This window comes from Cnephaeus nilssonii (genome assembly GCF_951640355.1).
Source record: "Cnephaeus nilssonii genome assembly, chromosome: 5".
Classification (NCBI taxonomy): domain Eukaryota; kingdom Metazoa; phylum Chordata; class Mammalia; order Chiroptera; family Vespertilionidae; genus Cnephaeus; species Cnephaeus nilssonii.
In genome coordinates, this window is record NC_137076.1 from 107,959,769 (window position 1) to 108,217,268 (window position 257,500).

At 64.8% G+C, this 257,500-nt stretch overlaps 6 protein-coding genes across 13 annotated transcripts; 4 read left to right on the forward strand and 2 right to left on the reverse strand.

Annotated features, from left to right (window-relative positions):
* The first annotated feature begins 6,666 nt into the window (after window positions 1–6,666).
* Window positions 6,667–81,656, forward strand: CARD11 (caspase recruitment domain family member 11). 3 transcript variants are annotated; one of them, XM_079770808.1, is made up of 25 exons: window positions 6,667–6,889; window positions 45,756–45,885; window positions 49,702–49,914; window positions 52,257–52,394; window positions 53,277–53,602; window positions 56,702–56,881; window positions 59,109–59,261; window positions 59,550–59,675; window positions 60,475–60,672; window positions 62,556–62,732; window positions 63,849–63,900; window positions 64,445–64,527; window positions 65,518–65,618; window positions 66,383–66,435; window positions 68,264–68,396; window positions 68,685–68,886; window positions 69,255–69,381; window positions 71,323–71,563; window positions 72,099–72,195; window positions 72,534–72,629; window positions 74,892–75,027; window positions 76,001–76,180; window positions 77,962–78,086; window positions 79,497–79,612; window positions 81,079–81,656. In XM_079770808.1, exons 2-25 carry the CDS (start codon window positions 45,879–45,881, stop codon window positions 81,281–81,283), a joined length of 3,465 nt encoding a protein of 1,154 aa, XP_079626934.1. In that variant the 5' UTR covers window positions 6,667–6,889; window positions 45,756–45,878; the 3' UTR covers window positions 81,284–81,656. The 3 variants fall into 3 exon arrangements, with proteins under 3 accessions (XP_079626934.1, XP_079626936.1, XP_079626935.1); XM_079770810.1 differs by having other exon boundaries at window positions 65,521–65,618; XM_079770809.1 differs by lacking the exon at window positions 6,667–6,889 and adding an exon at window positions 27,007–27,589.
* Window positions 81,657–103,157: 21,501 nt separating this feature from the next.
* Window positions 103,158–144,918, forward strand: GNA12 (G protein subunit alpha 12). The gene is made up of 4 exons (XM_079771201.1): window positions 103,158–103,590; window positions 128,156–128,371; window positions 140,308–140,358; window positions 142,318–144,918. The coding sequence occupies exons 1-4, from the start codon at window positions 103,279–103,281 to the stop codon at window positions 142,885–142,887; spliced, it is 1,149 nt and encodes a 382-aa protein (XP_079627327.1). The 5' UTR covers window positions 103,158–103,278; the 3' UTR covers window positions 142,888–144,918.
* A 5,498-nt stretch (window positions 144,919–150,416) lies between these two features.
* On the reverse strand, window positions 150,417–157,262 carry BRAT1 (BRCA1 associated ATM activator 1). Of its 2 annotated transcripts, none has more exons than XM_079771199.1 (14): window positions 156,663–157,262; window positions 156,213–156,355; window positions 155,916–156,070; window positions 155,465–155,609; window positions 154,777–155,149; window positions 154,435–154,551; window positions 154,073–154,164; window positions 153,468–153,586; window positions 153,200–153,392; window positions 152,948–153,021; window positions 152,119–152,221; window positions 151,906–152,004; window positions 151,576–151,751; window positions 150,417–151,345 (listed from the first exon to the last, which is right to left on the reverse strand). In XM_079771199.1, the coding sequence occupies exons 2-14, from the start codon at window positions 156,337–156,339 to the stop codon at window positions 150,647–150,649; spliced, it is 2,472 nt and encodes an 823-aa protein (XP_079627325.1). In that variant the 5' UTR covers window positions 156,340–156,355; window positions 156,663–157,262; the 3' UTR covers window positions 150,417–150,646. The 2 variants fall into 2 exon arrangements, with proteins under 2 accessions (XP_079627325.1, XP_079627324.1); XM_079771198.1 differs by having other exon boundaries at window positions 155,465–155,612.
* Window positions 157,263–158,305: 1,043 nt separating this feature from the next.
* IQCE (IQ motif containing E) lies at window positions 158,306–181,338 on the forward strand (the record flags this gene model as incomplete). Of its 4 annotated transcripts, none has more annotated exons than XM_079771395.1 (22): window positions 158,421–158,471; window positions 160,858–160,905; window positions 163,748–163,793; window positions 164,051–164,176; window positions 165,270–165,340; window positions 168,395–168,508; window positions 168,603–168,653; window positions 169,160–169,230; window positions 170,431–170,503; window positions 170,726–170,775; window positions 171,645–171,808; window positions 172,495–172,550; window positions 173,160–173,395; window positions 174,584–174,688; window positions 175,955–176,045; window positions 176,510–176,668; window positions 176,971–176,994; window positions 177,416–177,526; window positions 177,844–177,965; window positions 178,791–178,882; window positions 179,791–179,856; window positions 181,172–181,338. In XM_079771395.1, exons 1-22 carry the CDS (start codon window positions 158,436–158,438, stop codon window positions 181,336–181,338), a joined length of 2,079 nt encoding a protein of 692 aa, XP_079627521.1. In that variant the 5' UTR covers window positions 158,421–158,435. The 4 variants fall into 4 exon arrangements, with proteins under 4 accessions (XP_079627520.1, XP_079627521.1, XP_079627519.1 ...); XM_079771393.1 differs by lacking the exon at window positions 181,172–181,338 and adding an exon at window positions 180,039–181,155; XM_079771394.1 differs by lacking the exons at window positions 179,791–179,856; window positions 181,172–181,338 and having other exon boundaries at window positions 158,306–158,471; window positions 178,791–179,536.
* Window positions 181,339–191,270: 9,932 nt separating this feature from the next.
* On the forward strand, window positions 191,271–219,745 carry TTYH3 (tweety family member 3). 2 transcript variants are annotated; one of them, XM_079772899.1, is made up of 14 exons: window positions 191,271–191,616; window positions 203,352–203,518; window positions 203,645–203,756; window positions 203,878–204,098; window positions 204,574–204,669; window positions 204,911–204,983; window positions 205,233–205,308; window positions 207,083–207,138; window positions 207,750–207,842; window positions 208,811–208,903; window positions 209,042–209,178; window positions 214,722–214,895; window positions 215,342–215,417; window positions 217,449–219,745. In XM_079772899.1, the coding sequence occupies exons 1-14, from the start codon at window positions 191,494–191,496 to the stop codon at window positions 217,521–217,523; spliced, it is 1,572 nt and encodes a 523-aa protein (XP_079629025.1). In that variant the 5' UTR covers window positions 191,271–191,493; the 3' UTR covers window positions 217,524–219,745. The 2 variants fall into 2 exon arrangements, with proteins under 2 accessions (XP_079629025.1, XP_079629026.1); XM_079772900.1 differs by lacking the exon at window positions 217,449–219,745 and adding an exon at window positions 215,969–217,440.
* A 6,179-nt stretch (window positions 219,746–225,924) lies between these two features.
* Window positions 225,925–233,585, reverse strand: LFNG (LFNG O-fucosylpeptide 3-beta-N-acetylglucosaminyltransferase). Its single transcript, XM_079770196.1, has 8 exons — window positions 233,084–233,585; window positions 229,160–229,208; window positions 228,593–228,692; window positions 228,333–228,486; window positions 228,134–228,219; window positions 227,608–227,773; window positions 227,144–227,229; window positions 225,925–226,976 (listed from the first exon to the last, which is right to left on the reverse strand). Exons 1-8 carry the CDS (start codon window positions 233,510–233,512, stop codon window positions 226,910–226,912), a joined length of 1,137 nt encoding a protein of 378 aa, XP_079626322.1. The 5' UTR covers window positions 233,513–233,585; the 3' UTR covers window positions 225,925–226,909.
* Between the last annotated feature and the right edge of the window lie 23,915 nt (window positions 233,586–257,500).

Genomic DNA, 257,500 nt, shown 5'->3' on the forward strand with positions numbered 1-257,500 from the left:
GTCCCGGTCCGGTGCCTGTCAGCTCGGGGGGAGGTGGGGGGCCGCCACCTGCAGGCCGAGCGAGTCCCGGGTCCGGTGCCTGTCAGCTCGGGGGGAGGTGGGAGGCCGCCGCCTGCAGGCCGAGCGAGTCCCAGGTCCGGTGCCTGTCAGCTCGGGGGGAGGTGGGAGGCCGCCGCCTGCAGGCCGAGCGAGTCCCAGGTCCGGTGCCTGTCAGCTCGGGGGGGGGGGGGGGGGGGGGCGGGGGCCGCCGCCTGCAGGCTGAGCGAGACCCGGGTCCGGTGCCTGTCAGCTCGGGGGGGAGGGGGGGGGGGGCGGGGGCCGCCGCCTGCAGGCTGAGTGAGACCCGGGTCCGGTGCCTGTCAGCTCGGGGGCTGCCGACCGGGCGCTCGGAGCAGGCGCTGGTTTCTCCCGGGCCTGGGGCTCAAGGCCAGGTCCAGGTGCTCCGGGCAGCTTCCTGCCATGGCCTCTCCTCGTGCAGACGGCCGTCTCCTCCCGGGGCCCCCAGGTCACCCTCCTGCTCAGTCCTCGGCCCCTCCCCCTGTGAAAACGCCACAGGCCCTCGGTGAACCTTCCTTCCCTCTAAGGCCCCACCTCCAAACAGCCACCTGCTGAGGGCCTGGGGCCGGGCCCCAGCCTGTGAACGTGGGGACAGGGTTCCGCGTTACTGCGCCAACGGGCGATGGCACCTCAGTGGGTGCCCGCAGGTGCTGGCACGAGAGAGGACTGGTGCCCGCCCAGGGCTGAGGCCTGAGGGCCTTTCTTCATACCAACCCCGCACCAGGGCCAGGCCACACGCGTGTGCACGCACGTCCCCGCCTGGAACCGTCGTCCCCGCTGCGGGCTCAGCTCTGACTACACGGACTCCAGGACACGGGGCGGGAGAGCAGCGTACCCCCTGGCGTTCCCGCTCACATCATTGCGGTGGCACTGGCTGCCCGGGCACGCGCTGTTCTGTGCTATTTAACTCGCCTGTTATTGCATTTCCACGTCCGTCAGCAACTCCCGGCGCACCTGCCCGCGGCCGTGAAGTCGGGGACTGCACCGCACGGCCCGGGGGCCTGGGACGGGGGAGGAGCCCGCGCTCAGCCAGGAGTTTCTTTGCTGTTTGACCCGATGGCGGTGCAGGCACCCAGGCACCGCTGGGGTGGGCGAGGGGAGAAGGGGTGCAGGGGAGTGGGGTGGCAGGAGGAGCCGGGCCATGGGCTGGGTGAGGTCGGAGGGACAGACCCGCGTCACCCTGGCGGCTGCGTGTCATGCTCTTTACCGGGGAGACGCCGTGCACACGTCATTGGTGTCAGAAAAGCCTGCGGCCACGATCACTTCCAGGTATCGTCCCCTTTCACCGGGTCCGCGCCATCTTTAAGTAACACCGGGCCTCTTGTACCCTTCACGGTCTGTGCTGCCCGTGGCAGACCCCCGTGTCCTCAGACCCCCACGCTGCCCGCACGGCCATGTCGGATCGCCCGCCAAGCCGCTCCGTGTCCAGGCCTTTTCTCGTGTTTGCGGATCCTGGGCGTGCTGGCGCGGTCACGTGACGGAGCTCGGACTCGGGAAAGAGCTGGCGCGGGGAGCGCGGTGCCTGGGCCGGAGCGGCGGCACTGGGGACGGCGGCGGGCGCGGAGCTGGACGCCCGGGAGAGGCGGCGGCGCGGGCTGAGGAATGAAATCGCCTGCGTCCCTTTCGGCCCGGGCCTGTGCTCTTCCATCTCCTCCCTGCAGACTGCGCCGCGCGGCTCCGGCACGCTGCACCCGGGACCGAGCCGGGGACGTGGCCGCTGCCCACGACACGGCTCCTCTGCGGAGAAACCCGGGGGGCGGTGGCGTGGCTCCGTGGCTGAGCGTCGGCCTAGGAACCAGGAGGTCACGGTTCGATTCCGGTCAGGGCACAGGCCCGGGTTTCGGGGTCCCCAGTGTGGAGCGTGCAGGAGGCAGCCGATCCATGGTTCTCTCTCATCACTGATGTTTCTCTCTCTCTCTCTCTCTCCCTTCCTCTCTGAAGTCGATAAAATATATTTAAAGAAAGAACGAAGCCCCGAGGTCAGAAGCACACACCTGCCCACTCTGCGCCGTCCGGGTCCGCGCGGTGACAGCGCGCTTCGTGCCAGAGGATGTGAGGGTGCGAGGGCGCCGCCCGAAGGTTGAGTGCGTTCTCAGAAACATAGTGTCCCACATTGGTGTCCACGACAGTGACGGATGGGAGCTCCCCTCTCGCGCTGGAGCGGCCTGGCGGGCGGGCGGGCCCTCGGAAGCAGACGGAGCGCCAGGCACACCCGCGAGAGACGCCTCCTAGCCCAGCCCCTGGACAGCCTTGGGAGGCGCGGGCGCGGGCGCGGGCGTCTGAGGGGCGAGTTGTACGGCCGTGCGGGTGTTCTAAGGAGCCTGACTCCCGCTCAGACGCTGCACACAGGCCTCCCCGGCCTTCCTTCCGCGGCCGGTGGCTCCGGCTGCCCTCTCCGCAGCGGGAGGGGAGCCCTGGGCGGCCTGGGGAGGGATGAGCAGGGCCGGCCGGTTTGGCGCCCGTCTTCACACAGGGACCACGCGCACAGGGCGCCCTGGAGCCTGCGGAGGGAGGACTCCGAGGAGATGTCCCAGCGACTCAGGGCCTCCTCGGTCCCAGCTGCTCACTCCGCTCCCCAGACAGACGGAGCGTCCGGGACCGCTTTCCGCCGGCTGGCAGGCCCGTGCTGACCGCAATCCCTCATTGCTTAGGGGGCGCCCCGCCCCCCACAGGCCCCGCACCGCCACCGGCTGTGAGGTGCCAGCTGCCCTCATGCTGATGAACAGAGTCGGCGGCTCTCCTCAGTCCCCTCGGGAAGGAAACATGGACCGAGCGCAGCTGCTGCGAATGGCTGAGCCCACCTTTCCTCGCATCCGCCTGCCTCATGCGGTGGCACCCAGAGGGCCCCCCACAAGCCACTTGCCTCTCCACCCGCAGCCCTCGGTTCCCACAGCAGCACCGGCAGCCCACCGTGTTCTGCACGTTTTTTGCAAGACGCGCCCCCATCAGCCCCGCGTGGAGGGGATGTCGAGGTGCCCCCACCCAGACACACAAACGGCCCTCCTCGTGTTGACAGCGAGAGCCGCTGGGAGCCTGTGAGCGTCGTTGACCAGCCGCAGGGGGAGCGTGCCCTCTGGGATCGGAGCCGAGCTTTCCGCAAGAATTTAAAAAGGAGTCGGGGCATTGACGGGCGGCACAAGGAGGAACGGGCCTTTCCCGGGCGCGGGAACCGAAGGGGCACTGGGCCGCTGGGTCACCTCTCGCAGGGGCAGCGGCAGCGGCAGGGACGCGGCTGGGAAACAACCCGGAATCGGGAGGAATGAGCTCGAAGGGCCAAGACAGAGACAGCGGTCACGGCATCCAAGTAGAAAGCGCGGAGAACAGAACGGAGGCCCGGAGGTCCCGCGTTGCTCCCGACACGATGGGGGGCGAATCCACACGGCGGCACGAGGCGCGGCACCGGGAAAGAGCGGCAGATTAAGTCTCAGATCAGGAGTCCGGAAACGCCTCGCTGCGGCCCTGGGCTCCCGCCCTCATCCCATGTCGCTCTCGGTGCCGCACAGAAATCCGCACACTCAGCGTCGCGACGGGGTCTGGGTAAAAGCAGCGCTCGTTTGTCCCGTCCTGGTCCTCGGCCAGGGCCCGGGCGCCTCTCGGGGCTGCGGTTTCTCAGGGGGGGGAACACTCAGTCGGGGAGCGTGGGTAGACACATGGGGCCTGTTGGGGAGCAACCGTGAGAAGGGGGCGTAGCGACGGCTGACAGTTTCGGGGGCGGAACTGACGTCCTGAGCTCCATCCAGTCGGGCAGCTCGGACGAGGATCCTGCTGTCACGTCCTCCTCGGTCCTGAGATGCCAGTTCGGGGTGAAGGGTCCTGGGAGAAGCCTCTGCACGCCTCCCCCAGGCAGCCCTCCGTGGTTTCCAGCGCAGAGCCGTGGCTCAGGGCCGCTCCCTCTGTGGGGCAATTGTGGCTCCAGACTCCAGCTGGGTCCCCGCCCGCCCTGCTCCTCCGCTGGCCTCAGTTTCCCTGCACAGGAGTCCCCTGGTCTGTGCTCAGACGGGAAGAAAGCACGCAGACATGTGTGTGCATGGTTGTGCATGGTGTGTGCGTGGATGTGTGCATGGATGTGTGTATGGTGTGTGCATGGATGTGTGTGCATGGTGTGTGCATGGATTGTGTGTATGGTGTGTGCATGATGTGTGCATGGTGTGTGTGTATGGTGTGTGCATGGTGTGTGCATGATGTGTGCATGGATTGTGTGTATGGTGTGTGTATGGTGTGTGCATGGTGTGTGCATGGTGTGTGCATGGATTGTGTGCATGGTGTGTGCATGGTGTGTGCATGGTGTGTGCATGGTGTGTGCATGATGTGTGTATGGTGTGTGCATGGTGTGTGCATGGTGTGTGCATGGTATGTGCATGCTGTGTGCATGGATTGTGTGCATGGTGTGTGCATGGTATGTGCATGGTGTGTGCATGGATTGTGTGCATGATGTGTGTATGGTGTGTGTATGGTGTGTGCATGGTGTGTGCATGGTGTGTGCATGGATTGTGTGCATGGTGTGTGCATGATGTGTGCATGGTGTGTGTGTATGGTGTGTGTATGGTGTGTGCATGGATTGTGTGCATGGTGTGTGCATGATGTGTGCATGATGTGTGTATGGTGTGTGCATGGTATGTGCATGGTGTGTGCATGGATTGTGTGCATGGTGTGTGCATGGATTGTGTGCATGGTGTGTGCATGGATTGTGTGCATGGTGTGTGTGTATGGTGTGTGTATGGTGTGTGCATGGTGTGTGCATGGATTGTGTGCATGGATTGTGTGCATGGTGTGTGCATGATGTGTGCATGATGTGTGTATGGTGTGTGCATGGTGTGTGCATGGTGTGTGCATGGATTGTGTGCATGGTGTGTGCATGGATGTGTGTATGATGTGTTCATGGTGTGTGCATGGATGTGTGTGTAGCAGGAAGACTCGCCTTTCCTTCTCAGCGCCCACACGGGGGCAGCGGGCACCCGGAGCCTCCCAGTAGCTGGGCCCAGGGGACAGGGACGGAGCGAGGATGCCAAGTGTGCCAGGGTGAGTCGGGCTGCCCCACACGGCCTGCCCCGCCGCATGCCCGCAGAGACAGGCTGGGGCGAGTGCCGCGGCGACGTGGACGGCGAGTGAGCCAAGGTGACCCATAGCCAGCACAGGTGCCCTCCGCTGGCGAGACCATGGCGGACACACACACACAGGAGAGGGGTGTCACCCGGGAAGGCGGGGTGGTGGCAGCCCGGCCTGCAGGGCGTTGTCCAGACCCCGAAGAGCCAGAGGTCAGAGCCTCCCCGGGGCCCCAGGCCCAGCTCTCCTCTCACAGGCGGGGTGGAGGGAGGTGGGGAGGTAGGGGGGGCACACGGTGCACGGAGGTCAGAGCTCACTTCATGGCCCAGTGTAAGTCTGACCGTCACTCCCACCAGCAAAGCCTCTAGCGAATGACGCGCGGGCGGGAGGACTGGCAGGTGAGGTGGAGCCGGCCGGTGTGGCTCAGAGGCCGACAACCAACCACTGAGCCACGAGGTCACGGTGCGATTCCCGCTCAGGGCACATGCCCGGTTGGGGGCTCGATCCCCAGTGGGGGGCGTGCAGGAGGCGGCCGATCCATGATTCTCTCTCCTCACTGATGTGTCTCTCTCTCCCCCTCTCCCTTCCTCTCTGAGATCAACAAAAAAATCAAAGGGAAGGTGCCGTGGCCTGACGTCTCCAACTTGGTTTGAAACGTGTTCCGAAAAGCAAGGCCCGATGCCAGAGGGACAGAGGACACACGCGTGTTCAAGCCAGCAGAGCGCATGCTCAGCGCCGCTCGCGGGGAGTTCACGGTGCTCGCCCCGCGCCCCTCCAGCTGCGTGTGCTCAGGTGCCGGGGGGACGGCTCCGTGGCCACACCTGCGCGCCATCCCGCCGCCATCCCAGCGGAGGAGCGCGGCAGCGGGAGGAGGCCCGCACCGCTCCGGTTCCTCGCGGCTTTGAACGCGATGGCGATGGCGATGGCGGCTGACCACTCTGCGCTGTGCGAGGTCAGACCCTGTGACCCCGCGGGTGACGACAGGGGCCGGCGAGGGAGCCCGGGGGCGACGCTCTGGTTTGGGCCCGTGAGGCTGGGCCCGGAGGGGGAGCCTGTGAAGTCGGCAGCTGAGCAAGGAGGTGCGGACCCGTGTGCGTGCGGGCCTCGCGGGAGCGGGAACCCGGCTCTTCGGACCCGCTGGGCTGGGGCCCACGGCCGGCGAGCGGGGCAGACACGGTGTGCTTCCTGCAGAGCGGGTTCCGGAATGAACCAGAACCCCACCGGGAAAGGGCCTCCGGGCCCCGCAGGGTGGTGGGGGGGGGGGGAGGCCAGGAGTGTCCGGCGGCCCGACTCGGTGCTCCCCTCCATTCTGGGGGCCCCTCCCAAGGCCACACCCGCCTGGCAGGTTTCAGGCTGGGAGGGGGCTGACGGGGTCCATCTCCCCCACTGGGCAGTGGCCTGGCCGCAGGGCCCTGCCCCCGCCCCACCCAGGGCCCACCCACCGCACCCACCACCTGGCCTGCTCCCGGCCTGGGACCCAGCCCGCCCCTCCCCCGCTTCCTTATCGCCTTCTCTAACTTTTTGCATTTTCAGCCTCATTTCCTGTCGGGTTTGCATTTCCCTCCCCCGCCCGCCCGGCGGTGACACACTTTCTCTTCTTTCTTCTCTTCTGCCTCCTCTGGTGTCCGACTCCTGCCTCCCGGCGTGCTGCCCCCCACCCCCCACCCCCGGCCCCGCAGCCCCGAGCGGGCGCTGGACGGTGCGGCCGGGCCAGGGCCGGGCCTCCAGGAGGAAGCCCGCCGCCTGCATGGAGGAGGCGCCCGCAGCTGGCAGAGCATGAGCGCCCCAGGTAGGCTCAGGGGACGTGCGGGGGTGGGGGACCGAGGGGGGAGTCGGTGGCGGGGCGGCGCACTGGGGGAAAGAGCCTGTTCGTGGTGGGGGGAGTGACGGGGGGGAAGGTATTCAAGGGCACAGGGTCCCCTGCCGGGATGCCTGGGCATCGGGGGCTGTGGGCTGTGAGTGGCGGTGGGGGGTGGGGAGTGGCTGGCTCTGCTGGCCCAGTGCTGGGCCCCTCGGCCTCTCTCTCTCTCTCTCTCTCCCCCCCCCCCCCCCCCTCTCTCTCTCTCTCTCTCTCCCCCCCCCCCCTTCTCTCTCTCTCTCTCTCTCTCTCTCTCCCCCCCCCCTCTCTCTCTCTCTCTCCCTCTCTCTCTCTCTCTCTCCCTCTCTCCCCATCTCTCCATCTCTCCCCCCCGCTTCTCTGTCCCCCCTTCCAAGCCTTTCTCTTTCTTCCACTTTGCACCTCCCTGAGACTCCGCGGTTCTCTGACCGTCCAAGTGTCCACCGGGCAGAGCGCCAGCCCCTCGGGGGGGGGGGGTGACCCCCAGAGCGTCCCCACACCTGCCCCGAGGGAGGGAGGGAGGAGGAGAGCCTCTTCCACCACCTGAGGGGACAGGAAGTCTCCAGACCTCAGCCAGGCCTGACTCAGAGGCTCCTGAGAGCTGGGGCCTGGGGGGGTGGGGGGGGCCCTCCCACAGGGACTGCATGGGAGGCTGTGGCCGGGCCAGGTCCCCAACAAACCGGAGGATGAGGTCCTCGCGGCCTTGGGCCTGGTCACCTCCCTGGGTCAGGCCGAGGCTGGAGGGCCCAGAGGAGAGGGGCCAGCCCCCAGGGCTCAGCGCCCAGGGCCGCCGGAGGGGTGCCCCAGGGAGCCGCCTGCCTTCTCTCCAGGCCTCTGACTTGTAGGTGAAAATTTCCCCTGACATTCATGACCCTGAGGGGTAAGGTCGCCCCACAGGAAGCAGGAAGGTGCTGGTGGGTCCTGGCCCTCAGGAGCGCCTGCTCCGCGCACAGCCGGCCGGGCCGGGCCGGGCGAGCGCCTCCGCCCGCACGCTCCTCCGCCTGCGTCCCCCCCCACACGCTGTGGGTGGCCGTGGCCGTGGCCGGGTGGTCTAGGGCAGGGGACCTGCCCAGCCTCCTTCCCAGCTCGGCGTGGACTTATCAGCGCCGGCAGCGACCCCGCAGGCTGGGCCCACAGTCCTGCCTGCCAGGAAGATGCTCCGTGTGCGGTTTCAATGGCGGCGAATGCACATGCACAGACGCTACCATCTGAGCCCTACACGGTGCAGGGGTGCCAGGGGCTCATTCCCAGGTGCCGCCATCCCCCCCTGGACCTCCCACAGGAGGCCGTGCCCGCCCGCCCCGGCCCAGCGCCCTCCCTCCACCTCTGCCTCTGAGCCTGGTGCCCCCAGGGGCCCACCGGGCGGGGCGGGGGGGGGGCAGACAGGGTCTCTCCTGTGGCGGCTGGCTTCCTGCCCAGTCACTTCAAGGCCATCCCCGTGGGAGCAGGTGTCCGCCTCCTTCCTTTTCGGGGCTGCATACTATTCCGTGTCGGAGGCCGCCTGTGTGTGCATTCCTCCTCACCGATCCTTTAAAACGGGCCGTAACCCTCGCTCTCCTGGAGATGCTGCCCGGTTGGAACGCCCCGGGGGCTGCTCGGTGACACTGTGGGGCGCTGTGGGGCGCTGTGGGGCGCTGTGGGGAGCTGTGGGTGCTGTGGGGTGCTGTGGGGCGCTGTGGGGCGCTGTGGGGAGCTGTGGGGAGCTGTGGGGCGCTGTGGGGCGCTGTGGGGAGCTGTGGGGCGCTGTGGGGTGCTGTGGGGCGCTGTGGGGAGCTGTGGGGAGCTGTGGGGTGCTGTGGGGCGCTGTGGGGCGCTGTGGGTGCTGTGGGGTGCTGTGGGGCGCTGTGGGGCGCTGTGGGGAGCTGTGGGTGCTGTGGGGTGCTGTGGGGCGCTGTGGGGAGCTGTGGGGAGCTGTGGGGCGCTGTGGGGCGCTGTGGGTGCTGTGGGGCTCTGTGGGGCGCTGTGGGGCGCTGTGGGGCGCTGTGGGGCGCTGTGGGGACGCAGGGGGAGTGCGAGGCCTGATGTCCTGAAGCGGTCGTGCCGTGTGGACTGTGAGCCGCAGCCGGCGTGTGGCTCAGACTCACGGGAGGAAAGGAATCCCGGCGGAGGGGCCGGTGGAGGAGCCGGCGGGAGGCCCGGTGAGAGAGGGTGGGGCTCGGGGCCCAGAGGTGGAGGGACGATTCCCGGCGGAGACGGTGCTGCGCGGGCGACCTCCGACCTCCTCCTCCGCTTTCCCACGCGGGCGGGCGGGCGGTGCGTGTCCTCCCGCAGCGAGACGAGCTGCCGGACGGAAGGGCCGCGTCGGGCTGGGGGGGAGGCGGTGGAGGAGGCACCACCTCAGGGTGAAAGGCCGGGTTGGGTCCCGGGTTCAGGTGATGGGGATGAGGCGGAGGGTGGGCCACGGAGCACGGAGCCTCCTCAAGTCGGTTCAACACCGGCCATTCTGCCCTGGCCGGTGTGGCTCCCTGGATAGAGCAACGACCTGCAGCCTGAAGGGTCCCGGGTTCGATTCCGGCCGAGGGCACGCACCTTGGTGTCAGGTTCCCCGACCCTGTGGGGGTGCGTGCAGGAGGCACCCGTCGATGTCTCTCACATCGATGCTTCTGTCTGTCTCTCCCACTCTCCCTGAAAATCAATGGGAAAACACCCTCCGGTGAGGATTCAAAAACCCGAACAGCCTCTGTTCTGCTCGGCCTTGACCCCAGGGCCCCTGGGAGTGGGACGGGGTGAAGCCCCATGTGGCCAGCGGCCCCCAATGGCCCCCCGACATTGCTGCCTGCTGAGTTTGCACGACCAGGTCGTGTTTTACAAACAGTCAGACTGAGGGAGGCCGCGATGGGAGGTCCGAGCTCCGCCTCGGGTCTGAGGCCGAGGGGGAGGAGACGGCGCTCACGCTGTGGCCGCAGACGCGGGTTCGAGGCGCCCCTGCTCCTTGGTGCTCATCCTTGACCTCGGACAGGCTGTGCCCACCCGGCTCTCCGGGAGCCCTTCTCCCACGGCGGTCGGGACGCAGACAAACAGCGGGGGCGGGCGGGGGGGGGCGGATTGGCCAGAGCCGAAAACACAGGCCGGGCCGCTGACCTCGAGAGCCGCCTGCAGCGTCGGGGCGTCCTACCCAGAGACCCCGCTGCCAGGAGGCGCGTGCACAGAGAGCGTGGCCTCCTCCCCCCACTCAGCGCCTCACTGGGCGTGAGCAGGGACCTGCCGTTCCCACCCGTCAGCCTGGCGGCATCCAGAGGTGTGACGGACCGGTGTTGGCAGGGGGGGGCCAGGGCGCCCCACGCCTCGCTTTGGCGACGTGCACTGACCCCACGATGGCGAGGACCCGGGCTGGGAGCTCCGCGGGCAGAAGCGACGGCGCCAGCCTGCTCGGCCCGCCTGCACGCGGTGTCCGTCCCACACGCCCTGTCCATCCCGCACGCCGTGCCCGTCCCTCACGCTGTGTCCGTTCCCGCACACCCTGTCCGTCCCGCACACCCTGTCCGTCCTGCACGCGGTGTTCACCGTCCTGTGTCCGGGCGCTGGGAGCCACACCCACGCTCCTGAGGGCAGGCGGCCCCGTGCAGGACTCTGAGCCCCGGCGGCGGAGGGGGGCTGCCCGGGGCGCGCACAGGCGTGTCTGGAAGGAACTGCTCCGTCCGGACGTCCGGGGCCCGGGGCCGGTGGTTGGGCGGAAGGGGGAGAGTTGGGGTGTCTGACGGCTTGTGCCATGAGCCCCCTTTTATGAGTGAGAAACAAGCAGGAACAGGAGGCTGAGGAGAGCGTGGCCGGCCGCGCGGCTCAGGGCTGAGCGCCCACGAGGAGCAGGAGGTCAGGGTCAGATCCCGTCGGGGCGTCGGGAGGCAGCCGGTCAGTGATCCTCTCATCACTGTTGTCTCCCCCCTTCCTCTCTGAGACCAATAAAAACGCTTTCCTTAAAAAGGAGGAGAGGGACAGCGTGGCGGGCGGGTGCTCCCGTCTCCACTGCCCCCAGGTCTGCTGGGCGGCCCCGCCTGAAGGACACGTTCACTGGCGGTGACTTCCGAGGCCAGCGTCCCCGTCGGGGCAATCGGGGCGCTCCGCTGCGGGGGTGGGGGTGGGGAGCCCCCGGTCGGTGGAGGAGAGGACTGTGTACCCTGAGCCGGTGCACAGCACACGCCCCTCCCGTGCGTCTGGGGGGGGGGGGCCTCACGCCCCGTCCCGGCTCCTCCCCCACCTGCCCTTGAACCTCACATACACGGAACCACACGCGTGTTCTCTCGTCTCCAGCCCGAGTTCCCTGCGTGTTGTGTGTAGCAGTCAGTCACTCGGGTCCTTGCTGCACAGGATTGCGCGGCACGAACCCACCACAGTCGCTCACCCGCCGCCCCGACAAGCGCCCGGGTGGGTCCCCGTGTGCGGTTGTCGGGGACGCTGCTGACACTCGCCACGACCCGAGTCCCGGTGCCACGACCCGAGTCCCGGTGCCCCCGACCCGAGTCCCGGTGCCACGACCCCCTGTAACCCGATGGGCACAGCCCGCGCCGGCGCGCCCGGGTTCGGTGAACGGTTATTTCAGGGGATGGACGTCGGTGTGAAGTGAAACCGCCTTTTACCAACACCGTGCCCGTCGGGCGTCTGCGTAGCGTTGTGTGACTCATGAAGTTCGCTACAAAGAAACGGCCCAGGTCGCTTTTAAACGGGTCCCAGTCCGGGTGGTCCCGGTCCAGGTGGTTCAGGTCCGGGTGGTTCAGGTCCGGGTGGTCCCGGTCTGGTTTGTTCAGGTCTGGTTGGTCCCGGTCCGGTTGGTTCAGGGTTACGTTCCGCTGAGTAATGCCGCCTCGCCCTCTCTCCAGCTCCGTCTTCAGTTCTCAGAAGCTGTTGCGAAGCCAGCCCGCTCACCTCCACTGGGCGGGGGGCTGGGCCCCAGGCCGCCCCTGCTGGGGGGGGGGCGAGAGGGAGGCGCGTGGAGACCCCTTCTGGTGGGTTCTCTGACTCAGAAGCACGTGTTCCCCACTCTTAGGGCGGTCCTTCCACGGCCCCGGAGACCCCTGGTCCTGTGTTTGGGAGGTGTGAGGTGGCCTGGGCGGGGGGCGGGGGGGTGTCTCTAACTTCTCCAGGCGGGAGAGACCACCTGCCGATGGCAGAACAGAGGGCTGTGCCCGGGCCGTGGCGTGGCCTCCATTGGCCACGTCCAGTGTCCACCCCTCGCCTGTGCAGGCCCGACCTCGGGACCGCCCTCTCCCTCGGAGCACAGTGTCCGTGTGGCCTGTGGGGCCCCCTCCCCTCCTTTTCCCCCCTCTCCCCCCCCCCTCTCCCTCTCCCCTCCCTCTCCCTCTCCCCCCCCCTCTCCCTCTCCCTCCCTCTCCCTCTCCCTCCCTCCCTCTCTCGTTGTCTCTCATGTCATGCCCACCCTTCCTGGTCCCTCTTTTCTGATTCCCACGTGTCCGCGACCTCCGAGGCCACGGTGCCTTGGCCCTCTCCTCCCTCCGCTCTCCTCCGGTGACGTCACCCGGCTCGCTGCTTCAAAGGCCACCTGTGCTCACGACCCGCGTCCCTGTCCCGTCCGGACGCCCCTCCTGAGCGCCAGGCATTACCCGCCGGCCGCCTCGCATGTCCGCCTGCTGAGCAGGAGACCCGCGGTCAGACTGCGATGTCCGCCACCCCCCCCCCCCCCGCCCCATCCGCGCTGCACGTCCCGCCCGCGCTCAGGCTTCGGACCTCGCCCATCCGTTCCCCGCTCCGACTCGGAGACACGGCCATGCCCCGCGCTCCGCAGTGTGCCCCGTGTGCGCCCGGTGAGCAGGCGTGGCCCGCAGGCCGTGGGTGCTCCCGCGATGTCTCACCTGCAGGAGGCACGTGGCGGCGCGGGCAGCCCGCGCTGAGTCCCTTCTCCCGGATCTCGGCCTGCCCGCGTGAGGGGTTGCGAGGAGCCAGGGCAAGTGGCAGATGCCAAGCGGGCTTCCTCTTGGGGGCCGGGCCGGGCGAGCAGGGCGGCGGTGGGTGTGCGACTGAAAACTGAAGCCGAGCCCGGTTAGTCACCTCCGCCTCGCGCGTCGGGACCCGGAACCTTCCCGTGTGGCTGTCCGTGGCTGCGCGTGACCGTGAGCACATCTGCCCCCGAGGTTTGTCTCTCCAGGGGCAGATGGAGAGGAGGGCTCCCCCCCCCCCAGCCCGGGGCTGCTCGGAGGGGCGGTGGGGGGTGGAGAGCGGCGGGGACAGCAGGCTGTGAGGGGGCGAGGCTCGCCGTTGTGAACTGAGCTCCCGCGTCGGGACTTCTGTGGGCCACGCCTTCCTCCTCGGCGGGAGCGGGGCCTTCCCTCTGCCCGCCCCCCGGGACGCTGGCGTCCATCTCCCTGGTGACGACGAGGAAGGGGTCGCCGCGGCGCTGGGTGGGTGCGCTTCCTAACAGCCCCGCAGACACAGGGAGCCCCCAGCCGGCGGCACCGGGCACCTCGCAGCTCGGCCGTGTCCACACCCCATGGTGACGCTTCTGCACGGAGCGGGGGCTTCCCAGTCAGTTTCCGTCTCCCCTTTGGGTCGCCCCTCGCCCAGATCGCGGGGTTCAGCGGACACTCGGGTGGGCAGGGGAGCAGCAGGCCCCCAGCCTTGCCCCGTGCGCTCCTGGTTAGTTTCTGGAGCAGGTGCCCTGGGGGTCGGGGAGCATTCCAGACACCCACGTTTCTACCTGGGGACCCGCCCGGGCATACGGGCCGCCCCTGCTCCCGCCCGAATGTGGTCCCGCCTGTGTCTTCGCCGAAATCCGGGCTCCGCCTGCAGCCTCTGGCCTGAGCTCCCGCGCCCCGGGGGCCGCGCCCTCGCGTTATGGGGGTGCCCCCGGAGCTGCGGCCTTGCTCCCTGCGATGCTGCTCCAGTGGGTGGGGGTGGGGCCCTCACTGGCTGGGAGCGTGCGTGTGGCCACGGGCTCCCTCTCCCCCTCCCCCCTGGGCTGCGCCCGCCTCCGTCATGAGCCCCGTGAAACGACACGCACGCGAGCTCCCCTGAGACACCGGGCTTGTTTCCGGGGAGACGTGTGTTATGACGGAGCATGCAGGCCGTGCGCCTCCCGCAGCCCGGACACCGGCACCCGGTTTCTGTTTCACTTCAAACCCGGAGGTCCGGGCGGCACCAAGAGGCTCTGGACAGAGCGGGTCGCCGCGCGGCGGGGCGTGGGCCGTTCCCCGGGAGAGGGGGGCCCCTGAGACTGGCCAGAGGCCCGAAAGGCTGCCTGAGTCAGACTGCGCCCGGCACGCCCCCTCCCTTCCTGTTCCGCGGGCGCCAGTGACTCACCTGGCACGTCCCTCACCGGGCAGCGCGTGAGCGTGGGCCCCGCCGCCCACCGGCCCGGCGGCCTCGGACCCGGAGCTCTGCCCTCTCCTGCCTGCGGGGCGGGGACACCGCCCTCCTCCCCAGACTGAGCCAGCTCCCACCGGCCCAGGGCCCGGCACGTGCGGGGCGCACCCCGCTCAGAGGGACACACGTGACCCAGGCTGGGCTGCTCATTTGCGGGGTGACCCAGGGGGGTTCTGAAGGGTCCCTCCAAACCTAAAATCCGGCCGGAGCCGTCTGCCACGCGCATGCCTGCCCCCCGGACACTAACGTCCATTACTTCCTTTAGCCTCTGCTTCAAACAGACGTTTTATTGGTTTCAGAGAGGAAGGGAGAGGGAGAGGGAGATAGAAACATCAGTGATCAGCTGCCTCCTGCACGCCCCTCGCTGGGGATGGAGCCTGTAACCCGGGCCTGTGCCCTGACTGGGAATCAAAACTTTGACCTCCTGGTTCGTAGGTCAACGCTCACGCCCCGAGCCAGGCCGGCCGGGCTGGCCCTTCTTAGCACCTCCGAGGCCTCCCGAGAAGCACCGTTCGTGGGCCAGCCCCTTTGTGGCATTTAGGGTCTGCCCTTTCTGCTCTTGCTGGTCTCTCCGCCGTCTGTCAGAGGCGCTGTTTCTGCAGGTTCGGTGCCAACGGGACTTGCCAGGCGTGGGGACACGCATGGTGACTTCACGGGTGTGGTCAGGGTGCCCGCCGGAATTGGCTGGACCGGTGATGTTCTCACCTAGACAGCCTGAGGGTGTTTCTCCCCCTGCACCCTCGCCAGAACTTGACCACGACCGAGAACATGCCGCCACTGGAGCGCAGGCCACGCTGCGGGGAGAGCAGCAGCCAGGCGGGCGCGCCGTGGGCCCTTCCAGGCGTCTGCTGACTCATCCAACCCCCGCGACCCTGGGAGGTGGGAGGTGACCCTGGGAGGAGGGTGACCCTGGGAGGGGAGGTGACCCTGGGAGGGGAGGTGACCCTGGGAGGAGGGTGACCCTGGGAGGGGAGGTGACCCTGGGAGGGGAGGTGACCCTGGGAGGGGGGTGACCCTGGGAGGAGGGTGACCCTGGGAGGGGAGGTGACCCTGGGAGGGGGGTGACCCTGGGAGGAGGGTGACCCTGGGGGGGGGAGGTGACCCTGGGAGGTGAGGGTGACCCTGGGAGGGGGGTGACCCTGGGAGGGGAGGTGACCCTGGGAGGTGGGTGACCCTGGGAGGAGGTGACCCTGGGAGGGGGAGGTGACCCTGGGAGGGGGGTGACCCTGGGAGGTGGGTGACCCTGGGAGGGGGGTGACCCTGGGAGGGGGGTGACCCTGGGAGGGGGGTGACCCTGGGAGGTGAGGGTGACCCTGGGAGGGGGGTGACCCTGGGAGGGGAGGTGACCCTGGGAGGTGGGTGACCCTGGGAGGAGGTGACCCTGGGAGGGGGAGGTGACCCTGGGAGGTGGGTGACCCTGGGAGGGGGGTGACCCTGGGAGGGGAGGTGACCCTGGGAGGGGGGTGACCCTGGGAGGAGGTGACCCTGGGAGGAGGTGACCCTGGGAGGAGGTGACCCTGGGAGGGGTCCCTCCTGGGTCCCGTGGGGCAGCTGGGCAGCTCCGGGCGGCAGGGCGCCTCTGTTGGAGCTGTGGCTCCCTGCGCGGATCCCGCGGCCCTGGGTGCCCCTTCTTCCCTCTCTGCCTCGTCCCCCGTCTTTTCCTGGACGCGCGGCCGCTCCCCGGCATCGCGGGCTGTCCTGGCCTCGCCCGCACGTCAGCTTGGCTGCGCCCGGACCGCTTCATCCCGCTCTGCTCAGCGCCTCGGCAGCTCCCCCCGCCCTGCCCCCCCGACGCCCTCGCTGCGCCTGGTCCAGGAGCCTTCCCGGCTCAGGGTCAGACGCGCGTTTTCCACGGCTGGCGCGTTATCCCCACGGTCACCGAGAACTTCTCCCCGACACTGACCTGAAATGGCACCTCATGGCGCACTCACGTGGACGGGCGTTCGGAGACCTTGTGGTCTGCGGCCCCGCAGCGGCCTGTGCCCTCGCCACGTGGGAGCACGTGCAGAGGGAGAAGCCGGTCTCGGACGCAGCCCCTGCTGGCCTCGGCGTCCCGCAGTCCGCGGTCTCGGGCTGTTCCTTTGAACAAGCGTCTGTTTCCCTTTGCACGTGGCGTGGGCGTGGAGGTTGGCGGCGGCGCCCTTTAGCAGTTGTCATTTTTGCGTCTTCTATCGGCAGTCCTACCCCGTGCCGCTTCCGCTCTTCCCTGTCGCTCGGCGTTTCCCTGGAGGCTCAGAAACACGTGGTGAATGTCTGTAAACTTGCGTGTGCGTCGGGGAGCCGTGTGCCTCCCGGTGGCCGATGGCTGGGGACAGAGCCTCAGCCGGTCCGTTAGAGCACACGTGTTACGTATGTTCCGTCCTCTGGCCGTTCTGACGTGTCCGTCCTCGGGGCCGCGGGGCGTCTCGCACTGTGACACCGACAGCGACTCGGCCGTTTCTGCCCGGCTGCCTCGCGGCTCTGCTTTCCGGGTTCCAAGGCCGTGCAGGGGGCACGTGACCCTGAGGGGGCGCTGGCTCCTCGCAGCCTGCAAGCCGCCTTGTCCCTTTTTTTAAATATAATTTTATTGATTCAGAGAGGAAAGAGGGAGAGGGAGAGAAACATCAGTGATGAGAGAATCATCGATCGCTGCCTCCTGCACGCCCCACACTGGCGATCAAGCCCGCAACCCGGGCGTGTGCCCTGACCGGGAATTGAACCCTGACCTCCTGGGTCATAGGTCAATGCTCAACCACTGAGCCACGCTGGCCGGGCGCATTTGGCCCCTTTATTTTTTTTTTAAATATATTCCATTGATTTTTTACAGAGAGGGAGGGAGAGGGAGAGGGATGGAGAGTCAGAAACATCGATGAGAGAGAAACATCGATCAGCTGCCTCCTGCACACCCCCTCTGGGGATGTGCCTGCAACCAAAGTACATGCCCCTGACCGGAATCGAACCCGGGACCCTTCAGTCCGCAGGCTGATGCTCTATCCACTGGGCCAAACCTGTTAGGGCGCATTTGGCCCCTTGAATGTGTGTCCCCTTGAAACCCCATTCTCCTGTGACCCTGTGCGCTCGTCGTATGTGACGTGTGACGCCGTGAGCGTGTTCTCCGGATTCACCTGCGATGGTCTCTCTCACCATTTCTTGGCCTCCTGCCTCCCGTGGGGCCGTCAGGCCGTCTCTGCCCCGTCTCGTCCTGTGATGGCGTGCACCGCCGCTCCCTATCGATCCGCCGCTGTTCGTCGTGTTGGAAGAGGCTGTTGGAGGGGCGGCCCTCGCTGCGAGAGGTCCCTCCCTTTAACTCTGCCGGTTTCTGCCCCTGCGTCCCGGGGACTCCGTCGTCAGCTGTGTCTGTAACTTCCATTCCATCGATCGACCGACCCTTTTATCGATAATAACGTCCTTCTTTGCGTCTGACAACAGTTTTACTCGCAGTCTCCTTGGTCTGGTGTCCGCATGGCCCGGTTCCCTTTCGTGACTCTCCCACGACTCTCTCTCCCCGCTCCCCACGAAGACCCGTTCCGATGGCCTCCCTCGTCCCAGCGCAGCCCCCTCTTCGAGGCTTGTCTGTGAAGGCACTTGGCTCTGGGGCGCGGGGGCTGGGCGTCGGCATGAACTTGGGGACCTTGCTGGGCGTTTGTTATTCGCGAGCACCCGTCGGACCCGGCTCCCCACCTGTGGGCCCCGCCGGGAAAGGCAGCCCCCCTCCCGGGCAGGGGCCTCTGGGCCATGGAAACGCCTGGATGAGGCAGGCGAGGGCACACCTGGTGAGCACCGAACACGTGGACTTTGCATGTGAAGTGGCGGTTCTGTGCTGTGGGCGTCACATCTCGGCTGAGATAGGGAAACACGTGAACACGGTGCCGAGGGGACGAGTCCGCATGGGGCGGGGGGGGGGGGGGAAGGCCCCGGCTCTCAGCCTTCGCAGGAGCCGCCGGAAACGCCGCCCGCGCCCAGGACGCCGCATACCCTCCGCATCTGCGAACGCGGCGGGCAGGGTACAGGCGCCCCGTGACCGCCGTAGGGCGACAAGCGGGTCCCTGGCCTCCGGGTCCCGCAGGGAAGACACGCGGTGGTGCGAGGGGATGGCGGGTGTGCCCGGGCGCGTTTCCTCCCGTGGGCTGGCACGGAAGCCATTGCGCCTTTATTGTCTCGGGCCCCGTGAAGGCCGGCGTCTCCTCCCAGTGTGGCCAGGCGGCCGGCACCGGGCACCCGCACTGTGAACTCCCCCACAGAAATCCCAGACGTTGTCTCAACACGCGTGTGCCCGGCCCGTGTCCGACCTGGGGGGGGCTGTGGGGCCCGTGCTACCAGGTCGTCCCGGATGCGTTAGTGCGCAAGCGCACACGTGGTCAGTGCTTGGACACGGCAGCGCCACTCCAGGCTCACGGCTCCTTTGTAACCCGTGTGCCACTTCACGTGTTTACAAACATGAGTCTCGCCCGCCGGCGTGGCTCAGGGGCTGAGCATCGACCCAGGAACCAGGAGGTCACGGTTCGATTCCCGGTCAGGGCACAGGCCCAGGTTGTGGGCTCGATCCCCTGGAGGGGGTGTGCAGGAGGCAGCCGATCCCGATTCTCTCTCATCACGGATGTTTCCCGCTCCCTCTCCCTCTCTCTGGAGCCCATAAACAGAGTTTAGAAGAAGAAGGAAGCTAAGAAGCCCTGTCCTACAGGAAAATCCCAGGCGGGCTGGCAGGCGGAGGCCAGGGGACCACGAAGGCGGCCACTGGGCAGGACGGACGTGCCGTGTCCGCCCTCAGCCCGTGTCAGGTGGAGGGGGGGGCAGAGCTGGGGGTCCTGGGAGCAAGGACAACTCCTTCCGAAGGAAAAGGTCCCTCCACCCGCTCTGGGGGGCTGGGGGCTGGCCTTTGCAGAGGTTCCAGTGGAGAAAGTTCGGGGGGCGCCAGGTGTCGGGGAGCACTGGGTGTTGGGGAGCGCCTGGTGTCGGGGGGGCGCCTGGTGTCGGGGGGCACTGGGTGTCGGGGAGCGCCCAGTGTCGGGGAGCACCAGGTGTCGGGGAGCGCTCAGTGTCAGGGAGGTGACAAGTGGCCCCACGTTCCTGTCGAGGAGACGGGCAGGGAGGGCGCCTTGCGGATGGCGTCGGCCGTGCCTGTGGCTGCTCGGGTGTGTTGCTCCGGGCCCAGCCTCAGGTTACTCAGATGCAGTTGGCGGTGTTTTTCACTGGACACCCCCCTTTTCCTCGTGGCGGCTAATACCTCCTATCTCGGCCCCCTCTGTGGTCACCCCCTGCCATCCCTGTCGCCACCCCGCCAGGGGGTCCTGGAAGGGTTAAAGAAATCCAACGTGATAGGAGGCAGCGAGGAAGCAGACCGGTACCTGGCACCTGGCGGATGAGTGATAAGCAGGCATCCAGCACGCAGTTATTTATTGCCGCAGGAGGAGGGAGACATTTGCATGTAAAAAGCGGGGATTCATCACGCGGGGGAGGGGGAGCCGGAAAGTCACCTCCCTCCCTGCTCACTCCTAGTTATTCCTGACGTGCCCCCAGGCTCGGTGCTTCCCTGAGGGGTTTGCATCCCAGGGGCCAGGCTCGCTGGCAGGGGAGGGACGGAGCACGCTCGGCTGCCTGGTGCTGGGAAGGTGGGGGGGGGGGGGGTGAGCGAGGGTGAACTGACCTGGATCCGATCCCGGCCACACGGCTCAGGAGCCGCGGCCTCCCACCGCTCACCTGGGGCCTCGGCACTGGGTCTCCTGCGGGTCCGTGCGCTGATTGTAAACCCTTCCGCTCAGCCCTGGCTGGTGTGGCTCAGTGGATAGAGCATCCGCCTGTGGACTGAAGGGTCCCGGGTTTGACTCCCAGTCAGGGCACAGGCCTGGATTGCGGCCCGATCCCCAGTGTGGGGCATGCAGGGGGCAGCCAATCCATGATTCTCTCTCCTTATTGATGTTTCTCTCTCCCTCTCCCTTCTTCCCTGAAATCAGTAAAATGTATTTAAAATGAATAAATCAATGATGCTGCCACTGCACAGGAGGAATGAATCCTCACCCTTTGCAGTTGTCCTCTGGCTTGGGCCTGGCGCGTGTATGCTGTCACGAAGAGCGGTTCCGGGACGCTCCGTGAGCGAGCGCTGGGCAGCGTGGCCTGCGGGCCGACCCTCCCAGGGCTTAGGCATCAGCGCAGCGCTGGCCACGTGAAAGGAGGTGACAGGGTTCTCCGTGAGTTTATGACAGAGTTGGTGTAAGATGTGCCATTTCTGCCTTAAATGTTCGACCAAATCCGCCGGTGAAGCCATGTGAGTCGAGAGCTTTCTCTGTGGGAGGGTTTCTGATAACGACTTCAAAACGTGCTGCGTGCACGAGCCAGGCCCACTCAGATTGTCTGTTTCTCCTGAGGTCAATTTTGGGAATGTGTGTCTTTCAAATCATTTGTGTCCTTACCACCTATGTTGTAGAATCTGTGGGCATAAAGTTTTCTACGATCCTATATAATAAAAGCCTAATATGCTAAGTGTCCGGTTGTTCGGTCGTCTGTTCAACCAATCAAAGCGTAATATGCTAATGATATGCTAAGGCCACTCAACCGCTCACTATGACATGCACTGACCACCAGGGGGCAGACGCTCTGACTGGTAGGTTAGCTTGCTGCTGGGGTCCAGCCTATCAGGACTGAGCAAGATGGGCTGGACATTCGCTGGAGCTTTCCCACGGTCCCTCCCCAGCTGGCCAACCTCCTGCGTCCCTCCCTAGGCCAAATTGTGTACAGGTGGGGTCCCTCGGCCTGGCCTGTGCCCTCTCGCCATCCGGGCTGAGGGACCACCCCTCCCCCATTCACCAGTGCACAAATTTCATGCACCAGGCCTCTAGTATTTCCATAATATTGTCCCAATGCCCAGAGGGTCTGTAGTTATATCTCATTCCTCATTCCTGATATTGGTAATTTCATTTCGTCCCTTTTTTTCTTACTCACTCTAGCTAGAGGTGTATCAATCTTGTTGATATTTTCAAAGAACCAGCTTTTAATTTCATTGATTTTTCCACATTGCTCTGAATTTTCTTTTTTTCTTGCTTTCCCACTCTTTATTGTCCTTCCCCTACTTTGGCTTTTCTGCGTCTTCATGTAGAAATTCAGAACCCTCATTTTAAATCATCCTTGTTTTCTAACATAAGCATTTAGACGTATACCTTTCCCTCAAAGCATTGGTTTAGCTGCATGCCACACATTTTGGTGTTTTGTTTTCATTTCTATTCAAGTCAAAATATTTTCAGTTTTTCCTTTCTGTGTCTTCTTTGATCGATGGGTTATTTAGGACTGCCACTTAGCTTCCCAGTATCTGGGGGTTTTCCAGGTGCCTTTAAATTATCGTCTCTCATTTAATTCCCTTGTGTCAGAGGACATATTTTTTATAATTTTAATCTTTATAAAGCTGTGGAGACTTGTTTTATGGCCCAGCAGAAGGTGCTGGTGAACGTTGGATGGACATTCGAAATGCCTCTGTATTCTGCAGGGTCTGCAGGTGTTGGCTGGAGTGTTTTGTAAATAGATGCCCACCAGGTAAAGTGGTGATCGTGTTGTCCAAATCTTCCATCTCCTTGATTTTTATTTATTTGTTCTAACAATTACTGAGAGAGGAGTGTTGAAATCTACAACTAGAGTCCTGGCCGATGGGTTCCATTGGTTGGGCATCGTCCGTGGTCAGGGCACATGTCCAGGTTGCAGGCTCGATCCCTAGTGGGTGGGAGGGGTGTGTGGGAGGCAGCCGATGGATGTTATGATGTTTCTCTCTGCTCCCTTCCTCTCTCTCTGAAAATCAATAAACTATGCTTTTTAAAAAATAATAAATAATTACAATGAAAAAGAAATCTATAACTATTAATTGTGGGCTTGGCTAATCCCTTCAGTTCTATCCACTTGTTTGGTTTTTTTGCCCATTACTCTATAATTAAGTTCATACACATTCAGATTGTTGTATCTTGTTGTTGAACTGACTCCATTATTATAATAAAACTAGAGGTCCGGTGCATGAAATTCATGCACAGGCGGGGGGGGGGGGGGCTGTCCCTCAGCCCAGCCTGCACCCTCTCCAATCTGGGACCCCTCGAGGGATGTCCCACTGCCCTCTCACAATCCAGGACTGCTGGCTCCCAACTGCTCGCCTGCCTGCCTTCCTGATTGCCCCTAACCACTTCTGTCTGCCAGCCTGATCACCCCCTAACTGCCCTCCCCTGCAGGCCTGGTCACCCCTAACTGCTCTCCCCTGCAGGCCTGGTTCCCCCCACAACTGCCCTTTCCTGCAGGCCTGGTCACCCCTAACTGCCCTCTCCTGCAGGCCTGGCCCCCCCTAACTGCCCTCTCTTGCAGGCTTGGTCCCTCCCAACTGCCCTCCCCTGCTGGCCATCTTGTGGCCGCCATCTTGTGTCCACATGGGGGCAGGATCTTTGACCACATGGTGGCAGCCATCTTGTGTGTTGGAGTGATGGTCAATTTGCATATTACTCTTTTATTAGATAGGACTAGAGGCCCAGTGCACAGATTCGTGCACCAGTGGGGTCCCTCGGCCTGCCCTCTCACAATCCGGGACCCCTCGGGGGATGTCAGAGAGCCAGTTTCAGCCCAATCAGACAGGAGGGAGCTCGACCCTGTGCATTGAACATCTGTCCCCTGGTGGTCAGTGTGCGTCATAGCGACCGGTCGACCGGTCGTTCGGTCGCTTAGGCTTTTATATATATAGATGTCCCTTTTGGCCTCTGCCTACACTCCTTTTCCCCAAGTCTGCGTTTCTAATGTCAATGGCTCCAGTTTTGATGGACATGTTGCCACAGTTTTACTTTCGCCCTGCCCATGTCTTTATATTTGAAGTGTCTCTTATTAGCAGCATATTGTATAAGCACTTTGGGCCCACTCTGACCATTTCTGGCTTTTCGTGGCAGAGTGTAGCCCATTGGCATGTGCCATCTAAGTCTCTGTTTCCTTTCTGACGGGCCTGCTCTCTGTCCCAGTTCCCCTCCTCGCCGGCCGGCCTGCCTGTGGGTTGATCAAGGTCTTTGGGTTCCCACTTCCTCTCTGCTGGCTGGTCAGCCTCCTGCCTGTTCTCTCCGTGCACGTGCGCAGTTGCTCTGTGGCTTCCGAAACGCATCTTTACCTTGATCACAGCCTACCTTGTGTTTAATTGTATCTACTCTGCCATTATATCACGTCCGCCTTGTTTTTATTTTGTTTTGTTTTTTAATCCCCACCCGAGGATATTTTTCCCATTGATTTTTAGAGAGGGTAGAAGGGAGGGGGAGAGACAGAGAGAAGCATCGATGTGAGAGAGACACATGGATTGGTTGCCTCCTGCATGCCCCCAACCAGGGCCGGGAACTGCAACCGAGGTACGTGCCCTTGACTGGAATCGAACCCGGGACCCTTTGGTCCGCAGGCCGACACCCCAACCACTGAGCCACATCGGCCAGGGCCGCCTGGTCTTTACCTGTCACTTCACATACCGCGTAAAGACTTGCAGTGTGCTCTCCCTGAGCCCCTCTGATGCTTTGGGTTACTGGGATCTATGTTTTACTTCTGAGCATTTTCCTAACTGCACAATAGACTGCCGTTATTTTTGCCCTCCGCTATCAATTATCTTTTAAAGAAACTACAAATAAAAATAGGTTCTATTTGCTCACCCAGCTACCATGCTGGGCTCTCTCCAGTTCATGCAGATCTGAGTCTCCAGGCTGAAGAATATTCTTTCATATTCTTCACACTGCAGGTGTGCTGGGGGTGAATTTTTTCAGCTTTGGGTTTGTCGAAGAAAGAGCCTTTATTTCATCTTATTTTTGAAAGAGATTTCGCTGGATAAAGAATTCCATGTTCGATGCTTTATTCCAGCACTTTAAACATATAGTTCCATTGTCTTCTTCCTCGCATTGCTTTTCGGGAGGAATAAGCAGTGTTTCTTATCACTAGTCCATTGCATTGAATGTGTCTTTTTTTTTTTTCCCTCTGTCTACTTTTAAGATCGCTCTTTATACGTAATTTTCAGCAATTTGGTTACGATATGCCTTATGTGTGTGTGTGGGGGGGGTTGTTTGTTTGTTTACTTTGCTTATAATCGATTGAAATTCTTGGACCTCTGGGTTGATATATTTCATCAAATCTGGAAAAAATTTTAAAGCATTCTCTTCCACAATTTTGCTTTTCTCCTCTCCTTCTGGGCCTCCAGGTCTACCCCACAGTTTACTGGTTCTTTGATTCGTTCTTTTCCATCCTTTCGTTCCCCTCTGTGTCTCAGTTGTATCGTTCCTTTTGTCCTGTTTTTAAATTCACTGTGGTTTGTCTGTGTTTCCTTCTGCAAGGTCCAAGGGATGGTTAAGCCCGTCTATTGAATTTCTAGTTCATGTGTTCTCATTTTTAGGTCTAGAATTTCCATTTGCTTCTTTCTTGTTTCCTCTCTTTTGCTCTGTTGTGTTCGTGTTTTCTTTAAATCTTTGGCATATTTATAACAGCTGTTTTTAAAGTCTTCGTGTGCAGATTCCAACATTTCTGTAACTCGTGGGTCTGTTTCTATGGACTGGGTTTGCTCCTGATTATGAGCCACATGTGCTGGTTCATATGCATCTAGTGAAATGCTGCTGAATTCTGGTTGTTATGGATGCCAAGGGTCTGGATTGTGTTCCCCGTACGCTGGGATAACTTTTGATCTGGCAAACAGTTCATTTACGTGTCGATAGGTGCGATTCTTTTCCCACTTGTGTTTAGGTGTGGTTGGGTGCCTCTAGAGTGGTCCTTCTTCTGGAGTTAGAGTCGCCTGCCCTGTGGGTGGGCTTTCCAGACCGCTGAGGGGAGCTCAGTGCTGAGTGCCGACCTAGGACCCAGGAGGCCACGGTTGGATTCCCGGTCAGGGCACAGGCCCGGGTTGCGGGCTCCATCCCCTGTGTGGGGCGTGCAGGAGGCAGCAGATGAATGATTTCTCTCAGCAGTGGTGTTTCTCTCTCTCTCCCTCTCCCTTCCTCTCTGAAATCAATAAAAATATCTTAAAAAAAGAAAAGAAAGAAAACACAGCAAGGAGGTGAGCGACCCTCAGAAGCTGTACCTCCCGCCGTGAGCCTCTTCCCAGGACGCAGGCCCGTGCGCTGGACAGCAGAGGAGTCGCGTTCGGAGATGCGGCTCCGGGAGGAGGGGGCGGCTCACGCTGGCGTCAGCAGGTGCTCGCGTGGGGACATGCAGGGTGTGTGCAGAGCCGTGACCTTTGCACGTGTAAGGGACACACCCTCGCACCCTCCGCACACGCCTGGACTTGGGCGCTGTGTCGTGGAGCCACTGGGCGGTGAGGGCGCCGCCTCGCCCGGCCCGCGCCCGGTCGGTCCCGTCGTGGGTAGGAAATGACCATCAGGCTTTAGCTTCAGCCTCTTGGGCGATGCCGGGAGAGCCCTTTCCTCCCGAGAGGCGCCAGGCCTGGGCGCGGGGCTCGGCTGGGGAGCTGAGTTCAGGGCGACGATGAAAGCTCCCGAGTTAAGCACCTGCTGTACACCGGGCGCCGGCATTACGGAGGCTTTTACTCACCACGGAAACTCCACCCGCCTGGGTGCCTGGTCCTATTAGGCAGGTGACCGTTTACACATTATTTTGGGGGAAACCGAGGCCGGGGGCGTTGAAGGGGCAGTGTGGGTGCTGGGTGCCCGGGTCTCCTGAAGCCTTGCTCACCTACGATCGCCGGCCTCAGGCAGGGTAACCGGCTCCTTCTGGCTTCCTCGTGGCCTTTTCTTCGCCTTCTCGGCGAAGACTCGGGGTTCTTCCGGCCCCTCCCTCTCGTGGAGCGTGGCAGCTGCGAGAGAAGACAGCCGGCATCTGACGGCCGGGGTCACAGACCCAGGGAGGGGACGTCCGACCCCTCCGTCCCGCCCCGCCCCTCGTGATTCTCCGCCCGAGGGCAGGGTCCTGCGTGTCCACCCAGGCCAGCGGCTGCCTCCCAGCTGCTGGGCTCTGCAGGGCCGCGGAGGGTGGGGGAGAGCGAGCAGGGCAGCGGGCCCTGTTCCCAGGCAGGCCTCCCCTGCCACCCTCACCCCCCGCATCTCCAGGCCGCCGTCCACGGCGACTTCATTAGCAGCAAGCTGCTAATTAAATCTCATATTTATGATCAGAAAATAAAATCACTGGGCCTATTTGAAAAGGGATTTGATGAGTTCTGGCTGCAGCAGCTGAGTCAGCAGGCGAGGCCCACGCCGTGCAGAACCGGGTTTCAGGGCGAAGCTAAATAAAGCAGCGCCGGAGGAGGCTGGCTCCTGAGTTCTGGGTGGGCCTGGCCCGAGCCGGTGTCGCCCGGCAGGACAGACCTGGTCCCTCTGGGCGGAGTCCTCCCGCCTCCCCAGGCTTGGAGGGGCTGGGGTTTGGGGCTCGCACACCAAAGCCCCGTGGCCCAGGCAGGAATGTTTCATCTCCAGGGTCCCAGGCCGGGCCGGAGGGGGCTGAGCAGGGCCAAGGGGGCTGAGCAGGGATGGAGGGGGCTGAGCAGGGTCGGAGGGAAGAGCAGGCGGCTAGGAAGGGGCGGGGCTGACCTCTGACACCCGGGGGTGCGGGCTGCTCCATCCACCACAGCCGCCCTCCCTCTCGCTGAGGCTGTGTGGCCCGTCCACTCGGAGCGCCGCCCTGCAGGCCGCCAGGGCACAGGTGCCCGCTCCCTGCCGCAGACCGGGGCCGGGGCCGGAGGAGAAGCTCGTGGCGGTGTGTTTGGCTCTGAGCACCTCCGCGTGAGGCTTTCAAAAGTTTCTTCAGGGCCCTGGCCAGTGTGGCTCAGTGGGTAGGGCGTAGGCCTGAGAACAGCAGGGCCGGGTTCGACCCCGGTCCAGGGCACGGACCTCAGTTGCAGGCTGGATCCCGCCCGGTCAGGTGTGTGCGGGAGGCAACCCATCTGTGTCTCCCAGCGATGTTTCTCTCGGTCGCTCCCACTCGCTCTAAAAACAAGGTTAATGGAGACGCACCCTCTGGGGAGGGTTAACAGCAGCAAAAGGAAGTCCCTTCAGGGGCGCTGGGTCCCGCACTCCCGCCCCGGCCGCCTCCCGGGTCCAGCGTCCGGCGGGCAGACCTGGGTGATGCCGCTGCTGCCCGGACCCCCTCCCTCCCCGCTGCCCCCGTGACAGACGGCCGGGTTCTCTGCCGCGCCCCGGGGTCCCCTTCTCTCCTCCCAGCCTCCCCCCTTCCTGGAAAGTCACCCGCAGACTCTGCTGAGAGAGAAGTAAAAAGGGAAGTGCGGCCGCCCACCGCTGCCCCAGCTAAGAATAGAGGCGCCCTGCGTGGGGTGCGGGCTCCGCTCCTGCAGCATCAGCGTTTGGGGGGCCTGGCAGGCGACAGGCGGGGAGCGGGGATCCGAGGAGCCGGAGGGACCGGCCGGGCCGGGCAGAGCCTGTGTGTGAGCCCGTGAGTATATCCCCCGCGGCCCGCCGCCCCTCCCGCCCCCAGGCCTGCGCACCCCGCCAGGGAGCCGCGGCTGTTCGGAGGGAATGGCCTGCAGGTCGGGGGGCGTGCACCCCGCTCTGCGATTTCTCTGGCGCCGCCCACGCCGCGTGCTGATGGCCGTGCGTGTTCCTTTCCCGTCTTCACCTCCCAGCCACGCGGGCCCTCACACGCCCGGCAGCCGTGGGACCTGCTTCGGTGCACGGGGCGCGGAACTGCGCGGAGACCCCCATCCTGATCTCCGTGCGGACAGAGCCTCCTGTCCCCGGTGCGGGCCTTCCTGCCTTTTCCCGGATGTTTCCATGGATTTCAGAGCGGAAGGGAGAGGGAGAAACATCCAAGATGAGAGAATCATGGATCGGCTGCCTCCTGCGCGCCCCACGCTGGGGATGGAGCCCGCAACCCGGGCCTGTGCCCTGACCGGGAATCCAACCGTGAGCCCCTGGTTCATAGGTCGATGCTCAGCCACTGAGCCCCGCCGGCCGGGGGTTTTCCTAACTTTCTTCTGATGAGGACGGTGCCCAGGCTGAGGGCCCGCGGTGTTCCTGGGGAAGGAGTGGGGTGCCGAGCCCCGCTGGGCGGAGAGGACGTGGGCACAGCGTCTGTGTCTAGAAGCCGGGCCCCGCCCCGTGCGAACCTCACGCCTCGTAGCCTCGCCCCTGGCACCCGCCCTCCCGGGGCGCCTTTCCGTCAGCTTCAGGAGGTTGGGTAGATCCGGATACAAAGGAGTCAGCTGTGGAGTCCGACACGCAGCGAGGCCAGTCCTGCCCACCAGCAACGTGGGATGAGAAGGCGGTGCTGGGAGCCACGCCGCGGGGTGACCCAGGCCCACGATTCCGGGGAAACGGCCCCTCGCGGGGGCAGGGCTCACCCCAGGGCAGCGGGGCCAGACCCCCCCACCCCGCCGGCCAGCTCTGCGGGAGGCGCTGAGCCGGGCCTGGTCTCCTCGTGAGACACCGGCAGGTCCCGTGGGCGGCACACACTCCTGCGCCGGGGCAGGGCGGGGTGGGGGGGGGGGGCGGCCGCCTCGCTCATTAGGGACCGAGTCTTCGTCTCGGGGTCAAACCGAGGTCACGGTGTGAGGAGGTGACTCAGGTGCAGAGCTGTCCGTTAAGAGGAGAAGCAAGTGCTGCATTCTGGGCATCTCGGAGTCGCCGGAGGGTAACAGCCCTCGGGTCAGAAATGTCACCGTGTGGTCGGACGCTGCCCCCGCCTGGCCTGCAACACGTGTGTGCGACGCGGGGCGGCGGCCCTGGAGCCTGGCTTCCCACACGGCCCTCGCATGGGAGGGGGGCGGAGAGAGAGAGAGAGAGAGAGAGAGGAGGTCCACGGAGGCAGCCGTGGCTCCCAACAGCCCCAGCCCCCTGCCCTCGAGGAATCACAGGCATTGTCTCACTTGGCATCCACCGCGCTCCCACGGCTTCGGGCGGGCGTGGTTTACCGCCCTCACTGGGCAGGGGAGCTGGGGTGACCTCTGAGCCTGGAGGTGCCTGAGTGCCTCTCCCAGTGACCGTCGGACTCGGTGAGGTGTCCGGCAGACCGTGTAGGACACGAGGAAATAGCAGGACAGCCGGCGCCAGGTGGCGGGCGGGTCAGGGATGAAGCGAGGAGGACGCCCCAGCCCTCTGGCGCCTCCAGCCGCCCTTTCGCACTGACTGACGCCCAGTCTGCGGGAGAGCGAGCTCCCACTCCCCTTGGGGAACGGTGTGTTCTGGGGTGTCTGGTGACTCCGCGGGGCGTGGGAATGTGAGTCCCCGTGTTGTTACGCCCTCGGAGCCGGCCTTCGGGGAAAGTGCCTGCTAGTTCCTGGGCGGGTGGCGGGGCGGGGGGGGGGGGGGGGGTGCTCGGAGCGGCCAGGAGGCGGAGCGGATGGAGGACAGGGATGCCCAATGGCGCAGCCCCCTGATGGCTGCCCTCTCCCTCCGGCCCTCACCGGCGCCCGCCCGCCCGCCCCTCCTTCGCTGTGACTCGCCTCGCTGCGCTTCCCTTTTCGGCCGTGCAGCTGTGGGCGCTAAATAAAACCCGTCCCTGTTCCCTTTTCCCGTCTCTCCCCGCCCTCCCCACCTGCCTCTGCGGCCGCCCCTGCACAGCCGCTCTCCCGAGTCCCACGGCCCCTGGTGCCACCGTCCGCCCGGGCTGGATTGTCTCTGAGTGTGAAGATTCCCGATTCCTCTCACCGGGAACTCTCAGGGACTTGGTAAAGTTTCCATCACGGCTGTGCAGGAAGCGGGACGACATCGGGAAACCACGGCGTCGGGTAAAACGGCTGATGACTGCGCCACGGGCTGCGTGGTGGGGGCTGGTGCTGGCTGGGGACCCGACGCGTGTGCTGAGAACTTGTAGCTGCTTCCGCCTACTTCACTTATTGATCGAGGTGACAATCCCAGGACATAAAATGCACCATTTTAGAGTGAACAATTGGTGCTTTTTTAATATGTTTTTATTGATTTCAGAGAAGAAGGGAGAGGGAGAGGGAGATAGAAACATCAATGATGAGAGAGAATCATGGATCAGCTGCCCCCTGCTCGCCCCCCACTGGGGAATGAGCCTGCAACCTGGGCATGTGCCCTGACGGAATCGAACCCTGACCTCATGGTTCATAGGTCACGCTCAATCACTGAGCCATGCCGGCCGGGCCAATGGTTTTTAGTACATTCATAGTGCTGTGCAAGCACCCCTCTGTCCAGTGCCGAAGCGTTTCCGTCCCCCCGAACACAGGAGCGTCACCCCCGCCCCGTCCCTCTCCCCGGGCCCCGGGCCTGTGGGTTTGCCTGTCCCGCGTTTCCCGGACGGAAGCCCTCGCTGTGCGGCCGTGGCGTCTGCTTCCCGCTCAGCAGATGTTTTCCCGGCTCCGCTCCGTGGACGTAGCGTGTCAGTGCTCATTCCTTTCACGGGTGCATAGTGCTCCTCCGCGTGGGTAAGGTGTCTGTTTAGGGTCACTGCTGTGTGGGCTCGGGGTGCCGGGCCTGGGCGGCAGCTGGCAGAGAGGGTGGGGAGCGCGAAGCTTGGTCGGCGCCAGGGTGCGGCAGAGACGCCAGAAGCTGCCTACGAGGGTCCTGCCCATCGCCTCGCCCACCCTCTGTCCCCGCTGATGAGTGCGCCCTGCCCCTCAGACACCCTGCCCCTCAGACACCCCGCCCCTCAGACACCCCAGCACAAAGGTGTCCTCTGAGGGGGAGCTGGCGGCAAGGCTCCGTCCCCTTCCTGTGACCTCACACAAGACAGCGGCGCACAAGGCTCGCTCTAGGGGCCACTGGCTGGTTCTGGGTGGTCGGTTCTCAGAGCATCGGGGTTCCACGGAGCGACTGGGACCGTGGTGTCTGGACGGGCTGTCCTCATCAACGCCAAGGCCCCCGGAAAAGCCCAGCTCGGACGCGGCGTCTGGGGCGCAGCCCTCGGAGAGTCCTCGCGACAGAGCGGGGAGGCAGCCTTCCCGCCCCGCCCAGCGGCCAGGCTGTCCCCACGGGTCGGGTCGGGAACCACAGGGACGTGCGGTCCAGCCTCTGATCGCGGCTGGTCGGGGGAGCGCCATGGATGGGCGCTCAGATCCGAAATGCCGAGCAGCAAACAAGCCCGGTGCATGAGGGGCACGCGGTCCGCCCGCAGGCTGTCGGGGGACCTCACCGTTCACCGAGCGGAGATGAGATGACGGAGATGACAGGGCGCACCCTCCGAGGGGAGGGAAGCGCGCACAGAGGGAGCCGGCGCGCATCCATCGGAAAGCAATCCCTTTACACACACGCAGCGCCCGTTTGTCCAGGAGTCTTGCCGGCCACAGGGCTTCCCCGCCCCGAGGATCTAAGCAACAGGACGGACAGACAGAGACGCCGCCCCCGGGTGGGGGAGTTTCTCACCGGCAGCCCAGACAGCAGGGTGGAGGCCAGGCGTTGACATTCTCCTGTAAATCGCGTTTGGTGTGGAGGTAATTATCGGGACGCCGAGGCAGAGACCTCCATCGAGTTTGCCGTTGGCTGTGGCCGGCTGGACCGGGTGACATTGACTGAGTGCCTGCCGTGGGTGCGGCAACAACCCCGGGAGGTAGGTCTGCCCGTCCAGTTGCACAGACAGCAGGTGGGCTCGGGAGGCTCGGCAGCGCCGAGGCCACAGCAGCTGCGGCTCCCACCAGGGCTCTCTCCTTCAGGGCACGTTCTTCCCACGGGCCAGAGAGAAGCCTACCCTTGGTGCCTTTACGCAAAGGTTTTTGGGGTTCGCTCTTTCTGATTTGAGTACAGCTCCGGGGATGCTTCTGCTACAGCCCCCTCTTTTAGGGGGACGATGTCACTTCACACCAACAAGCATAACACATTTAACCCCTTGAGGGCAGGTGCTCCATGTTCCTCGTGTGGGGGTGCCCTGCACACGGGACCCCAGCCCCCCGACTCTCCACACGGACAGCGGAAGGGCTCTTCAGAGACGGCCCACCTTAACGAGGTCGTGGTCACCCGGCCCTCAGAGCGCCTCCTCCCGCCCTCTGCTGCCTGGGGACCTGCCCAGTGACCGAGGCCCGAGAGTCCAGCTCTCACCTGAGTCCTCGGAGGAAGAGGAGGGGCCTGGGACCTGTAAGACCCGGCCTGCGCTTCCTGCTCCGGCGCTTCCCCTGACCTGAGCGGCCTGTGCAGTGGACCGCCGAGCCTCCTGCCTCCTCCGGCTCCTGCTGCTGCTCCACGGCCTCCCGCGGCACCTGTTACCTTGGACCATCACCTGTTACCCTTCAGTTTGATTGAAATAACAGCAGAGCTGTTTTCAGACACATGGATGGATGATGGATGGATGGGTGGATGGATGGATGGATAATGGATGATGGATGGGTAATGGATGATGGATGGATGGATGGATGATGGATGGATGAATGGTTAAATGGGATGATGATGGATGGATAGATGATAGATGGATGGATGAATGATTAAATGGGATGGATGATGGATGGATGGATGGATGGATGGATGGATGAATGGTTAAATGGGATGGATGATGGATGGATGGATGGATGGATGGATGGTTAAATGGGATGATGATGTATGGATAGATGATAGATGGATAGATGAATGGTTAAATGGGATGGATGATGGATGGATGGATGGATGGATGGATGGATGGATGGATGGATGAATGGTTAAATGGGATGGATGATGTATGTATGGATGGATGGATGGATGGATGGATGAATGGTTAAATGGGATGGATGATGGATGGATGGATGGATGAATGGTTAAATGGGATGATGATGTATGGATAGATGATAGATGGATGGATGAATGGTTAAATGGGATGGATGATGGATGGATGGATGGATGGATGGATGGATAATGGATGATGGATGGGTAATGGATGATGGATGGATAATGGATGTTGGATGGATGGATGGATGATGGATGGATGAATGGTTAAATGGGATGATGATGGATGGATAGATGATAGATGGATGGATGAATGGTTAAATGGGATGATGATGGATGGATAGATGATAGATGGATGGATGAATGGTTAAATGGGATGGATGATGATGGATGGATGGATGGATGGATGGATGGATAATGGATGATGGATGGGTAATGGATGATGGATGGATAATGGATGTTGGATGGATGGATGGATGATGGATGGATGAATGGTTAAATGGGATGATGATGGATGGATAGATGATAGATGGATGGATGAATGGTTAAATGGGATGATGATGGATGGATAGATGATAGATGGATGGATGAATGGTTAAATGGGATGGATGATGATGGATGGATGGATGGATGGATGGATAATGGATGATGGATGGGTAATGGATGATGGATGGATAATGGATGTTGGATGGATGGATGGATGAATGGTTAAATGGGATGATGATGGATGGATAGATGATAGATGGATGGATGAATGATTAAATGGGATGGATGATGGATGGATAGATGGATGGATGGATGGATGGATGGTTAAATGGGATGGATGATGGATGGATGGATGGATGGATGGATGGATGGATGAATGGTTAAATGGGATGATGATGTATGGATAGATGATAGATGGATAGATGAATGGTTAAATGGGATGGATGATGGATGGATGGATGGATGGATGGATGGATGGATGGATGGATGAATGGTTAAATGGGATGGATGATGGATGGATGGATGGATGGATGGATGGATGGATGGATGGATGGATGAATGGTTAAATGGGATGGATGATGGATGGATGGATGGATGGATGGATGAATGGTTAAATGGGATGATGATGTATGGATAGATGATAGATGGATGGATGAATGGTTAAATGGGATGGATGATGATGGATGGATGGATGGATGGATAATGGATGATGGATGGATAATGGATGATGGATGGATGGATAATGGATGGATGGAAGGATGGATAATGGATGATGGATAGATGGATGGATGGATGGATGATGGATGGATGAATGGTTAAATGGGATGGATGATGGATGGATGGATGATGGATGGATGGATGGATGGATGGATGGATGGATGGATGGATGAATGATTAAATGGGATGGATGATGGATGGGTGGATGGATGGTTAAATGGGATGATGATGGATAGATAGATGATAGATGGATGAATGCATGATTAAATGGGATGGATGATGGATGGATGGATGGATGGATGATTAAATGGGATGGATGATGGATGGATGGATGGATGGATGGATGGTTAAATGGGATGATGATGGATGGATAGATGATAGATGGATGGATGCATGATTAAATGGGATGGATGATGGATGGATGGATGGATGGATGGATGGATGGATGGATGGTTAAATGGAATGGATGATGGATGGATGGATGGATGGATGGATGGATGGATGGATGGATGGTTAAATGGGATGATGATGGATGGATGGATGGATGGATGGATGGATGGATGGATGAATGGTTAAATGGGATGGATGATGGATGATGAATGATGGATGGATGGATAATGGATGGATGGATGGATGGATGGATGGATGGATGGATGGATGAATGGTTAAATGTGATGGATGATGGATGGATGGATGGATGGATGGATGGATGGATGGATGAATGGTTAAATGGGATGATGATGTATGGATAGATGATAGATGGATGGATGAATGGTTAAATGGGATGGATGATGATGGATGGATGGATGGATAATGGATGATGGATGGATAATGGATGATGGATGGATGGATAATGGATGGATGGAAGGATGGATAATGGATGATGGATGGATGGATGGATGATGGATGGATGAATGGTTAAATGGGATGGATGATGGATGGATGGATGATGGATGGATGGATGGATGGATGGATGGATGAATGATTAAATGGGATGGATGATGGATGGGTGGATGGATGGTTAAATGGGATGATGATGGATAGATAGATGATAGATGGATGAATGCATGATTAAATGGGATGGATGATGGATGGATGGATGGATGGATGATTAAATGGGATGGATGATGGATGGATGGATGGATGGATGGATGGTTAAATGGGATGATGATGGATGGATAGATGATAGATGGATGGATGCATGATTAAATGGGATGGATGATGGATGGATGGATGGATGAATGGTTAAATGGGATGGATGATGAATAGATGGATGGATGAATTGTTAAATGGGATGGATGATGGATGATGAATGATGGATGGATAATGGATGGATGGATGGATGGATGGATGGATGGATGGTTAAATGGAATGGATGCTGGCTGGATGGATGGATGGATGGATGAATGGTTAAATGGGATGGATGATGGATGATGAATGATGGATGGATGGATAATGGATGGATGGATGGATGGATGGATGGTTAAATGGGATAGATGATGGATGATGGATGGATGGATAGATGAATGGTTAAATGGGATGGATGATGAATAGATGGATGGATGAATTGTTAAATGGATGGATGATGGATGGATGGTTGAATGAATGATGGATGGATAGTTAAATGGGATAGATGATGGATGATGGATGGATGGACGGATGATGGATGGATGGATGGATGAATGAATGGATGAATGATTAAATGGGATGGATGGATGAATGATTAAATGGGATGGATGGATGGATGGTTAAATGGAATGGATGCTGGCTGGCTGGCTGGATGAATGTTTAAATGGGATGGATAGATGGATGGATGATGGATGGATGGATGGATTGATGATGGATGGATGAATGGATGGATGGATGGATGGATGAGTAGTGTTCCCAGTCTCCCAGCTTTACGTCGTCCCTGAAATATCCTCACCACCAGACTTTCAAATGTTGCCCCGCGAAACGTCCAGAGGCCTTGGGCCCGCCTCGTCTGCCATTTGACTTGATCTGTCTCCTGCCCCGTGGGACCAGTGCCAGTCCAGTGAGAAGAAGATCAAGGGAAGGTTTAGTGGGAGTGCGGCTCCCACAGAACCTTCCAGTTCTCATCCTTGGCTGCCCTCTGGGTGGGGCTCCAGTTTGAGGACACTGGTGACCTTTCCTGAGAAATGCGAGGGCCGACCTTTTCACTTCACAGGTTCTCGGGGCTGCGGGCTCCCCAGGAGCAGGTTCCGCCTGTCGCTGCTCCAGGTCAGGCACAGCTGCCCACGTCGTTTCCAAACAGGCTCCCCTCGTCCCAGCGCCACTCTCCTGGGCTGGAACTGAGTTACCTGCGATGCAGGCTCCGATGGATGCTCTGCGCCCTCTGTGGGGTCACCTCTGCGTAGTAGAGACCCCAGGTCTCCGGCCCAGATCCGGGGGAGACGGGGTGGAGGTGGGGAGAGGTCACCGAGGGCCTGGCCGTGCAAGTCCCAGGTGAGTGGGACACAGTCCCCCTCCCGAGGAACCCACAGCGGCGTGGAAACACGGAACGGCCAAGGATGGAGGCGGGACGAGGCATCGCAGAGCACCAGCGGGCGCCGGCGTATTTCCCGCTAACTCTGCATCCTTCCTGGTGGGCTGATGACCGAGGACAGTGAGGTGGCCATGGGATGCTTTTATGATGAAACCGGTGGTCATCAGAGCATCCCATTCAGCAAACATTTTTACTGAATCCCCCCACCAGCTGCGTAGCGTGACTGCACCCCGTCTGGAGACTGGCGTGACGAAGGCACAGGGGGACCGTGGGCTCTCAGAGTTTCTCCCAACCCAAATGGTGAACCAACCCGTGGCCAGGACGAGGAAGAGGTGCTGAGGGGTGTTCCACGGGCCACGGACGGAGCAGGGGCTCTTCGAAAGCACAGAGGCTCCTGATTGGAGCGAGCGGGTGCTCTCGGGGACTTCACAGTTCCCCGTGGCGAACGGGCATTTGTGGGCCAGGCTGCCGAGGTGACCGCAGGAGAGAACGCATTTCCTTGTGGTCGAGGCCAGAGGGCTTCTGTGGCCGCCCGCAGCGGGCGCTTCCCAAGAGGGAGAGGGGTGGCCTCCCGCTGGGGCGGGGGTGGGGGGGAGGGTTGGCCGAGCCGCGCAGCCATGCCCCCCGGAGACCTTGGGGGCCGTCCTGTCCATCCCTGTGTGTGCGGTTCTGGAATCGAGACGCAGCCAACGCTCACAGAGCAACCGTGATGGAGGGATGCGCCTTCCGGGACAGTGTGAGCCTGGCTCGCGGATGTGCTTCTCAGAAGCTTCCCTGTGGCAGGAAGTGAGAGCCGCGGGAGGAGCGGGGGGCGTCCTTCAGGAGGGCTTGGCCTTGGCGCAGGGCGAGGCCACTGGGAAGGAGCGTGGGTGCAGGGCCTGGGGCAGGGAGTGGTGAGGAGGCCGTGTATGTGGGCCTCCCCCCCCCGCCCCCCGAGTCCTGGCTCCTCCGGGGGCCTCCTCTCCCCTGGCACCAGCATTCCACAGCGACTGTGGCCCTGGCCGGGCACGGAGAGCAGTGGCTGGAGCACCTGAGGCGCTCGCCTGGTGCCCAGGGGGATGGCGGGTGGTGGGCAGTGCCCGGCTGATGAGCGGGCATGCCCAGATGTTGGCACGAAGCATGGCCGTAACCGGGCGTTTGGGAGCGTCGGGAAGACCGAGGGCTGAGGGAGAAGAGGCGAGGCCGGCGCGTGGGGGGAGGCTGGGCCTGGGAATCGAGGTCGGCTCAGGACTGGAGGCCGCACCGAGGCAGCAGGCGAGATGAACGGTCCGCCAGGCACCGCCATCCGGGAACGGCCGGGCAGACAGACAAGGTGGTGTCGTCTCGTTACCGTGTCCTGGCTGTGCCTACCGCCTCGCGGCACGGCCACCCCTTGGAGCCACACCATTCGTTGCTGTCACCCGCGGCGCCCCATCCACGGCGGTGCTTCGTCTTTATTGATCGCCTGCTCGCTCGGTGTTGTATCTGGAAAAAGGAACACGAGCGATGGACCGCCAGCGCTCAGGCGTCTGTCGCTGCGACCACGATGGCGCTCTCAGATGTCGTAGATCTTACTTGTCACACGGGTCTGTGAGGGTGGTTTTCCTAACCACGAATCATAGAAACAAAATCAGAGCTTCATACACACGAGGGATTTTATTCTTCTGTGGGCCAAGGGCTCAAAGCTTAGCTTGGACCCAGCGTCCCGGTAGCACCCAGGCAGCCGCACTTCGAGGGCAGCCTCTGTCTTCGTGCTCACAGGGCAGCTGCTGTGCTTCAGGGCATTGCGTCCGCATCCAGGGAGGGAGACGGGGACAAAGAAGAGGCTCTTCTCACCAGATTCTGCCCCCAGCCCAAGGAGCCCTCCCCGATGTCTCACCTGAAACTTCCACTTACCTCGCAGAGGCCAGGGATTGTATCGCACGGCCACCCCTAGCTGCAAGGGAGGCGAGAAACGCCATTTTTCAGGTGGGCCCAGCGACACTCCACAAAACTGGGCCCCTCCACAGAGTAAGAGAGCAGCTGGCAGGGCCTGCCACTCCGCTGTGAATTTAAAATGATAATTGCTGCTTTCAAAACATGTACGGGCAAAGCACCACTGATGGCTTCACATGGTAACTGTGGGAAATGTTATCATCTTCATGTTTCGGTTGAATGAGCCGAGATAGACAGAGGTGAGGACGTTCTCGGGGATGCCCGGAGGAAGCCTGCAGGGGGTTTCTAGCTGCTTCTCTGAGTGTCCTGTTTGTAGCCACGAGGGGCGGGGGGAGGGCACACGAGGAGGAAGGTGTGAGCGGGGTCTTTTCCACAAGCTTCCTTCCTGGGCTGTGAACACCGCCGGCCGACCGGCCGGAGTGCTGGTGTGTCCCCGTGTGTCCTCCGTCCTCACAGGCACTAGATCATTCTTTTAAATAATACCCCCCCCCTTTTTTTTTTTTTTTTTGCCAGAACTCCTTCCAATTAAGTGGAGGTTTCGTTGGGATAATTAAACCCTCCATCTCAAGCCGCCCACTCCAATCACCCAGGCAAATCAATTAACCAGAGATGCGTGCATCTCCCTGCCTGCCGGGCCGTCTGGCCCCTGAGCGTTCGCCCGAGGGACAAGGGCAGAGAGCAGAGGCGTGTCCCGCAGGCGGCTCCTTCCCAAGGGCCTGGCTCTCTGTGGCTGCCAAGTCAGAGCAGCCTCGTGGTCGGTTGCATCCGGATTTGACTTTTATTTATCCGCCCGACAAACAGATGTGGGATACCTGCTGCGACCAAGGCCCCGTGCCGAGTTCTGGTGGGGGTGGGGGGGCCGAGCAGGGAATGACATGGGCGGGTGGCCGAGCCCCTCTGAGCCTGTCTCCTCTCTGTAAAGGGGGAAGTAGTGGCCGCCTCGTAGGTGGTTGTGTCAAAGGAGATGACCCACAGGGTGTCTGCCTACAGCCACCCCGCACCTCGTCCTGGGCAGCTGCTGGAGGGTGCGCTCCCGCAAAACAGGGGAGAGGACAGGAAGGAGGAAGCCACGGAGCCCAGGAAGCAAGGGCTCTGTCGGGGGCCGAGCTGCCCTGCCTCCTACACGCTACCTGTGACGGCGGCCGGCTCCCTCCGGACGGTGACGGGGAGCCGGGAGGGCGGGGCTGCGGTCTCTGCCCCTAGCGGCTGTGGGGTCTCACCCAGGCTTACTCCCTGACCCTCCCTCCTCATCGTAACGTGGGAGCCTTAACCCTGCCCCACCACGCCCCTGCGAAGGGGACGGGGGGGGGGGGCGTCCGTGAAGTGCCCTGCACACACTCTGGCTCCTGGAGGGGTGAGCTGTGCGACGGGCATTGCAAAGGGCGGGGCGTGGTGAGTGTGCAGAGAGGGGAGGTGGCTGGCTGACCCTCCAGCCCGTCATGCAGGGTCCGTATTTCCAACGATTGCTGTATGTCGTGTTTTATTAGTATTTGTGCCAAGATTATGCATCCATGCAGAGTTAACAAGTTCCGGCTGCTCGGTGGTTAGAGCGTCGGCCTGCACACTGAAGGGTCACCGGTTCGATTCCCGGTCAAAGGCATGTACTTGGGTTGTAGGTTCCATCCCCAGCCCTGGTCCCGGTGGGTGTGGGAGGCGACCAATCGATGTGTCTCTCTCACATCAATGTTTCTCTCTCTCTCTCTCTTCCTCCCTCCCTTCCACTCTCTCCAAAAATCAATGTGGGGGGGGGGGATAAAAGGTTAAGTAGGCTTGTCGTGAAAACCATCAGTGTCCAGCCTGGCCAGCAGCAGCCCCAGTCCTGACCCCCAAAGGCAACCACTTCTAACTCTCCCTCATCATCATCTTCCTCCGCATCCACCTCCGTGTTTCTGGGCAACATGTGTGCCTTCCACGTGTCGCCGTGTCTGCTCTGTCATTTCTGTTGGCGTACCCCGCGGTAGATGCGGACTCGGCTGTCCTCGGGAACCCCGCTGCGTGCCCCCCTCCTCCCTTCTCCCCGTGCGTGTGGGCCACGGTGCTGTGTGCTACATTTCGTGACGAGGTAAATACTGTTTACGTTGAGGCCGGTTGAGGCCTGTAATTATGTTTCCTTTCTTATCTTTTTATTTTTTCCTGGAGTTACTATTGCCTCTCTTTTTCTTTTCAGTTGCTGAGGTTTGGGGTTTTAATGTACCTGTCCTTAATTTTTCCCATCTGACTCTCAGACCGGTCCTTTGCTTCACAATATTACGTCCTACATTATCAAATACTACAGGCCTGGAGCACGAAATTCATGCACTCGGGGGAGGGGGGGTGTCCCTCAGCCCAGCCTGCACCCTCTTGCAGTCAGGCAGGGAGCCCTCAGGGGATGTCCGACTGATGACCTAGGCCCACTCCCCATGGGGACCAGGCCTAAGCCGGCAGTCGGACATCCTTAGTGCTGCCACGGAGGCGGGAGAGGCTCCCGCCATGGCCGCTGCGCTCGCCAGCCATGAGCCTGGCTTCTGGCTGAATGGTGCTCCCCCTGTGGGAGTGCACTGACCACCAGGGGGCAGCTCCTGCATTGAGCGTCTGCCCTCTGGTGGACAGTACACATCATAGCAACCAGTCGGTCCACCGTTAGGTCGATTTGCACATTAGCCTTTTCTTATATAGGCTATGAGATGACCATTCAGTACGTTCGCCCTGGCAGCGTCTCTCGTGGGCCCTCGATGGCCCTGCCCCAATCCTGGTCACCGCTTTTTGTGGCATCCCTCTCCTCCCGGAACTTTCCTCGATGCTCCAGCCCATCACATTCTGTTTCCTGGGCTCCATACCTTCCTCTGTATTGTTCGAGCCCCTCGTTCTGCCGGAGCAAATCCTCAAGTAGCTTCCCAAGAAAGGGGACTAGGAAATAAATGTCTAGAGTCATTGCCTTTCTGAAGTACTCTTCTGTTTTTATTCATCCCAGTTTGGGTGGGTTTACAATTCTAGATTTAACGTATTTTCCATCAAGAATGTGAAGGTGTTGCCTTGCTGTCTCCCAGCTTCCTTCCGGAGTTGCTATTGGAAGCCCGAGGCCTAACTCACTTCCAGACCTTCCCGGGCGCCCTGCTTTTCTTCTCCGGACGCCTTCGGGGTCTCTAGCTCGCTGGTGGCCTGGCCTCTCAGCGAGCTTCTGAGAAGGCTCTTCCCTGGCTGGACTGCGTGCTCACAATCTCTTCCCATCGGAAGACTCGGGGTCATGCATGTGGAGGGTCCTCGAATATTCTTTGATCGTTTCATCCCTTCATTTATAGGATATCTTCCAAAGATGCACAAGGAAGGAAATATAACCTCTGTCGTCTCTTCCTAGGATTTCTGCTTATTGGGTATTAGACCTTCTAAGTGGGCCTCAGCCCTCCTTCTCGTCTTCCTTCTCTTAACTTTTTATTAACATTTTGGGGAGATTTCTTCAACTTTATCTTCCAAATCTCCTATTAATTACAAATGTCTGCTACCTGATTTTAATCGCCAAGAACCCGTTCTTTGTTCCTTTCCATAGCGTTGTTTTATGGCCGCAATATCTTCTCTAATCTCTCATGGATTCTCACGATCAGATCGTGTTTTCTGAAGCCTTGCCTTGTTCCGCGCACTCTGCTCCCCGCTCCCTCCTCCTGGAGCCTCCTCGCCCTCCCCGGGGGGGGGGGGGGGGGGCGCGTCCTTCAGGGGCGGCCAGGCCGCGTGGACAGCGCTGCTTGTCGGCTAACGGGCGCCGTGCGGGATGGATGGGCTCCCCGGCAGGCCTGACTCCCACACCAGTAACTCCCGAGCCATCGATTCCTTTGCGAGAAGCAATAGCTCTTTTTCACCCCGAGCCAGTATCCGCCGACCTCGAACGTGGTTTTACTTCTGCTTTAGGCTCATGTGCTGAAGCCATAGCTCAGGGCGCGGTTGGACAGACACTTTCTGGTTAGAGACGTTTCAAAGGCGGACTTTAAAGAAAGGCAGTCCGGGGCTCTGGGGAGTGGTGAGGAAGAGGAGGCCAGAGAGCGCGGATCAGACACCTGGGCTCCTTCACACCGGCCTCCTTGGCGGGGTGGCCCTCGCTGTCCCGAGGGCGCCCCCGCTCAGGGAGCCCGTGCGCTGACCAGCTCGCTCCGCCGAGGGCCTGGGGCGCGGTCCGTGGCCTGTCAGCATCGGGGTGACGTTCAGGCGGCCGACTGTTAAATACCTGCAGGTCCGCCTCTCGGGAGACGCAGCCTGTTCGTCTCTCCGACCTCGGTTCCTCGGGGTGTGGGCCACTCTAAGGGCAGAGGTCGGAGGGCAGCCTCCCTCCTGCTGCCCTGCGCCCGGTTCCCCAGCCTGTGCTGACACGCCCGGTGGTGGTACCAGCCCGGCCGACCTGCAAAGGAGCCTCTGCCACAGCCAGTGTCCAGAGCCTTTTCTTCTGGCAGAAGAGCCACGTCCCTCCTGCTTTCAGAGGAAGAAACTGCTTCCCTTTGCCTGTGGACGGCCTGCTCCCCTTGGCTGGGCACTCGGCCCGGAGCCCGGCCCGCGGCCCTCCCCGGTGCCCACGGCCCTCCCCGCGGTGCCCACGGCCCTCCCCGGTGCCCACGGCCCTCCCCGCGGTGCCCACGGCCCTCCCCAGTGCCCACGGCCCTCCCCGGTGCCCACGGCCCTCCCCGCGGTGCCCACGGCCCTCCCCGGTGCCCACGGCCCTCCCCAGTGCCCACGGCCCTCCCCGGTGCCCACGGCCCTCCCCGCGGTGCCCACGGCCCTCCCCAGTGCCCACGGCCCTACCCGGTGCCCACGGCCCTCCCCGCGGTGCCCACGGCCCTCCCCGGTGCCCACGGCCCTCCCCGGTGCCCACGGCCCTCCCCCCGGTGCCCGCGGCCCTCCCCGGTGCCCGCGGCCCTCCCCGGTGCCCACGGCCCTCCCCGCAGTGCCCACGGCCCTCCCCGCGGTGCCCACGGCCCTCCCCGGTGCCCACGGCCCTCCCCGCGGTGCCCACGGCCCTCCCCGGTGCCCACGGCCCTCCCCGGTGCCCACGGCCCTCCCCGCGGTGCCCACGGCCCTCCCCGGTGCCCACGGCCCTCCCCGGTGCCCACGGCCCTCCCCGCGGTGCCCACGGCCCTCCCCGGTGCCCACGGCCCTCCCCACGGTGCCCACGGCCCTCCCCGGTGCCCACGGCCCTCCCCGGTACCCACGGCCCTCCCCGGTGCCCACAGCCCTCCCCGGTGCCCACGGCCCTCCCCGGTGCCCACGGCCCTCCCCGGTGCCAACGGCCCTCCCCAGTGCCCACGGCCCTCCCCCCGGTGCCCACGGCCCTCCCCGGTGCCCACGGCCCTCCCCGGTGCCCACGGCCCTCCCCCCGGTGCCCGCGGCCCTCCCCGCGGTGCCCACGGCCCTCCCCGGTGCCCACGGCCCTCCCCGCGGTGCCCACGGCCCTCCCCGGTGCCCACGGCCCTCCCCCCCGTGCCCACGGCCCTCCCCGGTGCCCACGGCCCTCCCCGGTGCCCACGGCCCTCCCCCCGGTGCCCACGGCCCTCCCCGGTGCCCACGGCCCTGCCCCGGTGCCCGCGGCCCTCCCCCGTGCCCACGGCCCTCCCCCCGGTGCCCGCGGCCCTCCCCGGTGCCCACGGCCCTCCCCCCGGTGCCCGCGGCCCTCCCCGGTGCCCACAGCCCTCCCCGGTGCCCACGGCCCTCCCCGGTGCCCACGGCCCTCCCCGCGGTGCCCACAGCCCTCCCCCCCGGTGCCCGCGGCCCTCCCCGGTGCCCACGGCCCTTCCCGGTGCCCGCGGCCCTCCCCCCGGTGCCCGCGGCCCTCCCCGGTGCCCACGGCCCTCCCCCCGGTGCCCACGGCCCTCCCCGGTGCCCACGGCCCTCCCCGCGGTGCCCACGGCCCTCCCCCCGGTGCCCGCGGCCCTCCCCGGTGCCCACGGCCCTCCCCGGTGCCCACGGCCCTCCCCCCGGTGCCCACGGCCCTCCCCGGTGCCCGCGGCCCTCCCCGCGGTGCCCACGGCCCTCCCCGGTGCCCACGGCCCTGCCCCCGGTGCCCGCGGCCCTCCCCAGTGCCCACGGCCCTCCCCCCGGTGCCCGCGGCCCTCCCCGGTGCCCACGGCCCTCCCCCCGGTGCCCGCGGCCCTCCCCGGTGCCCACGGCCCTCCCCGGTGCCCACAGCCCTCCCCGGTGCCCACGGCCCTCCCCGGTGCCCACGACCCTCCCCGGTGCCCACGGCCCTCCCCGGTGCCCACGGCCCTCCCCGGTGACCACGGCCCTCCCCCCGGTGCCCACGGCCCTCCCCGGTGCCCACGGCCCTCCCCGCGGTGCCCACGGCCCTCCCCGCGGTGCCCACGGCCCTCCCCGGTGCCCACGGCCCTCCCCCCGGTGCCCACGGCCCTCCCCGCGGTGCCCACGGCCCTCCCTGCGGTGCCCACGGCCCTCCCCGGTGCCCACGGCCCTCCCCGGTGCCCACGGCCCTCCCCGGTGCCCACGGCCCTCCCCGGTGCCCGCGGCCCTCCCCGCGGTGCCCACGGCCCTCCCCGGTGCCCACGGCCCTCCCCGGTGCCCACGGCCCTCCCCGCGGTGCCCACGGCCCTCCCTGCGGTGCCCACGGCCCTCCCCGGTGCCCACGGCCCTCCCCGGTGCCCACGGCCCTCCCCGGTGCCCATGGCCCTCCCCACAGTGCCCGCAGCGGGCGGCTGCTCCTGTCCCGGCCGCCGAACAGGGAGGCCTTGGGGACGCCAAGGAGACGCATCCTCCAGAGAAGCGTGTCCCGCGCTCCCTGGGGTGAGGCCGGTGACGGCTCCTGCGATCGAGCTGACACCCGGCGAGAACAGCTCTGTCAGCTCCGGGAGGGCCGGCGTCACCTGCGATTAGTCCTTCGGCCCAAATCAGCGGTTCCCGATGAAACGGCCCCCAGGCCCTTCACTCCCAGCGAGCACCGCCTGAGCCAGCACAGGGCTGAGCCCCCCTCCCCTCCCGCCTCCCTTCTCCAGGAGACTGGTCCTTCCCTGTCGGCCGCTCTGGTCCCCGGGAGCAGCAGCCTGTCCCGCCGGCCCACGGCGCCGCGGGCTGCAGACGCAGCTCAGAGGAAGGCAGCTCCCCTGGGCTCGGGGGCGTGCGCTGCCCTGGACCCCTGAGCGCGGGCCGATGGAGTGTCCACTCAGCACGCTCCTCTCACGCCGCGGGAGCCCTCCCCGCCAGGGCAACCCCGGGGACCTCTGTCCATCGCTGTCCCGGGGCCCAGAACCGGGGGCAGTGGCTCCCAGGCTGCCCCGGGCTGGACCCACGGCTCTTCCTCCGGCGGCTCCGGGCGCGGTCACCCCACGGCCCCGTCCCGGGAGAGATGCGCTGTGGCACCCCTGTGGTCCCCGCATGGCCCCTGGCTCTCGACCTCAGCTCCGCCCCAGTCCCTTCTCCCCTTTTCCAGAGCCCGGCCGCCGCAGCCCCCGGCCCCGGAGGAGCCTGGCTCGGGGAGGGACCAGCCCGGGCCGCGAGGAGTGACGCTCAGGCCTCGGTCACGGGAGGGAGCGGCCGTCCGAGCACCTGCCACATGCCAGGTACGTCACACCTGCCTCTCCTCACTGAGCACGAACAGAGCGAGGTGACCCGAGAGTGAGGGGCGGCGAGGGGAGGTCCCCACAGAGGGTGCGGGGCGCCGGCTCTGAAGCCAGCAGCTCCCACGGACACAGCCAGGCGGAGGCAGGGCGAGCAGGCCACACAGGGCCTCGGGGTCAAGGCGAAGACTTGAACTTCACGGTGACAGCAGCAGGGAGCCCCGTGGTCGGTGTTTCAGTGAGTGAGGGGCGGAGGTGGGACCGTAAAGCGGTGAGCACCGTGGCCCTTCCCGTGGGGCCTGCCCGGGGGCCTGGAACTAGCTCTTCCCGCTATTGATACACAGACCAGTGTGGCCGGGCGGGGTTTGACTCACGACCACGCCAGGCCCTGGTCAGACCTGCCGGCGTTGGGTTGGAGTTGCCACCAGCTCTGGATAAGATTCAGGGGAGGGCCTGGCCGGCGTGGCTCGGTGGCTGAGCGTTGACCTGTGAACCAGGAGGTCACGGTTCCATTCCCGGTCAGGGCACAGGCCCAGGTTGCAGGCTCGATCCCCAGGAGGGGGTGTGCAGGAGGCAGCCGATCCATGATTCTCTCTCGTCACTGATGTTTCTCTCCCTCTCCCTTCCTCTCTGAAATCAAAAATATATTTTAAAAATATATATCCAGGGGAGGGAGGAGCGTCCAACATGGATGTTGACGCCTTGGAAAGAGCAAAGGCAGGTTCATCTGGAGTGAGCGACGGAGGCGGCATGTTTATGCAGCGGGAGCCACCCCGCCCCCACCAGCAGCCCCGGTGGCCCGCGCCGAGTTCGCAAATGGGCGGGAGGCCAGGGCGCCCATTGGTGAGGGCAGCCTGCCGTCTGTGCAGACGCTGCGGGCCTGAACGGACTGGTCCTCACCTTTAATCACTCAGTCCATTGCTGCTCAAAACAGCAAACAGCCAAGGCCCAGGCCCACAGCTCCGTTAACGGGGAGCTCACGGACGTCGACAGCAGGGACCCGACACCACGTGGGAGGCACAGAGCCACGCCTGCGGGGCCGGGAACTGGAGTCAGAGACCCAGAGAGACCGCCCTGCCACGTCTCACAGACGCTCGGGTCGGTCACGGCCGTGTCACAGCATCGCCGCCGGCCTCCCTCCCCGCTCCGCCCGCTGTGGGTGGCCCGCTCTGACCTCCACGGCGTCCAGGTGCCGGCCTCCGGCTCAGCCCCCCCGCCGGCTCCCCGACTGCTGTCTCTGGCCCGGGTGGAAGCCCAGGTGGAGGTGCAGCCAGCCCGTGGGGGGGTCCTCCTCGGGCAGCTCAGTGGGCCGGGGCCAGGGTCTATTTGACACAGACGAGACCGCAGGGTGGTGGCCGCTGAGAGGGTGTGAGGAGGAGGCAGCACTGGGTATCGGGGTGCCCACCGCCCTAGACTTGGCTTCACCTTCAGCTTCACCACCTGCCCCCCTTCAGATGCCCAGGCCCAGGGCCCTGGAGCTGAGGTGCCCCTCCCAGCATGGCACGTGGTCACAAGTCGGAAGCTCTGGGAACCCCAGTGTTGAGGGGATTTTATGGGGGTGTCATTACACGGGCATGGCTGATTAACTCATTCTCCGTGGAGGACTTTTTTTCCTCTTTTAAATATATGTTTATTTATTTTAGAGAGGAAGGGAGAGGGAGAGAGAGAAACATCCATGATGAGAGAGAATCACTGATCGGCTGCCTCCTGCACGGCCCCTACTGGGGTTCAAGCCCCCAACCCAGGCACGTGCCCTGACCGGGAATCGAACCCTGACCTCCTGGTTCACAGGTCGACGCTCAGCCACGGAGCCACGCCGGCCGGGCGCCATGGAGGATTGAGCTCACTCTCTGGCTTCTCCCTGCCCCAGAGGTCAGGCGTGGGGCTGAGTCGCTTCCAGTCACTGGCTTGTCTTTGGGCCACCAGCCCCCCGCCCCGAGCTCTCCAGGCCCCGAGCGAGGAGGCATTGCATTGCCACACAAAGGACTCTGACCCCTCAGATCCCCAGCGTGGTAGGGGACAGGGCCAGAGACCAAAACGCTTCTTATTCAACGACACGTGTACGTTCTGAAATCTCTTTTAACACCAACGGCCCCGGTGCCGCCACGTCCATCCCGCTGAGGCGTGGCTCCGTGGCGCAGGGCCGTGGCCTCGCTCCTGGGCAGGCTGCTTCCATGCCCTCCCGCCAGAATCAGCGCTGAATGTTCAAGTCGGAAATCGGGGGAGGGGATGAGTAATGCTGCTATGGTCTTACAACGGAGCCGTGCCGCCGTTAAACGTGAATGAGCACGTGAAATGCAGGGCTGTCACGCTGACAATGGAGCGGAAGGATGCTCCTCAGGGCAGCTGGGTGCCTGCTGTGCGTGACGGCCCAGGGACGGCCGATGTCCCGAAGTACGTTAGTGGCTGCCGAGGGCCGGCGGGGTGCGCATGGAGCTTCGTGTGGGGGCAATGAAACTGTCCTAAAATGAATTGGGGTGATCGTTGGGCGACTCTGTGAATGCCCTTTGAATTGCACACTTTCGAAAGGTGAATTGTATGCTACATAAATGATATTTCATTAAAGCTGTTTAAAAACGAACAGATCAGACGTATACATCAACCTAAATCAGTCTCAGGAAACATAGAGAAGAGAAAGCAAGTTGAAAAAGGAAATGAGGAACCCTAACCGGTGTGGCTCAGTGGATAGAGCGTCGGCCTGCGGACTGAGGGGTCCCAGGTTCGATTCCGGTCAAGGGCATGTACCTTGATTGTGGGCACATCCCCAGTAGGGGGTGTGCAGGAGGCAGCTGATCGATGTTTCTCGATGTTTTTAACTCTCTATCCCTCTCCCTTCCTCTCTGTGAAAAATCTATAAATATTTTTTTAAAAAAAAAAAAAGAAAGAAAAGAAAAAGGAAACGAGGAAGCACACAGCATGACACCATCGGCGGGAAACTGCAAAACAAAAAATAACAGCGCAGTCGTCCTGGGGAAGGACAGAGCCCCGTGAGGCACGAACACGTGGACTGGAGGGCTGTACACCAGCTGCACCGTGTCCCTCTCCCAGTAATTGTTTCTTTAACATTGTGGCTTGTCCGCCCATTGCTCACGGTGTGTGTAGACGGGAATACACACAGGGTGGGCGAAGGCAGCGCTACGGTGCGAGTACGTACGTGAAACACAGAGTTCGTAAAGCTACTGTCAGCACCAGAACCTGCGTCTTTTTCCACACAAACAACTGTACACCTGCTCTCGCTCACCCTGTGTGTCTGTATCCGTGTCCCTCCTTTCTTTTCATCTACTTATTATTTTAGAGAGAGAGGAGGAGGAGGGGGAGAGAAACACCCGTTCCACTTACGTATGCATTCATTGCTTGATTCTCATATGTGCCCTGACCAGGGATCGAAGCCGAATTGGCGAACCGGGACGACACTCTAACCAACTGAGCTACCTGGCCAGGCCTCTCCCTTCCTTCCTGAAATGGTTAAAATGCCATAATGGTTTCTCTGCCTGACTCTTTCATTCATTCATTCATTCATTCATTCATTTTTTAAAATCGCTTATTGATTTGAGAGAGAGAGGAAGGGAAAAGAGAGAAACATCAACGTGAGAGTGTAACATCCATCGGCGGCCTCCCACGCGCCCGCCCTGGGGATGGAGCCCGAAACCCAGGCACGTGCCCTGACCGGGAATCGAACCAGCAACCTTTCGGTGCCGGGATGACGCCCACCCGGCCCTGCTTGACCTTTATTAGCCCAGCATCGTCCAGAGGTCACCATGGAGGACTGCGCGCCGCGGTCCGTGAGCTCTGGGGTGACCCGTTGCCTGTGTGTGCCAGGGGGCGGCGCCGAGATGGACGACTACATGGAGACGCTGAAGGACGAGGAGGACGCGCTGTGGGAGAACGTGGAGTGCAACCGGCACATGCTGAGCCGCTACATCAACCCGGCCAAGCTCACGCCCTACCTGCGCCAGTGCAAGGTCATCGACGAGCAGGACGAGGACGAGGTGCTCAACGCGCCCATGCTGCCCTCCAAGATCAACCGCGCCGGTAAGCCCGGCCGCTCCCGGGGCGCGATGGGGCGGGCGGGCGGGCGGGCTGCCCCTGGCGGCAGCCCCAGGAAACCCCTCCAGTTAGTGTGCCAGCGTGAGTTTCTCTGGGTCTGGAATTATTCAGCTGGGCCCGCGGCCCTCTGCCCAGCCCGCACACCTCCCCCCCCCACCCCCAGCGGTAGAACTCAGAGGGTCCCGGACTCGGAGAGCGGGAAATATTTTCCTACCCGGCCTGAGGGGAGCACCCCTCCGATGACGGATGCAGGCAGGTGACACATCAAGTGATTACCAACACCTGTGGCTGGGTCACCCCTCACCGTTACGACGTCTCCATACCGCATTGCCGCGGTTACAGGTCTGTCCACACACCGCTTACACTCATTGTCCCTCGAAATTAGAGGAGCTGTTAGGTCTGCCGAGAGGTTGTGTTATTTCACGCCGAGAGAAGCACATTCCTTACTGAATCGTAACTTGACGACTCGAGGACTGTGTTCCATTATAACTGATATGCATTGGAACCCAGTGCATTTTATCTGTTTAAAAATACAGGGTGGCCCCAAAACTGTGTGCACACTTTGACAGCGGACAGCTCAGTTTTGAAAAGGAGATGTACTTCAGTAAACACTGCCTGTACAGGTGTTCAAAGGGTGTGCGTACGTTTTGGGGGACACCCCAGGTTCTTCTGAGAAGGGGTCTGTCGGACTGCCTTAGGGTGCCCGGCACTTTATTACCTTCATGCAAGGTGGTAAGTACGGTTGGTGAAACTAGTTTTGGTTGTACATACATGCCTGTGTGTGTACACACGTGTGTATCTGTCTCTTTGCGGGCACACGGGGTCCCAGGATAACTGTCTCTCTCTGTGGCTCACACGTTAAAAGGGTTGGAAGCCACGTTCCCACACGTGATGGGTGCTGAGTGGCTCGTGCATGTGACTGTCCTTTGTGCACACGACACTCACCACCCATCACGGCGCTCTCCTGACGGACATCCCCCATCACGGCGCTCTCCTACCCAGCACGGCTGTCACTTCAGCCCTGCCCCGCACTGCTCTGGCAGCCCCCACGCCGGCAGCCCACACGCCGGCAGCCCACACGCCCGCAGCCCACACGCCGGCAGCCCACACGCCGGCAGCCCACACGCCCGCAGCCCACACACCAGCAGCCCGGCCACGCCAGCAGCCCACACGCCGGCAGCCCACACGCCGGCAGCCCACACGCCGGCAGCCCACACACCAGCAGCCCGGCCACGCCAGCAGCCCACACGCCCGCAGCCCACACGCCGGCAGCCCACACGCCGGCAGCCCACACACCAGCAGCCCGGCCACGCCAGCAGCCCACACGCCCGCAGCCCACACGCCGGCAGCCCACACACCAGCAGCCCGGCCACGCCAGCAGCCCACACGCCCGCAGCCCACACGCCGGCAGCCCACACGCCGGCAGCCCGGCCACGCCAGCAGTCCACACGCCCGCAGCCCACACGCCGGCAGCCCGGCCACGCCAGCAGCCCACACACCAGCAGCCCACACGCCGGCAGCCCACACACCAGCAGTCCACACGCCGGCAGCCCACACACCAGCAGTCCACACGCCGGCAGTCCGGCCACGCCAGCAACCCCCACGCCGGCAGCCCCCACGCCGGCAGCCCCCACGCCCGCAGCCCCCACGCCCGCAGCCCCCACGCCGGCAGTCCACACGCCGGCAGCCCCCACGCTGGCAGCCCCCACACCGGCAGCCCACACAAGATGAAACACGTGTCCTGCCTGTCCTGGGGACACGGTCAGCTCGAGGGCCTCCAGGGAAGAAGCGTCTGGAAGTGAAGTGTTTAAGGGAGGGCACGGCATGTAAACATTCAGGGAACCAGTGGGCAGAGAGCCGCTGGCACGTCCCACTTGGCTTAGAGATGCTTCCAGCGCCGTGGCCACCCCAGGGAGCCGGCCCGCTTCCGGGGACGCCTAGCTCCCGCACAGATTGTCTTTCTGCTCCGAAGCCGAGAACACATCCGCTCTGTGGCGGCCCCTGCACTTCACCTCCTCCGATCAGGAGCCGAGGCCAGCGTGGCTCATCGGAACCGGTCTCCGGGGAGCTCTGTGACGCCGTGGGCTTCCTGAGCCGTGGTGTGCCCAGGTCCCCCGGGTCCCCGAGGAAGGAGCTGACAGCCCCCGCCTCCCCGCTGAGGGCCTGGCGTGGTCCCAGCCCCGGGGTCCGGGCGGCACTCGGAGTGACAGCTGCGGCCACGCTGTTGTCTCCGGGTTCACGGAGGGACAGGAGTCCGGGAGGGGACGAGACCTGGGGACGTGGGTCCGGCCACCGGTGCCTCACGCCGTGCCGTGGCTGTGTCCCAGGCCGGCTGCTGGACATCCTGCACACCAAGGGCCAGCGGGGCTACGTGGTGTTCCTGGAGAGCCTGGAGTTCTACTACCCGGAGCTGTACAAGCTGGTGACCGGCAAGGAGCCCACGCGCCGGTTCTCCACCATCGTGGGTGAGCGCTCCGCCGGAGAGCCGGGGCTGCGGTGGGAGGGGTGTGTCCACGGTGGGACGGCCCAGAGCGGTGCCCGGTGACCCTAGGACCGCACATGCGGGCTGGCGGCCACTGACTTCTGCCCGATGGTGAAAGCGGAAAGGGGAGCTTGAGCCGAGAGAGGGGTGTTCCTGGCACATCCCCCTGATGGCGGCAGCGGGACAGATGCCCACCCCCTCTGGGTCCGGTTCTCGCCTACTCTCTTCCAGCATCCCTGAGCCAGAGCCCCTGGCGTCTTGTCCTACGTCCCTTCCCACACATCCCGGCGCCGGCCTCCTCCCCGGCCCTGCATCCCATCAGCTCTCACATCCACCCCTGCCTGCACCCACCCCTGCCTGCACCCACCCCTGCCTGCCTCGCGCCTTCCCCACCTCGTCACAGACCTCCCTGCGTAAAACCTCCCGCTGCTCCCTCTGAAGACCTGTCCTTCCTGCGGCCCCAGGGCGCCGTGGCCCAGCCCCTGCTGACACCCCAGCCTCCCCCCACCTCTGCCTCTCCCTGGGCTCCAGGCACTCCGTCTTCCTCTGCCATGTCCCACCTTCCTGGAGGTTTTCCTTCCACACTCAATCTTCAGCTCCGCCTCAGGAGCCCGGGAGCCCTGCCCCCAGGCTGGGCCGGCCCCTCTCTCAGCCTGGGCCTTCTCTCCCTGACATCTCCGACTGCAGTTACATTTCTGTGTCTCTCGCTTTCCTGATGTCTGTCTCCCTGCCAGACCCGAGCTCAGCCAGGATGAGCTGCTTAGCTCCCCTTGAGTCTGGGGCCCTTGGGGGTGAGAGCTCGGGAGGGCGGGTGGGTGATGGGGAGCAGGTCACCCTGACTTCCCCCCCCCCACCCCACCCCCAGTGGAGGAGGGCCACGAGGGCCTCACGCACTTCCTCATGAACGAGGTCATCAAGCTGCAGCAGCAGATGAAGGCCAAGGACCTGCAGCGCTGCGAGCTGCTGGCCAAGGCGCGGCAGCTGGAGGACGAGAAGAAGCAGCTGACGCTGACGCGCGTGGAGCTGCTCACGTTCCAGGAGCGCTACTACAAGATGAAGGAGGAGCGCGACGGCTACAACGACGAGCTGGTCAAGGTCAAGGACGACAACTACAACCTGGCCATGCGCTACGCGCAGCTCAGCGAGGAGAAGAACATGGCGGTGATGCGCAGCCGGGACCTGCAGCTCGAGGTGAGGCTGCTGCGGGCGGGTGCGCGGGCGCCGGAGCCTCGCCCTGCTGCCTCCCTGCGCATGCGCGCCGCCCTCGCAGCCTAGCGCCCGCTCCCCACCGTGCGCATGCGCACGCCGAACCAGGGAGCTTCCCCCACGTGCGCATGTGCAGACGGGCGCAGACCAGCCCAGCGCAGCTCAGGTCCCTGGGAGCGCAGGTCCGTCGCGGCAAGTGCAGTCACGTGCACACGGACCTCGTGGGGCTTCCCTCCTGCTCAGGGCACATGTGCAGACGGCGCCCACAGACCGTGCACCCGGCCAGGGGGTGGGGAGATAGAAGGGGCCACCCAGACGATGGCCCCGGGAGTCAGCGAGGGGAGGGCAGCGCCTGCTGCGGGAGGCACCAGGGCCTGGGCGCAGGCCTCCGCCCGTCCCGGCAGAAAGGGCAGCGGCAGGCCCAGAGCCAGGACACCTCTCGGGACCGAGCCGCCAGCACGTAATTGAGGTCATCAAAGACCTGAGCGCCGAAGTGGAGGCAGGGAAGGCACCTGCTTAACTCATTCATTCCTTTCAAGTACTGAGCGCCGCCCCGCGCCAGGCTCTGTCCCCGGGATGCGTAAGGCAAGCCCCGGCCCGCTGACCCGGCACCACCTTCTCACCAGAGAGCAAACAGATGAACACCAGGGAGTGCCGAGCGCGGTTTAGAAGAGGAACGCAGAGAGCACAAGGCGGGCGGGTGGGGTGCTGTTTTGTGTAGGACTAGAGGCCCGGTGCACGAAAATTCATGCACTGGGGCGGGGGTCCCTCAGCCCGGCCTGCCCCCTCTCACAGTCCGGGAACCCTCAGGGGATGTCCTACTGACGGTTAGCTCCCTGCAGGGGGCGGGCCTAAGCCATAGTCCGGCCTCCCTCTGCGGGAGGCACCGGGCGATCAGGGGCCGGCGCTGCCCCCATCACCCCGCTGCTGCTGTCACTGCAGGCTGCCACGGCTGCCAGCCCTCCTCGGCCCTCGCAGCCGCTGCAGCTTTGTCTGGAAGACGTCCGGTCTATCCGGTCTGATTAGCATATTACCCTCACTGGTGCAGATGGTCGGGAAGGCCCGTGAGAAGGGGACGGGGGCAGAGCCCCGGGGACAGGGAGGGCCAGGCATGCAGGTCTCGGGGTGGAGCTCAGAGCCATCAAGGCCCCAGGCAGGGGGATGCTTGCTGTTGTTCCTGGAGCCAAAGGAGCAAGTGGCAGGAAAGGAGGGGGGCGGGGGCCAGCGTCCCGATCAAGGGGACGCGGCGAGACCTTGGCCGTCGTTCCAGTTGTGATGGGACGCGCTGAAGGATTGAGAGCTGGGGAGTGACAGCTGATTTATTTCTAGATGGATCACTCTGGCTACGGGGTGGAAATAGACTCTCGGAATATTTATTAGGCACCTGCCATGTGTAAGGCGGTGTGCTGAGCACTGTGGGGACGCGGGGATAAATAACCTGATTTCTGGTCAGGTCACATACAATTTAGCTGAAGCGGACAGATCAGTAAACAACCCACTAGAATCCGGGCGGCTGGAATCGGAGGCGTCACGGGCAGTGGGGGGGGGTGTGTTAAGAGCAGGAGCCTTTAAATATTACAGATGGGAATTCAAACCCGGCTATTGCTTTCCCAGTGACTTGACCCTCGGTCTCAGTTTCCTCATTTGTCGGTGGCAGTCACGGCAATCATGCCCACGCCCTCAGAGGTGAGGCGCTGCGCCGTGAGCCCCCCGGGAAGTGGCCGGCCCAGGTGCGGCCCCCCCAACCCCCCGTGCGGGCACGCCAGGCCCTCTCAGGTGCGACTGGGGATCGGCCCGGCACAGGGCACTCGGGTTGACCTCCCAGGATGCTGACGAGGACTCTGCCCACGGTCTCTAAGGAGGGGTGACTCCTGAGCCGCGTTGCCCAGCACGCGGGGCCGTGAACCTCGGGTGGGGCTCCCACGGCTCTGTCCCGGAACTTTCCCTCGCGGTGTCCCTCCCCGAAGATGTAGTCCTAGTGAGGCAGCGTGTCTAGAACTGAAAGGCCCTCTGGCCTGCGGAGCCCCTCGCACGTCTCAGCCCCAGGCTGCTCCCCTGCGGCCTCTCTCCTGCCCCCCCGGGCGGGGGCGGGGTGCAGGGCTGGCCTGTCCTCGCTAAAGCCACAGCCTCCACCTGACAGACATCACGCCCGCCTCTCCGTGACCTGAACAGACGAAGGACACCCACCCCTGGGCCTCCCTCCCTGCAGCCTTGAGCACAAGCCCCTGCGTTGGGTGTTCTGCCGAGGCCAGGTCCGGGGCAGCAGACTCGCTTAGGCACCAGGTGTGAGCGTCTTCTGGCCCCCGATCCTGACGCGTCTCCAGCTGCCCCGGTTCCAGATGTTGGCACTGCCTCCGGCAGGCCCGGTAGACCCGTGAGCCTGGGGCCTTTCCGCAGGAACGCTGTCTTTTCAAACGAAGCCTGCTGTGAGCTCATGAGGACAGAGCCTCGGGGAGCAGGGCCGCTATGGGGTGGAGTCAGGGTGGGCCCAGAGCCCCGAGTCACCGGCCGTGTCGTCCCTCCCGTCCAGAGCACTGGGCTCCCGGGGAGCTCTGAGGACCGTTGTGAAAGGGCATCGACACGGCTCACGCCTCGGGGACACCGGATGGGTATCTTTTATCCCAGCGGTCGGCAAACTCATTAGTCCACAGAGCCAAATATCAACAGGACAACGATTGAAATTTCTTTTGAGAGCCAAATTTTTTAAACTTAAACTTCTTCTAACGCCACTTCTTCAAAACAGACTCGCCCAGGCCGTGGTATTTTGTGGAAGAGCCACACTCAAGGGGCCAATGAGCCGCAGTTTGCTGACCACGGTTTTATCCTCATCTGTCACCCGTGTCACCCCACGGTTCCCCTGGAAAAATCTAAGGGACATAGAGAGCCTTTGAATTGTTCTAAACGACGAATCGGGAGCTCCCTCAGCCGGAGGGTGGCTGGTTTTACTGGAAAAGGCTCTGTGGGCCCTTCGCCACCGGAAGGAGGGAGGGGCGCGGCCCAGGTGGGGCCGCATTCAGGGGGCCTGGGGAGCGATGCCTCCTCGGGGCCCCTGCCAACCCCGCCCCTTGGCGCCCGGCTGCGCAGATCGACCAGCTGAAGCACCGGCTGAACAAGATGGAGGAGGAGTGCAAGCTGGAGCGGAACCAGTCCCTGAAGCTGAAGAACGACATCGAGAGCCGGCCCAAGAGGGAGCAGGTGCTGGAGCTGGAGCGCGAGAACGAGATGCTGAAGACCAAGATCCAGGAGCTGCAGTCCATCATCCAGGTGTGTGTGTGTGGGGGGGGGGGGGGGCAGGTAAGGGGGTGAGGGCAGGAGGGGCAGGAAGGGGGCAGCTGGTGAGGGCAGGGCAGGGCAGTACGCCGCGCCAGCACGGCCAAGGGTGAGCCTGAGGAGGGGCGGTGAAGGATTGAAGAAAAGGCAGACAAGAGAATACAGCTGGGGCCCGGTGGATCTCCAGTGCCTGGATGAGGACACAAAAGACCCAGCCTGCAAGCTGATGCTCTATTTTATAGTCTGACTAGAGGCCCGGTGCACGAAATTTGTGCATGGGGGCGGGGGGAGGATGTCCCTCAGCCCAGCCTGCACCCTCTCCAATCTGGGACCCCTCGAGGGATGTCCTACTGCCCGTTTAGACCCGATCCCGGTGGGATCGGGCCTAAATGGGCAGTCGGACATCCCTCTCACAATCCAGGACTACTGGCTCCCAACTGCTCGCCTGCCTGCCTTCCTGATTGCCCCTAACCACTTCTGCCTGTCAGCCTGATCACCCCCTAACCACTCCACTGCCAGCCTGATTGATGCCTAACTGCTCCCCTGCCAGCCTGTTTGCCCCCAACTTCCCTCCTCTGCCGGCCTGGTCACCCCTAACTGCCCTCCCTTGCAGGCCTGGTCCCTCCCAACTGCCCTCCCCTGCTGGCCATCTTGTGGTGGCCATCTTGTGTCCACATAGGGGCAGGATCTTTGACCACATGGGGGCAGCCATATTGTGTGTTGGAGTGATGGTCAATCTGCATATCACTCTTTTATTAGATAGGATAGAGGCCTGGTGCACGGGTGGGGGCCAGCTGGTTTGCCCTGAAGGGTGTCCTGGATCAGGGTGGGGGTTCCCTTGGGGCGTAGGGCTGCCTGAGCGAGGGGCATGTGGTGGTTTGCAGGCCAGCCACGCCCCCTGGCGACCCAAGAGGAGGCCCTGGTATCTAAAATTTATTTACCTTCTACAATTGAAACTTTGTAGCCTGGAGCGGACCCAAGCCTCCCACTCACTCCATGGCCGGCAGCCATTTCTGTTTGGATTTGTTTACCTTCTATAATTGAAACTTTGTAGCCTTAAGTGGAGGCCTAGGCCAGCAAGGGCAGGCAGAAAGCTTGGCTTCTTCCATTGCCTGGGAAACCCAAGCCTCCCTCCTGCTCTCTGTGACTGTAGCCATCTTGGTTGGGTTTATTTGCATACTTGCTCTGATTGGCTGGTGGGCATGGCTGGTGGGTGTAGTGGAGTGATGGTTAATTTGCATATTACTCTTTTATTAGGTAGGATAACAACAAGGGCGGACTAACATGTATATAAATGTTCTTGTTTTGGCAGCACTTGCTGCACTCCCACAGCCCATTAGCTGCTTAGGGAGGAATGAGGGAGGGCTACCAGGTCAGGCTTAACTATGCTCTGCCCTCCAGGCTGGGACTTGTGTGTGGCCCTGCCACAGGTCAGCCCGAGGCTTGACCCTAGAGCCGCGCCCTACAGGGCAGGTGACTGCAGGACCACCGGCAACCCACATCACCAGGGGCGCCTCAGTTTCCTCCTCGGAAGACTGGGGGTGACCACACCACCCCTTCTCAGACACGTGACAGTCCGTGACCTGATACTTGTGAGAAGCTTCTTTAGCTGACCCGCTCCACAATCAGTGCCCTGAGCGCAGGGAGGCGAGTGTGACAGGGAGGCCTGCTTGTCCTGAAAGACGGAGAAACGCACCGTGGCTGGTTGCTCAGTGGTTAGAGCGCCGGCCCGGTACCAAAGGGTCATGGGTTCGATCCCCAGCCCCTATCAGGGTATGTGAGGGAGGCAACCAATCGATGTTTCTCTCCCCCTACCCTTCCACTCTCTACAAAACATCAATGGGAAAAATATCCTCAGGTGAGGATGAACCAAAAAAATCCCAAGATCCTCCACGGTCAGCCCGTGCGTTTATTAACGCTCCGAGTGCCTCCTGTCTCTGTCAGCACGGAGCGTGTTGTCACCTGTGAAGTGTTCGGGAGCAGCTTCGGGGCTCCGATAAGAGCTGGGCCCAACAGCAGGCCTCGGGGTGTTGGCGGCAGCAGGGGCTCATGCTTCCTGCCCGGTGGTAACATTCTCACCTACCGGCCGCTCGGACCCCCAGAGGCAGTGGTGCACGTCTCTGCTCCGGCTCTGCCCCACGGCTCTGCCCCACGGCTCAGCGTGGCCTGCGGGTGTCTGCCCCGCTCTGTGGCCCTGCACCCACCCTCTCTCCCGCCCCAGGCCGGGCAGCGCAGCCTGCCCGACTCGGACAAGGCCATCCTGGACATCCTGGAGCACGACCGCAAGGAGGCGCTGGAGGACCGGCAGGAGCTGGTCAACAAGATCTACAACCTGCAGGAGGAGACCCGCCAGGCCGAGGGGCTGCGGGACAAGGTGGGCAGGGCGGCCGCAGCACCCTGACCCGGGGGTACACGCCCCACGTCCAGCGCCGGCACCCCTGCAGCTGTTCGTCACTGCCCGTGGGGTCCCATCTCCCTTCCCGACGGCAGGCCTCGGGGGGCACGCACGGGGTCTGCACATCCCCCACTCCATCCCCTGGCACATAGTAGGTCTGAGCCAATCCCAGCTCATTGACTGGCCCACTGCCGCAGCCCCTGCGGGTCAGATGGCTGCCTCAGGGGCGGCGGCCTGGCCTGACCACCCACCTGCCTGTCCCCGCAGTACCTGGAGGAGAAGGAGGACCTGGAGCTGAAGTGCTCGACGCTGGGCAAGGACTGCGAGATGTACAAGCACCGCATGAGCACGGTGATGCTGCAGCTGGAGGAGGTGGAGCGCGAGCGGGACCAGGTGCGCCACGCCGCCCGGGGGGACAGGGCTGGGGGACAGAGGGCGGAGGGGGGGAACCGAGGGTCAGGGGAGCACCGAGGGCCAGGGCACCCCGGGGGCGGCCGAGAAGGGCCCACTGAGCCTTTTTCAGTAAAACAGCCGCCCCTCCGGCTGAGGGATTCCCGATTCGCCGTTAGAACAATTCAAAGGCTCTCTATGTCCCTTAGAAAATTCCGGGGAACCGTGGGGTGACACGGGTGACAGAGGAGGATAAAGGGTACCCTGCCGGTGTCCCCGAGGCGTGAGCCGTGTCGATGCCCTTTCACCGCGGTCCTCAGAGCTCCCGGGAGCCCAGTGCTCTGGACGGGAGGGGAGACTCGGCCGGGGACTCGGGGCTCTGGGCCCAGGCCCCGCCCCAACCCCCCGCCAGGCGCACAGCCGGCCGGGCTCTCCCACCTCCGTTTCAAAGGTGAATTCCAACCGGAGCTTTCAGAACGCACAGGCCGTTGACCATGTGGGCCCGGCTGGACTCGCGTGGCCCTTCAGTGCTGGGCTCCGGAGGAGGCGGGTCGGGCCCGTCACTCAGGCGTGTGACGGCAGCACGCGGGCACCCTGGCAGGCTCGGTGCCCTCTCTGTAAAGTGGGAATAACGAGGCGCCCTGAGCCCAGAGGAGCCCAGCGGGATGGGTGCTGCTGGGAAAGACAGCGAGTGACGGGCCGGGAGCTGGGGCCGCGGAGAGAGCGGGGGCGCCGGGCTGCCGGGGGGCTGGGAGGCGTGTCGGGGGAGACGGGTGGAACCAGGGGCCTGTGCCTCCCGCAGGCCTTCCACTCGCGGGACGAGGCGCAGACGCAGTACTCGCAGTGCCTGATCGAGAAGGACAAGTACCGGAAGCAGATCCGCGAGCTGGAGGAGAAGAATGACGAGATGCGCATCGAGATGGTGCGGCGGGAGGCGTGCATCGTCAACCTGGAGAGCAAGCTGCGGCGCCTGTCCCGGGACAGCGGCAGCCTGGACCAGGTGGGCCTGCTGGGCGTGGCCCGCCCCTGCCCGCCTGCACCCGGCGGGGGGTGCACCCGCCCTGCCGCCCGGAGCAGCCACGCCCTCGAACCTCCCGTGTGCTGTGCGGTGAGGAGCGGACACTGTTGGTACTGAAGGCAGACAGGGCGGTGGAACCCCGGCTTGGCGCTTGCCGGCTGGGCACCTCAGACGAGCCCCTCGCCAGGTGGCTGCAGCAGCTCCCTCTCGGTGCCGCCCTGGAATTCCCGCCGCCATCGGGATGGTCACCGGGTTAAGCTCCCTGCTCCCCTTAAAGCCCCAGAGGGCAGGGCCAGATGGGGAGGGAGGGCTGCCGCCGAGTGGGTGATGTTATTAAAGCAGCCGGGGTCCCGGGCCTGTGGGTGGGTCTCGGGCCTGTGGGCGGGTCTCGGGCCTGTGGGTGGGTCTCGGGCCTGTAGGTGGGTCTCAGGCCTGTGGGTGGGTCTTGGGCCTGTGGGCGGGTCTCAGGGCCTGTGGGTGGGTCTCAGGGCCTGTGGGTGGGTCTCGGGCCTGTGGGCGGGTCTCGGGGCCTGTGGGTGGGTCTCGGGGCCTGTGGGTGGGTCTCGGAGCCTGTGGGTGGGTCTCGGGCCTGTGGGTGGGTCTCGGGCCTGTGGGTGGGTCTCGGGGCCTGTGGGTGGGTGCAGGTGTGTGGGTGCAGGTGTGTGGGTGCAGGTACGGTGCAGAGCGCCTTCTGTGCGTGATCTCGCTGAACGAGCAGGACTGCCCACCAGGAAGGCCCCACCACTCCCCTCCTGTACCGAGAAGGGACCCACACACGCCCCGAGTAGCTTGCCTGAGGCCCCACTGTCAGGGCCTGGGAGAGCAGGACGCCCACCACTGTCAGGGCCTGGGAGAGCGGGACGCCCACCCCCTCAGAGGATGCCCCAGCTGGGGCAGACCGGAGCCTGGCGTTTCCGCAGGTTGTCAGTCACACAGCGAAGGGCGCGTGGAGCGGGGAGCAGGCTGTGGCGCCTCCAGCCGGGCCTCGGTGTGGCCACCGGGCGCCTGTGTGCGGTGCCCTCAGCTCTCGAGCCTCTCGGGCTCACGCAGACACTCAGGAAGGGCCTCTGTCTGTCCGACACCTGGCGCCGGGCACGGGGGCTCAGGGACCGCTGCCCACTGTACGGACGAGACGGGGCCACGGGACAGACGGGCCAGGCTGGGGGCGGGGTGGCACGATGGCCGACTGGGAGGTGGGGACAGGCAGGGGCCACAGTGGTGGAAGGACGGCGTTGTCCGCTACGGAGGGGCCCTGAGGGGCACTGTTTCTGTCCTTAATCCGTCATTCGACAATGGTTTTTGTTCTGTTTCTGTGTTGTTTTTTTCCCCCCAAATATATTCATAGATTTCATGGAGGAAGGGGGAGAGAGAGAGAGAGAAGAAACATCAATGATGAGAGAGAATTATTGATCGGCTGCCTCCTGCACGCCTCACATGGGGATCCAGCCCGCAACCCGGGCATGTGCCCTGAGCAGGAATCGAACCGTGACCTCCTGGCTCATGGGTCAGCGCTTACCAAGGAGCTTCCTGGCCGCGCCTGGCAATGTTTCCTGTATTCGTAGCTCAGGCCGGGGCTGGAAATTGGGGAGGGGATGGTGCACCTCGGATCAAAGGGGCCAGGACCAGCTTGGGGGGTCCCGTCACTGCTCCAGGCCCCGGCTGGCGGGAGGCGGGATGGAGCCTGGTGAGGAGAGAGGGCGCGGGGCTGGAGGATGGCCTGGCCTCCAGGTAGACGGGGTCGGGGGCAGGAGAGAAGCGCAGGCTTCCTGAGCTCGGCCCCGGGGCGTGGCGGCGCCGTCGGCAGAGCGGCTTTGTGGCCGGGCAGCTGCCGCTCACGCCCCGCCCGCCCGCTCCTCTGTCTGCAGAGTCTGCCCCGGAACCTGCCCGTGACCATCATCTCCCAGAGCTTCGGGGACGCCGGCCCCAGGACCAACGGCCAGGAAGCCGACGACTCCTCCACCTCCGAGGAGTCGCCCGAGGACAGCAGATACTTCCTGCCCTGCCACCCGCCCAAGCGCAGGATGAACCTGAAGGGCATCCAGGTGCTCGCACGCGGGCGGCGGGCGGCGGGCGGCGGGCGGCGGGTGGTGGGCGGCGGGCGGCGGGCAGCGGGCGATGGGCGGCGGGCGGTGGGCGGCAGGCGGTGGGCGGCGGGCGGCGGGCAGTGCGGTGGGGCCGGCTGGAGCTCTGAGGGCCGGCGAGGACGCGGCTGCGCTTCTGCTGCGGGTCTCAGGCCGCAGAGGGCCGACCCGTCACAGCCCTACGGACAGGCACTGGGCACTGTGCGTGTTGACCAGTCCCCTCGTTTCTTCTAAACGTAGTCGGAGGGGCCCGGCCAGCGCGTCTCAGGGGGTGAGCGTCGACCTATGAACCAGGAGGTCACAGTTCAATTCCTGGTCAGGGCACATGCCCAGTGGGGGGCGTGCAGGAGGCAACCCATCCATGATTCTCTCTCATCCTTGATGTTCCTCTCTCCCTCTCCCTTCCTCTTTCTGAAATCAATAAAGACATATTAAATAAATAAATGTGGTAGGAGGGAGGGAAACAGAGAGGGGGGAGCATTATTTCCAGATTCAGCAGGCAGGTGGGGGTGCAGCCGCGCCCCCCTGAGTGGGGTGTGATGGGCACACCCGGGGCGGGGCTCCCATCCTCCATCTGCTTGCTCCGTGTCTAGTCTAGCGTGTCCATGGCGCACGCTGGCTCCGATGAGGAAGGAGCGCGGGAGGGAGGGAGGGAGGGAGGGAGGGAGGGAGGGAGGGAGGGAGGGAGGGAGACGAAGTCTGTGAGGGCCTGACAATGCCCACGCTGTCCCCACCGTCCCCTGCACCACGGAACGAGGGCAGCGGGGGACCCCCTGGTGCTGAGTGGCCGGGCAGCGGCCGGAGCCCGCCCTCCCCCCGCAGAGCCCCTGGGCGTGGGTTCTGCACAGCCCGGCGCACCCGCTCCTCGCTCTGCCCCTCTGAGCCCCGTCCTCCCAGCCCGGCCCGGCCTCCCTGGGGGAGCTTGTCCCCAGCACCTGTGGCCGCCGAGAGGGGAGAGGGGCGTCGTGCGCTGCTGTGGTCGCAGCCGCGTGGCAGGGGCCGCTGGGCTGCCCAGTGCTCGCCTCCGTCACAGCGACGGGTCTGGGCCCGTGTGATCCGTGTCCTCTGCCCCCTCAGCTGCCCAGAGCCAAGTCCCCCATCAGCCTGAAGCGCGCGTCCGACTTTCAAGGTTAGTGCGGCTCGGCCTCCGGTCCGTCCCCCGCTGCTCCCGTCCCTGCCGCCCCCTGTGCGCTCACTCCTGCGGGGACACCTGGGGCCGGCAGCGGGGGCGGGGTGTCCGCGTGGTCACTAATGGTCACTGTCCCGTCGCGTCCACCACCCCTCCCCGTGGGTCCTCGGAGCCCAGAGCATCCATCTCCCTCCCCGCGGGTCAGGGCTCCAGCCCCTGAGGGAGCAGGCGGCGCCCAAGGCGGGAGGGGAGGGACTTCCTGGAAGGAGACAGTACCCTACCTGGAGGTCGGGGACCCTACCTGGGGGCCTGGGACCCTGGCGGGGACCCTGACTGAGCCGCCGGGCCTGGCCAGGGCGGGGCTGCTGGTGAATGAGCCCAGCCTCCCCCCAGCAGCCTGCAGTGGGACGGGGTCAGGAGAGGAGAGAGCAAGCCCCGGAGAGAGGAGCCGAGCCCCGAGACAGGACGCCCCCTCCCCCCCCCACCCCGCCCCGCTGAAGGGGCCCTCAACTCCCTGTCCCTCCTCTCCCCTCGGCGAGGACAGGGAGGGGACAGGAAGAAGAAGGCATGGACGTCAGCCCCAGCTCCTCCCGGTCCCTGCCCATCACCAGCTCCTTCCCCAAGATGGTGAGCGTGGCCCCCTCCGGCCCACCCCCACGGCCCCTGCTCCCCTCCAGGCTGCACCCCAGGCCTGTTCTGTGTACAGATGTTCTAGGCCTCGTGATGTGTCCGCCTTCCGGCCTCTCCTCCTCCCCCAATTCACCTCTCGGAGGGAGGAGCCCACCCCGCTCTGGGGCTCTAGGAATCTCACAGGCTGCAGGGGGGGGGGGGGCGGGGGGTAAAGGGGGGGGGACTCTGCCGCAACCTCTCAGCCCTAAAACCCCGGCAGTGGGGGGGGGGCGGGTGCTAGGGGCCCAGACGCCCCTTCCCCAGCCCAGAGGCCCCACTCCTCGGCTCCAGCCCACCTGGGCAGGGCAGCCTGGGTCTCAGCCGCCAACCAGTGCCTCTCCCCGCCTCCCCCACCCGCCAGGCAGCAGAAGCCTGGGGATTAGCGATTCTAACCCCAGGGGACGCCCGAGAAGCTTGTCAGCTCTGCTTCCAAATCCAGGCCCTGGGGAGGGGAGGGGAGGGCAGGGGAGGGGAGGGGAGGGGAGGGGAGGGGAGGGGAGGGGTAGGAAGGGGAGGATCGCTAACAGATGCCTCCTGTCTGAGCGCGGCTCTGAGGGTGGAATCCGGCTCTTGCTGAGGGCAGCCCTTGCCAGGAGCCAGCAGGCCTGGTTTCGAAAGGTCGCCCCACTGCCCCCCACACACCGGCCGCAGGTCTTCATCTGGCCCAGGGCAGGCGCCACACCTCGCAGCCTGGGGCCCGGCGCTCAGCCTGTGCAAGGCCACTCCCCGCTGCGTCCCCCACGCCCCCCCCACCCCTCCGGAGACAGACGAGCAGGTGTGCTGGTTCTCGCCCGAGGTCCCCCCTGAGACCAGCTGGCCGGCCCCCACACCCCCGTCGGAGGCGGGGCCGCGTCCCAGTGAACGTGGTCCCGGTGTATATGATACCGGTGCCCGCGGGCACGGGCGGTGGCTACCCGGCCCCGTAACCTGCTCCCTGCGCGTCTGAAGCAGCCCCACCGGAGCCGGTCCAGCATCATGTCCATCACCGCCGAGCCCCCGGGGAACGACTCCATCGTCAGGCGCTACAAGGAAGACGCGCCCCACCGGAGGTGGGTGACGGCCCGGTGCCCGCCGTGCCCTCTGCGCTGACCACCTTCCCACCCTCCGGCCCCTGGGAAGGGCAGCAGCGTGGGACCCATTTTGCAGATGGGGAGGCCGAGGCTCAGTGAAGGGGCGTGGCTTTCCCAGGCCGCCCGCCAGCGAGCAAATGGCCAAACCTGTGCCATGTCGCCCCACCGCACCCGAAGTCAGGGTCCTCTGCCCCGTGGCTCCAGGGTGTGGTCCCGTGCCAAAGAGCCAGAGACCCGTGCATGCCCCCGACTCCTCCCTCTCCCCCTTCCTCGCCTCGTGGAAGCCACAGGGTCCAGGAAGGACAATCCCTCAGAGACACAGCTGGGCGCACACGTCTCCAGCCAGCGGCAGGCCGGCGTGGCACGCTCCAGGCTGAGATTGTCGGGGCCGAGAGCACAGGTCGCGGGTGGGGCTGGACCCGTGGCTCCGGTCGTGCCCGGGGCCTGGCTTTGGGCCTCGATACTCCGTGGCAAGAAGCGCACGTGAACTTGGCTCCTAGGAGAAGGCTGACACCTTGATCCCTCCCCAGCGGAGCGCCTGCCTCATCCACCCCCTCAGCCCGCAGCCCTCCCTCCCGCTGACCCTCCTCTCTCATCCTCTCTCCATCCGTCCGGCCCTCTCAGAACCACGGTCTCAGGAAGCCAGGCCGCCCGTGAGGCTTCCCCCCCTCCCGCCCCGAGCTCCCGCACACCCAGCCCGGCGCCCACGCCCACCTGCCCTCCGCCCTCCTTGTGTCTTGCAGCGCCGTGGACGAGGACAACGACAGCGGCGGCTTCGACGCCTTAGACCTTGACGGTGGGTACCCGGCAGCTCTGAGCCTTTGCGGCGCCGCGCTGCCTGACACTGAGCGGGAGCAGGGCCCGCTGGGACGGAGCCCTGCACACAGTAGGTCCTCAGGAGCGAGGGGCTGGGGTGCTGCCCGCGCACAGATAGGCCTCTGCCCCGGTGGGCTGCTGGGCTGGAGGCGCCGGAGAGCCTGTCCTTTGGGGTTTTGTTTTGGGGTTGTTGTTTTTTTCTTTTAAATATATGTTTATTGATGTCAGAGAGGAAGAGAGAGGGGGAGAGAGAGAGAAACATCCATGATGAGAGAGAATCATTGCTCGGCTGCCTCCTGCACGCCCCCTACTGGGGATGGAGCCTGCAACCCGGGCCTGTGCCCTTGACCCCCTGGTCCATAGGTCGAAGCTCAACCACTGAGCACGCTGGCCGGGCCTGTCCTCTGTTCCGTGGGCAGTGGGGACACGGCTGCTGCATGCGGGCCGGAGCTCGGCCTGGGTCTTGAAGAGGGAACAGCTCTCGGGCTGTGGACGCCTGCCTCGCGTACCTGGTCCCGTCTGATGGATACCCGGCGGCTGGGCGGAAGCGCCTCTGTTCTCATTTTGCAGAATCAGATGCGGGCGCGGCGAGTGGACGGTGGCCGGCGGCAGGGCGACCGCCTAAGCGTCCATTTATTAAGCTGTTAACCAACCTGAACAAGACGAGGAGGAGTGGGGAGGGGGGCTGAGGCGGGGCGGCAATTACGGAGGCGTGGGGCCGGGAGCGTGGGGCGGCGAGGGCGCGTGGCATCCTAGACCCGCACCCTGGCCAGCTGTGCCGTGCGGGGCCCGGGAAGGGGCTCCGTCTCTGGGGGGAGAGCGTGTGCGGCCCCAGCCCCCACCCCCACCCCCACCCCCGACAGCTGGCGGCCTGCCTCCGCCCGCACCTGCTGAGCCCCGTGCCTCGCGGGCCTGGGCCATGTGCACGGGACTCGCACGCGTGTCCCTGAGTCCTTGCCGAGGCAGAGGTTGTGGTGGAGGGGACGGTGCAGAGTTCCACACCGGGAGCACCGGGCGGGCGGGCGGGAGCGGGCAGGAGGGTTTGGCCCCTGGAGATGGCTCTCTGGGCCGGCTCGAGCCCGCCCGCCCGCCCGCAGATAAAATGAAAGATTAGTGGCTCCGTAATTGGGAGCCATCAAGTGTTAAGAGAGGTTAGCCCCTAATGGAGGCTGGGAGCCAGGAGAGTCGGAGGAGTTTGGAGGGGACGCGGGAGAGCTCTGGGCAGCGGGCCAGGCGAGGCTGCAGCGTCGGGACAAATTCCCCTGCAGACCAGCCCGTGATCAGCCGAGCAGGGTCCGAGCAGGGTCCAGGAGCCTCTGCCGAGCCCTGCGGGCGGCCCCCCACCCCCGCCCCCGCCTGGCGCTCTGTCCTGCCGAGTGGGGGAGGGGGACAGCTTTGCAAGGTCTAGGCTTTGCCCTCCTGCCCCGCCCAGCCCCCCCCCCCCCCAGCCTCCTCGGCCCAGAGCTGGTCCAGGGTAGTGAGACCTCAGGTTGTCCCCAAACGAGCCCAATTCAGAACCAGAACCAGCAGCTGCGGCGGCGGCCGCCTTTTCCAGACACAGAATCGGGTCCTTAGGAACCAGCCGGCTGTGGGCTTCCTGCAAAGAGGGGCTCCTGGGTGGGGGGCCAGGCCGTCAGCATCGGGGTGCAGGGGCCTGGCTGAGGCTGCCCTTCTCACAGCTCCCTCACTCGGGCGGGGCGGGGGGGAGAAGGTCTCCCAGGAGCGGCCCAGAGCACCCCAACAGGTCCGGGGCCACCCTCTCTGCTCCGCCCCTGCTCCTGGGTCCTGAGGGCCCCGTCCCTTTGCAGACGACAGCCACGAGCGGTGCTCCTTCGGCCCCCCCTCCATCCACTCCTCCTCCTCCTCCCACCAGTCCGAGGGCGTGGACGCCTTCGACCTGGAGCAGGTCAACCTCATGTTCAGGAAGTTCTCGCTGGAAAGGTACTGTGGCCGCGGGAAGGGGCGCCGGGGCGGAGGCCACTCACCAGCTGGGACCCCCAGGAAGGGGACCGCCCGTGTCCCCCTGAACGCTGGAACCCGAGTCCCCCAATCAGGACCACTTCCCCGGACCCCATCAGGCCCAGGGGGCGGGCTTCCCGGGCCACGCAGCTGGGGGCGCCAGGAAGCAGGGCCGCTGTCTGCCCGGCACAGGAGGCGGGCGGAGCCTGGGTCTCAGGGCAGCAGTGTCCCCGCTGGTCACCGCGACCCCCTGTTCCGTTCCCTGCCCAGACCCTTCCGGCCGTCAGTCACGTCGGTGGGGCAGGTGCGGGGCCCCGGGCCCTCGGTGCAGCACGCCACGCTGAGCGGCGACAGCCTCACCTCCCAGCTCACCCTGCTCGGCGGCAACGCGCGCGGCAGCTTCGTGCACTCGGTCAAGCCGGGCTCGCAGGCCGAGAAGGCCGGGCTGCACGAGGGCCTGCAGCTGCTGCTGGTGAGCGCTGGGCCCGGGGCGGGGGCGGGGGGCGGGTTCTAGGGGGGCTGTCCCCGTGTCCCCATGTCCCCACCCCCACGCCTTGCATTCAGCTGGGCCCCCAGGCCAGGAGGGGCGGGAAGGTGGAGGGGTCCCCTCCTCGCTAGGAGCCCCGCTCCAGGCCCTTCCCCCGCCCCTCCTCACGGTGTTTCTGGAGCCTGTGCCGTGCGGGTGCACACCGGCCAGCACGTGTGGGGGAGGGGTAGACAGGAGGCGATGAGGCCATGGGGCGGGGTGCAGTGTGGGGGGACGCTCCCATTTCCTGGGAGCAGCCAGCCCTGGGCTCCGCCCGCGGCCCCGGCCCCGGAGGAACAGGGTCTGGTCTCCAGCTAGAAGGCTGCATCAAGGGCGAGCGGCAGAGCGTGCCCCTGGACGCCTGCACGAAGGAGGAGGCGCACTGGACCATCCAGCGGTGCAGCGGGCCCGTCACCCTGCACTACAAGGCCAACCAGGAAGGTGAGGCCCCGCCGGGTCTGGAAGAGGGAACGGGGAGGGGCACTGAGGTGGGTCACTCTCCTCGGCCACAGGACACCAGGCGGGCAGGGCCAGGGCGGCGTCCTCTCCTCGCTCGCGGTGTGGGGAGGAGGATCTGACGGGCGGGTGTGAGTGGCAGCAGGAGGGCGACGAAGGTGAGCACCACACACCTGCCTGGCGCACCTCGGGCGCCCACCCGGCTCCGGGCGCTGCAGGTCCAGCCACGAGCAGGGGCCGGAGGCCGCCGGGGCTCCCAGCGACGGAACTGGCCCTGCCCGGCCCGGCTCACCTTCCGGCCGGGCTGAAGCTGCTCCCTCTGCCGGGCTCCCAGCCCGGGGTTGGCGTGGGCGCTGCGGCGGCCACTCGGCGCGAGCAGGGCCGTGCCGCCACGTGGAGGGCCAGGCCTTTGCGCTGTGGCCGGGCCCAGGACAGCCAGGCCTCCCCCCTTCTGGTCCGGCCTCACTGGCCCCTCCTGGGCCAGGCCCCGGTGGGAGCGCCGAGCTCTGCCTTCCCGAGTCGCGCCCTCACCTCCGCGTTTCCCGCGTGATCATCTCTGCAGCTGGAGCTTATTTTTAACCACAGGCTCATGAATGTTTCAACAGCGCAGAAATAGCCGCTCTCCTCGCCGCCCTGCCGCCTCCCGCAGGCTTCCCGGCAGGGCCTGGCGGGGCCCCCCAGAGGTGGGCAGCGGGATAGCGCGGGCCTGGAACTCAGGGGAGGAAATCTTTCTCCGGGGGGGGGGCCGCTTATAGGGTCCCCTCCGGGCGGGGAGCTCAGAGAGCGACTGGCATCGACACGACCCGGCGGGTGGGGGGCCTGACCGGCGGCCCCCCACTTCCCCGTGAACACGTGCACACGCCTGCTGGCTCAGACGTCCCCGTGGGCCGTGTGGCCGTCTGACGAGCGATCTCTGGGCCTGGCTGTTAGGGGCGTGTGCGCGTCCGTGTTCCCGCGGCTCACTGCGCATGGGGCTGATTTGGGGCTGAAAGGACGGGCTTATGTCACAGGCACCCCCTGTGCGGCGTTGGCTGCATTTGTGCTTCACGCCCTGCCTCCTCCAAAGGGGTCTGAAGGACTCACACTGACCAGCAACGGTGTCGGAGGGGTGTAACCAGCGGGCGCCGTGGTCCCGCCCCTTCAGAAACCCACTCGGCAGCGTGTGCTCAGCAGATGCATAACCGGGGCCTGAGAACCCCACTTCTGTGACCGTGTCCAAGAGACACGAGCCCACGCGTCCACCAAAGAGACACACGAGGGTGCTCGTCACAGAGCTGCTCATAGCAGCCACGCACGGGGCAGCACCCATGTGCACGCAGGAGAAAGCCACGCCACGTGGAATAGTACACAGCGAGGGCACGGGTGCTACACGCAGCATCGATGGAGCTCACAGGCATAGCGTTGAGCAATAGAAGCAGACGGGGGGGGGGCCTGCTGTTGGCTGCACGCGTGTGCGGCGGGCACGCTGGCCTGTGGAGGTGGCAGTGGGGGGGGGGGGCTGGTCCCAGGAGGGGCATGGGCGGGAGGGCGGGGCGAGCGCTCTGAGTGGGGCTTGCCGCCGGGGTGTCCATCTGGGGAACCGTCAGGCTGAGTCCCGCGAAGCCGCTTTCGCTCGCTGTGTGCGAGTTGTGCGCTGACTAGAGGGCGGGTGGGGGTGATGAGACACGAGCACGTGAAGGGCGGGGAGGCGTGGAGGGCAGAGATCCCAGATGTGTTACATCTCGGCCCAAAACGTAGCTCTGAGCTTCTGGAAGCCACAACGAGGAGGGCACCCCGTGAATGACCCAGCCGCGTGCCCCGGGAGGACAGCGTTTCCGGGGCCAGTGCTCCGAGAGGAGTGCGGGCAGGTGGATGTGCCCCGGGGGGCGGCGGCGGCGGGAGGCCCGGCACCGCCTCAGCCGGCCGCGTCCCCTGCCCCCTGCCCAGGGTACCGGAAGCTGCTGAAGGACATGGAGGAGGGCCTGGTCACCTCGGGGGACTCCTTCTACGTCCGGCTGAACCTGAACATCTCCAGCCAGCTGGACGCCTGCTCCCTGTCCCTCAAGTGCGACGACGTGGTGCACGTGCGGGACACCATGTACCAGGACCGGCACGAGTGGCTGTGCGCGCGGGTAGACCCGTTCACGGACCACGACCTGGACCTGGGCACCATCCCCAGCTACAGCCGGTGAGGCGGGGCCTGGGGCGGGCGGCTCAGCCGAGGGGACACGCGGGCGCCTCTGCCGTGGAGCCGCGAGGCCCGTTCCGCCTCCCGGGCGCCTTCCTGCCTCGGCGGGTGCTGCTCTCTCCCCAGTCCCCGAGCGCCCGCTCTCGGTCCTCCTCCCACAGCTTCCCGCTCGGGCCGCGAGCCCTCGGTCCGTAATTACACAGCAGTAGCCAGTGGCCGCCAGGGGCTGAGCACCGGCCTCCCCCGGGCTGGGCGCACAGGCGTCCGTGAAGCGTCTGTGAACGCCAGCACCGCGGCCCAGGCATCCGGTGGGGCGGCCGCTGTAGACCTCGTTCACAGACGGGGACCCAAGGCTCCCAGCCGGGCGTGGCTGTGCCTCGGCGCCACTGGGAAGGCCTGGAGGCAGGATTCAGGCCACGGGCGAGCGCCCTGTCTCCCCCGGGTGCCCAGGCCTCAGAGCTCACAGCGCACGGCCCCCGCCCAGGGCTGGCCCTGCCTCGGCTCCGGCCCTGAGGCTCCCACCCCCCCTCCCCAGAGCCCAGCAGCTGCTCCTGGTCAAGCTGCAGCGGCTGATGCACCGGGGCAGCCGGGAGGAGGCCGACACCGCCCACCACACCCTCAGGGCCTTCCGGGTAGGTCCCCAGCACCTGCCGCTCCGGGCTCCTCCCCATCTGGAGGGATCGCAGCCGGGAGCGGAGAAGTCCACGGGGTGAAGGGTCCCGGGGGGACTTGGTTCTCGGGACAGCCCGCCCTGTGACCCAAGGCCTCTGAGCCAGGGCTCTCGTCACCATGGGAACGGGCCTCGGGCTTCTCTTGCCGTCTGAGCTGCCCCTGCCAGGACGCGGGTCCCTGGCTGGCACTTGCCCGTCCGCTCGGAGGGGGCTGGCGACACGCCTGTGTCTCGGTGGCGGTGGCGCTCGCGTGTCCTGCAGGGCACCGCGGGGCTGACGGGCGGGTAAACTGGTTCCAGAACACCCTGCAGCCCGAAGAGCCACTCCCCACCAGCGACCCCCGGGTCAGCCCCCGCCTCTCGAGAGCCAGTTTCCTGTTCGGCCAGCTCCTCCAGGTAAGGCCCCCAGGGCGCCCGCTGCTCTCCCATCCCCTCCCCGCCCTCTCCCGTCCCAGGGTCCCAGGGGCCTCACAGCGGCCGGTCGTAGGGGGCTCTGCACCGGCTGAAAGCAAACCGCTTTCATCAGAGGTTTGAGGAAGCTCGTGGCTAGAAGCTCACCTCCTGTTCAGCAGAAACAGACACCCCGAAGCCGCGTCAGGAAGGGGGTCCAACATCTGATCCCGAGGGCGGTGTGGTCCCTCGGCTGAGCGTCCTTCTCTGGGCATCCCGGCGGCCGGGGAGAGGGAAACCAGCAGGTTCTTCACCTCCCACCCAGCCGCTGAGACATTCCAGCTCTTTGGGCCCAAAACAACGTCCCCTCACACTTACTCCTCAAAGGACGTCCTTCCCACAGACCGTTGTCCAGGGAGCAGAGAGTAGGTAGTGGGGGATCACGTGAAATCAGAAGTGGTGTCACACGCAGACTGAGCAGGCCCATGTGGCCGTCGCCGCGGTCACGGGTGACAGAAGCTGAGGGAGCGCTGAGCTGGCCCTGCGGGGAGGGCGTGTGCAGGGGCTGCGCTGACGTGTCCCTCCGCCACTCTGTCCTGCTGTTGGGACACGGGAGACCCAGAGCCACGGGGAGCGGTGTGACCCCAAACCCAGGAGGATGCGGACGGGCAGCAGGGAGTGCCTGGCAGAGGGAGCAGGGACCCTGCTGGGCCTGAGGCATCCTGAGCGCAGGACCACGGCGCACACGTTACCGCCCACGTGTCAGCAAGCTGACTCCCGGGGCCACTTTACAGCAGAGCAGACAGGGATCCCAGCCGCCGACTTCCCTCCCGGCTCCCCGACTTCCCTCCCAGCCCCCCGACTTCCCTCCCGGCTCCCCCACTACCCTCCCGGCCCCCCAACTTCCCTCCCGGCTCCCCCACTTCCCTCCCGGCCCCCCAACTTCCCTCCCGGCCCCCCAACTTCACTCTCGGCTCCCCCACTTCCCTCCCGGCTCCCCCACTTCCCTCCCGGCTCCCCGACTTCCCTCCCGGCTCCCCCACTTCCCTCCCGGCCCCCCCACTTCCCTCCCGGCTCCCCCACTTCCCTCCCGGCCCCCCGACTTCCCTCCCGGCCCCCCCCACTTCCCTCCCGGCTCCCCCACTTCCCTCCCGGCTCCCCCACTTCCCTCCCGGCCCCCCGACTTCCCTCCCGGCTCCCCCACTTCCCTCCCGGCTCCCCCACTTCCCTCCCGGCCCCCCCACTTCCCTCCCGGCTCCCCCGACTTCCCTCCCGGCTCCCCCACTTCCCTCCCGGCCCCCCCACTTCCCTCCCGCCCCCCCGACTTCCCTCCCGGCTCCCCCACTTCCCTCCCGCCCCCCCGACTTCCCTCCCGGCTCCCCCACTTCCCTCCCGGCCCCCCGACTTCCCTCCCGGCTCCCCGATTTCCCTCCCGGCCCCCCCACTTCCCTCCCGCCCCCCCGACTTCCCTCCCGGCTCCCCCACTTCCCTCCCGGCTCCCCCACTTCCCTCCCGGCCCCCCCACTTCCCTCCCGGCTCCCCGATTTCCCTCCCAGCCCCCCGACTTCCCTCCCAGCCCCCCGACTTCCCTCCCGGCTCCTCCCAGCTCCCTGACTTCCCTCCCAGCCCCCCCACTTCCCTCCCAGCTCCCCAACTTCCCTCCCGGCTCCCCGACTTCCCTCCCGGCTCCCCCACTTCCCTCCCAACCCCCCGACTTCCCTCCCAACCCCCCCGACTTCCCTCCCGGCTCCCCCACTTCCCTCCCGGCAGAGGAGGGTGTGGAGAGACGCAGTGTCCAGGGGACATGGTAGGAGCCTGGGATCTGTGCCCGCCATGGGGCAGCCCTCTCCACCCCCCACACCTCACCCCTGAACTTGGGAGGGAGCAGGTCCTCCCGGGAGAGCCGAGGACAGCGAGGCAGGGGTGCGGAGAGCGGTGTCCCGGGAGGGGGGGCGGGGCTGTCCACAGCGGAGCTCCCAGCCAGGTCCTTCAGCGCTGCACCCCTGGCCCCACCGCCTGCCCTGCGGAGGCCACACATGGTCCCCGGGACTGCGGCCGGGGCCAGGAGAGAGAGGGCGCCTGTCCACTTTGTTACCTAACGACATCCACGCACGAGGGCCCCGGGCCCGCGGGGACCTCCTGTGCCCAGGGGAGGGGCAGCCCGGGCCAGCAGGCGGGGGCCTGGACACAGGTCTGCTGGGGCCGGGCTGAGAGCCCCGGGGCGGGCGGACGGAAAGCGGGTCAACATCGTGCGCCCCCTGCCCCCAGTTCGTCAGCCGGTCGGAGAACAAGTACAAGCGGATGAACAGCAACGAGCGCGTGCGCATCGTGCCCGGGAGCCCGCACGGGGGCCTGGCCCGGCCCTCCATGGACGCCACCAAGCTCTTGGCCGACAGGCAGGAAGGTACCGGCTGGCCCCCTTCCCCCAGGCCCGGCGGCTCAGGGTCTCCCTCCAATCGGGGTGCCTCCCCCGGAGGATCTGCCTGGAGGGGACACAGCCCCCAGGTGCATCCCGCCAAGCCCATCCCAGCGAGCCCGCTCCAGGGGGCTGGCGCCCGGACGCCGTGCTGGAGGAGCTGTTTGCTGGGAGCGGTCGCTGGCTGGCTCCAGGCCCCCATGCCGGCTCCTGCCGTGCATCAAGCCGGGGAAGGGCGCAGGCCCGGCCCCGGTGCAGGGCCTGCTGGTGGCAGAACAGGGCCTGGGGCTGGGGCTGCCGGGTCACACAGAGCACACGACCAGCCCTGGTTTCCGGAAGGCGGCTCCTCCACGCCCGCACGGGGTGGGAAGGCGGGCACGGGGCCGTGGCTCCTGCCTCTGTCCCTGCAGCCTCCAGGGCTCCTGCAGTGCGCCGAGCCCCTCCTGGCACCGGTCAGCCCTGCCCCTCGCGGGCTCCCGCCGTCCCCTGGCTCCCTGGCGTCCACCTTCTCTGCCCACGTGGGTCTGACTCCAGCCCCTCGCTGTCCAGCCCCTCGTCGGAGCAGCATCCCTGCCATTCACTCCAGGCCCCTCCTCAGCGCTCGGTGCTCGGTGCCGTCCGGAGGGAGAGTGTTTGTGTCGGCTCCTTGTGCCTTGTCTGCCTTCTGCCACCACAGCCCCCCTGGCATGGAGCGCCCAGAGGCAGGGCCGCGTGCCCGCTCACTGTCCTTGCCCAGCTCCAGCACAGGGCCTGGCCCACGGGTCACTTCGTAAGCTTTGCTGGTGGCCAGGGGCATCCTGGAGCCTGTGGGCTTGCCGTCGGCATTGTCTTCCAGACCCGGGCCCCGGGTCCATTCGCCCCTGAAAGGATCCGTGAGGCCAGAAGGCACCCAGGGCCTCGGTGCCCCCACCCGGGCCAGGGCGGCAGGAGTCCACAGCCAGCCCCTCTCTGTCCCTCCCAGAGCTGGACCCCGAGAGCGAGCTCAGCAAGAACTTCAGCCTGATCCCCTACAGCCTGGTGCGCGCCGTGCACTGCGAGCGCCGCCGGCCCGTGCTCTTCACGCCCACCATGCTGGCCAAGGCGCTGGTCCAGAAGCTGCTCAACTCGGGGGGCGCCATGGAGTTCACCATGTGCAAGCCAGGTGAGCCCCCACGGCCAGAGCCCCCTCACCTCTGCCCGGTCACGTCACCACAGCGGCTGAAGAAGCAGGAGGAGCCACGGAGTGGCCGGGTGTGGCTGGGAGGTCTGTGTGCCCACCAAGGTCTCACTTGGGGGCCCAGAGCCAGGGAGCAGGTCTTCCCTTCCCCACTTTACACTGAAGGTGGCAGGTGAATACGGGTTTCAGGGTCACCCAGGGGTCCCCACTGTGGGCCCTTATGTGGGAGACAAGCCACCCCATCACTGGGGACTTCTGCATCCTCGTGTGCCAGGGAGACAGTGATGGTGAGTGGGTGGACGGATGGACGGATGGATGGTAAATGGATGGGTGGGTGGGTGGATGGATGGATGAATGGATGGGTGGATGGATGGGTTGGTAAATGGATTGATAGGTGGATGGGTGGGTGGGTGGATGGGTTGGTAAGCGGATTGATAGGTGGATGGATAGATGGATAACGGATGGATGGGTGGTGGATGGATGGATGGGTTGGTAAGTGGATGGATGGGTTGGTAAGTGGATTGATAGGTGGATGGGTGGGTTGGTAAGCGGATTGATAGGTGGATAGATGGATAATGGATGGATGGGTGGTGGATGGATGATGGATGGGTTGGTAAGCGGATTGATAGGTGGATGGATAGATGGATAATGGATGGATGGGTGGTAGATGGATGGATGGGTTGGTAAGTTGATGGATGGGTTGGTAAGTGGATTGATAGGTGGATGGGTGGGTGGATGAATGGATGGATGGGTGGTGGATGGATGGGTTGGTAAGCGGATGGATGGATGGATGGATGGGTGATGGATGGATGGATGGATGGTGGATAGATGGATGGATGGATGGATGGATGGATGGATGGATGGGTTGGTAAGCGGATTGATAGGTGGATGGATAGATGAATAATGGATGGATGGGTGGTGGATGGGTGGATGGGTTGGTAAGCGGATGGATGGATGGATGGATGGGTGATGGATGGATGGATGGTGGATAGATGGATGGATGGATGGATGGATGGATGGATGGATGGGTTGGTAAGCGGATTGATAGGTGGATGGATAGATGAATAATGGATGGATGGGTGGTGGATGGGTTGGTAAGCGGATGGATGGGTTGGTAAGCGGATTGATAGGTGGATGGATAGATGAATAATGGATGGATGGGTGGTGGATGGGTGGATGGATTGGTAAGCAGATGGATGGGTTGGTAAGCGGATTGATAGGTGGATGGATAGATGAATAATGGATGGATGGGTGGTGGATGGGTTGGTAAGCGGATGGATGGGTTGGTAAGCGGATTGATAGGTGGATGGATAGATGAATAATGGATGGATGGGTGGTGGATGGGTGGATGGATTGGTAAGCGGATGGATGGGTTGGTAAGCGGATTGATAGGTGGATGGATAGATGAATAATGGATGGATGGGTAGTGGATGGATGGATGGTGGATAGATGGATGGATGGATGGATAGGTTGGTAAGTGGATTGATAGGTGGATGGGTGGGTGGATGGTGAGTAGAGCAGGAAACCCTTCATGATGATCAGCACTACAGCCGGTGCCTGAGCCGCGTTGTCCAGGGAAATTACTGCTGAGGAGCAGAACGCGTGTTTGCTCGCAGCTGTGCTGTGCGCTGGGGGAGGAGTTGCAGCCGTGCCCTCCGGAAGCCTCCGGTGGTGGGAGGCGGGTCATGTGCACGCGGCCAGGAGGGGGCCAGGACATGGGCCCACGCCGCCTCGCGCCGCCCTCAGGACTGGGCCTGTCTCCGCAGACGTCGTCACGAGAGACGAGTTCCTCAGAAAGCAGCGGTCGGAGACCATCATCTACTCCCGAGAGAAGAACCCCAACACCTTTGAGTGCATCGTCCCCGCCAACATCGAGGCTGTGGCGGCCAAGGTGAGGGGGGACGCGGGGGGCGTGGCCTGCCCGCTGACCACTGAGGCCACCTCGGCCGTGGCTGAGCACCGTGGGGCTGTGACAGGCTCCTCCCTCTCCCTTCCTCCCTCCACGCCTTGTCCCGGCTCTGATGTGCCCTCGTGTTTCGAAACTGCCTTCGGTTTCTGCTGCTTCCTGGGGTTCCGGTTCCCGCTGTTTTGGGGGGCGGGGGGGTGCTTGGCCGTGATAACAAGGGCCAGAGATAGAGAGTGTGTCGGGGTGGGGCCGGGGCCAGGAAGGGAAGCCATGGTGACAGGTGTGGTGCTGGCCGAACGAGGGCAAACGGAGCGCCAGGGGTCGTGGCAGCGGCGGGAACGGGTGTCGGCGCGCCCGGCAGCGTCCTCTGGAGCCGGCGCTGACCCTCACCGCCCTCGGCACCGAGCTCTCTCCCGGCCCAGGGCTTTGTGAAAGCGCAGCTCCCGACCTTGGGCATGACCTTGGGGGCGGCCAGGAGCTCGCATGTGCCGTCCAGCTGACGGTCACGCCCTACCCTCCCGGCCTAGGGCTCTGTGGCCCGAGTCTGGTCCGTGGCGGGTTCGGGATCCGCACAGTGGCGATGGGGGCGGGTGGGTCTGCAGGTTGGAGCGAGGCCGTGTGAGCTGAGGCAGCGAAGCCGTCAGGTCTGTGAGGCCGGCAGCAGCTGGGCGGGTGGGCGGGGAGCAGTGGGGAACCTGGGGGCGCCGGGCGTCATTTCTCCACCCCACGTGCGCGCTCCAGGGCGGTTCCGAGGGTGCAGTCCGCGCCGCCCGCCTGGGAGCACATGCGGTTTCCCACATTCACGTCCGCCTGGTGCAGGGTGGTTTGTTCTGGAAGCGACACCGCAGCCACGGGCTTGTCCCTTCAGAAAGGAGCTGGCGGCGCCGGGAGCCTGGTGGACACACCCCCCCACCCCCCGCTGCGGCGCTCCCCCAGCCTAGGACCAGGGACGCCTTTCAGGGTGCCCCTTGGACTTGGATTAAGACTCCCTCAGGCCGCCAGGGTCGCCTGGGCCCGGTGCCTTCTCCATGCACGGCCCCGAGGAGGTTGGGTTTCGCTGTTGATCATTCCCTGGTTCCGCCTTGGTTCCTCCCGTGGCACTCAGGGCTCTCAGCCTGGACTGCATCCCAGGCCCCGCCCCTCATCCCAGGCCCCGCCCCTCATCCCAGGCCCCGCCCCTGTGTCTCAGGCCACGCCTGCTCCAAGGCCACACCTCCACATCTCAGGCCACGCCCCTGTGTCTCAGGCCACGCCCCTGTGTCTCAGGCCACGCCTGCATCCCAGGCCCCGCCCCACATCCAAGGCCACGCCCATGTGTCTCAGGCCCCGCCCCAGGCCCCTCCCTGGCCGGGGGAGCAGGGTGGGCCGCTGATGCTGGCGGGGGCTGTGCTGCAGAACAAGCATTGCCTGCTGGAGGCGGGGATCGGCTGCACGCGAGACCTGATCAAGTCCAGGATCTACCCCATCGTGCTCTTCATCCGGGTGTCGGAGAAGAACATCAAGAGGTTCAGGTAGGGCTCCGAGACCCCCGGGCGCCCTAAAGCACCCCTCTCCGCCCGCCCCACCGCCAGGCCTCTGGGGCTCCCACCAAGAGCAGCCGGGGGCGGTCTGGCGGGAGGTGAGGCCAGGTCGGGGTGCAGTTTGTAAAAGGCTCGGCAGCAGGGTCTGAGGGGAGAGGAACCGGGATGACGCTGAGGTTTGGGCCCGGCGGGGACACGGCATCACCTCCAACCCCACCTCTCCTCGCACATGACCAAGACCGAGGCGAAGAGCTGAGGCCACTGCGCTCTGTCACCGGATGTTTGCGGGGTGCCTGTTGAGTGCCCGGACCTAGGGGGCCCCCGAGAGAGCAGATGAGACCAGTCCCCACCTGACCACTTCACACACACCAGGTGGCCCTCATCCAAAAGCAGACACCACAGCTCGCTGCGGGAAACGGGATGGAGGGCCCCCAAAATTAACATCCCCACCAGGGACCCCGCAGCCCCACTCCCGGTCACAGCAGGGCCGAGCAGGTGCTCACCCACCCACGTTCACGCGGCCAACCAAGTGCCCACGGATGGGCAGGGCCAGCGAGGCGGGGCCCATCATGCAGCGGGGTAGTCGTCAGCCTCTGGGGGGGGGGGCAGGGGGGGAGGAACCCTGTTTCTGTAAGGGCCGTGGGGTGTGTATCCCATCATTCCGGCCACACAGTCACCAGCTGACACAGGAGCCTGCTCCGTCTGGTTTAATCCCTCGCCCCTCACGCCTCGCAGGGCAGGGCCGAATGATCTCAGGGGCCTGTCCGTCCGGGGCCGATGGCCCCCTCCCCCCCCCCCCCGGCTTTCAGGGGCAGGGGACTCGGACACGTGAACCCTGGGTGGCCCTGAGGACACTGCTCGGAGGACGCACACTGTGTGACCTCAGCTACAGGGCCCTGGAGGAGGCACGTTCAGAGAGACAGCGAGTGGAGGGGCAGGGGCCGGGCGGGGCAGTGGGTGTCCAATGGGGCCAGACGCTCAGTTTGGGGAGATGGAAAGGTCTGGAGCTGGAGGTGGTGACGGTTGCACAGCCGTGTGAATAAACTTACCGCCGAGCTGTGCGCTGAAGTGACGATGGGAGGGTTATTTACGTGCACCTGGCCACCGTGGAGAAGTACAAAGAAAGGGTTTTTTAAGTCCCCACCTCCTGGGATTTCCTTACGAACAGAGTGAAAGGGCTCAGCACAGGGCGGGCGAGAGGCAGCAGCCGCTGGAGAAGCAGCGCAGGGAAGGGGCCGTCAGCGGGGTGGGGAGGGGTGGGGAGGGGTGGGGAGGGGCCGTCAGCAGGGTGGCGAAGGGTGGGAAGGCGTGGTCGGCGGGGTGGGGAGGGGTGGTCATCGGGGGGTGGGGGTAGGGTGGGGAGGGGTGGGGAGGGTGGGGAGGGGTGGGGGTGCCCCGAGGAGGGGTGGCCCCAGCGGGGCGGCTGGGCTGGACAGGGGTCGCACTGTCGTGCGCAGGAAGATGCTGCCGCGGCCGGACACGGAGGAGGAGTTCCTGCGCCTGTGCCGGCTGAAGGAGCGGGAGCTGGAGGCGCTGCCCTGCCTGTACGCCACGGTGGAGCCCGACACGTGGGGCAGCGTGGAGGAGCTGCTGCGCGTGGTCAAGGACAGGATCGGCGAGGAACAGCGCAGGACCGTGTGGGTGGACGAGGACCAGCTGTGAGCGCGCGGCCTCGGCGGGGTGTCGGCCCGCCCGGCAGGGCTCCGGGCGAGGGCAGAGGGCGTCGTGCGCCCAGAGCGCCCAGCCCGGGGCTTCTCCCGCCCGCCAGAGCCCTGGCCCCGAGCCCTTGGAGGGAGCAGAGCAGCTTGTCCCACAGGCTGTGCAGCCGAGGGGTTGGCCTGGCTGCCCAGAGGGGGGCAGAGCCCCAGGGGCACCGCCGGGAGGAGCCGCCGCAGCAGCAGGGGGCGTAACGGAGCAGGCGTGCGGCCTGGATGCGGGCGCGGCCCGGGCACCGCTGCGCGGCCGGGCACTCGGACGCGTTCCCAGCAGGACCCCGGCGGGCGGAGCCGTGTGGCTCTTGTTTTTCTTGCATTAAAATGTCTCCATTTCCTTGGTTTCCGGCATCCTTTCCTCACGGTCTGCAGGGCTCTCAGCTCCTGCCACCTTCCCGACGGCAGCCTCGGCCGCGAGGGTCAGGCTCACGTCGTGGCGGGTTTGCCCAGGATGATCGTGGGGGCGGGGGCGCGGGTCTCCTCTCCCGGACCACGGCAGCCGCTCACGCCCAGGTGCCCCCTGAGCAGGCCCTGGGCTCCGCCTCACCAGCTACGGTGGGGGTGGGGGTGGGGGTGAGGGTGGGGGTGGGGGTGGGGGTGGGGGTGGGGGTGGGGTGGGGGTGGGGGTGGGGGTGGGGTGGGGAGGAGAGCAGGAGGGGCCTCCAGCCCTGGCACCGTGCCCGCATGCTGCCCCAGAGCCGCCGCCCTGCTGGCCTTCCTGCCGGGTCTGTCTGGTCGGCGTCCCTCTCCCACCCGGCTTCCCAGATGTGACCTTGGCAGCGCGGCCCAGGTCGGCCAGGATGCTAGGGCTGCTCGCTGGGGAGACGGGCCCAGCACCTGCCCGGCCCCTCTTACCACCCAGGACGTTCTGCGGGGCCCCAGGAACTTCCCAAAGCCTCGCCCTGAGCTCCGAGGGCCCGCGGAGGCGAGGGCTCCGCGCCCGCTGGGGCCGACCCTGGCTTCACCCTGGCTTCGTCCTTCCCATTTCAAACCCCAAGAGCCCAAGCTGACAGCAGGGAGTGCCCCCAGCGGCCTCCCTCTCGCCCCCGCCCCCAGGCCAGCGGGCCAGTCCCGGCCGGCACCTCCCGGACCAGCTGCAGGGACGGGCCTCAGAGAGCGAGGCTTCGTGGAAGGCGGGGGGTTCACCTTCGGTTTTAACTGGAATTGTGTGTCCATTTGTAATAGGTAAGACCCGCCCAGAGTTGAAAAGCCACACGTTGTAAAAGACCACCACCTCTGCCACCTCCCCGTCCCCGTCCCCGTCCCCATCCCCCGGACACAGGAAGCCGGCTTGTGATGTCACCACGCTCTTCCGTGCCTCGCTTCTCTTTTCTTTTTATTGATGTCAGAGGGAGAGGGAGAGGGAGAGAGAGACATCAGTGATGAGAGAGAATCATCGATCGGCTGCCTCCTGCACGCCCCCACGGGGGGTCGGGCCTGTGACCCGGGCATGTGCCCCGACCGGAATGGAACCGCGACCTCCTGGTTCATAGGTCGACGCTCAACCCCGGAGCCGCGCCGGCCGGGCTGCACTTTGCTGCTGCTTCGCCTGAAGCGTGTACCCTGGGCCTCTCCATGTCCCCGCAGGCTGTCCCGCTGAGGGAAGTGCTGGATTCCTCTCCGGCCTGGGGAACCAGCACCTCCCACAGCCCAGCCGCCGAAGGGTTAATGCTCTGCAGACCTTCCTCCATGTCATCCCAGACCAGCCTGCCCGCGGCCGGAGCCTCAGGGGGACCTGACTTGGGCGGCAACTGTGTCTGGCGGCTGGAGCAGGGGAGTGGCCGGTTGGGGGCCCCGTGTCCCCTGTCCTGGTTCTCTGTTGTTGCATAACCAGTGCTTGGTGGCTTCAGACAGCTGGTGCTCAGGAGGGCAGGCAGAGCTCAGCGGGCAACCCCAGCCACCTGGGTCCTCAGCCGGCTCGGTGACGGTCAGCTGCTGGTAGGCCTCAGTCACACCTGTGCTCAGGCCTAGTCACCTGTGTGCTCTGGGCTAGTCCTACCTGTGCTCGGGCCTAGTCACACCTGTGCTCTGGGCTAGTCACACCTGTGCTCGGGCCTCAGTCACACCTGTGCTCTGGCCTAGTCACACCTGTGCTCGGGCCACAATCACACCTGTGCTCGGGCCACAATCACACCTGTGCTTGGGCCTCCGTTAACTAGGCCGCGGGCCGAGCCTGGCACGTGGCCTCCAGCACAGTGGCCACAGGGGGGAATGCTCACAGGTGGCTCGGGGATCCCAGAGACCATGTCCCCAGGAGGTTCTGTGGCCCGGACAGACGACACTGAGTCTCGGAGGCAGCCTGTCCGGGGGTCACTCACCCTGCCCTGGCCGGTGGGTCAGGAGGAATCCGCAGCCTCGGTGGGTCTCGCGGGCCCACAGCCCCCGGGACCTCCTGGGAAGAGCAGCAGACCCCGCGGCAGGGACAGAGCCGGCCTGTGTTCTCAGCAGCTCCGCCTGGCCCGTGACTGAGGCCTGGCACCAGGGGCAGGCGACCGCAGGGACGCTGGCCACCTGCAGCCGCTGCTCGGCGGCCTGGACCCCGGCCTCCCTGGGGGGCAGGAGGGGGCTCAGCCGTGTGTCTGCTGCTCTAACCGTGTGGGGCGGGGGCAGTGGGGGCGGGGCGGCCGGGGGCGGGGGCAGCTCCCTCCATCACCTCGCCAACCAAGCAGCTCAGAACAGAAGCGCCGGCCCCGGAGCGGCCTGCCAGCCTTGGTCCCCTCGCAGCACACACCCCGAGATGCGTATTTCCTGCCGATCCGGCGAGAAAGTCGGAGTCACTTGGACTCACACCGGGGGCTGCTGTGGGAGGCTGCGGCATTTCCTCTTGGCGATGGGAGCGGAGGGAGGCCAGTGCCCTGAGGTGATGGGGGCGCGTGTTTCAGACATTCCGCGGCCCCCGAAATCGCTGCTATGAGCCACGGACCGAGTCTCCGCGCTGGGCCAGGGGGTGCCGCTGGCCTCAGTGAGTTCAACTTAACCCGTGGGAACTAGCGAACGGTTCCTCGGCCGCGCTCCATTTCTCCCAAATGTCCAACAGCCTCCCGGAGCTGGTGGCTGCCGCCTTGGGCGTGTTACAGAATTTACCGGGCGACCGGAAAATACGCAGGAGCACCGGAGGCGCAGGAGAAACCCATTCATTCCCAGGCGTTTCACCTGGACCGGCACAGGACTCAGCGGAGGCCGTTTCTCTCCCAATCCTGAGCCCCCCAACACGGAGGAAGCTTTCCCTTTATCCCTTCAGTTTCCTTGTCCCCCAAATATGGATCAGACTTCCGGACCTTTCGCGGGCTTTGCAAAAAGCCCTGTGTGCTGGGATGGGGCCATGGGGCCACCTCTCACGGCCTGACCTGGCGCCAGCGCTGATAACCCCTCTCGGGTTGTGTATTGTTCATGGTTTACTGTGGCCTCTCTAAAATGGGGGTAGTACTTAGGTAAACAGGTCTTGCAGGACCCGATAATTAAAGCGGCAGTGACCATACTATAGGCTAACAAGAATGTGCATTAGGTACTGGCACAGACTCAGATGGCTAGCCCCCCAAGAATGTCTCATTCCCCATCAGACAGAACAGGTTAGAGTGCTGGTGGGCACTGCGCTGTGGTCCCTGTCCTGTTCCAGCTCAGGGTGGGCCCTAGAGCCAGGCGTGTATCAGCCCCCGCCCTTCCTCGGGACGCTGGCAGGTGGAGAGGGGGCAGGGGAGAGGAGGGTAGGGGAGAGGGAGGACAGCGCTCACCACCCCCGCCCTGTGACCCTCCCTCCTCACACCTGTTCCCCTGATCCAATTGTTTCTTTGAATTTTTATGCATTTTTTGAAAACCATGAACGGAAGGTGGACGTCACGTGTACTCATGGCTGGCGTGTGGGGCCTCCCTCCTGGCGGGTCGGGGTCAAGGGCACCGTTGGCCACCCAGCGGCCCCGTCCCCTCCCCGGCGCCGGCCTCTCGGTATCGGACCCGGGCCCTGTGCTGGGCGGGCGCCTCCATCTCCATCCCGGCCCCGGAACGGGCTCAGGTGGGCTCTGAGCGCAGGGAGTGGACAGGGGTGGCCCCTTTCTTTGTTTTGGGCCCTAGACCTCAGACCTCGAAACACACCCCACAACCCGGCACCAATCTGCGACACTGGCCAGTACGCCCCCATTTAAGAGATCGCTGGGAGGGGGCGGAGCTGAGAATTGAAAGGGGAACCTCAGGCGCTTCTCAGAGCTGCCTGGGGCTTCTCCGCGCAGGTCACCTGGGGGTCACACCAGGCCCCTTCTAGGGGAGGAGTCACCTGGGGGTCACACCAGGCCGTCCTAGAGGAGGGGTCACCTGGGGGTCACACCAGGCCCCTTCTAGGGGAGGAGTCACCTGGGGGTCACACCAGGCCCCTTCTAGGGGAGGGGTCACCTGGGGGTCACGTCAGGCCCCTTCTAGGGGAGGGGTCACCTGGGGGTCACGTCAGGCCTGTCCTAGGGGAGGGGTCACCTGGGGGTCACACCAAACTGTCCTAGAGGAGGGGTCACCCAGGGGTCACACCAGGTCGTCCTAGAGAAAGGGTTACCTGGGGGTCACACCAGGCCATCCTAGAGGAGGGGTCACCTGGGGGTCACACCAGGCCGTCCTAGGGGAGGGGTCAAGGTCAGACCAATGCAGGAAGCCTGGGTGCCCAGGTCTGGGGGAGGCTGGCGGCGAGGAGGCCGTGCTGCGGGCTGTGGGAGAGGCCCAGGCACTCGCTCTCCACAGCCTCCCGGTCCCTCCACCCACCACCCAACCTCCCTCCAGGGCCCTGGTGCAGCAAAGCCCTCTGCCCCCAGCAGCGTCCGGGCTGGGTCCCCGGGCCCCTGGGCCCCCAGGCCGGGCCCTCCCCTGGCAGAGCGTCCAGAGGGCCCGCGACCAGCGGCAGGAAGTGAGGCTCACGGGCCGTGAAAGGGGGCGTCGGGGAGAGAGGAGATTTGGGGCTTCCTGGTTCGTTTGGACACTGAAGTCAGTTTGTGGGCGAGGGGCCGAGCTGCCGACCCCCGTGCTTGTCTGAAACGGCGCGGCCGCCGGGACCACTCCCAGCACCGAGGGTCTTCCTCTCCGTCCCGGGTCACCTGGCTCTGAGGCTCCCACCGCGCTGTCTCCAGCACGTCTCCCAGCCGCCGGGACAGGAGGGTGCGTGTGTGAGTGTGTGTGTGTGTGTGTGTGTGTGAGTGTGTGTGTGTGTGTGAGTGTGAGTGTGTGTGTGTGAGTGTGTGTGTGTGTGTGGTATGTGTGTGTGTGGTTGTGTGTGTGTGTGTGGTGTGTGTGTGTGTGAGTGTGTGAGTGTGTGTGTGTGTGTGTGAGTGTGTGTGTGAGTGTGTGTGTGAGTGTGTGTGTGTGAGTGTGTGAGTGTGTGTGTGTGTGTGAGTGTGTGTGTGTGGTGTGTGTGTGAATATGTGTGTGAGTGTGTGTGTGTGTACACACAAGCGCACACACATGCATCTGTTTCAGCAAATGAGTCGGAGGCCTGGGAGGCGTCTAGTGCCCTCTAATGGCGAGAGGGGCCCACTACTTGGTGCGTGGGTATGAGTGTGTGTGTTTGTGTGTGTGTGTGTGTGTGCCACATGTTTGGGTGTGTGTATGCACATGCATGTGTTTGGATGGAGGGCACATGCATGTGTTTGGGTGTGTGTATTTGCATATACACCCATGTACTTGTGTATACACTGAGTTTTGTATGTTCATGTGCGCACGTATGTTTGGGTGGGTGTGCACACATGGGTCTGGATGTGTGCATGCACATTTCTGCTCACGCTGGAGTGTGGGGTGTCAGGTCCAAGGTGGGCACAGGTGGGCATGGCTGCTGGGCTCTCAGTCACACGTCACACACATGCACACGGAGACCCACTCCTGGCGTTTCTCCATCACCCCTGGCCCAGCTGATGCCCCTGTCCCTTCCCGGCTGTGACTGCCATCTGCCCCCCAGTGCACCCCACTCAGTTCAAATTCCCCCAAATAGCTTGGCAAACCCAGCCCCCCAGACCCTGTCCCTCAGGCCGGCTGACCTGGCTTTCGGTCAGAGTCCCAGGGCGGTGACTGGGCCCATGCCCCTGGCCTGGGTCTGCAGTCCTTGGGGACATAAATCTCCCAGGATGAAGCTGTCCCTGGCTGCGGAGACGCGCCTGGCCTGTCACCTCCAGGGCACGGAGTCCTGCTCAGCTTGCTGGACCGGGACCCATCGATTCCCTTCTGCCAAATGCCACGGCCAAAGGGCAGGCTCTTCCTGGCGTCTTCTGTCCCCGAGTGACCGGGCCCTCCAAGGCCTGGCACACCTTCAACGTCACGTGGATAAATCCTGCGTCCCTCGCGCGGGCCGGGCGGGCTGTGGGGAGGAGAAACCCCGTGATGACCCAGCCCCACCAACAGGGCTGGGGCCTGGCTGCACCACGCACGACTCTGTGAACCTGAACAGGGGCCTCAGTGTTTCCACCTGTGAAATGGGCGTGGCTCTAAGACGCGCTGGTGAGGTCTGAGCGCTGGTGGGAAGCTCCGCTGAGAACCTCGCCTCCGTGGCGGGCCGGACGCTCAGAACCCGACTGGAACCCTCCACCCCAGGTGACGGCGCCCTCGTCACCTCCCTCGCAGGACGAGGAAACTGAGGCTCAGCGAGGCAGGGCCTCTCCGAGGGCAGGAGCTGTGCAGCTGGGACGTGCAGCCAGGCCCGGCTCACCCGGAAGTGCGGGCTCTGCAGCGCCCCCCAGAGCACGTGTGTGACCGTGCACCCCGCGGGGAGGGGACGCTGAGCAGGCTGCCGAGCGGTGTGTGACGTGGCCACAAGCAGCACAGGTGGTGGTGATGCCTCGTTCGTGGACACCTGGGAGAGGGCTGGGGGGCTCCCCCAGAGCCCCAGGTTCATTACCCGTCCCTCCCCCATGTCTCCACACCAGGTCCAGCGCCAGGTGATCCTCCGGCTCCCACGAGGTGGCAGCATCGGACCCTCCACTCCCTGAGCCGCGAGGGGCTTACACCGGGGCCGCAGTGTGACCAGGTGAGCGGGCAGGCGCACAGGGGTAACGTGTCTTCCCCGAAATGCCCCCAGGCTGGCAGCACCTCGAAAGTTTGGGAGGCAGAGGCCACCCAGGGGTGCCCCTCATCCTGTCCTGCGAGATGTGGCTGTGACCCCCACCCCGCAGCGGGGACCCCGTCTTGGGGCTCAGCCCACCTCTGCCCGGGCACCCCCACGCACCGCGGCTCGGACATAAATTAAAATTCAATTTCATTAAGGCAGCGGCGATCAATCCCGGCCGGGCTAACAATGCCGGCGGCCTCCTCCGCGGCGGTAACTCACGCGCCTCCCCCGCTCCTGCTCGCAAACTGCTGGAGCTGCACTTTCCGCCCAAATTTATGGCGCTGGCAGCGTCTGGGCCTGAGTTACAGCCGCGGGTGTGATGGGCCACATTCTTCTGCCTCCAGTCCTCCCGCCCTGGCAGCCGGGGGGGGGGGGGGCGGGGGGGGGAGCTGTTGTTCTCCGGGCACCGGCTTTGTTCTCTGGCCACCAGGCCCTGGCCACCCACCCCAGGCAGACACCCCACAATCCAGGCCCCGGCCACCCACCCCAGGCAGACACCCCACAATCCAGGCCCCGGCCACCCACCCCAGGCAGACACCCCACAATCCAGGCCCCGGCCCCCCACCCCAGGCAGACACCCCACAATCCAGGCCCCGGCCACCCACCCCAGGCAGACACCCCACAATCCAGGCCCCGGCCACCCACCCCAGGCAGACACCCCACAATCCAGGCCCCGGCCACCCACCCCAGGCAGACACCCCACAATCCAGGCCCTGGCCACCCACCCCAGGCAGACACCCCACAATCCAGGCCCTGGCCACCCACCCCAGGCAGACACCCCACAATCCAGGCCCTGGCCACCCACCCCCGGCATACACCCCACAATCCAGGCCCTGGCCACCCACCCCAGGCAGACACCCCACAATCCAGGCCCCGGCCACCCACCCCAGGCAGACACCCCACAATCCAGGCCCCGGCCCCCCACCCCAGGCAGAGGCCCGAAGCGGTGCCAGCACCCAGCTGAATGCACTCCTGTGTGACCCCGTAAAGGAGGGAGTGCTGGAGCCCATTTCACAGATGGGCTCACTGAGCCCAGGCCTGCGGACAGCAGAGCTCACCGTTTAGCCTCTGCACCAGCGGAACACTCGCCCAGGTGCGGCCGACTGCGGCCGGCCGGGCGCCCGGCAGCATTGCCTGCGCGGCCCCCGCGGATCAGAACAAAAGAGCCAACGCAACAGCCCGCTGCGCGGAGCCGTGGTGGGGCCTGGGCGCCGGGCTCGTGAGCAAGAGCCGGGCCACGCCAGGTCCCGCCTGCCGAGGCGGCCGAGGTGTGCTGGGCGTGGCCGCCACCAACAGGAGCAGGTGTGCACAGAAGCTGGGGGGAGGGGAGGGGGAGGGGAGGGGAGGGGAGGGGGAGGGGAGGGGAGGGGAGGGAGGGGGGAGGGGAGGAGAGGGGAGGGGAGGGGGCGGCGCGATGGACAGGGCCCGGCAGGGACTGGCGCCAAGCGCAGGCCTGGGCAGCCTGTCCCCACCTCCCTGCGAAAGGCGGGCCGGCCTCCCCCTGCCCACAGCCTCCCCCTGCCCACAGCCTCCCCCGGCCCACAGCCTCCCCCGGCCCACAGCCTCCCCCGGCCCACAGCCTCCCCCTGCCCACAGCCTCCCCCTGCCCACAGCCTCCCCCTGCCCACAGCCTCCCCCTGCCCACAGCCTCCGGGAAATGGGCTGGCGGCTCCTCCCTGGGAGGGAGTTCCCAGAATCCAGAGCAAAGTATGTGCCCTGGCCCTGGGGTCGCCACAAGGTGACTCCCTCCCAGCTCACATTCCTCGGTCCCAGGCCCGTGTTTATCAGCAGTTTCGCCCCTGAGGGCTGCGGTGTCCAGACAGGAGTCCTGCCCTCCGGGGACTCGGGCTCAGGGGCCACAGCCAAGTGCTTGGGGGGGAGACAGAGACCCGGGGCGACCGGCCAGTGGGCGGGTCCAGCCCAGGGAGCCTGCGGAGCAGGGCCTGGGGGAGCCCCGGAGGCCGGGGTGGCCTGGGAGGGGGCGGCATGCTCGGGCCTCCCGCCCCATCACTGGACACAGCTGGGGTCTCTGAGAAGGTCCACTCCGCTCCCTCGCCGTCCTCTCCTCTCTGCCGCCCGACGGAACTTTCTAGTATGTGCCGATGTGGCCGGTCCCTGCCCAGGGCAGACGCCTCCGGGCACCCAGAGTCCTCGGGGCAGAATCTGCCCTGCAGGCTGGTCTCCACTTCCTGTGCCAACTCACACACACACACACACACACACACACACACACACACGCAGTCCCACGTGCACACACATGTGCACACACTCCAGCCGCGCGAGCCTTGGCCGGCCCCTCCCTCCACTGCCCTCCCTGTCCGGCTGGTTCCACGCCCTTAAAACTCAGGGGGCAGAGGCTGACCGCCCCCCCCTCCGCCTCCACAGCTGCTTACACCCCCTGAGGTCGGGCTGCGCGTGACCCGCGGGCTGTGCCCCTGGGAACAGACGGAGGGAGACCAGCACATGGGGGCGGGGGTGGACAAGGGGCCGTCCCGTCAGTACCCCAGGACAGCCGCCTGAGACACACGCACCCCAGCACCAGGCCTGGAATGAAGCCTCTTCTCCCCGGGACGAGGTTGGAGGGTGGTGACTGGCACAGATCCCCCCAGACGTCCCGGCACGTCCCTCCTCCACAGCCCTGACCTCCAGGCCACCCTCAGCAGCAATACAGCCCCACCACGTGGCTCCCAGCCGTAGCTCATGGCGGGGGCGGGGGGCGGGGGGCTGATGGAGTCTAGACCCCACCGCAGGGCCCAGCACCGAGTGGAAGTGAGGGAAGTGATGGAGGGAAGTGAGGAGGGCTTTGGGGGAGGGGACACTGCCACGCGAGGGCACAGAGGACCCGGGACCCGGGACCCGAGGGGCTGGCTGGCTGGTGGGGAAGCAGGGGACGGCTGAGAGGTCCGGCCGTGTGGCCGCAGCGCCACCCTGTCCCGGCGAGAATCCCGAGACCTGGTCCCAGCCTGGAAGACCAGGGCTCAGCCCTCCCACCCGGCGCCTGCCCTTCCGGGGTGGACCCCCAGCCTCCCCCCTCCCCCCGCTGCCACCCCCACTCCGTCAGTGGAGGGTGGACAACCCGCTGGGCCCGAAGGTCTTTGCTGGCGCACTCGGCCTCTGTGGGCACTGGAACGTGCTCCTCCTCCTCCGGATTAGCTCCCGCGTCTGCTCGCCCCGAAGGCCGATTTCCCCGCCTTCCCGCAGCGGCCGGCCCTTCTCCCCGTGGACCCGGCACAGCGACTCCGGGACACGTGGGTCCTGTCCGCGCCTGCGCACTCCCCGCCTCCCGCCCGGCCCCGCGGTGGTCACTGCTGTCCCTTTACTGACACCGTCCGCCCTTCGGCACCCGTCAGCCTGGCGTGGACTCTGCCCAGCTCACTCATGGACAAACCAGGCCCGGGACGGCTGCAGGGGGTCAGGGGGTCAGCCAGGACAGGTCCCTTCACGGGGGCGCCAGCTTCGGGGCAGCCCGCGTCCGGGTGCCCCCGTGCCCTGTGTCTGTCGTCCTCCAGGACGTGACGGCCTCTCAGGCCAAGAGAAGGGCAAAGCGGGCTCCATGCGGGGCCCAGTGACCAGCTTACCGGGATCGGCCCGGACGGCCTTCAGGCTCTGGGCGGACTTACGGAAAACAGCCGTCGTGGCGTGAGGGGCACCCCGGCCCGATCGTGGGCCACCTCCTTCCCACGGAGCCAGCAGCTGCCAGACTCAGCCCGGAGGCCGAGGGCAGACCCCTGGGCTGGAAGCTGAGACCCTGGCAAGGGGAGGGCCGCGCCTGGAGCCGGCGGGCGGCTGACGCTGCTCCCTTGGCCTGCAGCGTCCGGGGGCGGGCTGCCTGGAGGCGCGGAGGCAAGGCCTGGCAGACCCAGCTTTCCCGACGGCCAAGGCCAAGGCCGGTGGGCAGGGCTGCTGGCTGGCTGGGTGGCACCATGGCCACAGGCCTCCCGGGCCTGGGCCCCGGCCTGCCGCCACCTTCCCAGGCTGCCCGGGGCTGGGGCTGGGGAGCCCATGAGGTGGTCACACCCGCCTGGTGCCGGAGGAGGACGCCAGGCGCTGATGAGGACAAACGGCAGCCTGGAAACGCATTTGTGGCTCCCAGAGGAGATTTGCCAACGCTCCCCTCCTCACCCCAACGGGCCCTCAATGGGTTTTCTTGTGTGGCGTGAGCGACACCTGGTGGTTGCAGGATGGAATTTCAAGTCATGTTCAGGATGCTGGGGACACCCCCAGCCGGACCCGCCCTTCTCCGGGCAAAGGCGAGACCACCCCCTGAGCTTAGCGGTGGCCCAGCAGGTGCGGGAAGACTCGGGACAGCGGCAGTGAGGGCAGCTGTTGGGCCACACCTCCCAGCCAGGTGCCCATCATTCATTCATTCATTCGTTCGTTCGTTCATCCCCCAAACAGGTATTAAGCGCCCACTGCACGCCGAGCATTCGGGACAGAGGGATGAACCCAAGGGTCACGCGCGGGTTTCCGAGCTTACGCCACAGTAGGGCGGCGCTAGCAGGCGTGTGAGGAATGGGATACTTTCAGTGTCGGCGCCCCGAGGGTTCAGGGGTGGAGCCCAAATCCTCCTTCTCAGGCCTTCCGTGAACCTCACGTCAGCCTCACCTCCCAACGCTCACCTCGACACGGGCCCTGAACCCCAACCTCACGGGGCACCTGCAGGCCCTGGTGAGCAGGTGCGGGCCAGGCCTCAGGGCTTTGCACATGCCGTTCCCTCTGGCTGCAGTGCCCTTCCCACCTCATCCCCGTGACAAACCCCGCTTGCCCTTTTATAACAAAATCAAGGGCCACCTCTTCCATGAAGCCTCCCCTGATACTCCACAGGCAGAATCAGCCCCCGCCCCGTGGTTTGTGCACCGTGTATGAGCCCTGACAGAAGGCCGGAAAGTCGAGTGATTGTCAACACGGGACTTGGAGCCGGGGGACCCAGACTCTGCTGCTGCCTACCTGCGTGACCTCGGGCAGGTGTTTAACCTTCCGCAGCCTCCCACTCCTCGCCGGTGAAAAGCAGGACGTGTAATAACCCGCTCCTCCTCGTTGCAAGACTTCAAAGCGTGGCGGTCAGGAAAGGGCTCGCACGGAGAACACGGGGAAGGTAGCCCGCCGGCTGCTGTCACCGTGCCCAGAGGCCCCGAGCGCTGTGTGCCCTCGGCCTCCCCACGAGACTCGGGGTGTCTTGCTGTGTCTTGCAGGGAGCGGGCCTTTTCCTGGGGCCCCGAATTGTGGTCTGGACCCCCAGCTGGAGGCAGAGGGGGTTGGGGTCCCGCCAGCAGCCAAAGGGGTGCCTTCTCAGAGCTGAAGAGGGGGCCAAAGGCTCCCGCCACCTCCCACCCCCACCCCCAGCCGCGCAACAGGAGCCACCCAGGAGGCAGAGGGGGCAGGGAGCGGGTGGGGGTGGGCGGTGAAGAATGAAGAGACACTCGGTTTGGGGGTTCCCTGCCCTGCCCCCCGCCCCCCAGACCCAGCAGAGAGGGAAGAAGGGGAGGAGGCACTGGTCCCCTGTCCCTGCCTCTTGCAAGGCTGGGCTGCTCTGCGGGAGGGGACAAGGCGAACGTGAAATTGGATTTGAGAGGGAAGTTTTAGATTCAGCCAGACCAGGCTTTTTATGGCCCCAAAGTGCCCGGGAAATGACAGAGTCGGCCTGCGCCCGGGGAAGGGACCGGAAGCGAGACTGGAAGGAGCAAGGCCTAAGGCCGTGAATCGCCAGGGAAAACTGACCCATTTCCTGTGCATCCGGAGAGGCCAGGGGTTCGCCAACAGCCGCTGCTCCCGGGGCCTGGGGCGAGCGGGGCCCAGCCCAGGCCTGAGCCTGGTCCCTCCCTCCGTCCCTCCTCCGGCAGGAGTTCCCTGCCCCACACACGCTCCCCTGAGGGTCTGGGCCCCCGGCTGCCCCAGCGCCAGGCTCTCGGCAGACTCTGCGTGCTCAGGAGCGCCCTGGCCTGGCTGCAGGCTCTGAGCTGCCATCTGAGGTTCCCAGCGCCGCTCGAACAAGGGGCCGTTTTGCACGGGGCCCCCCAAATCATGTAGCTGGTCCTGGGATGGCTCCTTGCTTCCCACGGGCACCGTCTGGGGTCTCTGACGTGGGGCAGGCTCCCCACTCTTGTCCTTCCCCAGGAGGCTCTGAGCCCACCCCAGGAGGCTGTGTGCCCGTGAGCTCTGAGGGCCTCGGCCTGCACGGGCCACGGGGACAGGGGCCCAGAGAGCAGGGGGGGGGGGGGGCGCCGTCAGCGCAGGTCTGCACACTCCAGGGGGGGGGACGAGGAGGGCGGGGCTCCGGCTGAGAAAGATGAGGAAGGCAGGCAGGACTTGCAGGCGGCTGGGGGGGGCTGGGGGGGGGGGGAGGTGGGGGGCGGCGGGACAGACCACACCAGGAATAAAGTCAGCAAAGCACTGAGCACCTCCCAGGTCCCAGACACGCGCTAAGTTCCAAGCTCGGTGATTTCATCTGCATTTTACAGAACAGGAAACTGAGGCACGGAGGGGTACGCACCTTGTCTGAGAGCCAGCCGGCCGGGAGTGGCAGAGCCCGGGCGAGGCCAGGCCCCACGTTGTTGCCTGGGTGTCTTCCCGACGTTGTCGCTAACCTTTGCAATGACTCCACGGGACTCAGTAACACTGACCCGACGCCAGGGTGACGCCACCGTGTGGTGGTACCTCCGGCCCCTTTGTCGGAGGGGCAACGTGGTCTCTCTCAGTTTGGGGGTCGCCAGAGAAGCAGAAACAACACAAGAGTGTGTGTCTATAATGTTATGTAATACACTAGAGGCCCGGCGCACGAAATTGGTGCGTGGGTGCGGTCCCTAGGCCTGGCCTGTGATCAGGACCATCTTCCCCAGCTGCCAGCAGCCAGCCCCGCCCCCTGCCACCACCCACCCCCGGTTCCCCATTTGCCATCGGGTGATCAGTGCCTGACAACCGGGGGAAGGGACCAAGAGGTCGGCTGTTCCCGCCCGCTCGATGGCCCCACCCCCGCAGCAGGTGGCCAGCAGGCGATCGGGGCCTGCCGGCCGGGGAAAGGGACCAACAGGTGGTCAGTGCGCCTCATAGTGACGTCCAGCGGTCGTCCTGCCGTTGGGGTCAATTTGCATATCACCCTTTTGTTAGATAGGATAGCATACATAGGCTGTGGTATAGCAGTGATATATATCCAGAAACTCAGGCCACGTTTCCGTATGTCAAGAGATTTTTTTAAGACATTGGCTCCTGGGACTGTGGGGCTGGCCAGTCAGGAACCTGGGGCCTCCGGCAGCCGGAGACTCGGGCGGGACCTGCAGTCTTGAGGCGGAATGTTTTCTTCTCTGGGAAACTTCAGTTTTTGCTCGTAAGGCCCTTCAACTGTTGGACGAGGCCCACCCACACCACTGAGGGTCATGTCCTTAAAGTCAGCTGATCGCAAGTGTTAACCGCATCTACGGGACACCCAGCGCCACAGCGACTGCTGGTTGATGTTTGATTCAGTCGCTGGGGACCTGAGCCCAGCCAACCCCACACGAAACTGACCAACCCGGGGCGTGACCCCTGGGCTGCGCTGGGCTGCAAGTCCCTGCCAGGCTGTCCTGTGGTCGCCAGTGCCAACCCTCAGCCTCCTTCCCTTCCCTCTGCTCCGTGGCCGCCGTGTTCGAGGCGGGGGCTGCGGGAAGCGGGGTCCTGGGTCCTGGAGTGAGGTCACATGGAAGGGACCTGCCAAACAGTCGTGACGGACTTGGGAGCCAGACGTCCATTGTGGGTTCAGGAGCCTTTTGTGAAGCTAAGCTACAGCGAAAGAAACGGGGTCCCTCTGCGTCACATGCATTTGCGTATCCCTGACGGACTGGCTGCTGCCGCCTGAGCGTCCCCAAGGCAGCCCGGCCCTCGCCTGAGCCGCACGGACCAGGTAGGAAAGGCCCCAGGCGTTGCTGCCAAGGATGGACCGATAACACCCCCTGCGGTGTTTGAGCCCTGATCCATCGGAGCCTGAGCGAGAGGCCAGCCCGTTGCCGGCCTGCTGACTTCTTCTCAGAACTGCTGACTGCTCGTCCCTATGCATGTTCTCCTCAGGGGCTTGGGGGACAGAGAAGTAGAACCCAGGTCCAAACAGGGAAGTGCCTCAGCCCGTGATCCTGGTCCCACGACCTCACTTCCTTAAAAACATGCTGACTCCGGGTGAGTAGTTAGCCAGCCCCGGCAGCACCCTGGAGAGTCCCCTTGTCCACTCTCCAGAGAAGTGACAAAGCTCATGTTAAAGAGAGGGCCCTCTGCACCCTGGGGACTGTGCCTGCCACCCACCCACCCATCGACTCATTTTTCTAATCACCCACCCATCCACTCACCCACCCACTCATCCATTCATCCATCCATCCATCCATCTATTCACTCACCACCCATCCATCCATCCATCCACTCATCCATCCACCAATACATCCATCCATCCACCCATCCCCCATCCATCCACTCTTCCACCCATCCACCCACTCATCCACCCATCCATTCATCCACCCATCCATTCATCCATCCACCCATCTACTCATCCACCCACCCATCCACCCATCCACTCATCACCCATCCATCCACCCATCCATCCACCATCCACCCATCCATCCACTCATTCACCCATCCATCTACCCATCCACTCATCCATCCACCCATCCATCTACCCATCCACTCATCCACCTACTCATCCATCCATCCATCCACCAACCCATCCATTCATTCATCCACCCATCCATCACCCATCCAGTCATCTACCCATCAACCCATCCATCCATCATCCACCCACCCACCCACCCATCTATCCACCCAACTATCTATCCATCTATCCATCCATCCATCTACCTAACCACCCATCCATCCATTCATCCATCCATTCATCCATCATTCTTTCATCTTTCCTCACTCCCTTCTTCCCTTCCTTCCTTCCCCCCATCTACCCAGCAAACAATGATTGAGTGCCTACTGTGTACAGGTACAGGGGCTCCAGCCCTCCCTAAAGAGACCCACACCCTACCTCATGGATTCCGCATATAATCACACAAATGGTTTCGAATGTGACCCACGCTGGGTAAGGAAAGGATGGGCCTGGGAGAGAAGATCGTGGGGGCGGGGCCTGGTTTGGTGGGGTGAGGTTGGGAAGTTTGGGGTGAGCAAAGCCTTTCCTGAGGAAGTACCATGTGAGCTTAGCGCTAAGGTGAGAGCCTGGGAGAGAATTGAGGGCAGTTTCCCGGGCTGCGGGGACACCTGGGGCCAGGCCCTGAGGCAACAGCAATCTCTCCCTGCTTGTGGGGACGCAGGAAGGACGGGATGGTGACCTTATTCTTAGTCACCACTCAGGGGGGCTGCGTGGGGAGCACGGGCGCCCGGTGAGGACGGAAGACCGGACTCAGATTCTGGTGTCGCCACTTGTTCAGTATGCTTTCGGGCAAAGACTCGACATTTCGGTCCGCTTGACTTCTGTAACATGAAGATAATAAAAGTGACAATAATAGTGATAATTAATATGTATTGTTCTCTTACTGTGTGTCGTTCTCCTTAGGACTGTACGTGCTACCTCATTTCGTTTTTACTGATTTCAACCTTGTGCTATCATAGTGCCATTGTGACACCCACTTTACAGATGAGGGAAAGTGAGGCACCGTGAGTGAAGCAATTCGCTCAAGGTCATCCACCCTGCAGAGGACAGGCCAGGGCTCCGAGCAGGCCGCCGGGCCCCAGAGCCCTGCTCGCGACAGTCCGACCGCGTTGCCGGAGGGAGGCTGTATGCGGAGGGTAAATCAGATTACGGGGCAGTGACACACACCACCAGGATCTTTTCACCGCGGTGCAGTAACACGCCATCTAACAAGCTGGCTGTTTACTTAGAAGGTGTATTCTTAATTTCTGTAACTTTGGGCTTTGCAGAAGAAGTATTTATGTTCATGATATCAAAGGTAATTGCAACACGGTCAGAGAATGTGGTTGGTATGATATTAATTCTTTAAAATGCAGCGACGCTTGCTTTGTGGCCTATTCTGTGGTCATTGGTGGTTGTTGTTTGGTGTTAATCCTCACCTGAGGTTATTTTTTCCGTTGCTTTTCAGAGAGAGAGAGTGGACAGGAGGGTGAGAGGAGGGGAGAGAGGGGAATAAAAACATCGATGTGAGAGAGACACATCCATCAGTTGCCTCCCACACCTGGGGAGCGAACCTGAAACCCAGGTACGTGCCCTTGACCAGGAATCGAACCCGTGGCCCTTCAGTGTGCAGGCCGGTGCCCTAACCATTGAGCAACACCGGCCAGGGCTCTTGTGGTCGATTTTCTTAAAATGTCCCTTGGATTTCAGCAGAACGTGTACCCTCTCATTATTGGGCTCGCTGCTCAATGTATGTTCCGTAGGCCACGCGTGTTCACTGTTGCGGGAGAAGTGTGTGCCACCCGCACCCTCACCCCGCCCTCCGTGACGGCTGATTCTTCGGTGTCTCCTCGAGGTTCGCCCACTTCCTCGCCGTCAGCATGGGAGGCTGTGCAATTAGCTGCGTGAGCGCTTAGACGCGTTGCATCTTACCAGCGGATGAACCTTTCACCGCACGAAAGGGCGCGTTGTCACCCGTCTTGCTTTGGACTTCACCTCTGTTTCGTCTCCTGTTCACGTCGTGTGCCTGGTAGATCTCTCCCCACTCTTCCTTTTTCTTTGATCTTTTCTGGGTCGGTAGGTACGTTCTTTCTAAGCAAGTAGCTGAGCCCTGCTTTCGTTGTCTCTAGTCTGACAGTCTTCATCTGTCACCATTGCGACCCGTTTACATTTACCTTGGTGAGTCATAGCCTGGGGTTCGTTTCCATCTTCTCGTTTTGCCCAGGTTCTCCCGTTTTCTTTATTTTTTTGCATTCTGCGCATTGACTGATTTTTTTAATATATTTTATTGATTTTTTACAGAGAGGAAGGGAGAGGGAAAGAGAGTTAGAAACATTGATGGGAGAGAAACATCGATCAGCTGCCTCCTGCACACCCCCTACTGGGGATGTGCCCACCACCAAGGTACATGCCCTTGACCGGAATCGAACCCGGGACCCTTTAGTCTGCAGGCAGACGCTCTATCCACTGAGCCAAACTGGTTAGGGCGCGTTGATTGATTTTTGTTCCCTCATTCCTCTTGCCCCCTCTGCTCACGTGGAATTCATTCACTCTATTTCTCTTCTTTTCATGTTCACCCTAAAAATTTTAACATGACTATGTAACTCAACAAAGTTGAACATTAATCAAAAATATTTATTCTCCTCGTAAATAATTCAAAGATCTAATTATGGTTGCCCCTCCTGACATGTATATGCCTTTTGCGTCCTATTATTGTAACTCTATTTTTTCTTAACTCCGCACATTAAAGCTATCGGTGTTGGGTGCGGTCAGTAAGCGTTACCTATCTGTCCACGAAGTAGCCCTGTCCCCTTTGGTAGGGCAGACCTTCCTTGTGAGATGACTTTCCCGCGGCACGCCGTGTCAGGTCGCCAGGGCTGGCGTAACAAAGCACCCAGGCTGGGTGATGCAGCGACAGAACTTCACTTTCTAACCAAGCTGGAGGCTAGAAGCCAGGACCCAGGCGTCGGCAGGGTCAGTTTCTCCTGCAGCCGAGCCCGCTCCTACGCTCATAGAGGGCCGTCCTCCCCACGTCCTCACATGGTCTACCTTCTGCCGTGTCTGTGTTCAAATCCCCTTTTCTTACGAGGACACCAATCATATAGGATCGAAGCCCACCCTAGAGACCTCATCACTTCTTTAAAGTCCTGTCTCCAAATACAGTGACATTGTGAGGTGCTGGGGGCTAGGGCTTCCACCTATGAATTTGGGAAAGGAGGCGCAATTCAGCCCTTTATACACAATATACACTGAGTGGCCAGATTATGATGATCTCTGAACGCATAATAATCTGGCCACTCAGTGTATATCCTATATAATAATCCTATATAATAAAAGGCTAATATGCAAATTGTCCCCTCGACCAGGAGCTCAACCAGCAGGCAGGCCAGCCAACCGCCCATGTTCTCTCCCCCTGGCCAGGCTGGCCGGACACCACACATGCACGAATTCATGCACCGGGCCCCTAATATATACACACACACACACACACACACACACACACACACACACACACACACTGAGTGGCCAGATTATTATGCGTTCAGAGATCATCATCATCTGGCCACTCGGTGTATATGTTAGAGATTCCTCCTCTAGCGTTCCTGCCTCTTAGCCTATCTTTGTATTGGATTCCGGGTAATTTTTTTCAGATCTGTATTTCAGTGTATTCTCTTCATCTGTGTCTGAGTCTGCACCGTAACGTATCTATTACGTTTCTACTTCGATCATCACAGCTTTCATTTTCAGATGTGGTGTTTGGTCCTTTCTCACCTCCCCGCTCAAGTGTTTTCTGAACCACCTTCACTTCTTTCAGCTGCGTGGGGGCTAACGCTGGTCCACGGCTGAATCCCACAGGCCCCTCCTCGGTGGCCTTCGAGGCCTCTGCACGCTCTCTCTTGTTCTCCCAGACAACCAGCGTTTAACTTTCCTGTGGAAGACCATTTTCACAAAGAAACCAAACTTTTTCCATCGCTTTGAAGGATGACAAAGGACTGCATAAAGCCTTGACACTAATTCTCGATTCTCGGGCAGGAACTAGGGACTCACTCACCTGCACGCGCCGGTGACTTGTGCGGTCTGGTGCCCGAACTGAAGTGTACGTGTCTTCCTTTCTGTCTGTTTTTGTTTTTTAATCGTCCCCCGAGGACACTTTTCCATTGATTTTTCAAGAGAGTGGACGAGAGAGGGAAAGACAGAGAGAAATATCAATGTGAGGAAGACATATTGACTGGTTGCCTCCTGCACGAGCCCTGACCAAGGCCCGGGCCCGGGGAGAAGCCCACAACTGAGGTACATGCCCTTGACCAGAATCGACCCCAGGACCCTTCAGTCCGCAGGCCGATGCTCTCTCCACTGAGCCAAACTGGCTAGGGCTGAAATGTACGTTCCTTGATTCAAAGGTTGCATTTTATCGGTCTTCAGATTCCTCTCCCGCAGCCCTCAGCGCCTGGCATTTTCATAGCTATGCAAAAAACATCTGTAGAACTGAGTGAGGTCACACCCGCTCATGGTTTCTGGTGCTCCCACCCCACCCATCCAGTGCACGCAGGGTGGAGAGGGCAGGGTCCGAACCGGCCCTTGATGGCACCTCGGCTAAGTCCTCTGTGGCTGGCCTTTATCTCACACCTGTTCACGGCGAGGGGGGTGGACAGGACGATCTTTCAGGCCCGTTCCGTTAATCCAACAAGGTGGCCCCGAGGCTGAGGCGGCCTTGGTAAGAACACCCGACTCTCAACCTGCAAATGCCGCCCGCTTACAAGATCACAACGCGAAGGACAGCCAGTCACCAACAATCCACTCGTTTCCAAGCTGTCGCCAATCAAACGACCCCCTTTCTCTGCCCCGAGCTCCCTCTAGGAAGTCTTTGTCCTGCGCCCGTCCTGGGGCAGAGCCCCTATTCCGTTTGGCACTGCCGGACGGGAATCGATTTGTGCTCAAACTCTTAAAATTCTCAATATGCCACAGTTTACCTTTCAACAGACCGAGGCTCCCCAGTCTGGCCAGTCACCTGGAGGTGAAGAGAGACTGGGATTCTCAGGAGCTTGACTCACACTAAGACTCAGTCATAAGATGAGCCAACGCTTAGCAGGAACGAACTTGGACCCGGGCACTGTGCTACGGGTTGTACAAGTTCATGCTCTCGGTTCATAGCTTCAAGCCATGTGAGGTAGTTGCTATCATTCCGGCGTAGCTCGGTTGCTTGAGTGTTGAGCCATGAACCAAGAGGGGTCATGGTTCAATTCCCCGTCAGGGCACATGACCGGGTTGCAGGCCTGGTCTCAGGTAGGGGGTGTGCAGGAGGCCGCCCATCAATGATGTTTCTCCCATCATTGATGTTTCTATCGCTCCCTCTCCCTTCCTCTCTCTCTAAAAAATCAATAAAAACATTAACTTAAACACACACACACACACACACACACACACACATATGGGGGAGAAGGAGGTTATTCGACTAGTCAACGAGCACGGGGTCCAGTGCAGGTTCCGGTTCTGACCCAGCAGCGCCGGGCCCCGCTCCCCGTCACTGCGCTGCAGAGGGCTGGGAGGCTCTGGGGGCTGATGGTTGGCAGCTCTGAGGAAAGCCGCCGGAGCCAGGCCGCTCTCAAAGGGTGCATTTGTCTGAAATGTACGGCCCATCCCCCTCCGCCGTTCCTGGAGGAAAATGGTTTAGGAACAGCTGTCTCTCCAAACACAGGTCCGGCAGCAGGTGACCCTCTCATCGGCATTCCCCAGCTTTCGGGCAGCACGGAGCGAAAAACTGCAAAGCTCCGGGTCTCCCAGGTTGGTCCCATCTGGGAATCCAGGGCGACTTTCTGTACACCTGGCACTTCTGGTCCCGCCCCATTTCGCAAAACCCCCAATCCCAGACACTTTCGCCGTGATTGACGTGATCCCGGAGCAATTACCATTGGTCATGGCGGACGGCCACTCCGCCTCCCCGATGACCCCGCCTCCCTTTCATTCTGAAAGAAAGAACCTCAGCCCGGACGTCCAATGAGAAGCGCCTCCACCCCAAAGATCCCGCCTCTTTCGGCTCCGACCACGCCCCAAAAGCCGGAGGGATGCCCGCCTTTCGGCGTGGCACGGGCCAATCGGAGGGCGCGTTCGTCCGTATGGGAGGCAGCCGGCCCAATCCCCGGGCCCCGGGCCGCGTCGCCCCGCCCCTCCGCCGGGGCCAAGCGGCGGGCGAGAGCGGGCCTCCGGGCGGCGACGGCGGCGGACGCGGCCTGAGGGAGCGGCCGGCTGCCGCGCGGGGCTCGCCTCGCCCGCAGCGGGGTCCATGGCCTGAGCGGCCATGTCCGGCGTGGTGCGGACCCTCAGCCGCTGCCTGCTGCCGGCCGAGGCCGGCGGGGGCCGCGAGCGCAGGGCGGGCGGCAGCGGGGCCCGCGACGCGGAGCGCGAGGCGCGGCGGCGCAGCCGGGACATCGACGCGGGGCTGGCCCGCGAGCGGCGCGCCGTGCGGCGCCTCGTCAAGATCCTGCTGCTGGGCGCGGGCGAGAGCGGCAAGTCCACCTTCCTCAAGCAGATGCGCATCATCCACGGCCGCGAGTTCGACCAGAAGGCGCTGCTCGAGTTCCGCGACACCATCTTCGACAACATCCTCAAGGTGCGTGCGTGCCCGCGCCCGCCCGCCCGCACCCCTGCGCCCAGGTGCGCCCAGGTGCGCGCAGGTGCGGCCCCGCGGACCGCGGCGCCCGCCCGGGACCACCGCCCGGCCCTGGGCTGCCCCCTGGCGTGGCACAGCCCCCTCCCTGCGGCCACGTGCCCCCGTGTTGGGGAGCCGGCCGGGGATGCGCGCCCCGTCTGCCCGGCGGCGTGGGGGCTCCCGTAGGGGCCTGGGGACGGTGGGAGCGGGAAAGCTGGCCAGCTTCTGGGGGCCGGAGGGGCGGGGTCTCGGCGGTGGGGAGGCCCCTGGACCGGGCCGAGGGCGCGCCCCTCCGCGGTGGCAGCGGCGCGGTGCCCGGTCCAGCCGGGGAGCCAGCCCTGCCCTCCCCTCCCGGTGAGTGTAGACGAGCGCCGGGAACACAGAGGCGTCGGGGCCGCAGCCTCAGTTCTGAGCTGTTGATCAGGAAAGTGCCAACCGTGTCCCGAGTGGAGGACAGTAGGGCGCCTGGACGCCCCCACTTCACCAGCGACCGAACGCCGGGCCGCCCGTCTCACCGGGGCCCCTGCCGCCCAGACGAGGTGTCACTAGGTTAGAACTGGAGCGCGGGTCTTCCCAAAGCAGCCACGGCCGCGTCCGGCTGAGGATGCGCCCCCTCGCCTCCCTCTGCTGCGCTAATTGCTTTGTTTGTTTGCGTGGGATACAGTTGCATCCCTGCGTTGCCATTTTTAATGCACGTCTCAGGTGCTGTGGAATCTCCAGGTCCTTCCGTCTCTTGCCCGATTTTATTCCTTACAATTTATCTGAGGGGAAAACACACACACACACACAAACCTATGGAGTCCACAGAGTCTGGGTTCTGGTGTCACCCTGAGCCTGTGGCTAAAGGGCCCTGAAGCCCCCGGACCTGGAGGAACCCGCTCCGGACCGCCCCGGGGTACGGGCATTTCCCTTTATTCAGTTTCTCATCTTCACCACCCTGCCCCGGCCTGGTGTGTGGGAACCAAATTACAGGTTGAGGAACAGCTGTCTGGAAGCGGAGGTAGAGGGCTGCCTGGGGGCTGGGTTTTGAGGTGCCCGGGGGACGTTAAAGTGAGCAAAGCGGGGAGCTCCCTCCCGGCACATTTCCCCTTCTGCACCCCCAGGAAGCTTCTGGTCTGGTGCCTCCTGGCCGGGCCTGGGTGCTGGGATCCTGGGACCCTAGGCTGCACACGCCCAGGCCCGCATCCGGAGTCTCGCACCCGCATCCCCACGGTGGGTGCCTGTGACTGAACTGTTTCACTGTCGCAGAAACAGCCCTTTTAGGATCGGGCGGGAAGGGGATGACCTGAGGGCTAAAACCTCCCCTTCCCTCTTCACCTCCTTCCAAAGCCTGTGAGTCAGCGCTGGCCGCGGCTCCCCAGGCTCCGAAGGCCGGGTGCCCGGGGCGATTCCGGGACCCGTGTGTTTGAAATTCCCCTCATCCTCCCTCCGGGGTGCAGTGCACTTGACTGCCTTGCTGAGCCCCGGCCAGGCTTCCTTTCGCTGCTCTCTGGCCTCCAAACCAGGCACAGAGGTTCGGCCACTGTCTCCTCGTTTCTTTAAACTCAGAGGCAGAGAAGATATTTTGAAAAACATAGACTCTCCCGTCTGGATCGGTGTTGAAATGTGTTTAGAAAACTCGGTCGAAGCTTTTCCCGATGCACAGAAACATTAGCTTGACTGACTTAGCAACAGAAACGGGACTGGTGAACCAACACCCTTTCTCCTTCCCACGTTTTTCACTGATTGTATGAAGCTCACTCTGCTTCTTGTGACTATTTCAGTAACTCGTTAGAAAGTCGGCTCCCGTCCTAAAACCAAAAATGGCCCTCCCCCACCCCTGCTGGGACAGATCCCTTTGGGAAGAGACGTGGGGTGGCTTCACGGTGGACAGTTGAATGACGCCGTTCAGAAGCGTATCTGTGCCTCAGGAAGGTCTCGTGGCCACAGGCTGTTTGTTTTTAAAGCACTAGCTGTGCGCCATGCTCACTGCCAGGCATCTGCCGCCCATAGCCCTTCGGATGGCTTTGTCCCATCTGGTCAGGAGGATTTGGAGATGCGGGTTAAAATTCAAGGTCAGTTTCCTAATTAGTAGGTGGCAGAGCTGGGAACCTGGTCTTATTTTTTTTTTTAACTTTGAATTTTGAGATAATCACAGTGTCCTATGCAGTTGGGAGAAATAACACAGAGACCCCGTGTCCCCTCCGCCTAGTCCGCCTCCATGGAAGCGTCTTGCGAAACTGCAGTGCAGTGTTGCAGCGGGATAGTGACGTGGGGAAAGGTACAGAACATTCCCTCACCTAAAGGACGCCTCATGTTGCCTTTTATAGCCACTCCCTGCCCTGGCACTGACCTGCCTGCTCTCCGATTGCTTCTGTCACTTGAAGAATACTGTACACGTGAAATCATGCAAAATGTGATCTTTTAGAATTGGCTTTTATCACTCAGCTTAACTCCCTGGGGCAGTGGTCGACAAACTGCGGCTCGTGAGCCGCATGCGGCTCTTTGGCCCCTTGAGTGTGGCTCTTCCACAAAATACCACGTGCGGGCGCACACGTACAGTGCGATTGAAACTTCGTGGCCCATGCGCAGAAGTTGGTTTTCGGCTCTCAAAAGAAATTTCAATCGTTGTACTGTTGATATTTGGCTCTGTTGACTAATGAGTTTGCCAACCACTGCCCTGGGGATTCACGCAAGTTGTCTCATGTATCAGTAATCATTCGTTCTGCTTTTTGATTGCTGAGCAGCATCCATGGTCTGGATTTAGCACGGTGCACCATTTACCTGTTGGGGAACATCTGGGTCACTTCCCACTTCTGTACCTGTTTCAGTGTGTACATCAATTTTCGTGTATCTGGGATAAAATCGGTCAGTTGTATGGTAGCTGCATGTTAGTGTTGTTTTTTAGTTTTCAGTGATTTTCTTTTTATTTATTTATGTTTTTTGTTAGTCCTCACCTGAGGATATTTTTCCATTGATTTTTTTTAAAATATTTTTTTATTGATTTTAAAGAGGAAGGGAGAGGGAGAGAGAGAGAAACATCAATGATGAGAGAGTCATGGATGGGCTGCCTCCTGCATACCCCCCACTCGAGATCAAGCCCACAACCTGGGCGTGTGCCCTGACTGGGAACCTAACTGTGACCTCCTGGTTCATAGGTCAGCGCTCAACCGCTGAGCCACGCCGGCCGGGCTGCCTGTTCAGTTTTGTAAGGACACTGTTTGCAAAGCGGCCGCACCATTGTACTCTCACCAGCCCCGCGGGAGCGAGCCGGCTGCTCCGCACTCGCGCCGGCTTCTTTAGTCCAGCGTGTGCAGGTGTGTGCGTGCTGCCGCGCTGCTGTCTGATCGCATGTCCCTCTTGGGTAGCGGTGTTGAACCCCTTTCCGTGAGCTCGGTGCCACCCGGCACCGATACCGTCTGTGGTTTGCATGTATTTTCTCCCAGTCTGTATAGGGTTACTTTTCATCCACTCGACTTTCCGGGAGCCAAGTTTTCACTTTTAATGAGGTTCGTTTCACCAGTTTTTCCCTTTATGGCTCATGCTTTTGATGTCAAGTCTCAAAACACTTCGTCTAGCCACAGATCCCAAAGATTTCCTATTTTTTTCTAAAGGTTTTGTAGTTTTACATATTGCATTTAAGTCCCTGGTCCATTTTGAATTAATATTTGCATAAGGTGAAGGTTTTTTGTGTGTCTTTTTTGGCCTATGTATATTAAGTTGTTCCAGCAACATCTGTTGAAAAGACTGTCTTTCTTCCATCGACTTGCGTTTGCACCTTAGTCAAAAGTCAGTGGGGTCGGCCCTGGCCCGGCAGCCCAGTTGATTGGAGCATTGTCCCGATAGGTCATGGTTGCTGGTTCAGTCCCCAGTCAGGGCACATATAAGAATCAGCCAATGAAGGAATAAATGAATGGAACAAAAAAATCAATGTTTCTTCATCCATCCCCCCCCCCTTCCTCCCTCCCTCTCTCTCTCTCTCAAAAATCAATAACTTAAAATTTTTTAAAAAATCAGTATGGGGCCCTGATCGGTTTGGCTCAGTGGATAGAGCGTCGGCCTGCGGACTGAAGGGTCACAGGTTTGATTCCAGTCAAGGGCACGTACCTTGGTTGTGGTCATATCCCTGGTAGGAGGTGTGCAGGAGGCAGCTGGTCGATGTTTCTCTCTCATCGATGTTTCCAACTCTCTATCCCTCTTCCTTCCTCTCTGTAAAAAACCAATAAAATAAAATATTTTTAAAAATCAGTATGGGTCTATTTCTGGGTTCTCTGTTCCACCCACTGATCTGTCTGTCTCTCATCTGCCAACATCACACTGTGTTGATCGCTGTAGCCATATAGTAGGCCTTAATATAGATAAAAACAATTCAAGATTTCTTAGTTATTCCCGGGACTCTGCCTTTCCTTATAAATTCTAGAATAAGTTTGTCTATGTCTATATTTTAAAAAAAAAACTTTGCTTGGATTTTTATAGCAATTGCATTAAAACTACAGGTCAGTTTGGAGAGAATAGACATCTCTGTTGTGGTGAGTCTCACCGTCCATGAACATGGTATGTCTTCATTGAGAAGGTCATCTCTGATCAGCATTTTGTGATCGTCAGCCTATGGATCCTGCATGGGTTTTGTTACATTTGTACTAAAGTATTTCGTCTCCTTTGGAGCCGTTTTAAAGGATACTCTGTGCTTTTCTTTTCCATTTCCAAATGCTCGTCGTTAGTACCGCAATGGGACTGATGTTTGTGTCTCAGTCTTGTGTCCTGTGACTTGGGGAATATACTTATTGGTTCCAAGGCTTTTTATTTCATAGGTTCTTCTTTATGTTTTTTTCTATCTTCAATTGCATTTATTCCTACTCTTTATCATTTCCTTCCTTCTACTTCCTTTGGGTTTATTTCGCTCTTTTTTTCCTAGTTTCCTGAGGTAGAGACTTGGTTTGCTTATTTGAGACATTTCCTCTCTTCTGCTGTAAGCATCCTAAGTGCTGTAACTTCCCTCCTCAGCACCGCTTTCGCCACGCCCACGTGTTTTTATATGCGGTGTTTTCATTTTTAGTTGGATTCATGTGCGTGTTGATTGCTTTTGCGATGTCTTCTTTGACCCTCAGGTAACTTAGAGGCGTCGTTGCTTCTGAGAGTTGATGGGGTTTCCTGCCGCCTTTGTTACCGAGTTCTCTGACTCCGTCGTGGTCCGAGAACTCTGTGTGGTTTCGTTTCTTTTAAGTTGGTCTGTATTCTGTGCGCCTGTGTCTGGGAATGGTCCATGGGAACGGGAAAAAGGTTGTTACCTGGGGAAGCGCTCTCTGTCAGTGAGATCCTGTTGGTGGGCGGTGGTGTTTTCCTGTGTCCTCGCCGATTGAGGGGTGGCAGCTGCTGAGCGTGCCGTGTCCAAGTCTCCGACTTTAACCCGGGAATAACGCGGGGGTTAGGGGTGCTGAGCCTCCACGCAGTCACTGCTGACCGAAAGCCTTACTGCTGACATGAACAGTCGATTCACACGTATTTTGTATGTTATATGCATGGTCTCCTGTATGCTAACAATAAAGTGAGCTAGAGGAAAGCACATGTGAAGAAAGCCCTAAGGAAGAGAAGGCACATTGCAGTACCTATTGGAAAAAATCCGTATGCGCGTGGATCCGCGGAGTTCAAGGCCGTGTTGTCCAAGGGTCACCTGTGTGGTGGTGGATTTGCCGACCTCTCCCCTGTAGCTCAGTCAGTGTTTGCTTTGAGCAGTTTGAGCCTCTGTCGTGTGGTGTGTAAATGTTAGGAGGATGTCTTCGGGGGGGATTGATCCTTATGTCAATACGTGACGTCCCTCTGTCTCTGGTGGTTTTCTTTGCTCTGACATCCGTCTGTCTGAACACAGCCACTGCTGTCCTGAATGCTGTGGGGGCATATGTTTTCCTCCCGTGTGCTGGTAACTGACCCACTGAGTCGTGTGAATTGAGTTTTATCGTCAGCGTGTTGTTACATCATACCATCTTTATCTGCTCTGTTCATATCCGTCCATTAGTTTGTCTATTTAGACCAGGGGTCCTCAAACTACGGCCCGCGGGCCACATGCGGCCCGCCGAGGACATTTATCCGGCCCGCCGGGTGTTTTTGCCGCCGCTGCCTGACCTGCTTAGCAGCCGACTTAGCAGTGTGCATAGGAATTTGTTCATAGTTTGTTTGTTTTTTAACTATAGTCCGGCCCTCCAACGGTCTGAGGGACAGTGAACTGGCCCCCTGTTTAAAAAGTTTGAGGACCCCTGATTTAGACCATTTACACTTGCGGTAACGTAATTATTAATACGTTGGGGCATAAGTCTCATTTTATTGTTATTATTTTTTTTATCCTCACCTGAGGATATTTTTCCCATTGATTTTTAGAGAGAATGGAAGGGAGGGGGGGGAGTCAGAGAAACATCGATGTAAGAGAGACACATCCACTGGGTGACTCCCGCACGTGTCCCGACCGGGGCTAGGGATGGATGGAGCCTGCAACCGAGGTATGTGCCCTTGACAGGAATCGAACCCTTTATCCTTCAATCGGCAGGCTGATGCCCTAACCACTGAACAAACCTGGCAAGGGCTCATTTTATTATTTTTTTATTTCTTACCTTCCTGTGGGTTATTTTTAATCCTCACCCAAGGATATTTTTCCCATTGATTTTTAGAGAGAGTGGAAGGGAGAGAAGGGGGAAAGAGAGAGAGACACATTGACCAACCGCCCCGGCTGGGAATCGAACCCGAGACCCTTCGGTCTGAGGGCTGACACGCCCACCACGGAGCACGGCCAGGGCCTCCCTGTGGGTTGTGTAAAGGTGTTTCTGTCTTTGACGATTGACTGTCGAGTGTATCAGGCCAAGCTCTGCATCGTTGTGTGGCGGTGGCTCTAGGTGTACTGGACACACATCTAGCTGGTCCCCGGGCTGGAAGCTGTGTTACGGCTTTAAGGGAAGTGTGGAAACTTCACGCCCACTCAGCTCCCTCTGCCCTCCACACATCTCAAACGTAAGTGTCCGACGTGTTTTTATTGTCCTTGGAACATTGCCTCCTGGCTTTACTGAGTCCTCAGATGGGATCAACACCCCCGAGAGCAGGCTCAGCCGCGGCCTGCCCGCCGGCCTGCTCCGAGTATCCCTTCCTGACGCTCCCGCCTCTGTCACTCTCCCCGTGGAGAACTTCCTCTCTGCGTGTGGGCTTGCCGCCAGTCCTCTCGCTCTCCTTCGCCCCGACATCTGTACCCCCGCCCTTGAAGGGCATCCTCGCCCACGGTGGAGCCCATTGCTGACACCTCTCCTGCCCACCGTGTCCTCTTGCTCAGTGGCTGGCATTTCAGCGGGGGAGGGGGCAGGGAGCGTCTGGGAGGGACCGGAAGTCTCCCTCCCGGTCCAGGACCAGGCCCTGCCTTCAGGCCGGCAGCGGGGCCTGAGTGGGAGCGGGTCGGCCCAGCGTCATCTCCTCCGGGCCCTGCCGCGGGTTATTGGAGTCTGCGAGTTGCTTTGACTTCCTGTAAATACTCCCTGTCCCTCTTCTTGTTTTTATAACCTTAGAGGTGACAGTCTCTCCCTGGTGGACGTGGCGGCCCAGGGATGGGCCGGCGGGCGCTGTGTGCCGAGGCCTCCGCAGCCAGGCTCCATCTCCGGCCCCGCCCTCACCGCGCTCGGGACGGAGCCTCTGGAACACTGAGTGTCACAGCCACTGGGAGTGAATGAACCGTCAGCTGTGTGAGCTGTTTCGGGGTCTCTGTTCCAGCCTGGGAGCCAGTGTCATGCATGTGGTTGCCTGGGTGTCCCTTTCCCCATCCGTGTGCCCCCCCCCCCGCTCCCCCCGCCCCCAGGACCTGAGTATCCACGGTTTAGGAACCTGGTGAAGGACTAGAGCATTAAAATGAGTGGCCTCCTGTTGACGCTGGAACGAGGAATCAATTTGACAGACTTTTCTGGCCTGTACCCAAGACCCTCTGCCAGGTGCTGGGGGCTCCACGGTGGGCACTGCCAGGCTCTGCCCCCGGGCACGCTGACAGCTGAGGAGACAGGCGCCCAGTGACCGGTGCCCAGTCGGATGTGTGCCAGGCTCAGTGCGCCGCAGTGGCGCACGGGGAGCAGGAGGGAGCCTGGCCGGGCATCTGGAAGAGCCTGCCGGGGGAGTGTGCCCACGCTGGCCTTTGAAGTCCGTGGGGCTCGGCAGGTGGAGGAGACACAGGGCCCGGATCGGCCCGTCTCTGCCCAGCGTCCGTGTGGTCAGGCAGGGAATTCTGATCGGAGGAGGTTCTAGACGAGACCGAGTAAAGGAGCTGGATGGAACTTTCTAGTACGCGGGGTCACGATGCATGCTAGCTGCAGACCCGTGGTCTCAGTACTCGCGCTGAGGGACGCAGTTCAGCAGCTTCTGCGTGGACCAGCCGAGGCGGTGCTGGGCTGGTGAGCTGAGGGCGTCTCCCTTCCCAGGACGGTGCTGGCCGGGTTTTCTTTGGCTGCGGCGATGGGGCTGCGGGGAAGCTCCGTGACCCGCCCGCAGCCCCTGCCCGGTTCCGGAGCACCCCGTCTCCAGGCCGCAGTGGGTTTGTGGGACGGGAGCGTCCGTGCGCCCTGGGGTCTGGGAGAGCACCCGGGGTGGGTTGCCTGTTGGCAAATCTCATTTCAGCGGGCAGGTCCACTGTTACCGGTGGGCACACGGCTGGTCTCTCAGTCATGCAAACCCCACCCTTGCCATCGGTTAAAAACCCAGAGAGACCCGCTGGCTGTTTGGGGGTTCAGAGCACATGACGTTTGGTCTCCAGCTTTCGGGGTGACATGTTGATTGTTTCACCAAATCTGTCTTGGGGGGCAGGTTGCCCTCCCGCCGTCTGTCTGCTGAGGTTGGAACCCGCTGGCTTGACGCTGGCTAGTGCTGTGTGGAGGCTGGGAGCCCGTTCCTGCAGTGACACAGCTGAGTGTCGACATGGCTCTTACCGGTTTGGGTGGGACGAGGACGTACACAGGGTTATCGGGAGAGATAATTACAGGGCGGCCTCCAACCCGGGAGGCCGCGTTGTGCAACGACCTGCGCTTGGCCTGCACCACCTGGAGGCAGAGCGGCCCGGGACAGGCCGCGTCAGGCGGTGAGTCGTGTTCTCTGCAGGTAAACAAAGCGCCGGAGGCTTCTGCGTCCCTGCCGGTGGGCTGCGGAGGGGGGGGGGGGGGGGGGCGCGGCACCTGCTTCCCGCCACTGCCTGCCCTGGAGCGGGAGCAGAGCGCACGGGGTCCTGGCTGTGGCTGCTCCGCGCCTGGGGTTGTGGGCAGGGAGACGCTTGGGTCTCACACGGGGCTTGGGGCTCGGGGCTCGATGCTCACGCCGGCCCAGGCGCTCGGTCCCGGGCAGGGGTGGGAACCTTTGTTCTGCCCAGGGCCGTTGGGTATTTGTAATGTCAAGGGCCATACAAAACTGTCAGCTTGAAAATGAGCCGGCTGTCTTTGGTCAAACGTTTAGTTACCTCACCCCTGATGCCTTAGCGGGGCCAGGCCAATGACGTTGAGGCCTTAGATGGCCCGCGGGCCGCACGTCCCCCACCCTGGACTTGGGAATGGAAAGCTTCGTCAGAGAGGCCACGCCCAGCGCCCGGCGGACTGAGTCGGAACTTGTGCTGTGAGTGCAGCGCACCGGACAGGACGGGGACAGTGTGGCTGTGCGAGTACTCGCAGGTGGACAGAGGGCAGCGGATGCCCCAGGCGGAGAACGTTCCGGGCCCGGGGACAGCCCTCCCTCTGAGCTGGGCATCTGTGTCACTGTGTAGCCTGAACCTGGGCACCAGCCTGCTCAGCCGCCCTGTGCCATCAACTGGGCAGCCAGACTGACCTCCCTGGTGTGGGCCAGGTCTCAGGTCACCTGTCCACTAGACAGCTGAGCGGACACTAAGCCAGGGGACACGGAGACTCGGAGAGCCTGTGTCCTCAGTGCTAGCGCTGTGGGGCCTCGGAGGGCTGTCCGGTGGCTGGCACGGTGGCTTCCCACGAGCCCGAGTGCCTGTGCGGGACCGGCCAGCAGAGGCTCCAGCGGGTGAGGGCCGGGCCTCTGCGCTGTGCTGTGCGTGAGCTGAGTGGAGGGTGCGTGGCACTGGGCCCTCCTGTCCTGCCCATCTCCATTGGCTTCTGTGGGGATGGGAGACACGGGGGGACAGGAGCCCAGCGAAGGAGGCCACGGAGCCCGTGCACAGGGTGTGTGACCAGAGTCACTGGGGCTGGAGCTGCAGGACACGTCCTGGGGCCGCCGGTGACTCAGGCTGCTGGGAACCCATGATGAGCAGTCGTGCTCAGTGCTGGTCAGCGTGAGGGGCAGGCGTGGGCCGAGCACTTTGGGGTGCAGACTGAATTCATTTTCAAGGTTATTGTGTTCGTCTATGCGGTGTTCCACGCAAGAGACCTGACATTTACCGACGGGAAAGGGAGGAAGTACCTCAAGTCCTCTCCCTGCTGGTTTCCTGTGGCTGAAGGAGAGGCGTGGCCGTGCAGGTTTACAGCACTGTGCGCGGGGCTCTTAGTGTATTTTATTTCAGAGAGAGAGGGAGGGGGAGGGAGAGAGAAGCATTGGTGTGCGAGCGGAGCACGGCCAGCGGCCTCCTGCACCCCAACACCGGGGATCGAACCTGCAGCCCCGCATGCGCCCTGACCGGGGATCGAACCAGCACCTGTGAGTGCTCGGGACGGAGCCCCCGGGCAGGCTGAGGAGGGCCACCCCCGGCACTCAGTGTCGTACCAGGCATGTGGCACACCTGAGGTGACCAGACTGTTCTGTTGTGTGGGCATCAGGTGGTCTCGTGTGCTGCTGCCCTCGCCCAGGGGAAGGGCGTGTCTTCCTGGTGGCGATGGCAGGTCAGGCCGGGCAGGCTGTAACTGTGCAAGTGGAGGGGGTGGGGGGAGCTCCCCGAGAGGCCAGTGGAACTGAGAGACAGCGGACGCCGTTTACCTCTTAACGGCGCTTACCTGACCGACTGCAGCGTGAGGAGGCTGTGTGAGCCCATTCCAGCGCCTCCGCCCCGGACATGCCGGTCCAAGCAGGCGTCTCAGCACAAGTCAGCATCTCAGGAAGCCCGGTCAGCAAGCACCGTGTGGGCACATGTGCTGTGTGTGCGCGTGTGTGAGAGCGCGGTGTGCGTGCTGTGACTGTGTGTGCTGTGTGTGCATGCTGTGTGCGCGCTTGCATGTACGTGCATGTGTGTGCTGTGTGTGTGAGTGTGGTGTGTGTGCTGTGACTGTGTGTGCATGTGTGTGTGCTGTGTGTGTGAGAGCGTGGTGTCCGTGCTATGTGTGTGCGTGTGTGCATGTGTGTGCATGTGCGTGCTGTGAGTGTGTGTGTGTGAGAGAGCGCGGGGTGTGTGCTGTGAGTGTGTGTGCATGTGTGCTGTGTGTGTGTGAGAGCGCGGTGTCCGTGCTGTGTGTGCATGTGTGATGTTTGTGCGTGTGCGTGCTGTGAGTGTGTGCAGCATGCGTGCTGTGAGTGTGTGTGTGTGTGCGTGTGCATGTGTGCTGTGTGTGCACGTTATTGTGCGGTATTGCGTGCTGTGAGTGTGTGCAGCATGCTTGCTGTGAGTGAGTGTGTGTGTGTGTGTGTGTGTGTGCGTGCACACGCTCCCGAGCCGCCTGCTGGAAGGAGCAGCACCTGCCCTCCGCAGGCGGCTCTGCGTGTAGGCAGCACCTTGTCTGCTGTCTCACTGGTCCTCTGGGAACCCCTGGGGGCAGGTTGGGCAGGTGGGGGCAGGGTTCTCGTGCTTCCGGCCTCATGTGTCCACGGGAGGCGTTCCAGCCACCACCGTTTCCTCACCTTCCCTCGCCCTTGGCTCCCAGGGGGAGCGGCTGGGCCACGGGGTTTGGGAGGAGGAGTGAGCACGAGGGACTCAGCCCCTCGGTCTGTCCCCCGAGCCGCCTGCCCCAGGAGCGTGCCTGCCTGTGTCCAGGTGCCCTGAGCCGGGGTGCCCGCCGGTGTCTGCCCAGCCGGGCCAGCGAGCCTCCAACACCCAGCTCTCCCCTCTGCAGCCAGTGTTAAAGCTCAGTCGAGGGATGGATGCACACGTGTGTGTGTTCTAAATGCTCTCACATGTGAATAGAAAACCTCCCAGGAGCAGTCGGGGGAGGAGCACCAGTGCCCAGAGGTTGAACCGTGTGAAATTCTCATATGTGACCCTCTTCGCCCGAAAAACGGCCGTTTCGTATGGTCCAGCCTCGTCTTTCAAAGACATGTCACTCGGGGCGAAACAAGAGGATCCAGCTGCTGCGGCCCACGGCGCATAGCGGGCTTCGCCGTGCGGTTACAGCTTAGAGCCCCTGCGCAGAATGCTCTCGTGCGACTTCGTCTGGCGGGAGCTGGTGACACGGGCGTGGGTCATCTCCTCAGGCTCGTCTCTTGAAGAAATGGGAGTCTGGTCCTAGCTGGTTTGGCTCAGTGGTTAGAGCATCGGCCCTCGGACTGAAGGGTGTCGGGTTCAATTCCAGGCAAAGGCGTGTACCTCGGCTGCAGACTCGATCCCCACCCTCGTCAGGGTGTGTGTGGGAGGCAGCCCATCGATGTGTCTCTCTCACATCGATGTTTCTCTCTCTCTCTCTCTCTCTCTCTCTCTCCCTCCCTCTCTCTCTCTCTCCCTCCCCCTCCCTTCCATTCTCTAAAAATCCATGGGGAAAAATATCCTTGAGTGAGGAATAACAAAATTAAAAAATAAGAATAACGAATGGGAGTCTTGCTTAGGTGGGCACAGGCTCCCGGGCGGCTCTAGTTTCTCCTGAGCGGGGACATCAGAAGGACTTGGGAACTGAACTCGGTGTGGCATGCTTACACGTGAGCAGAACCACACGGAAACCCCCGTGGGACACGGTGCCACGCTCGGGGAGAAGCACACATGCTCTCGCGGTGCGGGACAGCCGGGGCCCGGGCCTGTGTAACCACCTGGAGGAGAGCCGGAGAGCAGGACGCCGCGTGCCCGCTTCTGAGGAACAGGGTGGGGGTGTCCCGTTTTAAATGCGATTTCCGCCGTGGGCGTTCTGTAGCGGCTGCGTGGCGATCTGGCGTTACAGTGTGAGTCCCTGGGAGTGGATTTCGTGATCAGCAGCGATCACTTAAGACCCCTCTCCTGTGTGCACTCCTCTGACGTCACCGGGTGTTTTCACTGGAAATTGTAGGCGTTGTGACTTAATTTGTGGTTTGAGGCTTGCTCAGGGTTTTTGTGATCCTGAGTATTTTTAGGGTGTGTAAATATTTGCTGAGGAGGCCACAGCATCTTCAGCGTATTTTTTAATTGGAAATGTGTCTTGTTTCTTAATTCTTGGTAACTTCAAGGAAAGCCCAAGTGCCCAGCTCCCTCTCCCGTGCCCGCTGCAGCAGCCCGCTTCCCGTGGGGGGCGCCCTTTCTCGCCTCACTCGTGTTTTTATTGTTATTTATATTTTTAAAACATATTTTTATTGATTTCAGAGAGGAAGGGAGAGGGAGAGAGAGAGAGGAACATCAATGATGAGAGAGAATCATTGATCCGCTGCTTCCTGCACGCCCCCCACTGGGGATCGAGCCCGCAACCCAGGCCTGTGCCCTTGACCATGACCTTCTAGTTCTTAGATCTACACTCAACCACTGAGCCACGCCGGCTGGGCTCTCACTCGTGTTTTTATTTTTTTTAAGGATCTTTTTTTTAGATAGTGCTTTATTTGGGAATGGCTGCAACATTCTGTTACTTTCTCTTTTTTTCTTTATTGATTAAGGTATTACATATGTCTTTATCCTCTCATTGCCCCCCCACCCCCTCACTCATGTTTTTAAATGGCATTCTTAAATTATTGGGGAAAAGGAAAATGTTTTAAGTGTGTTTTTGAAGTAGATGAAAAGACTTAAATCTTTAATTAAGTCTTCTAAAAAAGAACTTTGCCCCGTGTTTTTATAGTTAATTAGCAATATATTATAATAAATATACATGGTTAGTCATTTTTCTTGTATATTGCTTTTGTAAATTTATACTCAGGTGATTGTTTCTTCAATTATGGCTTTTATTCCCAAATTGTTTTGATATTGATCCTGCCCTCTAACGAATCCTCCTAAATAATAAGAGAGGAATATGCTAATTATCTGTTACACCCTGAGGCATAACGACCAGACTATAAGCGGGCAGCAGAGAGCTACAGGACGGGGCAGGGCAGCAAGCAAGCGGGAGGCGGAGAGCTACAGGACGGAGCAGGGCAGCAAGCTATTGGGGGGGGGGGGGGCTACAGGAGGGCAGGGCAGCGGGCAGAGAGCTACAGGAGGGCAGCAGTGACTACTGGCGCACAGTTTCGTGCACAGGGCTACTAGGGTTTTTTTGTTGTTGTTTTTTTTAATATGTTTTTTATTGATTTCAAAGAGGAAGGAAGAGGAAGAGGGAGATAGAAACATCAATGATGAGAGAGAATCATTGATCGGCTGCCTCCTGCACGCCCCCCACTGGGGATTAGCCTGCAATCCGGGCATGTGCCCTTGACCGCTATCGAACCTGGGACCCTTCAGTCCGTAACTGACATTCTATCCACCAAGCCAAACCGGCCAGGGCAGGGCTACTGGTTTTATATAAATGACGTGATCCAAGAGGAAGTCACTTACACTCAGCCACAGACACCCGCGAGTGAGAGCCTGCGTGGTGCTGGCGTGAGCTGGCAGTTCCTGGCACAGACATTCCCACTTCTGACTGCAGCCCAGGACGCCAGTGCCGATCGGTGATTTCAAGGTGTACTGGGCACTCCAGCCAGTCAAATACAAGAGAAAAGACGTTAGGTGTACCCCCCCACCGCTAACTTAGGAGAATCCAACATGTCACCCAAGAGGTGATGGGAATGAGAGGCGGTTTTGGGAGCGGCTGTATGCAGTGTGAGTGGGTGTGAACGCCTTTCCCATGGCAGGGCAGTGCCCCTCACACGGTTGGCACCGAGGAGAGAACGCCAGGAACAGGCGCGAATTGAGTATAAAACATACATCAGTGGTAGCCGGCTGGTGTGGCTCAGTGGTTGTCAACCCATGATCCCCGGTCAGGGCACTTGCCCAGCTCCATCCCCAGGAGGGGTGTGCTGATGGCAGCTAACCGATGATGTTCCTCTCTCATTGATATTTCTCTCTCTTCCTCTCCCCTCCTCTAAAAACTCAATAAAAACATATTTTTAAAAAAACGTAAGTAAATGTTGGGGCACGACAGTGACCTTCAGCAAGCGGAGTGAGGAGTGAGGCCACGGCTCCGTTTCTGAGCGCGGGGTTTACCGGGAGGAGACCTGCAGGCGCCTCTCTCGGCGGCTCCCTGCGTGTCCTCCGTCGGCACCGCGGCCTGCACGTCAGAGCTGTGGGTCAGCTCCTGCTCTGTGCTCACAGATGCTTTCGAAAGCTCTATCTCCTCGGTAATTGCGCGTCCAGCCGACCGGAACGCAGGCCGCTTTGAGGTCCGGGACCGCCGCGATGCCGCTCCGGGCGCTGGTGGACGGGTGGTGGAGCGCGGGGCCCCTCCCAGAACAGCTGTGTGCCTCTCAGCGGCAGAGTTTCTGTGAGCTGACCCAGACCAAAGCATCAGCGCCACCTCCCTAGTTCTCGTTTCTTCTCTGTCGTGCCCCCCCAACCCCCGTCCTGCTCCCTCCCAGCACTACCCCCCAGCCCCCCCAAACCGGGCCGAGTTCTCGACCTCAGCTGGGAGACCTCGGCTCCGAGGCACTGTCCTCAGCCCACACTTGTCCTCAGCCCAGACTTCCTGAGATAAGCAGCCTTTTTATAGCAGCAGCTCCCTCGCGCCTCTGCCTCCCGTCCCGGGGGTAACTGCGTTGTACATGGAGGGAGGAGGCCGCCGGGGGCCGGGCGCTGGCCCCTCCAGCTCCAGCAAAGCTGCTGTGATGCGTCGGGCGGCGTGGTGGTTGCGATGCTGGAGGAACAGCCACAGGAGTGCTGGTGACTTCAGGGCGCAGTAGAGGTGCTGTGCTCCTGAAAGATGGCTGCTTCTAATCTCTGACCCACCAGGGGTCCAGGGAGTGTGAGGTTGGGGCGCACGGTGGGGCCCTCGAGGGGCGTCTTTGTAGGCAGGGCCTTCGGTAGAGGCACAGACCCTGCGCAGGGGGAGGGGCTTGTTTGCCGCCTTTGCAGGTCCCTGTCTTCCATCTCCCTGGGCCTGGAGAAGGGCCGCCTGAACTGAGATTGGCGGTGAGGCTGTGCCGGCCGTTGCTGGCCAAGCGACAGGGCACCGCGGTGCTGCACAGACGGGGGAGCGGCGTTGTCACCTGGCTGGTGAGGCCCAAACACCGCCAAAGGAGAGCATCCCAGAGTCGCGCCAGGAGCAGGTTTAAGTGAGACGCATGCCCACAGGCTGCGAGCGGAGGGAGTGCGGCTGACCTTGTGAGCTGGTGTGGGCAGGGCTTGGTGTTGATCTTGGTCCCAGCACCACATTTGACTCAGTCCCGGCCCTGGTCTCGTGCCCCTGAGCCTCAGGCCCGGCCTGGTACCGGCACGTGGTGGGCATCAAGCATTGGTTGGATGTACGAATAAATACTTTCAGAGGAAAAATGTCTGGAAGAACAAATCATAATTTTAGTGATCTCCTAAACCGAGTATTTTCATGGTTTAAGAACACGCAGGGCAGGGTTCTCCGCAGGAAGGTGGTCTAACCTGGTGTTTCCGGCTGGCGCTTGGCAGGGGAAGAGACCGCTCACCGGGCGTGGTGTCCAGCCTCGCTGAGGGAGGCTCGGGAACTCAGGTGACTGGAGGGTGGCCGGGCCGCCGCGGCAGGAGGAGCTACAGGCCCGGCTTCCTGGCGCAGTCACTGGCTCGCTTGCCGGGAAAGCAGTTCTCTCTGCGCGTCGTCCCCGTCACAGCGCGGCCTGATCCTGCACCGTCCATCCCCCCGCCCCCCCCCCCCCCCCACGCTGGCGCAGACACCCGAAGGCGCTGGCGCGGCTCGTTCATGTGGCCTTGCTCTGGGCAGCACCGAGCCTGCTCTGCGGGTGGCGGGCTCGCTCGATTCCCAGCCCGTCTTGTGGAACACCTGGGACCTGGGGATCTTCTCAAAGCGCCGTGAGCCTGCAGCAGGCCGCATCCGTCAGGAGAGCGCTGACAGCGTCTCTCACTTCGAGAACGTTTTAATCCTCGCCTGAGGATACTTTTTTCATTGATTTTTAGGGAGAGTGGAAGGGAGAGGGAGAGACAGAGAGAAACATCGACGTGAGAGAGACACATCGATTGGTTGCCTCCTGCATGCTCCTGACCAGGGTCGGAGCCTGCAACCAAGGTACGTGCCCTTGACCGGAATCGAACCCGGGACCCTTCATTCCAAAGGCCGATGCTCTATCCATTGAGCCACACTGGCCAGGGCTAAAGAAGGTTTCTGTAGAACAGTGATGGGCAACCTTTTGAGCTTGGTGTGTCAAACTTCGCCAAAAAACTGAGCATAACTCGGGTCGTGTGTCACTTTGAGGAAAAAACTAACTCCAAGACTCTAGTCGCAAATCTTTCATCCTCAGGAGCAGCAAATGTTTCATCCTCGGCATGCGGCCGCGTGTCATCAGAAATGGCTACGCGTGTCAGTGCTGACACGCGTGTCATAGGTTCGCCATCACTGCTGTAGAAGGTGGTTCCCGGGGAGCTTTGCGTTAGGATGGGGCGGCGCAGTCAGCAGACATTTGGCGGAAGTTACCGCAGTGCTCATGCCGTAGCCCGCATCTAGCAATAAAGCCAGTGTGTCCCCCATCGGAGCCTGGGAACTCCCCTCCGCCCTGGGGGCCTCTGTGCCCTGCACACGGCGTGACCCCGGAGCTGCGGGTGAGCCAGGTCGCCCTGCCGGGGGAACCGAGCCCGCCAGTCTGGGGTGCAGCTGCCGCCTGGCCCCTGGGAGCAGTCCCCAGGCCCAGCCCAGGAGCGTGGGCGTGGCGCCTTGGTCTGCTCCTCCGAGTCTCACCTGCTGTCGGAGCTGCGGTCCCCTCACGCGGCTGTGCCGGACGCTGTCCCTCCTGGGTCTTCACCTGCACGCCGCCCGCCCCCTGCCAGGGACCCGGGCCCTGCTTCCCGGGGGCTCTTGTTACCTGGCCGCCACCTGCTGGCCCTGCCGTGTGGGACCTGCACTTCAGTGTGATCACCGTTCCATCAGGACTAGGAGGACCCTGAGCTACGGAAACGCGTGCCCTGTGCTCCCCACGTCCCTGAGCGGGCGGCAGCTGGTTCGGGGAGCTCTCCTCCGCTGGGCGGCCCTTTGTCAGCGCTTCTCCCCACCAGGGGTGAGCTGGGCTGCTGGGCGCAGTGCGCTTGCGTCACACGGGCTGCCCGCGGGGGCCGGCGCTTCTACGTGAACTTGGCCCGTCGCTCCGCCGCTTTAATTTACTTGCCACAGGGAGTCGCGCTGTTTCTGTGGCTGAGCTTTTCCTGCAAACAGGCTGTTCTCTTCGCTTTGGTCCGTGAACAGGAGAGAGTCCTTGTGTGTTTAATGTGGAAAGCTTCACGAATTTGCGTGTCATCCCTGCGCAGGGCCATGCTCATCTTCTCTTACCGTTCCAGTTCCGGTAGATGTGCTGCCGAAGCGAGCACAGAGGAGTTCTAAAAGGGATTTCCAGACGCATTGCCACTCACCTGCTTTCACATAAAGCACAGACCATGTTAACTCCCCGCTTCACAGACGATGCGCGCGCGTGTGGCCAGGGTTCCGGTGGGAAGCCGTGGTTTCCGGTGGGAAGCCGTGGTTTCCGGTGGGAAGCCGTGGTTTCCGGTGGGAAGCCGTGGTTTCCGGTGGGAAGCCGTGGTTTCCGGTGGCTCCGCCTTGGCACCAGGCAGATCTGACGGTCGCGGCCCCCCCTCTGCCGTCAGGAATCCTGGCCGCAGCCTGAGAGGCAGAAAGAAAGGCTGGTCCCTGGGCCGCCCCCGAGGGACCCGAGACCCAGGCCCCCTCGTCACCAAGTAGGTCACGTACCGGGCGGGCCTGGGGCTGCGGAGAGAACAAGCCAGACCCGGAGCCGCCCTCACGGGCCTCCCATTCCCGGGGATAGAAGCAGAGGACGAGTCAGGCCCGCGCGGAGCGAGGGGGAGGCCGGAGCCTGCAGCGGGGGCTGCGATGTGGGATCTGACAGCCACGCAGGCCCTCGCTGAGGCTGACCTTCGCGTAGCGGCTGTGGACTGAGGGACGGGGTCATGGGGATCCTGGGCAGCCGGTTTCAGGCACCAGGAGCCAGCAGGGCAGGCCCGGGCAGACGCAGGGAGGCCCTGGCCCAGGGCAGGCAGGAGATGAGGAGGGCGCGGGGTCAGGGGCAGCGGGCCGGGCGCGGGGTCAGGGGCAGTGGGCCGGGCGCGGGGTCGGGGGCAGCGGGCCGGGCGCGGGGTCGGGGGCAGCGGGCCGGGCGCGGGGTCGGGGGCAGCGGGCCGGGCGCGGGGTCGGGGGCAGCGGGCCGGGCGCGGGGTCGGGGGCAGCGGGCCGGGCGCGGGGTCGGGGGTAGCGGGCCGGGCGCGGGGTCGGGGGCAGCGGACTGGGTGCAGCCGGCCTCTGTGGGGACCGGAGCGCCTACCCTCATGAGAGGGAGTCGGGTGGGGTTTGCGGAGGAATGCGATGGTGGCTGGTTTGAGAATGACCGAAGGGGACAAGAGCTGACGTGAGGAGAGCAGCGAGAAGCTTTGCAGGAATCCAGGTGGGACGTGATGGTGGCCAACCAGAGCCTGAGCCACAACCAGGTTAATGTCACAGAGAGATTCCATCGGGGGCGAGACCCAGCACGTTCTCAGATCTCAGACGTTCTCTCGAGATAGCGATGTTTTTGAGAACAGAGAACAGGCTGGCGTGTCGGGCGGGGTGGGCCAGGTGAGGAGGTGAAGGGATTGAGCCGTGCAGATCGGTAGGTACGGAGCAGGAGCAGGCACGGCGACGTGTGCGGCACGGCCATCGTCGGGGGCATCGTGCTGGCTGTGCGGGAATGTTCGTCTCATTCCCTCTGTGCCGCCACCTGAACCTAACACGGAGGAACATGAGTGTGAACTGTCATCAACAGGGAATGAGACGAACATTCTCAGATGTTAACAGAAGTTCTCTCCAGCAGTGATGTTTGTGAGGCTTAATTCACTTCTCTATGTAATTGTTTCTTCTACTTCCTACAGTAAAAAAAATAGTATTTTTGTAATCGGAAAGAAACGAGCTTCATTCTAAATTATTTAAGTTGTGCTGCGGATCTGGGTACACGCATGCTTTTCGTGTACATGCAGGGAAAAGTTTAGAAAAAGAAAATACGACACCAACTAATGCTGTCATGTCTCTTTGTAGAGATGTATTCAGTAAGGGACACACTTTGTACACAGACAACTGGTACACGAGTTTAGCTTTAGCATATAAATTACTTGATAATAATACTCATTTAGTAGGAACATTACATTCAGATTGACGGGGAAATCCTCATGAAGTCACGTCAAAAAAATTAAAACGGGGAGAAATTATAGCAAAAGAGAACAAAAAAGGAATAACTATTTTAAAATGGAAAGATAAGCGGGACATCTTACTTCTTCCAACAAAACATACGTCAGAGATGGTGAATGCTGGAAATAGATCAGGTCACTACTTGAAACCAAAAATCGTAGTGGATTATAATGCAGGAAAAGCAGCAGTTGATATATCTGATCAAGTGAGTGCCTATAATAATCTGTTACGAAAACCCATGAAATGGTATAAAAAGCTAGCCTTTGAGCTCCTACTAAATACTGTTCTCAATGCTCATATTTCATTTTAAAATATTAGCAAGAAGAATGTGAGTATCACAGAATTTCGGGAGCAGTTAGCTGTCCATCTCACTAATTGTCGGGATGGAGAAATCCCAAGTAGCAGTGCGGTAAATACACCTCACACGTCTCGTCACAAACTGCAACAGAAACGGGAAGAGCGTCTAAAGTCCGAAGACATTGTAAAAATGCTACGAAGAGAATGCAGCACCATTTGGGCGAGATATTGCCAGAAGTTGACAAAACAAGTTACAAGATTCTGTGAAACCTGCCCAGGGCAGCCATTTTTGATTCATTAAACATTTTGTTTGTAACAAGTAATATTTAGGTCCATTCTTTTATGATCTCCAAATTATTTAAAATTTATTACTAGAAGAATATAATTTTTTAAATTGTATATCGTCAGTCAACAGTGACTGACGCGGTCCGGACGGAAAGTATAGTGTCAGTCACCGGTGACTGACATGGCGCTTAACGCTCCCGTACAGCAGTGCGGTCCAACAGAAATGTAAAGTGAACCTCATACATACTTTACCCACAATAAGCCCGGCTGGTGTGGCTCAGTGGTTGAGCGTTGACCCATGAACCAAGAGGTTATGGATTCGATTCCCAGTCAGGGCACATGCCCAGGTTGCAGGCTTGATCCCCAGTAGGGGGTGTGCAGGAGGCAGCCGATGGATGTTTGTGTGTCATTGATGTTCCTTTCTATCTCTCTATCCCTCTCCCTTCTTCTCTCTCAAATCAATTAAAAAAACACATATTTTAAATTACCCACATTGAGAAAGGTAAATGAAATAAGTAAAATGATGTATTTTAATAATGCAAAATATCCACAATGTTATCATTTCAACACATAATCATATTTAAAATTTAAAAATATTTCCATTTATTTTTCATGCGAAGTCTTTGAAATGCACTGTGTGTTTCTAACACATCTCAGTTGGGACTGGCCACGTCCCGCTGCCCACAGCCCCGGTCGGGGGGTCTCGGCCACGCTGCTCTGACGGTGTGTGAGGGAAGGCGTTCGCTGTTTGTAAAGCAGGGTCTGAACTCATCTATGAGTTCGCCAGGCATTCAGCATATCCCTACTTCTAGATCTAATTATTTTAAAAAGCATTCTAGAGAGAACCGGAAATGTTGGGTCCTCCCAGCTCAGTTCAGATCTGCTTCTAAAGTCTGTGCCTGCTCTTAGCCAGCCCTCCTACCCCTGCTCCTGTCTCCCCGACGTTCCCAGCGAGGTGCAGGAAGAATATGGGTTAAAGCAAGCACTCGCTTTGAGTCCCTGAGCCTGAGCTGTGTCGTCTCCTCTGTGACATGGGCACGGTACTGCGCCCGCCCGGTCCGAGGTGGAGCCAGCCAGTGGCGGTTGGCACTGAGCAGTCTGTTCCGGGGCGGGCAGTGTGACGGCGGTGACGTGTGGCTGGAGCGTCTCAAACCGCCTTTGGGGTCCCTGCCTCTGCCCGTTCGACGCCTTGGTCAGAAGCGCAAGGCCTGGAAAGATGGCGTGTTCGTGACCTCCGAGCCTTTGGTTCCCATGACGTGCCCAGGCCCACGCCTGGGGGTGAAGCGGCCGTTTTCAGGAAGGGGGCTCCGCTCTGCTGCTGGGGCGCGTGGGGAGCAGAGCGGGACCCGCCCCCCCCCCCCTCCCCAGGCTGCAGGTGGGCGGCTCCCAGAGGAGGGACTGGTGAGGAGCAGCCGGTCCATGGGAACGAGGCGTTGTTCCCGAAGGAATGGGGGGGGGGGCAGGGGACTGGACCAGGAGGCCAGCAGTCCTGCCATCGAGCTCTGGGGACCCTTTGTCCGCGGGCCGCTCTCCTTTATCGCGTTGCCTGCGACCCCTGCATTAGAAGGTGCCTCCGCAGGGTCAGCTCTGAGCAGCGGCGCCCAGGACCCAGCACCGTCCTGTGTGCGTTTCTGGCGCAGGTCTCCATCTGGGCGGGGCCCGCGGCCAGCCACCGCCTCGGGTCTCAGCGAAACGCGCTTCCGGAGCGCAGGCGCCGCTGTCCGCTGTCCGAGGGGGCACACCCGGCCGCTTCCTCGGTGTCCCTTCAGGCGCCCGCACCCCACCTGTCGGCCGCGGCGCTTTCCGAGGGCAGCTCCTCCGAGAAGGCTGGCTTGACTCGGACTTAAATTAACAAAACGTATTGGGGAATGAGATCACAGCGTTTGCTATTTTTGGTGTCCGTCCAGTAAAACCAGAAACCCCCCCCCCCCCCAAAATCTACATCCCCAGCAGACAGGGAATCCGTTCTTTGACTGGAAGTTTAAGTCCTGGATTTACACATTGTCTTTAAAATGTGTGCTTGAACAGTTCCGAGTGTTACATAGTCGTGAGATGGAGTCATCCCGCGCTTAGGCCTCAGCTGTGTTTGGGCGACTGGGTGACGCGTGTCGCTGTGGGACAGCACTTCCTGCTGAACTTGCCTCGGGGTTCGCAGGGCTCAGCCCGCTGTCTTCTGCCCGCACCCCTCCCTGTGCGTGTGGACGGAGACCCCAGCTTTCGTGGGTGAGGAAGGGGTCTCTGTTGGCAAGTGACCGGGAAGGGGCCTTTTCCTGCCGTGCCCGCTGTGCGGTGGCACTCGCAGACGGTGGCGGCTCTATGCAGTGATGGCGACGGTACGACTGTCCGCTCCGCACCGGGACAGGGCGTGTGACACCCCGGAGCCAGGCTCTCGCCGACAAGGAAGCGGGGCGCAGAGTGTGAGCAGACGCCCCCCAGCAGGAACCACCTGGGACGGTGTGGATACTCAGGTTTCCCCGCGGGGAATTTAAAAGGACAAAAGAGCGACATCTTTTCCTTGATGCCTCTGTCCTCCAAACGAGGAGACTAAATAGAAGGTGAGCGATGGTCTGGCATTCAGGGTGGGGCCCCGCCTTCCGCATCGGTGTGGCTCCCGCCTTCATCCCCGGCATAGGAACCGAGCGGCCCCTGGGCTGTGCGCCTGGGAGGCTAACCCTTTGCGTGTGAAGACGGCTGGTGGTCTGACTGTGCGCTGTGAGCCGTGGGGGCCGGGCGTCGCGTGCGGGGCAGGGCAGGACGCGGAGCCCTCTCTGAGGGCCCACAGGGGGCCTCTTTCTCGGGTTCTGGGCGGGGGGGGGGGGTCTGTTGAGATGTCCTCAGAGAAAGCGGGGAGATGGGAGGCCCCAGGGGCGTGGGTCGAGGCAGGAGCGCTGAGCGCCTCTCTGCCTGTTTCCTCGCGACGGGCCTGACGCGCTGATGCCACTGGGGCGTCGCCGCTCGGGCGCCTTTAGAGCCGCTTCCGTGAGGGTCCCAGCCCGCCCTCCTGCTGGTGCGTGGGGCGGGCAGGCGCCTGGTAGAGGAGTGGCCTCGGGGAGTGCCTCCCCCCCCCCCCCCCCCCCCGCCCCGCACTGAGCCGCGGGCAGGTCCGCAGCCTGAGAGAGGCTCGGGTCACCGCTCCCATCCACTGCCCCTCCTGCCCGTGGAGGAGGGGAGCTTTGTCGGGAAACCGGGAGCTGGACAGCGGGAACGGGGTGTGGTGCGGCGTCTAGTCCGGTGAAGCGGGTTCGGCGGGGTCTGGTGTGGTGGTGCTGGGAGGGGTTCCGGTCACTGTCGCCTCCTGCCGTGGCCCGTTCAGTGCTGGCTCTGCTCGGGGTGGCCACGTCTTCCCCCAGGCGTGTCCTCCCAGGGCCTCCCGGTGAGGGGCAGCAAAGGGCACACGGCCACCGGGTGTGTAACTGCGGGGCACAGTCGTGTTCCCAGGGGTACGGCATCCGCGCCCTGACCAGACAGCCCAAGGGCCGTGTGGGTGGCATGGCGGACAGCGGGGGTCCTGCTGTGGGCAGTCGCCGGCGGCGGCTCTGCGTGGTCTGGCCTCTGCAGCTCACTCATCCTTTCCTCTGTCCCCCCAGGGCTCCAAGGTCCTCGTGGACGCGCGGGACAAGCTGGGCATCCCGTGGCAGCACTCGGAGAACGAGAAGCACGGCATGTTCCTCATGGCCTTCGAGAACAAGGCCGGGCTGCCCGTGGAGCCCGCCACCTTCCAGCTGTACGTGCCCGCCCTGAGCGCCCTCTGGGGGGACTCGGGCATCCGGGAGGCCTTCAGCCGCAGGAGCGAGTTCCAGCTGGTGAGTGAGTGGGCGGCGGGGGCGGGGGGTCCCCGGGGGTTCCCCACGGATGGTGACCTCGGGCGATGTCCTTGGGCTCTGCACAAGCACAGGCAGGCCGAGGCCGCCTTCCCCCTACAGCTCACCCAGCACCCAGCAGGCGCCGCGCAGCCCCGGTGTCCGGGGGAGCGGATGACTTGGGCTCAGCCGGGTCTGTAGGCTGGGAGGGCTCCGAAGGGTGAGAGAGGTCACTCGGAGGTCAGGGTTTAGGTCTGTCTGTGGTGGGGTGATGCCCCTGGGACAGCACCCACGGGCAGGGTGGGGCCTGGGACTCCTGGGACACGCTGCTCACCTGCTCCTGCAGCGGCTTCTTCCCCTTCGCTTTAAGCCTGAACCTTTCAAGACGCGTGTCCTCGCCACTTGGAGTCATGGAGGTATGAACCTTAGCAGGAAATGTGGGTGCCGCCCTGGAGAGGCGGGCAGGCCGCACAGAGGCCACGCACCCCGTGGCACGCTCACACGCAGCGCCCTCCCCTCAGACCAGCTTAGCTCCCGAGGGACCTGGGCGCGGCACTGGCCAGGCCGGGTGGAGGCGGGTGGGAGCGTTCTGCGCTGTGAACTGTGTGTCCGGCTCCTCGGGCTCCGCTGGGCTCGTCACCTGGGGTCTGGCTTCCCCTGTGGTTGCCGGCGGTGGCAGCACAAGGCCGCACAGGGCACGGCAGCGGGAGCAGGAGGGCACCGCAGCGCGGCCACGGAGCCCGTGCCGGGGGCAGGGGGGGGGCCTGCGAACCCTCCATCCCTGTGCCTCCCGGAGCGGGTGTGCAGCGGGGGGGGGGGGGAGGGGGGGTGGCGTGGCCGGGCGCACTGTGGCCGCGCGCCGTGCCGGGCAATTGGAGTGAAGAGCAGAGAGCCACGGAGGGGCCCGCAGCACCAGGTGACAGATCCGATCGGCAGCGTTCCCAGGAATTGCTGCCGGTGTGCAGGGCGCACTGAGGGAGGCGCGGGCCGGACGCTGAGAGCTTGGACGCAGGCGGAAGTGGTTTTGAGACTGGGCCTCGTGTGTCACTGCTCCTGGGCTTTGCACGGCTCTTGCTTCTTGTCTCGGGCAGCGGTCGCCGACGTTTAGGACCTCGCGGGCCACCAGTTGGTGACCGCTGGTTTGGGCCTCGTCATCTTCATTATTGGACCGCGAGCAGCTGGGGAGGCACCAGGTGCCGGACTGCCTGCGTGGTGGAGCGGTGCCTGCTCTCCGTCTGGCTCTGCAGCCCATCGCTCCAGGACAGCACCGTTCCTGTGGGTGGGGCAGTGACCCTGGAGCTCGCCTGGTAGCCCCTCACCTGCCCTCCGTTGCCGGGTGGCGCCAGTGCCGCTTGCTCAGGCGTGGGGAGACATGGCCCAGGTGCGCCTCCGCCGCTGGCTTCCCGCTGCTCGGTGTTCGCGAGCCCCTTTTCCATCCTCCGGCTTATGTCCAGGTGGCAGCCTGTGCTTTCTTTTCTTTCTTTTTTTCAATATATTTTTGTATTGATTTTTTCCACAGAGAGGAAGGGAGAGGGATAGAGAGTTAGAAACATTGATGAGAGAGAAACATCGATCTGCTGCCTCCTGCACACCCCCTACTGGGGATGTGCCCGCAACCAAGGTACGTGCCCTTGACTGGAATCGAACCTGGGACCTTTCAGTCCGCAGGCCTACGCTCTATCCACTGAGCCAAACCGGCCAGGGTGGCCTGTGCTTTCTTGAGGCTTCATCCTGGGGCTCTGGAGCTGGAGCCGGAGCTGCCACGGAGAGGACGTTTCTGTTCAGAGCAGTGTGTCTTCATTTCTGGAAGTCCAGCGATGCTGCTGTTAGTGACGTTTCCCTGCCGTGTTCACAGGAATCGAGGCTGTGGCGTTCCCCGAGTGTAGGGAAGGCCGCCGTGCGGAGAGGTGCCCATCCCGGGCGGCGGCGGCTGCTGCTGCCTCCGTAGGACCCGAGGAGTGAGCAGCCCCGGGAGTTGGCCTGTGGCTGGCTGGGCGGGGTCCTAACTCGGAGGGGCCCTGGGGTTGGTGGCCTCGCTCCTAACACGCGCTGCCATCCCTGTGCCGTCGGGCGTCGGAGCCCTCGGTCACTGCATGCGTCTCCCAGGCCTGACCCTCCTCCCACCCTCGCCCGGTGCACGTGGGCTTTGTCGGGGCTGCACACCGCATGCACTCGGCGTGGCGGGCCTGCTCGGGGCGGCTCCGGCGGGGGTTGGGGGGGTGCCACGTGCCCCTTTGCACTCCTGAGGCTCCTGCCGCGTGCTGCGTGCAGCTCCAGCTCCTCGGGACACCGCACCCGGCCCTCCCAGCAGGCCGGGGCCCTCCCAGCAGGCCGGCGCACGTTAGCCTCGCTGCCTTTGAAACGCGTCTGTGCTTTTGCTGCTGTTGTTTTCATCAGTTTCTGAAAACTCTCCCCAAACCTTCGAGACACTAGGGGCTGGGCTAGATCGGGGGGGGCGGGGGGGGGGTTGTAGCAGCGACAGCAACTTTGTGTAACTCCCTGGAGGCCACGTGAAACAAAGGAGCGTGGTGCCCTCCCTCCTGGGCCCAGTGCTAGGATGGAGGCGCTCTGCTGGCTGTCTCCTCCAGCTGCTGGAAGTGTGGGGGTAGCTGGTGATTGGGGGTGAGACCGGAAGTAGCAGCCTGCCTGGCAAAGGACAGCTCATGTCCTGAGGGCTGTTACTAGTCCAGCTGCCTCCTTGCCCCTGAGTCTCACCCAGGCCGCCTGGCTTTAGCCGGAATCTTCCTGTCTTCTCCATAAAGACGACTTCTTAAAACACTGCAATCTGCGGGTTTAGACTAGAGAAGACAAGCAGACCCCCGGGTAGGGCGATGGGGGCAATGCCTTCATCGATGCTTCGTGGGGTGCAGTCCGGAACATTCCAGAGCTCCTACTTGGAAAGAGCGGTGGCTGCTGCTGGCGGCAGGTGGAGCGTGTGCCCGGGGGAGGGTGTGCCGTGAGGCGGTCACAGAGGGTTGCATGTGACGCAAAGCCCGGGACTGTTTCCCGCGTGAGAAGCTCAGAGCCCACAGCCCAGGCGACAGGGTGGGTGACCTCCCAGGGCCCAGGCCTGGCTCCGGCCGCAGGCGGCGCTCGGAGTACGTCCCAGACAGGAGGTGCGGGAGAGAGTCACCCCTTCCTTCTAGGGCGACGGCCGGGTGGCCTGGAGCACCCGCTGGCAGGCCACGAAGCTCATCGCGGCGTGGCCCCTCCCGGAGGTGGCTGCACGTGCTGCAGCGCTGCCTGGGGTGATGGGGTCTTTGGGGCGCCCTGGGAGCACACGGGGGGTTTGTGAGTCTCGCTCTCCGCTGAGTAAGGAGATACTTACAGACGCTCAGTGAAGTGTCACGTATGCTCATGGCGACACCTCGCAGCTGTGCTCCGCGTGTCTTTAATTTTATGGAATTCCTTCATTCAGCACATACTTGTGGAGCAGACACCATGTGCCCGGCGCTCTCACACATCCTGGGAAAGAGCGGCGAACGAACACAAACAAGTCTGCACCGGCGGAGCTGACGGTCTGCCGGGGAGACAGCACATACGTGAACGGGAGGGGTGTGGTATGCGTGTGCGCGTGCACATCCGTGATGTGTGTATTCTGTGCTGAGAGGAGAGGAGAGGCGAGCAGGGCTGGTGGGGGGGGGGGGGGCTGTGGGCAGGGCAGCCTGGCCGGGCCGGTGAGTGGCCGAGAGGGTCGTAGCAGACGCTTGGTGCTCCCACGTCGGCTCCCCTTCGCGCATGGTCGTGGGGCTGAGAGTGCGCCCCGAGCCGGCCACGCCTTCTGCTCTCGTGTGGGTGCAGCATGGACTGCGCTCTGCGCCTCACTCTTGTGGTGACTGGACGCGTTGCCAGCCTCCCTCCTGTCCACAGGCTGACAGTGTTGAGAGCCGGGCGGTCAGCACAAACCCACGGTGGGTGGAAGCCACGTACAGCTGTGGCCGAGGCGTGGCTTGAGCCCTGAGGTGGCTTCCGAGTGGCCTCTGAGGAAGCCCTGGAGGAGCGGGGAGCAGGCTGTTTGGGTGTCTGGGGAAGAGGGAGGGAGTGTTCTTGCCTGGAGAGGAGCAAGTGCAAAGGGCCTGTGGCAGAGCCAGCCTTGTGTTCCGAGTGCAGCACGGGCGGGAGGCTGGGCCGAGGGAGCAGGTCGGGCGTGTGGAGGGCCTGGTGAGGGCCCGGGAAGGCCGTGGGCTCTGGGGAGAGGAGCGGCGTGGTTTGGTTTTATTTAATAAGGTCGCTTTGGCAGTGCATCAGTAACAGAAACGGAGGCCTGGGGTCGGCTTTTGCAGTAAGCAAGGTGACAGGTGATGGTGGCTCATCAGCGAGGCGGTGGGCAGCGAGAAAGGGTCAGGTCTGTGTCCTTCGAACCAGAGAGGAGCTCCCCGAGTCTCGCTGCCTCCCCTTCCTCTCCCCCCTTCGCCCCCCCCCCCATTGTTGCTCATGTCCGCCTCAGCTGAGGCCCATCACCAGGATGCTGTTTGGGTTTGGGGGAATTTTAAAAAATAAATCTATGCTTCTCAGTGAATGTTCCCTTTTTTAAAAATATATTTTTATTGATTTCAGAGAGGAAGGGAGAGGGAGAGAGAGATAGGAATGTCAATGGTAAGAGAGAATCATCAGTTGGCCGCCTCTTGCACGCCCCCTGTTGGGGATCGAGCCCACAACCCTGACCGGGAACTGAACCAGCGAGCTCTTGGTTCGTGGGTCAGCGCTCAGCCACTGAGCCACGCCAGTTGGCGTGAATGTTCCCCTTTGAAGAGGAGCGTCATCTACCAGCTGTAGTACAGCGTGTGGTCAGACAGTTCAGGTTTTGTGACATAACCCCACAGCTTACTCTTTTGTCTTCAAGGCTTAAAACACACTGGGAAACATCCAGCAGAAGTCGCCGCTTGAGACGGCGGAGAACATGTTGCTCTGAGAGGCAGTTTATTGACACCTTTCAAATGTCCTCTTTGTCCCGGCACCGGCTGTGGGTGGCTCAGTTTCCGAGGCTCCGCTCCGGGACACACCCCTGGGGCGGCCGGGCTGGGTTCCGAGCCCTCGCGGGCGCTCCACCAGCAGCGTCTCGGGGACCCTGTGCCCACAGGGCCCCGGCTCCGCGTCCCCTCTGCCAGCTCCACTCATGAGGGGAGAAAGCTGACGGGGAATGCTTCCTGCCCGTTCCCGCTACAGAGAAGAGAACGGGGCGGCGTCCATTAGTGACGGAGGCTTGATCGCCCAGGGCTTGGCCAGTCGGTCAGTTTCACAGACGTCACCTCTCAGCCTCGGCCCCCCCTGGAACTGCGTCCCACACAGTCTGGGCGCGGGTGGCCGCTCGGCCTGCGTGGCTCTGGGGGGGTGGAGGCAGGTTGACTCACGTGGCCTCTCAGGTGAGCGAGAGCAGTGAGTGAAGGCCCCCCTGAAGCCCTGGCGCCCAGGAGTGACTGCAGCGCAGGCGGCCCACGCCCCTCCCGCCCTCCGTGCTGCGTGTCCTGGGAACGCGTGTCCCACGGAGCAGCATTTAGACCGGAGGCGCTCTGTGTGAGCTCGCTGTTTAGAGCTGAGATGCGCGTGAGTGCGGGCTCCTCCCACCCAAGGGCTGCACAGTGGCCGCGGGGCCGCGGGGAGTGCCGGACGCGGCATTGACTCAGACGCTGGCAAGGCCAGAGGAAGGCATCCCTGTGGGCGGCCCGCTCCTCCGCCAGAGACGCAAACAAACCGCCCCGGGCGGCGGGCAGCAGCTCGGAGTTCCTTCCCGCTCCTCCTGGGCGTGGGATGCGAGCTTCTCTGGGGCCTCGCCTGGCACGGCTGCCCCCCCCCCCCCCGGAGCAGGTGTCTGCTCTGAGCCCCTCACTCCGACAGCAGAGCCTTTGGTGATGTGGAGGGGGGGAGCCTCCGGGCCGCCTGCGTCCCTCCCTCCACGGAGGTCGGGTCGGTGTCTGTGGAGGCCAGCAGCCGGCGGCGGAGCCCTGAGCACAAGCGCCCTTTATGCGCAGCGTCTGCGCCCCCCCCCCCCCCCCCCCCCGCCGTGACCTGTCTCCCTCTGCGCCCGCCGCAGCGCTGCCGTGACTCAGGCCCTGGCACAGGGAAGAGCTCAGAGCCCTCCTGCCCCTTAGTGCCTTGAGGAGGGGGAGGAGGGGGTGACGGGGAGCGGCCAGCGAGGGGCACCCTGTCCTCGGCCTGGTTCTCCCGGCGAGGGGGCGGGTTAGCTCCCCTGGCAGCCAGGCCACCTCGGGATGGTTTGCCGTCCTGGTGCCGACGCCTGGCGTGTGGCCTTTCTGGTCCGTCCACGGGTAGCCGCCGCCCTGCACGTGGGCGTGAGAGCGGCCTTCGGGGTGGCACGGCCCTCTTGGCCTCAGGCAGGGCGACTCCCAGGCCGTGGCTTCTTCCCTGGGAGGCGGGATGGCGCACGAGGTTGGGCAGATGTGATGATGCGTGGCACAACCTTGCGGGACCTCCATGGAGAGGCTGCTACTGGCGCGTGGTCTCTGCTGACGGCCCCACGATCTTTCAGGAACCTGGCGGGGGGCATGTCCCAGCTGGCACTGCGGGCCCGGTCATGCCTCCTGCACTGACCGTGTCCAGCCGGCTCCCCAGCCTCTGCCCGAGCGCGCTGGCTTCGCACGGCTCCGCGCGGCTCGGCTGGCACTGGGCGGGGGCCACCGTGGGGAGGAGGGGAGAGCATGGGCGGGTGGTGTTGGTGGGTGGCTGGGCAGCTGGGCAGCTGGACGTGCCCCCTATCTCCACCGTCCTGCCCTCGTGGGCATGACAGATGGGACGGCGCGCGGGGCTGGGAATTTAAGTGTGGTCTGCAGAGCGAGGGCCCGACCCGTCTACCCAGCGGGAGGCGTGTTCTAGTTGCTGTCGCTCACGTGCACGCAGTGCTGACACCTCATTCCGCAGCCTGTGGGCAGCTGTGCACGGAGCGGTGGTCAGCAGACCCAGGCCTGCGGAGGGGGACCCAGGTGTGCGTGAGCGGACACCTGCACGTGGGGCTGGGAGCGTAGAGAAGTGATGATCGGGGGACAGGCCCGGTGGCCGCAGGGTGCTCTGTCACCCCTTCCTTCCTGTCACCGGACACTCAGTGAAAAGCACCCTGCCCTGTGTGGGCCTCAGGCGCTGCCCCCGCGGCAGCTTCCTTAGGACCCTCACCCACCCCAGCCCTCACCGTCACCTTCGGGCCTGTGGGCGGGGGGTGGGGGAGGGGGCTTAGACAGCTCCTCTGTCCCGTGTCCCAGCCTGGGGGCAGCTCTGAGCCGGGCCACCTCCCAGGCTTCTGGGCGGGAGACGGTGGAGCGGCCTGCGCGCAGGGAGCCCGCGGTCTGGGCTGGGACTGCGTGACCGTCTGCGCAGACGCCCTTCCCTCGACGGTGCAGCTGGAAAGGGCGCCCACGGGTGAGTCCAGGTGCCAGCAAAGGGGCGGCTTGGTGAGGCCTGTGCTTTTGTGACTTGGTTTCGATTGTGTGGTTCTGGACCCAGAACAACCAGCTGTCCCAGCATGCGTCATGGCTGTGCCGGGACCAGGCCGCCCTGTCGGAGCGAGGAAGCTCCCATCTGCAGGCCCCCCAACAACTGTTGTGGGGAGGGGCCCTGTGCCCCGGGGGCTGACAGCCCTTCGTCATCCGGGCCCTGCAAGCGAGCTGGGCGGGCGCCCGACAGAGGCCTGGGCGGTCCTGGGGGGGTGGGGTGGCGGCAGCTAAACTTACTCCCCGAGATGCTGCTGGGGAAGGAAGTGAGCCGGGTTGGAGGGAGGCGTGGGAAAGACTTAAAGGGACAGTGTCCTGCTGGTGCGTGCGGGGTGCTTGATGGACCTGCCAGGCTGTGGCGTGGCGTCCTCGGCCTTGCCGTGGCCACAGGTGGGCGTCCTGCTGTGTCTGGGGAAGGCGTGGGGCTGACGCGGCGCGTCCTGTGGCAGGTCATCGTTCGGGCGGAGGAGGGGACGTGTACAAACAGGGTAAGTCGGGGCCCACACGGGCAGCACTACTAAGCGTCGGCCCGAGTGGCGGTAACGTGAGCTCGCGCCCTCAGGTCCCGCGTGTTCTCAGGCACCCCACACCTCCTCGTTCCCCGTTCCCCGAGGAAGAGCGGGACGGCGGGAGAGAACAGCCAAGGGCCAGCGCCCGCACCCCACAGGGTCCGCGGCCACACGCTCACGGCACCTGGCTCGCGGGCTTCCCTCTGGACAGCGGCCGCCAACCTCTGGGACCTCACGGACGCCAGCGGCCCGCGGCTCACCGGTTGGCGACCGCTGCTCTGGACTCAGCGCCCCCCCGAAGCACAGGGCTCTCTGTGTGGCTCGTGCCTCTTTAGGATTGCGTGCTGATGTCACTGCTGTGCATCCGGGGTCTAAGATGAAGCCTCTGCTGCTTCCTGGTGGCAGGAGGGTGGAGGGGCAGGGGCGCCCTGTCACGGGCTTTGAGAAGCGTGGCTGAAACCGTCAGCGGTTTAAAAGCCCCGAGCCCATCACGCTGCCCGCACTCGCCGCAGCCCCCCCCCCCCCCCATCCCCGGGGCCTCTCGCTGCCGCCACCTGCACAGCCACCCGCTGGCCTGGGCTCGCTGCTCGGTTCCCTTCCTGGGTGTCCCCGCCTGTGAGCCCTAAACCGTGCTGAGGAGCCATACAGCGTGCCACGTGGGCAAGTAACTTGCCCACGGCGCCTGTCCTGTCGTCGGAAGCGGGTGCCAGGGCCCTGCCTCGGGTTCCGTTGAGGTTAACGAGTGGGTGTGCGAGCGGCACCGGGAGCCGGAGTCACTGCGCGCTAAGAGGCTGCAGATCGCCTCGGACGCGTCTCGAGGTCACCGCTGCGTTTGGAGGGTCTCAGGGTGCTGGTTCCTTGGCACACCCCACCCCACGTCTCACGGCGCCACCGTGTGTCCGTGCCCTGCGCCAGTGCAGCGGCGGTCTCCCGGGTGGTCTCCGTGCCATGGCTGGAGGCCTTGGGGCGGGTCTCCTCCCCTCCTTCCCTCGAGGGTGCGTGCGCGTCGCTGCTGTCATCCCGCAGTGGCTGGCTGCAGACCTGCTCGCGTACCCGTGTTTTCTGATTCTCTCAGCTTTAACCTCTGATCGGTGACTCGGGCGTGGGGTGCTGCGTGCGTGGAGGGGCTGCTCTGTGGAATGAGTGAGCCACACGCAGGGGCTGCCCCCGCGGAGCCTTCCAGCCAGCTTCCGACCCACCACCGATGGAGTCGGCCGTGCCGCGCCCAGGCGGGAGGCCCTGAGGTCTGCCAGGGCCTCAGGCTCTGCCTGCGCGGCAGGCGGCGCATCCTGAGTGCTGGTGAAGTGAGCGCCTTTCTCCGGCTCATCTGCCGTCCGTCCTCCGGGTGAAGTCTGCAGCTTTGTGCCATTCCCTCTTTGGAGAGGTTTATTACGGTTGCGTTTCCGATTCTTTACCTGTTCCAGACAGCCTCCGTCAGACGTGGGCCCCATACGCCCTGTAGCTTGTCTTCCCTCCCCCTGCAGAGCGTCTCTGGCGGAACAGAGGCTCTGAACTTCAATGGTACCAACATGGGCTTCTTCAGAAGTGACTTTGGGTGGCCTGTGCTTTTGGTGTCACGTCCAAGAACTCTTCACCCAGCTCAGCGTCCAGAGGGCGATGCAGAGCTGTCTTCTCCATTGCGAGGGGGGAACACACACCTACAGACGCGATAGAGCGCAGGGCGCTGACGCACGCGCTGCGCCCACGTCAGTCCCGGTGCTGACCCCGCACTGTCGCTGTGTAAGGCGGGCCATCAAGGGAAATGGGGGACAGGCACACGGGGCCTCTCTGTACTGTCCCTGTAGCTTCCTGTGCATCTAGAATTATTGCAGAATACAAAATGGATAGCAAAAGGAAAACATCGTAAGAGTGTGTCTTTTCACGCTGATTCCTGCCTTTTAGCGTGTCTTGTGATTTTCTGCTGAAAGCTGGACATAATGTGTCAGTTGCTGCAGCCACATCTCTGGCCCCGGTAGGCTGTGATTCTGTGTGTTCGCCTGTCTCTGTGGGCGGGGCCCCAGTGAGCCGCGAGGCCAGTTCTCAGAGGGATCTCAGGAGAGGGGCTGACGTTCAGTTTGCTCAGCTCTTTCCTCGTGAGGACAAGACCTCTCCACGGCAGACCGGGACAGTGAGGTGTCTACGCCGAGTGCGCGAGCGTCCTGAGCACGACTTTCTCCACGTTTGCTGTGTTTGGAGTTTGTGAGCTTCTTGAAATCTGTAAATTTATCTCTTTCACCAAATTAGGAAAATGTTGTTTTTATACAAAAAGCATTCTCTCTGCCTGGCTCTCCGATCCTGTTCGATTCCAGTTACGGTGTAAGGCCTGCTGCGGTCCCACGGGGGCCAGGGCTGCTGTCCTCTGTGGTGAATCTTTGTTTATTATTCTTGTGTCAAAGCTCACGAATTCCTTCTGGCTCATGTCCAGTCTGTTAAGTCCGTCCACTAATTTTTCTCTTTTAGATACTGTACATTTAACGTCTACAGCTTCTACGCGGCGCTCTTTATATTCCCTGTGTACCTGCGAAGGTTTTTTATGTCTTTATCCATGGTAAGCATGTTGTTGCCTCGTTGAACCTAACTGTAACAGCTGCTTTAGAGCCTTTGTCTAGTAATCCCAATACCCGGGTTATTTGAGTTGGTGTCTGTTGACTTTTCTCCCTGAGGACAGTGCCGTTTTCCTGGCTCTCGGCACAGTGAGGGATTGTGGGTGGCATCCTGGACATTGCGAATGTTGTCGCAGGGCCTCCAGGTGCTGTTCTGTCCGCCAGCGAACGCTGGTTTTGCTCTAGCGGACAGTCACCGAGGTGAGACCAGTGCCAGTTCTGTCCTCTGGCGTGGGTGGGGGCTAAGCGCGCACGCTTCCCGGGGGAGGGCCGCAGTCTCCATCGTGAGCTCCGAAGGCCTGAGCGGCAGGCGGGCGGTGAGGGGGAGGATTTCAGGGAGGAGGGCCACGGGCAGGTTTGCCGGGGGCGCCACAGCTCTTACCTCGCAGCTGTTTCCTGTCCGCGTGGGAGAGGCAGGGGCTGCAGACAAAGCAAGAGCACGGACAGCAGCCAGCGGACGCGGCGGGACGCACTGCCTCCCGTCCCAGATCCTGGCTTTCCCGCTTCACGGGCTGCGAGTAGGAGGGGAGGGGCCGGCAGTCACGTGGCAGAGGCAGGCTGCGGGAGGGGAGGGGAGGTGTCTTTCTCCCTGGAGCTGTGGGTGCCTTCCGCGCAGAGCAGACGGTCCCAGTCAACGCCCACGGCCTCCTGTTGTGGGGCGGGGGGCTGCGTTCGCTCAGCGTGCTCTGTGTGCCGCAGGAAGACTGTCCCACCCGCAACAAGGCAGCCAGAGGCCTTCGTTGTAGAATGGGAGCTGGTCCTTCCCGAAGGAAGTGGACTCGGCGCCTCCTCCGGGCGGCCCGCTGGACAAGTGGGGAAGACCCCTCAGAGCTGGTGTGCTGTCCTCCAGCTCCTTTCCTCGCTCCTCCCTCTCGTTCCCCTCCAGAGGTCCAGATGGCGCTGCCGCGGGTGTGGGTTGTGCCGCCTTGCTTTTCCCAAGATGCAGCCCGCCTCCCGCAGAGCCTCAGTGAAGGAGCAGAGGCCTAGACCCGCGAGAGCCCTGGGCCGCGAGACACACCTGGGCCATGAGACATACCGGGGCCGCGAGAGCCCTGGGCCACGAGAGTCCTGGGCCGCGAGAGCCCTGGGCCGCGAGAGCCCTGGGCCGCGAGAGCCCTGGGCCGCGAGAGCCCTGGGCCGCGAGAGTCCTGGGCCGCGAGAGTTGGGCTCCAGGGACCGCTCAGAGCTCCCATCCCTATGGGGCGTGCACTCCGGCCATCCTACTTCTCAGGAACACGTGTGCGTGCTTTTCACTGGCCGCTCCTCTAGACGTGTCTCATCCCCCGCGAGTGCCCTTGCACGGTGGCCCGGCACATCGTCCTAGCGAGTTCCGTGGGCCAGGCTGGGCTGCAGCTGACACTGCGCTTGACTGTGTTCCTCCCTGACAGGGCGAGTCGGTGAAGTACTTCCTGGACAACCTGGACCGGATCGGCCAGCTGGTGAGTACAGACCCGCCCGCCCGAGACTCTGGGAACAAAGCAGCTCGGGCGGCTCGGGCTCCGCTGGACTGCGGAGCCGGTTGGCTGTGCCAGGTGACCTTGGAGAGGACGATGCCCGCCCAAGTGCTCGGGGGAGGGTCACCCCGTTCCCGCGAGGGAACTCCACTCCTGTTCATGGACCGCCAGTCCTGCTGGCTGACGTGGGAGGCGGTGTTTCTGCAAGAATCCCTTAGCGGGTCCCCGTGAGGGGGACGGGCATTGTCACCTCTTCTTGGGGAGACTCACACGTGTGCGAACAGAGCGCTGCTGAGCCCTGGCTGGTCCGGCTCAGCCGATAGAGCGTCGGCCTGCGGGTTTAAGAGTCCCAGGTTCGATTCTGGTCAAGGGCATGTGCCTCAGTTGCAGGCTCTGGCATTAGGCAACCAATCGATGTGTCTCTTTCACGGCGGTGTTTCCCTCTCTCTGTCTCTCCCCCTTCCTTCCACTCTCTCTAAAAATCAGTGGAAAAAGATCCTCAGATGAGGATTAACAACAACAACTAATTAATTAATTTTAAAATGAGAGCTGCTTAAAAAAAAAAAGTCCATGAAACCCCAGGTTGAACAATTATCCCTTGTGGTCCGTCTTGTTCCATCAGCCCCACCCCTCCCCAGGAGCATATCTGTGGTTATATTAGTTCATCAATAATACTCAGAGCCTGTCTCCGAAAGGTGAGACTCCAGAAGTCAGAGCCACCCGCCCTGTCGCTCCGGGAAACTGCAGCCATTCCTAACGCCAGCCAGCCGGCAGCCGGCCGGGGCTGTCCCGCTCCTCGCGCGTGTCCGTGGGTGCCGCCACTCCCGCAGCCAGTCCACGCGCCGCGGTGCGGGTCACTCAGACCGCTCCCCTGCGCTTCCCCTCCGGCTCTTCTCTTTCCCTTGCTGACATACCTGCATGGTCTCTCCCCTGCGGCTTCTCCCTCCACCTGCAGCGGGTCCCGTCTGCCCTGCGCATGGGTGGCTGGTCCTGAGGCGTTGCTGTCCCTGTGTGTTTGGGGAGACTGCTCCTGAGCACCCCCGTGGGGGTCACGTGGGTCGCAAAGGGGTGACTCGGGGCTCTGAGACTTCCCACGCCCGCCTGCCTGCCTGGGGCTGAAGACTTGAAGCTCTCCCTCCAAGAAGCCCCTGGGATGTGCGGAGACCTGAGTCCCACGGGCTCCTAGCGAGGCTGGGGTGCATGTGCTCCGGGAGTTAGGGGAGTAACGGGCAGCCGCGGCGGAGAAACAAACACATACGGCTGTTCCTGTGGCGAAGACAGAGGGCAGGTGTTTCCCGGAGCAGTGAGGGCCGGGTGCCTGACTCCCCCCACCCCCCACCCCCCGTGACTCCCTCGGGCTAAAGCAGCCCCAGCCCGCTGTCCCGGCACCTCTCGCTTCTACCAGCAGCGAGGCCTTCGGTATTGGGTTCGACTTCTCAGGGGCCTCTTGACTGCCTCTCCTCCCCGGCCCGTTCCCCTCTCCTGGCTCTCCCCCGCCCCCTCTGAGCTCTCCGGCCCCCCCCCCCACCGCCCTCTCCCGGCTCTCCCCCCCAATCCCCCCGCCGCGCGCCCTCTCTAAGCTCCCCTCTCCCCGCCCCCTCTGAGCTCTCTGCGCCCCCCCCCCACTGCCCTCTCCCGGCTCTCCCCCTCCCCCGCCCCCTCTGAGCTCTCCGGGGCCCCCCCCCACCGCCCTCTCCCGGCTCTCCCCTCCACTCCCCCTGCCGCGCGCCCTCTCTAAGCTCCCCTCTCCCCACCCCCTCTGAGCTCTCCGCGCCCCCCCGCCACTGCCCTCTCCCGGCTCTCCCCCTCCCCCGCCCCCTCTGAGCTCTCCGGGCCCCCCCCCCCCACCGCCCTCTCCCGGCTCTCCCCCCCCACTCCCCCCGCCGCGCGCCCTCTCTAAGCTCCCCTCCCCCGCCCCCTCTGAGCTCCGCCCCTGTCTTGCAGAACTACTTCCCCAGCAAGCAGGACATCCTGCTGGCCAGGAAGGCCACCAAGGGCATAGTGGAGCACGACTTCGTGATCAAGAAGATCCCCTTCAAGATGGTGGACGTGGGCGGCCAGCGGTCCCAGCGCCAGAAGTGGTTCCAGTGCTTCGACGGGATCACGTCCATCCTGTTCATGGTGTCCTCCAGCGAGTACGACCAGGTGCTCATGGAGGACCGGCGCACCAACCGGCTGCTGGAGTCCATGAACATCTTCGAGACCATCGTCAACAACAAGCTCTTCGTCAACGTGTCCATCATCCTCTTCCTCAACAAGACGGACCTGCTGGTGGAGAAGGTGCGCAGCGTCGCCATCAGCAAGCACTTCCCCGACTTCCGCGGCGACCCGCACCGGCTGGAGGACGTGCAGCGCTACCTGGTGCAGTGCTTCGACCGCCGGCGCCGGAACCGCAGCAAGGCGCTCTTCCACCACTTCACCACGGCCATCGACACGGAGAACATCCGCTTCGTGTTCCACGCCGTCAAGGACACGATCCTGCAGGAGAACCTCAAGGACATCATGCTGCAGTGAGGGCCCGGCCCCGCCCTCCGGCCCGCGCAGCGCCGCCAGCACCTGCGGGAGCGGCCACGCGGGCGGAGGACGGGGCTGCGATGAGCTACTGAATCCTGGGGAGGTACACTACTGAGACGCCGGCGGCAGCCGGCGGGACTGCTGTCGAGTGGCGTGGCTTTCCACAGAAACGCCGTGTGCATGCCGGCGTGTGCCCAGGTGTGTGTCCGTGTGCATGTGTGCGCGCATGTGCGTGCGCGTTCTCTAACACCAGCACCGAGCGCCGGCCTGCCCGGCTCCCTCTAACCTGCAGGTCTTCCTGCCACTAACCCAGAGCCCTGCCTCGCCGTAGCGTGTAGGCGACCCAGTGCACAGACGCAGGCCAGTGCGGCGCCGCGGGGTCTTGGTGCCCCTCCCAGAGGGAACACGTTGCCTTTTAAAACTCCTGTGCCACGTCCCGGAGCCCCCAGGCTGTGAGACGGAGCCCAAGGCCCAGCCTGGGGTGGGGTGGGCTCCTGGCGTGTCGTGCCTTAATGCCTGGGGCGCTGCCTCCTGCCTGTCACCTTGCCCGCCGCATGGACAGGGCGCGTCCCTCCACGTAGCACTCGGCGGTGCTTATTACGCTGACCGCCCTGCCCTGCCCTGCCCCCCTCTCCCCCCGCGAAGACACACCGCCGGCCTTGCAGGTGGCTGCTCCTCTGCGTCGCCTCGTACCTGCAGGTGGCCGCTGTGGCGCAGCCCCGGCTTCCTGTCCGCGGCGTCTGGGCGCTGCAGGGTTAGCACAGCCCGTGCCCAGCAGGCGGCCTGTGCACCGCAGACACTGACCTTCAGGAAGCCCCGACCCGCACCACCCTGGGTCCTGCAGACTGCCACCACCCCAGTGCCTCTTCCAGCCGGTCCCTTCCCGGGCCGCCCTCCATCCGGGTCCTGTGCAGGCTCTGCCTCTAGAATTCCACACAGCACGTGCTCCCAGCTCAGGGTGCCGCGGGCCCGGTGGAGGCCCACCCCGGCAGGTGCCACACTGTTCAGTGCATTGCATTCCACTGCCCGCTGCGGGCCACTCCATGCGGTTCTCGGGGGGTGGGGCTCGCCTAGCACTTGAGAGGGAAGGAAAGAGCTTCCTCGCTCGCCGGCACCAGAACTCACTGGCTTAGCCACACCGGGGCCTGGTCCTAAGGCCACCCTGGGCCCCTCCTGTGTCCCTTGGCGCCTCCCTCGGCTCCATGTCAGCAGGCCCAGCACACATGAGTCTGTGGCAGGGGCTGACCCAGAGGGGAGGGAGGACGCCCACTCCTGAGTCACCTTGTCACCGTGTTTAGCGAGGAGACACACAGCGTGAGAGTCCCCGGTGCGTGTGCCGAGGGTCGGCTCTGGTTAGAAAGAAGTTGCTGATTGGGTGCCGCCCCCTGTGGCTCTCCACGAGCCGAGGCTGTGGCCCAGGCCCGGCTGTGTGGCCTGGAGGGGTGGGGCACAGGGCAGCTCAGGCAGGCGGTTCTGAGGTCGCGGTCGCCTTCGGTGACGGGGGCGCCGGGTCTCGGGTGTGAGGAGCAGGCTGGTCCTCCCCGACCGGGAAACGGGGCTCAGGAGAGGCTGCTGGGTCCCGGCTGGGCCCTTGGGCCCTGAGCGCTTTGCCTGTAGTCAGGCTGACCCGTTTGCTCGCTCACTTCCATGTGAGTGTGAGGACTGTGACCGCGTTGAGCGGGGCGGGATGGCCCGGAGGCCAGGACCCCGACCAGCTCGGCCACCCCTCACCCCTGTGGGCTTCTCGCCGAGCCCGGGCGTCCCCGGCTGAGGAGGGTGTCCCCGGCACTGCTCTAAGTCCTGGGGGCGCCTAACCGGAGAAGAAGTTACAGTTTGTGAGGCTGAACTAAACCATTTACAACTTTCTACACATAGACTAGTCCTTGTTTCTGAAGCCTCGGCTTTTGTAATTTTTTATCTTAATTTCACTGTCACCCCTGATTATTGTCTTTTGTATTGAGATGGAGGAGCAGGAGGTAGTGGTGCCTCATCTATTATTGCAAAAATGTAACAATAAACTTCCTCAAATAAGACGCGCTTCTCCGTTTCTCCCGCTTACACTGTACACGTAAGAACACGTGGGGTTGCTGAAGTATTTCAGCTGCTCAGTCTGTAGCTGTTCCAGATGCTGAGCGACAGCGCTGCGATGATCGCACTCCAGCGCATTTCTTTCCTTACGAGTCGGGTTATTAATTCCCCGAGCAGGCACCGATCTGGAGGCAGGATCCTCAGCGTGGCCGTGACCCCCGGGAGGACAGTCACCCCCGCAGGTGAGCGCGGCGTTAGGACGGGGTGTCTGCGTGGGCTCCAGGCGGCCCTCGCACCGGATTGGCGCGGCTGCGAGCGTCTGGTTTGCCGTTGGACCGCCTCCAGCCTCTCGGTGTTGATTAAAGTAAATCCTTACTTTTTCTCTGCTCAGTAGAGAGTACCACTCAGCCCGGCAGCGTGCTCAGGGGCTGAGCATCGACCTACAAACCAGGAGGTCACGGTTCGATTCCCAGTCAGGGCACAGGCCCAGGCTGCAGGCTCGACCCCCGGTGTGGGCGTGCAGGAGGCAGCCGATCAATGATTCTCTCTCATCATGGATGTTTCTCTCTCTCCCTCTCTGAAATCAATAAAAATACACTTTAAAAAATACCACTCAGCACTCAGAACCAACATTAAGTTCAGTTTTCAGACCCAAAAATTAAGCCAGTGACGCTGACGCGGGTCTGCTCGCAGGCTCACTGCGATGAGAACCAGGTTTTGCTCCACGTGCCAACGGCCGGCCGCATGGCGGCTGGCACGGCCTCCAAGCACAGCTTCCCATGGGCAGGAGTGGCGAGACGCCCCCAGTGGTGACCACCGGCTGCGCGGGATCCGCTGTGGAACGAGGGCGAGAGGCTGTCGCGTGCTGGCCGTTTCCCCACTGACAGACGGGCGGGAGCGGCGTGGAGGGAGATGGCCATGGTGCCTCCCGCCCAGCTGCCCCCTGGCCACCTGCTTCCCCTGCCCCAGCAGCTCCTCCCACGACCGGCTGAGCTGAGAGAGGCCTACACTCGACGCTCATTTCCGACAGGTGTTACCTGAGCAGGTGTGAGGACGGGAGGATGGTCGCCCTTGTTGCTATAAGACAGTGCAGGGAGAGGGATGCGTGGGCTCAGACCCACCGAGGCCGCCCGGACACCTCCTGCTGCTCTCTTTGGCCTCCTGTTGGCAGGTGAGTGTGCCCCCAGGTGTTAGGACCAGGCCCCGCTGACCACGGGCCAGTGGGAGGCCATAAACATGGACACATGGTGAGGACAGCTCGGTGCTGAGAATGTCCGTGAACCCACAGGGATGCCGAGGTGGCCTCGCTGAGATGACGTTGACGCTGTGTTCTGGGCAGAAGCTGGTACGGGTGGGGGGTGCGTGCAGGAGAGATGCGCTCAAGATGCGGGTGCTGTCTGGAGTCCAGGAGCCAGGGAGGCAGGGCCTGCGAGGGCCGAGGGGCCCCCAGGGGACGGGCCGAGAGCCCGGGGTGCCAGGCCTGGCCCAGCTCCACACGACACAGTGGATTAAAGTGCTTGGGTGATGGCCTCCCGTGGGACCGGCTGACTTGGTTTCTGGTTGGCTGGTTGAGAGCCTGGTGTCCTGGGGGGCTGGGGCCCACAGCCGGCCTTGCGGCCTCTCCGAGGCCACTCCCTGGGCCGAGGAGGCGGACACTGCGTTCGGGCGCCTCCGCTGAGCCGGTCCTGGCCGCCTGGCCTTCATCACAGCGGGGAACTGGGTGGACACGGAGTGGACATTTCTTGGAAACTGCTTTTTAAAATAGCCCCTGCCCGAGCTTGTTTTCATTTGCCTCTTTACCCGAGAAGCTGGTCTAAAAATAAACCTGTTATTCCGGGTTCTCGTTAATCAAGGTGCTCGGCGAGGGGGCTGCTGGCCGTTTCTCCCTGATTTACGGGGTTTCAGCAGCTCTTCGCGCGCAGCTTGGCGAAGCGGAGGGTCTCCTGGCTCGTTCCCAGCATTGAGCTTTCCTGGCCTTCGTTCCGAGGGCCATACACTGGCCAGAAGCTGGTTTCCTTGCAGCGGGCTCCTCTGTTCAGTGGCCCCACTGAGCCAGGACTAATCCAGTTACCCGTGGGCCGGGGCGGGGACAGTGGCCCGGACCAGGCCTGTGCTGGCTCCCGGGCCCCCAGGCCACCCCGGGGTCCCTTCGCCTGCCCGGGGAAGCCCTGCTCCTCCCTGCTCCTCCCTGCTCCTCCCGGCCTCCGGGATAAAAATATTCCTGCCGGGACGCGCCCTCTCTGTGCACACAGGGCCTCGGAGCGGCAGCTGGGGCCTGTTTAGGTTGGCATCTTCGCCCGAGGCTGGCCACCCACCTGGCCGCGGGGACCTCCCGAGTCTGGGGGAAGGTGCAGCAGCTGCTCTCAGGACCAGGCCGGGCAGGGCCGAGCGGCCGCCGGGAGCCAGCTGCGTCTCCCACCTGGCGCCTCCTTCCTGCTCACACTGCCCAGGTGCTTCTCTAGGAAAGACCCAGAGCCCAGGGGTCGGTGCCAACCAGGCCTGCTCAGCAGCCCCCAGCTGTGCGGCCTCGGGGAGCCCCCAGCCCAGCGGGCCTCCTGGGCCACAGCAGGGCATCGCCCGGCGGGGCGCTTCTAGACTGAGGCTGATGGTGGCCGCGCTCCCAGGGGAGGGGTTCCAGCAGCCGCCCGGCCCGGCGGGTCTGCAGAGCCGCTGCGTGGCCCGTGTTGGACCTTCCGTGTGCGCCGCCCGGAGCACCCGGAGCACCCGGAGCATGTGGCCTTTGGACGTGGTGGGGTGTCGTTTGTACCCGGAGCTGTAACATGACCGGTGGCTAAGCCGGTGTGTGCCTATGTTTTTCTCTAAGCCATTTTGGAGATTTATTTCCTCCCAGAAAAGGCTGAGTCAGATGTCCCATGGGCCAGTATCAGCAAGGCCACATCCCTCCTCCCTGCCCCACGCTCCCCAACCGTGGGCCCCCCGCAGCGAGGCTAACTTCACTGGCCGGTCTGCTGGGGCTGTGGGTGGGGCGGGGCTTAAGTTGGGTAGGCGGGGCCTAGGTGGGTGGGATAGGGCTTGGCTGGGGCGGGCGGAAGGATCCAGAATGATTCTGAAGTGACTTTGGCCCTGGGGAGAAAGGGAAACAGAGGCCAGGAATCGGGGAGTCGGGGCTGGCGGAGGGGATGTGTCCCTGCGACGGGCCTGGCTGCTGCCCCTTCATCAGGCCGCAGCGGGGCGTGTGTGCAAGTTCCCGGGCTGGACTGCTGGCCGCGTCGCACACGGGAGCTGCGGGAGGGACTGGCTGACCCCTCGCCCCGCAGGCTCCCGCCCGCTGGCAGCTCGGGGACCGGCGCCCTGAGCGTCACCCTGTCCGTTCACAGGGCATCTCCGTCTCCGAGGGTTCCTCTCAGCCCCTCCTGGGATCCACCCGAGGCCCGGGAGGCTCTGCGGCGAGTGGCTGCTCCCGCCCACTCGGCAGGGCTTTGGGGCCACAGCTGAGAGCCGAGGCCGGGGGCACAGACGGACGGACAGACAGACAGACGTGCTGGGAGTGCGGGACCGTGCTCCTCCCCGGCCGCCGAGACACTCAGCCCGTGTGACCGGGACGGGCTTCCTCTGAAACAGGGCCGATCGCCACTCAGAACCCCGGGGCCCGGCAGCCGCCGCCGGTTCTCAGCCCACAGGAGGCCTGGGGGGGCCGGTGGGAGGACCCCGTCTCCTCGCTCCTGTCCCGGCCCCGCCCGTGGGAGCAGGCCCGTGGCCCCGGAAAGGCCAGCTCTGGCTCCTGGGGGACACCTTCCTCAGAAGGGGCAGCGGCCACGGCCAAACCCTCCGCCGAGTTTTAACTCAGACATCCCGGTGACCTGCCCCGTTCCAGCGAGTGACCTTTGGGAGACCCGGCCGATGAGGTCACGGGGGCCGGAAGGGGCGGGTTCTCCCACGTTTCCCATCTCACCTGCGCTGGGCGCACCCCGCCGTCCTCCCTGGGCCTGGGCGGGTCTTGCTAGACGGTGGCCATGCCTCCGCAGCCCGCCAGGGGAGTGCCCGTCCAGTCGGAATCCTGCCCTTGGAACCAGCCCCGCGGGAGGAAGCCCGGGCCTGGCCGACCGAGCGAGGCCCCGCCTCCTGGGGGCGGACCCCGCGGCCAGGCTCCGCCCACACCACAGGCTCCGCCCACACCGCAGGTTGGGGGGGGTGGAGGATAGGATGCCCTGCGGTGCCTCACGCCGCCGGCAGAGGGCAGCACGGCCACGCAGGCTGGACGGACAGGAGCGCCTGCCTCGGGGCCTGTTGGGGCTGCCCTCCCTCTGGGACAGACAGACAGACGCCTCTCGTCCCTCCTCCTCCCCAGCGCTACCTGCCCCAGGCTCCAGGCTAAGGATGCAGTAAGCCCTCGGGGCTCGGCACCCCGCGGTCCCACAGGGCAGACAGGGCCGAGGTCTGGGGTGGGGCGGGGGTTCCGCCTCGTCCAGGCTGAGCGCCCCCTGCAGGACGCAGCCAGGGGCAGCTCCTCAGGCCCAGCAGGTGGCCGAGTTCAGGGCATGTGACCTGAGGGGCGGCCGGGCAGCCCCACGGGACCCTGAGCGCCCTGGGTGAGGCCAGATGGCCAGGATGTGGTCTGAGTGACCTCGGGGAGTAAGGGGACAGACCTGCCCAAGTGGGGGTACACGGAAGACCCACCCCAACTTAAACTGGACACCTGAAGGGCTGTGCTCCTAGGGTAGGAATGGGTCAGTTACACCTCTCCCCGCCCCGCTCCACAGCCAGGGAGCGTTTCTCAGAGGCATCGAGCAGCACACGTAACGGTGCCACGACCCCACGCAAATGGCACCACAAGGCGGCCGTGAAGCGTGGCGGGCAGGTGGTCGGACTGCTCGCCCTCCCACACCCTCGGCCTCGGCACCGTAGTCATCGTCGTCGTCGGGTGTGCCACGTGACCCAGTCTGAGCCGGGGACTGTAGGTGACGTTCGTGACTTCTGAGCCTCCCAGGCCCCCTTCCTCGGTGTTCCGAGGTTGAGCCGGCCTTGCCTGCCTGAGCTGAACCCACTTGGCCGGGATAGGGAATTGGACGGACACGTTGTTGGATTCCGTATTTTGTTGAGGATTTTTACGTCTGAGTTCATGAGAGGACTCGCTTTCTTGGACCAACCGTCTCTGTCTGGATGTGGTGTCTGGGAGATGCTGGCTTCGGCGAGCGAGTCGGGAAAGTCCCTCTGTTCTGCCCTCCAGAAGCATTGCAGAGAGTGGGTCAGCGTGACCACGGAGCTCCCCCTGCCTGGGGGAGGCGTGAGCTCGGAGTCACTGGACGCATAGGGCGACTCTGGGGGTTGCGGCTGGAAGCCCGGCCGTGGTTGGATCGGGGGCCACCATCATGAGCCAGGGTCCAGCCCCATCCAGGCGGAGCTCAGTGCTCGGACCCTTGATCATCCCAGAGGCCCGGGGCCCAGGGCAGACCCACAGGCCAGAGGCCAGTGGCTGCCACGGGAGGTCCCTCCTCGCCCCTCCTCCTGGCCGGCGTCTCAGACACGGCTCGGACTCGGTGGCCTGTCACAGGTGTTTATTTTTAGTAGAAAATAAGCCACTTTAATAACACTTCCAAACACGTGACTGACCGCTGGTCTCCCCCAGCCTGGCTCCCGAGGGTCCCTGTGCAGCCAGCCGAGCTGGGGCCCGGGGCCTGAGGGAGGGACAAGGCCCAGCAGCAGAGAGACAGGGCAGAGAGGTCGCGGGGGGCAGAGAGGTCGCGGGGGGCAGGGGGGTCACAGCGGGCCCTCAGTAGCAGTCGGCCTCGTTGTCCCCCCGGAGGCCCACGGTGGCCAGCATGTCCTGCAGGAGCGACTGGGGGTTCCGCTCCACGTGGTCACTGCTCTCGGCCAGCGCCCCCCGGAGGCCCTCCAGGTCCATGGACCGCAGCACGGCCAGCACGGCCTCGGGCTCCAGGGGCCCCAGGGGCTGGCCCTGCTCGCCTGCCCGCCACCTCTGCAGGGCGGCCTCCACGGGGGCCACGTCGGGGCTGCCCCCCGCCTCCTGCACGCCGTCCCCGGGGGCGGCCTGGTCCCGCAGGAAGAGGAGGAGGTCACAGGACTTCCGGGCCACGGGCCGGTCGTAGTCAAACAGGGCGCGCAAGGCGAACTCCACGAGCTGCACGCGGCAGGCGGCGCGCAGGGCCTGGGCCACGCGGGCCGGGGCGGCGGCCTCCGGGGCGGCCTCGGCGGGGGGGCCGGGGGGGCCGGGCGGGCCCAGCGTCTGCTCCAGGAACACCCGCGCCAGCTCCAGACCCTGGGCCCGGACCTCCCAGTCCAGGTCCCGGCTCGCCGCCTGGAGCACCCTGGCCACGAAGCGCTCCGTGTCCTCGGCCGCCTCGGCGTGGCCATCCCGCAGCCACTGGGTGAAGACCTGCATGGCGGCCCGGCGGGGGAAGCCCTCCGCGTCGGTGGCCAGCACGTGCAGCAGCTCCAGGAGCAGGCTCTTCTGCGGACGGAGGGTGCGGGCGGGCGGAGGGTGAGTGCCCACCGCGGGGTGCAGGGAGAGCCCCCAAACCCGCCCACAGGCCTCAGGCTAAGCACGTGCCCCTCGCCCTGTATGTGCTCATCTGTCACAGGAGGGGGGTGACCGCATCCACGCAATGGGGTGCTGGGAGCTGAGGGGGAGACCCGGGACGTGCTGGACAGAGCCCTGCCCCAGGCCCTGCCGCCGCCCACCTGCGGGCCCCCCGGGTGCTCAGGGCCGGCGGGGCTGGCGTGCAGCCCTCGGCTGGAGAGCTGCCCCACGGCGGTCACGGCGCTGGCTCGGACGTAGCTCTCAGGGTCCTGCAGGAGCTGCTGCGCGAGCTCGGGCACCTCGGACGCCAGGAGCGCGTGTCGGAAGCCGGCCTGTCCTGAGGGTGCGAGCGCCACAGCAGCTGTGACCGAGCTGAGCCCGCAGCCTCGCCCTCTCCCCGGGCAGCCTCTGGTCCAGGCTCCAGAGCCAACCGGGGTGACCAGTGCAGGTGCCACAGCACCCCCCCCCCACCCCGCCCCCGCCGCACTCACCTGCCCAGTGTCCGACCACCTGGGTCAGGAACTCGAGGCCCGAGTCCCGCACCTCCCAGCAGGGGCTGCACAGGCGCCTCTGCAGCACAGGGAGAAGCTCTGGGGCGGGAGGGGGGTCAGAGTGGCCCCGCGCCCGCCCCCTCCCGGCCCCGCCCCTCCCGGCCCCGCCCAGCCCTGTGGCTCCCGGGTGTGCCCTGCGGGAGGCCGGGTTACCTCTGAGGAACAGCTGGGTGGGGGGGTCCAGGGCGCAGCAGCCGGGGGGCGTGGGGGCGCTCAGGAGCCACTGCAGCGTGGCCTGGAAGGCCTTCTTCAGAACCTGGGGAGGGCGGGGCTGCAGGCCGGAGGGAGCGCCCCACCCCGCCCTCCACCTGCGTCCCACCCTCCCTGTGCCCGTGCTCCGCCCTCCCCGTGCCCCGCCCACCACCTGCGCCCCGCCCACCCCGTGCCCCCGCCCTCCCTGTGGCCCCGCCCTGCCCCGCCATGGGGGTCAGATGGGCTGGAAGCAGAAGGGGCCTCTGGAGGAGCGAGGGGAGGGGAGGGGAGGGGAGGGGAGGGGAGGGGAGGGGAGGGGAGGGGAGGGGAGGGGAGGGGAGGGGAGGGGAGGCAGCCTCCTCGGGACCTCACTCCTGGGGAAACGCAATTTCTGCCCAAGACACGAGAAACTAGCAGCGCCTCTGCCTCAAGCCCCGGGACCGGGGGCCTCGCCCACTCCCACTGCTGCTCGGTGCGTGGGTGGGAGTCACTGCCCCCCCCAGGGCCGCTCAACCGCGGGGCTAGGAGAACGGTGGTCTGCAGCAAACACCGGGCACCGGCGCAGGGCCCCCTGGCTCTGGGCCATCTCTCCCGGCGAGAACCCGTGCGCAGCCCCCTCCTGCCCTCCCCGCCCAGCTCCCAGCGCCCCATTCAGCCAGGCCCGGCCGAACCCGCAGCCGCCTGCCCCTTAGAACTCACTGGGGAAGCACACTGGCCTGGTCGGAGGCCTGCAGGGCGCCCCCCACCTCTGCCCCTCTCCCGCCCCCCAGGCCTGCCCCCCAGCCTGTACCGTGGGGCTGGAGTCGGGGCTCCGGAGGTAATCCAGGAGGACGGCAAACACCTGCGTCACCAGCTCTGGGGGCCCTGGGACAGACATGGTGGGTGGAACCCCCACCGCCCGCCCGCCCTGGGCTCCCAGACCCATCCCAGGGAGTGTCCCCCGACCCCCACAGGACAACAGCCCAGGACGTCCTGAGCAGGGAGGGAAGGGCGGCCTGTGGGACCTGCTCACCCGAGCCGAGCGCGCCGCACCCTCGCTCACCTGTGTCCTCAGACAGCGCCCCCAGGAAGCCGAGGGCCGCGCGCTGGACGCGGACGCAGCCGGCCAGGATGGCACAGAGGCGGCCCCCCACGTCGGAGCCGGAGGCGGGCACCGCTGAGCCATTGCAGAACCGCAGGACCGTCACCGTGGCGCCCAGCAGGGGTGCCTGGGGCCAGGGCGCGGGGCGCTGGGGCTGCGGGAGCGGGGGGTCAGCGGGGTCAGGGGCTGCTGCCCGCTGCCCGGGGGACGCAGGCCGGGCCACACCTACCAGGGGCTGCAGCAGCTCCAGGTGGGCCAGGGTCTGGCACAGGAGCCCCACGCAGGCCGACCGGGAGGACAGGAGCGTGTCCGCCGCCGCCGGGTCGCCCTCGGGCCCGGCCGGCAAGCCTGTGGGGACCAGAAACAGCTCCCGGTCGGCGGCACGTCCCGCAGGCCGCACAGGCCTCGCCACCGTCACCAACCCCCAGCCACCCCCGCGCCAGCGACCAGGAGGGAGGTTCCACGCCGGGGCTCGTCAGGTGACAGCAGCCGACCAGGCTGGGCCCGAGCCAGGTCCAGGGCTCCCCAGGCCGAGGCCCCGCCCATCCTGGGGCGGCTTCTGTGCCAGGAGCTCCTCTCTGTGCCCGCCACAGGCACAGGGCACACCTGGTCCCTCTCTACCCCTCCCCTCCGGAGGCTGAAGTGGCAAGTCCCGGAGCCCAGCCGGGCGGGCGAGGCGGCTGCTCTGGCCACGTGGTGCCCACGGGGGCCACGCGCCCACTGACTCGGGTGGGGACGGGAAGACAGGAGCAGCGAGCTGGGTGGCCCCGTCCCACCCTCCACCCCTGGTTGGGGTGGCGTCCTCCCACGGGCGTCTGCCCTGCCCAGCGGTACCTGGGGGCGCGGGGGCCGGCGCGGCAGCCTTCAGGACGCAGGCCAGGGGCTGGAGGAGGACGGCGAAGGCCTGGGTGCTCAGGGCCTGGGGACTGAGGACGGAGGGCGCGGTGAGCCCTGCTCCCCCCCAGGCGAGCGGCTGCCTCGAGTGGCCCAGCCAGTGGGCAGAGGGCAGTGCCAGCACCTGGACACGCCCTGAGAGGCAGCTTCCCACAGGCACCGCGACAGGTACCCAGGCCCCAGGCGGGCGGGGACGAGGGAGCAGCTAGGAAATGCCCACGGCCTGGCCACACCGCCCGGACAGCGCTGCTCGGACCGTGGACAGCGAGGCCCCGCCCGCCCCCCGCAGGAGCCACACTCACCAGTCCTGCAGGGTCAGCAGCCCCAGAGCCAGGGGCCCTGCGTGTGCGGGCCTCAGGCGGCCCAGAGCCCGCGCCACCGTCTCCCACAGGCTGCGGTCGGAGCTCAGCGCGGGGGACCTGCAGAGACGGCCCGGCAGGCGAGTGAGTCCGGTGCTCCCCGGGGCCACGCAGGGCCAGCGCGGCTGCCATGCCCGCGGCTGCCGTGCCCAGCGGGGACGCAGGTCCCTCCAGGGGCGCAGGCGTCCAGACCCACCGGTGGCCCCTCTACTCCCGGCGTATCAGCCACCCTGAGGCTCCCGGGAAAACCAGCACCCTCTGCCCCCCTCTGCACCCGGGGCTGACCGGGCCACGCTGAGGAGGAGGTCCACCAGCGAGTGTGCGGCTGGCACCGGGTCCTTCTCGAGCAGACAGGCCACCAGGGGCCTCAGCCGCACCCAGAGGACCTGCGTCCACGGGCGGTGGCAGTGCCCGAACGTGGTGGTCAGGACGTTGAGGGCCTGCGTGACCCGCGGGGCGGCGGGGGAGCACAGGGACTCCTCGATGTGGCCCACGATCCTCTGGGCACTGGCCGGCCAGTCGCACGCCTGGGGGCCGGGGGGGCCCTCGGCCTGGCCCCACAGAGACAGGCCCAGGATGTGCGCCAGGAGCTGCCCGGCCGCCGAGGCCACGAACAGGCTGGAGTCTCCCTGCAGGGCGACCACGGTGTCCAGGGCACCTGGGGGGAGACGGCTCAGTGTCCTCTGCTCAGGAGCCCAAGCGCCCGAGCTGGGCGGCGGGTCAGCGCTGTTTGCTGCCGGGCGTTAAACCCACAGCGCCCCAATCCCTCCTCTTAGTTCCAAAGCCGCCCGCTGGGCCGCAGCCGCGAGCTAGGACGCTCCCACTCTCGAGGGGCCTCCAGCCCCCCGGTCGCCCCAGGGCTCCTCACACAGCCCGACATGCCTCCCGCCGCCCCGCGGGCCCGGTGAGGAGGTCCCGGGGCCTCGCAGCAGGGGCATGGCGAGGCCACAGCGGGCAGGCGGGGGGCACTCACCGAGGTCGGCCAGGAAGTGCAGGGCGCTGGGGTGCTGGGCCAGGGAGCGCAGGCCCTGGATCCAGCCGCTGCGCACAGTGGGCGCCGTCCAGGCCGCTCCGCCGAGGGGGCCCGCCTCCCCGAAGAGCCCGGGCAGCAGCTCCCCCTGCTGGAGTGGAGAGGAGTGGGCCCTGGCCTTGCTGGGGCAGGCGGCTGGCTCTCCGCTCGGGCCCTGGGCAGCTGTGCCGGGAGGGGCAGGCGGCCCCGGAGCCCCGTCTAAATAAAGGCTGGTCGATCCTGTTGGTTCGTCTCAGGAATCAACTGACCGGGCGTTGATGCCGGGCGTTTAATGCCCGGGGGTCCGGCTGTCCCCTGCCCCACGCCATCCCTTTACAAGGCAAGCAGCACTGCGGAGACGGGGGGCGGGGGGTGACAGCCCCCCGCTTTATGCGCCTGCGGGGAGAAGGCTCACCTGCAGGAACCGGAAGCAGTCCTCTTGGGCGGCGAGCAGGCCCGCGAGGCGGAGCGAGAAGGCGAGGACGCGGGGACTCAGGCGCGGGGCCTTCGGCACCTGGAGCAGCAGCTCCACCAGGCAGGGGCTGTCCCGCAGCAGCTGCAGGCTGGACCCTGGTCAGGGCCGCGGGCCGTCACCGCACAGCCACGCGTGCCAGCGGGCTGCTCTCCACTGGCAGCTCCCCCCGCCCTCCAGGACAGGGGAGCCCTGTGCACCCTCTGGCCTCTGGGGAAAGTCAAGAACAGCGCCCCTTACCTGCTTCAGTGAGGGTTTTAAACCAGTCCAGCAACTTCTCCAAGCAGGTGTCATCGGCCACGGGCTGCCTGGGGTCTGCCAGAGCCGCACAGAGAGCCGGGAGGAGCTGCGAACACTCGGGGTCCATGACGAGGCCGGGGGTCCTGCAAAGGAAATGTCAGGGCCGGCCCGCACCAGCCCTAGTCGCAAGCAGCCCCCCCCCACGCCTGCTCAGGGCCCAGGACTGCCACACAGCGGGCGGACCACAACGATCACAGCCCTGGGGTGATGCAGGCACGGATGCAAAGCCTCAGCCTGGGGCTGGGGGCAGCTGGATGGAGGTCTGAGCAAGCCGGCCCTGCCTCCTGGTCGCGGGGCTGGGAGGGAGTCAGTCTGGGGTCAACCACGAGACCTTAGGAGCTCAACGCTGCCAACTGTGGACTCTGGTGAGGGCAAGAGCATGATGCTCACCGAGGCTGCAGGTGGCCCGCGGTGGGGTGTGGGTACGTCCGGGGCAGCTAAGTGCTCAAGTGCGTCTCAGTCCGGGGTCAGCGCGTCTGAGTCCGGAAACACTGCGGCCAGCGGTGTGTCCACACGGCCGTCCCTCCCGAGCCGGGTGTGCACCTGCGTGTGTGGCCTGGGCGAGGCGGGGGGCCCTCGTGTACACGCGGTAACACGCACCCCGAGTGCAATATGTAGCCTATAAACAGCCCGGGGTCAGGGAGGGCTTTGCGGCGGGGGTGGGGTAGGGGGTGGCCGGTGTCTCTGTCGGGGTCAGGAGGTCCGCCCGGGTCGGGGTGTCCGTCTCCACCCGAGCGAGGCTAGGTCTCCGCAGTCCGGAGTCGGTCTGAGGCCTGTGGACCCCGCCGCGGGCGCCGAGCCCGGGCAGCCAGGAAGGGCCACAGGGATCGGGGGACGGCGGCCGCAGTGCCGCTGGGACCCAGCCGGGGCCGCGCACGCCAAGCCCAGGCGGCTCCCCGCCTTCGCCCGAGGTCCCGATCCCTCCGACCTGCACGGAGACCGCAACCCTTCCGCTCAGTTCCCCCACTCCCGGTCCGTCCGCCGCCGAGGCCCCGCCCCTCCCACAGGCCCCGCCCCGGACCGCGCCACCTGCCAAACCTGGAGGGGGGAGGACGGGGACGGCGGGCATGGGAACGAGAGCTCCCGCGAGACCACTCTAGAGCCCGGAGGGCCAGAGTTAGGGAACAGGGTCAACGTGAAAGGCGTTGGGGGCAGGCCAGCGCCAAACCGGTCGTCCCTACCGAGAACATCCCCCCGACGGGATACTCAATGGTACGTGCCAGAGCGTCCGGCGGGCCTAGCGCCAGGAAGGCGGGGCTCCAGGAAGGGGCGGGCCTATTCCCGGAAGGGGCGTGGCCTATCGGGCCGGGGACCTCCGGTCTGGAATGGGGGTGGAGCACGTGCCCGAAAGGGGCGTCTTCACCCTTGAGGCAGAGTCCGCGGTCCTCTGGCCTCACAGCTGGGCCCTCCGCGCCCTCAGCGGCCCGCGGTCCTCAAGGCCCGCGGATCAACACCAACAGGCTCCTCTGCAGTCAGTGTTTCAGCCGCCTTCGGGGAAATGCCTGGCCCACCGGTGTAAGGAGGCGGGAAGCAGCATTCCCGAGCATTGACGTGAAATAAAAAGGGAGCTTTAAACACACTCATTGTGATGGGAACCACGTCGGACCACACCCTGCCTGACCCTCACCCCCCCGGGCCCTCAGAACTGCTTGGTGAAGAGCGGGGAGCCGCCCTGTTGCTCCCGGAACTGGACTCTGGGAAACGGGATGCGCCTCGTCGCCGGCCCCGGTGGTCGGGGGCGGGGGGCCCTTAGAGGCGCTGCGCGAAGTGCTCCCTCGATGTGAACCGCGGTTCTGCAGCGCCTCCAGGCGGCGCTCTGGCCGTCCCCTCGGGTGAGGAACGGGCACAGAGGCTCCCTCCGGCCCGCGACCAGCTCACAGGCTTCCCGCGGGATGGACGGCGACGCCGTGTGGGCTGCAGGGCCCGGAGGCCGGGATCCCGCCCCGCCCCTCCGGGAGCGCTGCCGGTCGGCCCGCCCGCGGCGGGGGGGGGGGGGGCGCATGCGCACTGTCTGCCCGGCTCGCCCGGCGCCACATCCGGGGCCCGCGCGGTTGCCATGGCAGCGGGGTCGCGGCGGGCGCGCGGACGGGTCTTGAGGTTGCGGGCGGACAGGCGGCCCGCGGAGCCTCAGAACCGGACCGCCGCGCCCGCAGCGCCACAGCCATGTCGCTGGGCACCGGGGATCCGGCTTCGGAGACGGTAAGCGCGGTGGGCGGGCCTCCTCGCTCCCTCCCGCTCGCGGGCCTGCCGGCGGGGGCGGGGGCGGGGGCCGGGCCGGGCCGGGAGGGGCGCACGCCGCGGCCGCCGGTGACAGCTGCCGGGATTGTTACCGCATAAGAGCGGCCCGCAGCCCCCGCCCACGTGCGGGCGGCAGGGCATCGCCGCCCCTCGCCCGGCCTCCAGCACCCCGGACCCCGCCCGCCCTTGCACAGGCCGCCGCTTCCAGGAAGTCCTCCTGGACGCAGCGCCCTCGCCTGGGCGCCTGGGAGGCCAGGCGTGTGCGGTGCCCGCGATCGCGGCCCGCGGGTGACGGAGCTCACTGTGTAAGTGTTCGCCCACCCGGGGCCTCTAGGGCCGAGCCATCCATCCCGGTGTGAGGGCTTCCCGGAGGCGGTGCCGCCCCGCCCCGCTCCCTGGGATGGGGACCGGCGGCTCTCACACTCCTTTTCCCGGGGCTCCCGGCCAGGACTGCCTGGGGGGTGTCTGGGAGCCAGGCGTTCCAGCGGGGAGAGCAGGCCGGGCGTCCCTGAGCTGTCAGGCGGGCGCAGAGGCTGTGGACGGGGTCGGAGCAGGTGCTCTGCGGGGTGGCCTGGGGTACCTGGAGCAGAGGGCAGCAGTGCCCAGGTCCTGAGGCGGGGAGCTGCGCGGGCTCCAGGGCCTGGGGGGGCAGGCAGCTGGATGGGGCCTGACCTCGTGCCCCCACCCCGGGAGCCGCTGAAGTTCCCGCTTGTCCCTGGGGTCAGGGGCCCTTCTGTTCCTGCCTGTTAGCGCTCCTCCATCTCTGAAAAGTAACTTCTGGGGTCGTGATGCCCATTGGAGAAAACGTGGAGAATTACCGGGAACCTAACTACCCACCGAAAACCAATCGGTGTGTCTATTTCCTGCCCGATCTTCTTTCGAAGCATCTTTTTTTTTTTTCATACAGTTTTAAAAATTGAGACATTTATACTGTTTTGTAACCTTTGCCACTTAGTTTGTTGTTAGCATTTTCCCATATCCACACATTTCTAAGAACATGATTTTATTTATTTTTTAAATATTTATCACTACTTGATAACTTTATCTGTTCTTTGTAACGACATCTGTGAATCAGCTTCAATCTTTTTTTTTTCAATCCTCACCCGAGGATATTTATCCGTTGATTTTTAGAGAGAGTGGAAGGGAGAGGGAAAGAGAGAGAAACATCGATGTGAGAGAAGCACATTGATTGGTTGCCTCCTGCACGAGCCCCGACCAGGGCCAGGGATGGAGCCTGCAACCAAGGTACGTGCTATTGACCAGAATCGAACCCGGGACCCTTCGGTCCGCAGACCAACGCTCTATCCACTGAGCCAAAGCGTCCAGGGCTCAAAAACGTGATTTTAAGTATTCGAACCTGTGGCTACCCCCTGTTTTATTGATCATTTCCCTGCTTTTGCTCCCTCCCTTTCATGGTTTGCTATTAGAAACGCTCTTTCCCATGCGTTTGTTAAGCCCCTTATACATGCCAGGCTCTGAGGGCACCGGGAGACGCAGCCGGGGGCACAGGCGGGCAGTGGTTTCTCCGCTGAGCCGGGACCTGTTCACCAGACGGGGACCTCCGCGGGCAGGCTGTCCGGCCGGCCCAGGCCCAGCCCCGGCGTTCCTCAGCGCAGAGCCGCCCGGCTCTCCGGTCACTGACTTCCCAGCGCTCACCACCGGGGGGCCCTCACCTCCTGGGCTGCGACAGGCCCACTCGCAGGGCCCCAGGGTGCCATGGAGCCTGGGCGTGACCACGTGATTTAAGAGCCAAGCCGGGGACAGGGTCAGGGTTTCAGGCTTTTAGCCTGACCTCCTAGGGGTCCCTCTCGGGTCAGCAGAAGCTCCTTGTTGGTCAGAGGCTGTGTGTGAGGCCCTAGACCAGCCCTGTTTACCCTTTACCATGGCGTGGCCACCGTGCGGCAGGGGCCAGGGCCTGGACCCCATCAGCCGGCCCCGACCTCACTCCCTGGCCAGGCCGGCCCTGGACCGGGACGCGGGGCCTTCGTTAGCCCACTACCTCAGGGACGCGTGGGCTTCACGGGGCTTTGGCTTGCTCTCACTGGGAGATGGTCACGGGTCCTGGAGCTCTGATGGAAGGTGAGCGAGAGAACGTTACACACGTGGGACACGAAAGAAGCACTTCCCACAGGGACCGGTTCTTGATCCAAAGTCCCCAGCGACGGGACACGCTTGCCGGGCTGAGGGACGGGGGCGTTTTTGCTCTGTGTCCCCGCCCGTCCCTCCTGGCATGGCCGAGCAGCCTGCTGGCGGCTCTCACGGGCGGGTGTTGGGGTTCCTGCCTCAGCGGGTGACTGCGGGGGCCAGGCAGGTGCCTTGAGGTTCCCTGTCTGCTCTCTTCCTGCAGGGAGATGACAGTCTGTCCGCGGTTACCTTCGACTCCGACTGTGAGACGGTGAGTGGGATCGGGAGGCCCCGCGTGTCCCGTGCTGGTGACTTCCCTTCCGCACACTCCGCACGCGTGTGCAGCGGGCGCTCCCCCCACGGCTGTGTGTAGACCTGGAACACGGATTCCGGATGCCTTTGAAAAGGGGCAGGTCTTTCGTTGAGTAACTGAGATTGTAAGTTTCAAGCTTGTTTTCAGAAGTCAGTCCTGAGCAGTGGGCAGGTTCCCACCCTGCATCTGGTTTGCCCCCCCCCTCCAGGCCCCCAATTCTGACACGTGATGGGAGGGAGCAGGGCTCGGGGTGAGGTCAGGGCAGCTGTGTGGGAGAGGATGCTCTGAGCTGCACAGCGGGGTCCTGGCCGGTCCCAGCCCAGGAAGCGTAGACAGCAGGTCGGGCAGGTCTGGCCCGAGGGCAGCTGCGGCCCCTCGGCCCCCTGGGTTGTTTGGAGAATGGACCGGCTCCCTGTGCCGGTGGGAGAGGGGGAGCCGGCTCCCTGTGCCGGTGGGAGAGGGGGAGCCGGCTCCCTGTGCCGGTGGGAGAGGGGGAGCCGGCTCCCTGTGCCGGTGGGAGAGGGGGAGCCGGCTCCCTGTGCCGGTGGGAGAGGGGGAGCCGGCTCCCTGTGCCGGTGGGAGAGGGGGAGCCGGCTCCCTGTGCCGGTGGGAGAGGGGGAGCCGGCGCCCTGTGCCGGTGGGAGAGGGGGAGCCGGCTCCCTGTGCCGGTGGGAGAGGGGGAGCCGGCGCCCTGTGCCGGTGGGAGAGGGGGAGCCGGCGCCCTGTGCCGGTGGGAGAGGGGGAGCCGGCGCCCTGTGCCGGTGGGAGAGGGGGAGCCGGCGCCCTGTGCCGGTGGGAGAGGGGGAGCCGGCGCCCTGTGCCGGTGGGAGAGGGGGAGCCGGCTCCCTGTGCCGGTGGGAGAGGGGGAGCCGGCTCCCTGTGCCGGTGGGAGAGGGGGAGCCGGCGCCCTGTGCCGGTGGGAGAGGGGGAGCCGGCTCCCTGTGCCGGTGGGAGAGGGGGAGCCGGCGCCCTGTGCCGGTGGGAGAGGGGGAGCCGGCGCCCTGTGCCGGTGGGAGAGGGGGAGCCGGCTCCCTGTGCCGGTGGGAGAGGGGGAGCCGGCGCCCTGTGCCGGTGGGAGAGGGGGAGCCGGCTCCCTGTGCCGGTGGGAGAGGGGGAGCCGGCTCCCTGTGCCGGTGGGAGAGGGGGAGCCGGCGCCCTGTGCCGGTGGGAGAGGGGGAGCCGGCGCCCTGTGCCGGTGGGAGAGGGGGAGCCGGCGCCCTGTGCCGGTGGGAGAGGGGGAGCCGGCGCCCTGTGCCGGTGGGAGAGGGGGAGCCGGCGCCCTGTGCCGGTGGGAGAGGGGGAGCCGGCGCCCTGTGCCGGTGGGAGAGGGGGAGCCGGCGCCCTGTGCCGGTGGGAGAGGGGGAGCCGGCTCCCTGTGCCGGTGGGAGAGGGGGAGCCGGCGCCCTGTGCCGGTGGGAGAGGGGGAGCCGGCGCCCTGTGCCTGTGGGAGAGGGGGAGCCGGCGCCCTGTGCCGGTGGGAGAGGGGGAGCCGGCGCCCTGTGCCGGTGGGAGAGGGGGAGCCGGCTCCCTGTGCCGGTGGGAGAGGGGGAGCCGGCGCCCTGTGCCGGTGGGAGAGAGGGAGCCGGCGCCCTGTGCCGGTGGGAGAGGGGGAGCCGGCGCCCTGTGCCGGTGGGAGAGAGGGAGCCGGCTCCCTGTGCCGGTGGGAGAGGGGGAGCCGGCTCCCTGTGCCGGTGGGAGAGGGGGAGCCGGCTCCCTGTGCCGGTGGGAGAGGGGGAGCCGGCTCCCAGCGGGCATTCCAGCCAGGCCACTGCCCCCATGGCAGCGGACTCCCCACACCTCACTCCCCCAGTTCTGCGGGCCGTTGTCTGACGGCAGGGCCATTGCAGGGTGAGGAACTGTCCCCCAGCTGCTGAGGGACGGGCCCAGCAGTCTCGGCTGAGGTCCAGCTGCCTGGGACAGACCTGGTGCCTCCGCCGAGGCCAAGCGAGGGGTCCCTGCGGGGAAGCCTGAGGACACGGGCGGAGGGGCCTTCCCGGCCACAGGGCCCGAGGCGGGCAGCCCACGGGCGCAGCTCTGTGTCAGCACCCTGCTTGCCCCACCGGCTCTCCAGACACGCTCCCTCTTTTCCTGGTCACGAGGTCTCAGCTGCCTGCGCCCACCCTGGGGACAGTCACACCGCCATCCAGGCCTGAGGACGCTGGGGTGGGCAGGTCTGCCATTTGTGCAGCGTTTCCAACTGAATTTAAGGCCCCACATCCCCCCTATCTGTGATGTGACTGGAGCCACCCTTAGCTGCAGCCCACGGGGGCACCCCCTGAGCCACATGGGCCCCGGGTTCGGTGGCACCCCTGAGCCACGTGGGCCCCGGGTTCGGGCACCCCCTGAGCCACATGGGCCCCCAGTTCAGTGGCACCCCCTGAACCACATGGGCCCCAGGTTTGGGGCACCCCCTGAACCACGTGGGCCCCGGGTTTGGGCACCCCCTGAGCCACATGGGCCCCGGGTTTGGGCACCCCCTGAGCCACATGGGCCCCGGGTTCGGGCACCCCCTGAGCCACATGGGCCCCAGGTTCAGTGGCACCCCCTGAACCACATGGGCCCCAGGTTCGGTGGCACCCCCTGAACCACATGGGCCCCAGGTTCAGTGGCACCCCCTGAACCACATGGGCCCCAGGTTTGGGGCACCCCCTGAGCCTGTGGGCCTTGCTCTGCTCGGTCTGCTCAGCCCGCAGGGCAGTCTCCCCATCGCTGCCCTCGCCCCCACCCTGAGCAGCCAGGGCTTGGCCGGCTGGGGCCGGGGAGAGGCTCACCTGCTGCTCCCGGCTCTCCTTTCTCCCAGAAAACAAAGAGGAAAAGTGCCCATAAACCTCCACCCACATCGCCCAGTAAGTAGGCCGGGCTGCCGCTGGCTCCCAGGTGACCTGGGGAGGTGGCTGCTGGGGCGGGGCGTCCTGGGTCCTGGGAGGGAGACCCCGAGTTGGGGGGGGGGGGCGGTCCGGCCCAGCAGCTCCTGAGCGGTGGCCGAGCCTTCCGCCAAGCCCGCGTCCTGGGCCCCCGGCTGGGTTTCTCCGCTCGGGGCTCAGCCGTCTGGGAGGAGCGCGGTGAGGCCGGTGCGCTGCCCTGACCCTGCGCTGGCTTCCAGAGTCGCCGTATTACTGCAAGCCGAGGACCGCGGCCGGGCGGCCCCTGCGGACGGCGGCCAGCATGCCCCTGGGAAGCAGGACGGCCCTGACGCCGCAGAGGCTGTGGCTGGGAAGTGCCAAGCAAGGTCCGTGGTCCCGGCAGCACCTGCGGCCTGAGGGCGGGCGGCGTGGCGGGCGGGTGGGAGAGGGTTTTAAGGTGACTTGTCTGGAAGGCTCACATGAACCTTGAGACGTCGAGCCTCCTGGCTTTTACGGAACAGAGCGTGGTTGGGGACGGCCTCCGTGGGCGACACTGTCCTGGGTCTGTGCTGGCGGCGCCCTGCCCTGCGCGGTCCGGGGTCAGGAGTGTGTGAGCGGGCGGGCAGCGCTCTGATGGCAGCGGCAGCGGGACTTGGCCGTGGGAGCGCAGCGGCGCACACCGGGCCCTCCTCCCTGAGGGCCGGCGGCTGAGCCTTCCGCCGGGGGCGGGTCAGAGGAAAGCCTCCATTTCCCCCTGGGACCCGCAGTGGCCGCCCCCGGCCAGCAGGAGGGCACTCCCTGGAGGCAGGCTTGCCTGGGGGCAGCCCCCGCCCCACCCCCGCCAGCACCCCAACCACCTGCCGGAGGTGCTGAGAGCAGAACGTTCAGACCTCAGGCGTTCCCCAGCAATGGGGAGCACGGGGCGACCGCGACTGAGCAGGAGCAGGAAGGGGTGAGAGTCGGGGCTTCCTCTATGGAGTGTCCCGAGGACAGTGACCCCGAAAGTCCATTCTGCCCCCGGGAGGTGGCGCTCCTGACGGGATGGTGACTTCGTCCCAGGCTTCCCTGTTCCCGCCTCCCGCACAGTCTTAGTGGCGTCAGCTGTAGGAACGGTGCCGGGAGGACAGTGCAGATACGACGGAGAAGCCAGGTCTCACGGCGAGGGGGCTGTTCTCACCGCTCTGCCTCCTGTCGGGCCTCGCCCTGGGGGGGGGGGGGGTTGCTTGCTGTCTTTGTTTCCTTGGCTGTTTACAGGTACACGTGTCCCTTCTCCGCCGACTCCGCCCGGCCCTGTGCTCTGCCGCTCCCTCCTCGGCACGGCCGTTCCCATTCCTCTGGGGACACAGTTGTCATTGGACTAAAAGCTGGAAAGATTCCTGCTCCCTATTCAGGATGATTTTATTCGCTCCCGGGTTTTCCTAGACGTGGCCGAGAAGCTCCCTCCTTTCCAGGTCTGTCAGGGGCTTGTGTTTCCTCCAGGTCACGCCCCGGGGACGCCGGTCTACAGAGAGAAGGAGGACATGTATGACGAGATCATGGACTTGAAGAAGGTAGTGTCTACCTGCTCCTGGTGGGTTTCCACAGTGAACGCCTTCCCAGCCGTGACGGGAAAGCGGGGTCTGTGCTGGGCCTGGCCATTGAGAGAGCGTGAGCGTGACCCCGGGCTGGACCTGGTGGAGGACAGGCCCGCCGCCGTGTCTGCGCGCTGCCCTGCGCACCGGGAGGCGGGGACCTGCAGAGGCCTTTGCCCTGAGACCGGCCTGGCGATGCCAGCGTCGGTGTTTAATGTGGTCACCTCCCGTGTGTGTGTTTCTTTAGTGCTAACGGGGCGTTTCCCACGCGCTCGGCCGCTCCCACAGCTCACCGCTGTCATTGGTGGTGACCTTGAGACTCAGAGAGGTCGGTGGTCTGTCCAAGGTGAACACTCCAACCCACTGAGCCCCGGCCTGGGCCAGCTCCTCTCTAGCATAACGTTCTGACGGCATCTCTTCTCAGCCGTTTACTTGGACCTGCCTGTCTGGTTAGTTTAAAATGAGTTTCTGTGGCAGCACCTGAGTGCGTCCGGTTTGTAAACTGCTTTGCCAGTCTCTGTCTTCTAATTGGCCTGTTTAGATCACTTACATGTAATGGAGTTGTTGACACGTTAAGATTTAAGTCTTCCATTGTGTTTGGTGTGTGTGTGGCCTCATTGCCGCTGGACGATGGAAAGTCCTGGCCCTCAGTGGGCCGCCTCTGACCCCCACCCCTCCCCCAGGAGGAGGGCAGCACCTGCTGCAGCCCACGGGGCGCAGGCCCGCGCACTCCCCTTTGTGGCGGGAGGGCGCGTGCTTTCTGCGGTGCTTGCTGGGGCGGGCAGCTCTTGTCCGTCAGGCGCCCCCCCCCCCCCCCGCCCCGTTAGAGAGAAGGCTGTTCTTGCCGGTGCCCATCGGCTGGGCCGGGCCGGCTTCCCCAGCGCGTGGTGCCGGCCCCTGAGGCCCCAGCTGGCTGCCTTCCCCCACACGCCCAGAGCTGCGCCGGCAGGAGGCATAGGGACACGCGTGCTCCATGTTTTCGGAAGCAGTCCCATTGCTGGCTTCCTGACCTTCCCGTGACCGCGCGTCGCCTGACTAACCCGCTGAACACACGGCGTGGGCTGCCCGCTGGCCCCTCTGTGGGGTGTGCACTGGGCGTCCTGGGGTGGCCACGAGTCCCCTGGAGGGAGAGGGTGCTTCCTCATGTGCACATGGAAAGAACACGTGTCCTTGTGCCCACGGCCTTTTGGGTGGGAGAGTTCCTAGTTGCGTGGGGTGGCTCTGCCCCCCCCGCACTTACCCCCCGGTCGGTGGTGCCCTCGGTCTCCTTACTGTGACCCCACCTCCGCCCACCATGCTGTGTGCGCCGCTCACCGAGAGGAGCCGGGCACGGTGAGCTCGGTGCCCCCGCTGTCTGCGTGCACGCGACGTGTGAGCCGGTGTCTATGCTCAGTGTGTGTGCATAGTGTGTGCATGCATGGTGTATGTGTGCAGTGTGTGTGCACCATATGTGCTGGAGTGTGTGATATATGTCTGTGTGTGTACCTGGTGTATATGCGCACTCTGTGTGCATGGTATGCGTGTGTGGTGTGTGTGCATGGTGTGTGGTGTGTGCATGGTATGTGTACACAGTCTGATGTGTGTGCACGGTGTGTGGTGTGTGTGCATGGTGTGTGGTGTGTGTACACGGTGTGTGGTGTGTGTACACGGTGTGTGGTGTGTGTGCATGGTGTGTGCTTGTGGTGTGTGCACGGTGTGTGGTGTGTGTGCACGGTGTGTGGTGTGTGTGCACGGTGTGTGGTGTGTGTGCACGGTGTGTGCTTGTGGTGTGTGCACGGTGTGTGGTATGTGTACACGGTGTGGTGTGTGTGCACGGTGTGTGGTGTGTGTACACGGTGTGTGGTGTGTGTGCACAGTGTGTGCTTGTGGTGTGTGCACGGTGTGTGGTGTGTGTGCATGGTGTGTGGTGTGTGTACACGGTGTGTGGTGTGTGTATACAGTGTGTGCTTGTGGTGTGTGCACGGTGTGTAGTGTGTGTGCACGGTATGTGGTGTGTGTGCACAGTCTGTGGTGTGTGTGCACGGTGTGTGGTGTGTGTGCACGGTGTGTGCTTGTGGTGTGTGCACGGTGTGTGGTGTGTGTGCACGGTGTGTGCTTGTGGTGTGTGCACGGTGTGTGCTCGTGGTATGTGCAAGGTGTGTGGTGTGTGTACACGGTGTGTGGTGTGTGTACACGGTGTGTGCTCGTGGTGTGTGCAAGGTGTGTGGTGTGTGTACACGGTGTGTGGTGTGTGTACACGGTGTGTGCTCGTGGTGTGTGCACGGTGTGTGCTCGTGGTGTGTGCAAGGTGTGTGGTGTGTGTACACGGTGTGTGGTGTGTGTACACGGTGTGTGCTCGTGGTGTGTGCACGGTGTGTGCTCGTGTGTGCAAGGTGTGTGGTGTGTGTGTACGGTGTGTGCTTGTGGTGTGTGCATGGTGTGTGCTCGTGGTGTGTGCAAGGTGTGTGGTGTGTGTACACGGTGTGTGGTGTGTGTACACGGTGTGTGCTCGTGTGTGCATGGTGTGTGCTCGTGGTGTGTGCAAGGTGTGTGGTATGTGTACACGGTGTGTGGTGTGTGTGCACGGTGTGTGGTGTGTGTGCAAGGTGTGTGCTTGTGTGTGCACGGTGTGTAGTGTGTGTACATGGTGTGTGGTGTTTGTGCATGGTGTGTGGTGTGTGTACACAGTCTGTGGTGTGTGTGCACGGTGTGTGGTGTGTGTACACGGTGTGTGGTGTGTGTACACGGTGTGTGGTGTGTGTACACGGTGTGTGGTGTGTGTACACGGTGTGTGGTGTGTGTGCACGGTGTGTGGTGTGTGTACACGGTGTGTGGTGTGTGTACACAGTCTGTGGTGTGTGTACACGGTGTGTGGTGTGTGTGCACGGTCTGTGGTGTGTGTACACGGTCTGTGGTGTGTGTACACGGTGTGTGGTGTGTGTGCACGGTGTGTGGTGTGTGTGCACGGTGTGTGGTGTGTGTACACGGTGTGTGGTATGTGTACACGGTGTGTGCTCGTGGTGTGTGCACGACGTATGTCCTCTCTCTCCTCAGTCACTGCACATGCAGAGAAGCGACGCGGACCTGTTGCGGACGAAGCTCCGGCGCCTCGAGGAGGAGAGCAGCCGGAAGGACCGGCAGATTGAGCAGCTGCTGGACCCGTCCCGAGTGCGTGCCCGCCCGCCCGCAGGGTGCCCTGGCCAGAGGCGTGGCGGGCGCTGAGCCGGCCTGCGTGTCTTCACGTCTCGCTCTGCTCACACAGGGCCCGGATTTCGTGTGGACTCTGGGAGAGAAGAGGCCGGACGCTGGCTGGGTGAGTATCAGCTGCGACAGGACAGGCAGCCTTTCCCAAAACCTCACTTTAGGACCCGCCCCTGTGAGGCGCCTTCGCTCTAGAGCGCGCCGTGCGGTGAAGCAGGTGCAGCTGAGGGGCTCGGAGCTTCCTAAGACCCTCCTCCCGGAGCCCGGCCCCGCCAGACGCCGCTGAGGGCCTAGGAGGGGCCGGGAGGGGCCGGGAGGGGCAGGGAGAGGGTGGCTGAGCAGATCCCACGGGTGGAATCTGTTGTGGGAGACGCGGTCACGGGGCCTCCCCCCACTGAGCAAGCGCTGCCTGCCGCCGGCACCTGGTTCAGAGCAGGAGCCGAGCAGGAGCAGAACCTCCCCCCCCCACATTGTTTAATACACGGGGCACGCTGAGGGACCGGCGATGGGCGGGCCGGGGTGTGGGCAGTGCTGGGCCTCCGCGCACAGACACGGTCCCCTGGGCAGGCCAGGCTCAGAGGAGGGAGCCGTCAGCCTCGGGCGTGGGTTCTGCTGCAGGTCATCAACGGGCTGAAGCAGAGGGTCCTGCGGCTGGAGCAGCAGTGCAAGGACAAGGACAGCACCATCAGGTGCCGGGGGGGGGGGGGGGTGCACCACCTGGGGCTGCCACGGGGGGGGGGGGGGGGCGGCCTGCACCACCTGGGGCTGCCACGGGGGGGGGGGGGCGGCCTGCACCACCTGGGGCTGCCACGGGGGGGGGGGCGGCCTGCACCACCTGGGGCTGCCAGCGGGCGGGGCTGCCTCATGCAGTCTGGCATTGGCTCCAGGTTCTCAGGTGCAGCTTGACTTCCCGCCCACCCTCCTCTGTCCCAGGTCCCCCCTCCGTCCCAGGGCCCTCCTCTGTCCCAGGGCCCCCCTCCGTCCCATGTCCCCCCTCTGTCCCAGGGCCCCCCTCTGATCCAGGGCCCCCCTCTGTCCCAGGCCCCCCTCTGTCCCAGGGCCCCCCTCTGTCCCAGGTCCCCCCTCTGATCCAGGTCCCTCCTCTGTCCCAGGGCCCCCTTCTGTCCCAGGTCCCCCCTCCGTCCCATGTCCCCCCTATGTCCCAGGGCCCCCCTCTGATCCAGGTCAGGTCCCAGCTTTGTCTTCCACCAGAAAAAGAGAGTGAATATAGTCGTCTCCTGCAGGTGTCAGTAGGGAGCAGGGTTTTCCTTCCCTTTCCCGAGCTGCCACATTGGAGGCCTCTAGCCCCTGTGCTCACTCTTCACCTGCAGCAGGAACCTGTGGGTCTTGACACAAGAAGCCCTGATGCGTGGCTTGTCCCAGACCGCCCCCCCCCCCCCGCCGTCAGAGTTGGGATGGGAGCCCCTCCCGCTGTTGGCATTGGCTCAGGAAGCTCAGGCTCTGCTTTCCGTGCCCTCGTCCTCGTGTGCAGCGGTTCCCTCTCCGTTTCCTCTGAACTTGTCAGCTGAAGAAACGCGTGTGCTGCCCCGTGCTGCAGGGTCCTGCTCGGCTCCGCCTCTCGGGGGTGCCTCTGTCTGTCTGTCAGCAGCTGAGAAGGGGGACCCATGCTGGCGGGACGGGAGAAAGTACTTCTCTGGCCTGTTACGCTCTGCCCCCCGAGGCCCCGCTCAGGGCGCCCGTCCCCTCCCTGGGAGCAGCCGGCCGCCGGGAGGGGCCTGTGCTGCTGAGCAGTCTCCCGTCGGGAAAGGGTCTACGCGTGGCCGCCCGCGCCTGGGGCCTCAGCCCTCACTCCCGCCCTCTCCGAGGCCCAGGACCGGCCGCGTCTCTGTGCCGGGTGCTGGCTCTGCTCACTCTGAACTTGGTTTCAGCAAGCTGCAGACGGACATGAAGACCACGAGCTTGGAAGAGATGCGGATTGTCATGGAGACGTACTACGAGGAGGTGGGTGTCCTCTGCCCGGCGGGCGTGGGGCTGGTGGAGAGGGAGGGTCGCTGCTGGCTTCGGTGGCCACCCGGTGGCACAGTGGGGACCCCGTCCCCGGCCACCACGAACATGAGTCAGGCCAGAGCTTCCCTCTCGCACGGGGCAGGGCGGGCCTGTGGCTGCCGCTCCGGGGAGGCGTCCCGGGCGCTAGGGCTCAATGCCTTTCTCTCGCGTCCACAGATCCACCGCCTCCAGACGCTGCTGGCGAGCTCGGAAACGCCGGGACGCAAGTACGATGATCTCGTGTGACACTCACTCCTGCTGGGGTCCCTTCGCCGTGGTTACGGAGGTGCCCTCCGTTGCCCTGCTCACTGCCAACAGCATGGCCCTACGCAGTCACTGTCCACACCCACCGCAGCCCCCAGGGCGGCAGGCACTGCTTCCAGGCACCACGGGTGCTGGGGAGACATGGCGCAGGGGCGCGGGCTGTTAGACAGGGAAGCGCTGGCCCGCCTCGTAGCTCGCGGCCTCTGTGAGAGACGGTCCTGGAGCAGCCCCGAGCCAGGCCCGCCCCCTGCTCTGTGGGGGCAGGGAGTGCTGCAGGGCCGTCTGCAGGGCGCTGGGCGGTGAATGCCGCGCGGCTCGGGGCGGAGCAGTTCCCAGGGCTCCGCTCACGGCGCTGCAGGTGTTGGTCTCGGCGCCTCCCAGGTGCGAGCGTTCGTGGGGTCACACAGCCCTCGGCCCTCGGGGCTGCCTCCTGCGTGGGAACGTGGCCGCTGCGCGGGGGCCGCTCTGAGCAGTGAGCCGCTGACAGGAAGCCCCGAGCGGGACAGGCGGCGCTCAGCAGACCGCGGTGACACTCAGTGACCGAGGCTGAGGCTCGGGCGGCGGCGCCTGTCCGACCCGGCCGTGTCCGTGCTGACCAGGGCCCCTGTAAACGGGCTCGTGTGGGCGGACGGAGCCTGGGAGGGCTGAGGACCGCTCTGGGCTCTGGGAGGACGGGTGCGCATGCACCAGTGGCCGCAGCTGGGCCTCCACCACGGTGCCCGACGCAGGACGGAGCCCTCTGGGCTGACGGCTTGCTGACGGGGGTCAGAGTTCGCGTCCTGCGGGACTGCGGTTCTCGTCCGCGCGGAGCCTTAGCGGGTCCGGTTCGCAGGCCCGTGGTGGAGAGGAAGGCCGGCCTGCGGCGGCAGAGGAAGCTGAGTGGCGCGCTGCTGAGCCTGTCGCGCAGCGTGCAGGAGCTCACCGAGGAGAACCAGAGCCTGAAGGAGGACCTGGACCGCGTGCTCAGCAGCTCGCCCACCGTCGCCCGGACCAAGGGTACCGCCCGCGCCTCCCGGGCCCTTCCCCCCACCGCAAGGCCCGCCAGGGCAGGCACCTGCCACCGGGCGGCCAGCTGATGTGCCGGGATGTAACGAGCACCTGCTGTGCCCGGCTCTGGCCTGGGGGCTGGAGACGGCAGTAAACTGAAGCAGGCAGGTGCCCCCGTGGGTGACATCGTACCAGGGAGGGAGGAGCCAGCAGGTCAGGGTGGGCAGGCGGGATGAGGGCCGGGCAGGGCCTGCAGAGTCCTCGCAGGGGTTCAGGTGCCCTGGGGGCGGTCAGTGAGGTCGGGGCCGAGGCCTGGGCAGACCAAGGCCTGGTGGCCATCAGGGAGCAGGTGGCCGGGCGACATCACAGCACCTGTGAGTGAGCAGAGAGGGGCCAGGAGCGAGCGGTGACCTGGAGCAGGTGCGGGGGGGAGGGGGGTTCAGAGGCTGCGGATGGGGCGGCTGTGGGGCTGGCACAGTGGGGACCATGGCCTTGAAGAGCCTGCCAGGCAGACCCGGGGTCGCCTGAGGCCTAGGAGACAGGTGCCGGGGGCTCCACAGTGGGAGGGGCGGACTCCCCATTGCGGAGAAGCCCTTTGGAGCAGGAATCTGCCGCCTCACGGGGCCCAGGGCGGTGCCAGGCAGGGGCGGGGTGGCTGCAGGCCCAGCGTCCTTTACAGCCGGTGCTTCCGCCAGGGTGCGCGGAGTGGAGCAAGCCCCGGCTGCTGCGGCGGATCGCGGAGCTGGAGAAGGTGAGCGCCTGTCAGCGTTACTGCCTGGTCAGGGCCCGCCCTGCGCGGGGAGGAGATGGGGACAGGCAGGGCTTTGCTCCTGGACTTAGGGACTGAGCCGGGTGGCCCTGAGCATGGCTGCCTGCAGATGGGCGCAGTCCAGAGGGGGTAGGCCTGAGCGCCCCGCCGCGCGGGCCCCAGGTCGGGTGGGTGCAGAGGGCCCGGCGCCTCAGAAAGCCGCTGCACGTGCCCGTGTGGCTCCTCGCTGCCCACACGCCGCGGTGGTTTCCCTCAGCAGCGTGTGCTGCCTGAGCTCACGGAGACGTGCCCGGCCGCATGCACTGCCCTCTGCATGCCGACGTCAGACTGACGTGGCGCCCGAGCAGCCGGAGAACGGCTCAGGGCCGCCGCGCTGGTGGCTGAGCCGAGTAATCCTGTAACTTCACATGGTTAGAAGCGAAACGTATAACTTTGTAGTTTGGGGTGTTTTAAAACCAAGCTTGTTGGGAAGGAAAGGCCCAGGGGAGGCCCCGGGGCCAGTGGCCGAGCTTTTCCGGGCTGAGCGGTGCTGGCGCCCGGGATGGGGAGGTCGCTAGGCGTAACTCTAACAAGTGCCTGTGTCGCCCCCAGAAGATCAGTTCGATGGAAAGCCCCAAACCGCAGGCCTCGGACGGGGTCTGGTCAGACCCCCTGGCGCGCTCCGCGTCCAGCACGTGGGGGCACCGGCAGCCGCGCCCTGAGCCCCAGGAGGACAGCGAGCGCCCCCAGGACGGCGAGCGCCAGGAGGACAGCGAGCGTCTCCGGGGCGCCCTGCGGAGCCTGAAGGGCGAGCGGAAGGCCCTGCAGGCCCAGCTGCAGGAGAGAGAGTACGTGGCCCGGAGCCCGCTTCCCTGAAACGTGTTCTTCCGGGCTTACGCGCCCCCTGGGCCGGGGTGCTCGGCTCTCAGCAGAGTCTGAACCTCTGTTCCGGCTGCGAAACGCGGGCAGCGGGAGGGTGAGAGGACGTCCATTGGCCATATTGCGTCACTGAAAGAGGCCTTTAGGGCTCCTTAGGCTGAGCTGGGGGGGGGGACGCCCACATTCTCCTCTAACCCATGCAGAGGCCTACAGGCTCCGTCCCGTGTTTGACCCCTGCCTGACGTGTCAGACAGCCATGTTCTCTAGGCCCGGCTCTGCGAGAGCAATCCGAGCCGCGCGGCTTCTGAGACCGCGTCTCAGGCCCCGCCCACCTGAGAGCTGATTGGAGATGCGGCACCTCAGGCCCCGCCCACCTGAGAGCTGATTGGAGATGCGGCACCTCAGGCCCCGCCCACCTGAGAGCCGGTTAGAGATGCGGCACCTCAGGCCCCGCCCACCGGGGCTGGTTGGAGGCCGGGGGCCCAGACCAGGAATCTGGTGCCGGCTGAGACCCCCGGTGCCCGCGTGCACATCCAGGCCGGGAGGACTCGGTGGCTGAGTGCCCGCTGCTCTCTGACAGCGGAGGCCGCGCCCTGGCACCGCCTGCTGCTGCGCCTGCAGGGGAAGTCTAACTGCATCCAAGAGCGAGGTGGCGGCTTCCTGAAAGGCAGTGTGTCGGGAAGCTAACAGCCGGGCTGGTCGCTCTGAGGGCAGTGACGTCTGTGACGGCCCCTGCGCTGTCACGTGGCAGGGCAACAGCTGCTCCCTGAGCCCTGCTGTGTGCCCGCTCTGCCCACCACCCACGTGTGTGACCGGGCTTCCGGCAGAGGTCTCCTCTGAAAGCCCCGCCCTCAGCCACTCACCTGTGGGACAGGAGTGGCCACGTGGGCGCAGCTCCTCGGGGCGCCTGTCCCCAGGACGGGTGAGAGCAGGGCCTCGTCGAGTCTGCATTGCTCGCCACTGTCCCTGCACCTGCTCTCGCTGGCGGCGGCAGGTGTTCAGTGGCATGTGGCGGGCGCTCGGTCCATCCTGGCTCTGTCTCACCCTCTGCCCCTTGTCCGCCCGCAGTCGTGAGAAAGGGAGGGGGCTGCTTGCTGAGCACCCCTGCAGTGACGGCCGGCCGGGGGGCTGACCCGCATGTCTGGTTCTCTGTGCAGTTTGGAGGTGAGGCAGCTGCTCCAGGCCAAGGCCGACTTGGAGAAGGAGCTGGAGGAGGTGCGGCGAGGAGAGGAGGCCAGGCGAGCGCAGGAGGCGGCTCTGAGGTAAGCGACCAGGAGACAGCGGAGTGGCCCTCTCCTCCGGGCAGGCCAGTCAGCAAGCTGGCCCGGCACCCTGCCCACACCCTCCACTCCGCCGCCTCCCCCAGCCCCGCCGCACCCCCATCAGGCCTCCTGGGGACGGTGCCTCCCTGCTCCACCACAGCCCCAAAGCGAAGCAGCCAAATGTCCATGGCGGGTGAATAGAGAAAGACGGAGGTGTCCACACCGGGGAACAAGAGGGACGCAGTCTGACATGCACCACAGCATGGATGGGCCTCAGACCGTGTCCACGGGAGCGGCAGGCAGACAGGCCGCCGAGGACCCCGGCACGTCCAGAGCAGGCCGGGCAGGGCAGAGAGTGGTCAGTGGTTGCAGGGCTAGGCCAGGGCGTGGGGGTGACGGGCGGGTGCAGGGCTCTGGGCTCCCCAACACCGTGAATGTACTGGACACTGGCTGTGCGCTTTAAAACAGTGGCTTTTACAGCAATGAGAAACGCCCCCACGAGGTAGAGCAGAAATCTGAGCAGAAACACTTAGCACTCAGAGTGATTACTAAGACAGGTTGCTAAAATAAACTTTATTTTTACAAAAGTTTATTCTTAAATGTACACAAGACAGCACTTCCTTCCAGCTGTAGTGGCAGGAGATGCCAAAGCAGGAGGGCAGTCAGGGTCACCATCGCCCCAGGCCCAAGGGACAGCGCACTTCGGCCCGATTCCTACCCCACCTGTGGCCGGCCCTCCCCCAGCGGAGGCCTCCCCGCGGCCTCGCCTTCAGCGCCTCTTCTTGCTTCTGGTCAAACTCCTGTCTTCTCTCTCCTCCGTCTCTGTGGCCTGCTTCGTGGCTGCTTCAGGGGCTGCTTGCCACCTTCACAGCGGACACGGCCCCCGCCGCCCCCCCACCGCCTCCCCCGCCCCCCCCCCCCGCCTCCTGCCGCCAGAACCGAAGTGAACATTTGTTCTCAGGGGAAAGGCCAGCTGGGGGGGCCAGAGGGGCGGGTCCCAGCAGAGGCTTTCGCTCTTTGGCCGCGGCGGGACGCGCTTCCTGTGCACGTTGCTTGCTTACACCCACCGAGCACCTGCTCGCACCCGCGCAGTCAGCGCCTCTTCCGTTCTCGCCTGGCCGGAGCGGTGCTGGGGTGCCACCACATGCCCGTGTGGGTGCTGCGTGGCGGCTGGGCCCCCACCACTCGTCTGCTGCCGGATGTCCACACGCGGACGCTGCGCGCTGCGTGATGGCAGAACGGTGTCCCGTCCCCTTCCCACGCTAGGGAGGAGGTTCGAGCACTGACCAGGCGGTGCCAGGACCTGGAGGCAGCGAAGGAGGAAGAGGCAGACGACCCCACGGAGGGGACCCCTGAGGTACGGCCTCTCCGGAGCCTTTCTCTAGCCACGCGTCCCACGGAGCCCGCCCTCTGGGGTGAGGACATCGTGGTGGTGGCTCCTTTGGAGCGGGGTCCTTGTGGGCCATGCGTGCGGACCCTGAGTGGCACCGGTCAGGCTCTCTGATCGTCACGGAGCCATTGCTTCTTTCTCCTTCCAAGCCGAGCTAGGAACCTGCCTTCACCCCAGCAGGCCCGCGTTTGTAACAGCGTCAGCAAAAGGCCAAGGGCCCTGGGCAGCAGGCGTCCTTGCGCTGTGCAGAGCCACTGGGCTGCCCGCGGGCTGTCCGGGAGAGCGCCCCGAGGGCCCGCTCAGCGAAGACCCGCCTGTGCCCCAGCCCGTGCGGTCCCTCCGGAGCGTCCACTGGGCGTGCGGGCACAGACCTCTCCGGCACCGGCACAGGCTGTCGGGGCCAGTGACCCCTACACCGTGGTTCCCTGCAGGCGCCGGAGGAGCCCCGGCCTGCCAGCAGTCCCCCTCAGCAGGACCCGGAGCCCGGCACCAGCGAGGACAGCCCGTCCCAGCCCTGCGCCTGCTCGGAGCAGCGGAGACACGCGGCCGCCCGCACCCTGCAGGCCCGGTGGAAGGTGTACAGGCGCCAGGTGAGGGCTCCGGGGCCTGCGGGGCTGCACCCACCAGGGGGTGCTGAGGCCCCTGCCAGCTGCCGGCCCACCGTCACCGGGCCCCTCAGACGGGCGGGCCTGTGGTCGGTGCAGGAGGACGAGGGAGACAGAACAGAGGGGTGAGCGCTCGCCATGGCAGGGGCAGGGGCTGGTCCCAGGCCTGGCAGCTGGCAGAGCGGGCACCCCCCCCCCCCCCGTGACTGGCAGGGGCAGGACCAGGGAACGGGCTCCAATGTGAGGCGTTGACCCTCGCGCCAGCTCAGGCCTTGTCTCTGTTTCAGAAGAGAGAGGCCGCGCTGGACCAGGTGAGCAGGTTTGGGTCCCGCTTTCAGAGGTGAGCGTGGGGCGGGCTCCGGGCAGCTCAGTCCTGGTCCCCGCGGAGTCCGACCGGGAGGCCGGCTGCGGCACCAGCCTGCGACAGCGCAGCGCGAGGTCGTGTGGCCGCTCCTCGGAGGTGCGCGTGGCGGGTGACGTGGAGGAGCGGCCACAGGACACCGGCCGCGGTTCACGCGCACGCTGAGCCGCCGGGGGTCGCGGTCACGGTCACGGGGCTCTGTCTGTGCCCGGAGGTTCTGGGGAGAGAGGCGCTGTGAGTCTCGGTGACCGTGCGGTCGGACGTGAGGGACGCCCTGCCTCTGCTCTCGGAGCTTCCCCCCGAAATCTCCCCTGGTCCCCACCCGCCACCTCCTGGGCAGTAACCTCACCTCCGTCCTCTCTCCCTGCCAGGCGGCCACGGTGCTCCAGGCGGCCTTCCGCGGACACCTGGCTCGGGCGAGGCTATTGACGAGCCCAGCGTGTGGTCCCAGACCTCCCAGTGCGCCCGGCCTCCCCAGCCAGGTACCCCCTCCCAGCCTCCGGTCCTGCCTCGCCCCAGGTGGTGCTCCCTCCCTCCCGGCCCTGCAGGCCCCGCCTGGCGCTCCCTGGCGCCCAGTTACATCCGGCAGGAGGTCCTTGTTGCCGTTCGGATGGGAGCTTAGACAGGAGCGGGTGCGCCTGTCCTCGGGGAAGTGGCGAGGGGTCCTCTGAAGGGTCTCGAGCCAGGAACTGACCTGCAGCCGGAAACTGCTGCCTGGAGAGTAGGAGCCGAGCCCCTGACGGAGCTGTGCCCCCCGAGGGCGGGCAGTTCTCAGGGCTCGCCCGTCGTTACTCCGCAGAGCCCTCCCTCACCCCGCCCTCCGAGCCCCGTGGTCCAGGCCGAGGGCGACCCCAGGCAGGAGGCGGCCGTCACCCTCATCCAGTCGGTCTTCCGGGCACACCTGGCACGGGTCAGGCCCAGGTAAGCGGCCTGGCAGGCCCGCCTGCTCCGTGTCCCCAGCACAGGTGCGCCCGGCACAGGTGCGCGTGGGGGTCTGAGGGGCCAGAGCAAACGCCGCACCTGCTGAAACCCGCCCCCGTGCCGTGCAGGCGGGTGGCCCCGTCCTGGTCAGACGGGCGGGTCAGGCAGGAGAGAGAGACCCGTGGGGCTGGCAGAGCCCAGCTTGTGGACTGGCTGCCCCGTGTCCCAGCGCATCCCCCTTTCTGAGGAACCGCGCCCCCACCCCGCCCCCAGGCTCAGGGCCTCCTGCAGCCACACCGTCCTGAGGAATCAGTGCCGTTGCTGGTCACGCTGCCCCTCGGGCAGGACTCCCACTACGAGCACTCAGCCCCTCTGAGCGAACTCGGGCCACAGGTGGGGTCCACAGCGAGGCTCCGCGCCGGCCAGTGTGTGCTCCTGGGAAGCGCAGGCCCCTCCCGGTCCCGCGGGCGCTGCTCTCCCCCCTCCACACACCTCCGCGTCTCGGCCTGCGTGTTAGGCCCGCAGCTTCTCCATGCAGAGGGGCAGCCACGTCAGAGCCACACGGGCCGGCTGCGTACGACCGTGGCGGGTCCCCCCGGGCACTCAGCCAGCGGGAGGTGGATGGCGGCCTCACCCCGAGACAGCAGGGAGGGGTGTCTGAGGTCCGGCCTCAGCGAGCATGCGGGAGGCTGACCGAGGACTCGGGGAGCCCCCACGGCCAGCTGTGTCAGGATGGGGTTCGGCCGGGGCGCAGCTACCTGCTGCCCGCCCTGTCGGGCCAGTGGCCCCGGAAGCCAGCGAGCCCAGCTGCGGTCTCTCTTCCAGTCCCGGGGCTCTCCCTGCCGCCTCCGCCAGGACACCTGCTCCGGCCACACTCAGCACGCCCTCCCCGCCAGCCCCCGCTGCGGCGCCTGCCGGTGAGTCCACGTCATGGCGTGTCGGTGCCAGGGCCACACAGCCCACCACCCGAAGCACAGGACATGGAGCGCGTGTGAGGCCTGACCCCCCGCCTGCAGACTCAGTCTCGCCTGGCTGGAGCCTCCCCCAGCCTCCCCGTCACAGCGCGCCCCTTCCCCGGGGGCTGTGGGAGGACAGGCGAGCCCCAGGCACTTCCTGGGGCTCAGAACCAACAGTCACCTGCAGGCCGGTCAGTCACCCGCAGGCGCCCGGTCCCCGCTGCGGCCCAGCTGCGAGCAGGCGTCCTGGCTTTGCGCTCGGCTCCAGCTGGGGGCCTCCCTCGGCCAGTGTCCCCGGGGCTGGGTTTTCAGTAAAGAATTGCTTCAGTTTCCTTTTCCGCTCAGGAAGGCCCAGGGGTGGCGGGACCCTGTGAGGTTGGAGCCCGGCGGGGCCACCATGCGAGGTGGCAGCTGGGAATTGCTTTCAGCCCCCAAATCCAGGGCTCCCTGCTGTCCTGGGGATCCTCCCACCTCGTCCTGCAACTGGGCAGCTCACCTCCACCTGCTGGAGGGGGAGGAGCCCGGGCGGGTGGAGATCTAAGCCTGCAGCCTCGGGCTGTGGGGGCTGTGGGAAGGCACGAGCAGGGCTGTGTCACCCTCAGCCTTTCCCAGGGGCGTCCTCGGTGGGAAAGATGAGTCGGAGGAGGCAGGCGGGCGGGCGGGGGCTCCCAGTCAGGGAACCTACAAAAGGCGGCAGCCCTCTGGGGCTCCGGGTGTCATGGAGGTGTAACGTGGTGTGAGTGGCCGGCACCTGTGCCCCTGGCCAAGGGGGCGCCTGAAGCGTTGATCTGAACGGAAGGTGCCGGGAGAACGGAGGGGGGCGGTGAGGGCCGCGCCCGGCGCTGACTGCTCTGGCCTGCGTGTTCCAGGTCAGGAAGACGGTGAAGCGAGCGGTGGGGACGCCGTGGAGGGCCCAGCCGCGCAGCCCTGCCCTGGTGAGTGGGAGGCCACGGGCAGCAGCAGCCGTGGGGGCAGGGAAGGAGGTGCCCTCGGCCCAGCACCCCTTCCCTGCAGGGGGTGGGGGGAGGAGAGGTTCCAGGACCAGCTGAGTCTGCACACAGCTCGCCCGGAATCCTCATCGGAAATCACGTCTTATCGTCTCCGTTGCCTTTTTCAGCCTTGTCCGGGCTCTGGAGCTCGAACCCCGGTATTCTCTCCAAACCTCCGTTTGTAAAGCTCAGCAGACAGTCCTGGGACCTGCCCCAGCCCCTGCACTGGGGCGCCGGGCTCCCCGGCCCAGCAGACCCCGTGTCGGCCTGGTCCTGTGATCGGGGCTGCGGTGTGCGCCCCCGCCTCGCGGCAGCCTGGCCTCCGCCACTCCCGTGTGCAGCCTGCTCCCCAGAACTGTCTGTGGGACAGGGCCCGGGGGCCCGCTCCGTCTGGTTGCCAGTGTTTTTAAGGGAAAAGGCCTGAGCTAACCTTGAATACTGTGTGGTTTTTTTGTTTCATTTTGTTAATCCTCACCCGAGGGTATTTTTCCATTGGTTTTAGGGAGAGTGGGAGAGAGAGGGAAAGACAGAGGAACATCATGTGAGAGAGACACATCGATGGGTTGCCTCCTGCACGAGCTGGGCCAGGGAGGGGCCTGCAACCAAGGTACATGCCCTTGACCAGAATCGAACCCGGGACCCTTCAGTCCCCAAGGTGACACTCTATCCACTGAGCCAACCCGGCCAGGGCGATGTTTTTATTTTCATAAGTTTCCACTTCGGTGATCATTTCCCCGAGAGTCCCAGAAGGAAGCCGATGCGGCGAGAGCCCCCCTCATCTCACCTCCGATCCCGCGAAGCAGAGCGCGAGAGCCCTCTCTGTGGGGCCCGCCCTCCACACCCGTCACCTGGGTCCCGGCCCCTCGCCTGGGGTGGCCGCTCCGGTGTGCAGGGGGCACACAGCTCGGAAGCCCCGGTGGCTGCTGGGTGGTCCTGCCTCCGCCCCGATGGGCGATGCTCAGGAGGAGGCTGGTGGCCCGGGCACAGCATCTGCCGCCACCGCCCGCCGGACCTGCTGCAGGGTGCTCAGGAGCCCCCACACTCAGCCTCCTGGTGCCGGTGCCCACAAGGCCTGTCGCACGGCGTTTGCGTGTCGGGAAGGCCAGTGTTCGGAGCTGAGCCGAGAGGCTGGGGTGGCGAGGCGGTGACGGGAGAGGCCATGGCGGTGTGAAGCGGTTAGGTCTGTCTGTCCGACCGCGTTTCCTGCCAGGAAGGGCAGTGGGGTGACCCCCCCCCCCCCCCCCGCCCTGGTTCCTTTCAGCCGAGTCCCCGCCCTCGTCTGCGCACTGGGAAGACGGCGACTCGGACGACTCGGACGAAGTCGTCATGGCTCCAGCTCTGCCCGCGAAGAGAAGCGCCCCCCTGCCCCCCGCCCTGGGTCCCTGCAGGCGCGCCGCCCACGGGGCCGCTCTGTCCACAGAGGGCTAGCTTAGGAGGAGGAAGCCGCTGGAGGACGGGCCCTGAGCCTGCGCGTCACTTTCTTAGGGCAGAACAGGACCTGCTCTCCCTCGGCACCGCCGGCTTCTGTGTGGCTGGTTTGTGGGAGGCCCGAGCGCCTTCTCCTCCCTGTGGGGCGGTGCTCGCCCCTGCCCGGCCCCGTTTCCGCAGGGTGGTCGGGGCGCACAGCCGGACGGACGGACGGGCCAGGAGCCGCCTTGGCCGGGAACGAAGCTTGTCGCACGGTCTGTGGGCGCCGAGCCGACCTTCCTCCTCCCCGCCGGCTGCTTGGTGCCCGGCTGAGGCGGCTGCTGCCCGAGCCTCGCTTTACCCGCCGGGGCTGTCGCTGGCGCCGGTCCGGAGCCAGTGGCCAGGAAAGTCCCGGCAGGTGCTGCGTGGTTCCGAGGCGCCCTCCGCCCAAAGCCGGCCTCTGGTGTCTGTCCCTCCGGCAGCTCCAGGCGATGGGCCTGAGGGGGCCTGCGGGGGCCGAGGGGCGGGCAGGCTCCGGGGCATCCAGGCCTGTGCACCCAGCCCCCAGGCCTGGCCACGGGCAGAGCTGGGAAGGGCAGGGTGAGCCCGCGGACTTGTGTCCTGGGCCGTGTGGATGTGTGTACGCCCTGGGCCCTGGCCTCCGCGTACACAGCCTCGACGCTGCCCCAGCACAGGCCGCGCCTCCCTGACTTTATGGGCGATGATATGGCCGTGCAGTGTGCAGCCTGCCTGTGGCCCTGGCCCCTCAGACCCTGCGGCTGTTCCCTGGAGATGGCCCGGCCCCTGCCAGGCACATGTGCAGGGCTGGGACCCAGGGCCCACCTCCACCTGCTGCCAGACTGGCCCCCACTCCCGGCACCCAGGTGGGCGCCAGCGCTGAGGCCCACAGCAGGCAGGGGGCAGGGCCTGCGTGAGCCTGGGGGTGGGACGTCGGAGGTAGCAAGAGGCTCCCTGGGGAGGCTGGCCAGGGCCCAGGAGCAGGGACGGGGCCTCAGTGAGCACCAGAGGTCCAAGGCCTGGTGTCGGGGGAGGGGTGGCTCTGGGATTTCCCCGCAGCCCCTGGGCATCACCTGGCCCTGTCAGCGAGCACACCTGTCCCAGACCCTGCCATCGGCCTGCGGAGCTGCGGGGGGCACCTGCCCACGGCCCGGGTGCGGGGACCACCCCTCAGGCTCCAGGGGCACCCCCTCGGGGCCCGGCTGGCTGTCTGTCCCACGGGGTCACCCTTAGCTCACATCCCCCTCTCGCACGGACAGACTACGGACTCGGGAGGCGGGCGCTGGCGGGAAGTGGCCCGACTCGGGCAGGAAGAGGAGGGGCTGCAGGCTTTGTGCGGAGCGTGGTCCCGGGAGGGTGCGTGGCGGGGACGGCCTGGGTGTCGCTGTGCTGGCCAGGGCTCGTCCGCGTGGGCAGGAGGAGGGGCGTGGCCCCGATGGCAGGCGCTGCTGTGCCCTGGCCGTCCCTGAGGAGGGGTGGCGTGGGAGAGGCAGGTGCCCGGCCCGGCCTGGGGGGCGGCCTCAGCCCCAGGGGCGCCCTGGGACCGGGTGGGCTGGGAGCGGGTCGCGCCGGTGGCTCGGGCTCTGAGGACCTGAGAGCTGACACAAACCTGCTGGCCCACCTCCGACCTCCCCGGCCCCGAGCAGCTGACCACCCTCCTGTCCTTAAAGCCCAGGTCCCCTCTGGAATGTGACCCGGGCGGGCGGGTCGCGGGCCGGCGTCCGTCTGTGCCAGTGTCCGGCTGGGGAGCGAGCGCCCCTGTGCTCATGCCGCGGCCTTTGTGAATAAAAGCGGTTTGCCGTGTTTGTCATCGCCCAGAAAGCCGCACGTGTGATTGCTTCCAGCGTGGGCTGTGGCTCATGCGCAGCCTGTCCGCTCGGCCGCGGGGACCGCTCGCTGGCTCCCGGCAGGCGGCCCGTCAGCTCGGCCTCAGCCCGGCTGCCTCCGGACCCCCGTCCGCCCCCGCTGGCTCCTGCTCCCCAGCGAGGACTGAGCACCGGAGAGGAAAAGCCGGGCGTTCCCCAAACCCCACTCCACTTCCGCTTAGCCGCAGGGAGGACGTGTTCCGGGCCGCGGCGAGGACGGGCCCTAGGCCAGCGTCCGCATGTCCCGGGAGCGTGGCTTCCCAGCGCCGGCGCAGACGAGGCGTGTCCCTGGTCTGTCCGCGGGCACTGCTGCCGGCCCTGGCACCGGGCGGAGCTGGTCTGAGCCCCCAGGGGCCTGTGGTTGGCCGAGGCGTGTGCCCAGCCCGTCCTGGCAGCCGGTGCCCGCGTGGCGATGGCAGTGGCACTAGGAGACTTGGTGGTAGCAGAGCGCGGTGGGGCCGTGACGGCGGAGAGCGGGCACATCAGACAGCCCGGCACGCGCTCCCCGAGGCCGGTCAGAGCAGAGGCGGCCGGGGGTCCCAGCTGATCTGGGCAGCGGAGAGGGGTGAGCTCCAGCCTCCAGCCTCCTCCCCCGGAAGGAGAGCCGGCCTGTAACCATAGAAATAGCTGTCAGGGGCACCCGCCCGCGCGCACAGCCCCCTCCTTCCCTCTGGGGAGCTCTCGCCACTTAAGGCAGCGCTGGGCTCGGTCTGCAAGGAGCGCGGGCGCCTCAGAGACCAGCCTGACCACGAGGATGTAAGGAGGGGAACGCGCCCGGGAAACGCGGACAGTCCGGGTCCGAGCCTGTCCCTCAGCGCGGCTGGGGGTTCGGCGCTCGAGCGAAGGGTGAGCCTTGGTTGGCTCCCTGCTGGGCGCAGCCGAAGGCCTTGGCGGGGCACCTTCCACTCGCCCCGGGCCCAGCCGTGCAGCCGGGGCGCCCCCTGGAGGCGCTGCCCGGGGTCCTTTCCGCAGAGGCAGTGCCCGCGCTGTGTGTGACCCGGGCTGCCCACGGCCCGGGTGTGGGGACGTCCTCCCCCTGGGAAGGGGTGCCTGTGCCCCCAAGCGCTGCCCTGCTCACGGCATCACATCTGAAATGGAAGATACGACGAAGGGGGAGCCCTGGCCGGGGTGGCTCAGTGGTTGAGCACTGACCTATGAACCAGGAGGTCAGGGTTCGAGTCTCCATCAGGGCCCATGCCAGGGCTGCGGGCTCGATCCCCAGTGTGGGACGTGCAGGAGGCATTGATGTTTCTCCCTCTCCCTCTCCCTTCCTCTGAAATCCATACAAACACTGTCTGAGCGAAGAGGAGGAGAGGCCCTGGGAGGCAGGCACTCCCATCTCACCTCCCCCTGCCCACAGGCCCAGACCCTGCGCCCTCCCCTGTGCACAGAGCACTCAGGGCCCACGCAGCCCGGCCCTCCCCACGCAGCCCGGCCCCCCCTCCCCATGCGGCCCGGCCCCCCCTCCCCACGCGGCCCGGCCCCCCCTCCCCACGCGGCCCGGCCACTGGCTACAGGGCCCGCTCCTGTGCTCACAGAGGAGTCCTTGCGCCCGTTTTAACGTTTGCTGCACGTCTGCGTGTGCCGGGCGCGGCCGGAGGGCCCTTGCGCGGTGGCAGGTTCCGCTCATCTGTGTGCCCGTCTGTCTCCAGCGGCCAGCTCCCTGAGACCTCCCCTCCCCCGGGAGACAGCTGCCCAGGTGCGCCGGGCCGGCCTGGGGCTGAGCCTCCCCCGGGGGGGCGAGGGGTCAGGCTGGACAGGCCCAGGGCACCATGTGCAGAGGGGGCAGTGGCCAGAGGCTCCGGGGCATGCTGCCCCTCCCCCAGGAAAGGGAAAGGGGGGGGGTCTTCCTGGCCCTCAGCCCCTGCACGGTGCCCAGGGGCGGGCCTCGGGCGGGCGGGGCAGAGGCCTGTGTGGGCTGCCTGCTCAGGAGTCGGGCCCTCACCCTGGGACCGTGGGAACAGGGAGGCGTTGGCTGGAGAGGGACAGGCTTGGGTTCGCCTCTCAGAAGGCGGGCGCACAATGGCTCACAGGCTGGGAGGACGCCTGTGAATGCTGCCCGCCCCGCCCCCCGCCCCCTCCACCCCGTGCCGGAGCCCGGAGAAGCCAGCCCGATGGGAGGGGAGAGCGCTCAGGGCAACCGGAACCCGGGGGCGGGGGGGGGGGGGGGGGGGAGGGTCTCAGATGGGCAGAGCTCCAGCCACCCTCCTCCCAGTGCATTCTGGGGGCCCTGGTGGAGCAGGGAGGGTGGCAGCCCTGAGGCGACTACGCCATGGAGCTGGGACCTCAGCCCTGGGCGGATGGGGAGGCCACCCAGTGGGGCTGCCGGCTCCCAGGTGTCCCCCGCCCACCCCGCCCCGTAGCCAGGCTGCAGAACCCGGAGGGTCCCTGGGCTGCGGGTGCTGGCTGGCCCACCCTGGCCAGGGCTGGGCACGCCTCCGTGTCCCCATCTGTACACAGGGAGTGAGCGTGCCACGTCTCGGTGGGTGTGAGCCGGCGGCCAGGGCAGGCCTGTCCCAGTCGCCGGGAGGGAGGGGCAAGGTGAGGGAGAGGGGAGACTTTGGACTTGGTCCTGAGGCCGGGCAGCAGGGGAGTGACAGGGCAGGTCCCCTCAGAGGAGACGGGGGCAGCAGCGCAGGGCAGAGGCCTGGCCCGCGCTCCAGGTGACCATGAGCAGGACGTTGGGATCATATTCCCAGGGCCCCCAGGAGAGGCAGCCGTCCTGAGGGCGACCCTGGCTTCCCCTGCCCCCCCCCCCACACACACACACACACACACACCCCGCCTGGGAGAGAGGGCGCGAGCGAGGTTTGTCAGAGCTGGGCTGGGAGTCTGGGCGCCCAGGGCCCCCCATGGCACAGCCCCTGCTGTCGGCGTGACAGCCCAAGGGCATGTGGGGACAGGCTTTGGGGGGCGGGAGGCCGGCCTCCAGCTGTGGCCGCCCTCCCTGGGTTATCCTGGCGCCCACGGGGGGCGGGGGGACTCCTGCTTTCAGACGAGGAGACCGAGGCCCGGACCGCTGCCTGCTCGGAGGGCCTGCGCCCTAGAAAGGGGCTCTGTCCCGGGCAGCCCACGGCCGGAGCAGCCGCAGGCTTCGGCGAGGACGGAGGCCTGTCCCTCGCAGCCAGGCCGCCCCCGCTCTGCTGGCCGCTCCCCAGGCCCAAGAAGGCGGCTTCTCCGGAGGCAGGGCCACGCGCTGGCACCCTCCCCCCGCAGCTGCTGCCGCCGTTCCCCGGCGCGGTGAGTGAGGCTGCCGGGGGGAGGCCATCCGCCTCCACGCCCGTGCCCACCATTCGGTCCGGCCCCTGCCCGTGCCCACGTGGCGCGAGCGGCTTTATGGCTGACGAAAGGACGCCCCTTGAGGGCATCAGACATAAATCTTCCCCCGTTGTGTGAGCCCGCAGAATCAGGATTGTCACGCCACAGCCCGGCCCGTGTCCGCGCCTCCCATGTCCAGGCCTTCGCCGGCATGGCCGTGGCAAACAAACCTCACTAAGTGGGACCCTGCAGGCTGCCCGCGCTTGGGGCTTGCACCCTCTTGCCTCGCCGAGATGCCAGGCGGAGATCCCAGGTGGCCTGCAGGAGCCACTGCCCGGACCAGCGCCAGCCCAGCCCCCTCGGAGCTGCCACGGGACTCCAGGTGCCGACAGGAGAACGGCCCTGCTGAGCCCCAGCCGCTGCCCCCAGGTGGGAACAAATACCGGGCGGCTGTCTAAACCACCAAGTCCCAGGAGCAGCAGGTAACGGACCCTCCAGCTTTTTTTTTAAGTATATTTTATTGATTTTTTTACAGAGAGGAAAGGAGAGGGATAGAGAGTTAGAAACATCCATGAGAGAGAAACATCAATCAGCCGCCTCCTGCACACCTCCTACTGGGGATGTGCCCACAACCAAGGTACATGCCCTTGACCGGGATCGAACCCAGGACCTTTCAGTCCGCAGGCCGACGCTCTATCCACTGAGCCACACTGGTCAGGGCGGACCCTTCAGCTTTTTAGAGCTGCGTCGCTCAGCGGGCTGTGTTGGAGAGAGCGTTCGACCAGAAAGAAGACGGGGTCCCATCTGTCTGCACCTCGTCTCTCCCCTGCGTCTCCTCCTCTTACAACGGGGTGGTGTCATCGGTGTCATGAGGGCGAGGCTCTGGGTGAAGGGAGTGGTCAGACGTCTGAGGACACCGTCCCCCAAGACGGCCTCGCTTCTGACCCCGACCGCCAGTTCGGGGAGTTGCCAAAACCGCGCTTCGTGTCGATGGTTTTCCAGGATGATGCACGTCGCTGACAGCTGGCATTCCCACACTTCCGTCTATCAGCACAAGGGATGCAGCTTACAATCCGACGGCGGAGGAGACGCAGGGGACGAGTCTCGGGTCCAGCGAGAAGGATGTGTGGCCCCGGCACTGGCGTGTGACAGACAGTGGATGTCACCGTGCCGGCGTGAGCAGCGCCCGTGGTTCTCGGGCAGCCGGGCCCACCAGCCAGGGTCCGCGGTGAGCAGGCCTGGGCTGGCTGCGGGGCTGAGCGGCACCGGGCGGGGCCGCCGTGCTGTGGGCGCCAGGGAAGCCGGCCTCCCGCTTTCCCGTGAGCTCTGTCCCCCTGGAAAGTATGAGCCTCTTTGGCCGAGCCCAGCTGCAGGGGATTCCATTGTCCTGGCTTCCGCCCCAGCCCCGGGCCCAGCCCCGCCTGGCCTCTCTCCCGGCTCCACGGTCTTGGGACGGCCCCGCAGGAGCCTCAGCCCAGCCACTGCGGCCGGGAGCTGGACCTGGACCTGGGCAGCGCCCGGCCCGGCCCTCCCTTCCATTCTAGGTGCTGCCAAGGAGCGGAGCTCAGGCCTGGTGCTCGGGCTTCTCCTCCCAGCGTCACTCACAAACTCTGCTTCCCGGGAGGGAGGGAAGGAGGGAGGGAGGGAAGGAGGGAGGGAAGCAAGGAGGGAGGGAGGGAGATTCCGAGGGAGGCCCTTTCACATGCATCTGTGGGGAGGGTGTGGGGTACATTTCATAACCGTTTTAACCATTCTGAGTCTAACTCCGTGGCATTGAGCACATTCACAGTGTTGTGCAACCATCACCACTCTCTATTCTGAAATATTCCCACCACCCGGAAAGGAAACCCCGTGCTCACTAAGCGCTCACCCCACCCCTCGCCAGGCCCTGGCCGCCTCTGACCCACTGTCCGTCCCTACGGAGGTGCCTGTCCTGACCCCGCAGCGCACGGAGCCCCACTGTGGAGGTCCGCGTCCGGCTCCTCACTCGGCACCCGGTGCTCCAGGCGCCCCGTTGTAGCCAGTCGGCTCCGCAGCCCTTTTCACGGCTGCATAGTCCTCCGGGCGTGGCTGCACCGCCGGGCGCTTCTCCGATCGATCGCCAGCGGGCGGGCACGCGGGCCGTGGCCATCCTCTGGCCAGTGCAGACCGCGCTGCTGCGTCCGGCATTTTCCGTGCTTCCCTCGTCCCTGTGAGCTCAGTATGACCGTCCTCGCTTTAGCCGCGAGCAGGCAAAGCTCCCAGAGGGCTGAGCGTGCACAGGGCACAGGTCTGTAAACAGGAGGAAGGGGGAGCCTGCGGAGGCAGGACGGGGTCCGGGGTGGAGCGGGCTCGGCAGGGTTGTCCTTCCTGTCCTCCGGGCGGGCAGTCCTGGGCTTCCGGTCCCTGGTGGAGGGGCTGGGGTGCTGCAGCCCCTGGCACCGCCTGGGGCCGCTTCCTGAGCTGGGAGAGACCTAGCAGTTCCCCGTCCGCCACCTCCCCCTGAGTCACCCCTGAGTCATCGCCGGCTCATCCCTGTGCCCCGGCCCTGGCCGGCACTGCGGACCTAGCCGTCTCTGACTTCTCGGGCGCTGGTGCCCTGTCTCAGATCACCCTGTCTGTGGCCTGGTTGGAATCTGGTTCCCTAACTGGGTGGCAACCTCATGCCTTCCGAGCCACGGTGCGATCGGGGCCTCAGTTGCTCCATCTGTAGAATGGGACTGAAGGCCAGACTCCAGGCCAGGCAGGAAGAGCTCACCAGCCAACGCTGCAGGCAGAGGGAGGGGCTTGCCTCGGGCCCTGCCCCCGTCCCTGGCATTGGCTCGCTCACCCGCGCCCCAGGGTGCAGCTCAGGGAAGGAGCAGAGACGCCGGCCTGAGCTCACACAGCTGCTCGCGAAGCTGGTTCCTGTTCTCGGGCTTTTCAGTCCCCGAGGCTTCCTCACCAGCTGTGGGCCCCGGGCGGCAACAGGCTCGGGGCCCTGCGTGCACACTGGCTCCCTCCTCTTCCCCACCTGCACCCCCAGTCGTCCTCCTCACGGACCCCTTAGGAAAGGTTCACCGACCCAAGCACCAAACCGCCCGGGGCAGCGTTTCCTGTGGAGCCTGTGACCGGGCGCCGGGCGCGGGGCCTACGGCACAGGGACTGGGGTCTCGGTTCTGGAGGCTGAGGTCTGGGATCCCGGTGCCGGCAGGTCGGGCCCTTCTGAGGCTGAGCGGTGGCTCCGGCATTCCTCGGGGTCCTCCGGCTTGTAGACGCATCGCCCCCTCTCGGCCTCCATCTCCCGGCGTGTCCTCCCGCGTCTCTGTCTCCGCATCAGAGCCCGGGGCCTGGTATGACCTCCCGTCCACAGTGACTCGACTTCCAGGCAAGGGCACAGTCCCAGGCCCCAGGAAGCAGGACCGGAACCGACCTCTTGGGGCAACAACCAACCCACTGCACCGAGTCAGCGTGGCGTGTCATGTTTGGGGCGGGCTTTCTGGCCTGGGCAGGAGAATGCACCATTTGTGAGGCTTCTGGAAAGTTCATGGACCCCGTGCCTCCACGTGGGGACCCTGGTGGGCCTGCCACACTGGTGCTGGGGCAAAGCAGGGGGTAACAGGAGCCAGGAACGGTGTCCTGGAGGGATGGCGGTGCGACCTCCCTCCTCCCTCCCATTGTTCTCCACCTGGGTGGTGTCTGCACGCTACCCTGAGAGCAGGAACCACAGCTTTGCAAAGGCGTCTCGCCCCCACCCTCCCATGCCTGCCGCCTCATCACAGGGAAACGGTGGGTCAGGGCAGTGGGATGAGCAGATGGACAGGCCTCCCGAGAAGCCACTGCCCAGCCTGCCAGGAGGCCCGTCTGCTCGCCGAGCTGGCTGAGCTGGCTGAGCTGGGCGCAGCAGGGCCCGGGAACCCGGTTCTCAGAACTCAGATCCAGAAATGATGCCCCCGGGTGGTGAGGAGCCAGAGCCAACAGACACACCTACTGACCCGGTGCGGAGGGGTGCCCAGGGCCCGGCACCTCCAGCGTCTTCAGGCCCCCAGTGTCGGGGTTCCCACCTGCACTGGAACGGGCACGGAGCCGCCCCAATCGGGAGTGCTGGCCGTGGGACCCACCATCTGGGCCCGGCCCTCCCCGGCAGTGCCCGGGCCCGAGGGTGCCAGGCTTCCTTCCCTCAGGTCCGGACCAGAGACAAAACCTTTCCCGAAGGGAAGGCCAGGGCGGGGCTCCATCTACCCTCAGACCCTCACAGCCCGTGCTGGGTCACACTGATGTCTGCGCACCTCTCACTCATCGCTCTTCCCTTTCACGGAGGAGGACATGGATGCACAGAGAGGTTGTGTCACTCGCCCCAGACCACACAGCTCTAGGACCCAGGTCTGAACCTAGATCGTCCTTATTTTACAGACGGGTCACTGGGCGCCTCGGCCAGCCCGGCCGCTGCAGGCCGACCCCACAGGAGCTTAATGAACGTGCAATAGCGGATCCAACGGGCTCCGGCTCCGGTCCGGGGGGCGGGGGGCGGGGGGGGGCCGCAGCCAGCGTTCCGAGCCCCATCCCCATTCGCGGGCGGGGAGAGGGCGCTGGTCCTCGCGTCTTTCCTGCCCAGCGCCCCTCGGCTGGGGCGGGGGGAGGAGTTCTGGTGGGCGGGGCCTAGCGCAACGTGCCAATAGCGACGCGGGGGCGGAGTCGGAGAGCCGCGGGAGGGCGTGTCCGGAGTGGGGGCGAGCCAATAGCGACGCGGGGGCGGAGTCGCACAGCCGCGGGAGGGCGGGTCCGGAGGGGGGCGGGCCAATGGCGGGGCGGGGGCGGGCCGGCGGCGGCGGGCGGGGGCGCGCGGAGGCGGCGGCGGCGGCGAACAAAGAGGCGGCGGGCACGGGCGGCCGAGCGGAGCCGAGCGCAGACGAGCACCGCCGAGCCGGGCCGAGCCGGGCCGAGCCGGGCCGGGCCGGGCCCAAGAGCGCGCAGGCGATGCGGGCGACCAGGCCGGGGTCGGCGGGCCCCTGAACCCGACGCCCCGGGCCAGCGAGGAGCCGCGCGGCGGCCGCGTGTCCGAGGCGGCCGGCCCGCCATGGCCGGGGTCAGCTACGCGGCGCCCTGGTGGGTGAGCCTCCTGCACCGGCTGCCGCACCTGAGCCTGCGCTGGGAGCCCACCGGCAGCCAGTTCCGGCCCGAGGACCCCGACTACCAGCAGGTGACCTGGGCCCCGGGCCGGGGGTCGCGGGTCGGGGGTCAGGGCGCCGGGTCACGGCCCTCCCGTTCAAGGGTCTGAAGACTCCCCTCCCCCACCGACGGTGGTCACGGCGCCCTCCTCCTCGGGGTCGCGAGCCCCGCCCCGAAGGTCGCGGCCCCCGCCTTTTTGAGGGTCTGCAGACGCCCCCCTCCGCTTCCATCTGGCATCAGGCTGCGCCCCCTGCGTGAGGGTCTCCCTCTGGGTCGTGGGTCACTCCTTTCCAGCGTGTGAGGACCCCCTGCCCCCATCGGGGGTGCGGGCCGCCTGCAGCCTCGCTTCCCTCCTGGGGTCACTTAAGGCCCCCTTTTCTGGGGTTCGTGGAGCCACCTCCCTCCCCTCCATGGAGCCCCTCTGCCAGCTGTCAGCTCCTGCCCAGGCCCCTGCCCATCACTGGGGGCTGTTGCAGGGCAGAGCCCCCCACCCGGAGGACCCCCCCTCCCCCGCAGAGTCTTTGGGGAGCCTGGCGGGATGAGGCCGGCGGGATGGCACAGTGTGTGCTGAGGGTCGCTCTGCCGCCGGGGCAGGGCCGGGACCAGGCCGTGGGCTGTGTCTTCCCGCCCCGGGTCCGGGTTCCAGCCCTGAGGACCGGTGCCCGGTCACCTGGAACCCCTCAGGGCTGCATCTGGCAATCATTGCACAGCCCCGGGGTGGGTGGCATTGGCTTTGCTTGTCCAGACGGCCCGAGAGTCCCGTGTTCCGTGGACCGTGTCCCTCCCCACCTGTGCAGAACTCTGTTCTCCGTGGCCTCCCTTCTCCAGGGCAGAGGCCAGCAGCCGAGGGCGAGGATGCCGTGGGCACCCCGGCTCCCGGCCCTGCTGAGCAGGTTAGGAAGGGGGCGAGGGATTGGCCCCGGCATGCCCGAGGCAGCAGAAGTGTATAAAACCGGCACCCACATCCTAGAGCCCAGCCCCTGGGGGGTGGGGGGGGCGGTGTGGGGCAGCTCCTGTGCCTCCAGGAACTCTGTGCACTGGCTCTGCCTCCCCTGCCCCGGGGGCTGGGCTTGACCTGAGGCGGTTCCCAGCCCCTGGGGCACCTGGGCTGTCTGCCGCCCGTGAGCTGCCACCTCTGCATGCTGCCAACCACGCTTGGACTGGCCGCCTGGCTCCTGCTCTCCAGGTGCCGCCCCCCCTCCCCCTGTGCCAGCTGGGATTCCAGGACACCTGGTGGAGAGTGAGCCCGGGCAGACACCTGAGGCCCTGGAGGCCTGGGTTGGGGGCCAGGCACCCCTGGGCACAGCCTGGCCTCCTGCGGGGCCCTTTGCCCCCGAGAGGACCCTGCTTCTGGGCCAGCCTCCTGAGTGTCCCCTGCTCTGCTGTGGGGGGGCTCCGACTCACTCTCTCTCCTGCCTCCTCTCTGAGGAGCAGAATGAGCCACTGAATAATTCACGGGGTGGAAACCAGCCGTCTCCATCCCACCCGCTGCTCCTGGCGTGGGCAGCGGGCGAGCAGGCCCGGTGTGCGAGCTGCCTCCGCCTCGGAGCTGGTGGTCCTGGACAAGCGCTCGGCCTCTCGGCCTTCAGGCCTCATCCCAAACCCCGCTGGAGTGCCTTCTCTGTGGGGGCGCCGCGGAACGCGAGGCCCGGCTCTGCTCCCGGCTGGGTGTGCAGCAGAGGGAGCCTCCCTGGGTGGGAGGGCGGTGGGTGCCCTGGGCCATGGCCTGGGGCCCCTGCCTGCCTCCCCCGGTGAAGCCTTCCTAGCTGTGGGGCGTCTACCTCCTGAGCCGACCAGGGAAAGGGGGGGCCTGGGCTGGAGGGGGTGGCATGGGAGACCGGCCTTTGCCCTTCTTTGCTGTTTCCTGCCCCACCACCCGCAGTTGGGAGCCGTGGTGAACCCCACTGGAAAGCCCCGGGGGCTCCCCTTTTTTGGAATGCTGTGTGGGGACATCTGTCACTTGCCCTTTGCCGCACAAGCCTGGGAGGTGAGGACTCTCTCCATTGTACAGATTAGCAAACTGAGGCGCAGAGAGGCACTGGCTCAGGATCACACTGCGAGGTCACACTCTCTACCCTCAGTCTTTCTCGTTCCTGCTCACTGCCCTCACCAGTTCAGGGGGTTCTGGAGCTCCAAACGGATGGAGAAAAACGGGTATGGCCTGGTGTACAGTGCTGTGGTGGGGGCAGGGCAGGGCCTGCTGGGGCCTGGCAGTCAGGGGAGGCTTCCTGGGGGAGGTGCTCCTGGCCTTCCATGGAGGCTGCAAGCCAGACGGCGGGCGGCCAGGAGCTGGGACTTGCCTGGAGCCTGGTCCGCAGTGGGCACCCTGGCCCATCTTCCAGGCCAGATGGTGGCTTTGCCTCAGGTTTGCCCAGTGCGGGGCGGGGTGGGGGGTCTTTCTTAATAAGAGCCTGAGTACTGGGATGTTCCTGCGAGACCCTAAACATGGACTGAGGTAGTGGTGAGAGACCTCGGGGAAGAGGGGTCCAGGCAGGGGCACAGCACGTGCAAAGGCCCCGAGGCGGGGAAGCCTGAGCCTCAGCCCCAAATAAGAGCGTCCCTCTGGTCTGCGCATGCTGCCTGGGGAGGACTGGCTGGCCCCCGAGAGGGGTTTGAGACCGCGTGGGGGTCTCCCACCAGAACACGGCGCCGCGGTTTAATGGATTCAGGCCAGGCCAGCCCTGCCTGGCAGCAGCTTGGTGGCAGAGCGGTCCTGTCCGGGGGGCGGGGCTGGCCCCGGTGTCATCCTCACCGCTAACGGGACGGAAACTCGCTCCCGTTAAACAACGGCATTTATCGCCTCTCCTCGTTTACGAAAGGGAGACACATCCGTGGAGCATTTGGAAAATAGGAAAGAGCTTGAGACAGAAAAAGCCCCTCCCCGCAGGAGTCCGTCCGCACACTTATCCTGGCGGGGGAGACCGCGCAGAACTGGCATCGCGCCGTGTGCCCTCAGTCACCTGCCTTGAAGCGTCACGTGTTGGGGACCGTGTCCGTGGTCTGTGGTTCTTGAGGCTTGGCCTGCATCCCAGGTGGCCGTCCGGGTTCTGAGGCTGCAGGTGACAGAACCGTGCCAAACGACAGAGCCCCTGGGGGCCGGCGGAAGCGTCTACAGCGCCCCCTGCATGGACAGAGCTCACGCGCTTGGCTTTGGGGTGCAGGGCCCATGCAGGGGTGGGGGCCAGGGAGCCCCCTGGGCCCAATGGACTCTGCCCGTGCCCCTCCTGGCCAGTGTCCAGGTCCCGGGGAAGAATCCCATTGGCTGAGCTGGGGTCTGGCCAGCAGCGGGCCGGCCGCTCAGTGCCTCCGCCACCAACTGCCCCCGCTGAGGGGTCGGTGTGGGCCGGACCGTTCCCGCCTGGCATGGTGCCGGGTCTGCACCACCAGCTCTGTTGTTAGGCCCCTCGGCCCTGGTTTTGGAGGGTCTGAGGCCGGGGCCAGGCTCTGCCGGGGACGCGTGGGGCAGGGACATCAGCTGAGATGCCGGGCCGGGGGCTCTCGGTTCGGCTCTGGGTGCTCTGACCTCCAGGCCGCAGCCGCTGTGCCAGAGGCGCGTGCTCTCTCCTTACAAGCGTTTTCCGGGCACCGTCACCCCCAAGGAGCAAAGCCAAGGCCACTGGCACCGGCATCAGTGAGCGGAAGACGCGGCAGGCTCCTCGCCGGCCGGGCACCCCCCTGCCCATGCACTGAGCCCGAGCAGCTTCTGAGGCGGGGGGAGGGGGGAGCCGCCTGGCCCTTTGCCTGGACCCCTCCCCCCGGGCAGCCCTGCTGAGTCCTCTGCTGGAGAAGAGGAACCGAATCTGCAGACAGAGGGGTCACCATGTGGGAAGTGCCCCACGTGGCCCCCGAGGAGTTGGGGCCCAGGTCAGGGGGGCAGGGGCAGAACCCCGGGAGCCCCTGGCTGTGCTGGCCGGGACACAGCCCGCCGGTGTCTCAGGAGGGAGGGCCCTCGGTGTGCTGAGGCCGCGACGGGCACACACCGGGCTGTCACCCGAGCAGGGGCCACTCCCCAAAGGGCACCCCTGGCTGGGACGCTGAGGGGTCCCTCCTGGGTCTGCCCCTGCCCCCCAGGCCCCGGGGCTCCGTGGCAGGCAGACATCTGCTGGGACCGCGGGTGCCCTTGTCAGGCATGGGGACTGGAGGGCTGTGGTGGGTCTGGGTCAAGGCCAGGCCTCAGCCCAGGGCCAGAGGCAGGAGGGAGCGGCCCGCCCCGGTGCCAGCTGGCCACGAGGCCACTCGGTTCTCGTGTGGAGCCAGGGAGGGCACCTGGGTGTGGGGCGTGCCCTCAGGGAGCAGGGCGGATGGAGCCAAGGTCACAGGTGGTGGGGGGCCCTCTGTGAGCCTCCCTTCCCACACCCCTTGCCCAAGGCCTGGGCTTCGTGTGCCCAGAGGAGCTGGGCACACGTGTATGAGCGTGCACACATGTGTATGAGCCTGCACACCTGCAGTCAGAGCTCGGGCACATGCAGGCCTGCACACATGTGCCACCCTCCACCCTCGGTGCCCCCCTCCTGCTACAGGAGGCTGGCTGAGGCCTGGGTCCCCACGGGAGGGTGGGGGGCTGTGGGGGACAGGGGTGCCAGTGGGCTGTTTTCTCCCGCAGGCCCCGCTGTGGCCATGCCTGTCCTTTGTTGACCTAGGGCATGGGGTGAGGCCGGGCTCCCAAAGCCTCGGTGACCACTTCTGGGCCCCAGGCTGGGTCCCTGACTGGTGAGGGGCGCTCGGTGCAGGTCTCCCAGTGCCCTCAGGCCTCATCTTCCTGGTGGAGACCAGCCCTGATGAAGCCACAGCCCCATCAGACCGGGGCGGCCCCAGAGGAGGCGGCGGAGAGGGGTTCGCTGGGCCTTGGTGGAGGGCAGAGGGGTTTTCTGGGCGTCACACTGGGCGGCGTTAGAGCACGGCGCAGCGGCACCAGGCAGCCCAGGTGCGGGTCTGTGGCGTCTGCTCAGCCCTCCCGCAGCGGGCGTGGGGGAGAGCAGGCCTCAGCACTTCCTCCAGGTGGGCCTGGCTGCAGGGGAGGGGGTGCTGGGCCTGGGGTGACTGGTCAGAGCTCCCCTGGACCCCTGGGCTCTGTCCACGTGGTTCCTGGCGGGGAGGTGAGCGTGGTGTGTGCCGAGCAGAGAGAACGTGAGCGCAGCCAGTGTCTGCGCCCTGCTGGCCCGGACCTTGGACCTCGGACCTCGGACCTCGGCGGGGCGGGCGGGAGGGACTTGGACAGAAAGCGGGCCTCTCTCAGGCTCCCGCAGGGCCACGAGCTCACCGGCATGGAATTCGAGAAACCCAAGCCCGCTCGATGGAAATGTGTTTTTAATTTCTGGCCGGCATCTGGGAGCCGCAGCCCAGCCTGTGGGAGGGGCGGGGGCTGTGGCCACGGCCAGCGCGGCACCCCTCGGCCTGGGCCCTGGGCCCTCAGCACGGCACCCATCGGCCTGGGCCCTCAGCGTGCACCCCTCGGCCTGGGCCCTCAGCGCGCACCCCTCGGCCTGGGCCCTCAGCACGGCACCCCTCGGCCTGGGCCCTGGGCCCTCAGCGCGCACCCCTCGGCCTGGGCCCTGGGCCCTCAGCACGGCACCCCTCGGCCTGGGCCCTCAGCACGGCACCCCTCGGCCTGGGCCCTCAGCACGGCACCCCTCGGCCTGGGCCCTGGGCCCTCAGCGCGCACCCCTCGGCCTGGGCCCTGGGCCCTCAGCACGGCACCCCTCGGCCTGGGCCCTCAGCGCGCACCCCTCGGCCTGGGCCCTCAGCACGGCACCCCTCGGCCTGGGCCCTCAGCGCGCACCCCTCGGCCTGGGCCCTCAGCGCGCACCCCTCGGCCTGGGCCGGGAGGTGCAGGGGCCTTTTCTGGAGCTTTCCTCCTCTGGCCTGTGCGGCTCCGGCCCTGCCTCCGTCACTTAAGTGTGGGCCCTGGGTCCCTTCTGGCCTCAGGCCCCCAGGCCTGGGAAGTGGGTGCCTCCCGGTCTGGGTGGTCTGGAGCCCAGCGAGCCGGTGGGTGCTGAGGCAGAGAGCCAGCCCTTAGGGGAGCCGGCTGCTCTGGGGTGTGCGCCTTCCCAGCAGGCGACCCGGGCACAGAGGGTTCAGCCCAGCGCCCCTCCCCTCTCCTCAGCGGCACCCAGGGCTCCAGCCAGGACGTGGGGGCTGCTCTGGATGCCCTGACCCGGTCTTCCTGTGGAGAAGGCAGAGCTGGGGCCCACTGCTCCCCCACATCTGTCTGCCCCGCCCACTCACTAGAGCCCCCACTCTGCCCCCTGGCACTGCGGGCTCAGGCCTGGACCCCGCCTGGCCTCAGCTGCCCGTGGCCCCCCAGGACACAGGTCTGCAGCCTGGACGTTGCTGGGCCTTTGCCCACACTGTCCCCCTCTCATGGTGCCCGCTGGCACCCACTGGCACCCCCTGATGCTCTGCACCCGGTCCTTCTGAGCCTCGGCCTCTGTGCTCACGCAGGCTGTCCTGTCAGCGAGGCCAGCGTTGCCAGCATGTGGCAGGCACTGAGGGCCCAGGCCCCTCGGAGGCCTCCCTGTCCCACCTGTCGGGAGCGGGGAGGCCCGGCCAAGGCGGCAGGGCTCTGGCCTAGGCCGCCACCCCGGCTGTGCCTGAGGGAGCCCCCTGACCTCTCCAGCTGCTGGAGCACGTGGCTGCCCACAGCGGGGCTGGCCACGAGGTCACGCTGAGGCCGGGGCAGCAGGGTGCGGGGATGTGTCCTCTGGGCGGGTCAGGGTCCCTGTGAGGGTCTCCAGGGGCGGAGGCTGTGGACTGGGGCGGGCAGAGGCCGGAGCCGGTGCCGGGAGCCGTGGGGGTGCCTGCTCAGCAGGCAGGCTGGCTGTGGGTCCCGTGTCAGTGCCGCGTGTGGCGTGCTCCCCGCAGGGGCCACATGGATGTGCTGGGTGGGCCATGCGTGGCGTGGTGGTCGGGGGCATTGTGGGGTGGCCCGTGCTGGTGCTGAGCGGCCACTCTGCGCAGGGGGGTGCCCACATGGTATCTGACAGGCGTGTTCAGGCCAACGAAGGAGGGGCTGGCGGGCCCAGCTCGCGGCTGCGACCTCCCACGCCCTCTGGCACCGCCCTCGGGGATGGAGCTGGGCCTGGGGCTGCACAACTCTTAGTAAGATCGGGGCGCGCCATAGCCCCCTCCCTCGTGGGGCTGGCTTGGAGCCCCTTGCAGCCAGGCTGCCAGCAAACGTGGGGCTGAGCCAGGACCTCCCCTCCCACCCGTGGGGCTGCCTCCCACAGGACAGCACTGCCCTGGGCCCCTTCCCGCCCGTCTCCCTGCCAGGCCGGGTGGGGGCTGGGACCTGGGCCTGGACTGGGATGGAGACAGGCTTCCGACCCGAGCTCTGGCTCATCGGTGTTTCGGGGGTGGGGGCTTTGGGGCCTTAGGGCACCAGGAGAGAGTGGGCTCAGGGCAGGGCCCGCTCCTGGATACGCTTCCTCCTGGATACGCTTCGTGGGGGGCTGCAGGGTCCTTGAAAAGGATGCGTGGTCCAGGCTGGAAATGGAGCGGTCGGGTCAGAGGGCGCGTGGGCTGGGGTGCCTGGTGCACGGGTGGCCACCGGCGCCCTTACTGCTCACGTCCGCGCTGAGCCCAGGGCCTTCCCGGCGCTGCGGGTGGCTGGGAGCCAGCGCTGTGGCCGGCGGTCAGGATGCGGCCCAAGCATCTCGCCTCGCTGGCCGGGCGCTGACATCACTTCCATCGCAGACGGAAAATTCCATGTGGCCAGAGCCCAGATGCTGATCGGACAGTCCTGCTCTTTCTGAATGGGCCCTGGGAAGCCGGGACGCGGGACGCCAGTGGGCGGGGCCGGGGAAGCCGTGCAGGCTGATCCCTGGGACTCTGCCTTCAGGAGCTGGGCGAAGGCCACGCCTGGCCCCTGGCCTCCGTGCTGGGCTGGGACCCGGTTCCCTCTCCCCTCCCCGGGGGGCTGGGGTACAGGGACCCGTTTGCCGCCCAGGGCCACACTGGCCACCCGCTGTCCTTGCGTTAAGGCTCCAGGGAGGAAGCCGACTGCCAGGGAGGAAGCTGCCCGGTCTGTCGAAGCTTGGGGTGGGGGTCCTGAGGGCCCCGCGTTTCTGAGCACCCACTGTGCGCCAGGCTTCGGGCCACAGGGCACCACCCCTGCTAATGGATGAGCTGACGGAGGCCTTCCCAGCGCCCCCTGGGGGAAGTGGGCAGAGACCAGGCCAGGTGGTGGGAGGGGGTCCCTGGGTCAGGCAGACAGACGGGGGAGCAGACCCTGACGCTGGACACCTGGCTCCATGTGCAGGGCTCCCCCTGCCACTGCCTCCCACGATTGAGGAACCCCTGCCCTCAGGTGCCCCCCTCGGAGCCCAGGTCCCACCCTTGACCCACTCCCTGACGCAGGGAGGCCTGTTCCCCCGGGATGGGCGCGTCCTTCTCCCCCGGGCAGGTAACCCCGGCCCCTTCTGCCCCTCAGTCTCTGACGAGTGTGTGATGCCCAGGTCCACCCTCAGCCACCATCCCTGAAAGTTTACAGCCACTGCTGGGAGCTCATGGGGCGACTCCTTTATGTGCATGTGTGAACATGGGTGCGTGTGTGTGTGTGTGTGAATCTGTGTGATAGGCATGTGTGGGTGTGAACATGTGGGGGCATGCGTGTGTGGACATGGGTGTGTGTATGAGAATCTGTGTGATAGGCATGTGTGGGTGTGAACATGTGGGGGCATGCATGTGTGGACGTGTGTGTGTGAATCTGTGTGATAGGCATGTGTGGGTGTGAACATGTGGGGCATGCATGTGTGGACATGGGTGTGTGCGTGAGAATCTGTGTGATAGGCATGTGTGGGTGTGAACATGTGGGGGCATGCATGTGTGGACATGGGTGTGTGTGTGTGAATCTGTGTGATAGGCATGTGTGGGTGTGAACATGTGGGGGCATGCGTGTGTGGACGTGGTTGTGCTCACACTCACCTTGTCTGTGATCTGCCCTGGGCGCCCTCCCCGCAGCCAGGGTGCCCCCCGCCTCCTGTCCCCAGCCCACCAGGCTGCCTGTGGGCAGGGGGCCCTGACGTTTCCCGGGGGCTCCCCGTGGAGGCGCTGTTCTCAGCCTTTACACACGAGCACATTTAGCCAGAGGGAGCACCCCAGCAGTGACGTCACCCCCTCACATCGAGAAGCAGGCGGAGCAGCCCGGCTGAACCTGGGCACCCTCGTTCCGAGGGCTGTCCCCTCTGGGGCCTGAGTGTGGGGGGCTGTGGGAGCCGGGCAGGAGGCCGTCCCCCGGGCCTCCCGGTGGCTGCATCCAGGAAGTTTCGTGATCTCGCCGCAGGGACTGTGCGGCACAGCGCCATACACCGCCGCACGTCGGCCTGGGGTGCCGGCCTCTCCCGTGACGGCGTGGGAACTGCCGCCCTGTCTCCACGGCAGGGCCTGCCCGAGGCCTCCCACGCCCGGCTGGAGAGAGCTGCTCACCGGCTTCTGGTTTTGTGTTTTAATTATAAAGTGGTGCGTGTTTGTGGCTTAAAAAAAAGAAAGAAAACCCCAAAACAACCACAACAAACACGAAGTGAGTCAACGCTGTAGAGGAAGATCCAGGAAGGTCCAGGCGCCGCCTGCCCACTGCGGGGCTGCGGGGCGGGCAGGCCCCGGCACCTCCCAGGCCTGGGAGCCCAGCTGGGCCTCGCCCCGGGTGCCGGGATCTCGTCCGGCCAGCGATGCTTATCTTGCCTCAGCTCTCTCATCTGGCAAAGGGAGTGGGTGGTCCTGGCGCCGCCAAGGTGGCGATCCGGCGCGCTCGGTCCTGGCCAGCTCCCTGCAGGCCGAGCTCCACGCCCGCCCGATGCGCCTCCTCGCCCGGGAGCGGCTCTGGGAGAACACCTGCCTGGGTGCTGTCTTTTTCATATTTTTACTTTTTAAAATGGATGTCAGAGAGGGAGGGAGAGAGAGAGACATCCATGATGAGGGGGATCGAGCCCCCCCCCACCCCCCACTGGGGATCGAGCCCGAAATCCACGCGTGTGCCCTGACCAAGAGTTGAACCGTGACCTCTGGGTTCGTCGTTGGCGCTCAGCCACGGAGCCGCGCCGGCCGGGCTGGGTGCCGTGTTTAAGCAGCAGCTCCGAGCCAGCTGTGTTCTGGATGTGGAGGTGGGGGCCTGCTCCCCCAGCGAGGGGGCGGCTGCTGGGAGCGGAGGGTGACATCCAGCGGGGCTGCCAGTGCGGGCGGAGATGGGCCAGTCTGTGAGGTCTCAGGACCACAGGGGCAGGGCGGGCAGGTCAGGGGCTCCGTGGGGTGGCGGCTTCTAGGGGTGAGGGGGGTGTCTGATGGGGAGCTCAGGGAGGGACCAGGTGGCTATGAAAGTGAGGCATCCTTGGAGCCAGGGCCCCGGGGCCGTGGGCTGTCCTGCCCTTTGCCTCTGACCCTGTGAGACGGCCGGGGTCCAGCTGTGCGTGTGAGGGTAGACCCGGGGGACCCACAAGATGGCGCTCTTCCCAGCCCCCTAATGTTCACTGACTCCCGGTGTTGGGCAGTGCTGGGTGGGGCAGGGGTGGTGCCTGATACCAGGCCCCTCAAGGTGAATGTGCCCCACCCTGACTGGGTCCTGGCCCGTCTCCCCCTGTGACCTTGGGCAAGCTGACCCCCCCCCTCCTTGGAGACCCCACCGACACGAATGCCCGGGACCTCGAGAGAGCCTTGGGCTGAGGTGGCTCTGGTGCTCGCCCCACTAGGCCCGCTCCCCCCCCTCCCCCCCCCCAGTGAGCAGGGGCAGTCGGGCCTGCCAGGCTCTCGGCCGGTGCAAGGCAGTGGGTGGCTGCACCCACGCCCACTGTGCCCAGAGTGTTTGCTGGGCAGCAGGGGGCAGCCTGTGGGAAGGGTGGTGCAGCCTGGACTGCCACCCCCTGGTGCCCTGGCCTTCCCCAAGCCAGTGCCTCCTCCCCCTGCTGCCTGGCAACCGTCTCCCGGGCGACAGCAGCTGGCAGGGCTGGGATGCAGCAGTCCCAGGGGCCCTGCTGGGGGCAGGCGGACCTGGGGTGTCCCACCCCCCACAGCTCCCAGGCTCAGGCTCAGGGACGGCACCGCTGCTGAGGGGAGGGAGGGTCCTCCTGGGGGTGAGTCTGGGCAGCGGTCACACAGCTGTGATGGTGCCTGTGGGGGGCACCTCCACGCGTTGGGCCTCCCGTGAGGGCCACACGGCCCTGGACCCCAGAGGGGACCGGACGGGGGCGTGTGTCCTTCCTCCACACCTTCTCGAAGTTCTTTATCAGCGAAATGGGGTGAAGGGGCAGTGGGGGGGGGGGGGTTCTGTGCTGCCCCCGCCCCCTCGCAGGGCCCGGCCCAGGGCTGAGCCCGCAGCAGGTCAACTGCTTCCCTTGGGCCCCCAGCCTCCGCGACAGGAGGGCGCCCCTGGGACGTGGTGGGCTTCGGGGGCTCCAAGGCTGGAGAAGGCGGCTGGGCCCAGAGCGGGCGAGGGCGGGGCGATGCCAACAGCCCCCCAGGCCCTGTGGGCGCCGGGTCCTGCCGCGGACAGGCGTGGGTCCCGGGCCGTGCCTGCCCCCAGCGCCTCCTCACGGGCTCGGCGGGAGGACCTGTTCAAACGGGCGGCCTGGGTTCCGGGCCGGAGGCGGCAGGCGCCCCTGGGGCGGGGGCGGGCCGGGGAGGTGTCCGGTACGGGGTTCCCGGGTCTGGGCGACCACGGGCACCGCCCAGGGGCGGGGGGCGCGCTGGGAGCACGTGCCCCGGCCCCGCGTGCCGCTGCGATGGGGGGTCGGTGTGGGGCCGGAGCCGCACCGCCAGCGCCCCCCCCGCCCCCCGCAGGCGCTGCTGCTGCTCGGGGCCGCCGCGCTGGCCTGCCTCGCGCTGGACCTCCTCTTCCTGCTGCTCTACTCCTGCTGGCTGTGCTGCCGCCGGCGGGCCGAGGAGCACCGGGACGCCGACTGCTGCTGCACCGCCTGGTGCGTCATCGTGGCCACGCTGGTGTGCAGGTGAGCGGGGGGCGGGGCCAGTGGGGCGGGGCCCGACGGGGCGGGGCCTGTGCCAGGTGGGGGCGGGGTCAGGCGGGGGCGGGGCGGGGCCTCCCGGCGCCCTCACGTGGTCTTGCCCCGTCGCAGCGCCGGCATCGCCGTGGGGTTCTATGGCAACGGGGAGACCAGCGACGGCGTCCATCGGGCCACCTACTCGCTCCGCCACGCCAACCGCACGGTGGCGGGGGTCCAGGACCGCGTGAGTGGCTGCCGCGCTGGGCGGGGCGCTCCCCGCTGCGGACCCCGCGTCTGCTGGCGTCCGAGCCCGCGGGGAGGGGGGGGGCGGGGCGGTCCGCGTGCTCACGGCTCCCCCGGCGCAGGTGTGGGACACCGCGGCCGCCCTGAACCTCACGGCGGAGCCCGGCCTGCAGAGCCTGGAGCAGCAGCTGGCCGCCCGGCCCGAGCCCCTGCGCGCGGTGCGGCGGCTGCAGGGCCTGCTGGGCGCGCTGCTGGGCTACACGGCCGCCATCCCGTTCTGGAGGAACGCCGCCGTGTCCCTGGAGGCGCTGGCCGAGCAGGTGGACCTCTACGACTGGTACAGGTGCGCCCGCCCACCTGCCCCCCAGCTCCCCCTCCAGGGCCCCGACCCCCAGCTCCCCCTCCAGGGCCCAGCCCCCCTCCAGGGCCCCGCCCCCCAGCACCCCCTCTCCAGGGCCCCGCCCCCCAGCACCCCCTCCAGGGCCCCGCCCCCCAGCACCCCCTCCAGGGCCCCGCCCCCCAACTCCCCCTCCAGGGCCCGCGCTCCCAGCTCCCCCCTCCAGGGCCCCGCCTCCAGGGCCCCGCCCCCCAACTCCCCCTCCAGGGCCCCGCCCCGCAGCATCCCCTCCAGGGCCTGGGTTGTTGGGTTGGAGGGGCCTGGTCTGCAGCAGGCACTCTGGCAGGAGTCCCCCGGGGCCGTCTACTGAGCACCGGCCTGCAGGCCACATTGCCGGCTGTTAGCCTGGGCTCTGCTGGCCCAGGGATGGATGCCTGGCCTGCCCAGCCCCGTGCCGCGGCCCACACCTCGTGCTCCGCAGGTGGCTGGGCTACCTGGGCCTGCTGCTGCTCGACGTGGCCATCTGCCTGCTGGTGCTGGTGGGCCTCATCCGCAGCTCCAAGGGCACCCTGGTCGGGTGAGCTGTGGGCCTGGACCCAGGGGTGGGGGGAGGCGCCCAAGCCGGTCTCCCTGAGTCAGCCCCCCTCACCCTCCTTCCTCAGCGGGTCAAGCACAGGGTCTGCCTTGGGGGGAGCCACAGGTCCTGTGTGGGCGGACCCCCGGGGTGCCCTGGGGCCTGGCCCTCTGGCCTGCATCCCGGCAGGTGGCCTGAACCCCCCCCTCACCTGGGGGGTGCTGATTGGCTGTCATTGCCCCAGGGTCTGCCTGCTGGGGGTCCTGGCCCTGATCATCAGCTGGGGTGCACTGGGCTTGGAGCTGGCTGCGTCTGTGGTGAGTGGCAGCAGGGATCCCAGTCTGCTGGGCCGAGTCATGGGGGAGCCACACTTCTCACCCCTCCCCCTCCCGTGGGACATGAGGGCCAGAGGGGCGGGTCCTGTCCTTGGCACACAGCAAGACAAGTGCCCCCAGGGCCTGGAGGCCGGGCCCTGACCCCGGGGGTGGGGTGACCAGGCTCTACCTCTGAGCGGAGGGTGGGGGCCCAGCTTGGTAACCCCGTTTTCCTTGCCCACGTCCGCCCAGGGCTCCAGTGACTTCTGTGTGGATCCCGACGCCTACGTGACCAGGATGGTGGAGGAGCTCTCGGTGCTGAGTGGGGGTGAGCCTGCGGCCGCACCTGAACCAGCACGGGGGGGGGGGGGGGGGGGTGCGGCTGGGAGGCATCCTCGCCCTGACGGACCCTGGGTCTGGGTCTGGGTCTGGGTGTGGGTCTGGGTGTGGGGAAGGCAGGACCTACCCGGAACAGGAAGCTAGTGAGTGAGCAGTAACACGCGTGGGAGACTGTGAATTGAGGACAGGCGCCGTGAGTCCAGCGATGATGGGGAGGGGACAGGTGACAGTGGGGGGGGGGGTGAGTGAGTGATGGGGGAAGCGGGTGATGATAGCGGCTCAGGCACGCAGTCAGGGTGGCCGGCCGAAGAGGCGGCATTAAAACTGGGCCAGAAGAGGCCGTGTGTCTCGTGCAGCGGCCCTGAGGCAGGAAATGGACCTGCTGGGAGAGGAGAGGGTGAGGAGGCATCCGGGCGGGTTGTGGCCGGAGCCCGGACGTGACTCCGGGCCGGGCCGTTGGAGGGTGGGGAGCAGGGCAGACGGCTGCCTTTCGGGCTGCTGGTGCGGCCTCAGGAGGGAGCGGGCGGAGACGGCGCCCTGAGCCTGCAGGCGAGGGAAGGGGCTGGAGTGCGGTGTCCATGCTGCCTGCACATGCGTGGCGCCTACCCGCTGTGCGGAGGGGCGGAGCTGGCGGGACTTCCCCAGAAGTGGGGGCAGGGGAGGGGCAGGCCTCCAGGCTGTGGGCTGAGTGGGGGGCAGAGCATGGGGGTGCTGAGTGGCCCTCATGGGACTGTCCTACCCCCTTGCCCAAGAAAGCCCCGGGGTGAGCGAGGCTGGGCTTTAGCTTACTTGGTTAAGGAGCCGTTTCCACCTCAGCCTGGGCACCCCCTGCAGGGGGCGAGCCTGGTCCGTGCGGGTCTGGCAGGGCCAATGGCAGCTGGCCTTGGTGCCACAGCCCGGCCTCCCCAGCTCTGGGCCCTGGGCAAGCGCGCGCAGCCGCCTCCCGTGGGGCCCGGCGGAGCGGGTGCTTCCTGTTTCAGCGTTAGCTTCCCGAACCCAGGCCTGCGGGGCACGTGGGTGCGGCCAGCCCTGCCCTCCCTCCTGCGCTGGGCCCAGGGTCCCAGGAGGGGGCGCCTAGAGCCACTGTCCCTGTTCGGGGGCCATACCTGACCCCCCGCCCCAGGGGCTTGTGGGGCTAGGCAGCAGGGGGGACGGCAGGGCAGGCAGCCGGTCCAGGGCTCTCGCTGGCCGCAGCCAGGCTCGGGTCTGCTGGTTTGCAGGTCAGAACGGGGAGGGAGTCCCCTTCTTTAGACGCTGCTTAAGGGGGTTGCGACGGGCAGGCCACCTGTGTGTGCTGGGCCCTCAGCTGGGACTGGGCCGCATGCCTTTCTCTTTAGGGTGACACTCTGGCCTCAGGTGTTCTCCCCCCGTGACCCCTGAGCAGGTGCCCCCAGCGCCCTGTCTGCTGCTCAGAGGGAGGGCGGTGTGGGGCTGCCCCCGGGAGAGCGTCGGGCACCTCTGCCGTGCGGGGCACACTCCGAGCAGGAGGGTCTGGGCCCGCCCTGGGTCCCCGGAGGCCACACCCACCCTCACACGCGAACGTGGGCTCTCAGTGCAGACAGACCGACACCCGGGCACACCATCCACGTGCACGTGCAGATACGCACACACGTGCCAGTGCGTGTGCCCCACAGAATGCAGTGTGCACGCAGACATGCACACAGATGTGTCCGTGCACACGTGTGCTTGTGTGAGCACACACGTAGCCACGCGCACACAGACACGGAAGTGGCAGTCGCTGAGCCGCCAGCCTCTCTCCGCAGACACCCTGCAGTACTACCTGGCCTGCTCGCCCCGCGCCGCCAGCCCCTTCCAGCAGGTGAGAGCTCGGCCGCCGCCCCGCCCGCCCGGGAGGCCATCCAGGGCCCATCCGGAGCACCAGGCAGCCCCGCCCTTCATCTCGAATGTCCGCAGCCCACTGGGCCACTCTCGGCCACTGACCCAGGCCGTGGGGAGACAGCTGGGCGGACACCGGGTTGATGTCACCAAGAGCCCCTGTGGGGTGGCCTGCTGACGCCCCCCAACCCCTGGGACTCACTCCTTCCGGGTCCTGGGTTGCGCTGGGCCAGCCCTACCAGGCAAAGCCAGTGGGTGGGCGTGGCGGGGCCCAGGGAGCCTCGTCCAGGAGGGTCCCGTGTCCCCCCTGGGATAACTGGGCAGGTGCAGGCGTGGGTTTGAGGGGCACCCTGAGCCTGCTGCCCGCCACTCCCCATGACCGGACCCCCTGCTTTAAAGATGCCGCGCGGCTGTGCCTGGGTGCCTGGGCCCCTGCCGGCCGGGGAGGGGCATCCCGCCAGCCTCCAGAGCAGAGTGCTGGCGCCCCTCGGGCCCTGGCGCACCCATCCCCCTGGACCCCCATGTGGGCAGGCCGTGGGGGGGGATGGGGCACGGGCTGCTGGCCTGCTGCCACGGCCGCCCTCTCTGGAGCAGACGCTGTCGGGCAGCCACAAGGCGCTGGTGGAGATGCAGGACATCGTGGCCGAGCTCCTGAGGACCGTCCCCAGGGAGCACCCGGCCGCCAAGGTGAGGGGGGGCGGGGCCCCACGCACAGGCGGTGACACCAGCCGGCGTCACCCCTCCCTCCGTTTCCCTGAGGGTTTTTGGTGGGTTTTTTTAAAAAGTTCTGCTTCTTATTTTAAAAATCACGTGAATTCTTTATATTTAGAAAGTGAGGAAACTGGGAACAGACATAAGACCCCCCTGGGCGGGACCCTGCCACGGGGCGTCCCTGGGGGCGTCCTGGGGCCTCGGGACTGCTTTCCGGTGCTCCAGGGCCCAGCCTGGGACACGCACACACACGCGTGCACACACGGTCCACAGCCCACCCCCGGCCTCCCGGCCTCCCCTCCTGGTGTTTTGCACCTGAGTGGGGAGGTCGGTGTCAGCTGCTTGGGTTTCTTCACAGTCACCGGGCGGCGTAGACACCTGTGCCGCAGCCCTGGCGGCTCAAGGCCACGGTCAGAGTGGGCAGGTGGCTGCTCCTGCGTCTGTGTCCTTGGCATGCAGACACGTCACGGTGTGGGCACACAACAGAGACACACAGCGCAGACACAACACACGCACTACAACGCAGACACGCCACGCAGACGCACTGCAGCCCCGTCGCACGCTGGGGCGCGCTCTGCCCCGTGTTTTCGGGACGTTTGCTGTTTGAAAGGCTGTGGAAACCTGCCTTTGTCTAACTTCCTGGAACTGCGGCCTTTAAAGGAACCGGCCATGCCAGGAGACGCGGGTGTTTGTCCCTCCTGTCACGGAAAAGGACCACATAGCGGTGGCCGCCCGCGACGGGCATTTGTGGTCTGTCCTGGCGTCCTGCGCTGTCCCCACGGCCGGCCGCGGGCTCTGGGCACGCAGTTTCTAGAAGCCCAGGACCCTGAGGTCCGTGCCGAGCCACAGGGTTGAGGGTGGCCTCGTGGCAGGGGGTGGGGTGGGTGGGGACCTGGAGGCTCCCCTCCTGACCGTGTGCTGACCCGGCGCGGCGTGTGCCCCAGGACCCTCTGCTCCGCGTGCAGGAGGCGCTGAACGGCACGGAGGTGAACCTGCAGCACCTCACCGCGCTGGTGGACTGCCGCAGCCTGCACCTGGTGAGCGCTCCGGGCCGGGGGCGGGGGGGGGGGGCAGCCCGGCCTGGGGGCCGGCTCCCTGGGGCCGGGGCCGGGCCAGCTTGCCCGTCTCACCCGTCTCCCGTCCCCGGTGCCGGGCCTGCGCCTCTCCGGCCCCAGGACTACGTGCAGGCGCTGACCGGCCTCTGCTACGACGGCGTCGAGGGCCTCATCTACCTGGCCCTCTTCTCCTTCGTCACCGCGCTCATGTTCAGCTCCATCGTCTGCAGCGTCCCCCACACCTGGCAGCAGAAAAGGTGAGGGGCCGAGGCCCGCAGCTCCCCCAGCCCCGGCCGCTTCAGGGAACCGCCTCCCGCACCCTGTCCCCCGCCCCGGAGCTGGGGACGAGGGCCTGCTCACCTCCACGCCTCGTACGCCTCCGCAGTGACGGGCTGGCCCGTTTCACAGATGGCAAACTGAGTCCAGAGGGGCTCCCAGCCCAGGGCTGCTGGTCCGGAGCCGGCAGGGAGACCCAGGGCTCCTGCCGTGGTGCTGGCGCCGTGCCCCCGCGCATCCGCGCCTCTGGTGCAGGCTGTTTCCCCGTCCCCGTCCCCGTCCCCGTCCCCGTCCCCGTGCAGACGTGCAGGGTTTGGTTGCAGGGACCACCTGGCTGGCTGTGGGGACTCACAGCTGCGCGGGGGGGCCTCTGGCGGCCCTGCCTCAGTCTCCCCAGTCAGCACTGGGTTGGGTGGTGTATCGGGTGCCCGCCCTTCCTCCTCGGGCCCCCAGGGCTTACCTCCCACAGCTCCCACCTCCCGCCTGGGGGCCGTGGCTGCTCTCGGGCGGCCCAGCAGCTTGGATGGCGATCCCTCGGGTCAGAGCTCTTCCCTTTGACTCACTCTGTTGTCTTCTGTTGTGGAGCTGATGCTGCTGGTGGGGGTGGGGGTGGGGGTGGTGGTGATGGTGATAGTGATGGTGGTGGTGATGGAGATGATGGTGATGGTGATGGCGGTGGTGGTGGTGATGGTGATGATGGTAGAGATGGTGATGGTGGTGATGATGGTAGAGATGGTGATGGTGGTGATGATAAGTGATAGTGATGGTGGCGGTGGTGGCAGCGGTAAGAAAGATGGCAGCGGTAGGAGTGTCTGGATTGGATTCAGACCCTGACTCTCCCCCTGCTTCTTGGGTGACTATCAACAGTCACTTAACCTGGTGGCCTCAGCTTCCCGACTGACGTGAGGTGTGTACCCCCCCGCCCCCCGCAGAGGCTCCGAGAAGGACAGGGCGGCGGAGGCCGGGGGCAGTGGCCACTGATGAGTCACTGGTGTGAGCATGCGCCTGGCGTGGCTGGTCGTTGGTGCTCAGCATCGTTACTCCTGTCCTGCCCACCCCACCGCGTGGAGGGTGGCGCAGACCCTCGGAGACCACCCAGCTGGTGGTGGGGAGAGGGGACCAGGCGGGGCGGCCGAGTCCTGAGAGACCCCGAGGCCCGAGGCCCGGGCCTGCAGCAGCCCGGGCGAGTGGAGGAGGGGCGCAGGGGCCGCAGAGCAGGGAGGCCCGAGCTCCGGCTCCTTGGTGCAGGTCAGCCCCGTGGGCCTGCGCACCGCCCCCCCCAGGGACCTCCCTTCTTCTTTTTTAATGTATTTTATTGATGTCAGAGAGGAAGGGAGAGGGAGGGAGGGAGAGAAACATCCACGATGAGGGAATCATTGATCGGCTGCCTCCTGCACAACCCCTACTGGGGATCGAGCCCACAACCCAGGCATGTGCCCTTGACTGGAATCGAACCTGGGACCCTTCAGTTCGCAGGCTGACTCTATCCACTGAGCCACACCAGCCAGGGCTTTGCTCCCTTTCTTTTTTTTTTTTCTTAATAATTCTTTATTGTTCAGTTGTTTCTCTTTATTACAATTGTTCCTCTTTTTCCCCCCATAGCTCCCCTCCACCCGGTTCCCACCCCACCCTCTGCCCTTACTCCCCCCCCCACATTGTCCTCATCCATAGGTGTATGATTTTTGTCCAGTTTTTTCCTGCACCCCCCACACCCCTTTCCCCCTGAGAATTGTCAGTCCACTCCCTTTCTATGCCCCTGATTCTATTATATTCATCAGATTTTTAATTCACTTGATTTTTAGATTCATTTGTTGATAGATATGTATTTGTTGTTCATAATTTTTATATAATTTTCTTCTTCCTCTTCTTAAAGAATACCTTTCAGCATTTCATATAATACTGGTTTGGCAGTGATGAACTCCTTTAGCTTTTTCTTATCTGTGAAGCTCTTTATCTGCCCTTCAATTCTGAATGATAGCTTTGCTGGGTAGAGTAATCTTGGTTGTAGGTTCTTGCAATTTATCACTTTGAATATTTCTTGCCACTCCCATCTGGCCTGCATAGTTTCTGTTGAGAAATCAGCTGATAATCGTATGGGTGCTCCCTTGTAGGTAACTAACTGTTTTTCTCTTGCTCTTTTAATATTCTCTCTTTGTCTTTTGCTCTTGGCATTTTAATTATGATGTGTCTTGGTGTGGTCCTCTTTGGATTCCTTTTGTTCTGTGCGCTTCCTGGACTTGTATGTCTATTTCTTTCACCAGGTGGGGGAAGTTTTCTATCATTATTTCTTCAAATAGGTTTTCAATATCTTGCTCTCTCTCTTCTTCTGGCACCCCCATAATTCTGATGTTGGTACGCTTGAAGTTGTCCCAGAGGCTCCTTACACTATCTTCATATTTTTGGATTCTTTTTTCTTTTTGCTTTTCCGGTTGGGTGTTTTTTGCTTCTTTGTATTTCAAATCTTTGACTTGATTCTTGCAATCTTCTAGTCTGCTGTTGGATCTCTGAATATTATTCTTTATTTCAGTCAGTGTATGCTTAATTTCTAGTTGGTCCTTTTTGATATCCTTGAGGGTCTCGCTAAATTTATCGGGCTTTTTTAGAAAATTCTTGAAAAACCTTATAACCGTGGTTTTGAACTCTATATCCCATAGTTTGCTTTCCTCCATTTCTTTCATTTGTGACCTGTTTCTTTGTCTCCACATCTTGGCTGTTTTCCTGAGTTGATAGAGTAGCTTTGTGTGCTAGGTGTCCTATAGGGCCCAGTGGCTCAGCCTCCCCAGTTACCTGAGGTGGACACTCTTGGTGCACCCCTTTGTGGGCTGTGTGCATAGTCTTGTTGTAGTTAAGCCTTGATTGTTGTTGGTATCACTGGGAGGAATTGGCCTCCAGGCCAATTGGCTGTGAGGATCAGCTGTGTCTACGATGGGAGAACTTCTGTGCTGGAGACACCCTTATGAGGCAAGACTTGCTTCAGTGGGGCTTTGGTGTTCACTGAGTCTGCCCCCTGAGTGTGTCCCTTACGGATCTCAGGAGTTGTAATCTGGATGGTCCCATTCTGACCCCTGGGTACACTGGCTCTTGGATCTCAAAAGAGGTGCTAATTTAGCCTCTGCCTGAGGCCACCCAGCAGGAGCTACAGAGAGATCTGCAGATTCCTCTTCTTTGTTTGGGTTTTGGAGGTGCCCAGATGAGGCCCAGCTGTGAAGCAATGCAAACTGCTGTGGGGCCTTGGGCCTTCTTTTGGATGTTCTGGGTCTCTCTGACCCAGCTGCAGTTTGTTAGGTAAGTTTAGATTTCAAAGGACCAGGCCACTCATATGCAAAAGCTTCTGCGCTCAGCTTGGGTGGGGCGGGGTCTCAGGCAGAGCAAACAGCAATGGGTTCCCGTCAGCCCTGCCTCCCCGCCCCCCCCCCCCCCCCCCCCCCCCCGGGTACAATGTCCCTTGGTAATCGCTGCAAGCACCTCTGAGAGAAAGCCGCCCTCGCGTTCCCACTGCCAGACAGTCCAGTTTCTCCCCGTGTGAGTCTGGGTCTGCTGGGAACCGATTCCAGCAGGTAATAATGGCAAGAGTTTCACCAAAAGGTTGGTGAAGCTTGGGCAGCTCAACAAGGGTGAGCCACACATGTAGTTTACCTGTTGGAAATGGCTAAACGGCACTTCCCCCAAACCCGAATAGGATTGTTAACTGCCAGACAGCTCAGGGCATTTTATTGCCTCCTGTTGGCCAAACACCTGTAGGCTATTCCCCAATCTGACAATATCCTTTGATACCCTGCCCTTTGAAGTGTATTATCTCCACCTTGCCTTAGGACACATTGTATTAAGTCTTCTGAGGAAGTTACTGAGACTTCCCATGATCCCTCTGTATATGCAAATTAGCCAAAGGGGATACTCTTTAAAAATATAATTATAAATTTAATAAAAAGGAGAAATTTTAAAATTTTGAAATCTTTCACTGGTATTTACAGTGTAAACTAAGATTGTTGTTAAAGTATTAAATCTGACAGCAAATAGTAGTCAACTTTACTGTAAAATTACTTGTGATATGGCTATTCGGATGCTTGACTCAGTGTTCAAAGCCCTGTAGGTTGCTTGGTAAAAAAGAAAGACAAAGATTTTTATTTTATTTATTTATTTTTAAATATATTTTATTGATTTTTTACAGAGAGAGGAAGAGAGAGGGATAGAGAGTTAAAAACATCGATGAGAGAGAAACATCGATCAGCTGCCTCTTGCACACCCCCCACTGGGGATGTGCCCGCAACCAAGGTACATGCCCTTGACCGGAATCGAACCTGGGACCTTTCAGTCCGCAGGCCGATGCTCTATCCACTGAGCCAAACCTGTTGGGGCAAAGATTTTTAAATGAAACTCTCTGTAGCCTGTAAATTAATTTGGAAGGAAATAAAGAGAGGTTTTCTTCAATCATCTGAAGAACTGTAATTAAAAGTCAGTATATTTGGCCTCATAAACTAAAGTAAATAATTTGTGTTTCTGCCTTCCTGACAAAGTTTATATAAAGTTGCTCAAAGACTAATTGCAGAAATTTAATTAATGTCATTTATTGTCCATAACTTAGGACAAGTGAAGTTAAAAAATAAAAAGTAAACCTTATTTCAGATTAATTTAAAATTGGCTAATTGAAATAAATATTCAAGAGAATTTAATTATACTGGGCAGGAAACTTCCTGAAGTATTAAAAAATTTTTATTGATGGTTCATCTCATAGTAAAATTGCCAACATGCTATGAATCCAAAGCAGTCATATTTCTGTGCAAAAAAATAAAAATAAAAGTTATCAAGACTGCATTGCAAAATTTCCAAAAGCCTCCTAACATTGGAATAAAAAAAGGGGGGATAGTAGAGAAATATCCTGTAAGATATCCTGTAAGTAAATTACATCAAGACATTTTTTACTTTGAAAATTACTTTTCACTTGTAATGCTAATAGCAAGACACCCATGAAAAATAATTTTCAGAGTAAAAAATTCCTGTTGGAATGGCTAAAAGGCATGGGTCCCCAGAGTCTCGCCCGGCACTGGAGTTCAGAGCAGTCGGGAGCGCGTGTCTCCCTCCCGACTGAGAAAGCCAGCCGCGTGCTCAGCAGCCAGCCCCGTCCTCTGCGTACCTCGGCCCTCCGCAGCTCCTCTGAGTCTCAGTGTGCTGTTCTCTTCCCTTCTAGTTGGAGAATTTCCACTCAGCCAGCCTTCCCATCCCGTGGTTCTGGATGATGTCCGTTTTGTCTTTTAGTTGTAGTTTGGAAGTGGCTGTGCGAGGCAGCAGTTCAGGTGTTTACCTGTGCCGCCATCTTGGTTTCTCCTGCTCCCTCTTTTCATCGGCGGGCGGTCCCCGTGCCTGCGCAGGCCGAGCCAGGCCCTGGATCCCCGTCTCGCAGAGAAACGCGGGGTGACTTGCCGCAGCCCATGGTGTGTGCGTGCCCGAGCCAGGATCGGGGCCAGCGGCACCTGCCCGGGCTCAGCCTGAGCTGGTGCTGGTCGTTCCCCCCCCCCCCCCCCGGCAGAGGCCCCGAGGAGGACGGGGAGGAGGAGGCGGCCCCGGGGCCACGGCAGGCCCACGACAGCCTCTACCGCGTCCACATGCCCAGCCTGTACAGCTGCGGCAGCAGCTACGGCAGCGAGGCCAGCATCCCGGCCGCGGCCCACACCGTCAGCAACGCCCCGGTCACCGAGTACATGTGAGTCGGCGGGAGCTGGGCGCCCAGGGGCGGGGCCACCGGCACGTGCACCGGCCACAGCTCAGAGCCAGAGAAGGGTGCTGCGGGCGGTGCCACAGGAGGCCGGGAGAGAAGCAGGGACTGTCCACAGGGAGGCCACTGGGTCAGATGGAGGGAGGCTGTGGCCCAGGGCCCAGGCCTGGCCACATGGTGGGTCGGCAGCCAGCAGCCAGGCGGGCACCTTGGGCCCACTCTGAGCCCTGGTTACTGTGCTGGGCTCACGGCACCCCTAGGCCCTTGCGAGCCGAGCCAGCCGCATCCAGGGAGGGTGTGCCCGCCCTGCTGGCACCAGGATGGGAGGGTGTGGGCAGAGCAGGTGGGCACACCACAGGCCCCGGACGGGCCCTCGGGCTCCGAGCTGGGGCCACGGCCAGCGGTCGCTCAGCCCCTCTCTCCTCGCTCCTCAGGAGCCAGAATGCCAATTTCCAGAACCCCCGCTGTGAGAACACCCCCCTCATCGGGCGCGAGTCCCCGCCGCCCTCAGTAAGTCTTGGGCAGGAGGCGGGTGGGTGTCTGGCGTTTCCTCTGAGCCTGCGGCGAGCGGGAGGCGGGCAGGGTGGGCAGCCCGGGCCCGACTTCTCTCTTCCCACCTGACCTCTTCTTTTCCTCTTGGTAACTCTGAGCTTCCCCCAGTTCTCGGCCCCTGGCCGGTCCAGCCTGGCCTGGGGTCCCCGTGGCCCTCGGGGCTGAGACGCAGCAAAGAGGGGACACGGTGGTTTGTGCCAAAGAGACGGAGCTTACAGAGAGGCAGCCAGGCGGGCTTCCTGGCGGTGGTGGCTGCAGGGGGCAGGTGGCCAGAGCGGCGAGGCACTTTGCTGTGGAAATCCCTGCCCACGCGTGCAGTGGCCCCTTGTGCCCTGCCGCACAGAGCTGGCCTGGGGGCCGGGGCTGGGGCTGTCACCCACGTCCCACTGCCCTTCTCACCGCCCGTCCCGGCCCCGTGGCCTCCTGGCCGGCCCACACCTGGCGTTGAGGCTGCACTCTCTCTCTCTCTCTCTCTCCTGCACCCCCACCCCCACCCTGGGCCCTCCTAGCGATATCTGGCTGCCCTGGACTCTGGCAGCCACACGGGCTGGCAGTTTAAGCCCATGGACAGTGCCTGACCGCGGTGGTGGCCATGCCCTCAGAGTGACAGGTACTGACCCATCTGGGTCCCCTGCCCTGTGCACCGCCCGCCCACCTGTGCCCCGTGCCTCACGCCCCTGCTCACCGAGCCCCCGAGCCCGGCTGTCCCTGAGCCCACCTGACGGGCCTGGGCCGGCCCAGATCAGGGCCGTGGGGGGCTCTGGACAGGCAGGCCTGCGGGCTTGTGGCCTCCAGCCCAGCCAGAGGCCCATTGTGCTGGCCCGGGACCGGCACTCACCTCAGGACAGTGAGCCTGCCCCCGCGCCCCGCCCCGGCCCAGAGCCCCTCCTGTCCCCTCCCAGCAAGGAGACCTGACCCAGAGCCCTGGGCACGCTGCACCGGGTCCCGGGTGCGGCCCTCACGGTGCCGCCTGCAGGTCCCACGTGCGCTCAGGTGGTGCGCGGCGTGCAAGCTGCTCCCAGCCGCCCCAAGCTGAGCACCCGCATGGCTGCGCGGCTGCGTCCCCGGCCTCGCTGCATGTCCCAGAATGGCACGCCCTGGTGCCGCGGCTCCTCCCGGCCCCCTCCCGGCCCCTGCTGGGCACGTGCAGCCTTCTCCCCACCAGCACTTCGGGAGGCCTCTCGGGACCGGGGGTGCAGACCCACCAGAGCTGGGGACTGGGCCGGGTAGCGTGTGGCTGTGGTCAGCCGCCGGGCTCCGTGACACCGGTGGCCTGTGGCACATGCCTGAGCCTTTGTCCCCACCCCCCATGGGCGCGTGACCCTTTATACCCTGCCTGGTCTTAGCACACGCCTCTCCACGTGTTTGTGAGCACATACATGCATGCACACACACCCCGCACACGCACACACACACTTGTACACGCACGCACTGAGCAAGGCCCTTGTGCTTCAGGTCAGACCAGGGCAGCTGAGACGTGCAGCTCTCCCCTCCCCCAGTCGCCTCGGTCCCTGCGCCTGTGACCTGGGGGAGACCGCAGCGGGCATCACCTCCGCCCGAGGCCCGCGGCGTGGGCGCCTCCTTTCGCGGGAGACTGCCGCTCCGGCCCCCGTGGGCCCTCTGACTTCCGGGGACACAGCCCCCCCACCCCGGAGCTCTGCTGGGGGGCTCTGCAGGGGTCCTGCGGGGAGAGGCCGGCTTGTGGGTGGCCTTTGGGTCCTGGCATGGAGCCTCTGGGCGCTGGTGTGTGTGTGTGGGGGGGTGGAGCTCTGCCTGGCACAGCGCCCACATGCCCGATCCGGGCCTGGGCCCTCAGGGGCTCAGAGTCCTGGTGCTGGGCCAGCAGCCCCTCCCGAGCCCGCCCCCAGGGCTGCCAGTCACGCTGTCCTCGTCTGTCCTGCCTGCCCCCAGGGGTGCTTCTGGCTGGCCCCCCAAGGCCTTGCCCAGCCGGCCCACACCCTGCTCACACCGCTTCCCTGTCTCCCGCAGTACACGTCCAGCATGAGAGCCAAATACCTCGCCACGAGCCAGCCGCGCCCCGACTCCAGCGGCAGCGGCCACTAGACCGCCGGCCAGCCACCGCCCCACGTGCCAATCGCCCTGCTCCTCCCCCAGGCCACCAGCCCCTCCGTGACGCCCGGGCTGCGCCCCCCACCCCCCCTTTCTGCAGGGGCCCTGCCAGTGGAGATGAGGGAGCTCCGAGCTGCACCCTGACCTCGGGGTCCACACCTGGACACACGGAGCGCTGTCACGGACACCAGGGCCCTCGCGGTCCCCCCCCCCCCCACCCTCTAAGGATTCGGGTTCGCAGAGCCCTGCTCTGGGCAGGAGGCCGCCCCTGCAGCACGGACCCTCTGGACCTGCGCCTCCAGCTCAGCCCTCCCCGCCGCCCTGACGCCTCTGGTCACGCACTGCCCTCTGCCCAGCGCCTCTGCTCCTCTGTGTCTCTGGCTCTTTCTCTCCCCGACCACAGGCCCCTCCTGCCCGTCGCCAGAGCCTCCTGGCCTCCTCCGCCTCCGCCAGCTTCGCTCTCTCCCTCAGCTCCTGCGGCGCCGCCCTCCCCGCGGCCAGAGGACAGCCGGGGTCGCCGAGCCTGGCTGCTCACCGTGGTGCCAAACCCCCCCCCGCCCCCCGCAGGCTTGGCACCTTGTTCCGGTTCATTCTTGCACTAACCATGCTCCTCATCTCTAGGGCACGTGGGCCGCGGGACGTGTACACTCCCTCCCGTCCCCTTCCACCCCGGACAGGTGCCGTGTCCTGGAGCCTGGCCTCAGCTGGGGGGGCGGGGGGGCACCCGAGCTGCCTGTGAATGAGCCCTTGGCCCTGCCGCCCGGGACTAACCACTAACCTCACCCCAGCCCCCCGGTGCTGCAGCCCAGCCGGCCAGTGTGACCCCGAGTCCAGGAGGACCAGCTGGGACTCCGCTGAGCAGCCGCTGCTTCTCGGGGCGCTGCTGGGGGGCAGAGTCCGACAGGCAGCCCCAGGCCCTGGGGACCCCTCCCCGGCAGGTGCTACCCCAGGAGGATGTGGGCTGTCGGACCCAGGTCCCTGCGGCCTCGGTCTCCCTCCCTGTGAAGTGGGGGAAGGCCTCCCTCAGGTGCTTCCGGCTTCAGTGCCAGGGAGGGCCCGCCCCAGGGCAGCCCCACGGAGCGGAGCGGCCAGGCCAGGGCCCAGTGAGGCCCCAGGCAGCGGTCGGCAGTTAGACTGCGGCCCCAGCTCCAGAGGCCCCTCGCGGCCGCCGGGACCTGCTCTGTGCTGGTGTCGGGGACCAAGGGGGGGTGGCCCCCGGGCAGCCTCAGCCGGGAGGGGCCCCTGGGCACAGCTGAACCTCACGCTGCCCAGCATGCTCCCGGCCCCTGCCCCCCCACCCCCCTCCCCGCGGCGGGAGTGTGATGGCCTCTGGTCAGGAGGCGACCCAGCAGTCCTGCTCGGCGCGGCCATGCCCTGCGCTGCTGGGCGCCACCGCGGCGAGCCCCCCCCCATATGAACGGACAGCGGAGCAGCCGCCCCCGGACCTGTGCCCCTGGGAGGCTGCCTGGTGGGCGGCGTGGCTGTGCCGCTTGCCCCAAGTCCAGTCAAAGGGGAATCGGGTTCGGGCCTGAGCTCGGTGCATGGAGCAGGGCGGGGCCTCTTCCTCGCCCTGCTCCTGCCATTGGCCTCCGCACCCACGCCCGCTCCTGCAGCAGTGGGGCCGGGGCCCTCAGGCCTGACTGCATCTTGGGGGGCAGGCCCGTGACCCCATGGGGGGCAGGGAGGCCGCAAAGCCCCACAGGGCTCGGCCCTCCAGGCTGGTGAGCAGGAGGCGGTTTGGGCCACTCCCACCCCATCTCACTATGCAATTCCTCCGAGCACCAGCCCCCCTCCCCCGCCCCCAGGACCCTGCCCAGCCGGAGGGGGAGAGGGGGCCGCGGGGAGGGAGCTCTCCTGGGGTTTGTTGAGCCCTGATGGCCATGCGCTCCTGTGATACGTGGTTCATCTCAATGTGATGAGACCCCAGCCCTCCCGGCCCCTCCCCTTGATTGACATCTGAGCTGCTCCCTGCCTGAGGCCTGAGCCATGGGGCACTGACCTTCGACCCCTGACCTTCCCAGGGCCTTGGCTGGAGGTGCTGTCGCTGTTTTTGTTTTTTGTTTTTTTTAGTTTTTGCTTTTTTTTTTTTTTTTTTAATGGGTTTGGGGTTTGATTTTTATATCTTTGGGGCTTTATTTTTCTTGGCAAATACTAAAATCTCGTCGATGTAATCTCTGTGGTTTCTATTCAGCTTGGGTTTCATGTTTTAAAATAAACAGATTTTAAAAAAACAGGCCTCTCCCTGTGATTTTTACTCCCAAGGGAGTCTGGGGGGGTGAGGGGACCACATGCGGGGACTGGGGGGGGGGAGCAAACCAAGGGCCTCGGGGCTGGGCCTCTGGTCAGCGGAGCTGTGACGGGGCAGGGGGGTGTCTGGAGGACCTTATAAAAGCCGCCTTTGCAACCATGTGCAGCAGAGGGACCCAGGGCACAGGGGTGCTATGGGGGGGCCCCACGGCAGCAGCGCAGAGGAAAGGGCAGAGGCAGGGGAGGGCGGATGGTGGGTCCCCAAGAGGAGCTTTCCTGAGCCTCTCTGTGCAGCTCCACTCCTCCCCCAGGGCAGTGCCGTCTCCAGTGCCAGGCAGGAGGCCTTACAGAGGTCACTCAGGGAAACCCCAGCCCTGCCCCCGCCCAGTGGGAAGCATCATTCTTGTTCTCATCTGAGACTCCTCAGAGGGGCCCACATACACCTGTGGGAGCTGCAGGTTCACGAAGCAAAATAGTGAACCCTGTTCTGGGACATTCCCACGTCCCTCACCCCAACACCTAACCCTAAACCACGTCCCTCACCCCAACACCTAATCCTAACCCAAACCCTAACCCTAATCGACGTCCCTCACCCCAACACCTAACCCTAACCCTATCCCAGAACCTAACCCTGACCCTACTCTAACCCTAACCCTAACCCTAACCCTAACCCTAACCCACATAAACCTGTGGGAGCTGCAGGTTCACGAAGCAAAATAGTGAACGCTGTTGTGGGACATTCCCACGTCCCTCACCCCAACAACTAATCCTAACCCTAACCCTAACCCAAGTCCCTCACCCCACCTAACCCAAACCACCATCCCTCACCCCAACACCTAAACCTAACCCACGTCCCTCACACCAACACCTAATCCTAACCCTAACCGGAACCCTAACCCTATTCCTAACTCTAACCCTAACCCTAACCCTATCCCTAACCCTAACCCTAACCCTAACCCTATCCCTAACCCTAGCCCTAACCCTAACCCTAACCCCTATCCCTAACCATAACCCTAACACTAACCATATCCCAATCCCTAAACCTAAATCTATCACTAAACCTAACCTTAACTCTATCCCTATCCCTAACCCTAATCCTAACCCTAACCCTATCATGAACCCTAACCCTATCAAAACACTAACCCTATGCCTAACACTAACCCTAACCCTATCCCTAACTCTAACCCTAACGATATCCCAATCCCTAAACCTAATCCTATCCCTAAACCTAACCCTAACCCTAAACTTAACCCTATCCCTAACCCTATCCTTAATCCTAAACCTATGTCTAGCCCTAACCCTAATCTTAACCCGATCCCTATCCCTAAATCTAACCATATACCTAGCCCTAACACTAAACCTATCCCTAACCCTAACCCTAACCCTATTGCAGAACCGAACCCTAACCGTAACCTTAACCTTATCCCTAACACTAACCCTAACCCTATGCCTATCCCAGAACCTAACCTTGACCCTTCTCTAACCCCAACCCTATCCCTAACCCTAACCTTAACCCTAACCCCAACCCTAACGCTACCCTAACCCTAACCGTAACCCTAAACCTAACCCTATCCGTAACCCTAAACCTGGCCCTAGCCCTAACCCAAACCCTAGCCCTAACCCTAACCCTATCCCTAACCCTGGCCCTATCCCTAATGCTATTCCTAACCCTAACCCTATTTCTAACCCTAACCCTAACCCTAACCCTATCCCAGAACCTAACCCTAACCTACTCTAACCCTAACCCTATCCCTAACCCTAACCCTAACCCTATCCCTAACCCTAGCCCTAGCCCTAACCCTAGCCCTAACCCTAACCCTAACCCTATCCGTAACCCTAACCCTAGCCCTAGCCCTAACCCTAACCCTAACCCTAACCCTATCCCAGAACCTAACCGTGACCCTACTCTAACCCTAACCCTATCCCTAACCCTAACCCTAACCCTATCCCTAACCCTAGCCCTAGCCCTAACCCTAACCCTAGCCCTAACACTAACCCTAACCCTATCCGTAACCCTAACCCTAAACCTAGCCCTAGCCCTAACCCTAACCCTAACCCTAGCCCTAACCCTAACCCTATCCCTAAGCCTATGCTTAACACTAGCCCTAAGCCCAGCCCTAACTCTAACCCTATGACTATGCTTAACGATAACCCTAACCCTAACACTAACCCTAATCCTATGACTATGCTTAACAATAACCCTAACTCTAACACTAACCCTAGCCCTATGCTTAATGCGAACCTTAATTTTTTAAAAATATATTTTATTGATTTTTCACAGAGAGGATGGGAGAGGGATAGAGAGTTAGAAACATCAATGATAGAGAAACATCAATCAGCCTCCTCCTGCACCCCCCCTACTGGGGATGTGCCCGCAACCAAGGCACATGCCCCCGACCAGAATCAAACCCGGGACCCCTCAGTCCACAAGCCAATGCTCCACCCACTGAGCCAAACTGGCCCGGGCCGAACCTTAATCTTTACTCTAACACTAACCCTATGCCTATGCTTAACCCTAACCCTAACCCTATGCCTATCCTTAATTCTAAGCCTAACCCAAAACCTAACACTAGCTCTAACCCTATCCCTATGCTTAACACTAACCCTAAGCCTAACCCTAACTCTGGCCCTAACACTATGCCTATCCTTAACCCTAACCCTAACCCTATCCTGAACCTAACCCTAACCCTAATCTGTAACCCTAACCCTATCCTTAACCCTAACTCTAACCTTAGCCCTAGCACTAACCCTAACCCTAGCCCTAGCCCTAACCCTAAACATAAGCCTAACCCTATCCTTAACCTAAGCCTAACCCTAACCCTATGCTTAATGCTTACCTTAACCCTATCTCTATCCCTAACCCTATCCTTAACCCTAACCCTTAAACCTAATCCTAACCCTAAGCTCTAAGCCTATTGCTAACCCCATCCTTAACCCTAACCCTATCCATATCCTTAACCCTAACCCTATCCTTAACCCTAACCCAAATCCTGTGCCTATCTTTAACCCTACCCCTAACACTATCTCTACCCTTAACCCTAACCCTATGCTTAACTCCAACCCTCTCTCCCTATTCTTAATCCTGACCCTAATCCTATCCCTAACCCTAACTCTATCCCTATCCCTACCCTTAATCCTAACCCTAACCCTATCCCTATCCCTAACCCTAACCCTATCTGTTAGGGTTAGGGTGTTAGGATTAGGGCTAGGGGATTAGTGTTAGTGTTATGGTTAGGGGGTTAAGGTTAGGGTTAGGGTGTTAGGGTTAGGGGTTTAAGGTTATGGCTAGGGTGTTAGTGTTAGGATTAGTGGGTTAGTGTTAGGGGGTTAGGGTTAGGGGGTTAGTGCTAAGGTTTAAGCTTAGGGATAGGGTCAGGGTTAAGGTTAGGGTTAGGGGGTTAGTGTTAGGGGGTTAGGGTTAGGGGGTTAGTGCTAAGGTTTAAGCTTAGGGATAGGGTCAGGGTTAAGGTTAAGGTTAGGGGGTTAGTGTTAGGATTAGGGGGTTAGTGTTAGGGGGTTAGGGTTAGGGGGTTAGTGTTAAGGTTTAAGCTTAGGGATAGGGTCAGGGTTAAGGTTAGGGTTAGGGGTTAGTGTTAAGGTTTAAGCTTAGGGATAGGGTCAGGGTTAAGGTTAGGGGGTTAGTGTTAAGGTTTAAGCTTAGGGATAGGGTCAGGGTTAAGGTTAGGGTTAGGGGGTTAGGGTTAGGGGGTTAGTGTTAAGGTTTAAGCTTAGGGATAGGGTCAGGGTTAAGGTCAGGGTTAGGGGGTTAAGGTTAGGGAGAGCCTGTGACTCCGTGTGGTGCTGAGCAGGTGCAGGCCTGGGAGAAACGGTTCAGGCCAGAGGCTTGGCCCAGAGGATGTGGAAGGGAGAAGCCAGGGGAGGGGAAGGTGAGCTCAAGGGCATGACCTGACCTGGGATTTCAGGCCGAGGAGGCCTCTCAGGGTGAGGGGTCAGCAAATCTAAGGGAGGCAGCTGGACAGAGGAGGGGGCGGCCGGGCCTGTGGCGGTGGGCACGGTCTGGGCAGCGTCCTCGGAGGACGAGACCCGGGCTGGGCTTGGGGACAGATTGTCAGGGGCCCCGATGGGCCGGGGCGGCCCTGGAGCTGCATTTCCAGGACGCTGCTGGTGGGGGTCAGCGGTGAGCACCACGCAGAGGAGCAGCCGGGGTTCGGCTGGGACGGGCCTGCCCCAGAGCCAGGCCAGGGCAGGGGCCGGCAGGACCCGGCTGCCTCTGGACGTGACCCACGCGGCACGAACCAAACGCTGGGCACAACGTTAGGACCCTGAGGGGAGCTTTTCAGAGCAAGGGGGGGTGGGGGTGGGGGGGCTGTGAGCTGGAGAGGGTCTGTCCTCCCTGCCTGGGGTCTGTACCCTAGAGCAGGGCCAGGTGCTGGGAAAGGCGAAACCACCACCTCTGGCCACCAGGTGGCGCCAAAGGCCCGCAGTGGGTGGTCCATGGAGGGTCCTGGAGGCCTGGGGTGGGGGTACAGGGAGCTCTGTGTGAGCATATAATCTGGGCAACCCCCCGAGCCTGGGTGCCTCCAACCATGTACCCATGTGCTCCGGGCCCTCCAAGGGCACCCACCAGCCTGGGGCGGGCAGACAGGCCTGGCAGACGGCGGGCCAGCCGGCCTGGCCACCCACGTCCCTCTGCTGCCCCGTCCTGAGCTGCGGGCCCGGTGCAGCCCAGCTGGGTCTGGCCGCAGGTCTGCGAAGGCCCTGCTTGCTGCTGGCTGGCTCCATGGGCGCCAGGTTGCCCCACTGCGCAGGCGTGCTGATCTGTGCGCCCCCCTGCCCCGTGCCCACTGTGCTGGGGCCTGGAGCCCCCTCCTCAGCACTGAGGCTCGGCAGAGCCTTTCCACTCCAGCTCGACCCCCTGGGGAAGCCGGGCCCAGGGCCAGTGGGGAAGCTTCAACTGAGCAGAGGGGCCCCGCCCTGCACCCCCCAGCCGGCCCGCCCTGGCCCCGCCGCCCTGGCCCCCACAGAGGGTGCATTTTTATTGTGAAAGCCCGGACAGGCCGGCAGCCTGGGAGAGGCCGGGCCGGGCGGGGGACACGGACCTCGGGCCCAGTGTGTGTGGTTGGGGACAATGGTGCCCCCAGAGGGCGGGGCACGCCGAGGGCCCCTCCTCCGCCTCCAGGGCACCGGCTGGGGAGGCCCCTCGTGCGGACGGAGGCGTTCCGGTCGCCCGCCCTTCAGCTTCACTCCGAAGGGCAGAGGGCCGAGGCCGCCTGCCCCTCTGTGGGCCCCCAGGCCCGAGCCCCAGGGGCCGCTGGGAGGGGCCTCAGCTCGGAGGCCTCCGTCTGCACACCTGGGCCCAGGCCCTGCCAGCTCTGTGGGGACGCCGCCGCTGCCAGGAGCCCCGGTCTGACTCCCGGGCAGGAAGGAGGCCGCGGCCTCGGCCCGCACACGGCAGCTGCTGTGTCACTTCCCCTCGCCATCCCGTGGTGCTCCCCGACCGGGTGCGCCCGGTGCCCAGGGCCACAGGCGTCACACCGTGTGACGGCGAGGGGCACGCCTCCCCCTTCCCTCCCCGTCCCCGTCACGCCAAGGCCTCAGGAGGCCACACGATGCCGACTCGGGCCTGTCCACGGCAAGGTGCGGTCAGCCCCCGCCAGGCGCCCACAGCCAGGCGCCCACAGCCAGGGCCGCGATGGGGCGGAGCCTGTGGCCGGCGGGGCGGGGCTGGCATTCTGCCCCCAGTGGTTGCGGGCGGGGGAAGCACTAGTTCCTTTCTGAGCTCCGAGCAGAGTGGAGGCGGGAACCTGGAGCCCCAGGGAGGCCGAGGAAGTGAGGGCTGCCCAGGCTGCTTGGGGGCGGGGGCAGGGGATGCCCCAGCCAGCGGCTCAGCAGCCCCTCCAGCCGGGACCCGTCATCGGGGTGCGCTGGAATGCAGCCTGCCCAGAGACCAGCACCGGGAGGCCAGGGTCTGGGGCCAGCTTGGCCTCTGGGTTCGAGCCCTTCACCACCCCAGCTGCCTGGCCCTGGGCATCGCCCGTTCCAAGCCTCAGCTTCCCCATCTGCAAAGCGTGGCCAGGCGGTGGCCTCTGTGGTGGCTGTGAAGGCAGGTCCAGGCCCCGGCCAGGCCCGGCGAGTCCCTTCTCTCCTCGCCTCCCCCCTGCGAGCGCGAAGGGCGAGTGACAGGACCCCAGAGCACTGCCCGAGAGGCACCTTTATTCACAGCAAGGACGTCACCATAGCAACCACACTGCAATTCCCTGAGATCGGTCCCTTATTGTCCGCCTTCCTGGCTGCTGTCGTTGCAGGAAGAAAAGCAGAAGACAGAACCCACGGCCAGGTGCGCCCCGGGGCCGACGGGAGGTCAGCGCCGGACATAAAACTCAGATGCTTCCAGCTTCGACCAGAGATGACCCCGAGCGTGGCTTCTGCTCTTTCTGATCCACAGAAACGACAAGATCACACCCTCCCCCGTTCCCCGAGGACAAGACAAGGACACCCCACTTTTTACAGCCCGCCCCCGTTAGAAACAAGCACAGTAAAAAAACTGTCACAATATTTACAGACACGCCCACTGTGGGCGACTGGCCTCTACTTGGGAGAGGAGATACGCTCAGCTCTGCCCCCCCATCCGGGGAGACAAAGACAAGACCTCTGAGGGGGCTCGGGGCGGGGGGCACTGTCCTCCCGGCCCCACGGCCACGGGGCTTCACAGGCTGCTGGGCAGGGCCAGAGCTCAGTGGGGGGAGGAGGGGACCAGGCCACTGTCCCCTAAAACCCAGCTTCCGTCCAGGGCTCCGTTGTCCTGGGGGCTCCGGGACAGGTGTCCGGGCACAGGGCCTCCGCCGGGCAGGGCAGCCGTGCCCCCTTTCTGCCCAACGGTCCCCCCTCAGAGCCACACAGAACCGCCCTCACCGTGGCCGCTGCCGGCCCACTCCCCCCGGCCTGGGCTCGGAGCCCCTGGCCCTCGGAGCGCGGGGCCGGCGGGGGCACTGGTGCCCGGTCCTCGGCCGAGCAGAGCAGAGCTGCCAGCAGCCTGCGACCCGGTGGGCACACGTACACTCACGGAGGCACAGCCCTCGCCGCCTCAAACGCCGAGGCCAGGGCGGCCCAACAGGGGTCCCCGGGCCCTTTGGGTACCAGGGCGCCCGGGGACGGGGTCTCAGCCGCGGCTGCTAGAAGACGGCGGTGCGGGGACACCAAGGTGTGTCGGGGTACAGGCGGCAGTGGATGGAGCGGAACCTGCGGGGACAGAGTGGGGGGCTGGTCTGCGTGGGGTGGGGGTCCCACAGCACCAGGGGCCCCCTGTGCCCTAGCAGGGGGCCTGGGGCACTTGAGGTCCAGCCCGCCTCCCCCGGAGCCCCCGGGGACTCGAGGTCAGCCTCGCCCACCGGCCTCCGTCTCCCCACCTGGAAGGGTCGGCCTCCACGGAGAAGGGGCCCTTAATGTGGACGGCGTTCCGCTTGTTCTCGAACGTGCCGTAGCTCAGCGTGACCTGCGGGGAGAGGGCGGGGTAGTGCGGGCGGGGACACCCCGCCTTGGCCCCGGGCTGGCCACGTGGCCCTGACCCGGAGACGGCCTAGCCTGCTGCCCGCCTCGGGCCAAGAAGGAAGGGGATGAGCCAGGCGGCGCCCCCCGCTCTGCGCACCCCAGGAACGAGGGCCGAGGTGCTGTGAGCGAGGGGAGACCCCGCGTGCAGGACAAGGCCCGAAAGGCCCGAGCGGGGTGTTGGGCTGAAGACAGACACGGGGAGAGTGGACAGGGGGTCTGCGTGGGGCCTGCCGGGGGTGACCCGGGGGTCTGGGTGGCAGCCAGCAGGGCCCCTCCCTGTGAAGGGGTCCCTCCTCCCGCCCCGCCGCCCGGCCCCGGGTACCTGCTCGTGCAGCTCCGCGGCGGGCACCTGCTGCAGGTTCTCCAGGTGCGAGTGGAAGAGGCCGCTGCGGATGAGGCGCACGCCCAGCAGCGCCTCCACGATGTAGCCCACCGTGCAGTCGTCCGGCAGCCGGATGCGCTCGGCCGTGCTCACGAAGTGGCCCCCGCTGCGGCAGGAAGGCCGCCTGTGAGCTGAGGGGGGCCCGCCGCCCGGGGGCTCCGGGGGGAGGTGGACAAGCCCCCGGGCTGCCTGCCTGCCAGCCTCTCCCCCTCCCTGACCCCACCCCCACCGTCGGGCCAGCCTGCGGGCTCTGAGCGGCAGCTTGCCCCCGGCCCCTGCCCTGGGTGCTAGCTCCCTGGTGCCTGCTGGCAGAGGTGAGAAGTGGGGGAACCTCGCCTCAACCTGCCTGTGCACGTGGGGTTGGGGACACCTGCTGCTGGGACGATGACCCAAGCCAGGCCTGCATGGGGGGGCGGGGGGGGGGACTCAGGACCTGGGCAGCCTGGCCTGTGCCCGAGGCACTCACCTGGCCCACGGGCTCATCTTCAGGGCCAGCCCCCGGCTGATGCAGAAGCCAGCGCCGCCCGTGGCAAACCAGAAGTGGACAGGGCGCTGCAGGATGGGGGCGGGGGGCGGGGGAGGCGCGTGGTGAGACCCTGCCCCGGGCTGCAGGGACCCGCAGCCTCCCCCTCGCCCCCCTCGCCGAGTCCGGACTGGCCGCTCACCATCTTGTTCTCGCTGACCCTCTCGGTGGCCTGGATGGGCCGGTCCAGGCTGGGCTTGCCGATGTACACGTCCTGGGTGTGCGGGAAGCCGGCCAGCAGGCGCAGCAGCGCCCGCACGTTCACGTAGTTGTCGTCATCCACGTGGCAGAACCACCTGAGGGCGGGCGGGCGGGGCAGGCCGTCAGGGGGGGGGGAGCTGCCAGGGGAGGGGCCTGGTGGGGGGGGGGGTGCCTGGGGCCCCGCCAGAGGCCCACACTCACTTCCTCCCGGATGCGATGAAGTGGTCGTACTCCACCGCCATCTTGCAGGACAGGGCCTGGCGGCTGTGGGCGGCCGAGCAGTTGGTGTTGATCACGTTGCCTGTGGATGAGGGGAGGGCTGCAGGGCGGGCGAGCGGGCTCGGCGGACAGCCCGGCCCCGCAGTGGCCCGGCGCCTGAGGGCGGACAGGGTGGGCGGGTGGCTGTCTGTCCCAGGGCGCCTTGGGCTCCGGTAAGCTGCGCCCGTGGGGGTTCCCCGCTCAGCCCCTCCCCTTGCGGGACCCAGGCCTGGCGACCGCCCCTCCCCCTCCCCCAGCCCGGCCCTGCCGCGGCAGCCCGCCCCCGCCCATTCAGGCGGCGTTTTCCCAGCACCGGCCACCTGTTCTCAAAGGGCCCGGGGCTGAAAGGACCTCATCTGCATGAGAATTGGGGGGGCGAGTGGTGGGGCGGGGCGCTGAGCAAACCAGTTGAGTAAACTGCTCCTGGCCCCGTGACCTCTGGGAGGGGAGAAGGATGGGGGACGGTCCCCTCTGGGAGTGGAGCCCCCGTGCCCCCAGGTTCAGGCTCACCCACGCGCCGGGCCAGGGCCTCGTCCTCCCCGTCGGTGAAAATGAACGTCTGGAAGGAGAAACGGGCCTTGAACGGGCGCCCGGTGTCCCCGACCCCGGCAGGGGCAGGGCTGGGCACGCGGGGCCTCAGTGGCCGTGGCCGTCACGCCCACGCCCCACCCTGCTCTGGGCCTCGGTCTCCCCACGTGCACTGCCCGAGTGGAAGGAGGGCTGGGGTTTCTGCAGACCCCACCCCCACCCCCACCCCCACGTCGACAGCTGGGCCCAAGGTCACCCGGCAGCTGTGCAGGCACGAGCCGGGCGGGGCGCCCCGCCCAGCCGCCAGGTAACCGGCTCCAGCGCACCTGGCGGGCACACACCCTTATTGACACAGCGCCGGCCCGGGGAGGGCGGGGGGGGGGGGGGGACGGGCGAGGAGCTGGCTTTGCGAAGCCAAGTCTCAATCAGTCGAGGACAAAGGCCCCTGCTGGGCAGCTGCCAAGTCCCGCGGACAAAGGGTCCGGGAGGATGAGTCACCGGCATTGTCCCCGCTTTGTCCCGCCGCGGGCGCGGGGCGCGGGGCCCGCCGGCCTTAACTCGGCCGCGTTAAGGAGAGTGGCCGCACTGCCCATTACCATACAGCTGGCCTGGTTAAGCGGCCGGGCTGGGCGCGAGGTCCTCAGGCTGGGCCTCGGGCCTGGGGGAGGGGCGGGCACACATCCCTGGCCGTGGGACCTGCGGGCAGGTCACCTTCCCTGGAGACACAGACGGTTCGTAGGGAGGAGGCGGCAAGCCGCACGCGCCCCAGCCTGCCGACCTGCGTCCGCCCCCCCCCCACCACGCCGCCCAGCATCCCGCTCTGGAGACACATCAAGGGCTCACCTGTGCCAGCAGGCAGCCCCCGGCCAGGATGGAGCCTCCGAGGGGGTGGGGGCGACGGGGCGGGGCCAGAACTGCCGGCGCCCGCCTGGGCCGGTCGGCACACGGAGGAATGTTCCCTCCTCCGCCCGCCCGCCCAGCGCGTGCCGCGGGTGCACCCGGCCTGGCTGCGTGCGGAGCCCGGGCCCAGGGGGGCTGCTCGGAGCACAGGCAGCAGGGGACCCCCCACCTCCATGCCCGCCGGGCCCCGGCTGCCTTCTGTGTACCAACGGGTCCTGGGGAGGATCTGGCATGTGCAGGCCTGGCCCACCGTGCACACCCAGGGGCCCACCTGGGGGGCCCATCTGCACCTGGGCGGCCCCGCTCCTCCCCCCAACCCCAGACCCCAGTGGCCACAAGCTTGGGACCACAGGCTTGGCGCTAAGGGGGCTGCCGGCTGGCTCCATCCACAGCCTCTCCACACACACAGCCCTCCTCACGGAGCCCGGCAGACACCCCGGGGCGGCCCGCACGCACAGACACGCACCAGCCCCCCACCTGCTCCCCAGCATCTCGGCCAGGAATGCCGTGGGAGGCTGGGCCGGCCTGTGCAGACGCCCCTGCGCTGGATTAAAAGGAAAATGCTTTCTTAATGAGATCAAGCGAGGCCTGGTCTCCCGCGCTTGCTTGCTGGTGCCCTGAAAACCGGGCCCAAGGCTACGGAGATTAAAGTCACCTTTGTGGGTAGAGCCAGCCTGCCGCTGGGAGAGCACTGGAGGGCGGGGCTGGGTGGGTAGGGGCCTCCCGTCTCCCCACATCAGAGCAGCCGGCAGAGGGACGGGCGCTGGCCTCCCCCTCCGCTCAGAGGCCGTTTCCCGCTCAACACAACGGGCGCAACCAGAGCTCATGTGCCCGGAGCAGAGCGCCCTCCGAGGTGGGCACCCCTACTCCCCGAGGGCACAGGCGGGAAACGGAGGCCAGAGAGGGGTGCCCCGGCCCGGGGCACACCCTGGGGCAGAGGAGGTGCTAGTCCAGCTGGCCTTGCTTTCCAGGGACCTGGCGAGACACCCCGGGCCCCCTCCCCACTTCCCCGCCGACGGGCAGGAGGAGGAAGAGCAGGCGGCAGGCCTGGCGAGGGGGGGCGCCCACAGGAAGCGGCATTGTTCCTGGAGCCGCGATTCAAAGAAACACAGGATGCCAGGCTCTCCCCCACCATTGTGGCCGCTGCCACCGCCGCGCCGGCCCACTCCTGGGAGGAGCGAGCGAGGACCCTGTGGGCCAAAGGCCCAGCCCCTCACCCTGGACTTCTCACACACCCGCCTTGCTTGTGCTTATGGTGCCTGGACGGCCCTTTCTGGGCATTTCCGCTCGGTCCCGCTCAAAGGGCACCTCCTCCAGGAAGTCCCCCTGCCCCTCACGTGGGTCAGCTGCCCACTCAGACTCACACAACCTCTCGGGGTTCCCCCCACCGCAGCCCTGACTTCCTCCCTCCTCCCCCTCAGCAGGGTCTGAGTCACCCTGCCCGGGCAGAGGCCGACCCTCTGCTGACAGGAACTGATGCCAGGGGGCAGGTCGGGCCCTTCCTGGGTGGGGTCAGCGGCAGGATGGAAGCGCAGCCCTCCATCTGGGTGGGCGTGCGCCCCCTCCCTGCCTCTGAGAGCCCGCTGGGCTCGGTGCCCAGGCGGCCTGCCTCTTTAACAAAGCCCTGGAGGCGAGGCTTCCCATTTCGGGGACGAGGAGACTGAGGCTCGGCGAGGCTCTGGCCCAAGATCCCTCAGCTCTGCTGGGACGGGAACCTGAGGCCCTTCCGGTGCAGAGCGCGCCCCATGTCCGCGACGGAGGCGCTGAGGGCCGGCGGCAGCCCAGAGAGGCTGAGCAGGGGGCCAGAGGTCACACAGCAGGAGGCGGTGCGGGGAGGGGCGGGCTCAGGGACGCAGCCCGGCCAGGACTGTCAGTCAGAGCCATGGGGGGGCCGGGACCCTCATCGCCAGGCAACCTGAGTGGCCAGCCCGCGGTTCCCATGGAGGCAGAGCGGCACACAAGGCCGGGCCGTCCTCGCTGAGAAAGGGGCTTTGTTACCTTGCCCAAGCGGCCGCCCCGCGCTGGGAATCCTAACGGCCCAGCCGCCAAACAAAACCCGCGCCCGCCCGCCCGCAGCCCCCTCCCGCGGCCCCGGCGCCTCTGGGAAAGACGCTGTGTTCCCAGGAGCGGCCGCGGGCTCCCCAGGGCCCCTCCCCCCCCCCCAGGCCGGGACCGGACAAGACCCTGGCCCCTCGCGCTTGTCATGACCTCAGCAGGGCCCCGACCCAAAGCTGGACTCGGGGGCCGGAGAGCCTCGGGCCTGGAGGGCTGAGGCAGGGACGAAGAGTGAGGGGTCTTCTGAGCCCCACCCCGGCCAAGGACCCCTCGCCCTCACCCCAAATGCCCAGTCAGTCCCCTGACTCTCCCAGCCGCCAGTCCCCTGCCTGGGCCCCCGGGCCCCCGGCTGCCCCCGCCCGCCCGCCCGCCTTCTGCAGCCTGGAGGCAGGTTTCCAGCGTGGGGCGTGTCAGCGTGTGTAGGAAGTGGGTGTTCGGTGTGGAGCATTAAACACGGGCCCAGCTCCAGACTCCTGCACAGCGGAGGGGGTCTCAGCACCCCCAAACCCAGGGCTCTTTCTTCAGAGAGGGACTCCCCGGGGCGCCACCCCACCCGCTCCAGTCGTCCTCAGGAGCGACTTGCTCCCATCCCATAGCAACAACCCGGCGAGGGGAGACCTGCCCAGAGCCCAGGAGGTCCCCCACTCCACCTCTGAGAAAAGTCTGTCGCCCAGGAAAGTGGGGCCCAGGGTGGATGCCCCAGGCAGCACCTGGGGACAGTAACGCCCTGTGAATGCACCCCAATGTCTGGGGGCAAGAGCATCCCAGGGCGCCAAGCCCCAGCACTGGCGGCGGGTGCAGGGTCTGCATGGCACCCTGGGCTCCGGAGGGCGGCCGGGGCGGACCACCCACTTCCCCCTCGGCCCGGGGGAGCGGTCCGCCAGGCAGACGGGGCGGGAAGGGGCTGGACCGGCGTGGCCGCCCGCACACATCCCCAGGCGCGGGGCTCACCATCTCCTTGTGGCGCGAGATCCAGGTCTCCAGCAGCAGGTCGAGGCGCGCGCGGTGGAACTTCTTGGTGGTCTTCACGGCGATGAAGACGTCGTGGGGCGCGAGCGGCTCCGCCTGGGGCCGCGGGTGGCCGTCGGCGGGACGGGCGGCGCCCCCGGGCGGCGGGCCCGCGTCCCTGCGCGCGCGGGTGAGCCGGCTGAAGTACTCGGACAGGCTGTGCACCTCGCGGGCGAGCGCCCCGGGCGCCGCCGCCGCCTCCAGCCCCGGCGCCGGGGCCACCCCCACGGGGCCCGCCAGGCTGCGCAGCGCGCGCCGGCCGCGCTCGGCGGGCGGCGGGGGCGGCGGCGGGTCGGCCGTGAGCACCAGCAGGCAGGCGAGCAGCGCTCCCGCCAGGGCCAGCAGCAGGCGGCGGCCGCAGCGCTTGAGCATCGTGGGGTGCGCGCTGCCCGGTGCGCGCCGCCCCACACTCCGCGCCGAGCGCCCGGGTCCCGCAGCGCGTCCTGCGGCGCCCCGCCCGCGCCCCGCGCGCTTAAAGCCTCCGGGCCCGGCCCCGCCCCCGGGGCGGGCCTTCCGCGAGGCCACGCCCTCGCCACGCGCTCACTGGCTCCCGGGGCGGGGCCTCGCGCGAATTGCCCCCGGACCCTGCCGCGCCCACGTGGGGCCGCGGCGGGGGTCTGGGAACCGCGCAGAGGGCGCCCCAGCCCCGCCCTCCGCGCTCCGGTGCGCGCCCCGCCCCTCCCGGGGGCTCTCGGCGGGCAGCCCGGGGCGCGGGGCTCTGAGCCCTCCGGTCTCTGGGGCCCCGGAGGGGAGACCCGGGCTGGCCAGCGCCCGCGGGGTGCGCCTCGGCCCGCGGACCCGGATTCTGGGACGGGGCCTCGGCTCCAAGGTCCCAGAAGGGACGCCCTGCTTCCTCGCTGTGCGCTTCCCTCCCCGGCCGAGCCCGGCTTCCTCCCCGCGGGCCCAGGCACCGGGGCGGCGCCCGGCTGGACCGAGGGCCGGGCCGGCGCAGCTGCGGTCAGTGCCGGGAAGGCGCTCAGCCACCTGAGCCGCAGGTGGGGCGGGACGCGAAGGTCCCGTGACCACGCACCTGCACCCATTCCCCCTCGGCCTCGGCGCCCCCTTCCTGGAATCCCAGCCCAACGTCGGGGGATGGGTCCCGGAGTCTCCGGCGCCCCGTGGCGAGGAGACACAAGGCCGCCCCGCCCGCACGGGATGAAAGGCGGCCTTCTGTCCCGTTTGGTCCCGCCAGGCTCGGGCCAGCTGTGGCCCAGCTGTGCCCCGCCCCCGGCACACGGCGGCGGCCACCGGCCCTTCCCACGGGTCGGCCGGCCCACCGCACGAGCAGGGGCGGCAGGAATGTGCGCCTGCAGGCCGGGTGAGGGGTGAGGGGTGAGGGGCCCGGAAGTGGCCAGCGGCCCCCCAGCGTGGGATGGAGATCTGATCCCCCCTCCCGGCCCGGAAGCGCGGCTGGGGGCGGCTCTCCGCTCGGTTGCGCCTCCTTCCCCTCCCGCTGCTGCTCCGGGACCACCAAGGTTCCCCTGGTCGCCCCCCCCCCACCCCCGCGCTCACTGCCCCCTGGCCCCTTCTCCCCCGCGCCGTCCCTCTGTCTGTCTGCGGTGGCCTCGCTAGTCATTGGCACGTCCCTCCACCTGCATGTCCACCGCCAGGACAGGCCTGCTGCCTGGCAGGCGCTCCGGGGAGGGGAGAACTCGGCCTCTGCACAGGGGGCTGCGCCCATTTGCCGTCAGGCCCGGCCCTGTCGTGGGTGGGGTGGGGGATGGAGGTTCTCAGGCCTCTTCCTGCCGCCCCAGGTAATTAGCAGGCACCTCAGGCAGGCAGATGCCCGAGCAGATGGTGCGGGCTGCGCCCGTGACAAGCTTCCCGCGGTGTCGCCTCCGGCCATAAACCCCTCCCTCATCAGCCAAGCCCAGCCCCGGGGCCGCCAGGCAGCTGGAGCGGTGGGAGTGGGCAGGAGAGGACCCAATGCCTGGACGGGTCTCCCCCAAACAGCCGTGAGCCCAGGTCAGCCCCAGCCTCTGTCTGAGGTGTCTGTGCTGCATGGCCGTCGCCCCACCAGCCCCCCAACTCCCCTCTAGTCCAAGTCTGGGCTCTTTTGAGACAGAGCCTCCTCCCTTGCCGCCTCCTCTCCCCTGGACCTCTGGGGCGGTCCTGAAACCCCATCTCCGTGTCCCCAGTCCACCTGGTCTACCTGCCTCCACGCAGAGCCAGCCACTCGGCTCTAACTGTGCGCCCCACGTGCAGTCAAACCCCCCCAGGCTGCCCGGCCTCAGCTCCGCCCTGGCCTGTGTCCGTGCGCCTGACCTGGCCCAGCCCGTTTCTGGCTGATTGCTGCCTTCCCTCCTCATTCTCCTTCAGCCCGCACACCGATGAGCCCCAAACCTTTGCAGGAGCTGTGCCCGGTTCCTGGGACCGAGGTCAGCAGCACCCGCAATGAGTGGTACCCACGAGGTCTGAGCATCTGCCAGAGGCAGGAGGGACAGCAGACAGCCTCCCGCCCCGTCTCCCGCCCAACGGGGCCCTGGAGCCAGCGCAGAGCACCCGGCTCAGGCCGCCCAGCCCTCCGGTACGCGGGACAGCAGGAGCAATGTGCCCATTGCGTGGACGGCTTGGTGAGGCTGGGGAAGGACTGCTGTGCCCGGTGAGTGGGGGCGGGATTGGCCCAGCTGGCAGAGGCGTGGCATGGCGCCCAGCAGGGGTTTCCCTGCGCCTCTCTGGGCCCGGCGTGTGGGAGGGGGTCCCGGCGCGGCGGCCTGTCTGGGAACAGCAGGACAAAGCCTACAGCATTCTTGTGGGGCCGTGGGCTTTGGCAGGGTGATTCAGTTTCTTTGCTGTCAGGAGAATGGAATTTCGTGGTGACTCCTTGAGTCTGAACACTGCAGCGGGGTGGCCAGGGCAGCCTCCCCTGCCCCTCCCCAGGCTCAGCCCCAGCCTGAGGCGCCCCCCTGCCCGACCCTCATCTGAGATCCAAGGCTCCCTCCAGGGACCCCCTGGGCCAAAGAGCGTGGAGGTGGATGTGGGGGTGGCCTCTGGGCTCAGGACCGGAAATGGGGGGCCGGGGAGTGTTGATCAGGTTGCCAGGAAGCCCCTTGGGGCCTTAAGGTGCTCAGGAAGGGGTGGGGTGGGGCGAGGGTGGAGGGGGCCCTGCTCGGGCACAGCCTCGGGACCGGCCGGGCTGCGGGCCTCGGGGCAGACTGCTTGCCCTCCAACCCGGATGGGCTTTTCAGTTGTGAGACCCGGAACCCGGACGGTCCTGCTTCCCCAGCCCTAGCACGAGGGGAACACGCTGTCCATTTCGCAGGCTGCCTGTGCCCTGGCCCAGGGACACGGGTCCACGTGCCCCGGGCAGCTGACCTCCGCTCAGCACGGCCCCTCCCCCAGCCCCGGCGTGGGGCTCCGGGCAGCCAGGTGGCTGAGACCTGCCCATTGAGGTGGGGTGGAGAGGAGGCTGAGGAAAGGGGGCCACATGACCGGCGAGGCCCGGGGGACCCTGCTGTGCGCCCCTGCCAGGCTCAGACGTGGGGCTGCACCCCCATGGAGCTCAGGCCCACTTCCCGCTGGAAGCCCCTTCTCCACGGGCGCCCAGGCGCCTTGGGCCGTCTCCCCCTGGGCCGTCTCCCCCTGGGAAGATCCAGGAGACATAATGGGTGACCCATTAACTCGCAGGAAGTCATCCGAGGCCGTGGTCCCGCTCAGCGTCCTGGGACAGCCTCCGCCCAGCCCGCAGCCGAGCCGGGGAGGGAGGCACGGTCCCCAGCTCCACTCGAGGTGGTGGCAGGAGGGCAGAGCTGGGTGCTGGGGCCTCAGGACGCCCCATCTGACCGACGGAGACCCTGCCCTCCAGGGTGCTGTGAGGCACAGAGAACTAGCAGCCTGGAGCCTCCTTGATGATGCCAGGGGCCGCGGGCTTCCTCGGGGGCAGTGACAGCCCGGCCACGGTGGCCCCTGAGGGCCCAGCCCAGACCTAAGAGCTGGAGAGGGGGTGGCACAGAAGCCCTGTGGCAGGAGGAGGGGCACGCAGACGGCAGCAGCTGGTCCCACTCCTGCAGCTGGGTGGGCACTGCCCCGTGAGAAGAATAGACGGCCAGCAGCTGTGAGTGGAGCACCGGCCCCGCCCCGCCTGCCTGCCTGCTCCGCCCAGAACCCCTCTCCCCAGCCGCTCTGTGTGGTCTTGGGCCAGTTCCCTTCCCTCCGTGGGTCTCGGATTGTACTTGACTCCGTAATAGGGACATGGCTGGCGCCTGCCCTGCCCCACCCTGCCCACCCCGGCTGGCTAGCTGGCACTCTCTGCAGGCGTGAGGCACCTATGAGCACTGGTGACCGGGCCCTCTTCCCTGAACCTCGGGGCCTCTGTGGTCAGCGGTCAGGTGGCGGAGCAAGGCTTTGGGGGACACCCAAGAAGGCCAGCCAAGGGCTACCTCTTTCAGGAAGTCCTCCCCGACCCCTGTGCTCCCCCCATCCTGGCACTGACCACATGAGCTTGCAACTGCCTCTTTCCTGCCTGTCCCCCACCCCCAACAGAGCTCAGGGTGAGGGCAGTGCCCCCTCCTGCTCTTTATCGAGGCTGGGCACAAGTAGATGCTCAATAAATACTGGTTGGACAGATGAGTAAGGGGATGGATGGACGGCAGATGGATGAATAGATGGACAGATGGGTGGGTGGGTGGGTGGGTGGGTGGGTGGGTGGATGGATGGATGGATGGATGGATGAATAGATGGACAGATGGGTGAATGGATGGATGGATAGATGGGTGGATGGATGGATGAATGAATGGTTGGACAGATGGGTGAATGGATGCATGGACGGATGGATGGATGAATGGATGGACAGATGGATGGATAGATGGATGAATGAATGGATGGACAGATGGGAGGATGGATGGATGGACAGATGGGTGAATGGATGCATGGACAGATGGATGGATGGAAAAATGGATGGATAGATGGGTGAATGGATGTATGGATGTATGGACGGATGGATAGATGAATGAATGGACAGATGGGTGGATGGATGGATGAATGGATGGATGGACAGATGGGTGGATGGATGGATGAATGGATGGATGGACAGATGGGTGAATGGATGGATGAATGGATGGATGGACAGATGGGAGGATGGATGGAGGGACAGATGGGGGGATGTGGAGATACGGACATATAGGAGTGCTCCCCTGCCTCTCTCTCACACCCAGCCCTGGGGCAGGTGGGTCTCAGGGTGAGGGCTGCCCACTGAGCTCTGAGCTGGCCTGGTGGTGGGCTGAGGGCAGGACTGTGGAGGGTGGCAGGGCTGATGCCCGCGGCAGGTGCGCATACGCGTTGTGACACCGGCACTGGGAACATTCCCGGATCCCACGCTGAGGAGGCCTCCCAGGTCCCCCTCAAACTGCTGGTCCTGCAGGTTGGACATGGGGGTTGGTGAGGAGCAGGCGTGACCTTGACCCCACAGTCCAGCAGCTGCGCCTCTTCCTGGGGGCTGAGCCGTCTGGCCCGGGGCGGGGCTGGCTAATTTGATTTGCAGCCCCCAGAGCAGAGGCCTGGCCACCAGACGCCATTGCTCACATCCTGCAGAGCCAGACTCCCACCGGGGAGACACCAGAGCCGCTCCGCCCGCCGCCTTTGTCCTGCCAAGAATGGCGAGCTTGTGCTGCAGCCAAGGGTGGCAGGGCAGGCAGGGTGGGTGTGGCTGTGCCGTGCCCGGTCAACGGGACCAGGTCCCAGGCCCAGGGCAGGAGGGGCCGCAGCGGGGGGAGGCGGCAGGGTCAGCCTCGGTGCAGAGGGGCCCTGCTCGCGGTGACCCTGGGCTCGTCTGTCTCCCTGTAACAGGCTGATGGGGTGGAGGAGGACATGGCATGGACACCCCAAGCCCTGGTGAGGGGTGCCCAGGAGTGGCAACCACACCCACAGAGAGTGAGCCACCGTCATGGGACCCATCCATCCACCTGCCTGTCTGTCCGTCCGTCCGACAGTACTTCTCCACACCTGGCCCTGCCTGGCGACGGGGCGTTCAGGGGGTGACTCAGAGCAGCCCTGGCCCTGAGGGGCTCACGGCCTGGAGGGAAGGTTCGTCAGGGACCCAGATGTCCCCCAACAGGAAGAGGGTGGTAGGGGCTGGTGTGCCAGGGGCCGGGGGCGGGGGTGCTTCAGGAGAGGGTTCTGGGAAATGCTGGGAGGTCTGGGCAGGCGAGGTGAGTGGAAGGCAGGAGCGGGAGGAGGTGTGCAGTTGGGCCGGGGTATGGGGTCCGGGCAGAGGGGGGGTGGGAGGTGCGGCTAGGAAGGGGAGCGGGAACCTGAACCCAGGTTCCTGCTCAGGGTCAGGCTTGAGGCCACGGGGAACCACAGGAGGTTTGTGAGCAGGAGGGACAGGAGGGACCCGGAGCTGCCCTCGGTGTCCTGGGGGCCGGGGAGGCGGGAGCTGGGAGCAGGCGGGGCGCCTCGGCCTCCCTCTCTCTCCTGCCCCGTGGGAGGCCCAGGCAACAGCCAGGCTCGGTCTGGGGAGGGTTCTGGAGGAGGGCGGGGCCAGGTTACTCGGAGGCGGGTGGGCCCTGGTGGGAAGGGGTGGGGGAGGCAGAGGGGACGGACAGAGACTGGGCGAGGCCGCCATCAGGGGACCAGGCCAGAGGCGCTGCCCGCTCTCCCTGTACCCGCGTCTTCGGGGACTAACCCAGGGTCTCAGCCCCCGAGCGACGGGCCGGGGTGCTGGGCAGTGTCTGGGACGTTCCTGGCCGTCACCGGGAGGTCACGCAGGACTCACTCATCTTGTCAGGAGTCGGGAACTGCTAGACGTGTCCTACTGTGCACAGACAGGCCCCAGCAGAGCGCCCTGCCAGGCGGCCGAGGCGGCCTGGGCTCAGGGCAGCGGGCACGTGAGCAGCTGCCCCGTCCTGCAGGAGGTGACCTGAGGGCAGAGGATGTCGCCAGCAGGGCCGCCGGGACAGTCGCCCGCGGGGAGCGGAAGGATTCCCTGGGGCTTCCGGGGGTGGCCTCAGAGGGCCTCTGGGGCGTGGGGGCGGGGGCAGGGCAGGGCCGCCCGGGTGGTCCAGGGCTTGGTGAGGGCAGGGGCCACACTGGGCCCTCGGGCTCTGCCCCCACCAGCCTCCAGGTGGCTCCAGCCGGGAGGGCGGAGGGCGGAGGGCGGGGAGAGGCTCCTTGAGGGCTGTTTGCTCAGCCGGGGTTTCATCTCCAAAACAGGAAGGCGGTATTGACAGAGGCGCCGGAATCCACGTGGCTGCCAGGCTCAGTTCCCCAGGCCCCCCGCCCCTGCTGGGGGGGCTCCCCACAGATCCTGCCCTCAAGGCCAAGGGCTCCCACCGCCTCGCAGCCCCTCGGCCGGCTGCCTGATGCCAGCCAGGCTCCCAGCACGGGCGGCTGCCTCCCCCATGGCAGGGCGGGCTGGAGCGGTGGGGGAGGGGGCAGGAAAGTGGACGGTCGGGGTGCGAAGGGTCACAGGCTGGGCGGGTGTCTCCCGGCTCCGTTTGCAAATGAGGAAGCTGAGGCTCAGAGAGGGAAGTGAGCTGGCCTGGTCGCACAGCGGGGTTGTAAACACGCTGGGGGGTGCTGTCCCCCCCCCCCACCTCACTCTGGGGCGCTCCTGTCTGCCCGGCCCCGCCCCGCCCAGGGCTCGGCTACAGGGACCTGGAGGTTTGCTGAGCAGTCGCCGCCGTAAACCCCGGCTTCGGAGGAAGCCGTGGGCTGGCGGGCCGTGGGCATGGCCCGGCTACGACACTTCTCCGGACAGTAATGCCAGCCCAGCGGGGGCCCTGGGCCCTTCGTCCTCCGGAGCGGCTGCCTGGGTGGGACAAGCTTCAGCAGCAGGGAGAAGCCCACCCTCAGACCACCTTGGGGAGCCCCTGTACCCCGTTTCCCTGGCTGCCTGGTGGGTGGGCCGTGGATGGTAATTCCGGGCCAGCTCCCCGCACACAAGGGCTGGCCTCCGAACCCTGGAAACAAGCTTCCGGTCTGACACCCTCCCAACTTCCTCTTCCCACCCCTACACCCGGCTCGGGCTCGCCGTCGTCCCAGGCCTCCCGCCCACTGCCACCTCCTCAGGGGGGTCCTCCAGGCTCACTCACTTCTTGTCTGTCGCTGGGACCCTCCTGTCCCCGGGCCCCAGCACACACACTGCTGGCGCCAGGAAGTCCTTACGATGGTGGCAACGGCGCGGAGCTAGGAGCGTGCTGGAGGGATCAGTCCCATTTCACAGATGGGAAGACAGAGGCCCTGCGAGGGCAGGCCCTGCCCACGGTTGCACAGGAGTTAGCACCCTCTCCAGCCTCCCCCGAGAGCGAGCACCTCCCGCCTGTCTCCCTCACCCCAGGAATTCTTGAGCCGCCCCCAGGATCTGCGAGAGGCAGAGGCAGGGAGTGAACTGGCCTGGGCAGGAGCGGCGGCCGGGCCTGGCTCTCCCCGGCTCCCAGGAACCCAGGAGGTGGCTGGACACTGATCCCGGAAGGGCGGGGGAGCGCCCGGCCTGCACACCCCAGTCCCAGCAGCATGGCCTCTGGGCACCTCTAGGTAGGGAGGAGAGGGTCCCCCGCGTTGGGAACCAACTTGGTCGGGGCCCTAAGCAGGCGGTTTCTCTTTCATTGCACTGCCCCCCAGACGTGAGGCCCTCCTTGGGGCTCTGAGGCCCGGCCCCCGCCCCCCAGGATGGGGGCCTCGGGCAGACCTTCAGGCCTGGAGCACCCTCGGGCTGGCTGCCCTTTCTGCCTCGCCCCACCTGCCCTGTCGTCACTCTATCCCGGTGACCCAGTTTCCCTCCTTGTCTGTGTGTGTGGGGGGGGGGGGGGGTGACTCTGGGCAGACAGTGTCCCCCTTCGAGGCAAGGGCGGCGGCCTATCGGGTGTCCTGGGCGGGGCTGTCTGCCGGCCGGGCTTTCAAAGCTTCAATGGCCCCCGATTCCTTTCCATCCCCCGGGAGCCCCCTGCTGTGCGGCCATTGTGCCGGCGTGGGAACGGAGCATCCGGGGCCAGACAGGGATGCGCCTCCTGCCCACAGGCCTGGCGGGGCTGTGGCATCCTCCAGACCAGGAGCCCTGGGCACCGGTGCATACGCAGCCAGCACGGGGCCTGGGGCGGCTCTCGGCCCAGCCCGGCCCCCGGGGAAGAGGCGCTCCCCCAACAGGGGCTGAGCCAAGCGGCTGCATCTCGGGGTCCTGCCTGCTCAGCGCACGGCCTGTGCGCATGTCCACCCCACCCCCTGGCTTTCTTCAGCCTCGCCACAGCCTCCCTCGTCCCTGCTGGTGACGGTGAGGAAGCGGGGGACAGACGGACAATTTCAGGTCCTACGGCTTCCTCCCTGAAGAACCACGTGCGGGGATGAGGGGGGCTGTTGGGGGAGGGGGCACATGCCCATCTCTGTCACCATCACCCCCGGTTTGGGCCCCAGGACCTGCTTTGCGGGTCTGTGTCCGGAGTGGCAGAGGCCCAGCTGGCCTCCTCTTGATGCCCCAGACACACGTGTGCAGCCACGTACCCACCTTCACACGTGTGCAGCCACGTACCCGCCTTCACACGTGTGGATGAGCCCGTGGGCATGGCCGGGTGGGGGTCTGGCAACGGCGGGCTGCACGTGCGAGCTGCGGCGTGTGGCTCTGTGCAGGGGCCGTGTGCGTGCACGTGTCCACACGCCGGGGCTGGCCCTGCAGCCCGCACAGCTGCAGACTCGGAAGGAGGAGGCGGGTCGGCAGCCCCGTTCCCCGGGAGGCGGCCGGGCCCAGGTGGGCGGCGGCGGCCAGGCCGGAGCACCGGGCGGGGCCGGGCCGGGGCGCTTCCTGTCCAGCTGCGGGGGCAGCTTCGGAGGGGAGGTGGGCCCCTCCGGAAGGCGCTGCCTGGATGTTCATCCGATCCGGTCCCACCGCCTCCTCAGGCGCCTTCCCTGACCCGCCGCCCGCTGCCTCCTGCCCGCAGCCCGAGGGCGGCATTTCAGGGACAGGCCTCAGCCTGGCTGTCTGTCCCCTTGCGTCTCTCTGGGCTGACTCTCTGCTTCCCTGAGAGCCCGGGGTCCCGCTGGGCATGCTCCCCAAGTTCTCGCTGCCCCCAGGAGCAGTCCGGGACCCCGAGATGGGCAGGGTTTGCTTGGGGACACACGGATGGCACCTGGAAGGGTGCAGCTGGCCCCGAGGAGCCGGCACCCAGCTCAGGGGACTCGTGACTGCGAACCCACAAACCGGCCCTGGACTGCTGACCCCAGAATGACCTCTGGCCCCGCGGCTCCTCTGGGCCCCTGAGCTTGGCTTTGGGAGCAGGAGGGCTCGGGGTGGGTGTGTGCTCCCAGGGCCAGACCTGCTGGCCCCGCTCGACACGACCCGGAAGGAGAGGCGGGGGCGGAGGGCAGCCCTCCTGAGGCTGCCAGCTGGCGAGCACTGAGCAGACTGGGGTGCCCACGCTGCGAGGCGCAGGGTCACCTGGTCCAGTCCTGATCACCCCCTAGTGTCCCCTTCACGTAGCCGGGAGCATCGCGCTGGGTCCGGGGACAGAACGTGAGCAAGACGGGCCAGCCCTGCCGCCTGGAGCGCACCCTCCCCGGCCGTGGGCTGCTGGGAGCCAGGAGACTGTCAGCGGCGGGCGCAGCTCGAGGGCAGGGTCGGCGGGAAGAGATGGAGGAAGCGACTGAGTGGATGGGGCACACACTCCGGCTGGGTGGTCACGGAGGGAACGGACACGGTGACACCTGGGGCAAGGCCCAAAGGGCCTCACAAAGCACACGGGGCACGATCCAGCCTAGGAAACAGCAGGTGCAAAGGCACTGGGGTCGACGGAGATGCCTGGCCCTCGCTCAGCCCCTCGTGGAGCATTTCTGCAGCATCTGTGGGCCAGAGCCGGGCTGGGGGTGGGGGGGTGGGGGGGTGGAGCTTAGGCTACGGAGGGAGCTCAGCCCGGGTGGAGGGGGAGGGCCAGGCGGCTGGGGATGTCCTTCTTGAGGAACTGGGACTTGGGAGCGAGGGGAGAGAAGCTCCCGGCAGGGGACCCGGTCCCCAGGGAGGGGTGTGTGAGAGGGACCCCGTGGCTGGGCCTGATCCGTTCTGGTCTGTGGGCCCGAGTCCACCACCGGGACCAATGAGCTGACAACTCCGGTCAGGGGTCAGGGGTCAGGGGTCAGGGGTGTGTGGAAGGTTCCCCAGCTGGGCCCTTTCTCCATATGAGGTCCTCTTTACTCTTCTGGGGATTTAGGACTTGGGCTCACCTTTTTAGGGGGGCACCATTCAACCCAGTGCACCCCCAAATGCCAGGTGAGTGAGGAGGTGCAGAGTCCGCTGCAGGGGGAGCGGGGGTGCCGACGGGGAGAGCAGGCAGCGCCAGGCCTGCCCACCAGGAATGCAGCCTGTAGCCCCCACCTCCACACCAGGCGATGGACAGACAGGCGCCAGGCCGCTGCCCCCGCCCCGGTCTGGGTGCCCCGGGCACCTGCCTGGCACACGGCTACAGGGACACATGCCGGGGGCCCACCGCCCCCGACACCCCGCACCCGCCGGGCCCGTCCGGGGCGGGCATTCCTCTCTCGGCCTCAGGTCTGGGCATGAGCGCTGGGCAGGTGGCCACCAGGCCCTGGGCCAGCGAGGCCGAGCTCGCCCCCCGGGATCGCCCTGCAGCCGAAGGCGCCTTCCGGCCGCCAGCGCCCGTGCCAAACACAGGCTCAGCCCGACTCCCCGCGGGGGGGCTGCTCCGAGCCCGCCGGCCGGGCGGTGGGGCCAGGACTGAGCTGGGTGGGGGTCCCTGTGCCGGGGCCTCCTCGGCCCTGGACGCCGGCCCCGCGCAGCAGAGGGGAGCTCTCCCGCGACCCCTGAGCCCTGCCGGGTCCTGCCTCCCAGGCGTGAGGTGGAGCAATGGTCCCCCACGCCAGTCTGGCTCCAGGGGCCTGGGGAGGGGGGGCCAGCGTCCCGGGTCACAGGTCCAGAAACGGGGGCCGGAGACACCTCGCCTGGTCTCCCCTGTGAGCACACGGGGTCGGCCCCGGCCCAGCTGGCCCGCCACCTGCTGCCTTGCCTCTGGGGGGCGGACGGTGGGAACAGGCCGCGTCTCTGCCTCCCAGCCCCGGGGCCGCCCGGGGCCTGGTCAGCGGCTCAGGTGTCCCGGCAGCCGGTTCCTCTGCCTCATCCCCCGGGGCCGCGGCGAGGCGGGCCCTGGTGTCGCCTGCATCCCCGGGGAGGCGGGGCTGCCCCGTGTCCGCAGGGACCTCCCCCGGGCCCCTTCCCACGGCCCCGTGCCCACCCTCCGGGCGCAGCCAGGCCAGCACCCCAGCCTCTCTGCGGGCCCCAATGAGGAACCGCTCCTCAGCCACGGGTCCTTCTTGGGGGTCGGGATCGGGACCCCAATTTGCAGGTAAAGGGGCTCAGGGGCGGAGGGGGTCAATGAGGAGGAGGGGACAGCTGTCAACAGTAAAGAGAACTCGCTGGGCCCAGGCGGGTTCTGCTCAGGGCGTGTTTTCAGGCCACGAGCTGGAGTGGGGCCCAGAGCCCTCTGCCCGCCTCTGCGCCCGCCTGCGGGGGCTTCTCTCCGGTAGACACAACCCGCCACGGGGCTGCTCGCTGCAAGCCAGGCCCTGGGCCCGAGGGGCACGCCCCTGAACAAAGGCACCCCAGATCTGGATGGTGCCAAGGAGCTGTGGGGTGGGCTGTGGGGTGGGCTGTGGGGGGAGCTGTGGGAGGAGCTGTGGGGTGGGCTGTGGGGTGGGCTGGGGGAGCTGTGGGGGGAGCTGTGGGGTGGGCTGTGGGGGGAGCTGTGGGGTGGGTTGGGGGGAGCTGTGGGGTGGGTTGTGGGGGAGCTGTGGGGTGGGTTGTGGGGGAGCTGTGGGGTGGGTTGGGGGAGCTGTGGGGTGGGCTGGGGGAGCTGTGGGGGGAGCTGTGGGGTGGGCTGTGGGGTGGGCTGTGCGGTGGGCTGGGGGGCACTGAGGCTGGGTCAGGGCAGCAGGAGGGCAGAGCTGGCGGGAAGGGGCCTGGGGCACCTGCGGGCGGGAAGCCGGGCTCCCCAGTGGGCGGACCTGCTCCAACTCGCTGACTGGCACTGCCCCAGGCCCGGGCGCCCACACAGTGGCAGACCCTGCGCCCCACGGGCCTCCACCATCGCTGTGTCCACTTGGGGGGCTGTGGCGAGGGCTTCTGTCACCTCCACCCCAAAACCGGACTTGGGGAGGGGGCACTGAGGCTGCGGTTTGCCCCAAGCACAGCAGCCAGGGCAGAAGGCCTGCCCGTGCCACGCGTCGTGCCAGGCCCTGCTGCTCTGTGCCCACCCGGACGTCCCCCCTGCAGAGTCCCTGCCGCCTCCGTCCGCTCTGGCTGTGATGGCTCCCGACCCCGTGACTCGTCAGCCCGGGCCTCGGGGGAGCGGGGGCAGGGAGCCGGGGGGGGGGCAGGGAGCCGGGGGGGGGGCAGGGAGCCCGGGGGGCGGCCGCTCCGAGAGCGCAGCCAGAGGCAGCTGCAGAGCTGGCTCTTCCCGGTCTCCCCGGAGAGTTCCGGAATCTTGCTCTCACCCACGCTCTGCAGACCGGCTCCCCGGGCGCCCTCCCTCCTCTTCCCTCCTTTTCTCAGCCCCTGATCTCGGGCGCATGGCGGGGCCTGGGGCTTGCTGCCTGCGGTCGGGGGGGGGGGGGCTCCCCTCAGTCCCCGTGACAGGAGGAGACTGAGGGACCCCAGGCTTCTCTCCCCGCCTCGCCTCCCGTCTTCCCCGCCCTCTCGGCCCTGCCCAGCGGCACCCTCACCCCCAGCATCGCTCAGGTCCCGGAGCCCAGGGCCCTGGGGGGCGGGCAGAGGGAGGAGGGCCTGGCCTGGCCCCAGACCCCCGCAGGAGTGCCAGGCGTGTCCATCGCCAGCACGAGAAGCTGCCAGGCAGTGCTGGGTCCCTCAGGGAGAACCAGGGAGGCTGTGTCCCCCTGAGGACGGCGTGGGGGGGCCTTGGGGTCAGCAGTCAGGTTCTCTCCCCCCCTCCCCGCCCCAGAGCCGTCACCCCTGCACCGGAGTGACCAGGAGCCCGCAAGGTCCACCTGAGCCGAGCGTCTCGCCGTCTGAGCTGGAGCCAGAACTGGGCGCCATTCCTTCCCGTGCGCACCGCCGGGCGGTGGTCTCCCCGCTGGGAGCACGCAGAAGCTGGGCGGGGGCGGCACCCTGCAAACCTGCAATCGCAGGACCCGGCTCTGTCTCCTGGGGAGGCTGGCCCCGGAGGAGCGTTCTGGGCCCCAGGGGCAGACAGGACAGCGCCGACCTCTGGGGTGAGGTCAGACCCGCTGGACGGGGACCCCTTCTGCCTCCGATGCTGTGCGCCCTTGGGGCTCAGACGCCCTCTCTGAGTGCGAGCTCCCACCCTCAGGCAGCCGCCCCCTCGGGGCTGGGTCCCCGCCCTGGAGGAGCAGGCATTGGGGGTGGGAGGTGAAAGATTAAATAGAGGGCCGGAGACCATGGGATACCAGGACACAGGCTTTATTGAAGATCACCCTGCCGGCCGCCTTCCAGAAGGGAAAAAGGGGCGGGCCAGGGGTGAGAGCGCCTTTTTAAGGGAGGAAGGAGGGGACGGGGCTTGGGGCGCTCAGACACGCTGATTGGTGGAATCATGTAAGGCACATGATTAGGCACCTAGGGATTTAGGAATTGGGGGGCTTAGGGTGTATGGCAGGTGCTGATTGGTGGTTCAATGTATAGTCCATATAAGGTGTTCAGGAATGTCCGGCTGCAGGTGGAGTTTACGTCATACTCCGTCCATCAGTTGGGGGATGGGAGGATCTATCATTCCAGGCTTTTGCTGATATTAGAAAAAATTGAGAGTCCGGGCAGGGTCAGGGGATGAAGGTCCGTCTTCCATAGCTACTTCCTGCTGAGAGGGGGCGTCGTTAGGGGCGTCTACCTGGGGTCTCAAGGATTCTGGTGTTAGGTTCTGAATTCAGTGCCAGATAGATCTCTCCCACCTTCTGGTTGGCGAACGCCTGCATTCTGTTCTGCAAAAGACTAGAAAACAGCGCATGAGAAAGGGGGCTAAAGAGCAAAATTAAAGGAATAGACACCAGTTGGCCTAATGATGGGAGGCTGGACGTGGAGTGCAGCAGCATAATTTCCCCAAGAGACTGGTTGGTGAAGTCTTGAGAGCGAAGTCTTGTTGAGTCACTTGGGAGGTAAAAGCTGGTCCTGAGGCTGCCACAGCGTCACTTGTCTGGTTTTGCTGCTTTTCTGGGCCTGGAGCTGAAATACAACTGAGACCTAGATGTTATTTTTAGGGGGGAAAAGAGTAGGGTTTCAGTTGCCTCACTAGTGATATGAAAGGGGAGAATAGGTTACCCTGGGGGTGAGGTTCTTGCTTTCCCAGTTTTGCCCCTTGCTGGGCATCCATGTGTTTCTTGTAGGTCCTGAGACAGGGTTTCAAAATAGGTAGAGCAGTGGTTAAGCTCCCTGTGGCAGTTCCAGCTCCTGCTGTGATGCTGAGGGTTAGTAGGAAAGGGATGATCTGGACTCCTCTTTTGTGTCAGATATGATGGGTTACGGGGACAGGTAAAGACTAATTATTGGGGGCTGCATCTACATTGGGTGAGAAATAGACGAGAGTACAGGTTCCTGTCCAGCTGATGGGGAGACAGATGTATGTGTTTTCCCCACAGAGGAAGAAAAATCCCTGATCATGGAGACAAGCTGAAAGGTGTAAGGACAAGTTTCTAGTTCCGCACTACAAGCTGAGAGGGTAGTCGCCATGGCGCTACCAATAAGGGGTGACAGATGAGTGATTGAGATTGTATTGCAGTGAAAGTGGGAGGGAAAGGGAAGGAAAGGAGTAGTGAGAGCCAGGGACCTGGATGGTTGGATAAGAGGTTAGACACTGAATATTCTGGTTTAGCTTAAGAAGTATCCAGCAACCTTGTCCTGCCAGGCTTGGAGACTGAAGCCTCACTTTCTTGCTGAGAGTTCCTTCTTCCTTTCTTTTTTCTTTCTTTATTTCTAAAAGGCAGGGGGCGGGGGAGGGAGCAGGCTCCGCAGCCTGTTCCCAGGCTAGCCAGGCCTCTAGCCGCTTGAGTCCCAAATGGCCACATTCTTCCTACAGATAATGATCATAGAGGAGATAAGGAGATAAGGCGTTTACAGTCCAAGGAATGGCTTGGCCTTTTGGGGTAAGAGAGTAAAACTGAGGTAGGTGACTGTGGTTTGGGACAACTGGGTTTTAAGAGGGGATGCATGGTAGCCCTGGCCGGGCACCAAGGTAGAATGAGAAAAGAGTGAGCGGGGGAATTTAGTAAGATGCAGTGTAGACGTGAGGTGGCTAATGGCTGTGAAACTGATCCGTCAACCCCCATAATAGAGACTGAGGAGTGGACAAGGGTCCCAGCGAATTCAGAGAGGGCAGAATAAGTGGCCCTAGTGTCAATTAAAAAGGAGATCGGCTTACCTGCCACCACAATCATTCCCGAGGCTCTGTCCTGGTGATGGAAGTCTGTGGGGCCCTGTCAGGGCCTGGGCAGCTTCTTCGGTGGCCAGTCCCAGGAGGTCTGGGAGCTCCAAACCGGATCCAGAGGGCGGCCATGCTGGATTGGCTGAGGCCAGACCGGAGGGGCCAGACTGCAGCCTGATTTCCAGTGGCCTTCCCTCCACACCTTGGGCAGGGCCCAGGCGGGGGTCTCGGGTTTGAGCAGGACTTGGCTCAGTGTCCTTCCTTGCTGCATGTGAAGCATGGGCCCGGAGGAGGCTTAGCCCCTGACTTACCTGCGGTTGGAGGACCGGCACTCCGTTTGGGGTTTGTGAGAGTGGTGGCTAGGAGCTGGAAGGCCTCCTACTGGGCCTCCGCCTTGGCCTGATCTTGTCTTTGATTTTGGATTTGGGTCTCCTTGTCTCTATTATTAAAGACCTTAAAGGTTAGGTTAACGAGGTCTTTTTGAGGGGTTTGTGGACCTGCAGTTGCGGCATATGTCGGGGAGTAAAGGTGATCAGGTCATTGGGAAAAGAAACCTGAGATGCCTCTCAATCTGTGAGGTTGGACATAGAGAATGGGATATGGACTCAAAGAGTGTGCCCTCAGTTGCTGCTGCCTCCCTCAGGGGTAGAGTGGACGCGAGAGTAGAAGCTGTTGAGGAAGGCAGTCTTTGGGCCTGAGAATGAGTGTTAGATGGAAAGGCTGTTTTAGAGCTCAGGTTCTCAGGATTTGGGCTCAGGGACTGGAGAGAAGGTGGCTGCTGGTTAAGAGGGTCTGAAGAGAAAGAGTCTAGACGTTTTTCAATTTGAGAAAGGTCAGAGAGTGAGAAGGGAAATGGCCAGCCACCTGTACATTTGTTTGCTGGAGGCCACAGGAGCGGAGATAAGGCAGAGAGCACTGGGAAAGGAGGGGGGGTTAGAATTCTCAGAGGTAGAAATGCCCCACCCTACCTCCCATAATGAGGCCGGGACCAGGAGGGGCTTTGCATGGAGACTCAGGAAGCGAACACCCTGAGGGAGAGGAAGGGCCTGTAAATGCAGCCGCTGCCGCCCGGTCAGTGAGTGTAAAGGAAAAAAAAGTTAAACGTACTCCCGGAGTCCTCCAAGGACTCCTGCACTCCGGCGTTGACCTGGGAAAAAGAGTGCTTAGTCAGAGAGGGACAGGTTTAGGATTGTAAGGAGGTGGCGAGATTGAGACACGTGGAGAGAAACGATCCGCTGGGTTGAAAGAGTCAGAAGACAGAGAAAGGGGTTTGAGAGGACAAAGAGGACTTCCCGAGGAGGATCTGATGGGTGGAACATGAGGAATAAAGCAAGCGGGGAGAGCGGGAGGGTGGGTGGGGAGGGGAAAGCCTGTTTATAGGAATCTCGAATGCTTCCCAATCCGGTGGCAAAATTATCTAGATCTCGGAATTTTCAGGCCACAGAGAGACATTGTCGAGTTTATATTGTGGCCAGGTAGAGCTTCTTTGAGGTTACGAGAGGGTTTGGATTGAGGGGTTCCCATGACCGGATGGAAGGGCCAACGAGAAGTTGGGGAGGAAAGAAGAAGCGTCCTTCTTCTCCCTCAGCCAACCCGAGAGAGAGAGACGAGAGAAGGTTTCAAGGTCGTCACCCCGATACCTTTCCCGTAGAGACGAGCAGAGTTTTCCCGGCCAGGCGCCTGGGCTTTCGAGAAGACGTGAAGCCGAGATTTCGGGAAAACTCCGAGGCCCTTCCAGGTCAAGGGAACCGGGAGGGGGGGTGTGTTGGGAAAATCCCTGAAGCCTACCGGTAAGAAAGCGACGAGATTCCCACATGTCCTGGTACAGCAGGGTTTGAGGAGTGTTCTGAGCAGGCCAATCGACTCAGAACCATGCCGCCGAGCAGAGCCAGAGCAGGAGTCAGAAGCTCGGGGCTAGGTTCGAGGATAGTCCATGCTCACCCAGGTTCAGCACCATGATGAAAGATTAAATAGAGGGCCGGAGACCATGGGATACCAGGACACAGGCTTTATTGAAGATCACCCTGCCGGCCGCCTTCCAGAAGGGAAAAAGGGGCGGGCCAGGGGTGAGAGCGCCTTTTTAAGGGAGGAAGGAGGGGACGGGGCTTGGGGCGCTCAGACACGCTGATTGGTGGAATCATGTAAGGCACATGATTAGGCACCTAGGGATTTAGGAATTGGGGGGCTTAGGGTGTATGGCAGGTGCTGATTGGTGGTTCAATGTATAGTCCATATAAGGTGTTCAGGAATGTCCGGCTGCAGGTGGAGTTTACGTCATACTCCGTCCATCAGTTGGGGGATGGGAGGATCTATCAGGAGGGCCGGCCTGCGGGCTGTGGGGAAGGTGGCCTTCCAGTGAGAACTCCAGGGGGTGAGTGGGAGGAAGGAGCCTCCGATAAGGGAACAGGGAGCCGGGCAGAGGCCCGCGCAGGAGCCGTCTGTGGGCTCCGGGACAGCGTGGGCCGCAGCTGAGCAGGGGACTGGCGGCGAGGAGGCCTCGGGACTGGAGGGAGGACGCGCAGAGGACCCTGCACCCCAGCTGACAGGAGCTGACCACTGGAGTTCCCAGAGGGGGAGGGCCGGGCCGTGGGGACAATGCGGGCCGGAGGGCCGGGCCGGGGCCTCAGGGCTGGATTCACGGCCGGCCCCGCTGACCCGGCGGGGAAACCAGCCTTGCTGGGCACGGCGGAGCCACCGCGACAGCCCGGGGGCGGGACGCGGGATGAAAGGCCCAGAAAAAGGATTAGCTGAGGCCCAAGCGGCCAGGCAGGGCGCCATGGCAACCGGAGGCCAGCAGCCTGGGAGAATGGGGCTGGTTAACACCCGGCCGGCCCCCGTGGGGCTGGGGGCTTGTTAACCAGCTTACCAGGCGGCCGCCGGCCCATTGACATGGAATCCAGCCCTGTGTCCGTCAGCCCCTCCGCCCCAAAGGCCGGGGGACCCGCAGGGAGGCGGCGGCCGCAGCGGCACAGGGAGCTGGCGGGTGGGCAGGGGCCATGCTGGGCCAGGACAGACCGACTCCCACCTTCCTCCCAGCCCTGCGCTCCCCACAGCCTGGCCTGGAGCCTGGGTCCTTGAGGCCCACGGGCCATGGTGCTGGCAGGTCGCTGGGCTCCAGAGGGGCTGGACCCAGGTCCCCGCCAGGCACCCGCTAGAGGGGTCTGCTGAGGCCCGGGGGAGGGGAGTCAGAGTGGGTCCCGGGGGAGACCGGCCGATGCCGTCCGTGGCTGGAGGCCACGGGGTCACAGTGGCCTGGCCTCGGTGTGGGCGCTGGGCCCGAGGGGCCAGCTCGGTCCAGCCTGGCCAGGGGAGCCGGGGCAGAGCTCTGGGGGCAGGGGCCGACCATGACCAGCACCCCCACCCCGAGGCTGCCCGACCCCCCACGGCCTGCTGACCCCTCCTTCCAGCTGTGCCTCCAGCTCAGACTTCCCTCTGGAAGCGCAGGCGCCAGAGTGAGCTGAGCCCTCACTGGGCGACCTCTGGGGCCTGCCCAGGCCGTGGAGAGCTGGGGGGGTGGGGGGGGAGGGGCGCCCTCTGCAGGCCGTCTCAAGCCTCCCCTCCCCACACCGGCTACTGCGGACACGGGGAGGGCTCCGTCCGTCCGAGCACATCCAGGAAACGCTCAGTGCCCGCCACAGCGCCTGGCCCATCCCGGGACAGCCGGGCAGGACAGGGACGGGGAGGGGACGAGGAGGCAGTGCCAGGCATGGCTCTCACGGGACCTGGGAGTGGGGAAATCTGGTGGGACGGGTGGGTGGGGAGACAGGCCCCACCCAGGGCAGGAAAGCCCCTGCAGGCCCCGCTCTGCAGAGCGCGGGAAAGGCCTGGGTGGGGGGCAGCGGGTGGGGGGCAGCGGGGGGGGGCCGGCAGGTGCTTGAGCCCCCGTGACAGGAGGCGGGACCCCAGCCACCTGGCAGCTCCTCCCTGCGGGCTCTGGGCAGGACCCCAGCTTCCCGTCTGCACAGTGGGTGCCGGTGTGGACACTCAGGGGAGGCACAGTCACATGGGCCGTGCCGAGGGCTCACCGCCCCCCCCCCATGGCGAGGCTCCCCCAGAGAGAGGAGCTGCCAGGCCTCGGCCAGCCGGAGGCGCGATCGGGGAAACTGAGGCCCCGGCTGCTGCTGGAGCCTAAGAAACTTCTTGTCCTGCCCCCAGGGGGCCCCCGCCTCCCCCTGTGCGGTCCAGCCTGATCCAGGGCGATGTCACCCATGTCGTGGTACCGCAGCCTCCAAGGGCCGGTCAGTGTGGGGGAGCCCAGTCTCAGCGGGCAGGGAGGCCGGGAGGCAGGGAGGCGGGGAGGTGGGGAGGCAGGGAGGCAGGGAGGAAGGGAGGCAGGGAGGCGGGGAGGCCGGGAGGTGGGGAGGCCGGGAGGTGGGGAGCGGCTGGGCCCGGTCCACCCCCACCACTGAGGGTGTTGGGTTTCCTCAGGGTGAGGCCCCAGCTGCACACAGCTGGTGGGTGGGGGTGGGGAGGGGGCGACGGGAACCGGAGAAGGCTGTGCCCCCACGGCTCCCGAGGAAGGCCGTAGGAGCCCCCGGCCTCAGCCCCGGCTGCCATCTGTCCCTGTCCTTCCTCGGCCGGGGAGGGGCCCGCCCACATGCCTCTGCACGCGGCCCTCCCCACAGCTGCCTCCGGGACCCTCCCCCCGCGCAGGGCTCTGGAGGCCCCGGCCCGCCCCGGCAGGTCTGGGGACCAGGATCACGACGCTCTCAGAGGCCGCAGCCCCCACCTGGTCTCCCCGTGGGGCTGTGCGCACATCCCCGTCCCCCTCGTCCCCCCACAGCCGTGGGTCCTGAAAACCCACTGCGCGACAGGCTCGGGTGGGGGCCTCCATTCCCCACGTGGGTGCAGGGACGGCCTAGAACTGGGGTAGGAGCCGGAGGGGGCCGAGAGGAAGGCCACTGGGCGGGGGACAGGGTGTGAGGGTGAGGGACTGGGTCAGATGGGCACCCGGTCCCAGCCCTGCACGCGGATGCTGTGATGGTCTCCATGAGGGGGCAGACGGCTCAGGTCCCCACGGTCCTGCCACCCAGGGGAAGGAGGGGCCATGGTCCCTGGGTGGGTGACGGAGACCGTGGGCAGAGACAAGGGAGAAGGGGTCCCAGAGGAAAGCGTAGACCCCCGGGCTGAGGGCGAGGCTGTCATGACCGTCTGATCCTCGGAGCACTCGGGTATCCTGGAGGGGCACTGGCAGCCGGGCCATAGCAGGGTGCATAGGAGTTTGCCGGGCAGGAGGCGCTGTCGTTTCTAACCGGTGTGGGCCCGGCACTTCGCTCTCTGCCAGCATTTAAAGAGTACCTACTGTGTGCGGGGCCCCCTCTGGGCCCAGGGGCAGGGACCCAGACAGGGCTGCCCTGCTCCCTGGCAGGGGATGATGGGAGTGGAAAGAAGGCCAGAGCCAGCCTGGGGCACGTTCTTGAAGGTGATGGGGGCGGTAAAGCAAGGCTGCTGGCCGGAAACCGAGGGCGTGGGCTGGTCAGGAGGCCAGGGGGCAGCGAGGATGGTGTCATCGGCCTGGAAGCGGCCCTGCCACGCCTGAGTGGGAGGCACGATGCAGCCTGCAGGGGGCTCTGCGCACCCCGACCTGGGCCCGCCGGCCGGGGCGTGCCGCGAGGGCCGAGGGGGCTCCCGGGTGCCGAGGCCTCCGAGGGCCACGCGTGGGCAGGGAACAGACGTGGGCACCCGGGGACGCACACTTCCACACAAAGACGCGTGTGGAGACGGGACCCCGCCCCCCGCGCGCAGCCGCCGGGCGACGGCCTTTCTTCCCGGCCCCTTTCTCTGGCGCTTCAGCAAAGCAGTTGCTCGAAACTAATTGAATTTTCCGCCTGGGAAGGGCCTGGGGAGGCAGGGGCGGGTGGGGGTGGGAGGAAGCTTGTTAACAGCTCTGCCCCCCCCCAGCTCCTCCTCTCTGCAGTGGGGGTGGGGTGCCCTAGGAACAATGGACAGACAGACAGGACACAGCCCACTCCAGCCAGAGCCGGAGTGGGTGAGGGGAAGGCGGGGCCTGGCTGCAGCCCTGAGCCCCAGGGCGGCCGGCGTGTCCCCCGGCCTCAGTGTCCCCGCTCCACAGAGAGCACAGGACGGGGCGGGGCCACCCTTGGAGGTTTGGGACCCCGGCTGTGGACGCAAGGGCCACAGGCTAACCGGACAAGCCCGTCTGTGCCTTGTCTGAGCCCGTGACCTTTGGCCTCTGCGGTAACACCTGTGGACCGTCAGGGTAGCTGCCTTATCCCGGACCCCTCAGGACACAGCCAGTGCCCAGGGCGGGGCCACAGAGCCCCTCGTGGTCGCCCGCGCTCCTGGCTGGCTCTTAGCGGTCCTGCACCACCTGGGTCCTCGGTAAAAGGAGCCGGTGTCTCTCATTTTATTTTTCGTCCAATCCCAGAGGTTTCCCCCCGCTTTGCTTTCTCGCGCCTCCTCGTCTATCAGGAAGGGAGTTCACGTGACCCACTTGAGTCTGCTCCTCTGAGGGTAACGGAGAAGCCAGGTGAGACCCGCCGTTCCGTGCTCTCCATCCGCCGAGATCTGCTTCCCGCAATGTCTGACCGTTCGGCTCAAATAAACGCACATTCTTTACCGTTTCAGTGCTTCTTAAGTTGGCATTGACTTGGCGTCGTCGGCAGGATTCCAAAGCGGCTCGCAGGGGACCACCCCTCTGACCCGCCCCGTGCTGGGATCCCGCTAGGACAGTGGTCGGCAAACTCATTCGTCAACAGAGCGGCAAACCGCGGCTCCCGAGCCACTATGCTAGGGGCCCACTGAGCCGCCGGCTCCCTCTCCGTCGGTGAACGTGGGTGAGGTGTCCCCTGGATCTGCGGTCGGCCGTTGGACAGACCTGAGCAGAGCGCGGACCCCGGGTGCAGAGGTGACCAGGGTGGACAGCCCCAGGTGCCAGCAAAGGGCAGTGGTGGGTGGGTCCGCGCCCGGGGGCCTCTCCTCCCCGAGCACATCCCGGGCAGGTCCTGTCCTGTGACCCTCTGGCCTTTCCTCCTGAGCTCACATCTCGGTCTCAGTGGTATTTCAGCTTCAGGCCCAGAAAAGCAGCAGAACCAGACCAGTGACCCCGTGGCTGACCTCGGGCCGGCTGCCTTGGATAAGGACCCCTGTCCTGGCACCCGCCAATCAATCCGTGGAGACCAGACCCTGACAGGACACCCCTGGAAAGGTGCTGAGTCTTCTACTGAGATCTTCCCCGGGGGCTCCCCCAACATCTCCACCCTCAGACCCTTAGGATGGAGGACCCAGCACACTCCCTCCCGGGAGCCCCCCGCCTCCCCCCAAGCACATCACCGTGACCTTCCTCACTTCTGAGCTCTAAGGGCCCTCCTTTGCCTCGATAACTTGTTGCCTAAGCCCATTTCTCCCAGGAATCACTTCTCCCACCTCTGTGTCTTTGTGAATAAACTAGAGGTCTGGTGCACGAAATTCGTGCACTGGGGGGGGGGGGTGTCCCTCAGCCTGGCCTGTGCCCTTTCGCAGTCTGGGAGCCCTCGGGGGATGTCTGACTGACGGCTTAGGCCCACTCCTCCCACCCCCACCCCGGGGATCGGGCCTAAGCTGGCAGTCAGACACCCTTCGCGCTATTGTGCTCGCCAGCCGTGAGCCCGGCTTCTGGCTGAGCGGCGCTCCCCCTGTGGGAGCGCACTGACCACCAGGGGGCAGCTCCTGTGTTGATCGTCTGCCCCCTGGTGGTCAGTGCAGGTCATAGTGACCAGTTGTTCCATGATTTGGCCGATTTGCATGTTGGCCTTTTATTATACAGGACGTTCTCTTACAGTTTGGGTCTCGGCTCTGAGTTCCTTCCCAGCCAGAACCCAAGTCCCGAGGCTGCTGGACCCAGGTCCCTCTGACCCCACGGGTCTAGCTCTGGTGCCCTTCCCACCGCCCACAGGACCCCCACCCACCACCCCTTCCTGCGTGTAGACCGGGGATGCTGGGTCACAGGCCGACCACAGCAGGTCCTGTTCCCGGACCCACACCGGACGCGCCTCTGCACCCAGGCGGGCACGAGGGGAATGCAGATCGGGGGGCACGCGTGGGG

What these genes read in the sequence shown, in the direction of transcription:
- CARD11 (XM_079770808.1), top strand. An exon ending in CGACGCCTTAGACCTTGACG is followed by an intron (nt 66,436 to 68,263) that starts GTGGGTACCCGG and finishes GTCCCTTTGCAG; the next exon opens with ACGACAGCCACGAGCGGTGC. An exon ending in AAGAACATCAAGAGGTTCAG is followed by an intron (nt 79,613 to 81,078) that starts GTAGGGCTCCGA and finishes TGTCGTGCGCAG; the next exon opens with GAAGATGCTGCCGCGGCCGG.
- GNA12 (XM_079771201.1), top strand. Translation starts at nt 103,279, where the DNA reads ATGTCCGGCGTGGTGCGGACCCTCAGCCGCTGCCTGCTGCCGGCCGAG. An exon ending in GCAGGAGCGAGTTCCAGCTG is followed by an intron (nt 128,372 to 140,307) that starts GTGAGTGAGTGG and finishes CCTCCCTGACAG; the next exon opens with GGCGAGTCGGTGAAGTACTT. An exon ending in TGGACCGGATCGGCCAGCTG is followed by an intron (nt 140,359 to 142,317) that starts GTGAGTACAGAC and finishes CCTGTCTTGCAG; the next exon opens with AACTACTTCCCCAGCAAGCA.
- BRAT1 (XM_079771198.1), bottom strand. Translation starts at nt 156,339, where the DNA reads ATGGACCCCGAGTGTTCGCAGCTCCTCCCGGCTCTCTGTGCGGCTCTG. An exon ending in TAAAACCCTCACTGAAGCAG is followed by an intron (nt 156,071 to 156,212) that starts GTAAGGGGCGCT and finishes GGCCCTGACCAG; the next exon opens with GGTCCAGCCTGCAGCTGCTG. An exon ending in GCACTTCCTGGCCGACCTCG is followed by an intron (nt 155,150 to 155,464) that starts GTGAGTGCCCCC and finishes GTCTCCCCCCAG; the next exon opens with GTGCCCTGGACACCGTGGTC.
- TTYH3 (XM_079772899.1), top strand. Translation starts at nt 191,494, where the DNA reads ATGGCCGGGGTCAGCTACGCGGCGCCCTGGTGGGTGAGCCTCCTGCAC. An exon ending in TGGAGCTGGCTGCGTCTGTG is followed by an intron (nt 204,984 to 205,232) that starts GTGAGTGGCAGC and finishes ACGTCCGCCCAG; the next exon opens with GGCTCCAGTGACTTCTGTGT. An exon ending in GCCCCGGTCACCGAGTACAT is followed by an intron (nt 214,896 to 215,341) that starts GTGAGTCGGCGG and finishes CTCGCTCCTCAG; the next exon opens with GAGCCAGAATGCCAATTTCC.
- LFNG (XM_079770196.1), bottom strand. Translation starts at nt 233,512, where the DNA reads ATGCTCAAGCGCTGCGGCCGCCGCCTGCTGCTGGCCCTGGCGGGAGCG. An exon ending in TTCATCGCATCCGGGAGGAA is followed by an intron (nt 228,487 to 228,592) that starts GTGAGTGTGGGC and finishes GCCCGCCCTCAG; the next exon opens with GTGGTTCTGCCACGTGGATG. An exon ending in GTGGAGGCCGACCCTTCCAG is followed by an intron (nt 226,977 to 227,143) that starts GTGGGGAGACGG and finishes CTGTCCCCGCAG; the next exon opens with GTTCCGCTCCATCCACTGCC.